This window comes from Nesoenas mayeri (genome assembly GCF_963082525.1).
Source record: "Nesoenas mayeri genome assembly, chromosome: 2".
Classification (NCBI taxonomy): Eukaryota; Metazoa; Chordata; class Aves; order Columbiformes; family Columbidae; genus Nesoenas; species Nesoenas mayeri.
The window spans coordinates 137,932,648-138,213,745 of NC_137543.1; the positions used below are offsets into that span (position 1 = coordinate 137,932,648).

General features: G+C 39.7%; 4 protein-coding genes across 13 annotated transcripts; 2 read left to right on the forward strand and 2 right to left on the reverse strand.

Annotated features, from left to right (window-relative positions):
- Window positions 1–334: 334 nt before the first annotated feature.
- LOC308038333 (serum paraoxonase/arylesterase 2) lies at window positions 335–23,692 on the forward strand. Of its 7 annotated transcripts, none has more exons than XM_080340765.1 (10): window positions 3,152–3,372; window positions 4,564–4,636; window positions 9,334–9,389; window positions 10,896–11,061; window positions 12,161–12,287; window positions 13,084–13,284; window positions 13,946–14,027; window positions 14,539–14,667; window positions 15,592–15,762; window positions 22,798–23,692. In XM_080340765.1, the coding sequence occupies exons 1-9, from the start codon at window positions 3,244–3,246 to the stop codon at window positions 15,748–15,750; spliced, it is 1,122 nt and encodes a 373-aa protein (XP_080196891.1). In that variant the 5' UTR covers window positions 3,152–3,243; the 3' UTR covers window positions 15,751–15,762; window positions 22,798–23,692. The 7 variants fall into 7 exon arrangements, with proteins under 7 accessions (XP_080196896.1, XP_080196891.1, XP_080196895.1 ...); XM_080340769.1 differs by lacking the exon at window positions 22,798–23,692 and adding an exon at window positions 19,434–19,452; XM_080340766.1 differs by lacking the exon at window positions 22,798–23,692 and adding an exon at window positions 16,904–19,420.
- Window positions 23,693–25,932: 2,240 nt separating this feature from the next.
- On the reverse strand, window positions 25,933–161,144 carry PPP1R9A (protein phosphatase 1 regulatory subunit 9A; the record flags this gene model as incomplete). 3 transcript variants are annotated; one of them, XM_080338861.1, is made up of 18 exons in its annotated part: window positions 25,933–26,205; window positions 27,201–27,383; window positions 30,505–30,624; window positions 33,229–33,427; window positions 36,012–36,089; window positions 36,188–36,275; window positions 40,774–41,074; window positions 41,625–41,782; window positions 48,425–48,596; window positions 48,719–48,815; window positions 50,077–50,306; window positions 52,682–52,735; window positions 58,387–58,542; window positions 66,852–66,987; window positions 80,447–80,551; window positions 85,508–85,628; window positions 86,114–86,246; window positions 159,678–161,144. In XM_080338861.1, the coding sequence occupies 18 exons, from the start codon at window positions 161,142–161,144 to the stop codon at window positions 25,993–25,995; spliced, it is 4,011 nt and encodes a 1,336-aa protein (XP_080194987.1). In that variant the 3' UTR covers window positions 25,933–25,992. The 3 variants fall into 3 exon arrangements, with proteins under 3 accessions (XP_080194987.1, XP_080194988.1, XP_080194989.1); XM_080338862.1 differs by lacking the exons at window positions 33,229–33,427; window positions 36,012–36,089; window positions 36,188–36,275; window positions 40,774–41,074 and adding an exon at window positions 28,588–28,611; XM_080338863.1 differs by lacking the exons at window positions 33,229–33,427; window positions 36,012–36,089; window positions 36,188–36,275; window positions 40,774–41,074.
- A 41,120-nt stretch (window positions 161,145–202,264) lies between these two features.
- SGCE (sarcoglycan epsilon) lies at window positions 202,265–233,338 on the forward strand (the record flags this gene model as incomplete). 2 transcript variants are annotated; one of them, XM_080339019.1, is made up of 13 exons in its annotated part: window positions 202,265–202,379; window positions 211,893–211,997; window positions 215,956–216,078; window positions 218,707–218,864; window positions 221,380–221,452; window positions 222,289–222,487; window positions 224,158–224,320; window positions 228,191–228,402; window positions 229,154–229,180; window positions 229,893–230,081; window positions 231,645–231,688; window positions 232,534–232,568; window positions 233,288–233,338. In XM_080339019.1, 13 exons carry the CDS (start codon window positions 202,265–202,267, stop codon window positions 233,336–233,338), a joined length of 1,494 nt encoding a protein of 497 aa, XP_080195145.1. The 2 variants fall into 2 exon arrangements, with proteins under 2 accessions (XP_080195145.1, XP_080195146.1); XM_080339020.1 differs by lacking the exons at window positions 202,265–202,379; window positions 211,893–211,997; window positions 215,956–216,078; window positions 229,154–229,180 and having other exon boundaries at window positions 218,733–218,864.
- A 4,556-nt stretch (window positions 233,339–237,894) lies between these two features.
- Window positions 237,895–270,710, reverse strand: CASD1 (CAS1 domain containing 1). Its single transcript, XM_080340208.1, has 19 exons — window positions 270,563–270,710; window positions 262,380–262,476; window positions 261,573–261,693; window positions 259,987–260,031; window positions 257,763–257,825; window positions 256,399–256,443; window positions 253,442–253,565; window positions 251,475–251,689; window positions 250,054–250,479; window positions 249,546–249,635; window positions 248,841–248,960; window positions 246,409–246,565; window positions 244,746–244,825; window positions 243,842–243,943; window positions 242,474–242,614; window positions 241,113–241,190; window positions 240,052–240,144; window positions 238,282–239,042; window positions 237,895–237,986 (listed from the first exon to the last, which is right to left on the reverse strand). The coding sequence occupies exons 1-18, from the start codon at window positions 270,693–270,695 to the stop codon at window positions 238,776–238,778; spliced, it is 2,397 nt and encodes a 798-aa protein (XP_080196334.1). The 5' UTR covers window positions 270,696–270,710; the 3' UTR covers window positions 237,895–237,986; window positions 238,282–238,775.
- Window positions 270,711–281,098: the final 10,388 nt, after the last annotated feature.

Here is a 281,098-nt window from a genome sequence, read left to right on the forward strand (position 1 = left end):
AGTCTTTGCCTAACACATGTACTTTTATACAACACTTTTTTTTTCCTAAATAACAGAATCTGAAACTTGGTCCACTTGTCTTTCACATGAGTGCAGTAACACTGAGCCCACGGAGTCCACAGAGCAGCTCTGGCTCCTCCTTCTGCCGTTCTCCCCGCTATCCCCGCACCTGCAACTTGTTGGCCGGGCCAGCGGGCCGACAGAGCCGTGTCCGCAGGGAGAGTTAGGCTTTTCCGCCCCCGGTTCGGGCTTGGGGACACAGGGGGTTGTCGCGCTGCGTTCAGCGGTCTGCGCCGGAGGCGGCGCGGAGGGGCGGGGCGGGACGGGACGGCACGGCACGGCACGGCACGGGACGGGACGGGACGGGACGCGGGGAGCAGCGGGGAGCGGCCATGGGGAAGCTGCTGGCAGTGGCTCTCGTCGGGATCGCGGCAGCCTTGGTGGCCGAGCGGCTGCTGGCCTTTCGGTGAGCCGCCCTGCCGCCGCGGGCCGTGCGGCGTCGCCGGGAGTCGCGCAGCGGGAGCGGGGAACGGGGGCGGTTCTCGGGCGCACGGGGCGCGGCGCCGCTGTCCCGAAGGTTAACGGGGTTGCGGGCAGCCGGGGGTACCGGGGACCCCGGGCGGGATGGACTGCGGGGTGTCGGAGCTGCGTGTCCCGTTGCTGGCGGTGCGTGATGGGACTGAGCGGAGCCCGCAGCTGAGGGGTGGCAGCCGGTGCCCGCCGCGGGACCGAGACGGGCAGGGGTGGCGGGTGCACCCCTCCGAGCGTGGGGGCACTTCAGCTCCGCATCTGGGGCGTAACTTTAGCGAATAGATGCCCTTGCACAAACACGGTTGGGGCCAGCAGGTAAAAGTTGATCACCACTGCCATCACTATCATCATGAAGGGAACTGGTTTTCCCCAGAGAAAAGCTGGGCACTGGCTTGCTCAGCTGTGCCCCTTCAGAAGCATTTATGCACTAGAAACGCCCTTTCAGTAAGGGGATGTGAAATCCTGTCTGGCAAGAAGCTGGTGTCAAGGGGGCCAAAGAGAGAGGGTGCCCTGTGTCCGAGGGGCTGGTACCTCTGTTTTTGCACAGAATGCAGCTCACAGGGATATGCCAAAAACACTGTCTTCAGATTTACTTCATTTTCTGTCAATTGGCAAAACAGTAAGTGGAAATTGCGTTGCCAGAAACTTGCATTATTTTCTACCAAAGCTGACCGCTGAATAACAATAGCCCTTGTGTACATGAGGTTTTCTCTGAAGGAGCACAGACTTCTGCGATGGGAAGTTGTGACCTCTCTCTCTAGTAGCTAAAATACCCATCCAAATCATGCTGATGGGCAGTGAGGTGTGAATATGAACACTAGTGTTGCAGCAGTTTCTGACCTGAAAGCTAGTAAACACAAACTGGTTGTTTCCGGCCACAAAAGTGATAGTAAATTACTCTGTTGCAAGGCAGCTACGTCATTATAATTTTGCTCATGTCCACAAGGACTCCAAATGCCTGCCTGACCATAAAGCAACAACATCCATCTAACTGATCTTTGGGTAGGTAGTAACTGTAGCTAATTACAAAAAGAGAGTTATACTCCCTGGACTCAGGTACCTCACATGGATGTGTGTGTATCTTGAATTAAATCCACCACAAGCGCTGGTGATAACTGGGGTGGTTACATGACCCTCCTGCCCTGGAGTTGCACAAGCTGGAGTGGCAGAACCAGAAAATGCTCCCAGGTTTTAGTGGGATGAGCCATTTCAAAGCAGCGTGAAGACCAGGGGACCCTATGAACAAATGAAATATTGGGAATCTGGTAAAGCAGAATCTCCTGATCGAAACAGGATACCCCTGTCTCTGTAGCTCTCTGTGGGTTTTTCCTGTGTGCTGTGTTTTCAGCAAATTGCAGCATAGCAGCGGTCTTAAGACGGTTGCGGAGTTTGGAAACACACATCTTTAGATAACAAAGTACTCTAAAATCATTTAACACAGCCTTGAGAGGAGAAACTGTGGATAGTGTTAACTCTTGCCAGGCCTCTCTGTTATCCATCTCCCCTCCCCAGAAGGCAGGAATCCAGCAAAAACTTTTTGCTTTTCCTTCTGAGTTTGGTATGTTGCATCTAGATAGTCTGACACAAGAATCCATGAAATGCTTAAAAGATAAGGCTTGAAGAATTATTACAAATCTCTTACAAACTTAATTATTCTTAAATGAGGTTTGCTTATGCATCTATCATACTGCTGATAGCTACCAAATGGACTTGAGTAGTGCTTGTGCAGCAGAAAACAGGTGAAGTTTACCAACTGAAATTACACCAATTCCCCTACTGACAATTTAATTTGCTAATTCTTCTCTGAAGAAAGGTCTGAGCTAATTTGTAAAACCTGAATGTGAATTATACTATGCTGTGATATTATTGTTCATATATATATTTATATACACACACACGCACTGTTATAATTTTGTAACACTGTATTAATACAGTGCTCAGCTTGCATAATATGTTCAAAACAACAGTGTGCTTCCAGAAAGATGCTGACGGTTTGAAAATAATTGGGAGGGAATACAAAAATGAGAAGTGGTGTTCAGTCTTGTCAGGACAAAAAAACCAACTAACCAACCAAACAAACAAAAACACAACAAAAAAAACCCTAAAAACCCCAAAACCACCAAACAAATAAAAAAACCCCACAAACAAGCAAAAAACCCCAGCAAACCCAAGACCTGGGACTGGCAAGTCTGGAGAAGAGAAAAACTGAAAGACAGAAATCTGCTGAGGGAAAGGGAATGCCTGTGGTCTGTGTGCCACCAAGCGGGACAGCAGGTGGAGGGCTGAAGCTGGAAAGAACTGGATGGGAGGCGGTGCTGTGCACTGGGGTTCCACCAAGTGAGAAAATTCCTGCTCTTTTTGAAGTTGCATTCCCCACAGTTTGCAGGTCCGCTGTGTTTTCAGTACGGCCAGTTAGTTATCTAGGCCATCTGGCTTAGCAGCTAAGGCTGGCTGAGCTAGATAAACTGACACATTTTGGAAAAGCCTCTGTATACACTGCAGGCTTGTGACCGGTGTTCTTTTAAATTACTCTCATTCCAGCCCATGAAGTGTTTCCCTGGGAATGCTGTCGGGATATCATCAGCCCTCACTGGCTGCTGGCTGAGTTCCTGCTGCGCTTGGGGCACAGGGACGCTTGAGATCTGCCCAGGGAAAGCAGATGCAAATGGGAAAGGGAAAAGCCCTGAGCAGGCAGCAGGGTGAACTTTGGGCATGATCACCCCCATCCAGCCTCGGGGGCTTAGTGGGTTCTGCTGTGCAGGGATGGTGAGGGGCAAGCTGATATCCCTCCTTTGCTGCTTGAGGGCTGGGAGCCGCTGCAGTTTGCTGTCAGGACCTCTGAGATAGGGAAGAGGGCTTGGGAGAGTGTAACTTGGCTCCTTTCCCGTGTCTCATGTTAACAACTTGTGTCAATGATACAGCATCAAAGAAATATAGAATTCAGAATTAAGTGATTAAAAAAACGCAGGACTGACATACCATACAGTGCTCAGCTGTATTGCATATTTATATATAAACTGCTGTTTAGTTTATGCCTGAAACTACAACATAAACATAGCTAGGTTTTGCTATGGGATCTTTGCATTCAGAATTTCCTGTGGTTTGAGGCAGTACAGCCTCAACATGTATGATAGGCATAAAAGCTTTCTTTTTTTTTTTTGGGGGGGGGAAAGATAAAAATAAAAATTAAAAAGAAAGAAATATTCCAGTACACTAGCTTGACATTTTTACATAGAAACACAATGTATTTGCTTACGGCACTGCAGACCACAATGGTCAAACACAGCAGTCTTGGTAGTGAGATGCCTTTCATATAGACTTGCAGACAACTTGAAATGGAGGAGATGGAGAAATGTGCAGGTACCCGTCTGTATCTGCGTGTCCAGTAAGGTGTGAGCCAGAGATTGAGTTTTGTGGGTATCCAGGAATGAAATAAGCACTGCTGAAGGATAATGCTCTGGGTGGGTACCAGGAGAGAAGAGGAAGGGGTGGGGTAATTGCTGAAAATTTTACTTCCAAGTCCTGCCTGTTGTCAGGAAATGGTAGTCCTGTCTTGCAATAATGCGATCGCTGCTTTTGGGTGTGGGGTAAGAAACGAAGACAGTGCAGCCACTGGTGGCCTGGTCACCAAAAATAGCCAGTGGGTTGGGGTAGAAGGTCTCTCTTTCCTCATCTGAAATGCTGGTCCGTTAGGCAGGGTTGCTACTATATTTAGGTGGCTGAAACCTGAAGAAAGTGTGGCTGTGTTATTTTATCATTTGAGCTGTGTGGGTCATGGAAGCTTGTTTCTGAAGCTCATGAATCAAGTCAGGTTCCTGAAGATATTCAGTGTAGGAGAATCACGATATTCTGCAAGCATCACAGTGATTTGGAGCGATTGATGTTGTCAGTTCTGGGTTTTGCTTATTCAGTATTTTACAGCTGATTTGTTGCTTCTTTATGACAGACAATAAAACTAAGATAAAGCTATTCTAGAAATGTTACCTGCTTTAAAACTGGCTGTGTGCTGTTAACCCTGCTCTTTGCTCTTGCAGGAACAAACTCAATGCTTCGCGGGAAATAGCCCCAGTAACCCTCCCGAACTGCCGGCTCATTAAAGGCATCGGTACGTGCTCAAAATAACTGAGTGCATTGCTTTTGTCCAGCCTTATTTTGCAACTGCTTCTTAAAGCCAGCTTCCAAGCCTTATCCTGAAAGCAAAGTGCTAATTTGGCTTTCATTTGTTGGACTTCGAGGTAGGGAGAAACTGCAGAAAGAAAACGATACTGAAAAACTAGCCAGTTTGGTGTAATATTTTTGCCTTTGGTATTTAATGTTTCCGTTCCTTTCCGTGGAAGTGAGTACCTTACAAACACTCCTCTTTTGCTCAGCCACTTAGGAAATCATTTGGCTTTTAGATGAGGGTGTGCTTGGTTCTTCAGGCAGGTGCCCACAGGTGAGCTGGTGACCTCTTGAAGACAGGATATGGTGCCAGGGTGGCGGCTCCGGGAGAAAGCCACCGGCATGGGGTGAAGGAGCGGCTGCTGAACGCCAGCCGGGTTGGCCTGCCTTAGCACCTCATTGAAATGAGGAGATTTTGGAGACGGCTGGTACCGCACCTTGTGAACAGCAGCCAGGAGCTCGGTGTGGTTGCATAATTCAGCTGTGTGGTTTCAAAGAGCAAGGGGTCATATTTGTCATCTTAGTGTGGTTTGCAAGAGGTTAACAGGGCGGCTGGTATGTTGACTTTGTACTTTGGGTCATGTGTTTAACACATGGCAATGTTTTTCTCTCTCTCTTTTTTTTTTTTCTCTCCCTGTAGCTTTAAAATTGATGACTTTTTTTGGTGTCTTTCCCCCAAATTAGAATTTTTAAATTTAATACAGGCTTAGTGACTGGGAGTTTTCTCCTCCTTAGTATTTTTGGCTATGTCTTGAATTCTGTTGACATTTGCCTGGATTTTGCATGTGTGAAAGTCATTGAATGAGCTTTAATAGCCTTGCCGTTGAGCTTGCTGAGTCACTGTGTTGATTTCATAAGTGTTGATTTTTCCTAGTGTCAGGAATCGATCATCTTCCTAAAGTCAAATTACTGCCACGAATGAGCATGTGCACAGTTCCTTTGCCTGAGGTGATGTGCATGAGAAATTGCATTTGAAAAAATGTTCCAGGTCTTTTAGATTGAGCTGAAATTTACTCATATGAGACTCTGAATAATGCTTGCTTGATGGTGATTAATAGAAAAGTCATTTCTGAGTAAGTCTTTTAAGCATATCACTATTGCAATCTTTACAAAGACATTTTGCAGCATAATTACTCTGTTGAGGAAAGAAGGAAAGCTGGAAATTGCAAATACAATTGTGTTTCATTTCCAAACAATAACTCAGTTTCGGTGCCTGACATTTACGTGGAGATTAGGTGAGTTCTGAGAACCTGGCGCTGCTCGGAGGTGGCAGTGGATCCATTTACAGAACTTTGTTTCTTCTTCTTGCTGTGCTCCTGAAACCCAGTCCCTTCACATGGACCCCTGCACCTTGCTTTGCCTTCACTCTGTCATTAGCTGCTCTTTGGAAAAATTAAAATGCCAAAAGTTAATTCAGCAGGTCCAATGTGGCAGAGAGAGAAATAAAAAAGGATTTGTGCAAACTTAAAAGTTTGCATGTTGGTGCAAATGTCTTCCAAAATTCATTCACTATGACTGGAGAGGGCACGGGGGTATGTTACTCAGAGAGATCAATGAGCCCAAATATCTAGATACTGCCTAGGTAGCACTGTTCAGACCAGGGGTTTGCTGTACTCAGATCTGTGAGGTTGCTCTTGTGTGTGACTTTGTGTAAGGATATCTTTCTACATGGACCTCTTGGTCCTCTGAGCCTTTTTCCTTTAAAATGACAGTATAAAGTTGAATAAATAATCTGCCTTTATTTCAGTGTTTAAAACAGTCCTTCTGAACTCTTAAGTGAGTGGGACATAGGTAATGAGCTGGATCAACTCTGAACAAAATAAACTGTCCATTCTGTACATAGAAGAACAGGCATCTGGTACAGTCTGTTGTAATCATGTTAAAAGTAGTGTATCCATAGTAAAGGAAGCAAACGCTGAGTAAGTCGAAAAATTCTCTAGTGGAGCCTTTTCTTTCTGCACAATTTCATCTTTTCTGTGTCTCTCTTTTGTTTTTTTTAAGACTTTGATCTGTTCTGCCTTGGGAATATTGTGCAATGTAAACACAGATGCAAACATTGAACAAATCAATAAAAAAATCACAGCTTGTCCTAAACCCCATTGACAAATACGTAGGAAAGGCTGTATTTGTAGATTAAGCAGTATCTTCTGATTTTTATTAGTGTCTAATCATGTTACTGGTTTATAATAAACTGATCATATATCCTGTACTAGTTCCTAAAGTTCAAGAAGCTACTGTAGAAATTACTAGAAATACTTGCATCTGGGAACAATTAAGGGAGTGTAGGTGAAATAGTCACTTGCTTTTGGACATTAAATCCAGGTGATTTTCTGTTAGATGCACCTGTGGAATACATCATACTAACATAAATAACAAAAACCCCCACATTTCTAGGGTAAGCAGTAATTTTTCTTGGTGTATTTATTTTTTTTTCTTTTAATGCCACGTCTTCAGTTAATGCCATGGACAAGATGGGCTTGGTGATACAATTAACCAACATTATAGTGCAGGTAGCTGGTACCTAATAAATCAGTTCGTACTCTCTCTGAGCAAACTGATCTGGTTGAAGATGCCCCTGCTCATTGCAGGGTAGTTGGACTAGGTGACCTTTAAAGGTCCCTTCCAACCCAAACTGTTCTATGAGTCTATATAGCGCCTGTGACCGCGGCCACAACCTTCCCAAAATGTAGCCTGCAGGAGAGCCCAGGAGCTTGCCCATGTCTGTGTGTCTGTCCCTTCTTTGCTGTCTCCGCTGTGCTGGCTCAGCAGGATTGTGCTGAATCAGCATTTCTCTGCTCTTCTGACAGCGCGCTCTCTCTCCCACACAAACCAGGACCTGACTGAGAAGTAGCCAAAATGTGCTTTTCTGGGCAGTTTCTTCTGAAGTAGTGGGGTGCGAAGCTCTCATTACTCTCCTTCCACCAGAAACTTGTCCTTTTTAATTATCTGCTCCCAATTAGCCTGCTCATCTTTCTGCTTGGCAGCCTCACTAATTCAGTAGCACTAAATTATTCTATCTCTGGTTATTCACTCACCAGCATAGTCTGCCAGTAAAAGCTGTCTGTCCAGCTCAGATCACCATGGTAATAGAGCCTCTCAGCATTTATTAATGTTGTTATTTTTGCAGCAATCCCGGGAAGTGGGGAATCACTGCTAACCCCATCTTATAAATTAACCGAGACTTGGAGAGACCAAGAGCTGAGGCAAAGAAAAGGAGCTTGTTGCTTAAACCAGGGTGTGAGCCAAGGTAGAAAAAAAACCCAACAACAACAACCCAAATTCAGAATTTTAGTTGGAAAATGCATGCTTGTGGTGGAGCAGGGGCTGGCTGAGGCTGAAGAGGAGCTGTCCCTGTCCCTCTGGGAGAAGTTGTGCCACTGCATCTCCCCAGGGCTGAGCTGGGCAGGAACTTGCCTGGATGGGCGAATTTGGGGATCTGGTTCCTCCCCACAAGGGCCGTTCAGTGACCACAAGATGAATTACAGCGTGGCCGAACCAGTGCTGGGTTAAATAGGAGTTACATAAAAGCAAACAACAAACCCAACTAGAATTTGCAGGCACTCCCTCAGGAGGAGATGCTGAGATGCTGGAGATGGTGTGAACCATGTTAAGGTCACGCCGGTGGTGTGTGGCCAGGCAGGAGAGGGTGTGGAAAAATGGGACAAGCTGGGTGAAAAACCTTTGTGTTGGTGGCTCTGTTAAAGAAAACCTGCAGAACAACTTCCTTCTTGAAGCAAATGCTCCCAAGTGGGTTTGCTCCATCATCTATCATCTGGAAAGTGGCTTGTGGGGAATACTGGTTGTGCTGGTGATTGGAAGAGGGAAGGCTTCTTAGGGGCGCGGTGAGAATGCGGGATGGCAAATTTGCTTCAGCATCAGACTAAAAGGTCTATGGAGCTCTTTATCAAAGCCTAGAATTACTGCAATGTTCTTAATAAAGGGCTTTAAAAAGGTTCCTTTCCCCTTCCCCTTCCCCTTTCTCTTCCCCTTCCCCTTCCCTTTTCGCTTCCCTCCTCTTTCTTCCTTTTTCCTTTTCTTTCATGGAAAGGAAAAATAGTACAGGAAATGGCAATATTGGTAATGATTACCTGCAGTTAAGTGTGGTCTAACTATTAAAGCCCTTAGCTGTTAAAGATATAGTAGGTTCTCTGTCACTTGAGAGCTTTAATTAAATATTGGGCAATCCATCTTAGCGAAGCGTCTCAGCTCAACCAGGAGAATTAGTGTGCGCCCTTGCCAGAGCTGCCTTATGCAAGCGTGCAGGCTGAGCGATGGGGTGGGTCTCACCTGAAAAATCTTGTCATCTGCGGTAACTGCTGGTTGCAGAACACTGTTGTCACAAGTGAGAGATTCATCCCGTGCCGCCCTGGGGCACATGGAGCAGGAGGCTGCCCCGCCACTGCAGGGCACCCCTGAGCCCCCAGAAAGAGGTGAACCCCAGTAGCATTTGCTAACCCCATGTGCTGCCGCCCTCTGCTACCGCTGCTAATGCGATGCGAACTTTTCTGCTGAACTTCATAGCTTGTGCAGTCATATCAGAAAGAGGCATTCATGAGACCTGCAATTGTACTAAAAAGGAGGTTTATTCAACGGGAAATATTTAATGTTGTCTGAAGAGGCCTGTTTATCTCTGTCTTGCAGAAGCTGGCTCAGAAGATATCGACATACTTCCCAATGGACTGGCTTTCATCAGCTCTGTAAGTGCTGTACTCCTTCCTATGCAGGCCTTGCTGCTTCCTTATCTACAGAAACCGTAGGTAAAAATTGTGGGATGGGCTCTTTTTTCCTACATAACTGGCTGGCTCCATAGGAACAGCCCAGACTTCTGTCAGCTTAGCCAGAGTTTCCTTCTGCTTGAGCAAGTGCAGTTCTCAACACTGAAGTGATGGTGGTAACTCTGACACATGTTTCCTATTGCACTGACTTGTCTGCCGGTGTAACCTTGAATTTCTTCCATTCTCCTTCCTTGAAATGCTGAAATTTCAAACCCCTCCCTTGTTAAGAAGGTGTGTTAATTCCCTACCTTAAAAAGAAAAAAAAATCAGATGAGGTGTGTTGATTTTGTTGTTCCTGTTGGTTGTTTTTTTTTTAGCCTTTAGGACATAGGTTTTCAAGCTTTTCTTTGCACTCAGGATGGCTAGTGAATACTTTCTAAAACAAAAGCTTATGTTTTCATCTGTGTGCTCCAGGGACACCCAGGGAATGATGACGTTGCAAAAGTCATCCCAGAAATTGTGAGCTGTTGCACTGCTGCTGCTCCCCGTGGCTTGACCCCATTGGATGCATTCTGTGGTGCCGTGCTCCCAGTTTGTCCCCACAGCCTGTCTGTTTGTAGGGTGGTTTGACATATGGGGAGCACCCATCTGGAGGGTGGCTGCAGTGGGTGGCGGGTGGTGCCTTGTACATGGCTGCTTGTGCTCCCTGCAACTGGGTCCCTCTGTGCTGGGACCGGGGCAGAGCTGGTCCCTCTGCCGCCATTGTAGCACAGGGGGCAGAAGCAGAGGGCTTGTGTCAGAAATATTGTGGCCAGCAGGACTGAGGAATGATCGTCCCACCGTACTCGGCACTGGTGAGGTCGCACCTCAAATCCTGTGTTGAGTTTTGGGCTCCTCGCTACAGGAAAGACATGGAGGTGCTGGAGAGAGTTCAGAGAAGGGCAACGAAGCTGGTGATGGGTCTGGAGCACAAGTCTGATGAGGAGTAGCTGAGGGAACTGGGGCTGTTCAGCCTGGAGAAAAGGGAGACCTTATCGCTGTCTACAACTACCTGAAAGGAGGTTGTAGAATGGAAGGTGTTGGTCTTGTCTCCCAAGTAATAAATGATAGGACGAGAGGAAATGACCTCAAGTTGCACCAGGGGAGGTTTAGATTGGATATTAAGAAAACTTTTTTTCCTGGAAAGGGTTGTGAAGCGCTGGAACAGGCTGCCCAGGGAAGCGGTTGAGTCGCCATCCTTGGAGGTGTTTAAAAGATGTGTAGATGAGGTTTTAGGGACATGGTTTAGAGGTGGACCTGACAGTGTTAGGTTAACACTTGGACTCATTGATCTTAAAGGTCTTTTCAAACCAAAATGATTCTGTGATTCTATTCTATGACATCCTGATGTGTGCTTGCAAGCCCAAACAAGGCTCCATGTTTTCAGCCCTGTGATGCTTCCCTTTACCTTTTATTCAGGAATGATTTTCCTATGTTTTGGTTTTACAGGGCTTGAAATATCCAGTATTAAAGAACCCTGAATTGGACAAGCCAGGTGAAATCTTTTTGATGGATTTGAATGAAGACAATCCCAAAGCAGTGGAACTCAGAATCAGCCGAGGGTTCGATCTGGCATCATTTGTCCCTCATGGAATCAGCACCTACATAGACAAAGGTAAAGAGACCTTTAGCCTGAGGTGGTGTCGAATCTCAGCCTAAAGATCAGAAATAGAAACACCTTTGTGGCCTTGCATTCCACCCGCAATAGCCTGAGCTTGCTGGGACAGAAAAAGATGTCTGGGTATTTTATTTTTTTGGGGCTCTTTTCTAAAGGCAGCTGCTAAAGCAAACACCTTTGCACATACTCACAGACTGTCTGAGACAGAAAGGTGTCCTGTGTATTGAAAAGAAAGAAAACATACGAAGAGTGTGAGGAGTTAAAAATCACACAAAGTTTGTTTTACCAGTTTATGTCTGTCTCACCCTGGGGTCAAGGGTTTTCAGGAGATGTGTGTTCCACCAACTAGTAGTGACCAGACACAGACTTTTGTGGCTAAATTATAAATTATCAAAGCTTTGCAAATTACCAAAATCTCCGGTACTCTGTAGCTAAGACATGTTCTCATCTCTAAGACCAACAAAATACTCTTCGTGCTCTCCTTCCTCTCTTTTTCCCTGTCCTTTCACTGGGAGTTTTAGCTGGGTAATTGGAAGTCTGCAAATACTAAGAGAAAGAGAACTATTGGTGCAGCTTGGTCTGCATCCCTGTATAGTCACCCTTTAAGGGAAGCTGTTGGAGGCATTGGTGGTGGCTAATTTAGGGTCTTACCAGAAGGGCTGGGCAGAGGGACTGCAGCCTTATACAGAGTACAGAAGGAGGATACTACTCCAGCTTGGTCAGGGGATGTAGTAAATAAACCAGAGTCTAAACTAGTCACTGCACTGCATCAGACTGCAAAATCCAGTGGCTTGGGCACAGGGATGGAGCCATAATTTCTTTCTTCCTTGGTAGAAATAGCAAAAATGTAGTTTATACAGCAGTTCCCTGTAGAGTGAGCCCAGGAGAAGAGTAGCTGGAGGTCTGGAGCCAGGTGCAGTAGCATCTTGCATTGCTTTGGTACTTGTCCTTTGGCCTCTGAAGAGCCATGAGGGAAGGGCACCAAACCCAACACGTGCTCTGTGCTGGAGGCTGCTCAGAGCTGAGTGCGCTCAACAAACTGTTGCAAAGAACTGGTGAAATTCAGCTGTTTCTGTTTCTTTTTTTTTTATTTTAGATGACACCGTGTACCTCTTTGTTGTGAATCATCCCCATCAGAAGAGTACAGTAGAATTGTTTAAATTTGTAGAAGATGACAATGCTCTAGTACATGTGAAAACCATTCGACATGACCTCCTGACAAGGTATTGGAGCCACATACCACCTTTTCCCAGAAAAACAAGCTACTTTGGTAAAATCTAAAGTAGGATGATTTTGGGTTTAGAGTATTATTAATATATGCTCTTTAACCAGCTTTCCCATTTCTGTTATTGATTACTTCTTATCTGTGTAATCGAACCCTATGTGACTACAATCTCTTCTGTAAATGATACTTTTAATAGATGTATCACTAAATCCATCTTAAGCACTACTGTGGTTGATGCCAGTGAATTAGCTTGGCATCCGTTTCTCCTCTCGTGTAGCCTACTCTCAGGTCATTGCAGATATGAATCTTCAGATATTCTGTTATTCTGAATTCGCTACACTCTAAACATACTTTTAGCTTTTTTATTTTTCCTTTTTCTTTTGCATACAAAATTTTCTTGGTCTATCCTAATGCAAAATGATTGTAAGAGAAACAGAGCATGATAGATAGAGTTGTCACAACTACTACCTGTTCTCTGGTGTCCAGTTGAATGTAATCAAAAGAGAGAAAAATTTCCATGGGCTTGTGGACAGGTAGCCGGATCTCTAGCTGATGCCCTATAGTCCTCTCCAGGTCTCAGCACTACACAGTCCTGGCTCATGTAAAAGAAAATAGAAGTAAAAAGGATCTAAATAGGTTGGTGTTTATCTGAAGTAACATCTGTAGTTGCAGCTCCTTATTATCTGTGGGATGCCCATGTCCTGGCTGGACTCTGGGCAGTCCTACAGTGCTCCTTTGTACCTCTCATTTCATTATTTACTTTTTTTTCTTCCTCTCTTTTTATTTTTTTTTAGTGTGAATGATATAGTAGCTGTGGGACCAGACAGCTTCTATGCTACCAATGACCACTACTTCTCTGACTCTATCTTGATGTTTCTGGAGATACTCTTGGGTTTAACTTGGTCAAATGTTGTTTACTACAGTCCAAAAGAAGTTAAAGAAGTAGCATCTGGGTTTTATTCAGCCAATGGAATTAACATTTCACCTGACAGAAAGTAAGTTTCTCCTTGCCTTTGAGTTTGTTCAATCACCGAAAAGAATCCCGAAATCCTAACTTGTACATGCGGTACTGCTGGGGTCAAGTGTCTAAACCAGGTTGTGTAATACAAGGTGCTACCTGTCCAATGTAAGCAATACAGAGGGTTTGTAGAACACAAGTTGCATGTCTTGGTCTTTAACTAGAGGCAGTGTTTGCTGCTTTGCCTGGTGGTTTATATACAATAAGATCAAAGGTTGTTGCATTTTAACCAGCTGATACAGAAATTTGTGTGTATTGGTTACAAGGATACATGGGACAGAATTTATGCAAGTGGGGAATGCTCTACAGTCTTAAAGTCTATGTGACTGAATTAACCAGTCCTGTGGTGTAGACAGGTCATCTTAAATTTAAAAAAAAAGCATGTTTGCGGATCTCACAATCCAAGGCCTGCTTCAGTGTCGTCATGAAGAACTGGCACAGTGAGAGGCTGCATTAGCGTCTCAGCAGGTTGGCTTCACTCCAGTGCTCTGTGACCTGCTTGCAATCGCTTGCTATCGCTATGTGAGAGCTGTGGGCTGGCATTCCTCGTGGGAAGAGCTGGGCTTGCATGGGAGGAACTGTCTGATTTTGGTGTCTGCTTACTCATACACATTGCTAAGAGGCTCTTTCTTTTGAAGGTACATCTATGTTGCAGATATATTTGATCATAATATCCATGTTATGGAAAAACATGCTAATTGGAGTTTAACGCATGTAAAGGTAAGCTGCTGCTGTTTCATAAAAAAGAGGCATATATGAATTTTGGACAGATTAGTCTCCAGCAACGCTTGAGATTTTGGCCTGATGGTGTGTGAAGTTCTGTTCTGGATGGCTCCTGCTGTGGGTTTGCAGAGGTGCTGTGTGCCCTGTTACAGAGCTCTGGGTCTTCCACTCTCACACCCTTAACCAGTACGGGATGCTGGGCTGTAGAGCCACAGTGGAGTCTGCCCAGTCAGTGGGGCTCAGACCACAAAGCAATGAAGTAACCAACATGAGGCTTGGTGGGACTGAGCCGATGGGGAGGCTCAGCACAGCAGGGAGGCTTATCATGACATGGAGGAGGGGATGAGGCATACTTGGGGGGAAGAAAAGCAGCACTAAGGGAGCAAATAATTTTTAAAAAATCAGTCTAAGTTAGGGACAAGCCTATTGATGATGTTACAGTTAGCTTCCAGGACTTGTAATTGCTTTAACTTCTCTTTTTCTCTTCTTTTTCCTCTGTGATGGATAGACGCTGCAGCTGGACACTATGGTTGACAACTTGTCTATTGACCCTCACACTGGAGACGTCTGGCTAGGATGTCACCCCGATGGGATGAAGCTGCTCTACAACGATCCTGAAAATCCACCTGGCTCTGAGGTGCCTTTTGGGAGATGTCACGGGTCTCTTGGCTATGTCTGTGCAAGAAAGTTGCTCTGTTCACATTGCCCTGGTGTAACTTAACTCTGCATTACATAGAGGAGAGCCTGGCCAGCCTTGGCTCCCAGCTTATAGCTTCTGCTCTCGTATGGAAAGCTGAACACCATTTCCTCACTAACACCTATTCAGATCCTTAGGAGACAACTGAATCATTTCCACCCAGTAGCTCAGACATTCTAGACTCCCCAGGCTGCTTTCTATGCAGCTCTGGCTGCACAATCAGATTTTGATGAACTATGTTAATTACTGAGCCAGCATCTCTGTGCCAAACAAAAAATAATTGAGTGCAAAGCATGACCAGAAATGTTCACACTGGAGTGATTTATCTCTGTAAGTGCGGTTCATCAGTAGGTGACACTGTTATTCTTCTTTCCTTCTGAAATCAATGAGGCACTGGCATCAGCGTGCTGCAGCCGCCAGTGCAGGTGACTGGTTGGTGTCCATTTGATTTCAGCCTTGTCTGCAACTTCCCATAAGGCAAAACTATCATGTGTGATAGCAGTGGGTTTATGATACTGGGCAGTTGTTTAATCTGTCTGGAAAAAAGCATGAAAATAGAAGATATTAAGTAACTTTTAGGCTGGAAAAAACCTGTGCATATGCCTAGTGCTGGGAATGACTGCCTTTTTGCTTACTGGGGTGGAGACTCTATTGTGCAACTACTTAAAAAAAAATAAACAGTCTTCATGGACCATGCTTCGCTGAAGCAGAATTTGTGGTCCTATCACACAAATCACTTGGTTGCAGTTACCAGCAGCTGATCAACCTCATTTGCTTAAATTAACATACTGATTGATGTTCCCTCCACCACGGAGGATTTTCAGCCACGGCTGTTTCAGTAGACGTGTCCCCCTCCTCCGGCAGGTCCTGCGTGTCCAGAACATCCTCTCGGAGGAGCCGGTGGTGACGCGCGTCTATTCCGACGACGGCTCCGTGCTGCAGGGAACCTCGGTGGCATCCGTCTACGAGGGAAAGCTGCTCATCGGCACAGTCTTCCACAGAGCTCTCTACTGTGAGCTATAGCTCGTCTCGGGGGTAAGGGCTGCTGCAATGGAGAGGATTTAATTGCTTGGGAACTCACCTAGTTTCTGCTAGACTTGCTAACAACAAGACTGTTCCAGTAAAGGTTAACTAGAGCCATGGAAATGTATTCTAGCCTTCCTCACCAAATGAGAATTTTATGCAATAGTAGAGGAAATGCAATTGAAGGTGAGAAATTAGTTTCTTTGTGTAATGTGGAGGAGCCCCTGTCAGGAACAAAGGGTAACCTTTAAGTTTAAATTCAGATTACAAATGACTGAACCATCACACATTGAACTATCTGTTGCGACTGGATTTCTGTGTGACATTTGTGGTTTTCCTTGTGTTTTGTTTTGTTTTGTTTTTTCCCCTGAGAATACTGATTTTGTAAATGAGAATTGCTAACTACCTGTGTGGTGTGCTTTATTCTCACCGACCTTTGGGCCTTCCTAGGGACTGTGCTAAGGGTCCTTCTTCCAAACTCTCCTGTTGGCTTTCCCTAGTGCTTCCAAAATAACTGGAAGCAGAATAAATGGATAGTTGAGTCTCATTTCTTCCCTTTTCCCCCTTCAAGCCATTTCCTAATGTTTCTTCAGTTTCATAAATGTCTTAATCATACTAAGAAAAGAGGGAGGGGGGACTCACTTTGAAGTGGTTTCTTAATAAGTCTTGAAAAGGGACTTTAAAAAAGCCTTTTGTTTTTTCCTTAAAGGGTGGGAAACAGCTCCCAAGCACCTTTGGTGAGAAGTTCTTTAGCAGTTACTGTTGTTTGTCACAGCAAAGGGAGCATTTTGGGGTGCTTTGCCACGGTGACTACCTCCAGATGTGGGTCATGTGTGTTCTGTGGTCCAGTCTGTGTGGAGCCGCTTCCCGCTGTGTGTCCGTGCAGCAGGAACCCGTGTCCCTTGACGTTTATCCAGCAGTTACTGATCATGTTGTGCACTGCGAAAAGACCTGTTCAAGTTTCTGTCGATTTATATTTTGAGAGTGGTGGTAGTTAGCAATTGCTGAATAGAGAGTCCTTTGAAGCTGGGAATCAGCTTTGTGCTTTACAACGAGACCTGAGTCTTGCAGAAGCCCCTGTTTGAGCCACCACTTGGTTTCCTGCCTGTGGACTGAGCTCTTCATTCATTAGCAAAGATGTCCTTGCTCGCAGAGCAGCTCCTGCTGGTGGCCTCCATCCCCTCTGCTCATGCAGTAGCGTTGCCTCGCTGCTGTCTTTCCCCACTGCGTGGAGAAGAAGGGGTGGCTGCTCGTGAAGTGTGAGCTCAGGAGGAGAAGGAGCCCGACCCTGGGTGCTAATTGCTGTTCCGGTGTCCCTGCTGCAATGTGTTTCACCTCCTCTAATCTGGTGAGTGTGTGGAAAATTCAGGACTTTGCAAACACAAGCATGCTTCTGCCTACAAGACACAGCAAATAACCTGCTCTGAAGTGACCTGAACACTGAGACAGGAGTCAGAGTATGTGTGAACATTCATCTGTCTTTGGGTTTTGCTGTTCCGGCTAAAGGATGCATTACTGCAGGGTATGGCTTGGGCCAGCAGCCTGAACAGCAAATGCGTGTGCTGACATCTCTTGATTCCTGTGCTGTTCCTTTCTAGCACAAACAAGCCTCATGGCTTTCATCCATTGATACAAAGGTGTTATTGCCACTTTCTGAGGGACAAGGACAGCTCTAACTGGAGCAAGGAGCGGTGCCAGGGCTTGTGGCTGGGGCTGTATTGCAGTGTGGGAGGGACGGTGCCACTGCTTTCTCTGCACAGCTGCAGTCGGCTGTGGGTCTTGCTGCATCTCCTCCAGCCCGGGCCCCTGCACTGCCACTGGCTCACTGGCAGGGACACTGTGGTGTCAGGTACATCCCTGGGCACAAAGAGGTTGTGCGAGGTTTAAGAAATGAGCCTGTGATGTGTTGGCTCAGTCACTGTGCCTTTCCCGACACTGGCAGCATCCCACTGCTGCCATGCCAGACAACTCCATCATCCCTGCAGCAAGAGTGGTTGCTGGTGTTTGTGATGTTCTGTGTACAAGTAGCACATGCTGCGGGGGTCTGGCAATGGCTGGAGGGGGAGACTTTAGGGTTAACCAGGCAGCTGATTGACCTCGCCTCTTGGGCATGGCCCTGCCTTAGCAGGTCTGTGCACAAACCGTGTTCACAGCTCCTCTCCAAAATGCCCACAGTTGATCTGGGGACTTGAGCGCTGCTCAGGGTTTAGTGCCTGCCTATGGAGGCTGTGGTGACAGGGACTTATCCATTCAGATCACAGTTCAAATCTTTTGGTAACCCTGGCGCGCAGACAGCTGAGCTGGCCCTGAACCAGGGCAACTTTCGTCTCATTCCTTTGCTGGACTTGGCTTCAGCATCAGCTGACTGCACCAAGCACTCCAGAATGTAATTTATTGTAACCCAGGTTTGCTGCTCCTTCCTTAGCAGCTTCTCTCCCAGCAGGACATTTTCAACTGGGAAGCAGCGTGCTTTCCTACAGGAACTCGTAATCCATTTTCAGCCTTGAGGAACAGACGACATTCCCAGAGCCCAGGCAGAAAAATACTGCTCTGAAGGAAGTTCTCACAATAAGGAAAGGTTGGGGTATTCATTTGTTCATGATTAGCCATCAATGTCCCGCACTAGAATTTTAAAATAATTATTTAGGCTTGTGCCACTATTTGTTCTCAAGTAAATAAAATACCGCCTTCTAAAGACTTGAGGTTTTGCAACAGTGGTGTTAACACAGCTGAAACACCAGCCAGTCACGCTGCTGGCTCCTGGATTGACTCTGTGGTTGTAGAAGTGTAACAGCTGGGATTCCCTTGGCACTAGTAGAAGTAACTCATCAAAACATTAATTTTGTATTTTCTAGTAGCTTAGAACATCTTCAGATGAGCAAATCTACATATTGTTGGATGTTGTCGAACTTCTATTTTTTTGTTGGTTTTGGTCTTTCAGAAAATAATGTGTTCGCTCATGAATAAGTTTTTTTTCTCTCTTTTTTTAACTGCTCCTATACTGAAGGTTTTCCCAGCACTCTGCCCACAAAGAGAAACACGTGCAACCGACAGGCCTTTTTTTTTCCTAAAGCATTTGAGAGGGGAGAGATCATAGGCAGGATTTAGTATCTGCCCCTACTGGTAATGAAAGTTTGACTTTTAACCAGAGGCAAGGAGGGTTGGAAGCCCACGCCACCCTACCCTAAAGGTGTCCTGCCTCACAGTGCAGGGGTGGCAATTGAAGCTGGGCCACTGTGCATTGAAGTGGTGCTGGACAGGACAGACAGCAGACGCGTTCTGCAGCTAAAGCCATGCTGGAGCAAGGCTTCCACCCCTCGGTACAACGCAGCAGCGGCCTCGGGGGAGAAAGAGCAGTGGAGGAGGATGCACCGCAAGCCCAACCTCCCACCGACAAGGGAACCTGCGGTGGGAATGTCCAGGCTGCCTTCCCAGAGGAGACATCACCCGTCACCGTGTATGAGCTCTGTGGAGCCCGGAGCGGTTCTGGGCACTTGGAAACCAAACGGCAGGGATTTGAGACAATTTGCACAACAGGGATAGATGTATAGATGCCTCCAGGCTTAGGAAGCTGCTGAGCAGACACATTTTACATGTCAGTTGTGGATTTACAGCCTCTTAATATACCCATTTTAATTAATATAATAATTTTATGGACTGAGGATTCTTTTATCTTCTTGCAGGTGGTGGCTATATTAGCGGAAAGTAAGATTTATGATTTCAGCCACTGGGAAACACATACTGGGTTGCACAGATGAAGTGCAGAGTATTTGGCCTAGATTCTGCCAGATGTAAATCCGCTGAAATGACTACACAAATTGGACAGTCTGTGCTGTCTGCTTTTCCCCAATTTAATGCTTTAATAAAATCAAATGAATAAAGACAAATGAAAAGACAGAACTGCTGTACTTTGAATGTATAAAATGCCCATTATAACTAACCTTGAGTGTAAAATGTTTTTATATACCAAACCTAATCAAGGTCTTTTAAAGAGACAAACATTGACCAGCATGAGCAGGAAGGCAGCCTATTTTCACAATAACCTGCAGCAGAAGATGGCACACAACATCTCAACTGCATATCAAGAAAAAAGGCCGTTATCTTTCCTTATTCTTTTTGGGTTTTTTTACTTATTTTTACATAATTACAGATTGTAAATGAGATCCACTCCGAGGCCTGTGAATCATGCCAATTTGGCCAAGAGCTGGGATTAAAGTAATCTTCGGCACTGAGTAGAAGGAAGGAAAGAACAAGCAGGGCAAGGTCCATGTGTCCCCTCCCCCAGTCTGACCCCCGGCGCAACAGCTGTCCAGCTGTGCTCTCCATTTGTTATTTCTTCTGGAATGACCAACAAACGGGCAGGAAAGTGAGGACTCAGTACAAATTCTAATAAAGATTCAGGATTTCTCATTTTATTGCATTCGTTGTCTAACAACAATAATACTCATTGGCAAGAAATTTATTTACACTAACAAATTAACTTTAAACCACAAGGCTTTGTTGTTTGTATTTAAACTGTAAGAAAACCAAAGGGCCACCATGATGTTTTGTTTTGATGTCTCCCAATAAGTAAATATCAACCAAAGTTATTTTGGGGAAAACTCAACCATCTAGAGAAGTTCATATCAACCAAGCACAAGAGAACAAGCTCAGACATGGCACTACTGTGTCTTTCATGCAGATGATCAGACACCAAGATGTACAAACAAAAAGTTTAGGATAACATGCACTTCATATACATTTGACCTCTTTAAAAAAAGAAAAGGAAAAAAACTGAAGCGCAACCACCTCTTCAACCATATAAAAAGAAACAATGTAAGAAGCCAATTTTTACAGTGAGCACAGTGCATCGTAGTTTTTTTAGCTGCCTGGTCCTCTAGCAACGTCTAACACTTGTCAGTGACCAGCGAGTTACCATTGCAATGTGACTGGAAAATACAGAAGTGGTCGTTCAGACAGTAAATGTGGATGGGAAAGTATGGAGGCAGGAGGTTCCCTGTGCACTTCCCAGTTCGAAAGGGCTGGTTACTCCTTATATCTGGTGTCCAGAGATCTCTCTTCTCTTTGGACGCTTCTGCGTTGGAGCCTGAACCCGCGTCCACTGGTGCCGGTGACAAAGCTCCCACTGCAGCCCCACAGGAGGCTCAGGCTGGCGGGCGATGTGGGTTGGACCCGATGCCATGAGCTGCCAGCCCTCCTCGGCTCTGCTCGCTCTGGAAGACGCAAGCTGCCCAACAGCAGAACAGGGTTCACAAACCCCACGGCTTGCTCCTAATGCAGTCCAAACTTCCCAAACAGGCAGCCCCGGGCACTCACACCAAAACTTCCCGTTCTCATTGCTCGCACATCTTTAAAATCATTACTCGATGCCAACGGCAAAAGTACCACAGTCAGCAGTGGTAATTAGTAACAGATTGTTTTATAAAGAGGGATTGGGGGCTCAATGTCATCGCTAAGGTGTCACAGCTTTGAAAAGCCAGGTCTACAGGCGCAAAAAACTCCAGTGAAATACATAGGGGAGGTTAACACAAGGGACTGTGTGATCTGAGGCGAGTGGGTAAGTCACCTCGGATATCACTCACGATCCTGCTCAAAAACCTGCTGCTGAAACCGCTCCAACAGAAATCCAAATTAGGGATAAAAATATAAAAAAGGGTTTCCTTCCTAGAACACTAACAGTCCGATGAATCAATCCTGCCAGCCTCTCACCCCAGAAAAACTGAGGACCGTGTGCAGGACCTGCACAAGACCATTATGTATATGGTTTTAAGAAAACTTCAAAATCTTCTGATCTGCAAAAGGCATAAAACCCCACAAGCAGAGTGAGCAGAGCCCCCAGCACAGCCAGGGGTGACCATGGCGAGACTCAGGGGCAGCACGTTGCTCCCCTGAGCTTGCAGACAGTCCCGGGCCCCTCCGCCGACAACGCAGACCCTGCGCCACAGCCCCAGCTGCTACTCCTGCAGTGTGAATCTGCATGGACGCCCGTGCATGCACACGCACAAACTCATACGTATTTATTTAAAGAGGAATCAAACCACAAACCACTTAAACATTTCTAAAAACACTAATTGATGTCATTATTTTCAATCACTAATTTGACAAAACCAACCTCAAACCATCTCTGCCCATTTTGACTGTTAAAGATTTACAACTTAATTAATTATGTGCACTGTTTCTTCAGTGTTCTGGACCACGACATAGGTTTCCTGAGGTTTTCAAGTGAGGGAGAGTACAGAATGAGGGAGGCGTTATTAAAAGGGTCCAGTCCCTCCATCACTTAGTTTGATGATAATACAGGGGACAAAGTCACACCTAAAAAGAGCGAGATCAGGCTTTGCTTTTGCCTTGACAATATTTTCTCTCTGTAAATACTTGGCTAAGAAACCAACACAGGACTTCGTTTTTGCAAAATTCCTCTGAATTTCTGCACTGAGAAACAGCACAGACTGCGCTGCAGATTCTGTAATGAACTACAGCTGGATCTGTGCAAACCTTTCCTTCTGATTTTCAGTGTTGTGATGGTACCTGGAATGGTACTTCTTGGCCAGACCCAGCTAAATTACGATCTTCTTCCTTCCTACTGTAGAACTGGATTCTAGACAGTTCTAGGCAAGAGTGGAATTTTTTTCTCTGACTTAGAAGTGGAACACAATTAATTTTTAGAAATCGCACAACGTTTTCAACTTCTTACTCATCAGCATGTGAGCCAGGAGGTGAAGGTGGAGCAGCTCAGGAGGACGAGAGGCTTCGATGGAAGCAATGAAGTATAAGGAACCCTGATGCTGAGAGTCAAGCACCTCTGAATGTCGATGAGAGCTGAGGAAGGGCAAGCTTCAGAGGAAAGCTGCTCAGTAATTCCAGTAAAAATTTGATTCTTGTGGTACCCCCACAGCAGACTAAAGTTGTGGCACAACTGATGACTCTGCAAAACAATTTGGACAGAGCAAGGAGTCACCACTCTTCCCACAATCTCAGTATAAACACTACATTTTTTTAGGACTAAAGTGACTTGCAGTGTTGCATCTTTTATTTTCTATTTTTCAGAGCTCCATTTTTTGCTACCTCTCCTTTCTTCATCTTCTCAGAGGCTGGATATATTCACAGCCCAGGAATATCACAGCAATGAGCAGAACTGGTGTTCACAGAACTGGCCTCCCATGATCAGCACTCAGCATTGCTTCAGCTCCACAAATCAACAGGCAAAAGCAGGCAACACATCTGCGGGTGAGCCAAATGAGAAGCCCTTTCCAGTCATTTAGCATGGAATATTTGTTTCTTCTTATTACATAAAACCTCACATTAGTCTGACTTAGCATTGGTTTACGGGAAGTTTAAGTTAAGAATGATGACACATCTTCTATTTCATATATGTCATTACACAAGGGGGAAAAATGCAACATGACTTCCAAGATCCTATGGAACAGTAACAGTTTCCAACTGCACCAGTCTTTACATCTGCTACGCAGTGACATTTCTGCACATCCCCAAAATGGGTTACCATACTTAATAAAAAGGAACCACATAAATCTCTTTTATCACAGAAAACAGCGAAACTCTTGACATTGCTTGGTTTGCTTAGTCTTCATGTGTTGATCAAAATGCATTTTATGTTTAAGTTAGGGGTTTGTTTGTTTGCTTCTTTTGTTTTTCTATTTTTTTTTTTTTTTTTAGTCTAACAAAACAACATTACCACAAAGCAATAAACCCCCCCTGAATACTTAAAGGACTTAAGTTGAATTAGTTGTTCTGCAGAACAGGAATCTGATTAATGAAGAGATTAACTAGGCACTGTTCTAAGCAGCAAGAATGAAAACTCAAGGTATAATGCCAAGCAGTCTGCTCCAGTTTCCGAGAAAACAAAGAACATAGAACAGGGACACCACCTTAGATTACTATATACAACCACTTACACGTGACTACAATGTAAACATAATTTAAACAGAAAATAATCATCAAATGCATTTATCAACATGATATTTAAAGTATTAAATCTCCAGTTTCTTCCAGATAACTTCTCTTACTCAAATATAAATTGATAACCTCCTAAAATAACAGAATGCTAGTTTTATGATGTTGTTAAACATTTTTATAACTTTTCTCCTACAAAGAGTGCAGAAAGATTCACCGCAATGTGGAATTCATGTTAGCAGGTGTATTTTTTGCCAGTGGTCTATCATCTCAAGAAAAATAGCACAAGCCTTTAGAAATACCAGGAGGTATCTTTTACGGCAATTTCATTTTTAGATCTGAATAAAATATACATCAGAATCTTGTAGAAATTGGATTAGGAAGGAAAAATAAAGGTAATGCTAAGCAGATTGATTGTATATTAGTTTGAATGAACTAGGCTCTTCCAGATTGCAGATCATTTTACATGTCAAAACCATTATTAGGATCAAAAGAGAAATGTAACTATAAACATTGCATCCCAACTGCTTCAAATCTGAGCTTCAGAGAACTTTACAGACACAAACCTGAATGCCATAAAGTACAGAGCAGAAGAGAAGCCAAGCCAAACTAAACAACATTTTCCTCAAAAGAATTCAGTATATGCATTTTTTTTTTAGGCTGGCAAATTATTAAGTTCAAGATTCTAACTTTGCATCAACATCTTAAACAATTTATGGGTTGGCATGACCAGATGAAGAGTGCAACTTCCAGGATGCACAAAAGGGGAGTTTCTCAACTCTGAATGCTGCTATGTAGTTAGCTTTGACTATAAAGCAGTAAGTTAATGCCTCCAGCTTCTCACTGTGGATATCTGCCTGTTGTCTGTCCATTCTTTTGAAGAAACACTTAATATTTTAATAGCGCTCTTAGGAGGCAGTAACACTATGCAGTGTATGCGGTATCCTGCTTCTGTCAGAGTCAAAATCACACAGTGGGCTTTGCCGATGGCCTCATACACCAGGAAAACAGAAATCTCTGAAGGATGTAATATGACCACTGCTAAGCCATCAAAACATTCTGCAGCCTATGCCCAAAAATTCCGGTTTTGGTGGGGATATTCTTTAAACACATCAAGCAAAACAGTTAATATACGGCAGCTTTGGATTTAGTAACTGTCACCTCCATGGCAGCACTGATCTTAACAGCAATGTACTGAATTTAATTTTAACCAGAATCCCTCGTCTTCCTCTTCTTAAAGTGCACTTCTGTAAAACCGAAAATCTTCAGCAGACTCCAGTTTCATGAGCATTTCCAACAACAGCTTCATAACAGCACAGCACAAAGCTTATTCTCCCACTGCTTACTGAAGATGTGGTGTTTTTCTTGGGAAAGGAAAAAAAAAACCAAAACACAACAAAACCCAACCCAAACCAACATAAGCCCAGTTTCCTGTTCAAAACACATGAAAAAGAAAGCAGAGTGTGCTATTAAGAAAGTTGCCTACACACTGGGAGCACAATGAAATTTATACAGATCTATATACGCTGTGCTCTAGTAAGAAATTCATCCTTGCTCAGATATCTGAAGGATAAATGTTATCCTCAGATTTCTGTGTAAACCCACATAATCATTTAAGGCGTTGCCTCCTTCCTCAATTAACTAATGTACAGTCAACAGAAAGAGTTTCACCTCCTGTCTTTCAGCCAGGAGGAATATTGACTCTCCTGTCTTTATCTCCAGTGTATAAGAAAAAGTCACTGAACAGTTGTGTTTCCAGAGCAGCGTCACTTCAAGGTACTGACGCCAGATGCAACTTACTCCAGTAGACAGAACTGAGTATCCAAAGACCATAAAGAAGCTGCACTTCCAGTTAGAAAGTTAAGTCAACTCCTATGGGACAGAGCACAAACTCCTTTTACCAAGCTGAAGAAACGTTCACCAACCATTTTGACTGGTCGTCCTGTTCAGAAGGAGGTGAAGCAGTGGACCATGCTCCTCGGCATCATGCTGGTTACTGAAGTGACCAAACACACAGAGCTCAATAGAGAAGAGTAGTTTGGAAGGAAACACCGCCACACAAATATGAAATCTGCCAGCTGTCAACAACAACAAAACAAACCGAGGGGCTGGGGTTGTTTCACATGGCAACAACAACGAACGTGAACTGGATATGCAGGAAAAGAAAACTACACAATATAAATTGCCCCAGTCATTCTATGTATAGCCCCATTTCTCTGTACACACTCTTGTGTAACAAATGCAAGAAAGCTGAAGGGGCACCAGGGTGGACATGAGTTTCTCTTCCCTTGAAGTGCCTCCACTTTACTAACACAGCAGCACTTTTGCTCGTCACTGCTCATGAGTGCCCTCTGTTGCATCTGATGAAGACTTGTCTGTTTTCTTCGATTTCCTCTGCAGTTGCTCTTGTTCCTTCTTCCGAAGTTTTTCCCTTTGCTTTTCCATTTTCTCTTGAGCTTTGCGAGCTTTCTCCAAAGATGCTTTCATTTCCTTTAGCTTTTTTTTAATGATTGCTCTGTCCTGGGAAGATGTCATACCAAGAGCCTGAGGTGGAGGAAACAAAATTAAAAAACAAAAAGAATTTAATATGCTTTAATCTATTACCAAATTTTTCGTACTCTAATAATCATTCTTCGTAGGTAGAAGACTGTCACAATTAAGCAAATCTGAGACAAGCTCAGATATGTTCCTGAAGCTTAAGTAATAATATGTTATACTTCTGCTTTTTATGCTTTCCACTTCCAGAATATTAAAAAAATTAAATCTCATTGCAACCACAGTTTGACTATGTTGATTTCATTGATCAAATGAGTCAAAGAAAAATCAAACTATTTTCCTGAAGTAATCTAAGTCTACATAGAAGACTGCCCAATTCTCACTGCTATGCCTTAGTCAAAAGTTTACTTGCTCGCTTCTAAAACACTCAGGGTTAGTGAAAGATCAGTACAAAAATTGAGAAAGGAAACACCAAACTTTGACTTTCGGATATGCTGAGCCTCCCACAACTCCTTCCTGTAATTATTGTTGACAAAAGTAGGCTCATATTTTTGCTACAAGAAACAATGCATACTTTATACATCAAAACTGTACTTAGTTCTAAGATAATACAGCTGGTAAGCAGCTTATCCCTCCAGTACTCCAGTAAGCCATTTTTCAGTTGCTACTTCTGATGTATTTCTATTTACTATCTCAACTGAATCACCTTTTTGCGAAACAGAGCTGTATGAGAAATACATGCATGCAAATACCAGTTATGCATGCTGCTATATGACTGATGCATACAAAAAATATAGGTATGTTATATACACCCAGAGTTTTCACAAAGCAAATGCCCTCTATTTCTGAAGCTCCTGAATCCAAGTGCATATGGGAATTTCTTAAAGTGTTGCTGTGGCTTTATACTCTGTGTTTATTATTCTAGCCTGTCACCAGTCCACACACAGGGATTCACTGCTTTCTGGCTGAGTTCTTACTTCCTTTCAGATTACCTGAAGTGACAATAAATACTACAGTCAGTCCTGAAGTCGTTAGTCCATTACCTTGAGCTTACTCCCATCCAGCTGAAGGAGATGTTCCCCATTAATGTTTTGGGCACTGAATTCAGAAACGTACTGTTCAAGGTTCAGGCTCATTAACCAGTGGGAAACCTGCTGCACACTCCACTCCTGAACAGCGCGACTCTGACACTGACTGTGCTTGGGAGACTGTCCATCATCGAGGATCTGCGACAAAAACATGCTGCATTATTATTAAAAGAGTACCAAGAACAAGCAACAACATTTTCCTGTACAACCCACCAGCAACCAAGCAGAGGTATCTGTACTATCTTTACACTACAATAATAATTTCACACCACTATATCGCATCTGTACCTAACCAGATATTGAAGAATTGGTATGAGGTAACCAAAAGGTCTTCTACATCTAAACAGAAGAAGAAAAAGGATCTGGCATTCCTTTTAACTCAAACAGGGACTGAAAAGGCCAGGTGGCACAATTCAAAACACGTATGCTCCCATTCCGTCATGAGATTTTTATCCTTTGAATTAGAATGTTTCTAAAGGATGCACTGAATTCTGCATTCCACTTCCCATGCTCATTCACAGATCTTTATGATGTGTTAAAGCTATAAAACAAGAAATTCAGAGGAAAAAAAAACAAACTCAGAAAACCAGTCTGAAGTTCAACGTGATGACACCAAACAGGCAGGGAGACTGATGCTACCTATGGAAGACAATGAGATGACACAGAGGAGCGGTGTGGAACACACAGAGGCCCCACAGCCCTGGCCTTGCTCCCACCACGTTGCGCAGCAGAGGAGGAGGAGGAGGAGAGCACGGACACAGCACCAGGAGGGGTAGGTGGGCTGTCAGCTGCTGGGGCAGCCCTGTGTCCCCACTCTGCCACTCTCCTCCACCCATGGGTACACCCGTGGGGCCTGACACAAAAGCTGCTCTGTCCCAGCCGCGGTCAGCAAAGCAGCTGCTGCAGGCTGCAGCAGCTGTCTGCTGTTAGAGCAGCTTTTACACTGGGTTAGATGATGCTGGGAGCTCTCTCGGCTTCTGGCTGTCCAGTTCTCAGGGAAGGGGAAAAGACGGTTTAAGCACTATCTTTTTCTTCTTCTATCGCCAGCGGGAGCTCCATGCAGCTGATGCTTGGCCTGGTAGATTTACTCTGGCACCGACCTTCCTCTCCCTTCCAGCATATCGCAAAAACTGCCATTTGCTATGGTCTTAAAAACTCTTAGCAGAATGGAGAGGGCAACTGAAGACAAGGTGAGAGGAGCCAGTGACATCTGTGTGTTCTGCTCAAACAAGGGGCTTTGCCACATAACACCGTAAAACAAGAAATGTGAATCTGCAAATGAGACAATATGTTGCCACGTGATGGTCACACAATTCACCACAACAGCACACTAGTATCTCACCTCATCATCAATCATATCCAGGCTCTGAGTGAGGGAGCAACGAAGAAATGGGAAAGAAAAGCATTATAGAAACAAAATACAGAATATGTAACAGCATGTAAAAGTTCAGGCAAGAGCAGCACCAAGATTTGCAAACAGATAGGGCTACTCAAAACCAAAGAGATTTCTTTAAAAAAATTATTTCCAGAAGCAGAGAGGTTATGTTGAAAGCTCAGCACACACATCATTTGGCAGCTAAACCTGAGACTGTGTCAATGAAAAGCCCTTGGAATTCCTGGTCTTGACATCCTAGAACCAGCGGGAACCTTTCTCATGGCTCCTATTGCAAGAGACAAAGCTCCTTAATTAGAGGAGAACAACCTGCAAGAACTGAGTTCCCTCTCCCTTTCATTTTTTAAATCTCCTTCAAATATTCATGTTAGATCTGCTAGAGAAGTCTGAGCCAAGGAGTGCTCACAGCAATAAGCCACAGAAGGCTGAAGGGCAATGCTGGCCTTATCGCCTGCCAGGGTGGCTGTGGAGGCTTCCACCGCAGCTGTTCCTGAACACCGGCCTGATTCAGAGGCTGCAGTTTGGCACACAGCAGAGGAGGGAGAAAACACATTCATTTTTATAGACCTGTTCAGGCTTGATGTTTTTAAAGTGATAAAGTAGAGAGCTGAACAAGCAAAATGAAAGCATTTTCAAGCTTTTAATTGAATACCACTTGGAACAGGGCATTGTAACAATAAAATATACAAGAGGAATGGAACATGGTAAGAGAATGAAATATATTATCAAGAGAGTATTAATACTGAATAAAGTAGAAACTATGGCTTTATTGTTTACAGTAATTCACAGAATACACAGACTCCTGTCTATACTCTCCTATGATTCTTACAATTTTTTGGCCTTTATTACCTTTATTTCTTTAGAGGTGACTAACCTCTAAAGTAAATGGTTGGTTTTGTAGACTTGCATTTTGGCACATGGGGTTGCAGGGAACAGCTCTCATTCCTTAAACCCATGCAAAGCATGCAGGCAACAAACCTAACCATCATTTAAAAAAAGAAGACACAGATACTTCATTTTCCTTCTCTCTAAAAAAGCACTTGTTCAAACCTCACATTAAAAATATGAAGTTCTTACTGAGTGTTTTTAAGAGAACAAAGGCATGGGCTTCCTGAGTCCACAGGACACGCTGTCAGCTACTGTCAAATCATGCAGCTTCATTGACAACTGGGTTATAAAACTAGTATCTTAAGAAAAGTATTGTCAATCTATTATATTTGACTCAATTATGTCACCAATTTACAGGGTTAGGAATGCTTTTCCACATTATCATTGCTCAAAAAATCTCTGGTTTGAAGTAACTGAATTCAAATCCACTATGCGAAGCAAGCATGAAGAGAATGTAGAGTGGATTTAGACATATATATTCTAATCGATATATGTACATTCAGGTACAGTAATACACAATTACGGTGTATACAGTCATTATTATTTTAATGTATCAGGGTAAAAATTAGTCTAGGTGAAGGTGCCTTACATCTCAACTATATTTACCAAACTATACTGTTATCTTTACTATCTCAAAATTGTCTCAATTTGGTCTATTTTAGTGCATGTGTGTGTATATGTATTGGTCCACATGAGCATTATTTAGAATGTAGGAAAAAATGCACTAAAATGTGTGAGGATATAGCATCTCTTAGTAAACCAACTGCATCCTGCTTTCCTATGATAATACCATAAGACCTTTATTTCCAGTAATTATCATACAAACAAGAAAAATTATAATCTAGAAACCAAAATTAATTATCTTCTCCCATGCTACTGCTTAAAAAATACCCTTTTGTTATTTGAGTAATTATCAACCAAATGCTATGGGAGAAAGGAAACAACTATTTCCCACCTTAAACAATTTCATCAGCATACCTCATCTGATGACAGTGCTAAGGAGTGCGAGAAACCTGGGGTTTTAGGTTCTGCTCCTAAACCGCTCAAATCAGCTGAACTTGTGCTGCTGGGACTGAAATCATCGTTGAACGTGAAATTCTGTGGAGAAAAAGATGAGTCAGAATGAACAAACAACCCAATATGTGCATCTAAAAAGGAAATTTGCTTTTTGTCTTTCAGGTTGGCATAGTTCAGGAGTGATTTCGATCGTTTACCAAACCAGTTACAATACACATGAGGAAGTCTAATTTGTAGTATTGTTAAATACTACTGTTAAATACACAGTATTTTTACCATTGTGTACTTCAAGAGACACCTTTGCTGTCCTGATGCCTCAATTAATAACAAAGGGGCCTGAAAACAATCCCTCTTAAGATGCTGGCTCTCATCCTGGAGCTAAATTACTGGTTTTGTGGGTTAATCACTAGCATTTTACTGTCCTCCAAATATTTAGGACAAGCGTAGCACAGGCAGTAGCACAAAGAATAGGACAGAGGATTAATTAGCAGAGAGAAGTGAAAATTGCTATTGAAAGAGCAAGGAGAATATCTTGTGAAGCCATTTTTGAGTCCCAAATAATCTCCTAGAAAAGTGAAAGGATCGTCCCTCTTTGCATATACCTTGAGGAAAAAATTAAGTTGAAAGTAGAAGAGAACTTTGGATATTGAGTGTTATTTACTCAAATAATAACCATAAAACAAACACTGCTTTTTCTTAACAATGCAATGACAGACATCACACCTTGCAGCAAAAAACAGCAAAAGCCTGCACGTATTTTCCAGGTACACAGCAAAATTACTCTCAGAAGAAGATAAAAGTTAACAGGTATTTCACAATAGACTGAGAATCATAAAAAACAAAATGTAAAAAAAATTATGGACACCAAGATATTCCATTTAAACTGAACATATAGTTGATGATAGACACCTCTAATCTCCAATCTAATATCTAAATGAATTAAAACGTACATAAAATTCAATTCACATGGATCCAAGCATCAAAACAAAAAACAACAATAAAAAAGTTATCCTTTTATCCTTCCCCACAAGATATGTGACCTATCTTTCCCAAAAACAAATGTCTTCCAAAAATATCAAGTGTTGGTCCTCTTGGTTTTTCTGGAAATCCAACTAAATACTGTATCATGCTGTGCTTTAAAAACCTGAAGAGCAGTATAGAAACTACTAATTTAAAAGCTTGCAAACTTTGCAGAGAATATAAAAATGGTTTTGTGATCAGTTTTCACACACCTACATTTGGAATTGCTGTTCTGCTTTACCCATCTCTTTATAGAGAAGAAAAAAATCTGAGCAGCTTCCTTAATATGCAAAACTTTAGCCCCCACAGCGTTCTTAGGCCAGGAGTTCAACAGCTCTACCTCCTGTTGTGTGAAGAACATATTTTTCTCTTTTAAGTACTTTCAGTTTTCTTTCACCTCTATTTTGTGCAAGCTTCAGCCTTACAATGAATTTAAGTCTTTAAAATTTAATTTTCTATAAGCCAAACACAAGATAGCCAAGGCCTGCTAGTTAATATGGCAGCAGGACAACCCCTGCTCCACCCCCAAAACCTCAACCTAACACTAATTGTAAGAGGACTTGCTTTTTTCCCCATTAAAAGATTATTTTTCACACAAGGTTTGTTTAAATGGACATATAGGATTCACATGTCTAATCCTCATCTTTCTTTTCAAAAGAAGCCAGGTAACCCATTAGTTTCTCTTTAATCTTCAGAGATTCCACCCGGGGCCTTCTCTACCAGTCTGATTCTCACTGCTCAGCCTGGTGTTGCTCTCCCTGCCAACTAATACAATCATGACTATGACTTGGCATGGCTTGGTGCACAGCAGAAGTCAGGTACCACCAGCTTTTGGCACCAACAGAGTAAGAAACGCCTGTGGAAACTGCTATTATGTACATGCATGTGTTCGGAGAAAACAGAGGAATTAGATTTCTGATTCATACTCCTGTACATAAAGTCGAGAACCGTATCTGTTTCTTTCTACCAGACCAATATAAAACGTAAACTGCTACAAGTGATAAGAAAATACAGGCAAAGAAATATTTTCCAGAAGTGAAAATAAACATGAAAAAGCCAAGTATATTACTATAACTAAGGGTTATTTAAGGAGTTATCATGCTGCAACATTCATGCACACAGAAAGGAATCACACAGATGTATTAAATTGCAATAGTTCATATTTACAGTTCAAGCATCTTCATATATAGAATTAAATCCAACATCCAGCATGCATGACAAACAGATTGCATTACTGCAGGGAAAAAAGGCAAATGACTGACGGGCATACAGCATTTCTTCACTTGCAAACACCTCATTTGACCATAGGCAGGTATTCCCACAATCAGTCCTGAAGAATGCAGAAAATATCTATAATTGAATACAAAAATCTAGCATTTGTTCAGTGGATCCAAATGCTAATTTCCACTGGCACCACTTGCTTTTGTTACGGTACAGCACACCACAGTTAGTTTACTGAATTAATGTACATAAAGACAGAGTAAAAAGGCAGAATCTGGGATGGTACAATGACAGCGATGTTCTGTTTGGATGAGGTTTTGCCGTACAATGAACACCATGCACTGTTTATTGTAGTATTCACATATTGGCCTGTTCTTTTTCCAAAAACATTAAGCCAATTATGCCACTCAACACAGTGGGAATAAGGTAGTTTTTATCTTCTACCTTTGACCCTTTTTTAGCTGGACTTATATTTTCAGAGGAAGGTTCAGTTGAGCTGGTAGGCGATGGCAGGTTGCTGGAAGAATTGGATCCCTTGCCACTCTCTCCATACCATGTGAATGGTACACAGTGTGGGAGAGAGGAGGATCGCTCTGCTAATGACTTAGTGTTTGCTGATTTCTGCAGCATCTCTCTGGTGGTCCTGTTTAAGAGAAAGGAGCAGGACTATGCGTTAGATTATAAAACAAGAGAAAAAAAATGCTACAGAGGCAGTTAATTGTAAAAGGAGTGACATTCCCTGTAACTGTGACTAAAGAACTGAGTGGCATGCAGCCGGTAGGGGCATGCCTGAAATCTCTCTTTCAGCAAAAGAAATAAAAGTGGTTTCTTTTGATTCTTTTTCTGACTCCAGCTCTCTTAAACATACACCCAGTAAATGGAAAACGCTTGTACTCCCACTGTTCAGATGTGAGCCAGCTCCAGTCAAGAAGCCACATGTTGTGTTGGTGCATTTCTGAGCCCAGTGGAACCTCAGCATGAGGAGACGGGTTAGACTCAGCACCAACCCAAGCGGGCTCTGCTTCCTAGAGAAGGTCTGGCTTGGATTTCGAGCCCAGGCAGAATGAACCAGGTGGACCTCTATCCATCTATGGAGATGTGCCTTTGTTACAAAAGCTAACTACTGGTAGAATATTATTATACTGATTTTAGAGATATTAAATATTAAAAATATTACTATAGAAAAATGAAAAAAACCACCTCTGTGATACTACCAACTCCTCTCTTTCTAGTAACAAAGATTGCAGTGGATAATGTGATCAAGGCAAAGGTAACAGTTATGAAACAATTTGCCTAAATTAGCCATTAAATATATCATGTCAACAGTATATTATGTAAATTAAAAGTAACTATGTAAAGTGTCTGCCTCAAAGAACTTATGCATATGTCATAGCCTCATATTATTTATATCAATATATACTGTTTGAGAGCCTTAAACTTCTACTACTCTTAGGAGCCATCAGTAAATTTCATGTATGTAAATCTCCCCTCAACTTCCACCTTCTGGAGAGTTTCTACACCATTATTAACATAATCACTAGAGCTTTGCACACTGTGAAGCCTCTTCTCTGTGTGGATGAAACTGAGGTTGTCAAAGAGCTACGGAAGCAGAAGAATCCTCCCTCAATTTGCCTACATAAAGGCTGATGTATCTGACCCAGTCCTGGTCTCTTCCCTCATCCTCTAATCTTGCTTGAAAGCAGAAAGAAAAAACAAATTATGTTGCCTGATTCACCTAGCTCCAGGTAGAGGAATAGATGCTTCTTGTTTAAATGCAGAATTTTTTAGCAACATTAGTGGTAGTCTTAGGAAAGAATTCAGGATTTTATTTACACATACTGAATGCTACCTTTTGGCAACAGCAAAACAATGCATGCAACATCCGACAGCATGATTAATTCTACATCAATCAGTTGCTGTAACGGATGTAATTGTAATGGGATGATGTCTTTTGATCATCTTCCTTCTTTCAAAGAGCTTATACAGCTTTGGACTGTAGAGAAAACACCCTCACATTTCTTCTGAGGTAACTTCCTCAGAGTTAGTAACAAAAGGAATTGAAAATGGGTGTTCAAAAAGTTGTACCAAAATAATAACATTCCAGTTTACAGAGGCACAGTGAGAATTACAAATGCTTATGAATTGTGACTTTGAAAGCAGTATTAAATTTTGCTTTTATTAACTGTATCCAAACTAAGAAATATTAACAAATAGCTGATTTATGAAGTAGTCTGATAAGCAACTGATCTCTCTACACTGAGACCTGCTTTCTCTAAAGAAGATACCTACGGAATCTCACAAATATCTTTAATATATTACATTGGTATACAGAACATATCGAGTTCTTACAAACAAGTACACATTCATTTCCCTCACCCTGTGGTTATGTGATGTTTAACACCCTGCTGAGGGCGCTAGCTGCCTTATAGCAACACTGAGTTGCAGAGAATTTGCTTTAAGAAATCTCTTCTTGTCACCAAAGAAATCCCGCAGTGATTACTACCAACTCTAAAGCACACTGCAAGCAGATGCACCACTGGAACCAACTGGAACAGGCTTTTCTGACACCAGCATAGAAGTGACAACCGCTGCCTAAGATCACTGAAGATCCTGCCAGATATTTGCAGGATACAAAGGTACAAATGTGTGCAGAGACAGAACATTGCAGTTCAGCACAGCGTGCCTGAGGGAGTAAGTCAAAAGCCTAAGGTTTCTTTTGCTTTTCTGATGCTATGGAGCTACACAATGTTCTTGTCACTGAGGCTCTGCATATTAGAATGTCAGCAAAACTCCACAAATGACTACATACTGGTTTTCCACCACAATGACTTTCTGAGTAGCACTGAAAGTTTGCTTTCTTTATATATTTCTTTTGTTATGTAGGTTTTCTCTTGAATTGTTTTATATGGAAAGAGGTTTTGAGTTGCTATATCCTTTCTAGACTTTGGGAATGTATAAAGTCTGCTTAGCACTCTTGACATTTAACTGAATGCATGTCCTTCACACCTGGAACCAGGTATCACGCCCTTTAGCTGGGATCTTGTCAGATTATACGTTAGTCTTTCATTAGTTAAGAAATCTACGTTTATAAGCTCAGCAGGTTACCTCAAAGCTTAACACTTATGTATATGAAGTGGGATAGTTCATGTTCCCATGGGCTAGGAGGATTAGGTTTTTCCAGTGTTTCTGGCATATAATTTCTTACATCCTCAGTCTTTTACCCATACCTACTGCCACAGGTCACCCTAATTGCTTCTTTCTCTTTCCGCTTCTTGCCCTTGTTTGAACTCCTTCTCAAGGGAGCCCTACAACAATATTAGAAAACATCAGAAAACATCTTTGAAATTTTACTTTCAATCCTTTTAATTAAAAGAATAAGTATGTAAAATAACAAAATGCTTACCCAAGATCTGCAAGTTTTCGCTTTAGTTTTTCTGCATGCCCTATAGTAGGGCTAGTTGTTCTTGCTGCCTGAGCACTTGTGGCACCATCTAGGATACATTTGTACACGGAAGAATGTACATTATTATTTTTAATGGCTACTGATAGCTATTCCACTTTCCATCCATAACAGTTTGTGTATCTTTTCATAATTAGATATGCATACATGTACAAATGTGTGAGTACACAATTAGGTGAATTCTTCTCATTTTTAAGAAGACAGTGTGAAAAGGAATAAAAATAAATGAATATTTTCAGAATTTGAAAATACACATGAAGAAATCTTACTTTAATTGAAGAAAATGAAAAGTTAATTTTGGTTGAGTTTTAATGAATACGTAGTAAGTCAAACAACACAAAAGATTTACAAGTAAACATAAAAGTTAATCAGTTTTTAAACTAAGCTTAAGTTTCCTTTTACGGAACTGGTTAAGTATGTACCCTTTACTTCCAAAACAACTCCTGAGAATCTTTCTTGAACTTTGGAGCCAAGTGCCTCTTTTATGATGGACATGCTGGGTAATAGTTATCTGTTTAGCTTGAACATCTTTGTTAAAATAACCATTTAACCTGAAATCCAACCATTCCAAATTAAAAAAAAAAAAAAAGAAAAAAAAGTTAAAAGTAGCTTAGTTAATAAATTTGCCCTGAGAACTGTACCAATTTTTGATCTGTTCTACAAATACTGTTAAAGCCTAAAGAGGAAACAGCCTGCAGTACCTATAAAGCCAAAACAATGAATCTGAGTCTGCAAAACATCCTGTGAAATCTGTATGTAAGCTAAAAGAAAAAACACAGCAGCTGAAAAATTCAGACACAGTTTCTCTGATTCTTAAAGAATGTTCCCCAAATACTCTAAAGGAAGCAAATGAAGGTCAGTCATTCAAATCACTTGTGGTTTGGTGACTTCTACAATGTGACCTCAGATGTATAGTGACTTCTAACTGAAAACACTGCTGGGTTTGTGGATTTCTCCTACTGTAGTTGACATAAATTAAGCCCTCAGAATTAATAAAAAATACCACAGCACTATCGTAGAACAGTCCACTGTGTATATAGAAGAACTTAATATATTGCTTGTGGATAATATTTGGCCAGATTTTCATTCAAGTAAAAAACTGAATGTGCAAGTGGCTCATAAATCCTGGAAAAGGCAGGAAAATAAGCCTCTTGCAATACTCGCACTCTAAAAGCTGTATTATTTCTTCTAACACATGTCCTTATGTTAAAAAAAAGCATTCAAGAAAAAAAGAAACCTAAAAAGAATAATAGGAAGAATGACCAAAGAAACTGTCCCAAGAAGAACTCCATTGCCCGGGGAGGCCGAGGAGAGCTTCAGGCAACGCACACTTTGCATCACCGCTACACTGCGCATACTCCTCTCCTTTCTCCTCTTACGGTTTCTCTTTCACCTTTAATGTATACTTCCCATTTAACCACTGTCAAATTGCCACTTTCAAGAATAAAAGATCATACTGTTTATTTTCACAGCAGCTATTCACAGGCAATGGGCACTGGAGGGTGGTGGGCCTTTTTGAGAAACTTCTTAATGAAAGTAAATGAATCTGCTTTTGTGGAGGGAAAATAAGAAATGCATTTAGTAGCTGGAGGTTTTGCTATTGTAATAGAAGAAATAACCTGGAGACCTCAGCAGTGACACGTAACAGCCAGCTGGTATTGCAAATTTCTGCTCAGACTCTTAGCGCTGTGCTCCCACTCACATGCAGTTGGACGCAGCCAGAGCCCGCAGAATAATGACAGTTTTCTGGGGAAAGCATTCACGCTGGCTGTGGGACAAGTGGGAGATGGACAGGCTGGGTCCCTAAAACAGCTTCAGTGGTGGAGTAGATTTGACTCAACAGGCACTTGCACACACGCAGGTACGCAGTGCTTGGCCTGTGGCAGTGGCCGCAAACCAGAGTTGCAGGTGCCCTGTGTGGGCAGGAGGGGCACCTTCCCTTAACTCCTTGGAGCTCTTCAGATAGGTTGAGGGAGAGCCAGTTCCTCCGAATAAATCAGACAGAAGCCATTTAATCCATCACTTTCAGCCTCAAGGAGCTGGTGTAAATAACCTATGGCCGATGGATGCAAAAGGGGACTAGACTGAACTTTCTTCCCTAAGGTCACAACATAGGTGCAAACAGACTTACACCAACTTACACTCCTACTGCCTGTAGGTGTCACCCTGGCTGCCCTGTCAAAGGATGCTGTTGCACAAAATAGGCACAACTGGAGAAAATAAATAAATCATACACATACATGAAAAAGCTGTGCTTAAAAGACAAGCAAGCAAAATGCCTCTGGACTTGAACCTCCAGGAGAGGGCCATCAAGATGACCAAAGGGACAGGCTGAGAGGGTTGGGTTTGTTCAGCATGGCGAAGAGAAGGCTCTGGGGAGACTTTATAGCAGCCTTTCAGTACTTAAAAGGGGCTCATAAGAAAGATGGGGACAGACTTTTTAGCAGGGCCTGTTACCAGAGGAAAAGGGGTAATGGTTTTAAACTAGAGGGGGGAAGATCCAGGTTAGACACGAGGACATTTTTTACAGTGAGGTGGTAAAACCCTGGCCCAGGTTGCCCAGAGGGGTGATAGATGCCCCATCCCTGGAGACATTCAAGGCTGGGTTGGATGGGGCTCTGAGCAACCTGATCTAGTTGAAGATGTCCCTGCTCATTGCAGGGGGTTGGACTAGATGACCTTTGAAGGTCCCTTCCAACCCAAACTATTCTATGATTTTTTGATCATTTCACAATAATGAGGAAACAGATCTCATGCCACTTCAGCTCTTCCCACAACACTGCAGGATTTCATGAGAAAGGAAAAAAAGGCAAGTGATTCTGTGAACTTGGTAGTGCTCACTTTTGCTAATCAGAGATTAATCGATGGACACACACATGCCCACAAACGTGTTCTCTTTCCATCTCTAAAAAAATCCTACCTGAACACACAGAGCAAATACAATGGCCCTTCTTATTTTCTGACCTGTGAGAGTTTGACAGCCAAATCAGCAATCAATTGAACTACTATTGCTACAATGCTTGCTGTTAAACAACTGCTCTAGGAGATTACTTTTTTGTAGGGCTTATTAAATGCAAACTTTACATTTGTAACTAAATCGTTCTGGTTTAATTTTCATGTACGCATCAGAATTTGGATATACCCAAAAGCACCAGTTGTTTATTTAACAACCACAATAACAATACTTAGACGGATTATTTTTCAAAGCTAAACTGGGGAGGAAAGAGCAATGCAGGGAGTGGAATGTAATGCCCTGTTCCTTACACTACAAGGCTAGTCTCCACCACAGATATTTTTCGTGCACTGGATGGAAATGCAGGATTTATGACTTCACTGGTAAACCAATCATACATTCAAGCTGAAGTCAGAGTGGAAAGACACATTCTTATGTTCGTACCCTTATTTTTACTTGCCAAACTCAAGCTTTGAATTTAATTTTGATTCATTAACAATTACACAATTAGCAACTATACAATTAGACTAGCAATTTTAAAACCTATGTAAAAATGGTAGCATTTGGTAACCTAGCTTAAGTCCAACAGAACTTCATTAATCTGTCTGTTAAGAATCTGTGTGAAAGCCCTGTATGAAGATTACAAAAAAACAGGTTGTAAATGAATGGCAAGTCTTTTCAGCTATGCAGACAAAAAAAATCCTCAATGATTTTTTTTCAGTTAATTTAAGTAAGCCAAAGTCTGTCAACAACCTATCCAGACCTATTCCTGCAGTCCTCACAAATAATTTTTATCACATATTTTATCTCATGTGACAGAGAATGCAAGATGCATAGCTAAGAATGTGAAAGTTGTGTAAAACGCTAATTTTGACTTCACTAGGCATCTGAACAAAAGGGCTTGGAATTCTGTGCCATGTTATATTGTTAACGCATTGAATAAATTAATATCTGAGAAACACACCTGAGCTAGGTGGGATTACTTCATGTTTTATCCAGTTTACATTTAAAGAATCTGAATTAAATAAACAACGTGGCCAACCCCCTCAACAAATTACTTGATTTTTTTTTCTGTAAATGACGATAACCCAGACATCGACCCTTGTTTAATCTATACCATGCTGCCTCTCAGCAATTAAAAGCTACAATCTGTTATTCTTGCTTTACACGCCTTTCCCCACCCTCCAAAAAAAGCATCTAGCAGTGCCAAAATTACATAATTAAACTAAGTACACTGCGATACGCATGTTTCTAATACGGAAATGTCCTAAGGTCAAATAATTTGGTGTTTTTAAAAATAATAGATAAGAATTTCTTAAAGGCAACTTCCCTCTATCTTTTTTCAGTGAGTTCTAAGACAGAAAAAAACAGGAAGCAGTTGTGATCTCAGTTTCAACTTTGCCATTTTCTTTGCCATCACACAACGTCAACTGTAATTTTTTTACTTCCAGGCAGACAAAGAAGTCATGAGACAACAGCCTTCTCATTGGTAAGGTCCTACTACACAACAGAAGTTTATGAAGTAGATGTAAGTGAACAAAATGATGCATCAATTTATTGTAGAAAATAGCAATACCTTTATCCTGTAAAATATTCCTGCCAGCTGGATGATGCAAAGGAGATGCTTCAGAGCTGTGCCCAGATTTTGAAGGAGAGGAAAGTGGAGTGTCTCCCCGAGCATGTGGGGAAAGGACATCTCCTTTGTGGTGCTGTCCTCCTTCTTGGTTCTCAGTTAGGTTGTCAAGTGAGATTGCTGCACTGCTAGCCACGGGGGAGAGGGAGGAAGCACCAGAATCTGATGCTGGTGAGGATGCTCTCATGCATAAGGGCAGTGGTGATTTTGAAATGTGCATGGGACTACTGTAACTGTTTGACGGCTGTTGGTATAAGAGATTATAAAGCAAGTTATACCATTTAGTAACCAATCAGAGCAAGGTTTACTTTGAACATGCAATTCTTTTATTAATAATTTACCCTTCTATTTGTAAGAAATGCTTTAGCAATTCATACCATTACCTTTTTTGATAGTACACACAGTGTTGTTTATTGGTATTTGCTTTCAGATGGAAGTCAGAATTGGACAAAACAACGAGTACCATATCAATTGTGTTAACAAATTAATAGAGAAGCACACTACTCAAGTTCCTTTCACCTCCTGCATAAATGACTCACTCTGCATTATAAAGCACATAAATCAGAAAGCCCAGGATTCCTGTTAAAAACAAAACAACAATAAAACCAAAAAAACAGGTGTGCTGACTCAAAGGAGACTAGACTCACACATCGCTCAAGGACATTCATAGCATACTGGCCACAGAGGAATAAATACTGCCTGTGCTACAATGAAAGGACAGAGGATGAAACAACTTACAGGGGCAATCTAGCACCCCATGAGAAGCCTGAGAGAGAGGGTAGAGTCCTTCTCACCTTTCGTTCTAGGCTGTCCTCACCATCAGTTGAACTGATGCTATCATACAGCCTTGTTCTAGAAGGTCTCTGCCGCTTGTTCTTCACTGAAAGCTGAGCTCGAGTCTTCAGAGCTTTGGAGTCCAATCTCTCTGTTTCTGGCACTGCTTCATTGAAATCTGTATGGAAACACGATTTTAAACTATTTAACAGAAGAATCTTTCACTCCTTTTTCCTAAGAATAGGACCTGCATTTGCAAGCACATGCACTTTGCATGTTTTACTTGTACCTGTATCTTCAACACTGTCAAAATACATGTGCAAAAATAAACAGTTATTTGCATAAATCATTAACAAGTTTATCTACGCTGATCCAGTAACTGCATAACGATGAATCAACTGCAAATATTTTAAAAAAGTTGTCAAATACAGTTGTACTAGCCCAGAAAGCAGGTCCACTTACACCCCCTCAGAGACTTGCATGTTCCTGGCCTTCACAGAGTTCTTCTCCATCAGGGCATAAAGGAATCCTCACTGCTTTCTGACAGACATTTCCCAGGATCTACATGAATATGCCAATTTAGACCCAGGAGACTAATTAATTTATCCCCAGTCCTGCCCTTTAAAGCCACTTGAGAAGGATGTACTAGACAGTCATTTTTCCCACAGCTGCCCCATTAAGCATTTCCCTTGTAACTGCACCAGTTTTGCAGGCTGCTCATCAAATTACACAAGTATCTCAAGTAACCCTCAGGCTGCTCCATATTTGATCATAACCAGAATGGCTTACAAATGTAAAGAACATGACTTGTTCTCTCCTGTACTGAGCGCCCCTCAAAATTACCTTGTACAATACATACAAAATATCAACAAGCAATGTGTGCAGTCAGTAGCACACAAACAGTGATACAGGTAGTATCCAAATAATCAGATAACCCTTTGTGAGTGAATTGCCTTACAGGCAGCCTTTCACAGGATTATGGAACAAGTGTTAAACTCACTCCTTTGGATCTACAGTGGCACAGGGTGCTTGCTCTGTGACATTATCCCTCTCAGGAGGGGACAGCAGAGAGGAATCCCAGTCCTCCTCTGGATGATGAGGTCATCTGTAATTCAAAGTTATATGTGACAATATGAATTTCTGTTCTCCCAAGTAGCAAGTGATAGGATGAGAGGAAATGGCTCAAGTTGTGCCAGAGGAGGTTTAGCTTGGATATTAGGAAAAATTTCTTCACAGAAAGCATTGTCAAGCATTGGAACAGGCTGCCTGGGAAGTGGTTGAGTCACCATCCCTGGAGGTGTTTAAAAGACATATAGATGAGGTTCTTAGGGACATGGTTTGGTGCTAGAGTGAGGTTATGGTTGGACACAATGATCTTGAGGGTCCCCTCCAAAGAAAATGATTCTACGACTCTATGATTCTATGAATACGATGCCTCAATGGTTTGCCTCAATCCTTCTGCAAGTAAAAGCATCTTTATATTACTACGTGGCAATCTTTTTACTTCCTCCTTTCTGCACAGACAGAACAATTATCTCCCTTTGTAGGTACTTCTCTCTTTTATTCAGAGTTTTTTAAACTCATAAAGCTTACATAAACTTGATAAACCTCACTAAAATATCTCTGTCAGCACCAGCAATCATGGATGGTCCCTCATACAAACAGATATATATGAGCAACCTCACACAAATACAGCCCTGCCTCACACTCGGATCACATCAGAAGACACTCTGCCAATCCCCCTTCCTTAAGCAAGAGTCTGGAAGACACAATCATTTCTGCGATTATCACCATCTACTGTAGTTGTTTTCAGCTTTCCAACAGCAACAAGTTTTGGTAAAATCATTAGAAAAGTAATGTTACAGTTTTGCAGGAAGGACCTGAGAATGCTGAACACAAACTTTCACTGCAACCATCAGTGATGTTGCATAAGTTTAGCATGATAGTAAAAACCCAGAAGGCCCATGAAAGGCATCCTGAATCACAGCTGTTCAAGGCAGGAATGGAAAAGCCATGATTTTGCACAAGGGAAGGGTCTCTGCTGCTTCCTTGTTAATTAGAAAAATAACTATGCTGTGTGAAGCAGGACACGGGCTGTTAGATCTGGCATTATGCTGACCTAACACCTCAAAAACTCACTGAGAGATTTGCAAGAAGATCGCAGTACTTATGCCCCAAAAAACCATCAAAGAATCATCACAACACCTGGGTGAAAGCTTGGGAAATGTACTCTACTCTCCCACTTCTTAACTCTTTACAAAGTTGCTGTACCTTCTGAAAATTTGAGGTTTGTGCAGAAGATGATGTATTCTACCCTATGTACTTTAAAACAACAAAATGAAATAAAAATGAAGATCACAGAGCTGCATTATTTTCATATATCATCAGAAAAGAGATGGGCATTATCACTCTTACACTTACTGTTGTCTTTGTACATACAGCTTTCTCCTGGAAAAATCATGAAAGACTATTTCTTTGGTTTTGAAGGGAAAGCATTTTTAGATCTTCCCTCTTTCATCTACTGCCCCAACACCATTATGTCATATATGAAAACTGGAGAAATATTTCATATAAAAAACAGAACAATGAAACAATTCTACCTGCCTGGGTTCAAAGCTGCCCTGCTCAAGAGTGTCTTGTGAGCAAGGTATACTAAACACTTCATGTATGACTCGCCCCCACAAATAGAGCCAACACAACTTCAGTTCTCTTTGCTATTAATCATCCACTCAAATGAAACCTGAGTATTTCAGCAAATTAAAAATTTCACAAAGCTGCAGGAAGACAAAACACATTTTAAAATGTGGTTTTGCTTTTTACACCAGAAAATAAATAGATTCTTTGGGGTTTCAACTTTTTTTTTTTTCCTAATCCTCATAGGAAATAATTGACGCAGCAGAAACTACCCAATTTCAGTCTGACACTCAAATCTCTTCACCTCTTGGGTCAGTTTTTTGATATTCCACTGAATCAGTGTGTGCACAGAGCGTGCAAGTGCTAACAGAGGGCAATGGAAGAGGCGGAACAAGGCCTCTGGACAAAGGCAGGGGTGGCGTGGAGCCTCTCATTTCAACAGTCATTATCCGTCAGTTGAATTCAAACTGTCTCTCAAAACCAAAGCCACACGTTAAGATAGCATGTCAGTAAATAACTAAAGGGTAACATTCATTCAAACGCATTTTTATTTGTGCAGATCTGTGTTTTCTTAAAGCACTGCAAAGACTTTGAGTACCATGTTTTTGCTTGTATAAGAGTTAAACTCTATACACAGATGACACTACGAAATCATTAGCATTGTATGACCTGTAATTATGCTTCTGCCGTAAGTACTTGATAGGATAACTGAACATTGTCATGATTTGAACTGCCTATATTTATTCTTTCAAGTGCACACACTTCCATACATGGCCTCCTTTCACAGCTCACCCATGAGTTGCCTGAGTGGTCTCTGTCCTGGCCACACATGCTGTCACCCTCAGTCCCCTCGCTCTTCCACGGAGAGCCACCAGCCCTGGCTGTTCCCTGGCACAAACACACACCCCACGGGCTTGTCTGGGAATCTCCCAGCACACTGGGAAGCCTGATAGATCTCTCACATAAAAGTCATAACAGGTTCTATTTTGCTCTCAGAGATTATGTAATTAGACTTTCTTTCAGCAGGTGTTCAACTACTTGACTCCAATGGGCTTCCATATGAATTATTTCAGTATCACTGTGGAGCAGGAAAGAACCGGCCTGTCCTCCCACTGTTCTTCCATTATACAGGCTGATAGATTTCAAAATCTCCTTCTGTGAGCCGGTGCATCCCTGGGTATCCCAAGGCACCCTGACACTACAGCCATCAAAGCAGCTTGAACAGGTGTTGGCACAGAGGTGAGCAAATACTGTCAAAGTCGGCGTCACCGCCGAACTGTTTAGATTTCAAACTACCAGCTCCTTCCAGTGAATAGTTTGATTCTCTATTGGAGACACAGCTCACGACCACTAAACCAGAAAGCTACAGTGTGGTTTATCTGTTTTCCTGGACTCTCTGAATATATAATGTATTTGTAGAAGAAACAAAATCCTCAGGCTTCTTTCTCATATTCCCTGGTAAAGCAAAGGAAGAACTCCGTGGTCCATAATGGTTTTGATTTGTAACTTTTGCTGATGTTCCTGGCAGCCCCTCACACTCAGTGTGAGGTTACGTTGCAGCCTGAGGAGCCACACGGTCTGGTGCGATGCTAAACACGGGCAGAGCACCTGTAGCGGCAGGGACAGGGACAGCTATTCTTGTGTGTAAGCCCCTGCCAAGTCGTATCTATCAGTTCTTCCCAAATCTAGTTCCATGCAAGAATGTAATAAACACCTCAGATCATATTGAAGAAAAAAAAATTCTTAGTATTATCTTAATTAAAATATCTATTTTTACATAACATGATTTTTTGAGGGGTGACAGACCTGCAAACTCAGGAATAAAAATTATGGGATTTGGCTGTGTACATGCAGTCCCACTCCACAAACCTAATGCTGAGGCTTGATGAAGAAACGCTTGTTATATTCGCCAAAAAAAATGCCAGCGAAGAGATTGGAGTGCTTGTGTGAATGTCTCCAAGGCGCTATGCACAACACACTGCACCCGCAGGAACTCTGCTCACCCTCCAAAGACATCACGGACATCCCGCCCACCCTTTATGGCTCCTCTGCAAACACCCACGGGGTGATCAGAAAATACACTCATTATTAGTGATTAGTATTGCTAGACAATGGCAAGTCCTTTTCTTAAAAGGTTTACAAAAGTGTGATATGGAGACAGATGTTCTTTCTCTGCAGAGCAAATATCACCACATCACTGTCTGAGACAGACTTGAGAGACTTTGTTACGGAGTTTACTGGCAAAGGTATATGGAAGTCAAAGAGTGATGCAGCATGTTTAGGGATCTCTCTATTTTAAAAAAGGACTTCTCGTTTTCACTTGTTAAAAACACAAATCCAGCCTGGAATCAAAGGTCTAACTTATGCTGTTTCTGCTTTCAAATAATCACTACTGATTGTCTATTTTTCCTAGCAAATAATTTGTGTTTGTATATAGGTGGTTAAACTTGGCAATTTAAATTCACAGATCGTCTATTCTAGCTCTCAGAAGTACTGAACACTGGTAACATGTCTCCAAGGGAGTGTTTTTGCAATGAAAACCAGCAGCTCTTGGAAAATGCAAATAGATCAATTGAGAAATATCATTTAAAAGTACTGACACAAAGAGTTTTAATGCTTTCCAAAGAATTTTTGAATTTTTAAAAATAATTTTGCAATTTTCTTTTTACATGTAGAAATTCCCGGATTTCAGCTCTTGAGCCCTGAATGTGTACTGACATTGTTACAATAGTAATGTAAACATGATTTCTGTGTGTCAGGTAAAGAAAACATACTTTTCACTCCTGATGCAAACTTCTGAAAGGGTTCCTGTTAACAGCGTTGCTAAGTATTAAATATTTTGTAACACTGAGTATCTATGGCAGAAATACAGATTTCCTTGTCATCCTGAGTGCTGCTGAATGTCAGAGATTTCAGTATAATAAACGCTTGCTAGAAAGAAATAGCTCAGGGAAACCAGTTCCACGAGGTCTGCAGACCGCCCAAATACCATTTCACAAGGACTAACTCTTTCATGCACATACTTAGTTAAAAATGTAATTCATATTGTTTGTTTGTAGAGCAATATTCAGTCTGGGTCCACACATGAAATAACCGCTAAAATATCCATTTTAATAAAACATGTCTGAGATTATTAGAAATACATTTATTTGGTAATGTAATGCATTTTTTTTCATAATATTCATAATAACATTATAGCTTATTTAAAATGAAAACCTATATAGGAACAAAGTCTGGTGCTCCTTTATCAGAATCCCAACATCTCTGACACCTGATTCCACAGATGGTACTAAATACACAGTAAGTATCGCTCCTGCGCCAAGCAATTTTTTTCCAAGGCTGTGGACCTAAAACTGGCTTTAATTCCGCATATACTTCAACAGTGAGGAGCCACCTGCCATTATACAGAACTTTAAGTAAGCTGTGGAAGTTATCTGTGTATTTTCACTGGCACGGCCTGAAAAATGGGAATTATCTTCTCTATGCAAAACAAGTAAAGGTTACAGTCACCCTACTGACAGCACCTATCCAGATCTCAGCATTGCCACAAATCATTATGGCTCTTCAGTAATGCAGAACAAAGTCTTACAAGTCTTATGTTGTAAATCAGGTTGTGCTACAGCTGAATAAGATTTTTAATTGATGTGCCAGCAAAAAATTTGAATTTTTTTTACAAAACGCTCCATCCTGAGAACGGTGAGAGCCACCTACATAGTTCCTTTTGATGTCTGTACCAAGGTGGGATCAGAACATGGAGAAATCCATTCAAAATGTTAATTTAACATTGGTTTTCTCATTCTGGTAACTTTGTTCTTGTTTGATCTTTGGTGGTTAGGTAATCAAGGACAGATTTAGGAACAAAGGAGAAAACACAATTTTCTCCCACTTTATTAACATAACAGAAACATCGAATTAAACCTAAATGTTGATGACATTCCACTGAAAGCTTTATGAAATCAATAATGATACTTATTAGCACTCAGTCACTTTCATTTCTTTCAGAATACACATTGCACAGCTATTCTGGGACTCTATACTGGCATTATTTGGTACAACCCTGATATGGCTGTCATTAGATACTGAATTTTGAAAAAAATAACAACATCCCTGCATTATTGTTTCTTCTAATGATAAACATGCTATTTACATATGTATTAATAGGAGTTACGGTTTGGTTCAAACAAACCTTGACTTAAGCCATCCAGGCAAGACACTTGCTTAGTATCTAGATTTTCCACTGGATCTCCTCTCGAAACTTCTCCAAAAGATGTCTGCCTTTCAAAAATGTTGTTGTTGTTGTTAACCTGGCTCCCATTTTGCTTCATTAGCCTGAAAACTTCTGCTTCCAAGTCTCGTATCTGAAAGAAATACAACACAGTGTCAGACGTAACACACACGCACATCTATAAGATAGGGGTTTTTTCCAGAATATCAGTCAGAATTGTCTCATTCTTCAAATATGAGAGTAATTATCACTCACACGAGCTTGTAACCCTTGAACCTCTGCAAGGTGTGCTTTCTCCAAATCTTCTATTTTCTTTCGTTCAGCTTCCTGGCGTTTGATGAAATCAAGTTCTCTTAGGGGGAAAAAAAAGAAAGGAAAAAGATGTATTTGCTGTCATCAAAGAAATCAGATTCAAACAGAAAATAAAATGTTGTGATTTATCTTAAACTATACAGCAGAAAAATCTGTCCTTAACATATTTTATTACTGATGTAGTAAGAAGTATGAAACCCCAATAAGGACAAAACCCTACACAATTACTTGGTCTAAGTGAATATGTTAAGACATAAAAATGGTAAGAGGAATTTATCTGAAAAAAAAATCTCAGATGTTCTAACTAATAATCAAAACAGTTAAACTATTTTTTTCATAATCTGTATTTACAATGAAAACAATGTTAGCTTATTTTATGCTGTGTTCTGGTGCAGGAAATGGAGCAGCATAAGAACAGAAAGATTATCTAAGCTCATGCTAGCTGTTTTCCCTATTCTTATTTTGCAAATCTAAGACATTTGTGATAGAAAGCACACAAGACACCAGCTAATTCTGGAACAGTCACAAAATTCCAGGATGGCTAATGACAGTTTCACTACCTAAAACCCTTTTTAATGGGACAGGATATTCACTTCTGTACTTCCCAGCTGTCACCTGACATTACTGTGTGTTTTTGAGTTTTCTTCTTTAAATGAATATATTTCAGCAGGAAAAGAAAAAGTTTCTGCAATTAAAAAAAATAATAACAAAATAAAAAGAAATTTGGGGGAATAGAAGCTGTTCTAGAAATGTAAGATGATATTATTGTTGCTAGCCATAAGGGAGAGGGGACCACATGAAACAGAGGGGGCCAGGTAATCATTAGTTAGCTCAACTCAGCTGAAACATTCTTGGCATCTACTAGAAGAAAAACAAAATGTAGAACGTAACAAAACAATTTTCTTTTTGATATCACATTAGTACACAGTAGGAGTGAATCCAGCTGACACAATACCCATACAAATCGCTGCAAATCTTGCTAATCAAATGCTTTACTACGATTACTCTTGGCTGTTTGTAATGACATTGAGTTATCTAGTAATCCTGAAACATTCCAACCTGGAATACTACAGACTAAATCATTATTCAGTTATAGTATGATTCTTCAACAACACTGAACTAATACTTGAATACTACTAACATTTTACCATAATAAAGAGCTCATGTTTTTCATGAAAAAAGTGAAAAACATTGTTTACCTTACAGGTATTAAATAGTGGGTTTCAAATTTCAAAATATATCACCTACATGTTTCCTATCTGGCCACTAATTCATTTGCAGAGCCTGGCGTAACTGCTTACTTTTGCTGAAAATCCTTGATTAATTTCTTTGCCTTGTTATATTTCTTCTCCAGAGCCTGATACTGGCTTTGTGTCTCCTTGAGGTGCTCATTCACCGTGTGACACAGGGTTTGTGCCTCAATCCAATAACCCTCTAATTTCATCATCCTTTCCTTATTCTCCTCAATGTTCTGCTGGAGTTGGGTCTTCTCCAATTCCCACCTCACCTTCTCATTCTCGGCAGCCTGCAGCTGAACAGAAGAGCGGAGATGCAGTCAGGAAAAAGCTGCCAACTGCAGCCTCATCGCGGAGGATTAATTCAGACAACATGACTACTGAAAATCAGGGAATTAATACCTATAACAGTAATATGCTAGCAGTGAAAAGAGCACTCCCAGACAAAGAAAACAGGCTGATACAAACATTATTCCTCCTCATAAAACAAAGTAGAGCCTTTGCTCTGTGTTCCAGTGCAGCCTCTGTGCTTCTCTGGGTTATAATAAACACACTTTAAAAATGTCAATAGCGGAGTATTCAGGCAAACTGCAGAGTTAATCAGTGAGTGCCAGGGATGCATTTTGCCCTATGTGTGTGGCTCAGGTGTTATAAAGCATTCATACACTTTCACAAAATGATGAGATTTCTTATACTGTGAGGAATCTGATTTCCAGGTTCTGTATTGTATTTAAGGACTTTAGAGAACAATAGGAAAAAAACTCAATTGCATCTAATCTATCTGATTTTTCACTCAAATTAGGAATTCCATTGAATTCTCACAATATCTGTCTTCATGTCATAATCTTGCTTAATCTAGAAAGCCAAACAAAAGAGGTTGAAGCACAGTTCAAAATTTAACATTGGGTCATAACCTAGAATATTTTTTCATTTAAGCAAACAGAGAGTTTCACGTCCAATACTGAAACTATGCCAGAACTATTACAAGGACAAAGAGAACCTGTTATACATATATTACTCCTGTTTTCTTTAAATTTGCTTACCGAGTTGTAAGAAGCTAATATGAAAAGGAAAATATGCCCTTGCTGTTGAAGATTTCAGGGGCCAATTCTGCCCAACCCATTAGCACTGCTTAACCCCATGGCCAGTGCAGTTCAACTGTTCGGCACCAGTGAAGTCCAATGACTTTTTCCAAGTGACCCCAAAGAAATCTGAATTTTACTGTTGAGTTTAAAACAATCCTTAGCTGATTTGCTAGTTTTTTATTAATTTGTTTGTGTGTGTGTGCGTTAGGCTTCTCACTTCCCAGCCGAAGCTAGCTGCAGGTTTGAATGTTTGGTGCTGGATAAGGGTAGGGTTGTAGCAACTTGTAGATTTTAGCTCCCAGAATTTATGGAAAACAAAACATGCTTTAACATCCTTGTTCACTTATCCAGACCGTTTAATTTGCTCCAGGTAGTTCTGCTAGCATCAAGGATGATGCACACAAAAAGAAAATAACTTGTTTGCAGTTTTAGTAGTAATATACCTAAACCCGTCACATTTTCTTTGGCCCTATTCAAAACACTAGGTAAAAAAGTCCAGCACAAAAAAGCACATTAACCCTGATCTTGCAAATGGATTTGCCCAGGTGAGTGTTTACACCCACATATCCTTGCCATGAAGTCAGTGGGGCTCAGCAAATCAATCCCAAGGGACTGACCGTGCGGCTCCGATTGCCAGACTGCAACTGGAAAGCAGAGGGAGAAAAGATTCCTCACTTTTTGAACTAAAACAGTACAATACGAATTGTCATTACAGAAAACAGTTGCATTCTGAATTTGGATTTAACAACAATTTATGCAGATTTGATAAACACTATACAAAATACGCAGTGAGTGCAAATGGTTGCTAAAAGGAAATAATATAAAATCTTTTGCTCAAGTACAATTTTCTCTTTCTCTTATTTTTATTTCCTTTATAATGTACTCAAAGAGAAGGACATCATTATGAAACCTAACATTACTCAACAGCTGAATTATCAGTTGCCTGCCCATAAAGGTTATCCTGGTACAAAAAACACAATTTCTTTTTATTGCTGTAGCAATTCAATATAATAACTAGCAACCAATCATGAGACAATGTTTTCTGTTAAACTAGTAAGCTTTTTCCTTTCTAAATATCTTTTAAAGAGAACCGTAACAATATGGAACAGCTCTTTTTCGTCTCTATATAAAAAGTAATTTCTATTACGTACCTTTAAATAATTCAGGGTTTTTTTTCAAATGTCAAAAAAAGGAAACTAGTATAAACAGGATACTTCAACATTACTGGTAAATAAAAACCCTACTAACTTAGACTTGAATATTCAATACAATTTTAAAACCTGAGAAAATGCATTAGAATTGTAAAACTAAAAATTTGCCATTTAGTCACTATGATACTCCTTAAAATGTATATTTAATTGAAGCTACATAAGTTGGCAGTTTCTCTTAATAGCAGCATTTAAGATTTTACTTGAAACTTTGAATAGAAAATATATACCAAGACAAGATTTAGCTGAGCCACTCTGCTTCTTAATCAGCCTTTAATAAGGATGCTGACTTCTCCACCCACATAAAGATACGTCTTCGGATCTGATTTTGCATGAGATTAAAAAAACAGCGTGTATTAACCGTATATTGATTCTTACCTTCGTCTTCAGCTTCTGAATTTCAGCTTCTGTAACTGCATGTTTGATTTGCAACTAAAATTGAAAACATAAAATAAACAAGAAGTCACTGAGAGTACACCAGTATTTTTAAAGCCTGTGCTGCAAGTTGAATACCTTATTACAGAGCAGAAGGCCTTGAAGAGTGCTGCAGTGCAGCAGATTGTAAATTAAAATGTCTAGCTTGCAAAATGACTCAGTCTATGCAACCTAATTAAAGATAGGATGCCGTTTAACCACTCATAATTTCAAATCAGAACATCCAATCTGTTTAGCAAAACCAAATGTCTTATGCTTTAAAAAAAAAAATAAAAAAAAAGATGTTATCCTGCTGGGCTTTGCTCTCCTCTGATGTGAATGTGAAATACGTCCCAGTGCTGTCAGAAAGTCCCACTGCGTTGATTAAAGCAGGCATGTTACAAAAAAAGCAAATACGGAAATAAGTGATTTAACAACTTGAGAAGTCAGGAAAACCTTGAGGGAAGATTCCACATGTTTATTTCATGCAAGAAAAAAGGTAAACTGATGCCATTCTTCTCTACTATTATTCTGCTCAAGCTAGCTAATCTCAACGTGAGAGCAGTTACACAGGGAAACTGCGAAAAACAGGAAATGGCATTCAAGCACACAAAATGATTGCAAGCAGATTAGTAGCCCAGGCAGCGTGCTAAAGGTTGCAGTGACATTACCCAGCACCGTGCACAACCAGTGCAAGGGTTGGTGCTGAGGACCCAGCATCCACCTGCCTATCTTCTGGGAAGATTTCTTTTGGACTAACCTACGCTCTTCTGATCCTGTGGAGTGAATACTCATTAGCTCTTTGAGTGTATTAAGCAATGTCCTGAAACACCTTCAGTTTCAGCCCAAAGGTCTACTGCTCGCAGGCTCCAAGAACACTCTGAAGTGTGAATCGAACGACAGCTTCAACAGCATAACCCTCATCCAAATGGAAATGATCATGCGTGTGCCCCCAACACTGGTCTGCACCCGCATCCCTGCTGCTTTATCATTTAAAGCACACACAACTTCTGACAGGCCTCAAAGCCTTAAATCTAAAGCACTGTTTAATCTGAAACAGTGACTTGTGTGTGTTGGGTTGAGAGCAAGGACATAACCTGAATTACAGCCTGAGTTGGCACTGCAGTGGAAACAAAACCTTAATCCATTATTTATGAATATCAGGAATAGTTACAGAAAAGCATGTTTTACATGAGGGTTATTCTCTTGGAAGACTAACAGAAGGCCTTGGGAATAGTTTATGTCGAGCTAATGGAATATGTGAAGGAGTTGTACTAAACTAGAAATTATAATCTCTGGTGAAGCAATGGCTATGTCTTTGAAGACCAGGCTGTTCGTAAAAAAAAACCCCAAAAAACTATAAATAATTCAAAAGAGAAGCTCTGCTGGAGGAGAGGAGTAGTTTCAAAATAAAAGGAGCTATCACAAAGGTGATTGGTACAAGTATTGAGAAAGGTTGAGATACTTCTGAAATTCCCATTTCATGGGACCACTTGAACACATTTCTTGTAGCAGAGGAAACGCACACTCTCAGGTGCAGTTTGGTTTGCAAATCAGCCTTAACAGATGTAGTAAGTAAATCTAGTCCTTTCTGGTGGAGAATTACTGAATTTAGGTTGGAAGGAGTAAAGGAGACACTGACACAACCAGTTCCACCTGAGGAACTGTTTAGAAAACTTCATTCCACTACTTGTTCCTTGGTCACTGTCTCCAGAGGAGACGTAAAGCACTTCTCATCCTCAGGATCACGTTACTTATGCTCACTTTCTGACTTTGCACTGAGAACTGTCAACAAATCTTCCAGTGCTCAGTGAAAGCAGATGTAGGATCTAATTTCAAATGAAACCAGTCACTGACTGCAACTGCTTGCAGAAACATGTAAAATGTGGGGGCACACCAGGTGCACTCGCAGGTGGAACGGCCATGGGGCCAGAACAAACCTGTCCTGAGCAAGCAGTGACCCACAGATCATACGAGGCTCCTGAGCCGCACGAGAGCAGGGCTACTGCTCCAGGACACAAAGATGCCAGTGCAGCTGGGAACAGGGCACGGAGCTGGGATTAACGGCAAGAAGTGACATGGGGTGCTACTGCACCCAGTAGATCAGGAGGCTGAGTAGGAGATATACCTTTTTGTAATTACATACGGTAAAGGAAACTAAGGAGATACTTTAATAAGTATTTGCAGAGGTCACTTGCAATTTTTGAGCTCACTCAATCCAAACTCTGATCTGCAATTTTCAGGGATGAAGAACTGGTTCTGTGAGTCATGAAAAATCAGAAACCAACCATCTCAAAATGTTATGGAGCTTATTAAGTGCCCAGGCCTTTGCTTAGTTCTGCTATCTCATTGTTTTGGAGTGAGATAAAATCAGGGGAAGGATGGATGAGCTGGAGTTTGCCCTTCGCAGAGTTAATAATGAAATCAAAAGGCCAAGACTCAAAGCCTTAGGCTACCTGCATACAGTCCATTCCCATCTCCTCTAAAAACCCCACAAATCAGTCAGCAGCACTTAAACAGCTTATTATTACATACAAATAAACTCCAAATTGTTGCATAAATGACAATCTGCTCAGGTACAGATGGTTTTAACAGTTATTTTTATACTGTTATTAAGTTAAAGAAAAAAATACCAAGCACCCAGCCAGATCACTGAATCAATACATGGTACAGCAGATCCCACTGAGGCAGAAGAAAGAAGACACCTTCCTGCTGAACAGACAAATGTGTAGCTGGACATCCACTTTTGTCTTTTTTTTTTAATCAGAACTAATTATGCTTGCAGAATAGATGAGAAATACTAACACATTTATGGGTTAGACTGAACAACAGGCAAGGTCAATTGTTTGACAAGCAAATCTGCCCTTCATAGTTAAAAATTTTAAAGTAAATTTTCTAATAGGGGAAGAGAAATAACTTATTCCATATCCTGTATAATGTCAGACAAATTCTTGGCAGATACTATTTTGTATTTTTATGTTTTCTAAGTCAATACAAAACTGTGAAGGCTTCATTTTAACAATGGACATTTTGAATCATTTTTGGCACGTTTCCTTTGCAATGATGTCTTGAAAAGCTGATTAATTTTCTTCATAACTGTAAAACCTTTTTACAGAGAAAATAGCTAAATAGCTTGGATTCATCTAAAACTGCAAAATGTAGGATGGGATGAAAAGCTAGCAAATACCTAGAGTACCATGGGGAAAAAAGTATACAATGGAATCTAATAATCTCCATGAAAATGTCTATATAATCATTATATTTCTTGAATATAATAATAATCCATTTTTCAAAGACTTCATTGAGACGTCAAATGTTAACACCTAATTCTTACATAAGATGTCCCTTATCCCAGTAGATCCTGTCTCTCTTCAATCATCATAGCTAAAATAAAGCTTCTAGCTCTTTCTCTCAAATCAGTTAAGGAAAATCAGTCTCATTTTTCCTGTTTTACAGCCAGGAAGCAAGGCTTGCAGAAGTACAGTGATTCAGCCAGGAATGCCTGTCTCTCTCCTGACTTCCATTCCAAAAGCAAGGCATTTCAAATAAGAGTGATCTGAAAGTATTTGAGCACATTTTTCATTGCAAAGACTGAATTCAACTAATTAGGTCAAACTATTATGCTTAAAGATTATGCCCAACCCACTTGTTTAATACTTTCATTAATCTCTGCAGTAAGAACAAGAAAGAACAGTTATTCTTTAAATACAGTTCCAGAAAACACTGTGTGGGCTTGTGCAGCGTGATCGTGAACAAGTCCTCTAGTGTTGAAAGAATTCAGGGCAAATACCAAGAAAAATACATGTATTCACTCTGTAGCAGCTGACAAAATGCAGCTTCACAATCAGTGAAACAAAAGTGACATGTTCGTAACAGCGGTAACTGTGTGGGTTAGTGAAAAAGAGTCCACTCTTACGCAGGAGCATTTAATTTTCCTTCTCAGGCTCTCATCTACACTTGAACTAGAGGATCCTCAAGTCCTTTAATTTGATCTCTCCTACACCAGTATTTTGAGGCCATTAAACCAAACAGGTCTGCAAATAATAGCTTCAAAGCAGTTTGGACACGCTCAAGTATAGCAAGAGGCCAAGCTGATGGAAATTTTACGCAAGCATATTCTGACGGGCAATTTATTCAGAGCTCAGTGCCTTGCCCATCACTGCAAATGTGCTTTGCACTGGCACCGCTTTGAGAAAGTATCACAACGTGTGATGTAAAGTATTAGAAAATGAAGTAAACTGTTCTGCTACTTTGCCTAAGAGTCTAGAACTTGAAATATGGAAGAAATTATCGTTTAAGTGAACAAAAAAACTTTCAGGAAGCAATAATGAATAACAGTAGGCCTCCAAAGGCTGAAAAGGGCATCAACAGAAAAGGGAAAGATGGGTTGCTCTGACTGATTACTTCCCATACATTACTCTTGCTAGACAGTAATAATAACATATATTTATAAAAAATAAAATATCTGTTTTGATTGAAGAGAAGGGGAGAGGATAGGGGAAAAAGAATCAAAAGGAAGCCTCTCTCTTTTAAAACTCCACTCTGGGCCCAGAAGGACTATGCTGCTCAAATCTCCTATGAGGTTCCGGCTACTTTCACCCCTTCTATCTTCACTACACTTAGAAAGAAAAATGTTCTTTATTGTCACCTCTGTCATCACTGTGGGCTTAGATAAATCCAACTGTTTCATCTCTTTATTTGAATCAGAATTCAGTAAAGGTCAGAAATAAACCACATGAAAAGCACAACCTAAAATACACAACAAATCATAGAATATTTTGGGTTGGAAGGACCTTCAAAGGTCATTTTGTCCAATGCAATCAGCAGGAACATCTTCACCCAGTTCATCTTGCTCAGAGCCCCATCCAGCCTGGCTTTGAATGTCTCCAGGGATGGGACACCCACCACCCTTCTGGGCAACCTGGGCCAGTGTTTCACCACCTCATTGTAAAAAAACCTTTTCCTCATGTCTGGCCTGAATCTTGGGTAAATTAAGTTACCTGAATTCAATGATTGTGAGAAACATCACTAATTCAAGCCTCAGCTAGTAACAGTGGATGCCACACAAACTTTACAACCACAGAGATTTGATAAAACACCAGTTTGAAATGCACTTGCTTCCTCAATATACCATCTTTCTACACACACGGCCAAACCTATGACATTGCTGTATGCTGATGAGTCGCTGTGCAATGGTATAGGAAGAGCTCCACATGTCCATTTTCACAAAATGTAGCATTTGCTGTTCCATTTGCCTGATCACTTTTTATTGCAATCTTACAAATAAAAGGAAAAAAAAAAAAAAGAAAAAAAAAAAGATGAAAAAAAAAAAAGAAACCTGCTAGGAAGAGATGAACTTGCACTTCATCTTCCTCGTCAAAAAATATAAACTAAGTGCTGGGGCCTGGTGACTTCCGTGCTGAAACCATAAATGATACATCACTCTCCATCAATCCAACAGTCACCTGAAAGCTGACATTAAAACAACTCTGAAGACCAATTCCATTTCTTTTAAGCATATCTTTTTGAGTCATTCAACAATACTGAGCATACAAGCAGCTAGAAATCAACTCTAGTATTCAAGAGAAAAATAAGCACTGAACAATGAGAGAACTAGAAATCTAATTCCAGTGACATATTTCAGGAATATTTTCTGATCTACAACTTACCTCTTTGAATTTGTGAGCAAGCTTGCCGGTGTCCACATCACTGGGGGAGAACATGTCATCATTTTCAGGGAGATCAAACACTTCAATAGCCATGTCACCTCCTGGAAGGACAGGTCCCATGTCTTCATCTTCTTCATCTGTAGCATATTCCCCTGTCTTAATTTTACAGCATTTAAGAAAGTCCAGTTATCCTCTTTTTAAGTAGAAACTGTTTGAACAGTAATTAAATTACTGTGCAAATACAGCATACTGCATACAACAAGGGTTATCTTTTTCTTTAACTATAATTCCAGTACTTATGAATTCTACCAGACAAAAATATACAATTCCACCATAGTATTTCAGAACATTAAGAGAGAGGAGAAAACAGTAACCAGGAATTCAGTGCTCAAGAACTTCTGGCTGAATAGTTTAATGGTTTTCATCCTTTTCCAAATGACATCCTCTTTTCCATAGGAAGAGCTCTCCCAATTTATCTCAAACTTAACAAGAAATCTTTTCCAAATAGAAATAAAAGCAGAATAGGACCAACAAGACCTCGATTAGTGTTTTGTAAGCCATCTAGACACAGTAATACTCCTGTGATATTCCATGCTGAATTTGAAAATCTATCGGTTTGTTCTTTATAAACAAATCAGCAATAGAAAAGTCACACCCACACAGAAAGACAACAGCAGGAAAAAGAAACCGAGTGTCAGAGACAAGTTCAGAGACTAAAGTCAGAGTTTACTGAATTTTCACCCTAAGGAGCTGCTTCTAGCTAGTTTTAAACAGAAAATGCAGGTGTTTCTTAGGCTGGTAAACCATGGGATGTTAACAATTTTCTGACGAAACCAGATTTAAAAACACCGCAAGCTACAGACTAAACAAAATAAAACAATGATGTCGAAAAAATAAATCTAGTGATATTAAACGCCAAGTTGCCCTGACAATCTTTTGCACACACGTGCGTGTGTCTCTCCCCGCGCCCGAGGTGGTTGGGCCCCCGCGCTCCAGTGGGGCTCCCACTGGGAGTATATGGCATGTGGATCACTAACAGTGTGCAGGCTGTGCAAATCGCTAAGCAAACGTATAGAGCAAACACTTCCCTCAGGGCCACATCTGGATTTACAAAGCTTGGGACTCAATATATCCATGGAAAAGGAAGGGCAGGGGAAGAGGTGTAGTCCTCCTGAAGTAAATACAGTCACAACACCAAGATTTTGACACAACTATGCAAATTTTTGTTCATGAGCTTTCAGTTACCAAGATGCAGGCACGTAATATTATCAGAAGTATATTCCCACTAGTGCTGGGATTATCTATTAGTGCCATTTTTCGTCAGAAGAACTTTTCAAAACAAGATGTAAGAACTCAGATGTCCGAACAACTTCCTACCTTAATTTAGTTTCCCAGCTGTTGTTTAGGCTTATTTAAATATCTCTCAATTCAAAAGCAGGGCATGGAAGCACGTTAAATCTAAGCGCTCAAGTACATACGGGCAGAAAGGATATATGTATGCATTCAACAACAGGATGATATGCTTGCAATAAAACATCACCATTTCTTGCATAAATAACACACAGTATCATAGAATAAAAGAATGGTTTGGTCTGGAAGGGACCTGCAAAGATCATGAAAAATTACATACTCCTTTTTAAAAACTATTAAAGTTTTAAAAAACAAAGCCAAAACACACAGAAAGCTTAGAATCATTTGGTAAAATCTTCTGATATTAAAAGAACTATCAAAAAGAAGGTAAGTCACCAATGTGCATGACCCATCCATACTTTAAATGCCACTGTTAATGAGAGCAACTCTCTGTCTCTATAAATAGTTACATATTCTCCCATGGAACAGTAACCATGTATTTTACATACTTTATATATATCAAGCCTGAGAATCTCAGTAGTCTTCAACAAAAAAGGTAACAACTGGTGTTGCTTATTTTTCCTTATTTAAAATAAAAGCAAAAATCACACCATCTATCTCACTGGAGTTTTCAAGCATATTAGCATTACAGCTAAACGAAACAACACCTGAAATTAAATTTATCAGTCTGTATGTCTAGATCTCACATGCACACGTGAAATTTTCTGCTACGCTATGCCTGTGGTAACTTCTGGTTTTATTTTATTCCCCACGGCTACATGGAGTCACTATCTAAACAGAAAATTAGGCTGTTAATTGTCCTGGCTTTTTCCAGGAGCATGTAACACCACCTTCACACACCATCAGGGTGGCGAGAAGTGGAACAGCTACCTCCACAATCCCAGCAGGATTTCAGTGAAAGGAATTATTGTGGGGACAAAATACTAACACAGTCCACGTACTGGCAATTTTGCAGTCATTATCCCTGAAAAATCTATAAAAACATAACCATCAGTTCCACATGAAAAAACACATCTTGGCAGGTCCGTCAGCAGTGGGAAGGAAATCTCTGAAGCACGCAAAGAGGAAGCAGAAATTGGATCATTAACTAGCAAACTCATGCATGGTTTATGTAAAAAAATGGATCTGGCTCAGCTACACATGCTTTTTAAATGAATATATTAATTTAGTGCAAATTCTAATTATATTTATCCATTTTAGTATAATAATAAAACAGATGAATTTAGTTAAAACAGGTTTTGCAAAAGACTTAAACTAAAAAGAAGTACTTTACACAGAAAGAAAAACAAGCACATATAAAGGACTATGTTATATTGGGGAAATATTCAAGAGCAGGCACTACTCGAAACACCTCAGGAGCCAGTGTTTGAAGGGGGACATCAGGCAGCTTAAAATGAACACAAAAGATAATCTTGCTTCAAACTGTACATAGCGAGTGTTGATGAGCACAGTCGTTTTTCCATCAATTAATGCAAAAAGTAGTCATCAAAGCAAAGCACAGTAGTTTGTTCGAGTAAACAAGAGAGCAGGATGACACGAACACATTACAGAACACTGAAATAAATGAGACATTTGCTTTCTTCTTCAAAAGAAAGGGATCGAATTTTATAATCACACAAAACTCAAATTACGGGTTGAAAAGAACCAACGTGTACTTTAAGGAAATGTATGTCATAAACTGCACGAAACATACTTTTCCAGGAAAAAAAATAGCTCTGCTGACTTCTGTTTCACATGAAACTACTAGAAGGTTGTTCAGACCCTGCATCAGTAAGATAGAATGGGAAACACAGTGTTTTACAAGCAGCAGCAAGGCACAGACAAGATTTATTTTACTTCAAAGTAACGAAGCCTTGTAAGGTAACAGTTGTTATTGTAGTCGCCTGAGGTTCCTTGCAATACATGTCGTTTTCTTAGCTGACAACGACAATAATATTTTTAAGCTCAACAGTCAGTGAAAACTTACATGCTCTTGAAGGAAAACCTCAGACTCTTCAGTCTGTATTGGTGAGCAAAATTCATCCGTGCAAAAGCCCTATTTCTCATTTCAGTAGCACCTAAAGCTTAACCTTATCCCACTCACAGCTTCTGATATTAGCCATTCCATTTTGCTATATACTATCACCCCTAATAGCATAAAATTATCTTTATAAACATGAACTACATTTTCCCTTTTTAAAAGGGGAAATGCATTACTCACATCATTTAATTGCCCTGTAAATTCTTGAAACAGGCCTAACAGTCCCAAGCAGAAAGAAGGAGCAGCAGCACCAGCCAGGATAAGGCAGACAGACCTCCCCCAAATCACCATAACAAAGGCTGCATCAAGCTAAACCTTTTGTTTGTGCTGAAACTCTCCCACAATCAGGGAACACCATCTGAAGAACTATAAAAATAACTCAAACCCACCTCTTCACTTGAGTTTTTGATGGTTTATACTTAACTCTTTCAAAAGAGCAAAGAAAAATATAATGGTACAGATCAATCACCACTTTTAAAGAAGTGCTTGACATTAATGATATTGGAAAAACCATCTGCTCTGAAAGATCTTGTTTAACAAATGTGTTCTTTGGGCATTAGGCATTCAAGCACATTGCAACATCTTTGTTTTCATATGTGTCAATAATTTCTTCAATGATTTTATGTTGCTTCGCTCTCAAAATACCCTGATAAATGAGAATTAAAAATGAAAAAATCGTCAAATGACTATGAGTGATATTAAAATACATTAAAACATCCCTTGCATTAAACTATTTGTCTGTGGCCACAGAGTGAACAGAATTCTGTAATATGTTATTAATTTCACATCCTGCATTGCCATATGCAGCCTTCAGGGGAACAGGTCATCTGCTTTATGTGACTTTTGCCATTCACTGTAGAACACGAAGAAGATAATACCACGTTCAAATCAAAACTCTAAGAAATGTCAGAATTTGACTAAAATGTGCACAGAACACTATGTTAACACAGGGAAGTCAAAAGGTTTCAGTCGAGGATTCTGATTCAGGTTGTACTTAACACACAAAGTAGAAAATACAAAGACAGTACCCGCTTCAAAGCCGCCTAGTTTGTTTTTTTTTTTCTGACAGAATACAACAAATTCAAAGGATGTGGAGTTTTAGGAAGCTAGATGAACTGACGATGAATAAACTCTGTGGTAGGCTATTGAAAGGCAGCACCTCAAAAAACAGAATCTCCCAGCTTTATTGTAGTTTACACAGGCTTGTGGGGAAATGCCAACACTGCTGCTGTAAGCAGTACTTGAGAAATAACTGATACTACTGGCTCTGCTTATCTCCTGGGACCTTAACAACAAATTGTGAGCTGTTGAGCTGTTGCACATTTATCCTGCTTGTCTTTGCATGGACCCCCTTTTGGGGCATCCCTTTTCTTTTAGTGATCATCAGTTCTGCACACAATTCTTGTGTTTTCACGTGCTGACTTAAACGAAGGAGCATCTGAAAGGATCCTGCAATCCCCTGATGACCTGATATCAGCAGATTATAAAGTGCAGGGATGCAGGGCATTTATATCATAAATGATGTTTCTTTCAGGATTACTTGTACACTTAATGATTTATTTTTTAGAAACACTATATATTAGTGTGAATCTCCCCCAACAAATAACTGTCATGTAACACTCCTGCAAGGCAAAGGAATGAGAAGTTACAGCAGACCAACAAGCATCTCTTTAATTTAGCATCTGACTCAAGTCCAGTGCACACTACTGGGCGGCAGAAGTCAAAATTGTCCCAATAATGCTCCTATTTGAAAGAACTCAGATCCTTCTAAAAGAGCTAGATGCTGCTTGGGCTATGATGAAAACTATCCTAAGTTTCAAACCAGAGGACATCCAGCCAGCTGGCGGCACAAGATAAAACACCAGGACCTGCACATGCCTGGCACACGCTTTCTTCTGGTTTGACCAGCTCTACCAAATGCAGTCATGTGCAATGACTCCAGGACTCACACACAGATCGCTGATTTCCTGCTCCGGAAACCCGATACGTTATTGCTGTCTTTGTGGTAAAGTCTCAGAGGCTCGCAATTTGACAGCCTCAAAGAAGGGCTGAATAAAGATCATTTTCTTGATTATTTATGCAGCATCGTAGCTGTAGTTTGATAGCCCTGAGACTGAACAACTCCTGCCCAACTCTGTGCCACTTCAGCATGAAACTCCTTACACTGGCAACCCAAATACTCCTGAACTTCATGCAGTTAGAATCACTATCACTTTGAGAGAATGGACTCGAAAGGATAGGGGTCTTTGTACATTTGTGGATATTCATTCAGACAGTGTAAATTGAGATAGTCTTGCCCAAAAGATGCCCTATGTACCAGAGCCAAAGAACGCAGGGCTGGTAGTGGTGTCTGGTATATAGCAACATAAGCCCAGACATTTGACCTCCCAGAGCAAGGTGACAGTAAACGGACCAGAAGTGCTTGTGGTGACCAAAAGTGTCTTTGAACTGTCTCCAATGTGCATTAGATCACAGCTTCCATCGTGTCAATTGCCCAGGAATGGTGCAAGTTATGTGAACTTATTGGGACGGCATAATCAGGTGACAAAAAAAAAAATCAGGATTGCTGCAAGTTCCCAATAAAAACTACTTCTGATAAGTTTATTAATTAAGAAAGGGAACATGCCTCATTGCACACTTTAGTAACTATTCCCCTGCCATCTATTCTCAGAACAAGGTGTACCACCCCCCTCCCAAATATATATATAGCATCAAGTAGGAAATGGGTATGATCTTCAATGATCCCAATGTAGATTTTGAGAACTGATGTACTGCATTTGTTCTGATGCCTAATTCCTTCTCTTTTCAAAAGAGATCTTTGATGATACCCAGGGTCTCCTTGGTAGATGTCTTTTCCTTTCTTTTCCTCTCTTGTCCTACTTTTCTCTCATACAGCATAAAAGTCTGCTTTGCATTGCAAACACTAATAGCCAAAAAGCACATGTCATAGTCACAGAAGAGGTCATCATCCTCAGTGTAGTTCTATAAGAAAAGATGCCTCTAATTCTATTAATTACTTGCCCCATCTTATTTTCTCTCTATCATCCAAAGACACTACCAATAGAAAACGCTTTATCCATTCGGTATTTTTTGTGTTAAAAATTTACGCATTGAACAGGGCTAAAGAGTTTGTAACCACTGAACTGCAAGGACAAGAAGATACATCACAAAAAGAATCCGATACCTACTCACCCCTGTCCTCTTTCACTATTGTGTTGAGAAACATCTGCATGGTCATCTGTGATTGAAGTGTTGCTGTCAGCAGCAGCACAGCAACAGTCCTGAGGCACTACTACCAGTATCAGTATTGATCTGTTTGGTTTTAACAGCATTTTCTTTATTGTCAGATCTTGAGTTAAGGCATCTGTGTGGAGTGTGAAGGTAAGCAACACAAACCTCTGAGATTTCTTGCAGGTAAAAGGTGTAATGCATGAATTACTCACACAGGTCTGCCTTCAGCCACACATCCCTCTACTTGTGAGTACACAGTGAGAAGGGTTTGAACATCAGGCACTTACGACACACCTCTCCTTGCCAATATGAGAGCTGTAGGACTATGTTTACCATAAAATGACCTCACAAGTCTTTGCACCCTGGCATCTACAGCATGCTGTGATGAGGTGTGAGAAGTCTCTTGTTCCCAAGGCTAGAAGGAGTTGTCTCTATTCTTATGTTTTTTGAGGAGATGATAGACTACCTTCAAGAAATTACTCAGGCACTTGAATTTTAATTCTAAACTAAACAGAAGACTTGCATGTTTCTATAGGTTGAGGAGAGAACAGAGAGAATATGGAGTTTCTATTCTTCATGGTCTTGCCCAGGCACATATACATATGCATCCTTAATACATACAACTTTTATTTATGTGAGTTAAATATGCACCTACCATAAGATTCATTCTAACACATATTCAAATATTTTTATTTTTATTATCAGTGGAAATTAAAGGGACTGAAAGCATCACTGGGGCTAGAAAGAACTTTTACTTAGTTTCTGGGACACTTCTCATTGTTCTGACCTATTGCTAGTTTTAACAGCGTGTTTCAAACTCCAAGTGTATCCGGATTTTACCTAAGAGTACTTTTTTTCCCTATTTCACTGTTTAGAAGCCTCGTCTCAATGCCTAAAAGAAAACTAAACTGAAATTAATGCATTGCATGAATTCTGTCTCCTCTATTGCCTCCTTCCCCAAATAAAAGAAAAATCCTGGCCTGAGCAAAACCACACTAATAGATGGAATCTGACATTTCAAATACTATTCAAGATTATGTGAAATGAAGACGGTATGCTTGAGCTAAGTGGCTTATTAAAGCAACTGCCTTTTACCTTAGCCCAGCAGCTAATTTTGGGAGTAAGACAGACAGTAGTCTCTGAAAAAGATTTCTTATTAGTCTTTCCAAGCATCTTGATATTCAAGTATATTAGAATTTTAGGAGAACTGGAAGGAATTATGGAAAATATACTCAATGAAGTTGATAGTTTCAAAACCCTTGTATTGGTACATCAGGCACTAATCATGAAGATCAATACAAGCTTCAGATGAGGTAGATTAATTCTCTATCCCATGGAATCTCTGTTCACACAGGAATAATAAGCAGTGTGTGTGGAATAAGGGGTCTTACCTGGAATTTAAAAAAAAATTCTTAATGTTCTCAATTAAGAACATTCTAGGAAAGAAAAAGGTCTAAAACTTCCCCAAACACCCAAAAGTTAGAAGGCAACTTTTACCAGTTTTCCCAAAAAACACAATGTTTCAATGCACAAGGAAACCAACTTTATTCCCTTATTTCAGCCAAAGCATGCACTTTCAGAGGAGGAGCAATGATTCCAGAAGCATCAATGAATTTGATATTTGCTCTTCTGGAACAAAAACATTTTAAATACGTGCTGAAAGGCTTTTCAGTAACTTTGTTCTTCAAATAAGATTCATCATCAAGATCTGTAAAAATCAGCAACAGAAGTAATGGGGAGGGCCAGAAGTTGACCTCTTAGTGACAATTAAAGAGTAGGAATTAGGAACAGGAAACAGAACACTAAAAAACACTGAATAGTGAAACACTAGACAGTCTGTTACCTCATCATCATCTGCATCGTACTGTGCGTAATGTTGCTCCAGCAGCTCTCGCTGGCGTCGTTCTTGTTCTAGGGTTTGGCTGATCAGCTGCGCAACCTCACTCACTTGTCCTGGTTTTTCTCGTCCAATTACAAACCTGTACAAAACATTAATGAAAAAATATTACCTTTATTGGTTTACCAAAGGTCTTGATTTTTAGCTGTGTCTTGTATCAGGGGTGGCCTTCTTCTCCAGAGATACATGGCTGTGATTGTTGTAACGTGTTCTGTGGATGACACTTGCCAGAAGGACACTGTGTGCAAGACCGTGTCAATATTTATGGGGGGGGGGGGGGGGGGGGGAAGTGACCACTAAAGCCTGCATTCCAAATTTCAGCAAAAAAGATTAGCTAAGTTTGAACTTTATGAACACAGATGTAGAGCAGGGCAATTAAAAAAACCACAATAAAATCATCACTTCCATTCTCTAAAGAGCAACACATTTTCTAGAAGCCTACAGAAGACCAGATGCACAATAACAGCACAGACAAACTTCCGGCAGCTCATCGTGGAAGGAACACACGTCAGAGTAACTTCTTTCTCCATCTTGACTTGAAAGATATTTCTGAGCTTTTAAATTTGCCTTCCTCCTGTCTCTAACAGAGAATCTATCCCCACATTTTCAAATCTGACAGACACTATTTTCCTCATTTTAAGCTGCATTTAAATCTTTCTTTTATTTCATGACCTTCTATTGCTAAGGAGAGTTTTTCTCCACTGTCAGCTGCTGCTGAGCTTGGGAAGTACATTTCTTTGGCGTAACGAAAGATATAGGAAGTGCCTCTTTCTTTAGTGAGACTTACAAGACTGCTTCCCAACCTTGCTTTCAGCAACTGAAATTCAGAATTGCCTTGGACTGTCACACTTTTTTCACCATGGTGGCATAACCATAATTAGATATTTTTCTGTCTATAGTATTAATGATAAACACCCATTATATAGTATCAAAACTGTAAACTACTGAACAAAAGCACAATTTAAAGATGTCAAGCTGAAGGAATATTTTCTTAGCAGGCTAGAAAGACAATTAGGTAATTACAGGTGAAAAAAGGTATTATGCAGAGCTGAAAAGCACAATCAGGTGACACTAAGACACTGCATATAGTGAATAATTTGCTTCCACAGCACTTGGCTTAAATGATGAATTTAATTTATTACTGGAATAAGAGGTAGAAATGTGCTTTGTATCCCATATAAGAAAATGATTTTCATTAGTACTGCCTATTAGTGTGAAAGTCATTTGGGATTTGGCCTCCATGTGTAAGCCAACTTCCCAGGAGCGGATGACCCTGAGTCCATTTCCTATGCCAAACGATTTGTCAGAGTCTATGAAGTCAGGCACTAGAGAAAGGAACACAATTTGGAGGTTATTTCAACATCATCAAAATATCTAAGTTAGTGATTACTTCCAAAAGGATATGAAAGGTGAGAATGAGTAACTCCATTTTAAATAATGACACAAGGTGCTCTGAAAATAATTTGCAGGGAAGTGTGTTACTTTAAAAACATTTACAGAAAACACAGCAGAAAACAGAACAAAATCAAGGAAATAACATCAGCATTTTAATCCTGATCAAAACAGATCACAGTCTGGCACTCAAATCCTACAATTACGAAATATTACATCGGTTCTCATTAATGATAAAGACCTTGGGCTGAAAGAAAAAGAACGTTGCTTCATGACCCCTATACTTCATCTGTTCTGTGTACTGACTCATAGTCGGATCCTGTTTCCTCTGACTTTTAATTTTAGAGCCAAGTATTACAAGACTAACCCAGCCATGTTTTCAGTCTCAATGGGGAGGAACAATGAACTTTTGATATTACTACATGAAGTAAAAAAAAAGATACAACCCATATTTGCGACGTATTTGTCTCTTCCACGTAAAAATGAGTTACAGGATAATGTGGAAAATTACCCCACTTCCATTTTAAATAAACAACTTAAGCAACATTATGCACGGGTGCATTTTTTATACACAGCAGAGAGAGCACCACATTTGTAAATACAAGAGGGAGATCACCGAAGTGGTAAATTATGAAATCACACAAAGTGATGCAAATATTGTATTTCCTACTGCCCTCTGCCTGATAATTCACCTCCCTTAGAAACTAAGATACCTGAAACACTTCATACAATCATTTTTGCACACCGAAAACCTAGAACAGGCAATATGTAATAGATCTGAAATCTGATAACTCATGAAAATTTAGGAGCGGTTTTGACACATTAGACTGTAATGCAGCAATATTTTCATACAGATAAGCAAGTTTAGGTAGGAAGTAAAAATGTTAAAGCTTATTAATTGCATTTTTCTTCTCATGCCAAAGCCACTCACAGTTTATGGTGATGTGATTTTCAGGGCTTGAATCATATGTCAAAATGAAGTTTCTCAATGACATCTGAAGCTGTTAGATGATACATGAATAAAAGCCTCAAAGCAATGACAAAGTTTAAAGCAAATGATTTCCAAAATAGAAATACACAAGGAATGTTTTATTCTTCTATAATTTACCGCTTTAAAGTGAGACATTTCCAAAATGTCTGAAAATAATATTTAGAAGCATCCAATCTACAACTTATGTCATTTATAGATACAGAATTGTAAATTTGTAAAAGGGAATGTTGTGTTGCTAACACAGTTTTTATAGTTGAACTAAACTTTTTGCTATGTTACACTCCGTGACCTTAAGGATACCTTGCTACGTATAATTATGTTTAATTTGTAACTAAAATAAGCCATAAATCATAGATATATGACTTAAATAGACATTAATATTTCTCTCTTAGAAAACCATAAAGCAGAAGCAGTTATTAAAATGCTAAGCATGAATTAGATCTTTATGCCTAGTATAGCTTTAAATATAAGAACTATCATCATCTGAAGTGTTTAAATACAAAAAAGAGACATAAGGTTGTGATTCACTGACCAGAAAATTAGTCACTGAACTATAATATGCACACTTCAACAAAGTGGCTAATTATGTATTTCGCGTCACTCTGGCTCACCAAAATTAAGCACATGCATTTCAGACTTGATTAATTAGTCTCAAGGGCCAAAAGTATTATAACAGAGAACTATAAATTCTATCATCAAAAATATACTTAAGAAGCTGGCTATGTTTCTGGATATGCGACAAATGAGGGTTTTAAAGCCTTTAAACTTCATCACGATAATACCCTCTTTAATTATTACAGCCAGCAACTGCAAAATAAAACCCAGCGGATCTGTGAGGCTGTACTACAAGCCATTACTGTACTAAATCTCAGGCCATTTCTCATTATTTCTGATGTTTGCAAAAAAAGAGAGGAGAGAATATCACAGAGAAGCAGGGCATGAACTGACCTTGATATTCAGAGTTACACACAATCGAGCTGAATTACCAGCTGTGAAATATTCTTTTTGGTTGTGGTTAAAATAAACAGGAACAGAGCTAGGAATATCATAAACATTTCACCCTACCTTGTATTTAAGAACATCCAACAAAATACAATATCTGAAGAAACTGAAAATTAAACTACAGCAATGGTAGTTAAGAAAAGTACTCTACTGAAATTGGCAGCAACTCCTACATCTCCTGCGATCCAGTCATGATTTAATGATTTTAAAGTACACCTGATATAGAGCTTTCTGCATATTTCCAGTTTTTATTAAATGAGGGTCTGCAGGCCTGTGCTTCTTGAAATAACAAAAAATAATGTATTGATTTTTTTGCCAACTATGGGAATCAGAAACATTATTATAAGAATTAATTTAATTAAGAAACTTTTCAATTTTGAAAATAACCTTGGTACTAGAAAAATGGGGGAGGGGAGCACCAACTCTGTGAAACAAAACTGAAGTTCTGCAGCATGGATTTTTAGTGCTTTATTCCCTGTGAATGACGTCTCCTAAAAATACTTCAGGCATTAAACACTCAGTTAAAAATAATTTAACATGTATTCTTTCAATTCAACAAAAACCAAGTAAGAATACAGCAGACTCTGTGTTTTTTTGCTGCAACAGGATTCATGTTTTTTTTCTTCCAACCTTTCCTAAACTATAATTTGGTCAATAAAAAATGTACAGTAAAGTTCATTGTATTTGGGGGAGTTTTACAGATGGTTTTAAAAAATGGTTGCCCTCTGAACTTTAAAGCACAAAGCTGCTTCTGCTACCATTTCTCTAATTTATTTCAAGATGTCTTCAATTACCTACTCTGGCTGGTTCCATTAGGATAATAGCCATATAATTAATCCAAAGTGCTAAAAGTGGTGTGAACCCTGTAAGAAGGCAGTTTATTTGGTTACAGCAGTGCAAGCTGGAACTTGTCAGGTTTTCATGAACAAGATCAAGCTCTCTGAAGAGATGGGACCCTCAAATGCAGGGGTCACTGACTGGACATAAGGAATTCACAAGCTACAAGGTTCCGCTGCACTTGCTTGGATAAAGTGAACTGAAACTGAGTTATAAAAACTCTTTGAATCATTGAATAATTCAGGTTGGAAGAGAGCTCTGGTCCGCCCCAACCCTCCTAATTCAAAGCATGACCAAATTTGTCATTGCCTTGATCAGTTTTTCATCTCTCTAAGGATGGGATGGAACCTGTTCGAGTGTATGTTTTTTTGGTGAAAATATCTCATCAGGATCTCATCCCTTGCTGCACCCTTTGTTCACTTCCTCTTATTTTGTCACTATACAGACTACAGAGAATCTGGGTTCACCATTTCTACCTTCTGGAAAGCAGCTGAGACAGCAGGAAAATCCCTGCCATTCCATCCTCCTTTTCTTTGGAGTGAAGAAGTTCTTTCTGCCCATTCCTAGGGTGTTTTTTGCACAGCTGCTCTCCAGCCCACAGTGTTTCACAGGGCTAAGCTGCTCCAGATGCAGGATTTAATTTACCCTTGCTGGACTTTATGAGGTTCCTGCTCCTTCATTTCTCCAGCCTACTGAGGTCCCTCTGAATAGCAGCCTTGCCCATTAGCTCATAAGCTGCTCTGTCCAGTTCAGAATCCTCTGCAAATTTGCTAAGGATGTCTTCTGCCTTATGTCTCTAAGTCCACTTAGCCCTCCCATGCAGCAGAGACTCAGGAAGTGGCTGTCATCATCCCTGGAGTTGTTTAGAAGATGCGTAGATGAGGTTCTTAGGAACATGATCTAGAGGTGGACTTGGCAGTGCCAGGTTAACAGTTGGACTTGATGATCTTAAAGGTCTTTTCCAAACAAAATTATTCTATACTTCTATGTACACAACAATCTTTAAAGCTACTAGCTGTAACCACGAAGAACTGAGGGCGATTAGCAGAAGGACGTAAAAAAGGTTGGCCTGGAGGTTAGTGACGGTAGTGACCCAAAACTAAGGTGAATAAGGGAACAACTCTGCCTGAAGGCTAACACCTAAAGTAACATGAGGAAGTAACTACCATCAGTAGATGAAAGGCACAATCATTGAATGAAGTCAGCCAAGGTCACATAAGAAAAATGTGACGGACCAACCTGTGTATTGTCCAGTGGAGAATGCTGGCTAAGTACAGCCAGCACAGAAGAGCAAACTTTGGGAAGAGTCTGCAAAGACCCTGGAGATAAAGCTGCCAGTAAACCGACCTACTGTGCAGAAGTTTTGCAGCCTCTGTCTTTGTCCTAGACCCACGATGAAGTAAGCTGTGTGCTGTACTTTGAGTTTGACCCCAGACAGCAGTACCCCAACGTAGTAGTGGTTTCAGCCAACACAGGTGTCCCTTTGCCCAGTCAACAGTCAGGATGGGTCCATAGGAACATGACTTCCTTGGTGTGGCCATGGCATGAGCTGTAGGTACAGGTAACAGTAACGTGCCAAGAATGAGGTGTGTGTGTAGTGTGTGCTCTGTTATTTGCTATTGTTGTTGTTGAAGTAGCAGTTTAGAACAGAATAGAAAATAGAATATTAACATTTTTTAACTATTCCTATGAATAGAAGAGGACAGAACAAACCAGAACAAAATAGACTCTTTCTGTTGGAAGGGACCTACAATTATCATCTTGTCCAACTGTCTGACCAAAAGTTAAAGACCATTATGAAGGGCATTGTCCAAATGCTTCTTAAACACTGGAAGACTGAGGGCATTGACCACCTCTCTGGGAAGCCTATTCCTGCGTTTGACCATGCTCTCGGTAAAGAAATGCTTCCTAATGTCCCATGTAAACCCCTCCTAGCGCAGCTTTGAACCGTTGCCACGTGTCCTGTCACTGGATACCAGGAGAAGAGCTCAGCACATCCCTCTCTGATTTTCCTCCTCAGGTTGTGGCAGAGAGCAATGAAGTTGCCCTTCAGCCTCCTTTTCTCCAAGCTAGACAAGCCCAAAGCCCTCAGCTGCTCCTCATAGGACATTCCTTCCAGCCCTTTCACCAGCTTTGTTGCCCTCCTCTGGACACATTCAAGGACCTGAACATCCTTCTTAAATTGTGTGGCCCAGAACTGCACGCAATACTTGAGGTGAGGCTGCCCCAGCACTGAATACAGCTGGATAATCACCTCTTCTGACTGGCTGGTGATGCTGGGTTTGGTGCACCCCAGAATGTGGTTTGCCCCCTTGGCTGCCCTCCACAGCCCCTGATAAACTACACTACTATCAACACTGAATGAATATGGAGTCAGGCAATTACAAGGTCATGTAAAAAAACAACACAGCAATATTAGTGCACTTAGATTAATTATTTCCACAGCAATAAATTCTAGTCCAGGGCCCCACGGACACATTAGCTTCATTCAAGAGTACTTCAAAATTAGCCAAGGGATTCAATGTTTTGGCACCACTCTAGGTTCAGATCCTTACACTGTTCTGCTCTTCTGAGAGCGCAGGTAGAGAATCTCTTCCAGCTAGTCTGAAAGTATCTCAACACAATGTTTGCATAAAAGGTTTTCTTGAATATGTGATTATCATTCAATCAGCATTCGCTATAGCACCACACAATTCTTAGAGGAATGGCCAGGTCAAAGAAACACATTTGTAAGTCTATATTTTAACATATGTGAACGCAAGTGAAACACATACATCAAGTCAGTTCAAAGGGTTCAGGTGCTACCTGGGAATGCTTCTAAAACCTGACCGCATTTTGAGGTGAGATTCGCCTTTCCTCTCCCTCACCCTTGCGGGCATGCAGGAAGGAAATACAGTCACAAGTCAGCTGCTGAGTTCAGACCACATCCCTCATCTGGATGGTTTGGTGATGCAGGTTCTAGGAAAGCTGGACCACACTCATAGCACAGTCCAGGTGTAGTTAAATGCTCCTACAGCAGCATCCCTGTTCCTTGCTGAGTTACCCTGCAGGGGTGAATGGTGGGTATTTCTGCCCAGCTGTCACAATGTTATATCACATTAATCAAGGTGCACCAGAACCAGACAGTAGCTTCTACAGCAAAGTATCTCACACTTTGAAAGAGTAAAGAAATCAGCTAAATAAACATTTGTGTTGATATTTTCGTTGCAGGGGTAGGACCTTATATTTAGATCCAACCAACCTGAGGATTAAGTGATTCAAAACCTGTGAAGTTGTTCCTTGACAGGAACAGAAAACTGACTCCTAGTGAAATTCAGTCCTGCTGAATCTTATTAATTCATGTTGTACTTAATTTTAAAAATAATACTCTAGATATCTAGCAAAATAGTTTAGAATTCAGCCAAAAACTTTTGCATGAAGATTTGTTTATGTATTTTGAACTCAAACATATACTTTTTAGTCCAAATGTGCAAATATTACAAGAAATAACTTACCATAAAATTCAAATTAGGAAGATCTCAGGACACAGGGACTATGTTTATGCCAGCAAGTTAAAACGGTGCCAAGGAATGCTCCCAAGCACTGGTAGTGTATCATCTACACTGCTAAATCACTGAAACAGTCGCTGGAACAGATTGGCCCAAGTTAACTAACATTCTACCAAATAATACTCAGACATGGTCCAGGAGTTAGCTTGGATGTTTCCAACAGACAATTTGGACATGGCCACCCTGCTCTAAAAGGGTAAGAGAGTTTAACAGTGTGAGCAATGTCCATTCTGGTGCCAGCTGGCCTCAGCGCCACAGAACAGTCTGAGGCACAGTTCATCTCCTACAACAGGCACAGCCAAGGAATATAAACCAGCAAAGCACCGATGAACACAGCCTTACCTCACCCGTGCTAAGGGGTCACAGTGTTCGTGAGTAATTTTTCACGTTAAGTTCAGTATGCTGCTCCTGCTAGTCTTACACAATGATTACCAATGCTTGTAGGAGTTCTTTGCAGAGATCAGAAAGAAGGAAACAGCTCATATTATGGAATTTTTAGTATAAACATAATGGAGTATACAGGAGAAAGTCACACTATTTTGGTAGAAAACATCACAAATTAAGGTTCTGCTGGGTGCATGACTCAGGTTTATCAAAGCAGGATATACACATGGCTTCTTAAGCAGCCCTTCATAAAGTTCCAGCTCAGCAATCAGCATCACAGAGCAAAGAACTTTTCTTTCCTCATCTTTTTCTCTCCTTGGCTCAGCACTTGGATTCAAGGAAAGAGAAACAGACAAGAAAAGGAATAACAAAACCGTCACCCCCAGACAGAAATAAGACAATTTAATCCAGCTGTCTGAATCAGGCACAGAGAATGGTATCTTTTGCTTTTGGGTCCTGTCTCATTAGCCAGGATGAGGAAGAAGTAGAAATCTCTCCTGCCTGTTCCACAATGTGGATCTGCAGTATGGAGAAGGCCTGCAAATGTTTAAAGGACATAGCTGTTTCGCAGGGCAAGAGCACCCGTAGGGAAAGTAAGAAAGAGCAGGCGAAAATCTGCCCAGGCCTGTGCACCGCAAGATGAGAAGATGACAATCTAGGGGAAGGAGTCACTAAAATAAAGTGATGCCGTTCACTGTTACTGTGAGCAAACAGCATTCCCGCAGGGCTATACTGCTGCTGGCTTGATCCTGCAGCTGACTTAATCTGTCCTCTACACTGTCTCAGTTCTTCCATAGACATGACTGTAGAAATTACCTTTCCATATGTTGTGACGTTAAACAAAACTAACAGAAAGCACGCAAATACTGTTTTCTGAGACAGTATATTTTTCAGAAAAAAATCAGCTCAGTATGGGGTGAGGAGTTAGCAGGAGAAGGAATAAATGGCATTACTAGTTGGTGTTAATTAAGAAGCGAATATTTTCACTTCTTGCCCTTTAGCTGCTCCTTGTATAAGAGCTATCTAAGAAAAACCATTAAAACTTCATTTTTGTCTGAAAGACTGCATTTGCAGTACATTAGGAGTGAAAGAATTTCAGCTGTGAACTGGGAGTCAGAGTTGGGACAAAATGCTGCTTTGAATTAAAACCATCCAGATAAGAAAAAACACAAAATGTTAATAAATTATTCTTTACTAGAATAGAGAATAGTTAAAAGTGGAAAGCCCCAGGGTTTGATAGCTACCCTGCTATTGCTAGAACCTACTCTTCATGTTCTAGAAGATTAATTAAACATGGCAATATTTGCTAACTAATTATTTAGATTCTTTATTAAGATGGGAAGACTTTGGGGCATTTCAGTAGAATTTCATTAAACAAGAACCCGTAAACTCACTGGTAGCTTAGAATTAATGAAATTGCTTTCAAGGTGCAAATCATGAGAAACAGAACAGGTTTTGCCCAGGTTCTGTGTGGCTCTCTGAAAACCCAAGAACTGACTCAGAAAGCACCATGAGAGCATCTGCTCAGTGCTTAGCAACAGTGTGGAAAGCTGAGAAAATGCTTAGTCATATTCAGAAGACACGATACAGAAGGAAGACATGGAATTTAAAATTTTCTTCCCCAGTAAAGCACTGAATTTGGGTAATTTCCTTAAAAGGACCCTTTCAGAGGAAAACAGTAATGATAAAAGCATAGAAACAGCATATGAAGGACTGGGGTTTTCCTATGACTCTCTCTCATGCAAGACTCTTTCTGCTGATCAATGCAGTAAGTCCTCCCAGGACCATGTTCTCCTTCCCTGGGACCTGCCCTTCCCAGAGCTGCGTGGCCACAAATCTTTGTATCCAGTGAAGCAGAGAAGTGCCATCCCCATTGAAAGCTCATGTATTTGTTCTAGGAGAGACAGAGACCAAGTAAATAGGGGCAAAGGACAAAGTTTTCTCTGTAAAAGAACTAGATTTTCTCTCTTGTGAGTGTGTTCAAGAAAAAATAAAATTCACTGGAGGTGTACCCGTCTCCAAGTGAGCTTTCTCTGGTGACAATGTTAGGGTCCCCCAGCACTGTTTTGTTATGATGAAGAACAAGGAGAAATAATGGGGTCACAGAGGCTCAGCATCACCCAAGCAACTTCTACGAACTTCAGGTCTGCTACTCAGCACCATAGTCCATGAGGAAGACTACAAGCAAAATAACCTAGGAGAAGCTCCATGGCAGGATAGGGCTCTCACTGTCAGCCTGCCTCCTTATCCTGTCTTTAATGATTGTAGGCACCACTCAGAAACTTCAAGTTGACAGATTACATCCTAAACAGGGTCAGAAGAAGCACAGAACAATCAGTGACAATAGTCTGGCACTGCCCTCTGACTGATCCATTAATCTTAGAGCAGGGGCAGCACTCAACGATATTGGAAAACAACACACATTTCAAAGCAAAATCCCTCCTGTATATAATCAAATTCTGAAATCCACTAATATGAGATATTAGTAAACAAAATAGTTAAGCAAAATTATAAAGACAGCTTGGTATTTACATCAATAGAAATTGCATTCATAGTTGTATTTGCCAGATTAAGAGTCACGAGGACACTAATTCTCATCCCTAAAAACAGAAGCTGATTGCCAACTGGGATTATAAAAGAATTCCCTTTCCTTTGTCTCATAAGCTACCAGGGTACATCAGGCGGGTGCTGATTATCTTCCTATAAAACATTATAAGAAAGAATAATTGCATTTATTATCACTGGAGAAGCCAAATTGGTTGGGTCAATGATCTTCCATTATGGTATGACAACTCTTCTGAATAGTCCAATACTTCAAACAATGGATAAAATAACAATGGATGCTTCTACTTGCTCTTTTTTCCCCCCTTCTCACCCTCACCTAGAACAGTTCAAAAGGTAAAACCCATGTCTTAATTCTCACAGATTCTTTACTGTGTCAGCTACAGACAGTCTGGATACATTTTTCTGGCAGAAACATTGCAAAAATCTATTCTAGGTCAATGCCTTCCACTGTCAGGATCACTCAAAAGTGTTCAGAAGGCTCAAAGGAGAAAAATAAATCACAAAGTATTGGTATTATGCAAGGTCCCTGAAGAGGTATTGACTGCATTTATTACAAAGAATGAAGATGGAACTTTAATGTCATTCTGTTCATGAATGGCCTTTCTTTGCAACTGATCTCACACAATAAACCCTGCTACAAAAGCTGGCATGCACTTGGACAAAATGACTGTGCATATATAACGCTGCAGGTTATAAACGTGAAGTAACGCCAGGGAAACACACACAAATCCCTGTGTGTGCAGGACACCAGGCAGGAGAGGGCTTTGTGCATCCCAGCTCTAAGACAGGTGTAAGTAGGAACAAGTATCTGTCAGAAAACAATGTTCTCTCCACAAAAGCAGCTGCAGGCAAGGCCCTTGCGTCATATGGGAAAGGAAAAACAGTCAGCAAGACAAAAATACACCATTTTCTTTCATATTAACATTAATCAGTGTGAGCTCTTGCTTACTTTACACGAAATATTTAAACCTACCGCAAAAATAGGGGGAGTTACACCAAATTCTACTCATTCTCTTCTTCTAATTAGACATATACATTAGCAAGAGGTTGCTAACCACACAGTATGGCACTGTGCATATAGACAATGACACATCTGTTTTATTTAATATTAGTATTATTTCATATCGTAATTCATAATACAATTTATGTTTAAATTTATTTTTAATTTAATATTTTTATGAGGTTCCTTACCTAGTTGTGACACTAATGCACTAGGTCATTTTTCTCATGAAAGCTCAATATCTTAAGATTACTTACAAGGAAAAGTGTAGAAGCTGAAATCTTTCCTTGATAAATGAGACCTGTCAGAAGCCAATGATCCCTGTGCACAGGATACATAAGTACACTTGACAATGTGAGCTCAACAACAATGACGAAATACTTTTTACAGTCCACTATTTTATGACAAAAGGGTCTAGATTGCAACCAGTCTGACTCTAATTTACTTCCCAAGAGAAAACTCTGGGAGCATTCTGTGTGAAAAATCATTTTATGTTTCTTCCTTTCTCCAAACCCATTATTTCTCCATGGAAGCAAGTATTTTATTCTGTAACTTATGCAATAATAATTGCACAAACAAACCGATTATAAATGTGTATAATGCATTTGTTGTATGTGAGTGCTTTCTTTCTTCATTTTTTTTTCTTTAGCTAAAATATGAATCACAAAATACATATACCAAAACACAGGAAGACATTATTCTGTCATAAAGATTTTATGATCAAAGGTCTCAACTCTGCAGAAAACCTAATAAAGTATGTACTCATTTTTATAGTCAACTCAGTAAAAACACCCAGAGCACATCTCAGTCTTTGCAGAAATAACACTGATGTAGCTTAACTTGTGAATGTTACACAAAAATATATTCACCTGTAATTATACTACAATTTCTAATACTTTTTTTTCCTAAATAACCTCTTTCAAGTAAAATGTTCATCAACCTCCCCCAAGATTCTTTGCAGAATCCACATCCCAACATTATTCCTTAATGTCATGTGGAACAGCTATGGAATTACCATGGAAATGTGCATGCCAGCGTATACCACCACTGTCTGAGGGGGAGTGCAGATATTACCACCAGTAGTTTAGTCACAGTTCAAAAGACATCAGCCCCAAACTCGTTAATTACAGAATTCAGCTGTACTCACTAGAGGGGATTTTGAGAGAGAACCAAAGGATGCCTACAGAATGGCTGTTGCTTTGCAATATGTCAAAGATGTTTATGGATTTATTTTGTAGAGCGAAATCTTTGCTGAACTGAACAAGCTACTGAACAGGAAAGCTATGAGACTGCATAGGTTTTTAAATGGCAAACAAGTTCATTTCTAGAGAAATAATGTTCTTATTAATTTACAAACATTTTACAGCCTTGCAACTACATCAGTTTAGACTTTTACTTGCAGCAAGTGTTACATTTTCTAGCCTAGTCATTACTTATGGATTTTTACAGGGATGCAGCACAGGAACTGACAGAAACCCAGAGATGGTGCAGGGAGGTGATCAGTGGCAGCACAGTTTCCAATCTGACCAACACCCATGACCTTCATCATTCCAGGTAACAGAAACAGTCTGAGGTCCATGGAGATCCAGTGCAGCAAAGACTCGTCTTCTATGTGCAATTTCAGCTTCAGTGGTCATTTTTAAAAATCTAAGCCAAAACGCCCATCTGTAACACCACAGCTCATCTGTGTCTTGGGATAAGAGCAGAGAAGACACAGAGGCCAAAAAACTCTGATTCCACTTGCACAAACTGACACTCCTGTGAAAGATGCCAGGTAAGCTCAAGTATTCAATCACAGTTTATTTTCTTGTAAAATACTCACCTGACTTTCCCTTTGGTGTTTCTAAGAACAGTTGCAGCAAAATTTTGTGTAACACCAACCAGACTGATGCCATCAACTTCCACAATTTGGTCATTCACTTGGATCCTTTCAGGGGACAAACACAAATACATAAATAACTCTGTGAATTCTTGGTGAATTTTCAGCAAAACTTAGCATACAGAGATCTTTTTAGTTTGGTTTTAAACAAAAACTTTAAATAAAAACTCAGTCATAAAATGATGGAGATAAATAGGAAAAATGCATCATTCCTTGCATGCAGACATCTCATAAATCCAGCTTCAAAGTTACCATTACAATTAATAGCATCACTCATCCAGTCACTTTCCTTGCATAGACAGCAACACAAACTCTTGAATTTGTCATATGACTTAAATTAAACAAGATACTTGAACAGTTCTTATATCATTCTTTCCTAAGCCAATCCTGAAAAACAGCATAGGACATAGCTCTGGTATTTCATGCTAATGGAAAAAAAATGCAATATTTAACTAAAACAACCTGCTCATCTGTGGAGAAAAGAGCTTGTGTATTAGATTTGTGACCTAGTCTCTTAAAATATTTAATCTAACTTGCTCCAAAAAGATGTATTCCCAGTGTAAGTGTGATCTTGCTGTACACGATAATAAGCCCTTGGACTGTTTTAATGAGGACTCTCTCTGAAACCAAACACCTCCTTACAGTCAATACATTGTTTGAAGGAGGAAAAGTTAGCTGGAATAAAAACCATGCTGCTTTTATCTGAAGCAGGCACTGCTATGAAATCCCTAGAGAAGGAACTGGACTCATCTGGATTACAAATTCTTGGAAGGAGGACTGCTATACTAAAATACCCTCTAGAAATGCATGAACTCCTGTAGTTTCAAAAATTAAAACCAAACCAAAACAAACCACAACATTCAGAACTAGTCAAAGGGAATAATTTTCAAGCACTTAATAGGAATGCTACTGATCCAAACAATACAGTTCACAAAGGAAGAAAGAAACAGCTGCAAAAAAATCCCATTTAAATTATATGAAAATACCTAGATAGAGGTATTTTATATCTTAGGGTATCTTAGTGATAAGACTTCTTTTCAAAGAATAACAGAGGCTTCAAAGGAGGGCTGAAGCATTTTGACTTGGAGTACTAATTTCTTTGTCATGTCTGGGGCAATGCATTGCAATTCTACACGTGTTCAACCTGTACCTTCAGTTCTTTGGACTCCACTGACAAGTTAAAAATACGAGCTTTATTCTTTGGTAGCCTCACACCACAGAATGTCACTGTTTTCTGGGCAGGATCTCCCTCCTGTATATAAGAATGCTTGAAAATACGATCTTTGCAACAGCCTAAAAACTCCTGCCTTGAAAATACTATCAGGTATTTTATTCTCAGAATTTTATTGCAATTTTCACTGAAGCATTTAATAAATGCCCCAACCACATTAATATTTATTGTATGTTGATGCTGGGTTTTGGTTTGATTTGGTTTGGTTTTTGGTTTGGTTTGGTTTGTTGTGGTTGTTTTGGTTCACTTTTGTTTTGGTTTGGTTTGTTTGTTTCTTTTGGTTGGGTTTTTGTTGTTGTTGTTTGCTTTGTTGTTGTTGTGTTTTGGTGGTTTTTTGTTTGTGTTTTTTTCAGTTAGATGGCGACAGGAGTTCAAGAAAAGAAGTTTAAGAAGTTGGGGCTCACTGAGTGGGAAACTGTCACCCTCTTGGCTGAAAGCAAAATGGTGTAAGAAGATCCCTTTTTAATGGCAGTTGAGCTGTAACACTTTACATACTTCACCACGCAGTGGACTAGTAGTGTTCCTACAGATATGTAGTATTTCAGCTGATGGAAAGTCATTTTCAAGAACCGCTGCCTGCAACTTTGTAAGTGTCTCTATCTTGATCAACTGCACTTGTCCTTCAGGCATAGTCTGTTATCTCCTTCTTTCTTGTTTGTACAGCTCCTAAATTCATGTCCATGTATTTTTATGGCCATTGTTCTACAAACCTCCTCTCTTTCTATAAATGCATAAATTTTATTTATACATAAACACATATAGATATCAAACAACATATACTTACATAATCGTTATTCAAATTATATAACCACATGTAGTTAGAAAAGAAGTTTCCTGTCTGTTACTGTGTACATTCTGTAGTGCCCAGACTAAAGTACTCTCACAGTCGTCCTCTCCTGGCCACCTCCCTCTTCCGCGGGCCTCCTCTCTACCCACTCGCACCCCAGCTCTGTACCTGCAGCCCTGACCCCCAGATAAGCCACCCCAGGTACCATCTAGACCAAAATATTCTCACAGCCATGTTTTCCGGGCAGCCTTCTCTTTAGAGCCTCCTCTGTCAGCAGCTCTAGGCTTCTTCTGCCTCTCAAATACAATTTCAAACATGAATTAAAAACTAGGCTCAAGTCGGCAAAGCCCAAATTCAAGAGGTTTAAGTGCTTCTATCATTAATGAAACTGATAATTCTTCTGACAATTTATTTTAATATTTGCCTATGTGAAGCAGCACTTCAATGAAGCAGCAATGAACCAACTAAAGTTGAACAAATTATTTGCAGATATACTGCTCTGTATGATGAACTGAAAAATTTAACCTGTGCTTCAAGTTAAGAACAGTGTAATGTTTCAAAACTGTTGTTCTCAATGTTATTAAAATACTTTAAAATGTGAATGACTCATCACCACAATAATTTGAAAGAAGTAGCTATTAATTAATCCAGAAAAAAAAATATTTTTCTTATTCAGTCTAAAGACTGATTTCATATTTTACACACTATTAATAATCTCTCTTATTACTTATCAACATGTTTGTCTCTGGATTCATCTGGAAGCATCGTCCTTGGTTAAATACTGCCACACACCACCTTTTGATATGACAACTGAACACTACCTGCTTGTTTGCATCAACATGAATCAAGCCAGCGGTGCTCAATCACTCAGAAACTTCTTTGTACAAATTTTGGGTTTCCATGGGAGGCGAGTACTTTGTATCATGATTTGATGGGTTTTTCAAAAAAAGATGGGAGTTATCCTACAGATACTGTAATGTTTTAAATTGTAGTTTCAGAATTGACTGCTTGAAGATTGCTATGCAGTTATTCAGAATATCTGATGCAACTGCTGAAATATAGCTTTATTTTCTGCAATGAGACTTTGTTTTGCTATCAGTGTTAATGATTAACTAGGCTTTTGACAAAGATGAAGTTAACAGGACCCTTTACAGTTGACGCACTTAATTACAGAACTGGCTGCTCCCGACTGAGAGGATTACATATCCCTTTCCCAAGTGAGCGATCGGTCAGGCTCTCAGAAAGAAAATCAGAGGCTATTTCTCAACTGACTGAACATACAGCCAGTTGAAAACCAGCACAAATATTAGAATGGTCAAAGAAAGATATTATTTTTTCTCAGCTGACAAGCTCCTTTCAGCTGCCATCTAGGGAAATGAAATAAGAGACTTGTGATTGTACATTAACTTCCATAGCCCACTCAAACACGTGAATAATGAAACGAACAGAAAATACAGATCATCACAGAGGAGTAGGAAGCACGTCTGTTTTTCGGCCAGGGAATGTCACACACAATGCCAGTCGTGAGCTTAATGTCTTCTGGCTCAGCTGAAGTGTACCATTTAGAAAAACGTTCACTTAAATTTAAAGTAATGGATGAAGTCATGACATCCTGAGGTGTCAGCTTCTTCACTTCCCTTCATAATTTTTAAACCTATGATAAATCAGTATTTGGCCTTCAACCTGCTATCTTATTGCCAAGATCTGCAATAAAGATACCTGCAAGCCCAGTCTGGAGGATGGTATAATTCAGTAGTTTCAGAGAAATGTTACTAAACTTTGCAAGCCCCTGCCATATGGAGCCTTCTGATTTAACCTGTGTGGAGCTTCCACAGCAGAACAACCTTTGCCTGGCTGCAAAGTTATAGGTGTTCATCAATAAGGAACCTGTTCCTGCAATAAGTTTTGCAGAAGACAGTATCATCTTTTGAGAGTTTACTCTTACTCCAATTATCTGTGTTTGTATTTGGTATCATTTATAACTAATATAACAAATCACTAATGGTTAAAAATAGAAGTAGAGAATGCATATAAGTAGATGTAATTGCTAATGTGTCAGATAAGTAATATTTTATTTGCATGCAAATTTACAACATGTATGCATTGGGAAGAAACAACAGACTATATGGGGTGGAAGATGTTTAAGAATACTTTTCATTATTGAATGATTACATAGTAAAGCATTTTTCTAATTTTTTATGAGAAACATTGGGCTGATTGTGGCAGGTATTTGGTAATACGCAGAAAACTCTGCCCCATGTGATAGGAAATACTGTACATTCAAAAGGAATTACTCAACTTACATGTACCAAGTAAACAATTCTAGAAGCAAGCAGGTTTTATATAAGCATCACGTAAGACTACAAACACCAGTTCATTTCTTTAGTGGGCAAGATTTATGGTACAGCTTCATATTCCAATTGATTAAAATACTTTCAGTGCAGTAGGGGTGAAAACTCAATTCTGGAGCAGATGACTACACATAATAAGAAATACAAAGTAACAGCCTGCGTTAGTAAACTTGAAATAAGGTGTATTTAGTAAGAGTTTAAGCATTCAGATACACAAATTATTTTGCTAATCAAATGTTGAGCAGAACTCTTTTTCATAAATATTGTGTGTGTAAAGCTGATTTGAAGCCAAAAGAACACACAGAAACTCAACACCTTTAAAATCTAAACTACCTTCAAAAGTGATACACAACAGAGGATCTCCAGTTTTATTCACACCAAAGCCTCTGGGTTTTCAGGTAGTCACAAACACTCACCTTCGGCGAATCTGTTCTCCTTAAACACCTAAAACTCAGTGCACTAAACTGGTGTCTTCTCATAACTGTATCAAGCAGTTGGACCTTACCAGTGAAGTTTCCAAATTTTAAAGCTTTGAGTTATCATGACATACATTAAGCAAACAACTTTTTCCTATGAAAATCTTAATTCATAGTAACTATTGCTGGGAAAATTTCCAAATGCTGAGTCTAGTTTACCTGCCATCTCTTTCTGCTGCCCCACCTTCTGTTACTGTTTTGACAAATATTCCCAGTTTTTCAAGGCCTGCATCTGCTCCAACTCCCATTCCAATGATGCTTATGCCAAGTCCATCTTCATCTGTGAAGAAGGCAAGTGAAAGCAGAAACTTCTTACATTTGATTTATATAGTTATTTGGTAGATAAACATTTATTATTTTGTTCCTTTTGGTTTTTCATATCAGTAACATTAATATAATTTTGCTTCCTTTTATAAACTTTATTATTCCACCATTTAATTACACACAAAAAATATCACCTTTACCCTTATGAGGAGCTCCGGACAACAATCACAATTTTTACTCTTCTAGTGGAGAATGAAAACATCAGATCAAACACTGTGTAAAATCATGTGTTAATGCAGGGACAGGAAACAATTCCCCTAGGGAAATAAAGAACTGCATGTCTCTGAACTACTTCTTTAATTCCTTATCAAACAATGCTTGAAATCTAAAAAGGCAAGGTGACTACAACAGATTCATGGAAATTCAAGAAAGGCCGTGTAGGTATGTGTGGGCTCATAGATCAGTGTCCCAGGAACTGGAAATGGTACACAGAGTCCATACCTTTTTCTAGTTCAACTGGGAAGAGCTCCAGCTTCTCCACACGCTTCTCGAGTTCATATTCAGCTGATGCAGCCACTGGGTCAACTTCATCATTTCTCCTGTCATAGTCTTCATTGGAATATGTATTGAAAACCTGTGGAAACAGAAAAAAAAATCACTCAGTTACCTACTCCAAAAATACCAACTGCTTTTGTCCTGTGATGTTGCAGAGTATGAAAAGGCTTTTAAAAGTCAAATTTCTCCTGTTCCTTCAAACTTCAGATTTTTAAACTTGTGCTTTTTCATTCCAGTAAAGCACAAGTCTGGTTGCAAAAGTCAATTGAGAATAAATGATTGATTTTTATTGTTTGCGATTATAAATGCAGAAGGTGATCTTGAATGACTAAGTTGGACTGTATATGTCAATATTTAAATTACTTAATTCAACTCATTAAGAATGTACTATTAAAAAAGATTCACGGACAGGAAAAAGCTGATGATCTGCATACAACCTCTGAAATGATGATGATCTGCATACAGATCTCTGAAAAAGCTGATGATCTGCATATAACCTCTGTTTCAGTCTTTTCTCCTAATTAAGTTCCAGTTTGCATCCATCTGACCAATGCTACACCTGAAGATTACTCATGTACATTTATGCTGCCTATGGATACCATTAGAGATTATGCTCTGTATTATGTATTACCTATTAAGGAGAGCAATATACACAGCCATAGGTATTTTTTAAACTAACCAGGTTTACAGGTTTTTTTCTGCTTTAAAGCAGTAATGTAACATTGACTGTATTAACCTGATTATTTTATTTAAGCTACTTTCTATTATGCTTTCAACATGAACATGTCAATCAGAGATTATTCAGACCTTCAGGAACTTTAAACAGTCAGGAAAAACATATTTTCATATTTTAGAGGCCAGCGTAGTTCACTTAACTGTCCACATTTGGCAGTAAGTAAAGAATACACATTATTACTGGTAATAATTTTCTGAACTTCAGTCCCATGCATGTATCATGTTCATTAGTTCACATAGAGCAAAACAACTTCCCATATCCCATCTTTCTCTTTTACAGGGATCTTACAGAGTATACAATCATGTCACCACGTTTTTCTATATCACTGTTTCTCTTACAACATAAACCGCTGCACCACACGATGCAGCTATACATGTGCTCGGATCTCAAGCAGCCCAGCCCGCTCTGTCACAGCTGTGCTTGGAGGCTCCGTCATGACCTGGGCTCATTTCCACCTGCGGTTTCACCTGCCCGAAAAGCTGTTAGTGCAGATCATTTTCTTTTAAATAGTAGTTATATTAAAATTGCAATACAGAAATACTATTCAACACTATTGTAAGTATAGTAACTGTGTAATGGCTACTGCAAAGCTACTTCAAAAACCCTCTCAGCTTTACATAAAGTAGTGGTTGAAACAGAAGAGACATTAGTCACCCTCTGGAAATTTTAACTCCTGTATTTTACATCAACATGAAACACTTAATAAACTGCCTCGTCCAAGAAGACTGAGATTATAAGCATTTTACAAGAATCCACAAACTTATCTCACATTGAATTTTAGTGATACTCATGCAAGAAAGACTGGTTTAACTAAATTGTGTTCCTCAGAAGCCTTCTTAAATATATCCAAAAGCTAAGTAAAGTAAGTCATATAGTAAATGTCCAATGCTGCTGAACATTTTATGCTGCTTTAGTATGTGTAAGATTGGGGAAAAGACACTGACACAGAGATAAGCATAAGGAAATACAACAATTTGCTTGGTCTAAAATAACCTGCAAAATCTATGTGGAAGTTCTGGCCATGCAAGACACTAATGGAGAAACTGTGAAACAGCCAACTCCTTCAAAATGTAAGCTATCACCTTCAACTCCTTCCCTAAGCTTCTGTTTCTAGATGCAATAATTGCATCTGCACTGGATATTTCTTAAATGCCTTAAACTATGTATTAATTTCTGCTCCCACTGTTAACCCCATTGGGTGTTTGAACTCCCAGTTACAATGGAAAACAAAATAGAAGGTACCCTCACCAGCTCAACAGCCTGACACAGGAGCTCTGGAAAGTCTTTTGTTACTCCAAGTCTTTCACAAACCTCTTTGACACAAGATAAAGCCTTCTTCATGTTACCTACCCCTGCCTGCTACTTCTCACAACACTTGAAGACAGGAAGAATCATTAGCATGGTTTTCTACATAGCCATATCAGGCCAGAAAAAACCTGGAGATCTACCAGGCTGTATGTAGTGAAAAAGCAGCGGGTACAGGACAGAAGGCCACCGCATCTATCTTTTGATTGAGATGTACAACTCACAGCAACCATCTAGTCTACCCTGATGCTAGTACAGATCAGCCAGAAGAGCCAGGGGACAGCATGGCAAGGCCCCGCTGTGGGCTGGTGGGGAACCTCCAGCTGCCCTTCTCAGTGGTTTGCTGTCAAAGGCCACTGCACTCACCAAGGGCTCCATATCCAAACCCAATCTCATTCATGCTGACTCCGACCAAAACAAGGATCAATCAGTAAAGCTGGACACAACTAAACCACTACCAAGCTAAGGTATGACCACAGACCTTTATGTCTAAAATGCAGCTGTCATGCAAGCGAGTACAGGTAAAAAGCAACAGCTGTGGGTTTAGCCTGGATTGTCTCATTTATCCACACAACGAGAGACACATGTTTCAATTACAGAACAGAGACGGATGTTCTCAAGGAAAATGGAGATATAGACACTAGCTGTTGAAGGATGGTGAGAGATGCAGATAAACATTGTTTGCTGAAGACAAAGAATAGATGAGGGTAAGGCATAGAGAAAAATCATGTCACAAAATGAGTATATTTATTTCTAAATTCCTTTTCATCTTGTTAACTAGCCCCATTCTTTTCCTTATGTTCAATGACTGGCATTAGTATATTGTGGCAGCAATTTCAGATTTGTTGCAAAGTGACTAGATATGCCCCAGGACAATTTTCTTTCAAAGCATCAAATCATGTATTGAGTTTGTGTTTGGGATGGTCTTTCTTGAGCCAGATTAGACAGAAGAGATGGCTTCTTGGACCTTGCTTGCTGTTTTGGAATATTCAGATCTGCACACAAAAGGGAACTAAAGATACTGTTAGTAGCGAATACATTTATTGTTATGTCTCCAAATACATCAGGCCACTCTTACCTAGTATCTCTCCTAAGCATTCAATCTGAGATTGCAGGATCACTGACAGCATCAGGGTAAAATAGTCTACATTTCCTACCTGGCATTAACTCACTGTCTTTTGTACACTGGTTATATGATCTTGCCCACTGCCTCCAACATGTCTTTTGATTAGGGGAAAAAGGAGGATATTCTTGTATGACATTTACCTCATTTTGCACAATCACATTTAACAGTTGACTGATTCTATTCAATGAATCTCTAGTTGTTAAAATTAAGAAAACAGAATTTGTGCTTGGAAATCTCATTTCTTTGTGAAATAGTCTATCCATCACAGTCACGAACTGCTTGCTCTGTACAGTCATAGAACTGTCACTCAAGACGTTACTTTGCTAAAATTAAAATAAACAGTTATAACTTTTTCCTCGAAGTATGCTTAAATTAAGTAGACATTCTTCACCACGTCTGTTGCTGCTATTTCCTAGAATGTGTGTGGGATTTCAGACTCATGGGAATTCTCTCATCCCCTGTGATTTAGAAGATTTGGTTTTGCTATCACACTGGCCAAGTACCCACTACAATAAAGTCTACTGAGTCATCACTTAAAGAAAGCTCTTTTTCAGGAAAATCCAATACATCATCTTAATCTCTGGTTACACCTCGCCAAGTATTTAAAAAAACAAAACAAAACAAACCAAAAAAACAAAACAAACAAAAAAGTTTCCATGAATTCACCTGTGATGTTTACTAGAATTTACAACAGCACTTTTAATCCAGCAAGAGTGGAAACAAAGAGCAACTAACAGCAGCAACAACCCAACAGACACCAGTGCTTAATGTGCATATCAAACCCAGCAAACCCTGAAGAACAGACGGGCTCACTCCAACACTGTTGTTCACAGAATATACTTGTGTCTTCTCTACAGTGAATGAAAGAGAGCCATCAGTGATTCAACCAGCACCAAAATAATGACAAACTGCATGATCAAATTAGCAGGTATTACTGTCAGGTACCCTGGGTGGCATCCCCAGGGAAATCATACATACACATATATGCATACCTGCTTCACTTTCAGAGGGCAGTGACAGAGCACAATCTAGAAAAGACATGTCACTAACTATAAAAATATATTGCACACTCCAATTCAGAAAAAAAACCCCACATTTTGGTTCTAATACTTCATTTTATGAATAAGACCAGAAAGAAACAGATTAGTCTTGGAAAAAGGAAAAGTTTGAGATATTTTCTCAAAACTCTCAACTATCAAGAATGTTTACAGAATTTTGCTGGCAGTAACCAGTAGGTAGTGCCAACTTTTCTTTTTTATTTAAGCGAGCCAGAAAGGCGATAAACTACGAAGAATCACATGGGCTATCCTTGCCAAGGGTTGGCCATGTTATTTCTGTTGCATTCTATAAATTCTGTAACATTAAAAATGCCTCATCTGTTGTGTTTAAGAAAGTCCCAAACATACCGAGTATATGCTGGGTATGCCTATACTGTCTTTGCAGGCTGTGCTAAGGAACAGGACCTGATCCTGGGTTCAGCTGCTGCTGAATACCTTGCCATCCAAGCTTTGTATTGCTCCAATGACTGGTGGCCACCAAAAAAGAAAGAGCTGAGGAAGAACCGCATCTTGGTGGATGGCATCTTGCTGCAGTAGCTGCCTGACCACACCTTCAAGTTACTGAAGTCTAACACACACATAAATAGTCTCTCATGTGCAGTTCTTTATTATACCAGGTTATTCCATCCCAGGGGCCACAGCCAACATACGACGGTGATCACTGTGCTATATCGATTATGAAAACAGGCTTTCTACCCACTATTGCAATGCTGCCAGAACGCCTGCTCCTCATGCCTCTGTGTAGAAGGCAAAACCAGCACCTAAGATCCAACTCATTCATCTGGGTGAGATGGATCACCTTCATCATCATGGGAGGGCAGAATGGCAAAAAATGGCACCAACAGTTACAGCAAACGTTTGCCAGCAAGTCATGCCTCTAGCACCCACTCTGGGGAGGGGAGTAGGCATCATAGCCATTACCTCACCATAATGATGCCAGGCAAGCCCAATAAACTACTACTTTTCCCCAACATTTTATTATTTCTGAAAATTCAGAGTAAAGGTTTTGTAACCCTTATGTGCTAGAGACCATTTTGAAAATGATGCTAAGTCATGGACTGCTTATTACAACCTCTGCTCCTGACCTCATCACTGCCATTACTATATGTGTTGCTGGTGGCCACCAACAGGCTTTGCTTGACATCACTGATTGATCTTCAGAAGTATTCTCTAGCTGATGCAGATATGTCAATGAGCAGAAGATAGGACCTGCCAGCAAAATAGACTGGTATTGCCTGTATGAACAGTAAACACAGATGAAACCTCTCCTCAAACCTGCACAACAACCACTCTATCTCCACTTTTCCTTTTATCACCATCCTTGGGCAAGAACAACCAAAGACACCTATTAGAGTCATCTTCTGTCCCATTATGGAGAACTGAGAGTTCAGGCATACTTGCAGTCATAAAAAGCAATGCTATTAACCTTGGGATGATCCAAAATCCTCTCCTTTTTTCACAGCTGCCAAGGCAAGATCAAGTTTAGAATTTGGGTTTCCTGGGTCTTGTATAGAGGCATGGTTTCAAAAACAGCAGCCACATAATTTAAATGGACTGAATGTGGCTTCCCAGTGGAACACCTGGTGTTCACTGCTTTGGTACACATGACAAGCTCAATCAGAGTGACAATTGGTATTTCTAGCCTTCTTGTGTGCGATTTTTAAAACCTGAAAAATTTGGAACACCTTTGTTCCACATCTTATTTGCAGACAGCAGCTGAAGCCAAAAGTGTCATCTCTCCGTATATCCTGCTGAGAAGCCCTGAGAATGATCAGGTAGTCTTCTGGCCATACATCACCTCTCTGCAAACATCCAGTGTGGGAAGGTGATTAATTACAGAACTACTTTATAGTTTTATCTTTTCGTAACTGATCTCTAGAGTGTGTTGTGTATTTGCTGGAGGAGAGTCACAGAGGACTCTCTCAGTGGAGGGAACAAAATTTGGCACAGACAGTGTCCGTATTTGGAGAGCATGTACCTTAAAGCACAAGTTCTTATACTTCCTATCTCATTTTCTTCTCCAAGTGAATAAACTTGTTTATCCTGCACTGAAACAGAGGAAACAGAAATGTACAAACACTAAGGGGGACTAATCAACCTGACGCGACGGATTCATCCTTTGACAATCTTAATTATAATTAAGGTTGTAATAACAATTTCCTTTGGCTGCTACTGCTATATATACCCTATTGACCTTGGGAAAGATGAAAACTCAGAGGCTGTCTTTAATGCAGACATGAGTGGAAATCATAAATATTTTGTATCAGATGCATTATTATTAATTACAGTAACAGCTCAAATTTCTGACAAGTTTTGTGATGATTGCTAACAAGAATCCAAATAAGGAGTGATAGTGGCTAAATAAGACATTTGGACATTCAGGAAGACATAGATGCCACCTTCAGTACTTTCTCAATCTAGAAAAGTCTTTAAGTCTAGAATGGCATGTGATAGCATCTCCCTACCCTCTGTGAGGAGGAACAGGGACATTTGCAGGGTAGTTGACAATTTCTTCAGAACAGTTGTACAATAATCCCTTGCTTTGAATATACTAAACTGGACTGATGGGCTTCCTCCACTAAGGATGAAAAACTCTCTTGTGGAGACAGAAGTGAGGAAGAGCCATAAGAGCGCCATAGGAAGAATCAGACATGTTCATGGACATGACAGTGACCTACTGTGTTACACCTCAAGCACAAGCAGTGTGAGGAGCACCCCTGTGCTGCACCCCGCAAGGGCAGGAGGTGGCTCAGCAATGGGGATAAATGGGGATAACTCTAGCTGTGCTCAAGAAGCTAAATGAGAGAAAAAAACACCACCACCAAAAACCAAAGCAAAAACACAGCTTGACCATTCATTATCTTCTGATTGAAAGTCTCTCTATAGCATGGCTTCAAGGAGGAGAGGAAGCTCTGACAACATCTGAAATAGGTGATTTCTTTTTTAAAGAGTCTTTTCTCTGTGATGTGGTTGCTTTTTCACAGCCAAAGGGAGTGAGTCAGTGAGGAGGAGCCACCACAGGCTTCCTCCAGCTTTCCTGGCTTCACACTCTCCTAAAGCCTGAGTGGGCATCAGCTGCCACTAACGCTTCAGCAGGGAAGCACCAAGGAGACAAATCTTCCGAAGATGCGATTGCAGGGGTGAGACACAGACAGGAATTAGACAGATGCAATATTGAAAGAAACTAATCATCTAACACCAAAACCAAGCCTGTGGTTTCCCTCAGAAAGCTCTGTAGGAGAAAGACCTGGCAAAAAGAACTGCACAGCAGGTTTTAGTTTCTGAAATCCTACAAGCATCTAAGCCCTAGATTTCTTCATCCCAGAGTGTCGTCTTCTGACATACAACAGAAAGCCAGGAGCAACTGCTGACATGCACAATCAAACTGTTCAACTTGTTGATACAAATTGGAAAATATTATCTATAGATATTATTAATTTAGGAAACTAGCACAGGCTATCATGTCTTCTGTCTGTTGCAACAGCCATGAAGACAACGTCTAGTAAAAAGCCACAGTGTCACTGTCCTGCAGCAGCACCAACACATCTCAGCATCCATCCAGCTCCATCCACTGCAGCACATCCTGCATCCAGCCTGTTGACAGGGAGAAGCCCCCGACCAATGTGAACCCCAAACCCTGCCACAGTCACACTGCCTGGTGGGACACAGGCATTAAAATGCATGGACTAATCACGGCTTGAGACAGAAGTGTGATTTTCTTCCCAGTATAAGCAGTTAAACAAGCAGACAGACTTCACTTTAAAGCTCATTTCACTGAAATTAGTATCTTAAATTTTATACAGTGCAGTTTTAGGCCCAAACATGGAACTGAAATTGCTTTGGTGGTAGCCATCATCTCCTGGTATCAATGATGAAAGGCCATACCTGCTTACTGTCTTTGACGTCTCCACTGCACTCACTGCTGTTGAAGCAGACGGTCCTAGTGCTTCAGCTCAGGGGGGCTGCAGGGACCCTAAGTAACCTTAAATTCTGTGTAGGTTGGCATAAAAATGTGGCCTTCTTGGTCCCTTAAGTCAAGTGGAAGGCCAAAATTTTCAGATTTTTCTTTTTGTCTGTCATCTCAAATTTTCTGTGTACAAAGACAATTTTTACTATCCCCTTGCTCAGTTTCAGGCGTGACGTCTTTAATACACCTGTCTTCATTAAGTAATTTCCTAGAATCAGTGAAGTTATTTATCCTACCATTAATTATTTATTCAGTTTGTACTTGGTTTACTGCTGATGCACTAGTTTTGTTACAATTTATATTGTTATTTGTCTACATTGCAGAAAAATACAAAGTCACTGTTGCTGGGAATGAGATGTGTGCCCCATGCTAAAAACTTCAGGCTGTTACTCTTAATTAAGACAGGTTAGAGTAATTAGCAAGTAAAAATAAGCCCTGTACTGAAGAGTAAAATAAAAGCTAATACAGATCTGCTCTTACAAAGTAATTTCTAAGAATAAAAAAAAATCCTTACCATTATTTGCCTAATACTGTGTCATTACCAATGAATGTTATAAGACAAAGGAGATTACGATCTCCTGAAAATACTAGGTTTTCATATTAGTGCTGTCTAAAACCTTGCTCCTTGAAGGTAAGTTAAATTTTTACTTAGATAATTAAAGCAGAAGATAAGTAAACATTTTTATAGTAGCAACACTCCTTCAGCTGAAAACATCCTGCATTGTGTGTGCTACTCTAACAAGGATCAATGAGGAGATAAAAGATGCTCTTTTCTTGGAGTGAGTTCTTCTCACTCTTTATGAAGGGACTCTTTCCCTCCTCAAAATATCCGATCTGGAAAAAAAAAAACAATCCAGCAGTTCAAGTCCTACAAAAACCAGGTAAGTTCTGAGAAACTTGGTTTCTGCAGACACCAGCTCTCATTTTGACGCCATCAGTGAGGCAGCAGAGCTGCCGCCTCCTTCATCAGGAGGAACAGATGCCCCTCTGACTTCACCTGTGCTTTTTAATATATTTTTCAAAGCCTCTCCCTCCTTCCTCCACAACAGTGTGTATCGCTGACCCAGTCTAAGGCTACATGACACAGATAACTTCCAGTCATCTGCTAATTACACTCAAAGTCATTGCCACACAATGCTCTTCTTTCAGAGATTTTGGAACATAAGATCTCTGCAAAGCAACAAGTGCTGGGACAATGCTTGAATAAAGCATTTAACAAAACCAAACCACCTGAGAGGCAGCCTGCCCCACTACCAACAGCAGTTCAAAACCAAGGAGAGAGAGAGGGCGTCCTGCAGTTCGAGAACTAGTTACTCCAAGTGCCTTCAGTGACATCGAACTCCTGCTGAAAAGGAATTCCCTGTAGGATGAAACTTCTACTAGAATAAACTTTGCAGTGGCAGAACATGAACTTTCCCATGCTGCAGATATCTCAGGTGGATTTAGGGTCCAAAGCCTGTTGGAAACAAGTGGGACCACAGCCCTGCACCACTGTTTTTTCAGACTTTCTAAGGGGCTTGAGAACAAGATAAGCTCCTTTGAAAACAAATTAATACTGATATACTTAAGAAGCTATACAAATTGTAATACCGGTCTCATTAACACTGAGCACTCTTCATTATACAACTCCTAGTGACCTTGTTCACAATCTCGATCTGGTGTACAGTGAAAAAATGAAAAGTGGAGACTGATCTACATCCCATGGGTGTGAGTCCTTGTAGTCTGGGCTTGCCCTTTGGAGCAGCAATCCTGCTCAGGTGAAACCTCAGGAACATCATGTCATGAGAAACACAAACAGCATGAACCATTTCTCTTTTTTGGACACAGGTAACAAATTATGGCCTCTAGGTTGTTGAGGGCAAATATGTTTCCAAACCAATCCTGGAAAAACGTCAGCTATTTTCCCATGGCAACCCTAAAAACTCAAACAGTCCGCTCATTGGCAAATATCAAATTACTTCAACACAAAAAGTTTAAAAATATTTCTCTGTTCTTTTTTAATAAACTATTTTTTCATGTTTTCAGTGTACAACCCTTTGCAGAGTAGCTGAATATCAGATGTACCTTTTGCTGGAAGGCAATCTAAGTAACTCAACTTGCTTATTCTGAAAGAGTCACCTTGGTCAGACTTGAAGAGATTCATTGGAATCGAAACATGGCTTGCATGGAATTCGCAACTCGCACAGCTATTAGGGTTGCTGTGGCTCAGTTTTGGTTTAATAAGTGAGTAAAACAACAAGGTACACTGAAATCTGAAGCTGACAAAGATATCTGAATTGTCTTATCTGAATACTCCTGGGTTTTTTTGCACATAGTGACTGGCTACAGTTCTGTGAGGTTTTTTTTATTTCCATCCTTCTCATTATGTTTTTTGTCATAACCACTATTACAAATGGAATATTCCAATTTTCTCTCACATTAATGGTACATACTAAATGATTTTCAGTGAATTCTGTTTGACGAGCTTTGCAGACACGGGTCTAAATTTTCTTGGACAGTGGGTTGTTTTTTTAATGCAGCAGTATAATGGGATGAATAAATGACTAGTGAGGTGACTATCCTGAGTCTTATTGATCATATAGGAACCTCAAGGAGATTTTTTAAGTTTGGTGTACTTCACAGGTATGATTCATAGGTAATTAATTCCTTTGCCTTGACCTTGCCTTTTTTTTTTTTAATGCTGGTTTCTATTTCTGGAAGTTACTGACAAAAAATTTACTTTGCAATTGTTTAAATCTTTGACTGTTTATTTTTGGTCAGTAATCCACAATATAGAAACAGAGAATAAAAATAGGAAAAAAAAAACCCTTGTATTTTTTGTGTCAGCAGCTTGACAATTGCAAGGAAAAGAGCCAAGAGACAAGCTCCATTGTATTGCATTCCCGTAAAGCTCATGGTTCCTCAGAAAAACTCTCCTGCCAGACTTCTTTCACAGATCCCGGACAGATCGGAGATCTAGGTACAGCAATTTAACACGTTCCTGACTACAGCAGTGCAGTACCGACCTTTAAACCTGAATGGCTTTGGCTGAATGTAACCGCACTCCTGTTTCAGGGCAAAGTAAAAAGGTTTCCCTGCACCTCGGGAGTGTCTCCATCCAGCAGAACAAGGAGCAGTTGCAACAAGAGCACATCGATAGTCACGCTATACAGAAAAAAAAATGAAAATATCAATAAGAATATTTAAGAAGAAAATTCATTTCCAGTGTGACAGCAGATACATTTTATCACTCTTTTGGCAAGTTCCTCTATTGCCAAGGTAACAAACTAGCATGCTCAAGAACTCACTGTATCTTTGAACACGAAAATAAGTATGCGAATGAGAATGTTTGTAGTGAGCTCAGTTTGACAAATTAATTATAAATAGCAAGTCTGGACCTCTCATGCCTAAACAAGTTTAAACAGACAAGAGAGCACAAAGTTGCAATTTCTGTCCCTAGACTCCTGAATCTGCTGCAGGATTTCTTCCAGAACCTTGAATCGCTGCCAATTTACATCGTAACTGAGAGTGTGATTTTTCTTCTGCTTTCAAGAGTGTGACACATGAGCAAGTCAAGAGTGAATGCTGTTTCTGGTACCAATTAGTACAGGCTGCCATACAGTAGCGATGTCACCATGAATCCACATGGCAGTGTTTCTTCTCCCAGAAATCACACTCTCCCTCAGCCTACACGTCAAGATGGCCAAACACAGAGTAAAAGTGCCACACACATTCTCGGAGGCAAACCTCTGAAATAAAATATTGACTACTCATAATACAGTCTTATTTCTGTTTAAAATAAATCTCAGCAGAGATAAATCGTGTAACCTGCATATTCACTGAAAATGAACCTGCATGACCAAAATTTCATAAGCAATTCCTTTCATCCACTTACAGATGTCACCACCATTAAGAAAATAATTCAAAGGAAAAAAAGGCATAAAAAGTGATCACAGGCATTCATTTAGGATTTAAGAGATTTACTAAATAAATTATACAGATAATTCATCCAACTCTAGTTTTATTGTGTACCTAATACATATTATATAAACTGAACAAAACTAATACAATGTTTTTTATATAGAGATATAAATATGTATACAGAATGTACTATAAATAGTACACATGGCTATATATCCCGTTACTTAAGGCAGAGAAGAGAGCTGAAGTGGAATAAGAGAGTCAGGTGGAAACAGCCTGACTTGGTGTCAAATGTTCTCAACCCTACATCATCAATACAAATCCTATTCTGCTTTTTGAGATGCAAAGTTGCAACTGCCCCAAAGGTTTTTCATGACTCTCTCATAAACCTTGTCTCAGTCCCAGCAGCTACTGCATTTGTTATTAATGGGCAATCTCACTGATACTGCTGCAGACACAGCAAAGACAAGTGAGCCAAGGAGCCGGATCTCCAGTGCCAGAAACCAGCGACTCTCCAGCCTTGCCTCAGACCAAAGCACAACAAGCAAATGCACTTCCACACCAAACCACAGTGGAAGCCTTTCTGAATCTCTAAAGCTATCCCAGCATCACCTTTCACAGTAACTAAGTTCATATAAAAATCTTAAATGAAGAAATGCTTGCATTTTTTTTTTTAATGACAAATACTACTTAATGAATTCTTTAACTGAGATTGGATAACTGAACAGAGTCCCATGGCCTAAGATGACCGTGGGAAATTCTGTTATATTCTATTACGAAAAACTCAGAGATGTGTTGAACTCTTCCTCAGTAGAGTGCCAGCCCACACATTATTCATTACTTAAGGACACGGCTTATGAGTTGAAGCATAGCTTAAGTATGACACTAGATATTAGACAGCCCTTCAACCGGCCTTCTGTACAGGGTGAACATAATCCCCCAGTTTAAGGTGGCACATGTTACAGAGGGTATTTATTTAGTTTCAAATACAAGCAAGTATTTTCCTACATCGACTAAAATGCTTGTGATTCTAAAGAATCTAAAGCCTTTGGTAGCCTATTGCTATATTCACATTAATATCACCATGTAGTGACACAAAAAAGACCAATTAATGGGGTGTTGCATTAATTTGGTAGGAGTGTTGCACCCGTTCGCACCAAAACCCAGCCGTTCAGCCTGTTAATGCCATTGCTTGTATACAAAAATGGACAGGCAGAGGCTAAGAGGATTAAGGGAAAAGCTTCTGTAGTATAGCAAAAGGTTTGCTGTATTTTGTAAACATCTTTCAAACGCAAAGTGCAATGCAGCATTCTCAGTGCCAGATCACTACTCAGTTACTTCATGTTGTAGACTTACCAATCCCTTAATTGCACCTGCAGGCAGAATTCATTTTGGCTGACTGCATTTTTTCTAATGATAGCTTCACATTTGCACTGTTTAGCACAATGAACTGCATCCTAGTAAGATGTAAAACTGCCTAGGGTAAGCAAAAGAATGTTTATCCATTAAGCATTCATATCAACTGTATTACATTGCAGTTAATCACACCAATGCTTCAAAAATCAGACAGTCTGTATTTCCAGAGGAATTTAGTCCCCCTAATGCCTCCTAATATGGTACACGGGATACCAGAGACTCTCACATTAGCAAAGAATAGGAGTTCATTCCCTGGTCTGACTGCGTAACTGGTTCAAATGCACCATCTCTAAGTGCAATTTAAAATGCGGTATTAATGGAGCAAGAAACAGAAGGTTACAAATGTGTGCACACAGTATATCCGAACAAATAGACAAAGAGAAAGAAGGATCATGAGGATAAGCTGGTATTAATGAATAATGCTAGCTTGGGATGAGACTACAGCAATAATACCACAAAGTGGGGATTCAAGATAAACACATTTAAAGTGACTCAATTCAATGCTATTTTGGGACATTTTTCAACTTCGATGTTTGCTATGACATTAGCACAAAGTCTGATATTACTCCCTTGAAGTCAATAGCAAATTGACTTCATCAACACCAAGAGGAAGAGGTGGGTGTCTATATTATGATTGTTTTTCACTCTATCCCTCGAATTACGGAAAAACTAAATGAGTATAGAAGCTGAGTTTTGCTTGCATTAAGTATTTACACAGTTCTACTCTTCGTGCCCAAATTTACTGCATAAATTAAAATTTTATTGATGTTCCCTACATACCAGTCTGTGATGGATTTGAAATTCTCGAGAACCAAACACAAAGTGTAGCACCCAGTGCCATCCACCCTCAGAAGGCGTCTGTGGAGCTCCATGCAGCCCAGGCTGTGGGCACCCCAGCTTTTGGTACAAGCCCCCCATTCTTCCACCAGGTTTCCTGTGCCTGTGGCGGGTGTGCCAAAGACACTGAGGTAAGACCCAGTGACACTGCTTCCAGGGCTGCTATCGCTGTGCCTCGGAAAAGCAAAGCAGGAGACCTTTGTTGGCCCCATCAATACCATCTCCTATGCTGAAGACTGAACATGAACCTTCTCCACTGATACCTGCAGAGTCCTGACTCCTGTCAAGCTCCTGTCATTCAGCATGCAGGAATACAACTTAGGGAAGCTATAGGAGTCAAATAAATGAAGAGTGGGGATGATATATTCTTTTTGCTCTCTCTCTCTTCTAGAAGAAAATAGTTGCAGCTTGGCTACTGTGGGAAAGTAGAAGGACGCATTTCTGCATTTTGGAGTTTTTTCGAGTTTTGAGGTTTTTTATTCCTCAAGAATTTTGGTGTAATTTTTTCCCCACAGGAACATCTTGCTTTACTGTTCTGTGATTTCCCGAGCATTCCCCTGTGCAAGTCCCTAACAGTCCCAGCATGCATGGCTACATTTGGGCTAAGCAGCAAGTGGGGCACCATGCCTGTCCATGTCCATTACTGGATATGAAGACTGACACAGGGTTACCTGTGAGCCCACTGCTGTCCCAGCCACACGCCAGTCGCAGAGGTGGCCATGGAATCAGACAGATGGCCAACAAACTCCTGGACCTTCACAACTGACTTGAGTCCTCTGAGTTTTCTCTCCTACAGATGCAACTTCTTGATCTGCTTCAGACAGAAATAGCTGAGGCTCAAGACACATTCTGCTTTTGTGAGGGAAATTAAAATATGAAGCTCAGCTTTCTGTCCTGGTTTGCCCAAGCAGAGGAGGAGAAAGCACCATTTACCATGTGCAGAGATGGAAGATTGTAAAAGCTACAGAAGAACCTCTCTGTATGTTGTGTCAACATAGTGGACAGAGGGGCATCTCTAGGAACATTGCTCAGTTATCCACCCGCTGAAGTGTGTGGCACACAGCTGGTACCACTGTCACTCACAGTAACTGTGTTCTGGCTACAAACAGCTGCACGTTTCTCTTAAAACAGACACCATTCAGAGTAAGCTGGACATACTCCAGATAACAAATTAAAATTGATATAATCTGTGTATGACAGAGTATCAACCCAATACAGTAAGCCCTTCACTAATCTTAGCATTATTTTAACAGTTATCCCCGTCTAATATAATGAAGAAAGAGAACATACCCAAATATCCTCTAAAAACTGCTGACAAATATTTTTAAGTCAGCTAGTTTTCATTGTCTAAAGAAATCAGTAAGGCTGTGACTCTTGCCTAAACTTGGTGCAGTGAATGAACAACCAGAGGAAGACAGCAAACTGATATTACAAAGCTTTGCTAGAATATATTTACACATATAACCTCAGCTATTTTCAAGAAACTCTAAGTAAAAAAAAAAAAACAAAAAAACAACCAAAAAAGAAGTACACATCCAATTTTTTCAGAAGCACATCTTCTAAAATACTGGTTTATAGTTACGGTTTCAACAATACCCATCAATGCTGAAAGGCTTCTTCCCTTGGCCATTACTATTATTCCTAATCAACCCTCCATAGAACAAACATAAGGAAAGACAGAAAACAATTCAAAGCAATCCTTACAGGTCCTTCTTTAGTATTACTAACAAAAGTTATCACTAGCTCAGGAAAACCACAAGTGATGTTAACATTCACTGGGAAACTGCATGACAGGCAATTGGTACAAAACATACGTAACTCCTGACTGCTTTTTATCCCTAAAAAAACAATAGCGAATAAAACCACTGTCTTGGATGAGGGAATTAGATACAGGTAGTGTGGGAAAATAAATATGTGGCTGGACATCAAAACAGTCAAGCTAGTAAAACTTTAATCCTGAAAACTTTAGTTTTAACCTTACTGTTATTGATTAAACACTCTGGAGATTCTAAAAAAAAAAAGCTCAATAAAAACACCTTTCACTAACAAATAAAATATTTGGAATATTTGGAATTTGGAAAATAGCACAAAATTACAATTTGAAGAAGCCTACTAGTAAATTGAATAACCACAAACGCAGTTCTGTCTATAAGTCAGCTCAAGTTTTAGCTTTCAATTCCTCGTAGCCAAGCGAGAATAAGCCGCAGTGCTTACAAGGATGCTATAAACCACTTTAGTCTTGAAGGGAAGAAATATTCTTTCAGATTATTCACGAGTAAAACGAATGAAACTGCATGCCAGAAGGTAAAAATGTATCCAAACATATTTATTTCTCAAGACCAACAGGATTAGCCAGATCCACAGCAGCTGCATGAATGCAATCTTGCTGCCTGAACAATGGAGTAAACAGGTGGGCAGAAGAGCCCATACTGGCCATGTAGGTCCCCTCTTGGATCTAGACCAAATAATGTACTGTTTTGACAGGTTTCCATACATATAAAACAGATTCCCTCCACTTTTTCAAAGAAAAAGGAAAATCTCAGCTCTTCAGAATTCAAAAATCTCCGGAAGCATGAGCACCCCCCTTGCAAAATGCACAGAGTTACCACAAAAAAGGAGAGCAGTGCACAAAATACTGGAGGAGAAAAAGGGTTTCAAAGTGCAACTGCAACTCTGGACCGTGTAGGGCATTTATCATTTTACTTAACTTTTCAAATGACATTTTAACCCAAATGCGTAAATTGTTTTGGTACCACACAGAACATCAACAGTAGGTGGTTGTCACAGAAAAAAATGCAGAGAACTGGTAATTTTACAGCAACAGCTAACTAAAAACTGTCCCACAGTACTTCGAACTAAAAGCAACTTTAATATATCATGCATGTTTTTGCCTATTTATCCTGAAAGGTATGAGACACTGCTTCAACTCAAGTGTTAAAAATTATTTTATCTGATCAGGCAGGCCTCATAAAAGCTGTATTAAAGTAATCTTACTTTACCTACCTTCGGGTTAAAAGCCTGTTTGTCTTGCCAAAAGGGCAACTGTCATAATCTTCCTTAAATTCAAGCTTTCAAATGGTGAATATACACTGCCCTCCATGCCCTAAGCTGAATTTTATTTCTGATAGATGTCATAATGTACCTCAATAAAGAAGGCACAATAAAAATACAAGCTGTAATTGTTATGTCTTTATGTTATGACTTTTAGCTTACAAGAAACAGATTTATGGAAAAGCCATCATGTCTCTGTTTAGCAAAGAACTTGTATTTTATTAACCCAGCAGACTTTTCTGAGCTTTGTTCCAGCATAGGTGCTTGAAAACCAGATGCACAAAATGGGTTCCGCCACGTGTACACAAAACGCATTTTAGATACAAGAGTTATTCTTCATGCTCAAGCTTTTTCTTTGTTCTACCAAAAGTTAATTGTCTTATGGCTTGCATTGATTTCTGCCAAAACACATCAGGATAAAAATCCTTCCACTGAGTAGTAAGAACAGTTTAAAGGCTGTCGCTTTGCCTTTCAAAAAATGCTGGATTAACTAGGGACTTACGTAGGGAACCAGATATTAGTCAGCAAGAGACTACTGCTACATGATAATCACCTAAATGAAAATCCCTCTATGTGCAATGCAAGATAATTGAATCCAGGTCAACCCTCCCCCATGGAAGCCACTACAAACTGCTGTTCTTCTACTACCCTAAGAGATTGCCACTGCCAGCGACAACAAATAAATCCTCTGTCTACCATCTCCATGGCATGTCATTAATGACTACAATCCTTAATGCAGGCTGCCAAACACACCACCTGTAACTGAGCGATGGAAATCTCATACCTCCTCCGTGGCTCAAGCCCCTCATGAGGTTCATTAAACCTTGATGGTCCCATAATATAAACCCAAGAGCTCACAGCTAGTAACAAAACCAATGAGGTGAGTGTAATGCACCCAGGACAGTCACTGGATATGGTCCCGAAGTGCTAGAAACAATGTGTAAGACTGGAAAAGCTCTTCTCAAATTATGACTATGAAAAAACCCTGTATGTTACTAGGTAATAAAAGCAAGCAATAATGTTATAGTAAACTGTTCTCTTCACTACTTTCTAGTCTATTACTAATAACAAGGTAAAATAAAATACACAACAAGTTACGGTGAAAGAGATAGAAGTCTCAAATCTGGCAGTTTGCAGGTACTGATTAATAAAGTAAGAGAAACACCGGCATTCGCCATCAACGCAGTCCCATTTGTCTGTCTTCCATAAGGTCTTAAATTACATTTATTAAAAAAAAAAAAAAAAAAAAAAGAGGAAAATCTAATCTTCTCCAGAGCAAAATGTTTTCTTGCAATGGTCCCCTAATGCTGAAAACCCTATAGTATGACTTAGCATTTTTAACATTTTTATTTTTTTTTTACTGCAGTTTGTGTATTCAGGTTGCACAAGGTATACCAGCAGTTCAGTGACGTGCTTTTGTGAAATGCTCAGTAAGCCATGCAAACTCTCTGACCACACCACAAATTCCAGTGAGGAGAGATCCAAACAAGCCCCTGGGTTAGCAGCTAACAGCAAGGCTGAAGCAGACAGTTAGTACAGGGTACACCTTGCTTGAGTGCTCAGTACCAGAGGAAAGTGAAGATCGCAGCTGCAGAAGTCAGCTTTGGCCAGAGGGGATGTAGCAGCTCAGTTTGCTGCATGAAGTTACAATCCAAAAGCCAAAATCACAGCTTCAAAAGAAGAACCACGGTGAGGTTTTTTTTGGTGACATGTAGAAGTACTTCCAAGAGAAATGAAATAGGAGAAAAGTAGTATGTAAGTCTAGCTAACTTAAGTCTGGCAGATGGGAGCTTTGAGTATTACCTAGGAGCAAAATGACTGAAAGATACAGAAATGTCTTGATACAAAGCTGCAAATTTATCAACCATATTTTATATTCTACGTCAAAATCGTATAGCTCAAGTAAAAGTAAGTAGTTTTAGAAAAGTAACATGTAAGTATTATTTCCAAAATAAGCATTTTATTCACTATATTCTCCACTACTTAAAATCCACTCAAGGTGCCACATGCTACCTCACCCATGAAAAGGTATTCAGTGGTCACAGAAGGTGCAAGGAGCAGCCCTGGTTTAACCAAGGCACAGCACAGGTGCACACAAAGCCCAAGGACACTCTTCTGCTCGCCCAGAGACCCACCGCCCCCTTGCAGAGGGGAAGGCCTGGCAGGCTGCGGGCAGGAGGAGGAAAGCAAATATGCCCCTGGAAGTTCCCCTGGCTGCTGGCTGCTCCCATATCGCACCCGCAGGCAGGGGACGAGCCCTTGGTGCCCGCCACAGACGGACTGGGATGGGATGAACACTTCACCCCCCAAACGTTCGGTAAACAAAATCAAATTTTTGCTTCTGGGCAACATTTAACAGCAGGCAAACAAATCCATTATATTTATTCAAATAAGAGTCAAAAGGTCACCACTATTATCCAAGCAGCTCTGTCAACCTGAAATATTATCACATTTTACAATTGTCAAAGTTTTTTACATTGTGAAACAAAAGTATTTCAAAGAGCAACGTTTGGCATGTAGTGCAATACAAGTTATCCATCACACTTACCATATCTGAAACAATTGTTTTTGTGCTTAGAACAGGTGAGTGCATGAGACTACCTGGAGAGCTAATCTCCAAAGCCAGGCAGATATAAGGGTTCATCCTAATTAAACATCATTTTGGCTGCGTGACACATGAAGAATAGTTTCAGTGCTACAACAGCTGCACATTATATCCTAATCGCATGCGTCTGTAGTGAAATGATCAGCATAAATTTCTAACAAAATTTACATATATTTGTTTATCTTCCTACACGAGGAAAGAAATGCAGATGAAATATTTATCATGTCACTTCTGGTCCTCTCTCTCAAACTGAACAGGTCAGAAGTTTACTGTATTTCGTGTTCATATCATGGATGAGATCAGAACTGATTTCTTTTTTATTCTCTAGAAGAGGCAAATGAAGCCGACTTAAAATATTTTTGCAGCTATCCTCCAACAGCTGATACATAAGTAAACCTGTCCAATAACATGCCAGGAGAACAGAATTCCAAAAGAAGCATTTATAATTGTCCAAATATCAATTATATATAATAATCATTCTACATTAATACATTGTTTCCTTTAGGCATCCATTTAAAAGACCTTATTAAAAAGATTTGTTTTCCCAAAACACAATTTCTTCTCTAAATGAAGACAGCACTTTCTACATTGAAAAAGCAATTCTCTCTCTCATGAGACATTCAGGAATTCATTAAAACGTCTGTATTGTCTCCTCATTACATAAATATCTTCAAAATATTTAAAAAAACCCAGCAAATTCACCATGTAATATCACACTTTTTCTTCTAATGGCTGAGTATCAGCTGTTGCTGTCCAAGGGGAGGAAACAGTTTCTGGCCTAAGAGCAATGCTGCCTGGCGGCCCAGGCCAGACAGACCTTCTCGCAGCATCATCCAGGCATGTGTACTTAACAGGCCAACAGGATGGTTTGGTAGCTAAGTAAGGCTACTTAATTCTGCTAAAAACTGACTGTTGTGGGTAGACAGCTCACTTTGTTTCATTTGTTTTTAAGAACCAATAAGTGACACAGCTGCTATCCTACCTGTCAGCGTGCGGTCTCTGGCTAACCGAGCTCAGTCCTACCGCTGAGGCTCAGCCTTTCCTCCTCCCAGCCCTGCGGCGAGGCAATGGATGTGGAACCTAACCCTGCCACTACACTGTAGATGCTGTTTTGTATCAGCTGTTAATGCCAAATCTGTTTCCCTTTTGAAGCGAAGGATGCCATCATCCCTCAAGGAACGCAATGGGCTCAATAACCCCCACGCTGCACAGAAAGTTAACCAGGCAGGCAGGCTGGTAGACATGCAGACCAAGAAAACTCTGTTTTTCTCTGTCCTACCTGCTTGCTAGTTCTACTGTGAATTTAAATGAAAGCAAATGATACATGATGGTGAACTGTCCTAAGACAGAAAAATATACCAGTATTCCTAAGAACATGGCTTTTTAAAGCCTATGATGTGACTACTGATCAAACACAGTCTAGAAAAAAAAGGAATTACATCTTTGATTCTGTAAAACAGGCGCATCTTTAGCATTTTAAACATCAGTGTTTTAAAAGACTCCTTTCTTCTGACAAACAAATTATTTTCAGAAAAAAAGAAAAAACATTATCTCAAATCTGAGATATCAATGGCTTGGCAATCTCCTTTGCCCTGCAAGTTCATGACTGTAAGTAATAAAATAGGTAAAACGATATCAGAAAGCCTTAGAAAGAATGTAATATAGTCGGTATATACACATACAAGAATATATTCAATGTAAGTTCATCTCTGATAAAAGTGCCAGATACCCCTGCTACAGAAGTTTTGGTGTGAGCTATGACTGTCTAAAAAGTTCCCTCAGCAGAAAGACAACTGAAGAAAAACAAGCTGTAGAGAAAAGAGATCTTGGAAGCCACCAAGGCACAGTGAGATACTTGACGATACTCATCTACTATGTCCTGGAGTAAACGGAACTACTGCTTAACCTATATACAAACACACACACAAATCACCTAATACCCCATTTTGGTCTACAGGCCCTCCTGAAGATAAAAAAGATTGTGTAACTGAACACTTCTTCAACCATTTCTCCAAATCTCTCTACAGAAATGCAGACAGCCTGAAAATGCAAGGTGTAGGTGAGGCGTACGGAAAGGAGACACCATGAGAAGTACAAGGCAAAAGAATTACTTTGCAGAAACAGCCAAAATCCAAATTTAAATTAAAAGCAAATAGCCAGTGGTGCATATTTACGTCAAAAAATCTGTAGGTATCTGAAATTAATATAGTTCTGCTGAGAGAAAGCTGATGAACTGGCAGTTATCAAAGAGCTCCAGGCCTTGCTGAAAGGAGGCCAGAGTGACCTCCAGAGGGTCCATCAGAGCCTGGCCCCATATAGAGAGGGTCAAGCACAGGTTAGTAGAAATGGATGAAACAGAAATCTCCATTTTTTGCCATTTTGCTGCTTCTCAATTCATTTTGCTTACCACGCAAAAAGAATAAAAAACATGAGACTTTTCATTAGTCAACCTAGACAGGTGCTGTAAGGAAACAAAACGAATGGAGAAGAAAAAACAGACCAGGGAGATGTGATACTACCAAGCAACTGTTTTAAAAAAATCCTGTTCAGCCCATACAGATTTTCCACCAGGGCAATTGCAGGCCCACTGCTTCTTTGTACATATAAAATTTAAATGGGCATCAGGTATTTGACTGAATATTGCTGAATCACTGCTATTAACAGCCCCTGGGGCTCTCAATAACTGAGTAAAACACAGAAACTAGTCCCGATATAGCAATGAAAGTGTAAGGAGAGATCCAGTCTATCACTTTTTTCCCCATCCAAACTACTCTGTTATCACTGCACTAATGCAAGTGCACTGAAACCAGCTCAGTGCCCTGAAAACCCGTTAACATCCCAGCAAATGTCAAAGCACTGAGAGGTGCTTTCCAAACAAGTCATAGAGACATCTCTCCAGTGCTTTTCAATACAATCACTATCAGGCCAGTATCCAGAGGCTGACAATGCCTACTATCCCAGCATCAAAAATTGCTCCTACTCAGGGGTCACAGGTATTCACTGAATTGGAAAATTCTGAGACTCTTCCAAAGGTTCATCACCTGCTAAGACATCAACACTACCCCAAAGGTTCCCAGATAAGGCACAGCTGTACCTCTTTTTAGGGAATGTCTCTCCTGAAGTATAATCAGGCTTGGCTGGCTCATGGACCTCCCAGTTGCTAATATATGAAATGCAAAGGAAAGGTAATAGGCAACTGGTGCTCAGGGAAAGCAAGAGTGTTGATCTACAAACAGAAATGGTACAAAGATCTTGACAAATTCCCTTCTGCTCTGCCTTGCTACCTGACCCAAACGCAAAGGGACCATGACAAAAAACACACCCCAGAAACTACCAGTGATTTCTAATCCAGAATTATTTTCTATATTTTTAACACACAGAGCAATTAAACAATGCTATGCCAGTTTTCATTCTCTTTGTCAACAAACAAGGGGGGAAAAGCTTCTCTTTTGTAAAGAACCAAGTGATTTCCTCATCTAGAATCTGACACAAGAACATTTCCTTGTCTTTTCTATTTTTCTTTTTTTCCACTCTTCTATCTCAAACATTTAAGAAGAAAAAGTTAATCTTCATTTTATGCCATTTAGAACAGATGCTATTTCTGTTCTTCAGTTATCCAGATAACATCTTAATTAAATATCTGCATACAGCACCCTGAGAACTGGATTTATATTTTAATTACATATTCCTCTACTTTTTTATTTTGCTTTTACTTACTCTGGCCTGTGGGAACATTGCACATGGCTGTAAAATACCTGCATGTCTAAATTCTGTAATGCAGACTTCTGAAACCAACCAAACAATGAATTAAATACAAACAGTACTGATTCTCAAAAACAATGAAATGTAAATCTGTTCTATAAGATAATAATTTGTCACCATGCTTGTATATTTTATATATATTATATATGTACTTATGTATTACAGGTGAAATACAACTTCTCAACTATTTAAACAATAGTACTCTCAAATCATAAGAAAAAACTGGTTCCCAAATGTTGCTTGTACAGCAAAAGCTGAAATGCTGACCAGCAAACAGCCCTCATATTCTGAGCCCCGCACTCCCACTCCTTACTCAAGAACTTTTAGAGAACACGCAAAAATCTAGTGGGTGAGGCAATCCTTTCATTAAAAAGCATCATGTATGCGCACAGCAAACTGGACAAACATTATTCCAAATATATTTCCAGTATCATACTATTCAATTTTCTCTCTACTAACTTTCAAGGAAAACAGTTTTTCAAGACATAATTACACATTTATCCATTATAGAAAAATAACTTGAACAGTTCCTGTTACAGCTAGAAGATTCGTTCAGCCTTCGCGTGGGAAAACAATTTGGAGCTCTAGTATCCATCCCTCAACATGCTTCTCTAGGGTCAAATATCAGATAATCTTCCCCAAACACATTTTTATTGAAGAGGGCTGCAGGATTAAGTTGAAGTTGCACTATCTGTATCCTTTTCTAAGGCATCACACGTTAGCTAATCCCATTCTTTCCTAATGCACTGATTGATTTATTTGTTGTATTAAAAATGCCAGATCACCTTTACTCACCAGGGAGGATCCTGTGGTAAACTGCGCAACTCTTTCAGAGCATTGACCAATTTTTGACTGTCGTTTTATGTCTAGCAGCTAGCTCTCTTACATTATAATCCACGAGGTAGCATATTTATTAAGTGGAAGAAGGAAAAGTGACATTCCACATGTTAAATTTAAAAAATAACCTTTCCTCCCAACAAATGAAGCTTTGCAATAAAATGCATACTGAACCTATGTAAATATAATACAGGTTTATTGTATTACTCTCTAGAATAGTTCAATATTTCATATGTATGTTTATTTTTTGCACTTTGATTTACATTTCATACATCTATGTATAATGTATAAACATTTAAAATTTTAATATTGACATTTACTATTATTATATTAGATGTTTATTAATAAATATTTAAATATGTCATATATAAAACATAACAGTTACAAAGTGAAGGAAAATTTGGATAAAACACTAATAAATCCGTAATGCATCTAAAATACAAGATGCTATATTTCTCCTCAGTGGATTTTCTGGGTTGTTGTTTGTTTTGGTTTTTAACTTAGAAAGTGATCATTTGCAGTTTCCCAGAACACCCATAGAGATTCCAAAACGGAAAAGAATGATCCTGCGAGCCAGCACGGTGCACTCCCAGCAGGTCGGAGGCCGACAGCCCGGCTGAAAAGACCAGGTCTGGTGTCACCAGAGCACATCACTCCTACGCCTGGGATTACGTCTGCAGCAGGTGATGGCTCAGAGCAGGCGAGGCCGGACCTTGCCACTGCCTTCAGCTGCTTTACGGGAGGGATTAACGAGGGATCACAGCTCTCAAGGGAAAGGACGAGAGGCCACAGACAGAGGCCTACACACGGAAAATTTTCGACAGAAGGGAAGATTTCTCCCTGTGAGGATGGTCAAACACAGGAATAGGCTGTCCAGAACGACTGCGGAGTCTCCTTGGCGATGGGGAGATGTAAAACTGGAATGAGCAACCTGGTCTGGCTCCACCTGCTCCAAGGTGGGGGCTGGATGGAGGATGTCCTCATGTCCCTTTTAAGCTCAGCTGCTCTGCGATAGTATTCTGTGCTTCTGTGCATGGGCACAGGATAATTCTGTATCAACACATCAGGTAACCAGCATTTAGCCGCATACTGCTGGTCAAGATTGAGATAAATACCCAAATAAGAACTTTAAAACCTTTTTCTGAAGTGCTTCCTAAGAGTACAGTGCCACATTTTGCAATTTTTCATGACTCTTGTAACACCTCTCCACAGCGCCATCCATACAACTTGGTTCCTGCTTCTGGAACCCGGCTGACCAAGTTGGATGCAGAGCTCGATCCTCTGCCCTGCGTCCTCAAAACACATGGGCGTTTTGGCCCCTGCTCTGCAATGGTGGTTCCTCACAAAGTTGTTTATTTTCAATCCCCTAACGCTGGCCTTCTCTGTTACAGATGTGCTACCAAGCAGACAGATTTTGATATACAACTACCCTAATTGTGAGGGGAAACATGCAACCAGCCTGTAAATATCATACGGGTGAGATACTAGAGAGATAATTTTGTACCTTTGACACTGGAAGTCCTTTTATAAGTAGAAAGTTTAAGTGTTTGTGGAAGTGTAAAGAAGGGGAAAGTGGTATTCTCTACATACTACAGCATAATTCTCCCTGGCAATTTCTCCTGAAAGTGTATGTTGCTACTACTTCTCATTTAAGACACTTCGTAGTTGTTGATGTATTTTTTCTTCCCATTGCCATGCACCAACTATTATGCATAGTTCTCGCATTGTATTCAATGATAAAGAGAATGTCCTAAAGCCACTAAAACTGCACACCTATCAACAACATTCAGTTCTGTGATGAGTGTCAGATTTTCCTGTTCAACTCACATTTTTTCCACCTGTAAGCTCTCTCAGACAATCCTTTATTGTGATACTGTTTTTAATGTAATATAATGATGGATTGCTAATCACAGAAATGCTATACCTGACCTGTTTTTAAATAGCATTCTGTAAAACACAAGTAGTTCCCTAAACACAAGAGTCAAGCACAACACCTCAACATCATGCATCAGGAAACCTGAACTCTGTCTCAGAAAAGATTTTTTGATTTATTTCATAAACATCTGAAGCCTGTATAAAAATTCAGCTCCCCACCTCTACATTCAAGGTGACAGAAATAGGACTACTGATAAAAAGACCATCATCCATGAATTTTGCTTTTGTACTTGTCTTTGTGCTGGAAATTCTATTTAAGAAAGCAGTATTTGGACTACATTTTTAATTTTTAATAAATATAGCTAGAATGAAAATAAACTGATTTTTTAAAAATCACAATGAAAAAGGTGGGAGAAGAAGTTTGCATTTAAAAATATACATTAGGGCTTCATGCAAAGAATATTCAACATTACAGACAGCATATTGTCCAAATCAGAAGACTGACTAGATTAGCACTAAAAACATTTGTATTTGTATCCTGTAGGGTATTGTGGTCTCATGAGACACATAATAAACAGAAGTCTATTTTTAGTGCAAAGTGAACCCTACGTGTTCAGTGAAAGGCTATGACATATCAGGAAAGGCTTAACCTAGTCTCTCCCCACCTGTTGAGTACCTAAGTGGCTTAGCAACTTAGCCTGCCCACAAGCGCAGTATTAAATATCGTCTCTGTATGTTGTTCTCACTGCACTTCCCTATACACAGGAATCTAAAGATTGCTAATGATCTGTAATCCAGCTAGAAACAGGAAGAAGTGGATAATCTCTTTGGGAGGCACTCTCCTAAACATTAACAGATGACTAGATTGCAAAAATATTAAGATCGAAAGCTCCATGACAGTAAGTGACTGAAGGTATTGTCTGCTTTGCCTTCCTTTCTTAAACATAGGGCAATGTTACACAGTTCATAATTAATTAGCACTATTTCTTCATGACAATTTCAAGTGAGTTATCCAAGCTATAGTTCAAGTTTTGCCAACAAATGGAAAGAAGGAGTTTCTCACATTTGTTCTTGCTCTTTATATACAGAGAGGGCAAAAGATGAGAATTCAGGACACTGTTATTCCTAATTACCCAGTGCAGGTATTCCCTCACTCCTCTCTTCCCCCTGGCCGTTTGGAAGAGCAGGGACGTGTGAGGTTGTGGGTCATGGCAGTATTCTTTCTTACCCTTCTGCAGTCTCCTAACCTGCATTTGACATTACCACTGCTCACAGAAACACCCTGACTTTTCAAATGTCACCACAGCTGGCTATTACCATCCCAGCTTGACGTCAGAGTCACTGGGGGTCAAGTGTTCCACATAAAATTTTAAGCTGTTCCTAAAAGCATTCATTTGGCATCATCATTAATGCACTTTTTCCAAGAAGCATAGAGGAAAAACATGAACTTAAATCTGTTTCACTGGTTTATTCAGAAAATGGTTCAGAAGCAATGCCAAATGTTAGCAATACCCTACCCAGACTGAGTAAGATATTTACAGGTAATAGTGGGATAAACAGTGAGGGAAGTAGAAAGGAAAGTGAAAACTATAAAATAAAACTTGGACATTGAATCAAGTAACAGAATAAAACACTGTACAATATTTTTTAAATAAATTGAGAATAATTTCTTTAATCCTGTATTGGTAAAGATTGTCCTTGAAAGATACATCATCTTACAGACAGACATTTTGCTTAAAACATCTAGAAAAGAGCAAAGGCAACCTTTCCAAACTTTCCAACATTTGCATATATTTCAGCATGAAAAGTCCTTTGCACTGCGCACACTGGTTAAGTGCTCGCACACGTTCCTCTTGGCACAGCCCTCTGCTCCCAGCATTATCACCGCATTTTCACCTGCTACTTCTTGGAGCAAAACCTCCCCTTGTGCAGAAGTGAATCCTCTCAAGACACATGGGGAGAGCACAAAGTATTAGGCTTTTAAAACCACCAGGTCCTCACACTGCATCTGTCAATTCTCCCATTTACCATGTTCCTAGTTATTTTTGTCAAGCTATAAAAAGTACCTATTTCAAATAACTTCTTGTGAAAAGAAGGAGCAAGTCAAAGCTTATTGTCTACCTAAAGTTAATTTCAGAAGAATAAACCAAACTCTTTTTCATTTTGGAAAGAAGCATCTATGCAGATACTAAGCCACATAAATATCCTAGATTACAGTTAATTACAGCTGCTACGCTAGAACTTGTGACCACCCGTTCCAGACGCATCGCTAAACCAGAGTGCAGTGGAAGTCCACAGGCTGTAATTAAGATTCTGATCCATTACTGGAAGTTTAATATTTTATTCAAAATTCTATATCCTTGTGATGGTATTCTCTTTTTGTCAAAGTAATAACAGAAAACAGAAGGAGATCTGCAACCCCACAGTGAACCTCGGCAATAGTCCTCACAGTGATGAGTACCCAAGCAGTTCGAACGCCAACTACACAGTCACTTCTGAAGAACCACCAGGACATCCTGCCTTTTAACAAAAGGGTCTTGAAAGCAGTAAGCCCGACTACCTCTGGTTTTAAAAACTCCTGCCTACTCTAAAATCTGGAGGTATTCATGTGTGCTTGACTCGCGTTTAGCATGGGTTTGCTGTTTAAACCAACACTGAAGTTGCAGCCAGCATGCCCGGTGCTGTGTTCCTACACCATCAGCAGCTCAAGGCAAGGCTGGGAGACACAAGGCACAGAGGAAAAGGCATTTGTAATGTCCCTTTCCTGTCTAAACACTGCTGGGAAAGGATATAGACACACTGTGACGGGACAAAGGATCTTTGGGTAAAGAACAGCATCAGTTCATTTTTACTTCATGGGTTGATATATGAACTCCCCTTCCTTAAGACAACTCTCTAAAAGCTTTCTTGGTATCCTTCTCTATCCATACCCCTTTCTGAGCTAGACGCATGGTGCCCATTCCCCTTTCCTGACCCCTCACCTCTCCAAAATCACTGCAAACATAGGCTGGTGACCTGAGATACCACTGTCGACTGCCACAGTTTACTAGAGTTGGTACTCACAAAAGAGCTGAAATTTCATCCTGTGTCTACATTACTATCTAACTAACCCTAGCAATTTAACGGTATGGATGACTGCATGACAGTGCTGGAAGGTATATGCCAGCCCTGCTCAGTTTCACAGTGTAGATACAGATTTGCAGAGAAATGTTCCTACAGACATCAAATAGGCTACGGTCATTTCAAGGAAACAAAGAGATACCACAACTCTACTTAAGACTCACTCTAATAAAAAGGGACAGGTCAGACAAAAAGTCAAATCAAATACAATTAACTTTCATAAAAGCTAGCACTGTAAGATAAAACAAGAGTTGAACATATGCAGAAGGAAGAGGTGCCATAAAACCTAACCTTGAACAGAATATTACCAATAAACTAAAGCCGACTTCCAGTACATTATTATATGCTTCAGTGTCTCTGAAGGCCTTTTCACCGTTTACAATAGCCTACTGTAATTGTCACATGGTAATCAGATCTGTTGAGTATGCAGGAACTTGCTCCATTTCAAAATGTTATGGTGCTTACAAAGGATTTTATTCATTAGACGGATTAATAGCTGTTCTTTGAACTCCCTCTCCTTCACACAAGTCTGTGCTGAGTGCCAGTCCAGTGCTGCATGGAGGACAGTGGAGAAGGGCTTCAGAAACCAAAAGCAAGCTTACGTGAAAACTATTACTGGGAATCGTAACCGAAAATAAATTATTGAGCAAACATGAACCCCTTAATTATTAACATGGACAAACCATAAAAATGAATTCCCATTAATAAAACAAGAGGACTCTGATGATGATCTTTCTCCCTCTCTATTTCTCCCACTTCAGAATCAGATCACTCTGTTTTTCAAGTCTACATTCAGCAAACAACTTGGGTACTACAAGAAAAATATCACAAAAATCTCTGTCACAGACAACTATGTAAATATCTTATTGTGTTACACGAATATAACCTAAGCACAGGTAATCTGCAAGCAAGCAAGCAAGGGCACGCTTATACTGTGTTGATACATATTCATCATGTTGCTTTTCAGAAAGGGTTGTTCGTGTAGGTTCCTTGTACAAATGTGAGATAGTTACTGTTAAAAATAACACAGAAATGCTTTGTTGTTTTTATGTTTTATGTTTATAAACATTTTACTTGCAAAACTTCTTAAATGACATTTTATAATCACATTTGAAACGTACTGGAGGAAGCAAATATAAGAAGCTTTCATTTATTTAAATATATAATTTTACATACACTCTTAGGTTCATATTTTTATGAAAATGAGCCTTAAATAGAATTTAGAGGCTGTAGATAACCATCCCTCATTGCAAGCAGACTGAAGTGCCTGCAGTCTTTGAGATTTGAATTGTTATATATGTATATTTAAATTATTCAAGAAAATGACACTATTTCGAATTTCCTTAATGTCCTTAGGATGTTAAATTCATTTGTTCTAAAATCAAGCCCAAATAAATGATCACTATTATTAGAACAAGTTTCAGAAATGTCATCGTAAGGCAGTATTTTTCCAGGGATGCTCTAACACTTGAAAATGGTAGCTCACTGCAGGATTAATTTTATTTTTTTTCCCCTTCCTGTATCTGTAGTATCGTTAGTCTGATTTTGCTTCAAGAAATAACACCTAGAGAAGCCTGGGACTCTTGTTTTAAATGAAACAGTACAGTTTCCAATCTTGAAAGACCAAGAGGTGACAGCACAAAAAAAAAAATCATTATTGTAAACTGGTGGCTTCCAATTTAAAGGAATGCCATCTTGGAACACCATCTGGGGTCTTACTCAATTAATCTTTCCTATAGTTCCCATTAAAGACAACGAAACAGATAGCATGAACATCAGCCTGGCAGAACATCCCTGACTGACATCAGCACAACCACGCTAAAGACTTGGCTCAATACTTACAGCAGGAGCTACCATCTAAATGATGAATTCATCTACAATGAATACAGTCATAATTAAGTACGGGCAGAAGTAAAACATCTAGCTGATTTGCAACTGAACCACAGATGACAAAATAAAAGCAGCTATCGCAGTGCCAACAAATATGTAAATGAACGTGAAAGCAAAACTGCAAGCCTAATGTTGTAAAACTCAGAGATTTGTACTTCTTCATCATTTCTGTGATAATCTTGCTAGACCCGTTTACGTAGTTTGTGCCACAACAAGAAAAAAGTAGTTGCTAATTGCAAGAAAAAATTAAAAAAAATAAAAATAAAATAAAAATCCGTATGGACTTCTAAGATGTTTTGTCCAAATGCACGGATCCCTCCTGGCAGAGCCAAAGGAGAGCAGCCTGAGGTGCTGCACTGTGGTGCCAGGCTGACCACAAGCTCTTCTGTGATGGTTTGAACATCTGGAACGCACAGAAGAGGCCTCATGGTCTCATTTCCTCTTCTCAAGGGACAATAGCCAGCTCTGCACATAAGAATTAACACTCAAAGTCCGGAAGTAAACAGCAGTCAAGGTATTTTAAACGGATACATCACATCACAATCAAATCCAAAACAATAGCCAGTTACAACTTCCAGAATAATTACAGCAATGAGTAACAAAAATAAGGGCATTGCTTTTACTTTATACAACACGTACATAAAATGACAGCAAAACTTTACTGAAAATTTCCCAGACGCGGTACCGGTCCTTTCACATAGGAGGAATCCTGTCCTTACAAACTGCTGAGGGGGCACAGTGCCCACACTCCAGGGCATGGAAGCAGAAGGGCTGCCGGCCACAGGAGGCAGAAAAACTCCTTATGAAAAAGAATTTGGGAAGACCGAGACAGCCAAAACACCTGTAAAGTACATTTTCTCCTCCAATATGAATTCATTCCAGTTTCTGTTCCAAGTCAGCAGGAGACCTCCCAGTAAACGGAAAGGTTGCTTATTTTCTGCTTTTTGTTTTCAATTTGCTTAGTCTAAATTAGATCCTGATTTTAGAATGTTATTTAGCCCTTTAGCATGGAGAAGTAAAAGAAGTCTATAGATTCCTCTTCAAATCTAGTAACAGATATTTCATCTCAAAGATGTGATGAAAGACAGTTTCTGTTTAAAAAAAAAATATACAGTTAAAAGGAACCATCTCTCATGTATTGAACCACTAAACCTTGCGAACACTAACTGCGCTTCATTGAGAGTTTCACATAGTATCACAACAACAAAAACTGGTATCCAGCAAACTAGGAATAACAACACGGTCTGGGAGATCCTGCCAGTCTCTCACTACAGTGTAAGAACGACCACATTTACACCAAATGACAACCATTTGCCCAAAGAACCATGTTGCCCAGACAGGCGGTAGATGCCCCATCCCTAGAAACATTCAAGGCCGGGCTGGACAGGGCTCTGAGCAACCCAATCTGGTTGAAGATGTCCCTGCTCATTGCAGGGGGCTGGACTGGATGACCTTTGCAGGTCCCTTCCAACCCAAACTATTCTATGATTCTATGAATTTCAGTGAGACAACTGCAGTTTTCCCATTGTTTTGCTTTATCCTCCTTCCTCTCTTCACCTCTTTCTCACAGTCTACTTTTTCACTGCCTTTTCTCTTTTAATGCTTTCCTCCACCCCAAAGCAACAAACCAAACACAGTCTTCTAGCAAACTTCCAGCAGTGACATTTGGTGCACTGGCAGATGACCAGGGAGAGCGTCTCCTCCACAGGGATGCTGGCAGGGAACATGCCTGGCTGCTGCGCTGGGGATGGACCCAGGCTACCGTTCCTGACCAGACTCACCCATACTCCAGTGAGCAGCAACTGGTTTAAAATGAAATGTCTCCATAAACATGTTGCTCAGTCTTAGCAGCAGCAACAAAGCATAAGGTTGAAAGAAAAAGATTTTGCACTTCTCTGTCTTATCAAAAGCCCATATCAAGGTGGTAACCCTGACCGCCCTGTGCACTCCAGCAAGCCAATGATACTTGCATGAAGCGCTTTCAACAATCAGTGACATCTTAACTCGGGAAGTGGGCTATTTTTGTTCCATCAAAGTTGCTTTACTGGCTCTAATCTTCCATCAGCAGCTCAGTATCTCAGCAGGGTGCTCCAGCTAATCAAAGTCTGATGACCCTCATCAATATAATAAACCTCAAGTAGCTGACAAATGCCCTAGCTCTAGTTTCCTCTGTCTACCCTTCTTCCAAAATCTTTGCTGTTTAAAGCCAGCATAGTCACACAGCAAACATCCCACTAACCAGGCTGACAGACATACTAAAACGTCTAGAAACAGCCTCCGCTTGTAAGTAAGACTGTAAGTGCTGCAGAACTGCTGAAGGGTCAGCTGGCTGAGGCTACACACCCCACATTTTCTTTCCTTCTATTGTCAGGCGTTACAAAAATCATAAAAACAGAAATACATGTCAGAAGGATAAGGGATGTAACTGGTCTTTTAAGGTAGATAAAAAAAGAACAAGGAAGTATAACACACAACAGAAGGAAGTAAAGCAGCAAATACACCTCAAAATCTGTAACAATGAACTATACTAGTATTTAAGCAGATGACAAGACAACCAACCCATCAAGTGTAAACTTAGATGCAGAAAGTGAAAGACTGAGCTATTGTTGCCAAAACAAAATATGCCACTAAACCTTTGGCAGGAAGGCAAATGGAATCTATAAACAGGAGTAATTATACTAACAAGCAATGTACACACTTTAAATAATGAATAAAGACAAGTAATAATTAATTCTTTGTGACAGCTGTCAGTAGATTATAGCAATCACATTAGCACTGTAGATACTCGGAAGCAAAACTACAAAAACAGTCACCAAAATGGCCTTTATTTTTCAAATGTTTTAATTAACATACCAGTTTTGAGTGCTGTTTAAGTCCATTCCTAAATTAATTACAATTCTGAGCTGTTTGTACTTCAGTACAGGCAAATCTCCTGCCTCTCATTATGTCAAGGAAATAACAACGGCACACTTGAAAGCTAATTTGGAAAATCAATTTCCAGTATAAAATAGACTTAGCCATTTTGGGGAGTTTACTTCCCATACAATGTACTTTCAAGATCTTACATATCTGGCTTCAGCTATGCACACGAGCTCTGTATCTTCCCAAGCAGAGAAGGTTCTTTTTTCCTAATTTGAAAAGATTAAATTAATTTCACACACATTTGATTATTCTTCCTTAACACACACATGAAAGGAATGTGCCATGACCTCTGCTGCTGTTCTCGAAAGGCATTTTGTACAAACTAATTACCATACAATACATTGAAACTTCATGTTCTGAAATGTAAGCGTCTTACTGATTAGTCAAATTTCATTGCAAAAGCAACTGGGAAAACTTATTGTGACAATTTACTAATGGTAATCATATCTATAGCAAAAAGATATTATTTTCTTATGCTTCCTGTACATCTTGTATTTGGCTTCTGCTCTGATGTCTGTGAAAAGCGGGAATTTTTGCAGAAAAGCAAAACCGAACAGAACTCTCCATATAGAGAATAGAACAGAGACATATAGAACATATAGACATATATAGACATATAGAACAGAGACACTCAACTTTCCTCTTTCCTAATAGTTCTATAAATCCATAGGTCTCATGGAAGGGCTATAAAGAATATCGTTACAGACACATCCATCTTCTGAGGCAGAAGGAGTTAGAAGGAAATTCTACACAGGACTTATCTTAACATCTTCAGTTATATTAACATCTCTTCTGCCTTTTGGGGACTTAACACAAAAAATGTAAAGCTGCAGAAGTATTCTATTAGGATCTACAGAAAGAAATCCACAGAAATGTCTTGAGGGAATAAATTCTAGCACAGCTTTCAAAATTGCTGCTTTAGTCTCACAGAAACAAGCTTGAAGTTTGTTAGCTTTGCTTTTAACTCAGGATATTTTTCTTCATTTCTGCACTATTTTGATTTTTTTTTTTCTTTCCTGTCTCCTTGTGCTTTAAATAGCATTTGGTGGCCTGGAAAGATACCGAGTCAGATTTCCTGAAAAGGACTGTGATTTTAGTATCGGCAGCATCTGATCCTGTGTGTTTCCGGCAGATAGAGCAGAAACACCACCTGATTTCTGCAGTTGTGCTCTAGATGTTAAGACCCATCCAAAAGCCTGTGAGAGCAGGAATTTGCTTCTTTGTGCCAGGTAAACTGATCTCTAAGTGTGTGTGATAATTAACTCCTTTATTTTTTTGTGGCTATTTTTTATCCAGATCAGTGGGGTGGCTCGGATCTGTGCTGGCAGGTAAGGGCATACAGCTGCAGCCCAGCAAAAGTGGACTGAAATGATGGCCAGAGTGGAAGGAGAGGATGGAGCTCCTTCTTAGCACACCAGCTGCACAGCGTCTGCAAGAGCAACCCCAGCAGTGCCTCCAGAGCTCTGGGCTCCCACTGGGAAGACCTATCTCCATTAAAAGAATTGCTATTTCTGGAATACTTACTGAAGTCTTACACAACACTCTCTCAGTTGCATTATCTGCTTCAGAGACTGCAGTGGTGTGGGCTACAGTACGCTTGGAGAACTAGAGAAAATGCTTTTTATAGCACAGACTGAACCTTAGAGGCTATGCTGTGGCAGGGACTACATTCACTAGTCACCACAGTGCCTGATTTCTAAAAAATAATGACCATGACAATGTGGAGACGATGATGGATTTATACAAACCATTGTGTAAACAGGATTTAGAGGAACAATTCTAAATTGACTTATGTGACTTCATACAATCAACACCATCCAAAATTTAAATAAAGACAAAATATCGCAGCATGAGCAAAATTAGAGTCCACACACGGGTTACCTCCCTCATCTTTAGTCAAAATATCAATCCCTTTGGAAGGTATCAAGTTCTTTGGCTATTTAACCATGATGTTTAAAAACAACAGAGTATTCAACTCTGCTGGTCTTTCAAAAATCTGAATTGTGAACTACTGTTACAACTGGCTATTTTTGACAGTTAGAATTGTACTTAAGATTGCTGAGATATTTCTGAATGTTAGTGTGTTGGGACTCCAGAAAGAGACCCTCATGAAAACTGCTTTGCTTCTACCACTGTCGTCCCTCATGTGCTTCCATTTGTATCACTTGTGCCATCCTGCACCAGTCATCCTTACTGAAGTCGCTGTGCCTCTTCTGTTTCGCCTTCCATTTTCCTGTTCTCCTTATATGACATTACAAAGGAAGAGAGATCATTCCACATAATTTCAGGTTAGGAAACTAGCTTTCCTATTTAAACAATAGCTGTAGCATCTGCACCCCACAGCAGAGAAGAGAAAGCTCAGGAGGAGCAGCAATGGAAACCCACGCCCCAGAGGCGGCTATGACGCAGCCCCGGCCCGGCTGGGAGATGAACCTGCTTTCTGACACCTAAAGGCAGGCGGGCAACCTCCCACACTTGCAGCCTACTCTTAGAGCACTATTTAAATCTTCTTGAGCAAATAAAACCTAAAAAGGGAAATACCATCAAAGCATAAATTTTATTAACTACCATATAACTCTTCAAATGAAAGACTTCGCAGACTCACCACCATTTCCACTGCCCCAAAGTGGAGGCTGACTGAACAGGAGCTTTCCTTACAGTATGAGAATTGTATCTGACATTGTATACAGCACTAAGCCGGCTTTCCACCAGGTACACGGAACTTGAAAATCAGCTTGATGCAGCAGCAAGGGAGAGTTATGGGACTAACAGGGGGAAAGCAGCCCTGGGGCCGCAGGAAGCCATACTGCAGGCTGAGATGCAACCAAGATGAGGGATTTCTAGGTAGACACAGACACTGCATGTTAAATATACTCCTATTCCACAGGTCAAGAGGGGGAAATCCAACTATTCAGTCAATAATTCAAGGCAGGATAAAGCATACGTCATTGCTTACAATCACAGCTAAAGAAAGCAGAAATATGCTTTCTTTAGAAGCAGACTGAAAGGCACAGATGCAAAATGTGAGTCTGAGGAAACCATTCTTCTTTTTGTTCAAAAAACACAAAGTTCTGATCAACACAGATGCTCCATCGAGACTTGCTGGTCTGTATGATAAAGTGATCCATCAGATTTTATTCAGAACAAGTTAAAAGGCTGCTTCAAAGTCTTAATTATAAAACAATCGCAAGAAAGAACAGTTCATATTCAACTAAGTCCATAAGAGCCACTGAGACTCTTTCAAATCACTGTCAAAGGACACTGGAAGAGTTCACCTGGACTCTTGGACCACTAATTTAAAGATAATTACACCTTCCCATTTTTTTCCCTTTCAAAACATGCTGAACAAGCACCAGAGTATCTCACACTTTGACCTTACAGTAGATTTTTTGTAGTGTGGCACCTGCTCCAAAGATTTAGTTGAAATCTTAAGAAATACATTACATAATTTTTAGTTAAAAATAATTTTCAACTGTTCATTTGTAACAGGTCTGGACTGAAATCCATTTAATGTCTGACTCTACCGAGTTTCAGCCAGACCTTCATAGATTTCCTCATCTCAGCAGCTTTTTTAAGATTCCTGGAACTCCTAACTTGATGAACCAATTTCTGCTGGTTTTCTACCCTGACATACTGTATTAAAAACTGCAGCCTGAAGCAAGTTGTCACAGCTGAATTAATACCTCCTGGACAGAGCTTAAAATGGAAAAATCTGACATGAACTACAGCATAAATATCAAAGTTAAGTTCTAACAACACCTGAGCCTTTCAGCAAGGTTTTTGCTCACATGAGTGGTTTGACCGTATTCACAATGCCCAGCGCTGCTGACCACTAACATCATCATTTCTCTTACCATGAGTAATGTGCTCCTGATATTTTTAAGGCAAATTTGCTTGGAATTAAAAATAAGGGAGAAAAATCACATTGTTTCGTACAGCTACTTTTTTTTACATTGACAACCAAAGACAAGTTTTTGCAATGCAGAACACAAGATTTACACTTCGAAATACAAGTATCTTAAATAAAAATGCAGAATATTTTCCTCCATATGATCAGCTTTTCTCCTGCACTAAACAATATGAAAATTAATAGAAACAGAAGGAAAAGGAACATCCTTCTCTTTCCACCCTCCTCCAAAAAAACTGATAACAAAATTATCTTGTGGTAAATATAATTATTTCTGTGGGGTATACAAGACACATTAATTTAAGCAAGACCACATTATTTAAATAGTAGTAGCTTTTGAGTTTGCCTAAAGACATTCTCTCTATGCACTCTCATGCAAAGTCATTAAGGACAGAATGGTCAGGAGCTTTTTATATGGTATTCATCATGGTTGAATACCATAAACAGCAGTAAATATTCAGGCTTGAGCTCAATGCATAAGCTGTATATATTTCTCTAATACCAGACATATTTGCCCAAAGGATGCCATCACAACTTGTTCTCTTATTTAAATTTCACCTAATGTTTCAATAAATTTATGTATACACACTTTTCTACACTGCCTTCCATGTAGTTATGTATAATATACAATACTGTGTGTACGTAAGCCTCTGCATACTTCCTACACTTAATTTCTCAGTGCAACTCTTCATGTTCCACTTAAGGTCTTTCACCATTAAAGAGTAAAAGTACTGTCTCATGCAAAATTCTTTCAAATGGCCTCAAAGCGTTATTTAGCTTTTTTTTTTTTCCCTAAACACATACTAATTATTTATTGCAATTTACTATTTTCCAAAGTCCCTGCAAGTTCTCGTGCAACAAACTCCTCTTACTTCTCTTTTCAAGACTGCATTATTACTTTCCTTTGATACTCATTTCTCTAATACGGGGTCTTTGTGTTCATTTCTCCATCTTCACATCAGATATATCAGAGAACAGAAAAATATCTGAAGTCTTCTCACAAAGATTATTTCATATTCCACTTCACCACCTGAAGGCAGCCTCCCAGGTCCCTGGACGATGGTGTCACAGCTGTAGGCTGTGGCCAACTCAGCATCACTGGCCGGGCTGGCCGGGGGCTGCTCATCAGCCCTTGGCACACCCAGGGGTGCTGGGGGGGTCCAACGCCACCTCTGAACAGGGAACATCTCCCTAAAGGTCTTTGCCAGTGAAAGGTTTAGAACAGCACCACACAGTTTTCAACAGGGTATGTGGATAAACAGGTACCATGTTAGTCCTTACTTGGAAAAATGTCAGTGGAGGAGTTTCTTCTGCTTCCCGCTGTGCCATTCACAGCATTTAAAGAATTCTTCCTTTTAAAACAATTAAGATATCAAGATCAAGATAATTGTACATCATTACAGTGTCTACCAGAAGCTATTAAAAACTTGTCAAATAGCAAAAGCCAGGGAAATACATGTGATTCATATCAAGAGTCACCCCAGTATTCTAAAATAGGCTGGGTATACTTCTAAAGAAATTTAAAAGTTCTGAATTTTTCCTTCTTTTCATGTACATTTTGAAAAACTCGTCCAAAATTTTCTCACAGAAAAGAGCAGAAGATGTCAAACTTTCATTTTGTAAGAGCAACTTCGGACATAAACAGGTGACCAGACCTATTTTTACTTATTCAATTATTGGGAGAACAAATATTCTGAAAGAAAAGGACTTGTTTCCCAAATGGTTAAAGAACACGGCAGTCCGTATTTAATTTATCTGAATTATCACTTACAAAACCAGCTGCAAAACCTTAAAAATGATGAACAGCTGCACTCTTTGAGAGTCGTATTACATCCTACACAGCAGTTGTCTTTTTTTCATCTCCTGAAAGCCATGGTGACACCAAACTAGCCAAAATTTTCTGGTCATTGTTTGCAAATGTCTTTCCAAGGAAGTTCTCTCTTGGAGGCCTGCTTGCTTTAACACCTCTAGGAGACAGTAGAGCAAGTGCAAGTAGCTTGTCTACCATCATTTCTGGCAAATGACGGCTGCTCAGTTAACAACAAGGGCTGTCACCAACCCATTTTAAAAACTGTACTGTGTCTCAAGTCTAGGGGTGCTCAAGATAGAAAACACAGCCTTGCAGCTCTTGCGTGCAACTTTTATCAGGATTCGGGTAACAAAGCAGTCCCATATAAATCAAAGAACTGAAAAAGCTGTTAGGCATATGTGGCAGTTCAAATATGAAGGAAAAGGCATTCAGTCCTCTAAGATGATATTTAAAAAAAACATTCCAAGGATTTAGTAAGATGTCCAGAAAGAACAAAATACCCTAAATAAAACAGAAGCTTTACTGTCAAATAAACTCATTCTATTAAAATGGCTATGAATTGCAAAAAACTACAGAATCATAGAACACCAGGTTGGAAGGGACATCAAGCACTATCTCGTACAACCTTTCTTGGCAAAAGCACAGTGTAAACAAGATGGCCCAGTACCTTGTCCAGCTGAATCTTAGAAGTGTCAAGTGTTGAAGAATCCACCACTTCCCTGGAGAATGATTATTCCAATGGCTGATTGTTCTCATAATGAAAAACTTCCCTCTTATATCCACCTGGAAGCTCCCCAGGAGTAATTTGCACCCATTGCCTCTCATCTTCTACATGTGATTCCTTGTAAAAAGGGAGTCTCGCTCGTCCTGTAGCCACCCTCTAAATATTGGAACATGGTGATGACATCTCCCTTGAGCCTTCTTTTCTCAAGGCTGGACAATCCCAGTTCTCTCAGCCTTTCCTCATAAACCTGAGACATCCAAACAGCTATGTTAACAGAAGTCTTAACAAAACATTTTAAATTAAGCTCTCAAGACAAACTCAAGAATACCGTAAAAATTTACTTCTATTCTGCTCTTTCTGGCAGTGTCTGGGAGTAGAACTCATGCAGCTTGAGCACTGGCAGCAGTGGAAGATGCACCTACTTTCTACCAACATAAACCCGTGGTATCTGTCCTGCAACTTGAAAAAAATTGCTGCTGTCACTACAGCATCTCACATGGTATATGACAGATATTAAATAATAATTATAGGCACACACAACCCGAGGCTGTATAGTTGCTTCTTACAGCATTTCCTCTAGCAAGACTTGAACTAAACTCCATTTTTTTATAGCAAACATGACTTTAACCAACTTCTGCTTCTTTTCACCCTTGAGATGAGGCTGAAATGGGAGCAAACTGTAGTTATACACTCCACTCTTCAAAGTCTCTGTAGCAGACCAGTTGTTTTGAATTCCTTGAAACAACCAAACCATGATGTACCATTTTAAAGCCATTATTTTATTTATGTATACTCTTAATTCAAGAATTATCTTGTATGGAGACAGCTTGAGAGAATGATATACAGTACCATTAAGCTAAGTCTATAGAAGCATACAGGTTCAGTAACCATCATCATTGACTCCTCATCTATAATACCAAATAAAATGTTTATAAAAGCCACAGTAAATGGATTTATCTTGCACAAGCTTAAGGGTATCCACATCTCCCTGTCAAGACAACAGTCAGTCTGAAGTTTAATACAACTATGCTTTTGACATATACAATAAAGAACAGAGAATCTGAGCTAAAACACGTGCAAAACCAAACTAAAACCAGCTGAATATTCCAAAACAAAAAATCTTAATAAGGCACTTTCTAAATACCATTTGTTTAGAAAGAAACTCCCTCAAAATTCTGTTCTGTTTTGGGACCTTACATTTAAATACACATGGATTTTTCTAAACTGTATTCATCTCCTTTGTTTTAGGTTTTTAAAATAACTTCAGCACTGCAGTCATTACATTTAAGGGAGGGGAGTGAAAACACTTTCCTTTGTGCCAGTGGTATTATGCCAATTTTGTACTGCTGTATATTGCATATTTCAGATCCCATTTATTACCAGTGGTCATTTTCTCTATGTAGATCAGAAAGGCTTTTACTTCCATTCTGCTTTGTCTTATAAGTTTGATACCTACTGCTTTGTACTGAAAAATACATCCGCATAGTACATTCTGTTTTATATGAGTTTGTAAATATTCAAGACATAACTGCATGAATAAGAGATTACTAACATTTTTCCTTTTATAAAAGCCTAATACTGAAACTGTATTCCCCTCTGCCATTTGAGACTTTATATTCAGTGAATTCCTGCTTTCCTAAATTACATTTTCTCATGATACAAGTACATAACTTCACTGTGTAGGCTGCAAATCTGGTGGGAAAAAAAACATTTTTTAGAAATGTCGAGTACTATCCGATTATCATTTTGTGGCAAGTTTTCCGCCTACATTAAAACCCACAGATAGTAAAAGTCAAAAGGAGCTGTGTTACACACCAGCTTGGCTCCGGAGGGAATGTAATTACTGCTTTTGTACTGAATTTAGTGGTTTTTTTTCAACCACTTTACATTCCCAAAACTGCATCCGGAAACAACTGTATGCGAAAATATTTGTGCTATATTAAAATAGATGTTTCACAGCAGCCATGTTTTGAATTTTCCCAGTCACTCTGGATTCTGAATATTCCCAACTGTTCTACAAATGTAATACTATTTTTGGTTGAAGATTAGTGCTTAAAGATAACTAAAGAATGCCTTTTTTTTTTTTTTTACACCAAATACCGCAGGTCCCTGAAATAAAATGTACGTGTTTCAAAACGCAAAATTCATGCACATTAGTTCAAAGCATGCATGAACTTGCCCCTCAGGACTTTATTTTTAGGGGATCTGGGCTAAACCACCTCTGTGAGATCAACCTTCAGGGCAGATTCTTGCTTTGACTTCTATTATACAATGTGTTCTCCTGCAAGTAATAGCAGTTTTTTCTTCAAGGCAATTATACATGTTTTAAAAAGAAACCCTTATGTAAGCCTTTCACAACTGAGGAAAGAGTAATTAACTTGCATAATTGTTAGTTGTGACCTGTAGTTTCAGCAATGCAGCTCAGCAGGCCTTTCAGATGGTCAAACACAGGTTGTTAAATAGTGTTTACCAGAAAAGGATGCAACCATGGAGTTTCACCCTCCTTTTTATGCGTACACATCCCCGTCACTGCAGTAAACAGAAGGCAAATGTAAGCAGAGACGACCTTCAAGAACAGATCTCAGATATCAATTTTATTTCCATAAATTTTATTCCTGCCCTCCAGACAGAATGTTTCTTCATGGTATTATGGTTGGCTGAGCAGAGCAGGAGGAAACACGAATTAAAAATCCCATTACAGTGGCACATGTATAGCTCCATATAACTAATGAGATACAGGAATTTCCATAAGATGTATGGCTAAAAAGCATCAGGGGAGGTTACAAATGCGAGTTCAAAGGTATACATTAATCCTAGAAATAGAAAATTTGAATGTAAATAACTGAAACTTGAAGGAAGACTGATAAAAAGAATATACACTTGAAATGTTTTGGCAAAAATTCTTGTCCCATTATTTCAAAATTGACAGATGTTTAGCACTTCAGGTTACGACTCAGAAATGCTCTGAGGGAAAACCAGCAGTGACACTGTACTAGATGTATGACCTCCCCTCCACTGCACCTCCAAGCAGGAAGGAAGGCTGGTAGGTTGGACTGACTGCCTTGGCATCAACCTGATCCCTAAACTCACATTCTACATTCAGTATTCTCCTTTTGTTCCTTCCCTTTCCAGCGCTTAAAATTTGTGTTCTTTCAAATGACATCTAAACGTATTATTTAAGTACCAAAGCAAAAGTATGTGCAGACATATGCTCTCACTCGGTAGCTCTTCTGTACAATTAATTATTGAAAATGTAGTAAGTAAAAGCAGAACAACCTGGACATTACTACCTGCCTTCCTCAGAGAAAGGTGCAGCCCCATCTCCATTAGTGAAACTCTCCTTTTGATAACTAAGCAACTACTTTAAAAGATCATTTCATGATCCACAGCAACACCAGCCAGGATTTTAAAGCAGTGCCATTCCTTTGTGCGTTACCATATTGCAATGTTCAATGAACACTGCTTTGCATTGACAGAATCCATCTGCCCAAGAAGTTCATGCCTGTAATTGCTCTAGTGCACAGCTACCTGGTCCAAGCAGTCCTAATACACACAGGGCCTCAGACTGGCACAATTCGCCAAGAAATCCAGGGCTGCCCTGAACTTCAACCTCTGCCACCACTACACATCACCTTATTGAAATATGGGATCTTAAACAGAGGTTCTTTACGCTCATATCTGCTGCACACAAGACCAATGTTAAAACCCCTCGGAGCTGAATCCATCGACAGAGCCACAGAGCACTGTGAGGGCACACGGTCACCATGGGGGACATCGAAGCAAAGAGCCATGGCCCTTGGTGCTGGCCGTGGGCTTTCATCTTCCCCCCATCCTTCACATCCCCCTTGGTGAATCTGTGTCCGGAACACACCCGCATCCCAACCCCAATTCTCTCAGTGAAGCTGATTCAGAATCAAACTAAAACAGAGAAAATTAATGCAGAAAAAAACCAAAACCAAAAACAACAAACCAAACCCACACTTCAAATATAGGGCTGTATTTTCAAAAGCAGTCTGCCATTTTTGGAGCAACAGCTTTTAAGTCCTCCGCTTGAGACATCTTGAGTGCTATTTCCATGAAAGCTGAACATTCCCAGCTCCCATGGAAATCAGCAAGTGAGGTGGGCGCTCAGTATCTCAGCAAGCCATGGCAGTGCTTTTGCAAAGGAAAAATGTTAAAACTGAACCACTTACAAATTAGGAGGCACTACCCAATTTTAGAAACCATGTAAAAAATATAAGGTCTTGGAACTGGAAAAAAAAAAAAAAAAATCAAAAGAAAATGTAGGGAAAAAGGCAGCATTTGGAGATGCATTTAATTCCTGCATCCCCAGACTCTTGATTTTTCATAGCCCTGGGGATGTGCCAGCATGTTGAAAAGATGAAAGATAACATTCTTCCAAAGGGGTCACACATACAACATGCTACTAACCGTCAACAAAATAATAATTACGATGGCTTCATGTTTATTTGAGAATATTTTCTGTTAACAAAGCTCCTTAAAAGACTGTTAGATGTTTTGTTCTGGTGACATTTCTACACTGAGTGCAATTTATACTCTACAAAAGGTCTATTTCAACACACCAAAAGACTCCACTAGAACTGGGTATTTAGGTCATTTATATTACTGCAGTGAAGCATCAGTTATTTCGTCTGATACTCCTAGCCGTTTTGTAATTTGCCAAGAGTAATGTTTTCTGTCAGTAAACTCTGGCAAGTCAATAAATGCAGGCTTGATTTGACTCGAACTGGCATCAAGGTTAGAAACGGAGAGGGCAAATGCGAATCTTCATTGTAAAAGTAAATGCCCCATTTTGTGGATGGTTAGCTGTGATTTCTGCTCCTTCTCCTCATCACGCTTCCAGGAGCGTCTCTTAACAGATGTAAGGAAAGAAACATGTACAGAAGTTTGTACTTGTCGATGAAAATATCTATTTATGAATGCTACAGAGTGAATTATAAAGCAACATAAGCTGAATATGCTGGACAGCTAGTAAAGGGTTTAAAGGAACAGGAGTGACCATCACGGCAAACTCTGAATACAAGCAGAAAAGCAACAAACGCTTGGTTTACAGGCAGAGATCATAAACCAGAACTGCTTCTACTTGCCCCTTTCTCCCAGAGGGGCAGTTTGGTCCCTGTAAGCTCCTGGGTACCCTGGGTCTTCCCCAGTTCTGCCCACTGCAACTATTGGACAGTTGCTTAAAACCTGCTAATGATATTCTTCCTAAGTATACAAAATAATAAAATAAAAACCTCTAATTGCCACTTCCAGCAGACCTGGGGAAAAAAAAGGATGAAGAGATCACTGATGGCATGCTCTTCATGCTGATTTCAAGACAAGCAGAATTCAGTCACTGCTGGATGGACTAGGAATAATTAATTGTTCTTTACCCCCATGGTGTGAGCTCTTAGAGGTACAAGTTCTGGGAAGGAGGTGAGGGCTCCAACATTCAGTATCTTTTCCAATTTTTACGCAACAATAGCAAATAAAAACAAACCCAGACGTTCGCAAATCTAAACCGCTAGTTGTCGTCAATATGTAGGTAGAACTATAATATTTATTCTAAAATCTAGTGAATTGTGTATTGTGTAATTTAAGCATCAGCAACTACATTTACCTCTGTCTGCTTTTTTGGGGTACAACGTAATGTGCCAACCCACAAACTGTATGCACGTAGGACACAAGTCCAGCACAACAAAAGAAACATAACAGAAGTAACAGCATACATGTACCTAACTGTAACAGCTGGCCAACAAAGTCTTCGTTTTCACTACCCTCTGGACTTGATGGTGTGTAGATGGCTGCTATTTTTCTTTTTCTTCTTGTTTCTTCTTTCAGTATCAAAAGAATGACATCACCACAATTCGCCTCTATTTTCTGTCGCTCTCAGCTACCGATCAGACCAATCTATACTGGCATTTCAGCTAGCCAAATTACTCTAAAGCCCTTTCATTAATGGACAACTAAGCAACAATTTCTCTCAGGTAGTAGTACCTCCTGTCACTTCCCAAGAACTGAGAGAGGAAAACAATGATACAGCCTAAACTATAACAGCACTGACAGTAGCACAGTAATACCCTTAATAGTCTTCAAACTGCTTTCTTTTAAACAAGACAAACAAAAGAAATCCATTTGCTTAGACCTTTCATGAACTGCACATTTTGAAACTTCAAGTCAAAATAAGGGGCACAGATGCCATGATCAAAGAGTAGCTGCTTGCTTAATCCATCAAGCAAGAGATCTAAACAAAAGCTTAAATAAGCAAAATGACAAGAACTCAAATGATGAAGATACAATTTTCATTCACTGAAAAGGAGAGTGTGCCATTCAAATAACTGCAGAGGGGTAAAATAATACACAGACATTGCAATGTTTATGAATTCCCAGCTTCAAAATATTTAACTGACAAAGCCATTAGAATCTACTATATAGCAAATCTATTGTCTTCTCGGTGATTTGAGCTACTTTCACTTCATTGCTGCTACAGACAGAAACTGTCAGATTGTTTGGGTTATGGAACTGGGAGAGAGTGTAATTTTTTTTTTATTAAATGGCTTGTGCCTCTAATTAGTTATTTAATATAACCAATGATGCATGCAGCCAAGTGGAACAGGTCTTATTACTAAATTTAATGAGACAATTTGTTAGGAAAAGTTACTGCGAAATGCCTAAATGAAGAATAAACTAAAATTACAGTGTGAGAAACCCAGGTTATGTTCAGCTCAGACATACAGTATTAACCAGATGAACTGAGGACTCTCCCCAGGCTAGAACCTGAATTCAGGAGCTGGGTACATTGCTAAAGCCTATTTTTGTCCTCAGAGACTGAAAAAAAATACTTGTAGCAATGAAAGTTCACATTTGAATTGCTGCAACTACAGTTATATCAGCAAGAACGTGATGCACTCAATTTACAGAGCAGGGTCATTTCTGCCAGCTCTGTTGATCCTTTTATGTTGTCAGTGCAATGTAAAGTACCTGCCAAAATAAAGAAAGAATCCAACTCAAAATATAGTTTCAAAACCTCTTGAATCTTATGAAACTGGCACTAGAACAGGAAAGAAATCTACATGGTGGAAGACACAAGTCTCTTTATCCATAGGCATGATGAAAACAGAAGAGCAGGACTCATGAAGATTATTTGAGTAAGACCTCCTTAAATTAAAAGGCATTGGAGTCACTGAACACTGATACACGACATGTAGATGTATGCTGCATGGTCAGAGTTTGAGAAATTATATTCAAAACTACAGGCAAGAATGCACCACCGAGAAGTTCTCCCAAAACAGATCCATCTAAGTTTGTGCCAGATATTTTGTCTTCCCCGTGTCTACACTAACATAACACTAGCGCTTTTTTTGGTTACATCTTCTCAAATGCTGTTTCTAAATTCTAGAATGTACATCTTACTACCTGTTCAACTACTTTGGTATTTTACTGAAATAAAAACAGTGAATGGTTCCAATTACCCCGAAGTTGAAGTAGTGCAGAAATACACTATTAAATACTATATGCAATAATCCCACTTTTGTCATTGCTCTCATGAGTAACTGTCATTTAGAAAAGTCCAGCAGAACATTACTTCCATTTCCTTGTGCATATTTGAGATAATTGAGATTGTCATATACTAAAAAAATATTTTTCATACAAGAACTAAGGAATGTAATATGTAGAGTCCAAGAATAAGAAAAGATAAATACTCTTTTCAGCACAACTGTGACCTAAGACCCAAAACCCAAGGCTTAGTCATTAATGATATAATTTGAAAAAACCCATGTTAATTTTCAGTTCTTAGATATCCAGATATTGAAACTACTAACTCTGGAGAGAGGTGTTTCTACAATCCACAATTTTTTTTCAGTTACAAATGCTATTAAAAACAGAGCCCTAGTGCATCTGAAGTTCAGCTTACAGAATAGTTTAAACTGTCAAGTAATGGCAGAGTCTATCTTAGGTGACCCACCACATTGCAGTTCAGTTCTTATTTTTTAATATTTTAATAGCTAAAGCCAACTTCATAGTCATTGTAGAGAAGAAACAGGTTCATTTGTAAAGTAATCAATCTGTTTCAGACATTTCCCTTAGGATGATGTTAATTACACTCACTACACTGACTAGATTGCCATTAACCATAAACTTTAAGATGACTACCCCACATCAGCTTTTACTGCTTTTCTACAATGTCTGTTCTTGGTGCAGTAATACTCAGATAGACTGTTTAACAGTCTGGCAGGTTATGTCTGTATTTCAATCCAGAATACAAAACTAGGTGGCTTAGAACCTCTTCAATCAAAAATGGCAGTATTACATCTGGATGAACTTCAGGTATGCTTTACTCACCTCTGCCCATAAATGTGTGAAAACTCTGAAATATCAATGAAGAAGAAAAACTTCCTTCTTTATTAATAAGGTTTATTTTTCTCGTTATTCAGGCTTGTCTGTGACCTAGAGGGACTGTGAATCAGCTGTTCATGATTGCAAGCTGGCTCACAATGTATTTGCCTAGAAATGTATATGGGGAAGAATGCAGCAGAAGGCGGCAAGGTGCCCAGCTGTCCACTGAGGTATTTAGCCATGTACTTGGAGGCAGCATCCACTGGTGCAATCACATCAGAAATCTCTTGTTCCAGATTTCTCAGTTCAATTTAATTAACTCCTCTGACAGAACACAGGATAGCTTTACTGTAGTTTTTTTGTAGAGAATGCGTTTCGCTATGCAAACAGAACTATACTTGATATCAGTGGCATTTTACAGCTGCCAAGTTTGCCAGTTCCAACACGTTAGAAAAATCCATAGCTCTTGTGTGATAAACCTGCCAAAATGAAGTGGAAATGCAGGCTTCTGCAAGTATTCATTTCTTCTGTCACTGGCTTGATCCGCCACATAGAAGCTCATCTAGCACATCGTAACATGAAGAGAAACCAGGAGGTCCCTTCTGATTCTCAGATAAAATCCTGCTCCTGTGGGGTACTTTGTAATCCCTTTCATGAATTTACTGAATTTCAACTTAATACTGTTTCCATGTCTTCTACCCCATTATGAAGACCCAATGCACAGTGGTCTGGTATTAGAAACTATTCTCTACTTTCCATCCTAAATTGACTCATGGCTCTCTTAGATCCCATTATTGTTAGCTGTGCCCACCCGTTCATTCCGGTGCGAAGTCAAGTTTCTCAAATGCAAGACATCTGAACTGTAAACACCATCACTCAGGATATGCTTTCCCAGCTCTTCACTACCAGTACTTGAAATACCTCACTGTATCTCTCTAAATACACACTTGCTTTGTATATGGCTACATAGCTCAATAGACTAATTGTACTAATCCTATGATCAACAGCGAATCCAGGTTTTTCCTCTTTTCTCCCGCATTTCCAGGAGGTGTCAGTTATAAACCCAGAAGTGCAGGAGTTCATTGCTCTTCTGACTGACTGTAATCTCATGGCTGTGACACCAGTCTTCAAGGTAAACTGGTTCTTTTTCTATATTGTTTACACCTCCAAATTTTATACAATGAACCATCTCCACAGTTGTGAAAACATTCTTAAACTCTTGAGAATGCTTATTCAGTAATTTGTCAGTAGCCTGACTGCTCAGCTTTCAACCTACACACTGATGTGACCTCTTTGCCCAATTTGCTACCTAACTTACAATTCTACTGCACTGGCAGGAAAAACAAACAAACAAACAAACAAACAAACAAAAAAACAACAAAAAACCACCAGTGTTATCTACTTAGACTGAAGTTAAGCAATGCTCCAAAAAAGTTTCACAGATTTCACAGAATGGTTGAGGCTGGAAGGTCGTCTGGTCCAACCCCTCTGCTTAAGCAGGGCCACCTAGAGGCAGTCACCCAGGACCACGTCCAGACAGCTTTTGAACACCTCTGAGGACAGAGACTTCACAGCCTCTCTGGGCAACCTGTAGCAGAGCTCAGTTACCCTCACAGTAAAGCACCCTTTACTTTTTTACACAGACAAATGGCACATCACAGGCTCATGTTCAACTTGGTGTCCTCTGGGACCCCCAGGTCTTCTTCTGCAAAGCTGTTTTCTAGCCAGGCAGCCCCCAGCATATACTGCTTCCAGGTGCAGGACTTTGCAGTTCTCCTTGCTGAGTTTCATGAGGTTCCTGTTCACTGATTTCTCCTGTCGAGGTCTTTCTGGATGGCAGCACAACCCTCTGGCATATCAGTCTCTCGTCCCAGATTTGTGTCACCAGCGAATGTGCTGAGGGTGCACTCTGCCCCATCACCCAGATCAATTAATGAAGATGTCAAACAGAACTGGGCTCAGCAGGAGTTCATCGCTAGTTACCAACCTCCAGTTGCACTTTGTGCCTCTGTGCCCAGCCACTCCACTAGTGCTCAGCCCACCTCACTGTCTGCTCATCCCACCCACACATTATCAGTTTCTGTGTGAAGATGTTATGGGAGACAGTGTGGAAAGGCTTAATGAAATCAAGATAGACAAGATACACTGCTGTCCCCTCATCCATTATATCAGGCCACTCATTTCATCAAAAGTGGTATCAGGTTGCTCAAGTATGACTTTTCCTTGGTGCATCTATACTAACTGGTCCTGATGGCTTTTTATTTATTTTAAATGCTTTTAAAACATTGGAAAATAACACATGTATAATCATGACTTTAGCAGATAAAAATTAATGTAGTTAAATTTGCTCTAGTGTAATTTGCTCCACCCCAGAGTCTGTCATTTCAGTCTACAGCATGTCTTCTGATTTCAGGCATCCTGGTTTTTTGTTTTTGTTTTTTTTTTTTTACCCAAGTAACAATGAAGTACAAGTCAAGCAATTCACACACTTAAATAGTGACAGAAGGAACTCACCACAAGAGATTCTATACACACTTTCCATCAGCATCTTAATTTCTCATGAGATTTTCTGTGAACTCTCAAATTCTCTTAAATCCTATCCCCAAACCTTTGGTCTCCAATTATTAGAATCTTAGCGGGTAGCCATAAGTAGACTAATCAAACAAGAAAAACTGCATTTCTTTCCAGCTGAGTATATAAATCCTGCTCTCTAATGTTTTTCCTCCCAATTAAGCAGTTTGTAAACTTGAGAAAGCTTTTGGGAAAACAAAAACCTATTAAAAATTCTAGAAACTCTTTGACTCTATGTAAAATTTCAGGATGAAATTTTGTTACCTGAATTCTGGAATAAACACATCTAAAAATATATCAAAGCCCTGATTACCCTCAGGAAATGCTTCAGTGACCTGAATGTGTCAAAAAGAGGGAGAAGCAGCTGACCATAGTGAAAAAACATGAATGAGAAAACAGTAGATCAGCTATTTATTGTACCACTGCAAATAAAATATTTTTTACCACAATTCAGCATATGCTTAAAATTGATGAATTACCTTTAAAGAATCATTTATGTCACACAACGTAGGATTTTGCTATACAAACTGTCAGAAAGCATCATCTCAAATACACTGGAAGACAAAAGCATAGATGGTTCTGCTTAGAAAGCCTGACATCACAATGAAGTCTGGTGAGAGAGCGAGCTTTCTCTTATCAGTTGTTTAATTTGTCAGGAAAGGTCCCCAGAAATAATAGACAAATCAGTTTCCATTGAAAATAAAATATTACTCTGATTTTCAGAATAACATTATTCAACTTCCATGTTGCAGATAAGACCTGGAACAATAGTTTAATAAATCTTGATCTCATTAGAATAAACTACCAGAAGATAATGAGAAAAATCAGTGTTTCTATGTGATGCCTCCAAAACTGGATGCAACTTTGAGTGCCCATCTGTTATGTAAGTTAAAAAATGAAATTGTAATAGCGTGGAGATTAACACAAGACCAGCAAGTACACAGTGAAAACTAAATGAAAAGCTAAAGGGGGGAAAAAAAAAAAAAGTAGTACATTTTTGTTCCTTTTTTTCCCCCTATCTCATTAAAGAAAATAAAAGTACTATTTTCAGGATAGTCCATCCCAAGAAAACCGGGACTGATGTGGATAGCAAAGAAAAGGCACAGGCAGTGCTCCTCAGCAGAGCCGGGCAGGAGCAAACTCCTCCTTGCAACCCTGTGCAGCAGCCGTGCCACAGCTGTACAAGGAGATAATGCTGAACTACCATTATACAGCTAAATTCTGCTGCTGCACTGATTCAACAGCTGTATAATGTAGCCTCAGCCATTAGTAAACAGCTTTGTGCTTCTCCATTTTTTAATTTTTATTTGCAAGCGGTTGCTCATAAGACATATTTACATGTTTTAAAAAATATACAATAAGATTAATCCTCTTTGCTGTCTTTTCAAAGGCTAAAATAAAAAAACAAGCAGAACATTTTACTGGAACCTAAAAATAGCCCTCTGAAATTCTGATACTTCTGGAACAAAGAGATTAACATTCTTCAATTAAGACAGGAGAAAGCATTCTTCAAATTGATTCACAGGGAGTACATATTATTTAATCAGTTCAGAGATTAGATGTGTGGGTAAACTGGTTTCCAAGGTAACCGGACTAACCATGGGGAAGTCATCAGGGTGATAAGTAACTCAAAAAATTTAGAAGGTACCATGTGGAAACAGAAGCAAAGTTGCTGAACTGTAGCTATTTAGATAAGCCTAAGACTTATTTTACACAAAGTAAAATGGGATTATTTAGAACAGTGTTTCTAATGTTTAAACTGAGAGGTCATGAGCTGTACCCGAAAACCTGATGTGGGGCCAGAGGAGACGGTACTTCCCACTGAACACCACACGCACGAGCACATCAAGCCCTTTGGTGATCACACAACCCAAACTGCTGTCCAGGTTGCTGCTGCGTTGCTGTCGGGTACAGTGCAGCAGGGACACGGACCCTGGCAAACACTAGGAAACCTGGAAAGTGTTTAGAAAAACGCAGATGGCTGAATTACGAATTTTAAGGCCTTTACGGGTCCCCAGTTAAGTCCCGCCACAAACATCGCTGAAAATACATGAGCTCAACACCACCGAATTTCTGAAGTCTGATAAGGGGTTCTTTTTCAGGTTCTAGGGTTTTAGGCAATGCCATTCCTAGAAATACAGTTAAATAACAATGCAGTAAAATATTTTTCTTATTTAACAGTTTAATTCATATGTGTGGACTTAAGTATCACTAAATACAGAACTTGACAGTTGCAATTTTTTATTTGGATGCCATATTTCAGCAAATGTTTAAATTGACGGTGCAAACTAGAAAGCGCGAGTGTTTCAGCCACAGAGCATCATTTGAAGCAAAATCAAACATAACAGAGAAACAAAAATAGCTAGCTTTAGATAGAGCCTTCTAGGTGCTGTTCGCTTTTTCCTCTTGCACAATTTCCACGACATATATCAATTTGTGGTATCAATCCACACTGCAACTTGATTCAAGGCAAAATATGAGCCATATACATTTGCAGACAAGTTTTTTACCTGAAGGCACACATACACACACAAGCATTCTGAAGAAAACAAAAATATTTTGTATGCAGAACAGGAAAGTTCCTCCCAGTCTGCTGCCACCAGCAGCACAAGGAGGAGAGAACCATTTTCTTCTGCAGAGGTGGAAGAGGGGCTTTCTGGAAAATGTGGTGAGCTGCTGCCAACATCTGCCGTTTCCCAGATGGGGCAGAAACTCTGACATGCAGCCAGGGCCCAAGGCCACAACACGTGAGGATCAAAGTCTGTCTTTGTGTCAGATCCTAAATCGGGTAGTTAATTTTATTTATTTTAAATAAATCACCATGGCATATTATATGCCATGGATTCACTTTTGTTACCTTATACTGTGGGAAACTATGCTAATTTTCTTTTTCAGTGCTCCAAATAGCTTTCAAAAGGACCTGGGAAAGAAAAGACCAGCTCATAATATCTGAAATACTTCTCAGAGCTCAATCCTGTAAGCTGCTTCTCAACTAGAAACACCATCATGTACTGCAGACATTCAGGGGGCTTCTGTAAGAGTATAAACTGAAATAGCTTTGCACAGCTTTGCACTCAGTGCAAATAGTCCTAAATCACATCAAATTCTCATATGCTGTTACATGCTCCTTGCATACTAATTTCTTAATTTGCAGTACCGGAAATAAGTTTGATAAAGCAGCAAGATAACCCCACATAATGGCAAAAATATCTTGCGCAGATTCAAACACAAAATCCTCCACATTATATGATGACTCTGAAAACTACTTAAAGAACACAATAAAGAATACATTTTCTTAAGATGTCTACAGAGAGACAAAAAAAAAAACCACCACCAAAATCGCAACTCTTAATTTGGCTAAGGAGAATTCATTGTGGTGGGTAGAGGCGATAATTTGCATCTCACTAACAGCAGGATTCTACTGTCCTTCTATGTCTGCCCACAATTTAACAAAACCAAAACAAAAAATAAATCAAAGTCTGTGGAGCACGGTAGCACTAAATATTTCCAAGGTCTTACCATCCCGTAAGCTACGTAAAAGACTGGAAGTCCCAAAAGCTTCTCAATGGGACAGAATAATTTTTTAGTTTAACCTCTCTGCATCGAGCTTCCCAGCACCTTCAGTCTTAGGTTAGCACAGGAAGAGTCACTGTATGTCCTGTGTAAACATGCTTTAAACCACAACAGGAAAAAGAGAAAATAAAAAAAGTGGTCACCATCTCTAAAAGACATAAACCAACATAGAGCTGCCTCTACCAAATGACAAAGATGTCATCCCCTCCAACTGCAAGAGAAAAGTCTCCAGTTCTTCAAATGTTGCATTCTGAAAAAAGCTAACCAGAAGTCTGCACCTGCGTCCTCTGGTATATGGGGAACACGCATTTATTTAGCTGCACATAAGATCCTAGACACTCAATTCAATCACGAAAGGAATTTTGTCTTCAAACTGGAAGCTTTCTAAACTACATTCTTGAATTACCATAAATAAAATCCTGTGAAAGCATCAAATATAAGTTCACAGTCTCTTGCTGTAAGGAATATATAATTATTAGCAAATTCTATAACCATCCATCAGCAGTTAATGTTTGGTCAGGCAGGCTCAGTAAGGAGAATTTGCTTGGCTTACTTTATGCAACACATAAAATAAGACAAAGTATACAACTACATTGAAAAGTAAATTATCTTTTATTGAAGACCAAACAGCTACAACTAGACTGCTTTTGGTATCAACTCATCTTGTTTAATTTTAATTCATGTACACCTAATTTATGCTGCTGCCTGCAGCAATATATACACGTACTCCCCACGACAGTCTCCCCACTCTTAAATCTCTTTTGTTTCCTGAATACAGCTTGATACCATTACACAAAGGACAGGAGTACAGAATCTGGGAAATGCAATTTGTTTCCAACTTCTATTGGCCAAGCATGTAATTATATCCATGACAGACAATATTTTCAAAAAAGTATCAAGTCACATGGGACTGCTGCAGGGAAAAAAAAAAATCAGCCCTGTGATGAACACACTAGGAACTCAAAGCGCAGGCTCACGCTGCTTTCTTTTACTTCTTCAATATTAATTTCAGTTTCAGTTCTGCTGAAGATATCATTGACAACAGACCCGCTCTCATCAGTCAGAGTTACATGTGAGGTACAACTCTGTCCACACATTATCACCTTTCTTCGATTTCTGAACCCTGGTTTCACGGTTAGTAAAGAGCTATGACAATGCAGGAGGTGTGCTTTGTTGATGTTGAAGACCACACAGAAGTTCTCTCAAAACAAAATGGTGAAGGACAGAGCAGTAGTGCAGGCAGGAGACAAGTGCTCCAACACAAGTAGCTGCAGCTCCTGGCTCTTTCCCCAGAGCTGAGGGAAGCTGGGTCTCTTTAGTTTGGAGGAGACTGAGGGTTGACCTTATTAATGTTTACAAATATATAAAGGGTGAGTGTCACAAGGATGGAGCCAGGCTCTTCTCGGTGACAACCAATGATAGGACAAGGGGTGATGGGTTCAAACTGGAATACAAGAGGTTCCATTTAAATATGAGAAGAAACTTCTTCTCAGTGAGGGTATCAGAACACTGGAACAAGCTGCCCAGGGGGGTTGTGGAGTCTCCTTCTCTGGATACATTTAAAACCTGCCTGGACACGTTCCTGTGTAACCTCATCTAGGTGCTTCTGCTCCAGCAGGGCGGACTGGACTGGATGATCTTTCAAGGTCCCTTCCAATCCCTAACATTCTGTGATTCTGTGATCTCACCTCAACCTCATTTATCTGTAGGTCAGTGAGCATACATGGTAAATGGCAATTAATATTCTCCATCTGAATTGGAATACTATTAAATCGATTAATCAGTATCATAAGATTCCCCAAAAGCAGTTATCTAAATTTTACAATTTTTATTTTCCATTAAAATTTGAAGGTCTCGGTTCTACTCCTCTCTCTCCCACTAATCCCAGTTGCATAACTGAGCATTATTTCGCTGTCCTCTATTTCTCTCCCTACTATGTTATCTGTTGAGCTTATTTATATTCATTATGCAAAAAGACATTCTAGCCACAAAATGAATACCTCGATAAGGCCCCAACCATGTATCAAAACCATGAAAGCTTCAAGACATGAATAAGAAAACTTATCCTGGTTATCCCAGTTTGAAAATTATTCTAGCTTCTTTATTCATTGATGCTTTATTTATCTATTTTCCCTCTTGGGATTATGTTTCACATTGAAACTGCTTTAGAATAGTGAAGTTAAACATTGGTCTTTGTCATCTCCCAGCCACCACTTGCAAATAGCATAATGGGAGAGACAACATAGAAAAAGGCCAGGTTTCAACAGATATTGCAACTGAAGAATAAAGGATGGAAAAGCATCCAAGAGAGGTTCTAGTTTGAGAAACAAATACTATTTATTATAATCAACAGGGGACTACAATCCAGTAAAATATTTATGGTCTTATCTGTTGGTCAAAGGAAAACACCACATTCATGTACTGACTAAATTAAAAATCTGGAGTTGAGCACTTAAACCCCCTCAAAATCTGAAGGGAAATTAAGCTGAGTTAGGGGTGGTGCTCCACAAAGTCAGCACAAACATTGACTGAGGTCCTGCCTAGAGTCAGGAATCGATTTATTGAGTACTGCAGTCTCTCTGACTACTTATTCTTCCAGCTTACAGCCCTAGTAAGAGCTGCAAACAGATGCCTACCTTTACGCAAGGCTCAAAGCCTATACCTGCCTCCTGAAGGCAGGCGACTGTTGCATTTAATCAAAAAAAACAGGAAGATCTAACTCTCTTCAGGAAAGCCTGTCTAGGAGAGGAAAAGATGATAGTGGTACACTTCATATCAAAGACTAAGAGGTTATAACACTCATCTACTATGTGGAAGTTAAAATTCAATCCCCTTTAAGTCAAAGAATCTCTTTTGAAATCTACTAGCTCCTTGTGTATTTCATTTTAATGAGACTTTCAGCACATCTCAGATGCCAAAGCTGCCATTGGGGCCAAAGCAGAACATGCTAAATTTTAAGCTACAGAATCATCCTCGCCATTGTGTTCTTTCCTGTGCCAGGACCTGCAAAGTCTTCCTGTACAGATGGTTCTTTCAGTCCCACACTCAACAGAAAGCGTGGAAGAACATACAACGTAACCTACTCCATAATGTTTAGTTAGACATGCTCCTAGAAAATGATGGAGGGAGGTCTGAGTCCCCTTCCTCAGCACATGTTCCAAAGATGGTCAATCTTTCTCCAAGCTCTTTTATTACCTGTTTTTTTATAAATTTTTATTGCAGATTCACAGCACATCTGAAAAAGCTGCCAGCCTTAATGATATAATCTACATGTACTCCAAGATCAGCAAGTAAGAAACCCCATTAAGTGGTAGCAAAGGTTTCCTGAATATCTCTTTGATCAGTTAGAGTTGTGATGTGATCATACAAAGGAGACGCACTGACTAGTAATGAAACTCAAGAACTGCTTTCAGCTGAAGGCACTATGCTTTCTTTGATGCTGATGTCATTTGTTACAAACTGTCACCCAAAAATGCAGCTTTTTTTTTTTTACTTATACATCAAAAGCATTGAAAGTTAGGAACTTTAAGTCATTTTGTTTTCTTATCAAAGTAGCTTTGCATTTCTTTGAACACTACCAGATATTGAAACTGTTTCCAGAAAAGCATCAGTTCATGGTTTCATTAGAAATCTACCTGATGTAGACATCTTCTGAGGCAATTCTTATAACTGGATGAAGGGACCATCCCACGAGTACTTAGTTAAATTATCACAGAATAACAGAATGTCCTGAGTTGGAAGGGACCCACAAGGATCATCGAGTCCAACTCCTGCCCCTGCATAGGACAACCCCACAGTTCACACCATGTGTCTGAGGGTGTTGTCCAGTCTCTTCTTGAATGCTGCCAGGCTTGGGGCCGTGACACCTCCCTGGGGAGCCTGTTCCAGTGCTCCACCACCCTCTGGATGAAGAACCTTTTCCTAATGTTCAACCTAAACCTCCCCTGGCACATCTTCCTGACATTCCCTCGGGTTCTGTCATTGGTCACTAATGAGAAGAGTTTGGCACCTGCTCCTCCCCCTCCCCTTGTAAGGAAGCTGTAGCCACCATGAGGTGTCCCCTCAGTCTCTTCTTCTCCAGGCTAAACAAACCAAGTGACTTTAGCTGCTCCTCATACAGCTTCCTCTCCAAATCCTTCACCAACTTCATAGCCCTCTTCTGGACACTCGAATAGCTTAATATCTTTTTTATGCTGTAGTGCCCAGAACTGCACACAGTGCTCCAGGTGAGGCTGCACCAGTGCAGAGACAGCAGACTACATGTTCAGCACACTGACATAGGCTCCCTGCAGAACGGAGTGCAATTCCCAGGGACAACTGGTTTGGGAAAAGAGTCATAGCAAAAAGCAAAGGCCAGTAGTCTCCACAATTCTCAGATTTTGTTTTTCCATCACAGTTTTCTATAGCTTCCTTTTTTTGGTTCACTTTCTTATAGGTGATCATTTCTTGAACCTTTCTCCTAGAGCAGACTGTAGACAATGCTACACATTTTTCCTTAACCATGATGTGAAATTAAGAGGTGTCTTTGTAGTACAGATCAGCGCATCAATACAGTGAGACTGTAAAACAGGAAAATACTGCTAAGTCACTGAAGTGGTTCTGCAGATACGTCTACATTAAACTTCAACAGTGCTATAACACCACCACAAAACAAACAAACAAGTAAACAAACCCAACAACAGTTTAACACTCCCCACTCCACGCCACTGATGTTGTTATGATCTTTGCTAAAAATACCCTACAACCTCATTGCTAGGCTTGCCATTAGCATAAATGGCAAGCACACTACCAATTCATGCAGAGGTTCCTCCTCAGCTTTTAATAGTCATAATTATGTTTCCATCTTTAAGAATAACTCCCTTAAGTCATCCCAGTTCAGCAAGCATTTTAACATTAAGTGCCACCTTATCATGCTGTATTACACCACTCTCCAGTTTTGTATGTTCCAAACTTTCCCATTCACATTTGCTTCTTTTGAGTTTATTTGCTGCTACACCCTGGTGCTGCCTGTCAGCTTTGCAGTTCTCCTGCTGCTCACTCAGCTCCACACTGCCAAATGCAGCGTAAGAGCAGAAAAATCAGTATCTGTGCAGTTCTTCAGGTCATTGCCATCATCATGTCTGCCCAGCTGCCCTGCTATCAGTGCATGTTGATACCTTATTTTCTGTTCCCTACATGCTAACTAAATGGTGCAGAAGACAACATGTGACTCAGGGGGGTTATAATGAGGATTTCCAGCACTGTCGTCTGCCAGTGTCATACAGTATGGTTTGCATAGTTTATATAGCACAGTATAGTTCATGTCACCATGTTTGACACCCCATCATGTGCCATCAGGAATTCTTGCATGCAAGCTCAGTTAACTGAATCAGAGTTAGCGGGGTAACTCCTGGAAATGTGCTATCAGCACTACTAACCTAATTTACTGATCAAGTTCAGAACGGTAGCATGACAAAGCGCTGCACACTGTCAGGAAATCCCCAAAATATCTTATTTCTGATGGTAACACTGATATCTGCACCAAACACACAGGCATCAGCAGAAGCAGTTGATTCAAAGTAAGATATTTTATATTTCATTTATTCTACAATTGCATTTTTTTCACTTTAGGAACTGAAATCTGAGATCTGAAAGGGGGATGAGGGACAGTCCTCCTTTACTTCTACTGCTGGTGTTTTTTCAGATAGTGAGACAAAAGATAAAATTTTGACCTTCATTTTCAGAATAATGCAATCCAAGCCAGTCATCAAAAGACAACTATTATTCAGCAAGTCACCAAGTGATGTTGTATCTTGGAATTCCATTGCTAATAAAAGACAAAGAATTCAATCTAGTATTTCATTATTATAGTACCACTCTTGTCTAAAAGAGAACAAAAAATACCTTATACCAGAAAGAAGGCATACTATGCTTACCCTCAACAGACATTTTTGCACCCTATTGGTCGGTTTACCTTGCACTGCAAAAATTCTTGCAGCTAAAGCAAGCCCCACACCCTTGGGAGCATTGTGTTTATCATAATAATAAATTACAGAGTTTTTAATACAAAGATTTCTCTTTCAAAGTCTCTTGATGAATTAGCACTACAATATTTTATTACTCAAGCATCTGCATACACAAATAAGTGTGTTCTTTTCATTCCTACTTTTCTAGGTGTACGAGTGTATCTTCTAAAAAGAAGTGGCAGCGGTCTGCCTATAAGTTGGCCAGGTGAAACAGATACTCCATGCATCACGGCCCAGAGAAGACACTTCCCCTCCTCTCAGGTGTCAGCCACAGTTTTAAGGAAAACTGTGATGGAACATATGGCACATCTAGATTTTGTCTCACACAATAAAGAAGCAAGCTAACAAAAGCAAAGAGTGAGATCAGATAAATCTGTGGAGAGAATAAGAATAACAAAAGAATGAGCAGCATTTATAGAGCCTCTGTGGATATGAAGCTATACATTTCACATGTTATTTACTTATTACAAATAATAAAACACAACAAACAAAATCCACAGACAATGCTGTGACAAAATAAACTCAGTGGAAAAAAAGCACCACAGTAAATTCTTCAGTCTTTCAAGTGATAAATATGTTCTGCATAAAACAATTACAAAAATTCATAAGTTGACAATTTAAAAAGCAGCTTTTTTTTCTCTCCTGTTTTTTAATATAATGCAAAATGTCAAGCAGAGAGTCCTAGAAAACAAAAGTAAGGATAAAACCAGAAATTATGTCCTAGGCCATCAACAAAACCAACTGCAGTCTGGGAAGAGTCCAGAATCAATACAGCGGATAAAAAGAAGAGAAGACAACCGGAAACTACATTTAATTAAAAAAAAAAAAGAGTCAGACTACAATACTCAGATAACATCGCGAAGTCAATGGAGGCAAAGTGGTGAAGAAAGGGTTCAATTGCATGTTTCAGATAACACCACACTGCGGGACTACTGATGCAGTGGTAAGCGTTTAGCTCTTTAAAAAGGCCACAAACCTGCCCTATGGCTTCTCTGAGTGCAGCACTACCATGTATCAGGCACCTCGGCCTAGGAGAGCTGAGGCCAGGCCAGCCAGGGCAGGGTGCTGAGGAGGCTCCAGCTCAGCCCGTGCTCCCAGCCCATTCCCTGGGGTAAAGGGAAACCCCTCTGCTCCACCACCACCCCACCTCCCCCCTAAGCTCCACAGTTCTCATCACAGTGCTGCTGGAAGCTAAATCCAGCTTTCTCAAGCTCAGAAATGTGCAGCTCTTAATGGCACGGATTAACTACAGGGGTTCTCCAGGGCTTAGAGACACAAGTGACCCTCTGGACTAGAAAAATAAAATAAATAACATAAATCATATATAAGCACAAGAGATTTGCTTTAGCAGATCCACTTTTAAGCCAAAGGAGTGAAGAACAATTTACTGTATACTACTCACTATCTTTCAGTTTCAATGCCTTTATTCAAAGTGCTACCCAAAAAAAAAAAAATCCCACTAATCTCTCACGTTTTATAAATCACTGTTGGTCATCTTCAGCCATACACATCAGCTTCTCCGCTGGGAGATCCTGTGCTTTATAAAATCAGCAAAGTGCCTCTCTTCATCATTATCAGAAGGATTTCATAGATAAACAAAACAATGTGAGCAGCTCAGTACATTTGAGAAGTGAGTAGTTTCGAGACTACACCAAAGGTGCATTGCACAGTGTGGAATTATTTACCAGTTTGACCAGAACTTCGGAGTATTCGGCCTCAACCAAGCTCTCAGCTGACGTTCCTGTTCCAAGCAGTGCTCACCCAGCTGCAGGACAGCAAAAGCCATACAGACTTGGGCTATGCTGCATGCAAAATGCCAGTGGGCTTTGCCTCTGCTGCAAATGAACTCTACCCCTCAACAGTTTTATTTTTGTACTGCTGGTTTTAATTTCTCCATTTATTCATAAATATTTAACTAATAATATCTGTTTAAACATTTCCCAATTTTTTTTTTTTCATTCTTAAATGTTACTTATAAAGTTAGATCAACCTGCTCATGCTATAATACAACAAAACTTGGCCAAAACAACTCTTAAAATCTTTTCTTAGATAGCTGTTTTGATTGACAGTGGTAGGTCATTAACAGGGAACATCAAATGGCTATTATCAATCCTTAAACTAAACTATCTGTAATTACAGGTATAAATTCAAGTGTATTTTTGAGCTCTTGTTAAAATATTCACGTCTATTCAAAAAATGTTAACTATTATAATTTAGAGCTGCTGCACCACCTTTGGATTTGTGAAACCACATACTCTCATAATTTTGAGAAAGAATATGAGAGGTCACTTAGTGTATCTTACAAATAGTAAAACTAAAGGAATTCATCTTGGATGCAATTTAGCAGCTTCCTTTGCCAAAATTCACTATCCAGATAATAACTTTTTCTGATTTAAATAAAACTATGGAAACAGAGGATTGTTGAGGATGGAAGGGACCTGTGAAGGTCCAATCTGGTCCAACACCCCTGCTCAAGCAGGGTTGTTACTCCCCAGATGCAGGACTTTGCACTTCTCCCTGTTGAGCTTCATGAGGTTTCTGTCTGCCCACACTTCTCTGTTCAGCCAGTTTTCAATCCACACCACTGTCTGCTCATCCACCCTCTCTGTGAGGATGTTATGTCAGAAGCCTCACCAACGTGCATGTAGACAAGATCCATTGCTCTCCTCCCATCTATCAAGCCAGTCATTTCACTGAAGGTTGGTCTAGCATAACTTCCATTTTTAATGGTCAAGACTTACTAGTAATTACTGTATCATGCACTTGTACTCAACCACAGTAAGTCTTAGCAGTTCATTTGGATCAACAGCTATTAGAGTTGGAAACTGCTTTATATGCCATACAGAGAAAAGGGGAGGGGAAAAAAAACAAAACAAAACAAACCCACCACAAACAACAACACACCTGTTATGGTATTTCCATCTCCCCATCTTAAATATCAACATGAAAGAAACGCACAAAACATTAAGGTGGCAGTTTTTAGCCAACCTACCAGATTAATAAATGGGAGATAAAACTGAGTAACTACTTCAGAGAAAAGGGCTGAGCAAAGAGGAATTAAGAGTTACATGGTCTGGTAGTCTCCTCCAAACACCATACTGAAACATTCTCATTTGCATTAGAGCACTCTGCCACACTTCTAAATCACCAGCTTTTTCAAGATTGCTCTAAAACTCTAGATTCACGAGTTCTCTCTGATTTTCCCTTGTGAAAAAATATGATATTAAAATATTCTTGAGTATTCTGTTTAAGCAGTCCATGCACAATAAAATCTAATGAACAATAACCCAAGGTGACATTAGTGAACAGGTATTTTTGGGCTTCTAACAAGGCAGAGCTAACAGGTAAATATTTAAATATGTCAGAATCTACATATCTACAGAGTCTAAATGTGTCAGTATAAAAATATGTTAGAGTCCATCTTGAAGATGTCTGAAAGCTTATAAAGATGTAAAGATGATTACAAGCTAGATAAAACCTTGGGATTTTTTTTTTATCATAAAGACCATGATCTAGATAACTTAGACAGTTTAGTAGCATGACTTCTACTATACACATCATTTGTTTAAAAGCAATAAGCTATAGAGGTTTTTAAATTCGAAATACAGGTATTTTATCAAATAAAAGGCCCTAGATCTACATGCAGAATAGTCTGAATATTAAAAGATATCCTTTCAATGTGAACCAGCATCTTATGCCCTTGAGATTACGCACTGAATACTAATGCAGATGGAAAGCGCAGAGAAGAACATAAAAAGTTACAGATGTGCACAGACTAAGAAGTGCAGCTCTATGTGTAATAACTCAAGGCAAACAGGTCTCAGAGATAAATTCTGTATTCATACCTTCCACTGACGTTATCATATGGAAATATCTGAGGGATCTGACAGGTCTCTTGAATCAACTCTAGTGAATAAAATTAGCTTCTGCTCTCACTAGAATACTTTCTATTTAAACAAGGACACCACAGAATAATAGCTATCACTTTGTACCAATTAATTACAGGAATGTCAGCTACTTTTTTAAAATAGCTTATTTGTGGCCTGCAAGTTCAACAGTGCTGAAAGAAATTCCAACCTTTAACAGAATTAATAGACACTGTTAGATAATACAGCAGACTATTGGGAACATAGGCAAAGAGTACCTGCTCTTACAATTCTTTAATCTTAGCTGGAAAATGCCCAACTCCACCGTAAAAGTGGAATGCTTCCCCTTAGCCTTCAGATGCTTTTTCTTTATGAATATAGCACAGATGCAATTATGCTCTTTTTCAGGCTTTGTCATCCCTCACTAAGCAAGACAAATTTCTTAAGCCCCCTGTTCTCTGACAGAATTAACCAAGAAAGGCATAGATAAAAGCAGCAAGTTGCTGCAGCTCTTCCTGCAAATTCACTCGCCTTCAGCAGAATCCACCAGACGCTTTCCAGATGAAGCTTCCTTAGCGAGTTATAACATTCACAATTCCCTACCGCTACCAAAACATTTTGCCTCATGTATCTAAAATGCCATTTTCCCTCCTCACAGCTGCATGGCACTGCGGGTTACTGCTGCCATTCTGCGTGAGCAACTCACAGAGTGGCTTTCTCCTTCACTCTCATCCCCTACCAACAAGTCACTAGTTCACTGTGAAATTTCTTAGCTCATAAATCCATCCCCACTACTCAAGCCTTCCTAGTCGCCCGTATTTTACAGTAATCCTATGCAATGATAAGGCTTCCCCACTTTCCGTCAAAACCAAGTGTAATTAGCAAACTCCAGCTTTCTGATGCAGTACTGAAATTTTTAACAAGGTCTTCTATCTTACCAAAGGCAGACACTAATTTAGCCTGACATATGCTACCTCTCATAAGTCCATTTACATGTATTCCACTCTTCCATTTGCCTCCCTGCCTTTGATTCTTTTTAAAATGTTTTTCTATTGCCTTGCTATAGGGAAAAAAAAAAAAATATAAAAATCAAGCTGCCAGAACCACCTCTTCTCTGTTTTCTGAAAAACAGCTACTGCATTTGTTCTTCTGCAGTTAATACCATCTCTATTTTGATAGTGTTCTGTTTGTTTTGAAATAATTGCTACAAACACTTCTAAATATAGCTTATTTCAACCAGCCCCTTACAAACCTAAGCACTAGGAACTTCTAGGTTTCCTCTTCATTTCACTACAAGAATTTCCAGTGTAAGCATTTCCACCTGTATACATTTATTTCACTCCTAATCACAATTCCACGTTCAACATGACCAACTGCACCAAAAATGAAGGCAAAATATTAATATAAACTGGGGATGATAGCTCTGACCGTAACCTCATGCTCACTGTGTAACACAGCTTCCTTTCTTCTTTCATTTTTAGGGATTATACAGCTTTTTACTACTTTGATTATTTTCCTTTACAAGGTCAAACTAAGCTTGACTTCTGGCAACATCTTATTCACACTTAAGACTTCTGAACTCTACAACAGTCTTCATTTTTTTGAACAACCACTTTTGCCACTCCTTGCAAGTTCTTGGCAAGCTTCTGATATTCTCTTTGAGTGGCTTTTCTTCCAATTAGGTCTGCAATTATTCTGCTCATGTATTCTGCTTTTTCTTGGGAGGCAAATCCTACACACTTTTTCTAATTCTGAATCAAAGAGATTCCAAGACCCCATCATTAGCTCCCTTAGCTCTTCGGTTCAATTAATTTCAAACCATTTCCTTACAGTTTCTCAGCCTCCATTTTTGAAATTCAAAATCTCTAAGTGGAAACCCCTTTCAATCTAAACCATATAAACCTCTGATGCCAATTACTCAATCCAAACTCAGTTTCTACAAATGGCTCTTCTAGAATGTCCTCAATGCTTATAAAACCCAGTTTAAAGCAACATTATTTATTTTTAGTTCAACAACTCCGTGTGAACATTGCGTCCAGGAATAACTGGTCCCTAGAATTAGTAGTCACATTATGACCTATACAATAGTTAAAGTCTCCACAGCAGACTGTGGCAGGCAAATAACTTTATTCCATCTACTGCACACCAATAACTCCATGTATACTTAATACAAGAAAACTCTTTTGCATCTAAAATTATTGTGTGTGAAAGACTCATCCAGTGAAAGTATACAATTCCAATATAATAATATACTTCATGTAGGAGGTAGATGACCATGTTGAACACACTGATCTTTTAATAATCAAAATAGCAACTTGTGCTGGAATGCTTTATCCCTTCACTATTGTTCTTTATGTGAAAGCATCCAGTCTTTGAATCTTTAATACTTACTTCTTGTTCCTTTCACTGACAAACATATTTAAAACATTCTGCCTTTCACAGCAAGATCTTCCTTAACAAATGTAACTGAAATAAAATACCAGGTCCCAAAAACACTCTATATATCCTGCCACCAGAACAAAGAAGCTGGTTCTACATTACTTAAAAAAAAGTAAAAAAAAAAAAAAAAATCAAAGCTAGCATCACAATCCTTGCAGTACAATACATTTTATTACTGCTTAAGTCTGTAGAATTTCCCATACTTCACAATACCTGAAAAAAGTATAAGGTCATTTTATGTAGCAGAATACACACATTTCCAGCTACCCAAGCAATAGCTCAGCATGTCAAACTACTTCACAAGTAGAGATTAATGGAATTAATTACCAACATGCTGCCCATTTTACAGAATTCAAGTACACCATAAAAGTTCAGTGGTTTATTCAACACTACAGGAGACGGAGCCTAAGCCTATTTAATACCTAGTTTCATGCTTTAGTCAAAACTACCATCCACTCCTAATGCTGTAAACAAAGCATGGACACAGGAGCTAGAGAACCAAATTTAAGGAAAGGAAAACATACTTTCAGCGACTTCAGAAGGAAGCTACACATCCTTCATAATCTGTAAGGTGTCTTAATTAACTCATTCAAAAGTGGATGAATTTATCAGATTCTATAATCATTTTAAATCCAATATAGCCTCAAGATCTTTCTGCAAGTCCTGCCTTTCATGTCTGCCTTCAACAAGTGTCCTAACACCCTCTTGGACTGCTTTATTTATAGACTCATATGCTCACTGAAGGTGGAAGAGAGATCTGGAGGTCATCTAAATCCAACTCTGTATTCACCTAAGTAAAACACTAATAGAAGCGGTGGCAAGTCTGAAGCCAGGGACTGTACAGTACTTGTGGATGGGCAACCTTCACTTATGACTTCTTTGATCCAAAATAGCTCATCAACATTTTAACAATAACAGGTAAATAGCATACTAAACATCGAATCAGGCAAAGACATACTTTCTCTTTCAACACTACAATTTGACAATGTTTCCGGCATGCTTTATTTTGATGCTTACTGGAAAAAGAACTGTAATATTTTAGAGAACAAAAACTTCCAAAGTAATTACAGTGTCAGATTGTTTCCGATTCTTTCTTTGTCACTACTTACATTCCTGAACACATTTTAGTGAGAGAAACAAGGAATAACTTAAAAGAAAGACTTGCTCCTTGAACTTATTTTGATAAGAAAAATCACCATACAGCTCATACAAAATTTCAAAACAACTGTTAAATACAAATATTTACATTTACACTAAACTACAGTCACAGCATTTCTTGTAAAAACCTCTTCAAAGGCTCACTTTAAAAAGAGAGAGACAGAAGCACATATTCTGATTCTTAAAGACCATTTGAACAAAACATGATCTAGAAAACTGATTGTAAGGTATGAGATTCAGTCAAGCTGCACGACAAAAGAGAGGAATAACATGAGGCCTGGGCACTAGTGACCATAATCGCTTTGTATGAAATTAGCTGAAGCACGGAAGAGCCATTTAACTATATGCTTTCCATTCCTGTTACCCTCTCTCTCACCCACCCCAAAACTCAGAGGCCTGCAGAGAGCTTCCTTCACTACCACTGCACCCTAAGGAAGCTTTATGGAACCCTGAAAACAGCAGCAGCAGCTTGGCCCAAAACCCCTCACTACACAAGTTACCTGCTGTCTGCCATACGGTCTGACCACACACCACCCAACCTCTCCAACCCCTTGGCCAGGTAGGGCCAGGCCAGTGGAGGAGAAGGTTGCAAAAGGAGGCTCAGCAGGAGACACCAATTGCTGCTAACAGTTCTAAAGTGTACCTGGTGCCAGAAATAGGGCACTAACTGAAGATGCAGCCATCAGTTATTGAGATCCTAGACATTCTGGACTTGGAGGGAAGAGGTAAATGTTACTCTTCCATCCTAATTCTATCCAGGAGAGAGGAAGCATGGCTCAAAAAGAATTATGATTTGGACAATCAATACATTCCAGTCACTAGACTGTGGAAAGCCATGAGCTAACGAATTTTGCAGTACTGGCAAACCTCGTCCAGTTATCCCACAATGTTCGGGAAGCAGCATAACCCATAACCCAGGAAACTCTGTGAAACTCAATCAAAGGCCTATAAATCGCAGAGTTCCTAGTTTTTTGTATAGAGAAGTATCCCTGGCAAAACAGGGGTATTTTTTATCTCATCACACTTAGCTTAAATTATTCACCTCTTACACTTGCCTTGAAGAGTTTCAGTTCTATCCCTGAGAAGAAACACAATATCTCAACACAAGAACAGGACAATGCTGGTGATGGCCTCTGTATTGCTAGATAAAACACTGATATCAACTGCTATATCAATGTGCACATACCTTGTTTAGCAACATACACACTCATGTCTGCTCCCACTACCAGCACCAACTTTTGGGCCCTTTGAAGTTATTTTTTATAAAGCTGCCTGAAGCTCCCACAGACACACACAACTGCTCCTGTCACTGATGCCACACTCCAAATACCTAAAAGCTCTCCAAGCCTGCAATGGCCCCTGGGCAGCCACCTGCATCCAAGGGACTAATTTCCAAGAGAGACAAGATCAGCAAACATATCCCATAATCCTAGAGCAGAGTAAATGGTCCACGAAGCATGGGATCAGTGATAGCGAAATTACAGTCTCCAACAGGGTGGAATTTCCTGTATGCATGGACTTGAGTCTTTCTCTTTACAGCGAGTTTCTCAATAACAGGATCTTCTTCCTGCTTGGGAGATGTGCAGAATTCAATTTTTATCAGTTTGATGAATAAGATTTTATTTTTTCATCCTTCCGCCTTCATTACTTCTCATATTCTAAAGCATTTCTCCTAAAGAGAAACAAAGGATTCCCCTTTGTGGTAATTGAATCTCTTTGCTCAGTCTCAGCACTCTTCTCATTTACTTCTTACAAGTCCACCTGAAAAACCTCTTGGAAAAAACAGTTCAAAGATGTTTATCTAAACCTGTTGAGACCTTCAAATAAGAACTGTATGGTAATAAGTACCCACTCATTTCACAGGTTACACATTCACATGCCGGTTTTGCTAATGATTTCAGAGCTCACCTGTAGGAGGAGAGTGGAGGTATGATGCTGTGAAATCAGCAGTAAACATCTTGAGGTTGGGGTGGACTTTTAACACCACTATCTAGCAGAGTAATTAAGTACAAATTGCTTCATTTTAATAAAGATAAATCAGTGTCCAACAGTTCAGAAGATACTCCTACATTGCTTTGTATTTTCCTCTCTCGGTTACATGCATGAGATGACATTCAGAAAAGTATCAATGAAACCAGTTATGGCCACTAACACAAAAAATTGGCTAGAAAAGAAAAAATCTTAAATTGTTGCTGTCTAGTCAGCTAGCAAGCATCATCCCCACATCCCAGACAGAGATGGGGTAAATTCACACGCCAGCACTGTGCAAGGGGACAGAACGCAAGTCCCCCTTGCCCTCCGGACGGCTCGCTGGTACCAGAAACCGCTTGGCAAAGCCAGTTAACACCCCCCGGCAGCATGCCCGATTGGCAGCGCTGTGAGAGGCAGGAGCCCAGAGACTCAACAGCCCCGGGGCACCCAGCAGGGGAATCTCCAGCTGCCGTCCCGGGCCTCTGCCTGTGGTGGCATGGCTGGACAGTGACCTGACACTGTGAGCAGCGACCTGATGCTGTGGGCAGCCCTGCCTGGCAGCTTACACTGCTTGACCCTGCTGAGGGAATCACAGGGCACTGTGGCAAGAAGACAGGAAGGCCCGAGAAGCAGCTTTTAATTTTCCACAAGTTCTGCTGCACTTCTTCCTCCTAGAGCAAGCCTTCCACATGGTCTCACTTCTGTTTCCCCGCATGACTAACAGATTGCATGCGCTGGAGGCACCCAAGACAAAAAGCAGGGGATCTCCCAAGCCTCCCAGTCCCTCCTACACTGTTCCCTCTCAAAGCAGCTTTTATTCTGTTTTCTTCCTATCTACAATAAAGATGCTAAAATAATTAAACTAACAATTCTTTTGCTTTGGATAAGCTTGTTAAGAGAGCTTTATGCTTAAAACCATGACAAATGTACTCTTTTATTTTTTTTACATAAATGACTTTTAGAGCATTTTCCTGATGGACTGCCATTATTACTTGATAACATGTAATCTGAGAAGAACATAGCATGAAAAACTTGAGAAGAAAAGAAAAATTTTATAGCTAAATAACTGAAAGAATACTCTTACAGCACTTGGCATGACAGCATGATTCAGACGGACAACAGCAATATGCTGAAGTAAGGATGCCACTGTTAGCTCTTCCAAAACAGAAACAGCAGAAAAATCCAACTGTCTTAAGAATAAAACCAGGAGTCACTCTCTGGATTCTGATCTGTTGGAACCATAATAAATATGATAAAACAAACCTCTGCATGTAATTGGTAGAGCTTTCAGAAGGGAGAACACCATCTTGTCTGTTAGTATAGCCTGAGGGGGAAGGCGGTGGGGGGAACAACCTCCATAATCCTTTGTAATAAAAGTTTTCTCTACTTCATCTCCAAAAAAAATTAAAGAAAAATAGCTAGACTAATTTCGGGAACAATCTAGAGGGAGCACAAGTAGTGTTAGAATTTTTGGTCCACGACGCAAGCCTGAATAAAGTACTAACAAAACAAAACCAAAAAATCCATTATCTTGGCTTGGAATAACTTGATTCAGTGTAAAAATAATGGTCTTTTTAAAGTACAAAGAACACAAAGGCATCTTCCTCCCTCTACCCCCCAGCAAACAGATGTGAAAACCTGGTTGCTTCACGCAGATGAAAATTTCGGAATACAAATATACATCTTACCCTGACTTAAACCACAGGTGGTGTAGATGCAGCTTTTGTAAACTGCATTACTTCAAGTTTGATAGCGTTGATTCAGTAATTTTCATTGGTAAACTCACACAACAAAAATATAGTCAATTACAATTACATATCTTTAATTTGAAAATGTTTAGACTTCAGGTAGTCCATGGTATACGGCTGTTCCAAGAGCCATTTCTGGAAAAACAACTATGTTTTTGAATTGCCCATTTGGGACCATTTGCACTAAAAACAAGTTGGAAGTAAAATACTTTTATACTTAACCCCGAAACTCAGCAGTGAAAAGCTGGTAAAACAAACCATGACTAGTTATTCCTTCCTGAACCGAAAGTACTTAAAACAACATTCTTAACCGTAACTTCAAGGTACTTAGAGCAAAAAAGCTCTGCAAGAACCCCACCCTTCATTAGGTATTTCAATCAACTGACTTCTACAGCACTGAGATATACATATACATATACTAATGTTTTAAAGTTTTTAAAAAGTGATGATGCTACTAGAAAAAAATTATACTAATTCAGATGCAGAACATTAACAGCCCTCTACTAGTGAGACGGAATCACATTCTATTTCATGACACGGTGTTTAAATACAGGGACCCAAAAGAATATCTGATGAGAGCAGAAGAAAGCCGCCATTCAATCTAAAGAAACTGTGATTTCAAATGAAAAAACAAACAAACAAACAAGCAAGCAGCATGAAAGCCACCAACTACCCACTTCTACATTTCTCTATGTGATTACAGGTCAAGTCAAAATGTGCATGTTAAAATTCCCAGACTTCACAAACCCAGCTGTCATTCTCAATTTCTGCTGGCTTACTCAGTCATCAAGTAGTCTTGGAAATGACACAAGCTCATCAGAGCTCAGCTTCCTTACTTCATTTAAGATCATGCTCACTGTCTGACTGTAATAACGCATATTGAAATATCCTCTGCAATCTTTTCAGAGCCAAGGTCAGCTGTCAAAATCTACTTCAAATACAGTTGCATTTGGAAACAAACCAAACTGCAGAAAAATAACGTAGGAAACTTTACCTTAATTGGCGCACGGCTAAACTGTATTTTTCTGTTGGCTGGGATTTCATCTTCATCTGGCAATCCATTGATTTCAGAATATTCCATATCAGGTTCATAACAGTTATTTTCATCACTGTCATCCTGATCATCCTGTTCTGTACCTGTCTCTCCCCAGTCAGAATTATATCTCGATCGTACCCGATACACATTGTAGTCAGAGTGCATGTACACGTGGGAACTCTGAAAATTATTCACATCTTCATGCACTTCTTTTTCACTTGCCTCATCATAATGGGCCTCGGTAGCATCTGAAACAGTATCTGTGGCAAAATCAACACCTGAAGCTACATTTCTTGGTAATTCTGCAGCTTCAGGTCTATCAAAGATACCCTCTGCGTGTTCTGACCGTTCCTTTTGTTGCAACGAAAATTCTGTGTCTGTTTTTGACTTACTCCTAGCGCAGCTGTCCACAGATCTTTCGCTGTCAAGCACATTGACCAAATCCTGTTGACTCGCTGCAGAGTTCTCAACAGAATCAGCACTTGCCTCTGTACTCTTCTTTATTTCTTCGGTTGTTTTTGAACACGCCAAAGTGCCCGTGGACATCTTCTGTCTCGGCGTTGAAGGTGTGCTGTTCTGCTGAGAGTTCTCAACAGACATCACGCCCGTACCCTGTTTGGCTGGGGGAGACCACGTGCTGGCATCTTTCAAGGGACTGAAACCCTCAAGGTTTGCAACCGGGGAGGCGATATTTGTCACAGCAGATGTGAGGTTTAGTGGATAGTGGCCAGTTACAGAATACTCTTCATTGTTTTCTGATTTTTCTACGACGATAACGTTGTGTGAGTCAGTGTTTTCAAAAACTGCACTGAGCTGACTCACAGTCGGAGAGACGGTCTCTGTCCTTGGGCTAAGACTGTCCAGCGAATCAGTGCTGCCTCTGTGAGACTTAGAGCTGCACCACTCATCTGGAAGCTCATTGGAAATGACTTTCTCTTTCTTTGGGGAATAGCGATTGGAACGTCCCATTTCATGAGCATTTCGCTCAAACATCTTCCGAGTTTCAGTAAACTTGGAATAGGAAGGGCCATCATGGATAGTATCAAATCTACTAATCCTTTCTGAGACAGATGATTCCAATTTTACAATTGAACCATCTGCTTTTTCTACAAATTCTTTGGGCCTAATTCGTCTTTGAGGTGATGGAGGGCCACCCTTCCCCCTGGTTTTAGGGGTAACTCCAGCATTTTCAGTGGGCTCCATGCCCATCTGCATAAACAAGTTCTTAATTCTATTGACATTTGAGCCATATTTCCTTCCCCTGCTCTGCGAGGCCTCTCCTTCCTCTTTCGTTTTTTGGTCCCCATCTGATTTCGGTTTGTCAAAGGTGCTTTTCAGTGCCTGGAACTCAGTCCTGTAAGCATTTCTGTGAGGAGAGGCACTTCGGAGGGTTGATCTTTCTCCTGAAGACTCTGTTTTCATCATGTTTACTCCAGGAGTGCAAAAACAGCTTACATAGTTTCTGCAGTACCACTCTCAGTCTCAGTCTGTCACAGCTGAGATTCTGCTTAAGGAGTGTTTTTCTCAGGGGGCACTGCCCTTTGGCAGGGCCATACTCAAAAGAAGATCTGGAGACAAATATCCAAACACATGCAGTCAATTCTGACCAAGCAGCACAACCAAGGACTCTCAAGAACAATGGATAATTTAACCTGCAACACAAAGGAGGGTTTTCTGAATCATGTCAGGTACCTGTACTTTAAACCTAAGCCATAATTTCCATTCAAAGTGCTTACCATAAATAGAGAAAAAAACAAAACAAAAGACAACAAAAACTAACAGCACACAGACACAGGAAAGCTTGTAATTACAAACTTTCAGATTGATTGCTGCATAGTTTGCAATCTATAATATCATTCCATAGTGAAAAAACGGATTATTGCATCTTGTCATTCACAAAGTATTGTATCATGCCACAAACATGCATGCAAAGAAAAGGCAATGTGACAAGAAAAATAACACTACTTTGTGTTATTGAACTTTTCTAAAAACTATAGTAAAAAAATAATCCCCAATTCAAACCTCTAAGTAACTTACATATAACTGTAAAATAATTCATGCAAACATGATGGCTCTACTTCCCTAAGGCATTGCAAGAAAACCATTGCTCTCTCAAAGGAACATAATGGTAGAAATACCATCAAACATAATACACTTAGGCAAATTAAACAGCAGCTCGAGGGAATAGGAAAAAAACTGCACCCAAAGTTAACATCCTCAGTTGACACAGTAAAGAAAGTGAAATTCAGTTAGAGAAAGTTGCCCCCTGTCACGGGCAGTGGTTTTAGCACCTGGAGGTGCCTGAGAAGGAGCTGCAGGAAGGGAGCCAGGGTCTGGATCCGCGCCCACCGCCCGGCCCGAGGGGCTCGCAGGGGCCAAGATGCCGGAGCTCCCCTACCCTGGCGGCCGCCCCCGACCCCCGCATACCCGGGAAGGGCAGCACACGGCTCACCGAGAGCCAAACCCCGCTCCCTTTCCGTCCATTCCTCCTCCCCAGCCCTCACTCCGCGAGCCCGCGCCGCCGCCGCTCCCGCCGTGACGGGGCCGCCTCATTTCGGGCGCTGCAACACGCCGTGGTGCTCGCACGGCACAGGGAACCCCGCCGCCGCGGCGGGAGAGGCGCTCCCGGCCCGCCGCCCCTGCCCGATCGCCACGGGAGATAGAAAAGGCCACACGGCAGCGGCTCCCGGCGCGATCCGCCGCTCCTGCAGAAGGCAATAAACTTAACCCGAGAGGACAGCGCCGGAGTCCCCGCGGCGGCTCCTCCTCGGGCGGCCGCGCCGTGGGGGCAGGCGGGCGGGAGGCGCGGGACGCCGGGCAGCAGCACCTTGCGGCGGGGCAGAGCCCGGGCAGCCACCCCCGCGCGGCCGGGCCCCGCGGAACAAAAGCCCGCTGTCAGCGCGGCTCCCCCGCGGAGCCCGGCGCCTCTCCCGCCGAGCGCGCACGCCGCCTTACCTAGCCGAGAGCAGCGGCGGGCTCCCCCAGCCTCCCGCCTCAGCGCTGCCCCCGCTCCTCCTCCGGCCCGCGGTGGCCCGGCGCCTCTGTGGAGAACGGCCGTTGCCGCCGCCCGCCTGACAGGAGGCAGCAACCGCCGCCGCGCCTCAACGCCATTGCAGGCAGCGGCGGCAGCAGCGGCAGCGGCGGCTGGGGCACCGACACGGCTCCGCGCGCACACCCGCGGCGGCAGCGCGGGGGAGGAGAGCCGCCGCGCCCCGCCGCAGCCGCGCTCCCGCCCGCCGCCCGCCCCTCCGCCGCGGCGCGGCCGCCGCGCCCCTGCCGCGGGACGCGCCCCGAGCCGCCGCCGCCGCCCGCCGGGGGGCCGCCCGCCGCCGCCGCCGCCGGGTGACAGGTGCCTCACCTCCTCAGCGAGCCGCAGTGGTTCGCTCCGGCGGGGGGGCGGGGAAGGCGGCGAGCCGCGCTCCCGCTGCAGTCCGGCCCCGGGCGGTTACCGCCGAGCGGTGGGGGCCGGGCTCGGCCGCGGCCACGCCGCCTCCGCGCCGGGGCGGTGAGCTCGACCGCGCCGCTCCGCCGCGGTGCCAGCGCCGAGCCCCGCTGGCTCCCCTCGTCCCCTTCCTCCGCCCGGGAGCGCTGGGTTCCAGTCCGACCGCCGAGGACCGCGCCGGTTCGGCACCCGCCCGCTCCTGAGGAGGGCAGCGTGCCCGCCTCCGCCGGAGAGGGGCAGCGTCCCGGTCCCGGTACGGCCGGCGGCCCGCGGCGGGGAAACCCGCGGGGCGCGCGTAGCACCGGCCGCGCTGAGAACTCGCTCCAGAGCAAGACCCGGCGTATTCCCTCCCTCGCTATGGAGCCATTGAACCCAGCCTACACGAAAGAGTAACACGCCGGTAACAAACCCAGGCAAACCGCTGAACAACTGCGAACATGACTTGTTCCGGCACTTGCTGACAGGGACAGAGGATGACAGCAAATTGCCCTCCAAGTACAACCACAACCAGTGTGCTTTTATTGTTTGTTACCTGGGCGGCTTCGCCACAAAAATGTTTTGTTTTTATGCAGTGAATAACAAAAGTTAATTGCGGAGCATGAAACCTCTAGGTAATTTGTAAAATTGGCAATCCAAGAAGGTAATGACTGTTAATCACATAGCAACTCCTCAGCAAAGTTCATTAAACTAATTGCATAAATGGCCTGGGGATGTACGTTGCAAATTCTGAAAACTATTACACATCCAGAAGCAAGACAGGAGTGACTGAAAATGAAGACATTAGGTATATAGGTTCACAAACTTAATTCATTAGTTTTAATGAAACTGAAGCATGGGTACTATACACTATTCTAACTGTTCACAGATGTCAGTCTCTAGTTAATCTAATTTGCACCAAGGGTAAGCAGCTCAAAATGATTGCCTCTATATAGGTTAAATACTCAGCACATTAATATTGACAGGCAAACAACAAACCTTGTGAAACAGATTGAAAAAGAGCATTTTGATAAATACATACACAAGGTGTGTAATAGAATTGAGGACGTTGGTGCATGGCACAGCATCTCTCAGGCCTGCGGTGCCGGAGGAGGGAGGCACAGGAGGAGGTCAGGGGGATTCCGGGTGCTCTGTGGCATGGCTATTCTGGAGGACAACAGCACAACAAGCAAGAGGAGGAGATAAGGTGAGGTACATAATGAGTGAGGATATAGAGCAGCTACAGAAAACTCACCTTCCGAGACTGTTTCACAAAGCAGAAGAATGAAGGAACAACTCTTTCCCCTTGTGCTGGTTTTGGCTGGGATAGAGTTAATTTTCTTCATGGTAGCTCATATGGGGCTATGTTTGGGATTTGTGCTGAAAGGAGTGTTGATAAGATAACACAGGGATGTTTTAGTTACTGCTGAGCAGTCCTTGCACAGTATCAAGGCCTTTTTTGCTTCTCACCCCACCAGTGAGGAAGCTGGAGATGCACAAGAAGCTGGGAGGGGACACAGCTGGGACAGCTGACCCAGGCTGACCAAAGGGATATTCCATACCATATGATGTCATGCTCAGCATATAAAGCTGAGGGAAGAAGAATGAAGGGGGGATGTCTGAAATGATAGTGTTTGGCTTTCCAAGTAACCATTGCACATGCTGGAGCCCTGCTGTCCTGGGGATGGCTGAACACTCTCTTGCCTATGGGACGGAGTTAATCAATTCCTTGTTTTACTTCACTTTGGTGTGCAGCTTCTTATTTACTTACTAAACTGTCTTTGTCTCCACTCATGAGCTTTCTCACTTTTACCCTTCTGATTCTTTCCCCCATCCCACTGGAGGGAGTGAATGAGCGGCTGCATGGGGCTGAGTTTCCAGCTGGGGTTAAACCACAGCACACAGCTGCTTGCAGTGAGGAGTCCTACAGGTGAGAACTTGCACAAGGACTAAAAATATTGCAGCTAACCAGGACATTCCCTACTAAATTCTAAACATCAGCTAACATACCAGATCCGAGGCTCAGTCTCTGACAGCGCCAGACGATTTTGTAGACGTGAAGCTGTAAGAACACTTAAGAGGGCTGCTTGAGTTTTGAAGTTAAAATACATTAACAGAACTTCAAGTGTCATTGAAGAACAATAGAGCCATAAAGCAGTAATTTAAACATTTTATTTCCTTTGTGAATTTAGGCTAAGCACGCAGAGTGGTTGAAGAGCTTAGCATGTGCCAGTTATGTATCTGGAAATGTTGTATAATTCACTTACACAAGTGAAAAAAGGGGCACAAGCAAATATTAAACAATCTATGAAACTATTTAAACCATTTTAAAGACACTAATTCATAACTAATTATGTAAAGATACTTAGGAGAGTATCCACTACCATATCTACATAACCAGAGCTATAAATATTATTAAATACCTTTTCTAACAGATGTTTTGCAAACAAAATGGCCACTTCTGACCCATAATATATATTTTAAACGATGTACCCAAGAAAACATTTTTATTATTTCATGGCAGAATAGCACAAACTATCTCTATATTATACTTTAGTAGAAAATAAGGAAATTAGATGACTCACTGATGCTGATAGAACCACACAAGAAACCTCATAATATGTTACATTTATGTTCTCCCTAAATGTATTGTAAATAGACACTATAGACGTTCAAGCAGACAATACCCAGCTTTGACACAGAATCTAATGCAAAATTATTTGAAGTAATTTCATGTTCCTTCGATGCCACCTCAGGATCAGAATGGCCAAGAGTTGTAGAAACTACTGGCAATTTTGGTTGATCAATCAGAAACAGTTTGGACCTTATGTAGGGGTTCAGCGTTTGTCATTGACATCTAAGATATTCAAACTTACTAATCACTTCCAAAAATTTTCAGTAAACATCCTTATTTCCACAGTGCCTATGTTAAAGAATATTGTCATAGTCTCTGGGATAATAAACTGTATTTTGTTTTCATTGGTATGTCACTTTACAAAACAGACTTTTCATATATGAGTATGGCTATGCAACTAACTATAAAAATCAGAATTTTGTGTCCTTTTACATTTTCAGTATTTCTGTGACAATCCATTTGACTAGAAGGTATTTTTAGGCTCTACTAAAGCATGATTGACATTTCTGTTAATTCCTGAGCAACATTAAAATGCTGCACAGCATACTTTAGGGAAGATAAGAGACCAAGGAACTCCTTATTATGTTAGTATAAATTCAGAGTAACTTCACTGAAGGTACAGAATAACTCTGCATCCCAACCAATGGGAATTTAAAATCTGTTCAGTTTAATATTTACATATGATAAAGTATAACTGCCATTTTACTTGCACCAGAGTAGCAACTCCATTCAAATTATTCTGAATTTGCACAAACGACAGGGAGACCCAAGTTGTTTAACCTGACAGCATCACTTTAAATTATGCTCAGTATCTTTTAAAACCAGTCCTCTAACACTGAAAATAATTGATTTTCTGTTTATTCTAGGTGTGTGAATTATATTTACTTACAAGCATGACTTTTTGGATGTCACTGATGGGTTGTTTTGAGTCACTTCTGTGCTTCTAAGACCCTCAGGTTTTGAAATAGCAATTTATTTGCGCCACAGAGCAGCAGCGGCAGATTTCCACATGGCTCAGGCAAAAGACGAAAGTTCATTCCATCATCTGTCTCCTGTCCATGTTTTTTTAAGTCTTGCAAGATAATATCTGTAGGTACACGTACAAATGGAAACTATTTTACCTATTCTGATTTTTGGCTAAGAAAGCCTCTATCTGCTATCCTGCCAAACCACTGGCGAGGAGGAGGTTTTTCTTCCTTACTCATATCACAGCTTAAACAGAATTGAATTCTAATTTTTAACACTCAGACATGAATTCCTAATACATCATCCAGTCTAAAGTAAAAGATCTTGTCTGAACAAGATACATGCATTTTGGCAGATAAGGAATGTTCAAGTTAGGGTTCTCCTGTACCAGAGTAGTGGAAGACTAAAATAAATGGCAAACAACAGTAATAATGAGTTTATAACCTTTAGTTTCAAACATTAACAATCTCTGATTGCAGTAAGTATAATTCTTTTACATAGGAAGCCATTATTTGTGAAAAATGTGAGCTCATTAATATCACTCATTTGGCAACTGCAGAAGATTGTGCTGTTTTTACACAGAACATGTCAAATGACTTGAAAGCGCAAGAATAGCATGAAAAAAAAAAAAAGAACTTTGTCCTGAAAGAGCTGAAGAAGATCTCTGCTAATGATAACAAAATTGCACATTCTAGCAGTTTATCAGAAAGGCAAATATTAGCATTATGAAGGCCTAAACTCAGACTAGTAATAGCCTTTTCTCAGTTACAGTGAGGAGACTGTCACATCCATTCTTAAACAATCTGCTTTTAAATTATTCAAGAAATGCACAGTTATGTCTCAAATAAAATGGGATTTTCAAAAGGGAAAGATATGGATTATACACTGCATACAAGTATTTACATTGAAGTAGTGGTTTTGCCTATATTAAAAGCTAGAAATCTTAAGAATGCTCAAAAGTGTTATATTTCACACATCTTTCTCTCATGGGCCCTCAATACTGAGCTCTGAATTTATAGCACAATAGGGACAGCTATTAGTTACCAGCTTAGCTAGAATGATGCCAGCCAGTTGCAGAAAATATACGATCTCATGGGAAACGAAAAGACTAAAGGTACAGTCTTTTAGGAATTCACTAAGAATCAAACCCTGGAAAAACTCTTATTTCATGTTACATTGTTCAGGTGGGGAAATTATTAGGACACATTCTAGAAAAAAGGTGAGTTGACAAAATGAGTAAGATACTCCAAAGTGAATGGTACCTGTCACATACCTTAATTGATCAGATAAGTATCATATGTCGATGGAAGAGAAAACTCTCAAACATCAGCAAGAAAGATTCAGACTTGGAAATGTTACTATTTCAGCTATTCCAACCCCAAAAAGCTGAATTTTGCACCTGACATATTCTTTGTTAACAATGTAAATATGGAAGTTATGCTTTTCATAGATGTCACAATCTAAAGCAGAAATAAGATATAATTGTGAGCCTCATAATAATTTCATAATTCATATTATTTCTTAATAGAAAAGCTTTCTTATTATAACAAAATTCATTTACTATTGAAAATCTTTTTTTTCCTTAACAGTCAGAATCCAGAATACAGAAAAGAATGAGGTTCACCAGTCTGTGCAAAAGCATTATCTCAGAGTATTTCTTGTGCAGTAAATATCTATTATTATTCTTAAAGAACACTTATTTAGCAAGAGGAAAACTTGGAGAAGAGAGAGAAGTATACTTGATGCTCAGAGCTGACAAGTGTCCTTGATACTGTCAGTATATAACACCCAAGCAAATCTGGTTACTGAGTTCAGTAATCATTACCTTGCCAAACCAGGTGACATTTTGTGCTGTGGAAAAGTCAGCAAGTTCAGCATTCACCTTTTCCAACTGACTAATTCAGTGGCACTTTGGAGCCTATATTCCCATTCTGGAAAGAGCAACAGGTGACTTCTCAGAGAGAGAAACAGAGGCTAGACTTCACAAAATAGAGCACAGTTCTGCTGTCTTGTTGTGTGCAATCTATGGGCAAGTGGGAAAAATATCTGTCTGGATTGCTCCACCCAGAAGCTGATGCATATGCCTCTATTTGAGCTCACATCATAGTAGCCTGTGTCCCAAACCCTCCTGGTAATACAAGTGTGGGCTTGTTATAGGTGCATTAGTGGAATTTCTTTCTCCTTTTTCCTTAAAAAAAAATAATAATCTAGTAATTAGAATAAATACAAATGAGAAAACAGCTTTTTAGCTCAAAACAGCAATCTGTCACTTATAGAATGCAGAGCCAAGTGTAGTTTCCCATACCTTGGTTGCCTGCTGCGTACTTTGATTACATTTCCTTCTCCCTTACAGGTACTGCCTTCCTAATACATACTCAATGGAAATTCGCTCTTAAAGCTAGATTTAGTAGTCAGTTTAATTTAGTGCATAAAAGCATTGAATACTTAATTACTGTGTTTTATATGGCATCAGATAATGAATGTAGGCCAGCTAAAAATATTCAGTTATTTTGGAAAAGCTGTGCTCTTTGCCAAAGCGTAGAAACAGTATCACTGTGCTACAGTCACTGTAGGAATACAGGTTACCAGGTAAATGTGTCTATAAATATAAATAAGAGTTCTGTGCTACCAATAAAGCACCTGTGTAAAGAGAAAAAGAAATCAAGAAGAGTGACCACTTCATCACACCATTAAAAAGAAAAATGAGAACACTGCTGTCATGTTGAAACACAAAACATAAGAATTAATCAAAGTCCACAAATTTACAATGACTTCTTTAAGAAAGGGAAGAAAAACTCACATTAATCAGTATGGAATTATAGAGGAATAGGGTTACATCAATATTTGCATAAACCAGAACAAGTAATTGCATAAGGCAGAAGAGAAAAGCTTTTGAAGGACCAAGGACATTGCCTAAGAAAAAATACCCAGGAATAGCTGCTGTGGGGTAGCCAGCTTTGCACAAGCAAAACCATCAAGCCACCAAGAAAACAGAGAAAAGGAAGAACACAACTCTAAAAGCTGAACAACGGGTCTAATATTAAACTTTCGGGCTTGTAACGTTTAAAAAAAATAGGAAATCCGACCGCGAAGGTGAGTGAGGAGCCGCTCCCCAGCGCCCCCTATTGGGTGGCAGGGGCAATGCCTCACGCGTGGTACACACGTTTCGATGCTTTTCTGAGAAACAATTCAGAACGGAAAAAAATTCTGAGTTTCTTTATTGCTCTGAAGGGTTGTGTTCCATTAGCTCTGCCAGTACAAATGGAAAGGTGTGTCGCTGGACAAGGGGAACCTCTTCACGTTTCACTGTTCAATCACTGACAAAATCCAAAAGGGAGACCAACGACAAAAGGACTTCTCCTCTTCAATAAAAATTCAGGTGACATGCTGAGTAGGTGCAAGCAGGAAGGAACACAAGATAGCTGGAAAATGCCATTATTTGGAAGCTCCATTTCCTGTCCTTCAAGAACAGGGTTGCATTCTGCAAAGCTGCGTTAGTTACGATTACTCTGCTGCAGTACATATTTCTGGTAATAACGAAGTAGATGCGCGCTCTCTCAGAAGGGAATTGACCCATCTCTAGAAGAATATTGAGAAGCTCTAACCTGTATCAGCAAGTGTTGGAATAGGCCTTCACAATGGATTAGGCAGTGGATCCTTGGCTCTCCAGGAGGAGAAGTTTCTGTCTAAGCCAGAGGCAAACAGGGCTCTTGCTACCAAGGAAAGTTATATTTACGCACAAAACACCCATCTGTTTTCATTACACAAGTTATGCCTGATCTAGTAATTTGTAACTTTACTGTGAAATGATAAAGACACTGAAGAGCTCCAGGACGTATCTGATGAATGGCTCTCAGGCCTGAGAGGGCCATTGATTATTCAAGTGCCCTCTGTTATGGGTGACCATTTTCATTCATTCAGGCAGAGAGTCATGCACACGTTAGCACAATAATAGATCACTTAGTAAATAAGCTGATGGTAGGGCTTGGACCAAAATATTTGTACCTGGTAATGTCTTGGGCAGCAAAAGCAGCTACTGCAAGCACGCTGCCTAATACCTTGATAGAAGCAAACATACCAAAATCAAGAGTCTACAAGAAGTAAAAGGGAGAGGATACAGAATCAAGAAGAAATAGGATGCAGAATTTCAACTGTTTTACCAAGGTCTTTGCATAAATTGGACAATTAAAGTAAGATTCTTTATAACAAGGTCATATAAGTATTTTTTCCTCTGTATTGTGGTGGTATTGGTATATGTAATGCACCTTTTACAAATGACCAGTCTCTCTTCCAAGCACTATCTTGTCATCTAAGGAAAATGTCTGTAAAGAAGGGGGAAGAGAGAGCTGGACCAAAAGGTGAAGGAAGGAAAGTGAGATTACAGGGGACTAAGCTAAGTTAGACCTACTACCCAGCAGTCTGCATTAGTTTCATGTTCTGCCACGTGAAAGAGAAAACAGTGTTTGGGAATAAATGGTGATGAGTTGGAGGCAGAAGGGAAATACAGACGGGTACGAAACTGCCAACAACCTTTCAGATCTGAGAAGAGGGAACTTGTAAGAGGTGCATGAGGAGCAAAAGAACTTGACCCATTTTATTTATCTTTTTTGGATGTAGTAGAGTTTTCAGATAGGGAATGAAATGACTGAAACACAAGAAGATAAGGCAGTGCATGTGTCCATGCATCTATACAGGCAGCTTCAAGAGTCCCACCAATGACTTGACTACAATGACAAAAACCAGACTAGCAAGCAATGGCACATAAACAATACAATATTGGAATGCATCATGAACTAGCTAGTAAATGTCTTGATACTATGTAGATTCCAATAAAAAGAAAGAATAAAGTTGCATATATTTATATCTCTACAGAAGCTTTGTCTAGAACATGAATATTCTCTCCAGCATCTCACTTTCCTATCAGGCATGAAATCACCAGCTCCAGTTGGGGCAGGTTGTATAGTAGCGACATCATCTAATCAGTCCCCAAAAGTCCCAGCTGTAAGTCAACAGTTTTGCTTTGTATGTCAGGAACTCCAGCTTGCCCATAATTGGAACAGGGAAAGAAGTTTTTAAAAAGAAAAAGGAAGGAAGTGGCTCAGGCAGAGCAATGAAGGAACAATTAGCTTGCATGGCACTTCTCCTCTCAGATTGCACAGAGGACTAAAGGCAAAACCCCACAAACAGGCAATTGACTAGGGTAGGAGAGGGGAAGGAGAAAAGAGCATTTTCCTAGTCTCTTGTATTTGAGAGCCTACTCAATCAGCTTCACACAACTGCTCTACAAGAGCATATACAGGCAGCGAAGAGACTAATCTCATCAGCTGAAGAAATTATCATGTTATTTCACTGCAAGGAAAAAAAGTAAATGGATATTTAATATAGTATGAGGTAGTAGTAACTCATGTTGCTACTACTAGTAATGCACAGTGCCATTCAGAGAAGGAAAAAGAACGCAGTGCACCAAGTCTTCAGAAACAGCTGAGAGAGTGGGAGTTTAGATCAAACCTAAATTCACCAGCACTACAGTTCGCCCATGCATGGTGTTCTAAGCAGTTTGTAAGTGCTTTGGAGGGGCCATCTAAAGCTATACATAGATGCATGCCTGCAAACGGGTACCACATTACTATTTTACTATCTTTGTGAAAAATAAGAGAATGCTCGGCATAAGTTTAACTACGATCATTTTTCACTTCCCACAACTGCAAAACTGCCAAGTCCCTGCCAGATGCCTGAATAAGATTTGTGGATTGCTGGAGGGAGTCTGCACCTAGTAAGGGAGTTTGAGATTTCACTTCTTCTGGTTTTCATTGCTCTCCCTCCTCCCTGGGCAGCAGATGGTGGCATTATCCTGGATGGATTATTTGTTAACAAGGATCTTCTCACGACTTCTCAATATAAAAACCATCTAAGCATCAGAAGAGAGGGCACACCAGGTTGGCCGGGTGCATGAACTGCTTTAAGTTTAAAAGGACAACTGAGACAACTTAACAGAAAAATATCATGGAAAAAAATCTTTTCCATTGCAAAGAGAAAACATGGAATCAAATTTTGCTGTCTTAACTATTGTAAATGTACATTGTACTGAGGCACCAAATTCTGTTTTTTATCAGGATAAAGACTATAAAGTCATAAAATTATTCTACAGCTTCCTTGATTTCATTATATTTCAAAATTATGGGAACTTCAGTAACATTGCGGACAGGTAAACAAAATGGGGAATGTCTTTCTGACTGTATTGAACCATCCCAATCACTAGAAAAGGAAATGTCTGTAAACGTCCCAAACTGCAGGGAGCACTGGATTGTTTGAATGTTAAGTTTAGAACTCTCAGCCTACACAGTAAAGGCAGAAATGTGGACAATAAATGAATAAGGCTAAACTACTTATTTTTAGGCAGGCTTTCTGATTGCTGCCCAGAACATTTCCTATTGCACTTAAATGCCTGAAACCCTTATTAATTTTCTTCTAAATAGATTTTCTGAAGCTTTCATTAGTAGCTGCCATAATAGCAAACTCACTAAATAGCCAGCAGACCTATCTGTTGGTGACAGAAAAAACAATGGGAAAGAATATTGAAAGTAGAGGGGGGAAAGCAGAACAAGGAGGAGATATTTTAGGGAAATACATGTGTATATATTACCACTTGAACACTTAGTTTAATAAGTAAAACTTGCTGAGTAAAACTTGTGTTCAGTAGTAGTACAAAAAGGTACATTAGGCATTGTTCAAAGGACACTGTGCATCTCATGTTACCATGAAGCAAAAAGAGAAAAAAAACATTATGATCAAAAGTCAAGCTGGACAAATCTCTTTAGGATCCCACTCCTCCACCTCCTCCCCTTAATTTCTATGGGTCTTTTCATATTGATATATTTTGGAAAAAATGCTTAGTCTGAGCATAGACAAGCTTTTACTGTTTTTCTACAACATATATACATGGCACTTATCCTCTCTGCACTCATAGTCTACATTCTGGCAACCAATCCTAGCAGGAAGTTCAGTGGTTCAGAATCTCAAAATTGAGGCATTTGGTTTTTTTCTGCCTACTTTCTCTAAAGCCTTCACTCTATCAAAGCATCTTATTGCAAGGATTCCTTATTGCAAGGAACGACTTGTGCTACGTTGCACTTTGAGAAGAATTAACCTTCTGCCCATCTCCATTCTTTCACCTTTCCCCTCAAACTGTCTTGGTAGATGTAACCATTTGATTCAGCACTGAATGGCAAACACTGACCATATAGCCTTGTTTAACTTTTTGTCTTTTCCGTTTCACTTGTAGTGAGCTTTAAAAGTATAAGCTTGAAATCAAATTTCCAACCCTCTGAAATTAATACCATTACTGAGATACACACTATTTCTCAGATTAAAACTACCTGTAATACTTTGTATCACAGAATATATGATTACCTGGGATTTTGATCAAGCCTTCTGTTTCAGTGATAGGTCAATAACAAGGTCCTCATGGATGCAAAAGAAAATTAAGAACTTCTTGCTGAAGAAATGAGGAAGTTCGCTGGGAGATAACTCAGTAGGAATATGATCCTCAGGCCACTGAGGTGGGGAAGTTCAAGAAATATTTTGTAGGAATGAGTCATGGATTCTTCACGAACTGATTCATCTGTAACACAAAAAGTTTTAAAGACGACACATCTTCATGGAAGGCTCAATAGTGGAGAAGAAAAATAGAGGCTCCAAAGGAGAACTAGATTTCTTAAATTAGTGTGCTAATCTTGGGCATGATTCAGAGAATGTTCAACCTTTTGCCTTCTGAGAACAGACCATAGCTTATCACAAAACAGAAACTGTTTTTAAAGTAAGAATAATTGTTGCAGACTACACTGCCTTAAAATATTCTAAAAGGAGAGATTCATGTTAATTAGAAAACTGTTCCTGTCTCACGCACTGCTGCCTGTTCTGTGTTGCTTTTGGTGAAGGGAATTGACTTTGCATTTATTTATTTATTTTATATACCTTTTTATTTCAAAGTTCTGCAAAATTAAATGTATGAAGTAACAAGGTGATGGAAGCTATTTTCAAAAAAAAAAAAAAAAAGCAGAAGTCTTGAACATTGGACTATGCCATAATTACAGAGATGGTGCTAATTTTTATGTGCTTATTTCTTCATTTAACCAAGCCTGCACAAACAAATGCAGTGAAGTAAACACCGGAATCCCAAGTGAAGTTTTAAGCATTTGCAAACTTACTGAATGGAAAATAATATAGACCAAAATCAGGAGTTCTGCAGAGGGCTGCACCGATGTAGATAGCTATGGTATAGTAGCAAAAAACCTCCACCAAAATAACCAACCCAACCAACCAACCAAACCCAACCCAAACCAAACCAAACAAAAAACCTAAATCAAACAAACAAAAAACCAAACCCAAAAAACATAGCCTTCTTCACAGTAAGTAGGTGTAGGAATTCTCTTTTTTTTCCTTGCTACTTCTTAGTTGAGCCAATCACAGCTCATAGTAAACCCACAGGGGAAAGCTAACTACTAAACACCTCCCATGGCATAATCTTATCCGGCTGCACACACAGTGGTCTTGCTCTACATGGTTACAGAGTGGAGAATAGCACGAGAAAAGCTTCCGCACCTCCCACATTGGGATGCCCTGTTTATACAGAGAAAACAAGCAGGAGGTCATCTCCCTGCCCCTTGACCACAGAGCCCATGGCTTTGCTTGCCTGTACAAGGGGGAGCAGATCTCCCAGTATTGTTCTCTTCTCTTTACCCATGCACACAGACAAGGGTTAAGTACATAGGGCCACAGAGGGAAAAGCAGACAAGGAGGGGACGGGAGCAGAGCATTTTCTCCTGGAGAATTTGGTTTGAAAGGTCAAGCAGGCCTGACACATAGTGGTACAAATCTTCCAAAACACAGTCATGGATTCACTCAGTCTTCCTAGAGCTCGTGTCTGGTGTGGGAGTGCTTGTGGGAACATTTTGCCCCTTGAAAAGAGCACAGTATAAATCCCTGGCAGGCTGCTGCATAAGTCACAGCCATGTTACCAAGGACAAAAATGTAACCCCACTTATTTGACTAGATCCTCTTTTAGCCGAAGTCAGCGTTGCTTGAGTCACTCTGCAACAGCTTAACTAGCACATCACAAGGGCATCTGCTGGGTTCCTGTGAGCTGAACTCCTCTGCTATAAAAATTGAACAGAAAACAGCCTTTCATTTCAGTGAATCAGGAACAGATCAGTCCTGGAGAAGGTTATGCTTCCAACATAACAACTCACAGTTGTTTCTTAGGTGCTGCTTTTACTTGGTCCTGAAGAAATTCCTTGTCAGTTGCTCTAAGATCTTCTAGTCTAGCAGTCCTTTATTTCCTTTAAAAAAATACTTCAGTAAGTTTAACCAAGAAGTGGTGTGGTAAAGAGAGGACTGGATATTTTTTTCGGATATAAACAGTATGATACTTATATAGTAAAAATAATCCTGATATATGTCATACACATTGTATGATAATATATACCTAAGATACTACAAAGGAATGTAACAGTTCAAGCAGTAGCTGGAATAATGATAGATGGGTTGTAATTCTTGAGCTGCTTCCTACCATTGTAAAAGTTGAAGTCAAAATATTTCAACACTGTGTCTACTCTTTTCCCCTCTTACTTAACCTTACTTGCTTACACTTTTAAGTTTGCATTTCATGGATCTAACAACTTCCAGAAATAGAGACTCCTTGTGTGAAGGACTACTTAGTGGTTATTAAGTTACTTCTTGCCAAATTTTCAAATAGTCACCTCAAAGGTTTCTGCAAGGTAAAATATATTTGGCATATATACTTGGAAGAGACAACATAAACCATCCATTGCACCCATTAAATAAACAATTAAAATATTATTGGTTTACAGAAAACTACATGAAGAAGTATGCAAGACTTTGCTGGCAGGCCTGGCTGGCTGGGTCATTAAAATAATTCTACTTTTTTGCTTCTGTCCTTCACTGGGAATCTTTATTTTAATGTAAAATGACTGCTGTTATTCTTGCAGATGAGAACTCAGCCCAGAATATGGATGTTAGACACGAATGTCACAGTAACAAGCTTCTTTTAGATGACTCTTGCAACATTCTGTACAGTCCCTTTTCTAACCTAGCTTACATTTTAAAAGCTCCTTCAAGCTTTTCAGCTCATAATGATGTTCAAATAGTAAAACACGGTAAAACAAATATGACTGACAATCAAGCATGATATCAGGGAATAAGCACACAATAAACAGGTTTTTTTATGACTCAAAATTTGTTGATGCTTATTATTTCTTCAAAGACTCTTAGATCGTAGTTCACCTACGGGGAAAACATTCCTTCCTTGGATGGGTAAGAAACAAAAGTGTATCTGATAGTTTTGTCTTCCACTGGGATAGTATACTTTACAAAAGAGTGAATTTTCTATTAGTATTGTTCTACCAAGATTTTCAGCAATAAAAAGAGCTGTATTGTTACCTCTGACTTGTACTGTATCAAAATAAGATGAATTCCAGCAGTGGCCATGCAGGGCTGCACATTCAGCAGGGAGGTCTACACAAGTCCTTCTCTAACCTAGTAGGAATACAGGCTCTCCTTGGTCGGAAAAGACACCTGCTGCTTCAGTGAAAGCTTTCCTAAAGCACCTACATTTTTATCATAAACAGTGGGAATTAAGGGTCCAACATAAAGAAGACCACAGCATATAACCGTAGCTACTACAAAAAGTCACTCTAAATCTCAGCTGTTATTTCAGACCAATTTAGTTAGCAGCACACTAATCTGCACAAAACATTTATTTCACTGAGCGTGACAGTGACATTAAAAAAAAAAAAAAAGAGTGTCTCATGCAGGTCTGTAGATTGGTCTAATTAAAATAAATTAACCAACTTAAAGTTTGATTTTAAGTACAATTTTCTCATGAAGACAAGCCCACTTTCTTGGAGCGTTGCCCATATTCATCACACTTGGACATTTTGTTCAGAGCAGACATAACATTTTTGATAATATACAGTACGCGGGATAAAGCCGCAGCAGTTTGTCATGGGTGGGCTGATCCTCGCCCACTTGAGTTAGACAGGTTTTGGAGGACTTGTGAGAACAGCAGAGAGCTTCTCTCGTGATTAATAAGCATGCAGCATTGTTTGATCTCCCAGGAAACGATGCTGTTTGATTTGGGCACGCTGTGATGAAACGGCAGTTGTATCAGCCCTGTCCTTTGTTCCACTGTCTCCCATCAGATGTTTAGGAACCACCACCATTTCTCCTGTTCTTATATGATTATCATTACATTTTCTCTCACTGCACCACCCAGACCTTCAAGATAAGCAGCAGCCCTGATGCCTTTTTCTCTGAAAGAATAAGTGCTTGAGATTTATGATTCATCAGTAGTAACAGTCTTCAGTTTATCCTCTAACAGTTTTCTTGCCTATTTTCTTTGGTCAGCAATTAGGGATCTGGCTCAGAGAACAGCAGGGAAAATGGTGTTAAGCAGCCTACCAATATTAGCATTTGGTGGCTTGTTATACTCCACATCTACCATGAGCCTGCTTTTCAGACTGTGGGAAAGAGAAGGAGCAGCCTCTTTTCTGGTATAACTTCAGGTAGGTCAGCTGGTCACAAGAATGAAGAATTTTTGTGATGTTCTTCACTCCTGAAAGTCGGGGCAGGCCTACTGTATAGAGAGAGTGGCAAATGTAAGAACTGGGTAAACGCTTGTCTCAGTCAGGCAGTTAGAAGTTAATAAACCCTTCCAGGCATGAAAAACATGGAACTACTCTTCACCTTTGAACACCAGACCTGTATAGGGCAGTCATTTACCAGGATGATGTTTTATAACACACAGAAGGAAATGTGGTATTAGAATTCAGGAACAAAATGAGCACTACTTGACCTGTTTGAACTGCACACCTCTTGCTTGCAGCGTCTCTGCACACGGCAAAGAGTGCCCAAATAAAGTGACCCAAAGACAGAGCGTAAGGGTTTGCCAAACCTACCATATTCCCTAGCTGTGCTTCATCTGCTACTCCATCCTCCTCCTGTATTAGGGTTTCTTTGATATTGTCAGTAATAGAACTGGGTTTTCATCTCATGAGCCCATCAAAATACTTACTTAATGCAGAAGAATCCTTCTTACATTTTTTTTTTTTAATGCAAGCATCTCATTTATTTTAGTTTCAGCTATAAGCTAAGAAAAAATATTTTAAAATTTGAGTCCTCATTTTTAAGTACAGCAATTGCCTTCAGTGTTTATAAGATACTAATTACTGGTAAGAGACAGAAATGGGATTTCTTAATTTAATCACTGGATTAGATCATTAATCACATCTATGTTTGATATATTATACAATGCAGAAATAACAATAGCTGTTCTCCCTCAGGATCTATTATTTCAACTAATTGAAAAAAAAGTTTTTCTGAAGACTGTAATGATGCTCTATGTATGCACTTTTCTTTTTTCTTTCTTCATGTTTGTGAAATATAAATCAAAATAATCACACAAAGGTGTATATTAAATACTTAAGCTCAAAACCACCGGAAAATCAGATTATGGTAAAGAATATAAGAATGAGTTTAAGAGAAAACATATTTTTTTTAAATCATACCTTACCATTTACCCTCCTGTAATTCAAGTTTGAATTGTAATACATTAAAACGACAAGGCATAGGTCAAATTTAAGTTTCTGTAAGGAAGACATTTCTGATCTTTTCTGTGCATCATCATTTACAGAGAACTGGAACTTTGCTGCAAGATTCGTGGAACCTGCTTTCTTCTGCTTTTGGAGGTCATCTTTCATAACAGATATAATAGATTTTAAAAGGGCAGATATTTCTCTATCCTTTCCGTATATTTTCTCTGCAAGAGTGAAACATGGTGTTCTTATCTCTTCTCAGTATTTCAGGAAAATAATCGCAACGACTGTGACAACCAAATAACGGCCATCTTAGCCAAGCATCTCATTGGACTTCTGTGAGACTTTATTTACACAGAATGTCTGCTCCCTCCTACAGTATCACAATAAACAACCCTCATTGTAGCTAATAGTCATGGTAAGATGCACTCAGCACTGTGCAAAAACCAGTGTCAGTGCAATTCTGGAGACAAGTCCACGCTAGTACCTGGAACGCTGAACCCAGGACGGTTTTGCGCAGGATCATTCAGTAGGCTCTAAAATGTTGCACACAGGTAACCAGCTCACCTCCTCATGACCACTGCTCCCTCACCATCTTCCCTGGACTGTGAGTGTTTGGATTGAATAGAGTTTTCCATTCTGTCATTCAGGAAATCTAAAGGCACGGGAGAAGATAGTGGTTTTTCCATTTAATACAGCTAGCATGAACCCTACAGGTACACAAAGCAGATTTGGCCTCCTTCCAGGTGTCTTTTCTCTCCTTCAAAACATAATAAGCTTTAGTACCTTCCATTAAACATTGGAGAAGTAAATCTTTGCCCACTGGTAAAAAGCAAGATTATTATTTGACTGCTTCAAGACTCATCAGTTCTCATTCTCTGGTTCCCATGGAAACCATCCCCAGTGAAGTTTGAGAGGGGCTATGTGCGCAGCAGAAATGCTGATAATAATGCAGAGAGTTAACTTTCTGCAGGGGAAAATCTCAAGTCATTTTCAAATTTTGCCCAGGCGTTGGATGGCAAATCATCTGCTAGTTTATTTTTTGCCTGAGATTTTTAGGGAAATAAAAAAAGGATACTGGGATAAGGAAGCCTGTTTTCTCTGAACAGAGACCTACGTAATCAGCGTAAAATTAAAAGTAAACTATTAGGCTGAAAATAATCCAGTATTAGACAATGTTTTCTCAGAGATTTTGTACCTCATTTTATGGATAAAAATCTGTCAGCGGAGGTACATTTACAATCTCCCTTGAAACACTGAGACTGTTTCACTGAACCTGTAATGTAAATTAATTTGATGGAGCAAGAAGTAATACATTACAGTTGGAACTGGCCCAGCATCCTCAGCAGAAAAATACAAAGGTAAAGGGATACAGCAAAATATGAGAGGAAAATATGTGTTCACCTAAATACAAAATTTTGTTAAATGTATGAGTGCTCTATTAAATTCTAACCCTGATGAATGAAAAGCAGTAGGTTCAATAATGACAGTACTTCATAAAAAATCCTATGCTTAAAATTACATCTAATTATCTTCTGTAGAAAGAAGTTACACAGATTTAAAACAAGCTGGATGATTGAAAGAAGTGGTTATAATGATGAGGCATGATAATCAGGTAAAGTATTACAGAAACTATGATTAGTAACTATTTTATATCTTTTTTTTTTTTTTTACAGCTTTGGAAATGGAATTGGCAAAGAGACAGGAAAAGGAGCAAAGGCACTGACATGGGGCCCTACTCAGTTAAGGCTACATTCAAGAGAGAACTTAAACACCTACATAATTGTATAGCAATTCCAAACCCATCGATCAGGGAGCTGCCGGTGCCTACTCCAAGGAGCACCTCCCAGTTAAACTTGCAAGTTTTCTAAAACTTCTGTTTCTGTGGAAGCAGAAAATGAAGCATCTTGGCAGCTGTGTCACTTGCCTATTCTCACTGAAGACCTAAAAAACCCAGGTTTCACTCTGCCCCAGGAGGAGCCCAGTACCTGCATTCAGAACATCCCCAGCCTATAGCAGGAGCCCAGAGTACTTCAGAAAATGAAGAGATGAACATTTTCTTTTAAAACACAGCCAGAGAGGAAAAAAATGTTGCAAGTGTTCTTTTCCACACAGTATCCTGCTGCTTAGAGCATTCACTGGAAAAAAACAGGAGACACCTGGGTTAAAGGTCTCTTCAGCAAGAGGAGGTTCCTCTCCTGCCTCTGAAATGTGCTCAAATACCAGGCTGGAACGTACACTGAGCAGTGGGAGGGGAGCAGAAGACATGAAGGAGAGTGTTTACCCCTGAGTAGTTAGGGCTCTCACCTGAACGACAGAAATAGATATCACATCCCTTGGACTAGTTTTGGAATTGCATTTAAAATGCACAAACAAGTCTGGAAGCTGGGAGTGGACTCCAAAAGTTACCCTTCCCTGTTGGGAGAGCCAGGCCAGGGGTCATTCTCCTCCCTCCTCCAGGGCTCCCCCATTCCTCCCAGCCCACTCTCATCACACAGCTCTGGCAGCACTTCCCTCCCCAGCCCCTGCCCCGGACAGCCCTCTCTGTTGGATGCTCCCCCAGGACCTGGGAGACGCAACTTCAACATGCCCAAGTGAGCAGCAAGCCCTCGTATATTTACCAGGTTAATGCTTAAACTACTGATTCACCTATAAGAGGCACAAGGAAAAGGGAAACCACCACAGGTTTGGTGAGGTTTTTGTGTTTGTTGTTGTTTTGTTTTAAATAAAAGACATAGAAGGATAAAAGCATAGACCAGAGCTCAGAGAACAAGCCTGGCATGCACTGGCAGGAGAGGCGAAGTGCCAAGGGAAAGCGGTGCCCATCGCCCACAGAAAGCTGAATGCCAAAGCTGCGGGAGGAGGCAGGATTTCAGAGACATCCCTGTTCTTGTTAACTGGCTCAGAGCGGATTCCTGCTGGGAACGCCGACTCTTTCAGATCACACTTCCCCATATGCAACATCCACCACCTCAACTGTTTAACAGAGGTAATTAGGGTGCCAAACACCTGAAAGTTATGCACAGGAGCTTATTTTCCATTTCTTCTATTTCACGTAGCCTTCAGCCTCTACGGACCACAGTTTTCCGTTTGTTAAAAGCAAATAAGCTTTCTATTCCACAGGGGTGGCAAGGATGAATGTACTGAACATTGAGATGCTCAGATGCTACAGTAATGAGGGGCGTAGCACAGGATAAACCTCACAGAGATAAGATCCTTGTCTGAAACCTTAACTATGCAGGCAACAAACCAAACTGAGAAGAGTAATATGAAGCGACACCAAATGATTAGAATATTGAATTGGTTAAAAGAGACTGACCAACCAACATTGTGGGGGGAGAATCCCCTACAAGCTACACTAAAATCACAGGATTTCTGCACAAAAGCAAAAAACAGCAAAGCCACCCTCAAAATTCTCTTCCAGTCCTGCTGTCTCCTTGAAGGAAAGACAGTAACAGCCTATCCCAGTACTTACCCCTCCAAAGTGGTGCAGCACAAGTAAGGAAAGGTAAATAATAAGGAACTGGCACAACCAAAATGAGATATAATTTTTAATCCCTGGTTTGGGGAGGGAAAGAGGCAGAGGAACAATTGCAAAAATGAAAAGCTTTGGCATAAAACAGAGTAGGGCTCAGACTTGGACCCTCCTGGTAGGGCTGCCTGGAGAAAGACATTTCTGCTTCATGGAAGCTGAGATTTCAAAATCTGGATTTAAGTCAAACCAAGATGAAATTTTATAAGCTAACAGTTTCCAAACATGAATTTTGGAAAATAAGCAAGATGCTTGATTTTCCTTCAAGCAATGATCCTGTAATACAAAAGCAGCATTTGTTAAAAAAACACAGAATTTAGACTTTGGCATTAGAAATTTCTATTTTTGTCAATGCAACTTTAGTCAAATCCTTATCATGTCTCAAGAGAAAAAGTGCATCTACTCAGAGTTATACAGGGTTTCAAAGTGGTAGTGATTGCCATTTAAAGGATGCCGATACAGACAAGACTAGTGGACTGTCTGTATAAAGCTTTACTAATTGAGTAAGACAAGAGCAAATATACTACAGTTCATAAAATTAAATAGTTCCTTTCTCATGCTTCTGCTGAATCGTCTCTTCTTTATCACTGTGCCACAGGAGCACCATTTCAGCACAGACTGATAGCAGAGCCTCGCTCCTATAGATAACAGCAGTCACAGACTGAAACCCAGAGACAGTAGATCTAAGGTTTCCCCCTCTTCCTTCAGGCACAGAAATACATTTGGGAAGTTGCCCATTTTTTAACCGAGTCACATAAATTCTGTTTTATATGTAGAAAAACATGGAAAATGGGATAGATGGATAAAAATAAGCTCAGTCTGGGAAAACTCAGAATTTTCTAACATTCGCCACTCTCTTTAGAGCTGCAGAGCTGTTCAGCAGAGGCCCCACTTTGGAAGCCTAAGGTTGCCATCTTTTGGAATTGCATGTGAAGTGTGGAGCTCCTACACAATGCCATTTCATGAGGTCAGGAAACAGCAGTAGCTTAGTGAAAGAAATTTTGGATCAGACAAATCGCATGTATTACTGAAAAGTCTTTACCTCCAAGTGTTTTAATCAGTAGTAGCATCTGACTTCAGAAGAAATTTACATGCTTTTCTTGTCATCAGTATTTACATCACCTAAGTAAGTTCTACACTGGTTCTACAGGTCCCATCTCCCTCCTGGTATGGGGTTCCTGCTACCACCTTTACTCCCTCCCATGCATGTCCCACCCCACACACCAGCCTCCCCTAATCATGCAACTTGCATTGCTCTCACAGAAGGTGCCATCTTCACTCTCTGTCATCCAGCATGCAGCAGATGGGACAACAGACAGCCTGTTTTCCTCTCCTGGTCAAGATGCCCCCTTTCCAGCTCTGGATCCACAAACTATAAGCAGATTAACTAAACTGTTTTCCAGAATCATGAAATTCAGTTCTGCTCCTCAAGTTCAACAAAGTAGTTCCTGAGCCTAATGAAATTTTCCTTTGAAGATGCTACACAAAAGCCATATGCACCAGCCTAGTGATGGAAAATAATATCTGTATAAAGCCACTTTCTTACTAACACCTCATGGTGGGTACACCTGGTACAGCTGGTGACTGAGAAAATTGGATTAAGAATGACTTGGGGACAATACCATCCCAAGTTCACTATGTTCATGCTTCAATTCAGTTCTCTGGCTTCTGTGAGGCCAAACTTTGTATCATGTTGGCAAAGACAGTCAACATCCTTCTGGACTGTATTAAGATCGCTGCCAGCAGGTCAAAAGCGGTGAACCTTCCCCTCTGCTCAACAGTGGTGAGACACATCTGGAGTCCTGAGTCAAGTTCGGGGCTCCCTAGTGCAAGATTAACATGGGCAAACTGGAGCAATTCCAATGAAGGGCCATAAAGTTGATTTAGGGATGGGAGCATCTGTCACATGAGAAGACGCTGGGAGAGCTGGGGCTGTTCGGCCTGCAGAAGAGAAAGCTCAGGGAGAACTTGTCAGTGTGTATAAACATTGGATGGGAGGGTGTAAAGAAGATGGAACCAAGTTCTTTTCAGTGGTGCACAGTAACAGGATAAAAAGCAATGGGCACAAATTGAAATACAAGAAATTCCACTTAAATGTAAGAGAACACTTTTTATGAGGGTGGTCAAACACTGGAACATGCTGGCCACAGAGGCTGAAGTGTCCATCGTTTCAGACACTTGGAGCAGAACTGGACCTAGCCTAATACCCTGCTCTGGATGATCCCACTCTAAACCAGAGTCTAAACTTCCAATCAGTTTAGAGTGGCCACATACTTGCTTTCCAAACATATGTCTCCATGCCTCTTTCCCTCAGAGGCACTCCTCTGAAACATCCTCGAAGTTACAATCCTATCTAACCTTCACTTCACTCTGTAAAGCTCTTTTGCTATGATTATTGGGTTGTTTATGTGTTGTAGCTACCACTGACCCAGGTGCTGTCATTGTTCTTTTTAATCCTTCTGTGTTTCTGCATTCTTCTGTCATCTTGTTTTATACACCTAAGGAGTAAACTCTTGGAGTAAGGATTGGCTTTTTGTTTTGTGATTATACAGCCTCAAGCACCTTATGCATACCTAGAATTCCTAGAGACTATGGTAAATGCAAACAGTAGTAAAACAGATCTGTTGATGTACCTTTAAGAAAGTACATTATCTATCACTTTTATTTTTAGATACTTGTTCAAGAAGGTTTTCATCGTGGAAGACATTCATTTCACTTAAGTTTAGTCATTTAACTGCCAGAGACCTCATGGAAAGACAGATAAGCATCATCAGCCAGGCATTCATCTCACTTATCTCAAGAAACCTATCTCAGCCTGGTATCATCTGCCTCTCTCTCCATTTATTAGAAAAGGAGCATAGAGACATAAAATTTAGCCAGCTGAGATTATGCGAAAAGATAATCTTTTGACTAGACATGCGCCTACATATTCATCAGTAAGCATCTAACTTTGAACATTTTTAGTATGATGGCCGGGATAAAATCCCATCTTTTATTTTTACCCAGAGAATGGCAGAGAGAAAGATAAGATTTCTTATAACACATCATTCATGTAATTTAGTCACAAGATTATGCTTTACTACTTGCAGTGTGTCTTCACAGAAGCTGAGAGATTCCAGTGTGCATCTACTTCTTGTTGTGCACTGACCCAGCTTTTTGAGAAAACAATCATTTTTCTCATCACAGACTGCAAAGCTGCTGTGAAACACAAAAACCCACTCAACTGAGCTGTTCGAGTTTCAGTTAAACATGCTTAAGATCTGACTTAGGCATTCCCAAAAGATACTTAAATGCTTATTAACTTAAGACAACATTGGAGTGGCACAAATAACTTAAAATTCTGTTGAGGACTCTGAAAGTACTGCTAGATTTCTGGTAATTAGGTGCTCCTGTGAATGGCATTCAGTATCCTGACATTTATGTTTGGGGGAGAAAATGGCTTGTTAGAAGTAATAATGGATGACTGATGTAATATAGAAAATATTCAATTCCAACAGTCTGTTATTAATGATTTATACAGCTGTGCAATTAATATTCTGCCTTTTCAATATAACTTAAGTTACACAACAACAGTGAGAAAAATGAGTTTTTTACCTAACAAGCTGACCAAGGCTGTGCAGTGTCCTACACAATTTGCAGCTAATATTGAGTTAAAGAGATTGAGAGAGAGCACTTGTTGTTTCTTTGTTGTGAAATTCAGTCATGCAGAGAGAGAACAAGTGTTTACTATTCTTCAGAAAAAAGAAGCGTCTGTGATGATTGCCAAGAAGGACTTACTTGCTCACTTAATGATGTGCAAAATCTTGGTCAAAGGCGGGGAATATTTTAAGTTTCATTTGAATTTCAGTAGAAACAGTGCAAAAACGCCTTTGTGGATATATAGCAGTCACCTCCAGGACTACTCAAAGGAGACAAAATTCATTTTAGAGCTTGCTAGGTTTTGTAAGTTTCTAATAATATAACTACAACATTGACAAAGATTAGACCTCTTCATTATTTTTCGAACGGGTGGAGGAGGGGAAAGGGAGCAGGCAGGATTAAGGTTCAGTTTCAGCACCTTTAACTCCTATCTAAGCATGATTTTACTCGCTAACCAGTCTTTGTGATCATAACATTAAAGTATTTACAAAAGAATATAATTCCTCATAAATAAATGCAGAGTGAAAAAAAAAACAACAGAGGCTTTCAAATATAAATATCAATTCAATATTTAGTGGCATCTTAAAAACCAAGGACAACTTTGCTGGCAGCACACTGCTCAAGATGATCTTAAAGAATCTCATTCTGGAATATAATTTAAGTTCCTATTCTTGATATGAGCTTGTACAGCCTAAGCTTTGCTGAAGTTTCAAGACAGAGTTCAAGTTACAGATGCTAAAAAAAGAGGTGGTGATACAAAGTCTTTCATCTCTGGCAAAAATACCAAATATTCTCATGAACAATGGCTGCTTTGAAGTAGGCAGTTGAAGTTAAACCGAACACACCTTCCCTGGCTTTGTTTCTTTAGTAATTATAGAAATCCGTGGATCAGTGAGATCTTTTAGAGAGAGAATCTACTGCTTTCTGTGAATCTTCCCATCCCAATATTTAAAGCTTTAAGACAAAGCTCAGCCATACTGTGGCAGTCACACTACCGACACTTGAAGTGAGGTGTTACTATTACTGAATAGTAATTTGATGATGTGAGCTCTTACTGCAAGCTAGGGCCTGGCTTGTCACACTTATGCAAATCTGCCATACTTTTTGCTTGCACAAAAGCTCTGTGCTTGACATATACAAGCCAAATATCTTGTTACATGATCATTAAAGGTTCTTTGTACCTAGGTCCAAAATGTAAACAAGACAGAAAGCCACAGAAATGCCAACAAAGAGACATAATTTGCTATGTCACATCTACTTAAATATCAGGATCTTCAGTCTGGTAATTCCAATGGGAATATTCTGCTCTGTTCAACTGTCCTTACCACCTGACTATGTATATAATCTCACAGCAGTTGTCCCCATTCAAAAGCACTTTTCTGTGCTTTTACAGCTCCAACATCCCCCTGTTTGTCAGAACAACACATCTATCATTTTGTAGTTATTTTTTCCTCCAACCACTCTGAGTATTTTGCCAAGTAGCTTTACAAGATGTCCTTGAAAAATAAGCAAGTCTTTTCTCTTACTCCCTGTGGTTGAAACCTTTGACTGAGCTCAGATCATCTTTCTTCTGAAATTCTTAAGCTACTGCTACCTCCTCTGTTGCTTTTCCTAATTCCTACTTGGTACTCCCACAGTGGCTACAAACCCTTTCCACAAAAGAACTCCTTATCATAAATCACCTCACTAGTTTCCTCCATCCTAGCAACCAAATATTTCCAGTTTTGCTAATCTTATTCTTTCTCCTATTTCCAATTTTTCTTTCAATCATATATTCAATTGTATTGGCACTTCTGGCATTGGTAATGCAAAGTCAGCTCCTACCCCCTGCAGCAAACTTCCACTGTTTCCTTCCCAAAACCCATCACTGCCATATCTACAATTATGCTGCATATAACCTTCTAGGAATATTGTTTTTCCCAAAAAAAAGTTGGTTTTGAGTATTCCTGAACCAAACAACGAGAACTCCTGCACACAGCTCTCTACACAGTCTGTGTGACAGGCTCACATTAGAACTTCACAGTGAATTAAATACTGTAATTTCTAGCTTAATGCAGCTGATGTGCTACATAAAGGTCCTCCTACACAGCAAGCTCTCTCATGCAGAGATTTTGTATTTGTTCTGACACTGTGCTGAGAACATATATGTCTTTAGTTCTGATAATATAGGACATTTATTCCTTGTAAAAGCAAAATAAATCCCTGCCTTGCCCTTCCTTCCGAAAATACAAGCTATCCTCCCCCCTCCCCCCCACCCCATGCTAATCAACAAACATCTAATATAAAGGACTTGAATCATTAGCTTGCCTGGTGGCAATAATTTTACAACTCAGGATGGTGCATGCTTAAAATAGAAGGTTACTTTTAGAGGGAAAACACTCATATTTGTTCTTCAGATAGAAAAGGTGAAATGGTCTAGCCTTTGTAAAATCATGTGTTCAGAAAAAAAATAATCTTCTTGTATTCTAACTAAGCTTGTAGTTTCAAATTAAGCTCTTGAGCCTTACCAAAAAAAACCTCACCAAAAATCTTCTGTATATGACACTGCCCAAAAACCATGATGACTGGGAAGGCCGGCATGGATCCAACAGCTTTAAAGACCAAGGAGGGAAGGAGTGTTCCCCTGGATTATGGCAAAAAGAAAATGCTTAGCGTACAAAGTCACTTCTTTATAACTGGATTAGAGTTTAAAATACTTCAGTTCTACTCTCTGTCTGGACCCTTACAAGGCTGTGCAACTTTATACAAGTCACATCATTTAATACCTCTCTGCTCTACCTTCATATACTGTGTGTGGAATCTTCTCTATAGTTTTTAATATACATGGTTACTGCAACAATAGGTAGCAAAATCCTGGGTTGCAAAAATGACTATCTACTTCAGTATCTTTTTCAGAGTATCTACTCTACAGTTATTTTTAGGATTCTGTTTACTAACTTGTAAAACACAACTGAAAGAAACATTTTTCCAATCACTGCTTTGAGTTCCAGAGTATTCCACGCATCATGTACTGCTCATTATTTTACTGGCAAAGGTATTGTCTGTCTACTGGTTAAAACTTTTTAACCTAAAGATAAACAGAACTGTTACTTTTAGTACTGTAAACAAACTCCCTTGTCTTAGCATATACAAGGTGCCCGAGACTTTTCTTCAGTTAGTTCGCACCTTTAGGTCTGATTAACCAGAGTGACAGTGTGTATTCACAAGAATATACAGAAAGGGAGTGTATCACAGAAAGGATGAAAAATACAAGTGAGTCAGGCTAACCCTCAAAACTTGGGTACTAACCCCTTCCAACATCAATATGGGTGTACAAATCCCTCTTCCCAGCAGCCAGCATACCTAATCTTAAAAGGAGTGCCCCTATCCAAAAAAGGTTGCCCTGTGCATAGTTACAAGGCAACTATTTTTTGTGGAAATGCTCTTCTTGCACAGAAGTTTAAAAGCTGAATTTTGTAACATGGTCAGTTTTCCTCACCCATTTTTTATCTTCTCCCCTCTATGCATTCCCACCTGCCGTCTCCCACCCAGCACATACTGTTTCCAGCTGGGATTCTCACACCTGTAATCTCTGCTCACCTTCTAGATAGTCAGAACTTTTCTCGCCTCAGGAGTCTTCCCCTTTTGTCTATGCAATATTAAAGGGTACAATCTAACCTGAAAAAGAGATACATGCAATATTCAGTTCCCTCTGCAATCGTATATCACTTCTGAGAAAAAAATATAAAGCTTTTCTTGATTTCAGGAAATAAACAGCTCAGGGTTGTTCCTGCCACGCAGCAGAGGCTGGCAGATGCAACCATTTGATATATATCCATAATCATTGATGAAACATAGAAGATGTTATCTAATTTTTGGTGATGAAATGTCAGGTAGGACATTTTCAGTAAACCAGAGTAAATTCCTACTATGACTAGACAGACTCCTGTAAGGTAGAGAAAAGCTGTTCACAGTGAGCCAATGCCCTTTAAATACAAATGCTAAGTGCCCCTTGAGAGCTCACATTGCAGATCTGGACTTGCTTCATGCATCACGTCGCAGGGATGGCGACTGGTAACATCCCTGACATAGCTCTTCTGGTCTGAACAGAATCCCATTTCTCTGCAACACACACCCAGCAAAGAACCATGGAGGGCCAGCCTGTTGTATTGCTTGCTCAAATCTTTTAGCAATTGCCTGTTTGCTACAGGCATTCATTAAAAGGTCAGAGCTAGCAGAGAACTGACAAAACCTCTCCCTCCTTCTCAAGATGACAGCACAATGACAAGCCCAAGAAACTCCAGTCTTGCTGTGAAATCTTGATGTGGCAAGATGTTTTGGTTACTCCTAAGAGTAGGAGGAATGAAGAGGGGGGCCAAGAACAAGGGTAAAAAAACCCAAGCTTTGAAAAGCAGCCTGGAGAGAACGGTCATTCACAGATAGGAAAGGCAGGCTGGGCTGTCAGACTGTGCTCAGGGAAACATTTAATAAAGGAATAACAGTAGATCCTGCTTCTCTCCTCTGCCTTTGGATTTCTGCAAACCAGAGGCAGGTATGCTATCGCCAGTTCAGAAGTTATCTGAGCTGGCCTCTGAAGCATGCGTGGTGAGAGAGGGACAACCCAAATCATGTCCTGACCATGACCAAATAACTGTGAAGGCTCAAACGCTACCAGATATGTGTGTGTCTGTAACACTGACCTGTACGGCACGTTGAAGATGGTCAGCATGGTCCAGCCCAGACTCCACGCTGAGGTGCTTATTGTGCAAACTTGGGTTGCATTGTCTGCCCTAGGCTGGGTACTCAGCCAGTAACACAGAAGGAAGACTTAAACTCAGAAACACTGTAAGAATTCATCACATGGTGGAAGGTAGCTAGAATGCATTAAGTTTTATAGCACTGTGTTTATTTCTCTACCGTGGACAGCATTGCCATACCACAAACCAGGGAAACACACAGACAAAAGCAAAGACATTCCTTTAAAATGAAAGCAGAGCAGTGGCAAAAAAGAACATGAGGCTGCACACAGACAGGCAGAGAGGTCTAAATATTGTTCAGCAGTTTCTGCAAATCTGTAGACAAAAGAGCAAAACCATTCCTGCAGGAACATGATGAAGAGAGCAGGATACATTCAATACATTTAAGGAAATACAGTACATACACTATCTTGCAGAGGTAAAGAAGGAAGAGATCGACAAGCAACCCCTAATTAAAAACTGGAATATTATTTTGAACATTCCTATGCATAAATTAAGGTTGAGTTTTAAATATTTGAAGAGAAGAAACTGAGAGATGTAAAGGTAAAAGTTCTAATCAGATGGAAGAGGATTGTGCTAAACAAAGATTTAAAACAAACCTTCAAAATAATTCACAGTTGCTGTGGGAAATGGAGGTCTTACTCTAAAGCTAAAATGTGAAAAACCTTCTGCATGTCAACTGAAACAATCTATAATATTAAATCAAGAAGCTTTATATCTTTGGTCTGTGTTTGGCATAGAATTTATTTTGCAGTAGAAACTGGCACAGATCAAGATTTTCACTGCGCAGAACACTTCAGAACAATGAAATTCAACCTCATTTAAAATCCAGATTTGCCAACAATGCAAAAACTATCGAAATGAGAGATCACACCACAATTTGACTTAAAAATCTGTAATAATGCTGCATGTAAGTTCAATCTCTTGCAAATTACTTCAAATCAAAAGACAGCTAGAGTCTATTGGAAAATAACATGAAAATGCTTAAAAAATTCTTACAAAAACCTGAGGAATCCATTATAGAACTTGTTTGGAACCACTACATGACAACAGTTGTGAAACCAGGACCATCACATACTAATGATGCTCAGTGGTCAGATTTTATTAACCTGATGTTGTAAGAATTTACAATACTCATATTTTTGCATTAAAAAATCCTGAAATATTATGTAGAATAAAATGGGTTCGCATAATCCAAAATCACTGCATGTGTATGAAGGCAAAACCAGTGGGCTGCCAGGCATCTGCAGCTTATTTCCATGTGACGGTTAGAGGAGCAGGTCTAGAAGAATCAGAAAAGGCCTTCCTTCTCCTATTGCAGAGGCTGAAAATATGAATTTTGAGTCCTACAGATCCGAAGCAGAACACGCCAGCAGCAAGGTCTAGATCCGGAAATCTGGCTATTAAGAAAAGCTTTGCCAAATTTTCAGTCCTGCACAAAATCCTTCTAAATGTGAGAATCACAGGACTTCTGACTTCCATGTCACCCCTTCCTTCTCCTCCTCCCTATCACTATAGGCCTAGATTTGACAGTATTGCCAGTTTAGAGTGGTCATGCACACCTTCATTCACTAGATAAAAGCACTACTTGCAGTCCACTTCATCTAACTTGGATGCTTTAGCATTCACATGATGTACTACCATCAGATATGGAAAACGTACCCAGAGAAAGCAAACAACCTTGCCAAGATTTGGTAAGTGAAAATCATTAAACATAAATGCCCAGAAAAAGACTAATCCATTAACTTTTTGGGCTGCCAAATCTGAAATGATCTAATTTTGTTTTGTTCCTGCTCCGGCAAGAGGATTGGACTGGATGATCTTTCGAGGTCCCTTCCAATCCCTAACATTCTGTAATTCTGTAATCTTCCAGGATGCTAAATTCTCAGTTCCTACTAAAGTCAATAAGAGTAGTAAAGGACAAGACCCTGTGTAGGCCATTCCTTCCCGGATTCATTTAATCTGATCACTTGCCTTTAGCTGGCTGGTCCTCCACCTCTCCAGATTAAATCCTGCATTTCAACAACTCTTCAACTCTGGTTGAAGCAGTAAAGGATGAGGGCTGTCTTGGTTGCAGTGACCATGAAATGGTGAAGTTCAGGATCTTGTGTGGCAGGAACAGAATAGCAGGCAGAATTGCAACCCTGGACTTCAACAGGGCAAACTTTGGCCTTTTCAAACAATTGCTAGGGGAAATCCCATGGGAAAGGCTGCTTGAAGGTAAAGAGGCCCAAGAGAGTTGGTTAGTGTTCAGGAACTGCTTCTACCAGGCACAAGATCAGAGCATCCCGACACACAGAAGTCAAGGAAGGGAGCCAGGAGACCTGTGTGGTTAAACAGGGAACTGCTGGGTAAGCTCAAGTGGAAGAGGAGAGTTTACAGATCATGGAAGGAGGGGCTGGCCACTTGGGGAGAATATAAGGCTGTTGTCAGAGGGTGTAGGGAGGCAACTAGGGAAGCTAAGGCCTCCTTAGAATTAAACCTGGCAAGAGGGGTCAAGGACAACAGAAAGAGCTTTTTCAAATACATGGCAGATAAAACTAACACCAGAGGCAGTGTAGGCCCACTGAAGAATGTGGTGGGTGCCCTGGTGACAGAAGATACAGAGAAGGCAGAGTTACTGAACACCTTCTTTGTCTCTGTCTACTCTACCGGAGGCTGTCCTGAGGAGCCCTGTATCCCTGAGGCCACAGAGGAAGTCAGGACAATGGAGGAGTCTGCCTTAGTTGATGAGGACTGGGTTAGGGAGCAATTAGGCAATCTGGACATCCATAAATCCATGGGTCCGGATGCGATGCACCCATGGGTGCTGAGGGAGCTGGCTGAGGTCACTGCTGGACCACTCTCCATCATCTTTGCCAAGTCTTGGGGAATGGGAGAGGTGCCTGAGGACGGGAGGAAAGCAAATGTCACTCCAGCCTTCAAAAAGGGCAAGAAGGAGGACCCGGGTGACTATAGACTGGTCAGCCTCACCTCCATCCCTGGGAAGGTGATGGAACAACTCTTCGTGCCATCTCAAGGCATATCAAGGATAAGAGGGTCATTAGGGGCAGTCAACATGGCTTCACCAAGGGGAATTGTGCTTGACCAACCTCATAGCCTTTTATGAGAACATAATGAGGTGCATAGATGATGGTAGAGCGGTAGATATGGTCTACCTTGACATCAGTAAAGCCTTTGACACAGTCTCCCACAGCATCCTCACAGCTAAACTGAGGGAGTGTCTTCTGGACGATCAGGTAGTGAGATGGACTGCAAACTGTCTGAAGGAAAGAAGCCAGAGAGTCATGGTCAATCGGGCAAAGTCTAGTTGGAGGCCTGTATCTAGTGCAGTGCCTCAGAGGTCAGTACTGGGGCTGGTATTATTCAATATATTCATCAGTGACTTGGATGAGGGAATAGTGTACTATCAGCAAGTTTGCTGATGACACCAAGCTGGGAGGAGTGGCTGACACGCCAGAAGGCTGTGCTGCCATCCAGCGAGACCTGGACAGGCTGGAGAGTTGGGCGGGGAAAAAATTAATTAAATACAACAAGGGAAAGTGTAGAGTATTGTATCTGGGTAGGAACAATCCCAGGTTCCAGTATAAGTTGGGGAATGACCTATTAGAGAGCGGCATAGGGGAAATCGACCTAGAGGTCCTGGTGGACAGCAGGATGACCATGAGCCAGCACTGTGACCCTGTGGCCAAGAAGGCCAATGACATCCTGGGGTGTATTAGAAGGGGGGTGGTTAGTAGGTCAAGAGAGGTTCTCCTTCCCCTCTACTCTGCCCTGGTTAGACCACATCTGGAATATTGTGTCCAGTTCTGGGCCCCTCAGTTCAAGAAGGACCGAGAACTGCTGGAGAGAGCCCAGCGCAGGGCAACAAAGATGATCAAGGAAGTGGAACATCTCCCTTATGAGGAAAGGCTGAGGGAGCTGGGGCTCTTTAGCTTGGAGGAGACTGAGGGGTGACCTTATTAATGTTTACAAATATATAAAGGGTGAGTGTCACGAGGATGGAGCCAGGCTCTTCTTGGTGACAACCAGTGGCAGGACAAGGGTTAATGGGTATAAACTGGAACACAGGAGGTTCCATTTAAATTTGAGAAGAAACTTCTTCTCAGTGAGGGTGACAGACACTGGAACAGGCTGCCCAGGGAGGTTGTGGATTCTCCTTCTCTGAAGACATTCAAACCCGCCTGGACACATTCCTGTGTAACCTCATCTAGGTGTTCCTGCTCCAGCGGGGGGATTGGACTAGATGATCTTTTGAGGTCCCTTCCAATCTCTAACATTCTATGATTCTGTGATTTTGTGATTCTGTCATATGCTACATGTTTCCTCCCATGATCTGTGATATTTCATAAGCTGAGAGGTTTGGAAACCTCTAGTTATTTACTTTGCCAGCCAGACAACACCACAACACATTGATGCAGGATTATCTTCTCCTAAACAAAATATGGTTTACTTACCAAAAGACATAAACATTCCACGTGGGAAGACATGGCAGTTAAACAACAGAGTCACCTGAGCACAATCGTGTCTATATGCAGTGTTTCTTCTCAAAACTAAACACAATTGGCTCCCTTGGGACTTATTCGCGGGGGAAAAAATTTTAATGTTTGCTGCTTTCAGTCAATATACATCTCACAAAGACACATCTGTACAAAACTAGCCTAAGATCCTGGATATAAACTCTACACTACTCAAAACTAGTTCAGATATGTTTAGGTAAGGCACGCCTTTGGCTCTCAGTTGAGACAGAACCACATTCAACAATCCTGCAAGTACAGCTGCATTCCACCCTTCCAGCCTCCGTGTTCTTGCTGCAAACCTGAATATTGTATTTTGTGGCATGCTCTTAATTTTTTTAGCCTTTCTTAACTGCTAGCCTTAAACAGCCACTTTCAACCCGACTCTCTCCTCGTAAGGTAATACCTCACACAAATACACTGGAGAGCATGTGATACTTATTTAAAAGAAAATAAACAAGTATTTCGCTGTTCCTCCAAGCAAAGCTTGCTCTGGAACAGAAAGAAAACTTGTTATTTGTTCCGTGAAAACCTTGGCCCTTCTTCCTATCACCACTGTCAAATTTCATGCCTTCAGGCTGAAAACATTCCATTTTTCATCAAACCATTTTCATAAACCTGCACGTAACACTCACATCTGTCACAAACTTTTGCTCTGCACCTTTGAGATATTCCTGCAACTCCCACACTTTTGGCAAGAACAGACTCCAGGTACGAATCAAACACCCTCCTTTATTCATCATTTAGGATGTACAGTTAAATTGCTTTTTTCAAACTTGTTGCCTTAAGCGCTGGGTGTTGACTATCCCCACACGAGGAACTACACCTTGTTCAGTGCTGGCCCACGTTTCCGCTTCTCTTGGCTGAGAATTCATAATGAAGCTGGATCTGTGTGTTGCATAACCTGGCCAACACGATACTGACATCCAAGGTTTGGCACTCGCAAGAGTTCCTGCTGGGTGTGTTTCATCCCCACGTTTAGTCATAGACTCCATCTTGACATGGAAAATACTTCTCCAAAGCATCACTGATGTATTGCATCAAACATAATAAAGGACTTCAGTTCATAGACATGTATGTATGACAATGTGTGTGAAACCCCTAAACAGAATGTGCACCATTCAGTCTAGATCACATTTCACAGGTGCTAAATTACATTTGTTACCAATCCTAGTTCTAGGATAATGTCAGCCCTTTCCAGTAAATTTTGTAGCAAATTATTTGATCAAAGCAGAAGAGATGGACATTAATGCAAAGGAAAAAAAAAATCGGATCTTATTGCCAGAAATTAGGATTTACTCAGTTTGCATTTGCCAATGTTTTCTCTAGTAATTCCTTTTGAGCTACTTCTGTGCATCCAGGGAGTGCATCACCATAAAGCTGCACTGCAAGGCCTATGCTCTGATAAAAGGAAAAAAATAAATAATTCCAAGTATAAATATTCTCTTGTTTCCAGAGCAGGACCTCTGAAGTACAGAGGACATTCCTTACTGACATTATCCACAAAAGGTACATAGCTTTAGGCAGCCACACATTAGGAGAATTTAAAAGTTCTCGTTTTTCAGCCATTAACTCTGATAATTTTATTTCACATATGCTTCTGAACAGACACCTACTCTTATCTTCACAGGTGGGGGTGGTTTGCCTTGATGTGGATTACAAAAAAAAGGGTGAAACAAGGAATTTAGGTAGATAACTCAAGAACTGATAAACAATGAAGACACAAGAATTAGTACAGAATTTTTAACTAATTTAGTGATTAGACCAAATTTTCTAGGCAGAATTTACAAGAAATTAAGCCAAATTAAAACCTAGAGATTTAGGAATGGAAGAGCTCAAAGATGAGGAAAATGTCAATTTAGAGATACTTACACTGAACTAAGTAGTCTACTAATCTGTGTATTACAGACTGATATTTTTAAAAATTCAGATAATGGTTCTGGTACTGTTTTTTCCCCCATGAAAAATCAGTATAGGTACAGTATTTATTCTCTGTGGCATTCTACAAGATGCAGCTTTTTCCAGTACTGACCAAGGAGAGAAAAATCAAACTCACCATTGCCTAGCTATTTTTTTATTTCTAGAATAGCAGTTAGAAACACAGATAGAAATACTAATTCTTTGAAGCAACATGCTCCCTAAAAGCTCGACCACCAGAAAAATTGTGTGACAGAAATCAGAGTCAATACTTTTTTATTTTAAACTAAGGTAGCAGCTATCAGTGAACACCCATCTGCAAGCATGTTTGAAATGGAATTCTGATAAAAGGAAAGCACACCTCAATATTGTTTCACTCACTGCTGCCTGACAGTACCCTAAAAAAGGAGAGAGGAGTAAACATGGGCTGTTTGTACATATAAAGAGAGTGAAAGCTCTCCTATAATGTTGACAAGAACCAATATTTCAGGTGCAGTGGAGCGTGTCTGAATAGCCAGAGTCACCTCTCAGATGCGTGAAGCCATCACCTCTAGAGTAAAGCCAAAGTCACTGACACACACGGCTACTGGCTATACAAGCACTGGTTCAGCAACTGAAGTTGCCCGAGGGGTGTTTTAACTTACAGTGCACTTCTTATTTCTTCCAAGTTCTATTTCTTATTTGCTCTTGTTTGTCACTTCCATATTTGGACATATATAGCCTTCTTTTTCTGAACGCATGGTATTTTCCAAAATATGTGCCAAATTCTAGAGAAAACTACTACATCGCATAATTCAATCTTTTGAGCTCGTCTTCACCATTTAATATTCCGGGAAAAGATAAAATACATGGGCTAAATCAGCCAAAACCACAGCTCATAAAAATCTATTTCTGTCCAACTCTGGAAGTTAATTTTTTAATGAAGTGCTTTGTTTCAATAACCATCTGTTGGGTGCATATCACATAAAATTAAAATTCTTTAAACTTAATTCTTGAAGAATTTTTTGTTATACAGTGTCCTGTAGCACTACTGCATATGAAAAATGTACTTAAACACTGCCTAAAAACTACTAGTATGCAGCAGTCACAAATCACCACATTAATAAGCCAGAAGTATTCCAGTAAACACTAGAGAGACAGAAGTACAAAAGAATAAGAATCCTTGGAGTGCAATGAAAGGCGGTGTTATAAACTCCTCAGGACTTGCAAACCAGAACACAAATTGTAGTAGTTCTTTTTATGTCTTACATAATAACTTGGCATAATAGTTGCTAACCTTACTAAAGGTATAGAGAGATACAAATATTTTTCCTCCAAGAGTGCCTTGGGGGGGAAAAAAAAAAGACTATGTTTCCTTCTTTTTTTCAGGTAGGCTGATCTTCAGAAGCACTGAACACTTCCAAGTGTTCGGTATCTATAAAGATCAAGCTGGAAGCACCTGTGGTCTAAAAGACAAAGAGGCAAATGGATGAGGTGGTTTCTTTCTTAATGAAGTCAACAGCCAAATGTGTCTAAAGAACAAAATAAACCTTTAAACCTGCAGAATGCATGGGGAAAGAGTAATTTTCACTATTGCATCTCTAAAAAGTGAGGGGTTTATACTCTGGAACTAAAAGGTTTTAGCTAAAGCTTGTAGTAAGTGTTATCCAGCTTTCTACTTGCCAAAGCAAATGCACTATATGTGGAACACAGAGCAATTTCTATAAAAATGTCTCATCACTGCATCCCTTTCCACTAATTTCCATTACAGTCTGTTAAATTACAGTACATGGAGAAAGAAGTATTTACAGATGAAGTATTTCTAAACAATACCAAGTCATTGGTGGCTGATATGAACAAGTTGTTTCCTCCATTTCACTTCATTTTGTAAATACAAGCATGAATTTCTTACAAAGTGCACAGACACAGAACCGTTTCCTCCCAGGCAGCGTATCTCATCAACACGTTTCAGATACACGGAGCCTTCTTTCTGTGCAGAGCTGGCAGAGCACTCAGCACTACTACACTGCTGCTACTACACTAAAAAACTTGCTGTTGACAGCTTTACAGTGTCTATAGAAAGATCTCAAGATGATAATACTTGGAAAGAAAATAGTAATTAATAAGCTAATGACAGTACAGATGTTTATGAAAATCAGACACTCCACTAGCATAAAAATTATTGTTGGAAGGTTACCAGTATCCTCACTCATTACTCTTAAACATCACCATCACAGGATGAACTGGCTATTCGAGATCATTACGGTACAGCTGCACCTGCATGGCTTTGTACGCTTCCACAAGAGAATGAATTAAAAAATCACATATATTAAGAGTGGAAGGAGGCCTACTCAAAATTGTAAAGTGCCATGGAACAGAAGAGTACTTTCAGACAGAGGTAAATGAAGGACATTTATTTCTGCTCTTAAGTATCTATGTAGTCAAATAAAAAATGTGAATATATTCTGAAAGAAGGTCTTCGTGGAAAGAGAATAAAAAAATCTTGTATCTGGGATAATGAACTGGCTGACTAAAACACTGGAGTGTTTTGCACCTTAATGTCAGGCAGAACTTCTATACTGAAGAGCCTCTAACTATGTAAAGTTCCCCTTCATGAGATGGTTTAATGGAAATTTAGAGCTGAAACAAGACTAAAGCCAGATAGGGTAAAGTCTTCTACAGTTGTATTTTTTCCCCTGCTTATAAAGAGTTCAATAAGGTCAATACAATTTGAGTAAGCCAGATTATGTTTCTTCCTTCCAAACCCCAAACACATACAATTATTCTTAGTTTTCACAAATGCATTTGGCTCGTGAGAGTGGAAATGTGTATGAAATTTTATGAGAAATCAAAATTCTGTATGCAGAACAAAGGAAAGAAGGTCATTTGCACAGATAATGAAAGACTTACTGCAATTCGCAAATATCAAACATGACAATACACCAGAAGGAGAAAAATCGAAAACAGATTTATTGAGCTGGGGCTTTAGTTGTGGAATGTAAAAAAACCACCCAAATTTCAACTGCATTCCATGCAATTCCAAGCAAATATTTCACAGAAACTCCCCATCCAAGTCTTGTCCCTATTCAAATGTACTTTTTTGCTAGCCTATACAGCAAAACATTTATAAAGTATTTGTCAAAAAAACCTACCCACACATGGATAACTGCCCTAAGATACTGCAACTATAAATAATGAGTTTTTCAAACCTATTAAATAATACATGTAAGCAGGCATGGCTCTAGATGAGGTTCTATAGGTAGTTCAAGTACAGGGACTACTCTTACATATACCATATACAAAGCTGAGACAGTGCAGCTCCCTAAAAGAAAATGCTGTACTTACATAGTGCTGTGTCTTAAGTGGTTACATATGACATACACATACACCTACCCACAAAATACATCGCTACCGCCAAGTGTATTTGACAATATTCTTCCGTCCTACAGAGGGGGATTTGCTTCCACAGCAGAGCAAATACTGTCACGGCTTTTGGGCTACGCCGCAGACATTAAATGGCAGTCAAAATCAGTAATTAGTCCAGAAAGCATAATGCAGCTGCTGTGAAGTGAGACAGCATGGAATGGTCAGACCTGGCTTAGGAAATCGGGGCTGCAGAGCCGCAGGACGGCAGTGCCAGAGGAGCGCCAGGTCCCCATGTGCACAGGAGCCCGGAGCTCAGACCCCGACCATTCCCTCCTGCCACCCCACTCACAACTCTGCTATCCGGTTTCCCCGAAAATAATACAGGGTCTTATACAATTTTTGCTCCAGAAGTTGCTCACTTTTTTACATGTGTAGCTGCCCGGACACTATTTAAATTGACTTGTTTAATGAACTGTAACTAGGAAATATTTTTGGAGTAGGGTTTATATTTGGAGCATCCTTAAACATCCTGAAAAATCACGCTAGGGCTTATTTTCGGGGTAGGTCTTATTTTCTGGAAACAGGGTAGGTGCAGGTGCAATAGCAGAATGTTTGGGAAACAAACAACTTTGGCTGTACAGGTACAATAGGGATACAGACTTAAACCAGGGTAAGATGTTCAAAAAACTGATGCTGCAAGGACTGCAGCCGTGACGTCCTCCAAGAGCACAGGACACCCGTGTGCACCAGACAAGCTGTGAGGTGTCGTGTCCTGCTGCTGGTGTCCTGGTTTCGGGGCAGGAGCGGGGCAGCGGGAGGCAGGCAGCGGGGGCACAGCCGTGTCCCCCTTCCCCACCTGGCGCAGCACCAGCGCCTCCTGCACGGCCGCTTCGTTCCCGCCGCGTCGGCACCGCGGAAAACGCCGAGCCCCGGCAGGTCAGCAGGAGGTGCCGCCTCACCCCGGCAAGTCAGCCACCCGACCCTTCCTTCAGGGGAAACGGCTCCCGCAGCCTCCGCTCCCCAGAACCCCTCACCCGGTGGCACCCGGACCGTTCCCCGCTCGCCCTCCAACATGGCGGCCGCTGTGGTGCGGCGGGCGGCTCCTCCCGGCATGCCCCGCGGGGCAGCGCTCTGCCAGGAGCCCGGCGGGGCGGGGCGGGGCGGGGAGGATGCTGCGGCCGCCGCGGGGCGAGGCGGCACCGGCGGCCCCGCACGGCGCGGCGCGGAGGATGCGGCGGCGGTGGCGGCAGCAGCAGCAGGCGGAGGAGCGGGGAGCGATGCGGTGCTACGCGGCGGGGCCCTGGCCGCACAGCGGGGGTGCCCTCACCACCCTCCTGCTGACAGGTCGGTCACGGCGGCGTCTCACCGCGGCAAGGGGGTACGGGCCTCGCCGGTAGCCGCCGGCCTGCGCCGCGGTGCCCCCTCTCCTGTGGGCTTCGTGTCGCCCCCACCCCGCCTTGCCCTGAGGCTGCGGTTCGCTGTGCCCCTCTCCCCGCTCCGTACCCCCCTTGGTGCGGGGTCCGAGCTGCCCCGCATCCACCCCCGAGGCGGCTCCAGCGGCTTCCCGGCGCGGCGGAGGCACCCCAAGGCGGCGCAGGGATGGGGGCCCGCCCGCCCCTCGCCTCTCCCCCTGCGGAGGGCACGGCTGCAGCCCGCCCCTCCCAGCGCGGCGGGGAGCGCCCCGAGCCCGGCGGCGCCCGAGCTGAGGGAGCCCGGCTGCGGCGGGGGCGGCCGGGCTGTGGAGCGGGTTTGCGGGCAGGGCGCGGGAGCCAGGCCCGGCCGAGGGCCGCCGGGAGCTGGGGGCGGCTGTTCTCCCGCGGATGGGGCCGGGCCGGGCGGCTGGGCCCGCTGCTCTCATCCCCTCGGTGGACCTGACAGGGCTGATGCCTGTCCCGAGGGCTGGGCTATTTTGAGTACAGAGGTATCTTTCGTACCCCCCCTCCCCCCGAAATTTATTTTCTAGCTTGACCACTTAATCAAACTATATGGTAATTAAGTCTGAAGAAAAAGTCTTAATTCGGCTCTCTAATGCATGTAAATAATAGCTGTCATGCAGCAAGCGGGTTTCACACCCATGAGGCTCTTCAGAGTGAAATACTTTAAATGGGTAACAGCAGCAGCCCAGACACGAATGCCTTTGTGAGACTATTCCTCCTTAAGAGCAAGTTAAGAGCAATAAATCTGTTTCTTTAGGTTATTTTGTGACATGAGATGTCAGTGATATGTCATTCAAAAGCTAACAATTTGCTCAGTATCTTCTTGAGTAACATCTAGATACACTTCTTTAAAGGATACTGACAATAGAAGTGACGTGAAGTGTTGGAAATATTAGAGATGCAAATAGCACCTAAACATTAAGCTGTTCAATAGAGGATAAAACTCGGCATTTGTTAGATGCAAGATACTGCTTTCTCCTGATGTGGAAATTCTTCTGGCTTCTTCTATCTCCTTTTCTCAAGACCGGTTGTGGGATGGCAACCAAGAAAGAGCGAGGACAGTCTGAGGATAAGCTTTTGGTATGAACTATGATATTATGTTTAGAAAAGTTCAACTGAAATGAGCTTCTAGAAGCTGAGTTGTGGGCTACATGCTAAAGGAAGTGATCTTAAGGTTTTTTTAGTGTTAACTTTTCCAGATTAAAATCATACTTTTAAAAGCTTGGTTTAGTTGGAGTTCATTAGTTAAAACAGCAGAATACATGGCTTGAGAGTGGTGTAAAAAAGGAAGCATGAATGAAGTTCAGTTAAGGTCTCTTACATGATATCTATGTAACATCTGGGGGACATTGAAGGGGAAGATGCTTATGTCCTGTCTGGTGACCAGCAATAGGGTATGAGGAAATGGTATGGTGACTGAACCGCTTCCCTGGGCAGCCTGTTCCAATGCCTGACAACCCTTTCTGTGAAGAAATTTTTCCTAATATCCGATCTGGACCTTGCCTGGTGAAACTTGAGGCCATTTCCTCTTGTCCTATCACTTGCTACTTGGGAGAAGAGACCAACAATGCTACAACTTTCTTTCAGGTAGTTGTAGACAGCAATAAGGTCTCCCCTCAGCCTCCTTTTCTCCAGGATAAACTGCCCCAGTTCCCTCAGCCGCTTCTCATCAGACTTGTTCTCCAGACCCTTCCTTGCCCTTCTCTGCACTCTCTCCAGCACCTCAATGTCTTTCTTGTAATGAGGGGCCCAAAACTGAACATAATATTCAAGGTGTGGCTTCACCAGTGCTGAGTACAGGGAGATGATCCCTTCCCTAGTCCTGCTGGCCACACTATTCTTGATGCACACCAGAATGCTGTTGGCCTTTTTGGCCCCCTGGGCACACTGCTGGCTCATGTTCAGCCAGTTGTCAATCAACACCCCCAGATCCCTCTCTGCCAGGCAGCTTCCCAGCCACTCTTCCCCAAGCCTATAGTGCTGCCTGGGGTTGTTGTTAACCAAGTGCAGGACCTGGCACTTGCCCTTGTTAAACCTCACACAACTGGCCTCAGCCCAACGATCCAACCGATCCAAATCCCTCTGTATGGCCTTCCTACCCTCCAGCAGGTCAGCACTCCCACCCAACTTGATGTTGTCTGCAAGCTTACTGAGGGTGCACTCAATCCCCTTGTCCAGATCATTCATAAAGAGATTAAACAGAACTGGCCCAAATACTGAGCCCTGGGGAGCCCCACTTGTGACCGGCTGCCAGCTGGATTTGACTCCATGACCATGTGAAAGAACTTCCAAACTGGACTGCAGGCTCTGAGACGAGCCACAACCTTGCATAAGTGTCCCTTCTTTTGAATCTTGTTCTTAAGTAGCCTCTATGGTATTGAAGCATTACTTAGCCAGGCAAAAGGCATCTTACAGACAAAACGGAACATGAGAAGTAGCACAAGATCTGTGAATAGTTTTGAGTTCTCTTTCACTAGTAGACATGAGGTTTTCTCCTTTCTGTTTTAGCACTGGATCTACAGAAGAAACTTGATTTGTGTTTTTTGCAATTCTTAAAGATGTATGAAACATACACTTAAAGGCTTTTTAGAGGAGGCTGCTTACTGTCAGAATTCCAGGTTGTTGTGACTCTCACACCCCACGCCTCCATGGCAAAACAATAATTCAAAATCCAGGGATTTCAAGAGACTTAAGAATTTAAAGGGTATAAGAGTGATATCAGAAGTCCAACATTTGCTCCTAGATGGCCAATGTAGTACTCAAATGGAAGGCATTGACTCAAACACTAGCCGATAATAATTTTCTCCAGTGCCAGAAAAAATGTGAATTGACATTATTGTGAGGTTTTAAGGTTAAGCTTTTCTGAGACAAACTAGGTAGTTTTCTTTGACTTCAGCTTCACAGTAATAGACACAGTAGAAGTTTACTAGATTAAACTAATAGAGAAGTTTGCCATAGAATTTGACAGAGCAATGAGCTGCCACCATATTCTGCTTCTGCAGAGAAAGTGGTCATTAAAGAGTTGCTTGAATGATTGTGGCCATTTTGTGGTTATTGCCAGGTATTTCTGCACTTAAAAGAATGAGTTGTCAGTGCCCATATTTTCCCTGGAACGCTTGTTTGCCTGTGAATAGGAAATCATAGAGCAACTGAGTCATATTCTCCCTTCCCTATAAAGAGGTCAAAATGAAGAAGAAGCTCACTAGTTCTCATTTCAGAAGATGTGATTATGTGGTCACATTAGTTTGTCATAAAGCAGTGTTGCTGCCAGAAGACATTCTTCTGCCCTTCCACAGCTAGGCATTTTTCACCACCTCCCTTGTGGGGGCTGAAATAACTCGTACAGTGATACTGTGAATTGGGTCATCTGGCTGAAAACTGCCCACAAACGAAATTGTTCACTGAAATCAGTTTACTGACTAGGACTAGCACAGGATGATTTACACTGGTGTGCTAGTTGGCCAAGAATGTGCTGAGAATCCCCCCCTTTCATCAGGGCTGCAAACATAGGCTAGTATGAAACAACTGTGAAATTGCGGACTAGGACGGATATTCAGGAGACAGAACTAAATACCTGCACTTTTCCTGCTCTTCATAGCAGAAGTGCTATTGGCAATAATCTGCTTCTCAGCTGCACCAAACAGAGGGAGAGAGAATGTTTCACAGATGATCTGCTCTTTCAGTGTTTCCAAACTAATATTGTAGCCTACTTGCCCTGTTTTCTTTTGTGGGTGCAACCATTAGGGCAAAGAAGCAGTTTTTCTTCGCACAGGGCTCTGAATCTCTGCCTCTGAAGATGGCACCTGTCAAGTCTTTGTACTAATCTGACCCAGATCAATAAATAAAATCTATTGCCACTAAGTACTTGCGTGAATAAGTAATTCTTGGAATGAAAAGCTAGCCATTCCATTAGTATGCTTTTCATTATAAAAAACATGTTATTTATAGGTAGTATAGTTTACATGGAGACAGCTTAGAGATTCTAAAGCCAGATAATAAGAAGTTAGCTTTATAGCATTAATTCATTTTCTGTATGTAACTTTTAGTATGTAAAGACAAACTAATTTTTGGTCTTTCATATTTGGTTTGTTTTTTGTTTTTTGGTTTTTTTTGGGTTTGGTTAGAAGTTCATTAGATTACTTGTCATGGTTTAACCCCAGGCAGCAACTAAGCCCCACGCAGCCACTCAGCCACTGTGCCCCAGTGGGATGGGGGAGAGAATCGGAAGGTTAAAAGTGAGAAAACTCATGGGTGGAGATAAAGACAGTTTAACAGGTAAAACAAAAGCTGCACACCAAAGCAAAACAAGGAGTTGATTCACTCCTTTCCATTGGCAGGCAGGTGTTCAACCAGGCTCTATCATGTGTTATGGTTACTCGGGAAGCCAAACACCATCTCTACAACAGTCTCTCCTTGCTTTTTCTACTTGCAGTTTTATATGCTGAGCATGACATCCTATGATAGGGAATATCCTTTTGGCCAATCTGGGTCAGCTGTCCCAGCTGTGTCCCCTCCCAGCTTCTTGTGCATCTCCAGCCTCCTCCCTGGAAAGTTCTTGACTTGGTATAAACATTGCTTGGCAACAACCAAAACATCAGTGTATTACCAACATTCTTCTCATACCAAATCCAGAACACAGCACTATACCAGCTGTTAGGAAGACAATTAACTCTGTCCCAGCCAAAACCAGGATAGTATTTAAGGAATTACTGTCACCAAATTAGAACTCTTTAGATGAAAGATTGTTGCAATCAAACTAAAGAGAATAAATTTCAAACCTAGACAAGAATATATGTTTTCATATAGCTTTTGGGCTCTTCTTGAATAGATGTTGATAACTTTAGAGCAGACGCTGTCAGTGTAGAGTGCCTTCTTTTGGCAGAGCTCTAGAGGAAAGGAGAGAGGTGGTAGTTTTGATTACTTCCACAGGAATTTTAAAGAAACAGAGGAGCCAAGAAAACAGTGAACATATTAGTTTCCCTCCTAATTATTCAAACTGCTTTTCTTGCTACTTGCTTAGTAGTAGCAAGAAGTGGTAGAACCACTAAGTGCTCTAACCCAAGAAAAGTTTTTACATTACTGTCTTGCTGAAGTGTTTTCAGATTGAGAGCTGAAGGTACACATAAGTACTGATAAGTATTGCTGTGTTGGAATTAGCAGAAACTTGTTATGCTCATGGAAAGTATACATTCTTTTGTTAACAGCATAGTTATGGGGCTCATTATGTAATACTAAAAAAAAAAAGTTTACCTAGACCGTGTCTAAATGTTGTTACAATTGCAACACTAACCACCAAAAATTCCTGTAGTCTTTTAAATCAATTGCCACCTCAGAAATTTGGAATATAATTGCAGGGACACTCTGACAATTAATATTAAGAGCTGATAGGAGTATAGAGGGCACCTTGGAACAGTTGGCTTACAGAGTGACCTGGCCATACCTTGTGGTTACACTGTGGGTTTGGGGCTGGACCACAGGAACTAGAAGTTTTTCTCCTTGCCTTCGTGGAAAAGCTGATCTAATTAAGTTCTCTGGTCAGGTCTGCAGTAGGAGGGAGAATGGTGGTGGGTAACTGTTACTATTAATAAAGCATAAGGTTTTTGTTCACCCAGTGAGACTAAAAAAATGCCTTATTCAGTTACTTTTCTCAGATGATCTTTGAGAAATATTCAGGTGTTACGGTAGTCAATGGATGGCACAGAAACAGGTAGAAAACCATTATCTACTGAACGAAGTTGAGTGAGTATAGAGCTTAGAAACGTTTCTGTGTTTGATTTGAACTTTCACATAGTTATAATAAATGGAGTGTGGAGTGACCTGAGCAATCCACAATGGTCATCTAGCACAAATTAATTCTTGTTTCTTATGTAGCAGCCGTGGTTGAAGAGGATCTTAGCTGTTAGAAAATACTCTATCTCAATGTGAATTTCTACTGAGAGAATCATGTTTAGTCCATAATGAATTTCTACAGTGATGATTGCTTATACTGCTCATTAGCTAAGAACAAGGGGTGGGGAGGTTGGGAGAGGAGGGAGAGTAGGTGCAGGTGCAGCTCCTGCCTCCAGTAGTGGGCAATGTGACCCGGAGGGCAGATGTCTCAGTGCAGGTATCCGTGGATCCTCAGGAACTGCCAGGGTACAAGCTCTGACTTGAACTGTGGGCTGAGCACCTCGATACAGATGGTTGCTTGACGAATGGTTTGTTGTAACTCAGTTTCTGGTTGTTCTGTATAAAAATAATATAAATATAGTTTATATTTATAAAATAGCACAAATATAATTAAAGAAAAATGAAAAATATTAGTTTAAGGGAAATAAAAAAAAGGACTAATTGAAGAAAATAAAAAAGAAGACACTGTATTTGTATTTCACCTGGGCACGTGTAAGTCTCAGGCAGGGAACTGTGAGCGGCTCCTGCTGTTACAAGCACTGGTGGGTGCTCCAGCAGCTGTGGCAACATATAGAACAAACTGAGGACCCTGACACTGTTAACATTTTTTTCAGTGAGAGTTACAAGGCTTATTAAATTAATTCTAAATTGTCTCTTTGATAAAATGCGTAGTTTGAATCTCTGCATTCTGTATTATAAGGCCTCTTTTGTCATCCTTTAATCGTATTCACAGATCTTCCCTGAGCCTTCTTCATGTTGTCACTATGCTACTTGAAGGCTCCGTGTAAGTACTAGACACAGCATTTGAACAGTGATCATATATGTGTCAAGGACAAAAATAAAATCTCCCTACTTTTCTTTGATGTTGCTATTTACATATCAGCTGTTCTAGCCAGTCTTCTGCTGAAAGCTTCTGTTCAACCAGTTATTACCTGACATATCTCCCTGTTTTTTTGTCAAATTTCAGCATCCCTGAAGTGCGTGCTCTTTGTAATATGCATATGGCATGCTGCCTTTGTTCCTGGGTATGCACTTACATTTTATTCTATTGACGTGCCCATCACTGGATCACCTTTTTACCAAACAACGTAGACTGTTCTGTGCTAGTGGCTTGTCATCTCCATTATTTATCAATCTCCCTGCCTTTGTTATTGCCTTCAAATTTTATCAGTGTATGTTGTACATCCAAGTCATTTTATATATATATTATATATGTATATATGAAGTCAAATTGTGTAAGGCCAGTGCCAGAACCTTGTGACGCCCACTAGGAATCGAAAAAATTAACTATCCAGTAGCTCTATTCTCTTGCTTGAGACTGCCGTTCCTGTGGTGAAAGCTGTTGAATGGGCAGTGTGCTCCTGAATTGTTTCATTGCACACCTGTCATATGAAATGAAATAGATGGTGATAAATATTTATTTATATTAAAACGCCACAGTGTAAACTCTAGGATCTAGAATCAGGCACACTGGTGGCTTTTCCATTTCCCCTGTGGAATGCAGTGTAGGGTGAAGAGGTGGGCACATAACCTCTTTAATCCCCACCCCTAAACCTAGCACAACTTGTGAACCTAAATCAAAGATGTTTACTGATTGTTTATATTTAAAAATACATCTTGGAACCTGTTTTTTTAGGTTTTTTTTTTTGTTTTTTCCTTTTATTCCATTTAAATATGCTATGATGATTTTGTATCGAGTTTCTCAAAGTGAAGTGCTACATGATATGCTGCCTATCTAAGGGTAACACATCATTATTGCTGTTTTTATAAGAAAAAAAACTTGTGGGCTCATCAAAAGTGTCAGAAAAGATGCATTAAATGCTTGTTGACTGTGATAATACTCTTATCCATTTAATAATTCAGTCATCAAATCTTGTATTAATTATTTTCCTTGGTGCTGGTTTGTAGCTGACAAACCTTTGATTGCCCAGCTCATCCTGTTGAAATATTGAAACAACTTTATTTTACCTTTCTGCATTCTCTTGAGTGTTCCAAGAATTACAAAAAATTTATACTAAAGGTCGTATGCAGTGCTGATTTGGATAATCCCTAGGAAGGTATTATGTTAAGACTTGCAATGTGTGCAGATCAATTCAGCAGAGAGAAAGTTGTCCATCTTGCAAGACAGATGTAGAACAGTGGATGCAAATAATACATTTTTTTTTCAATCAGATCCTTTGAGTATATTGAAAATCTAAAGAAACTTAACAGAAATTCATAATTTAGAAATGTTATTTTGTTGGTATGATAATGTGAACATGTAATTTTTTTGTTACATTTCATCCTCAATTCAGTTTTAGGTGTTTTGAGTAAATTATCGTTAATAAATGCCTCACATGCATGGATTATTTGTGTATTGTGACTACTGCTTAAACCAGATCTGTTTGGCCTCCTAAATTGTGTTTGGAGAATGCGATATCAGTAATGCAATAGCTGACCAGTGTAACTATGTCAGCAGAAGTTTCCACAGATGTTTAAGCTTCTAGTGTAAATGATACTTGTATACTTGGAGTGTTTGCCAATAAGTGTTGGTTTCTTCCTGCAGACTGATGTATCTGAATGCAAGTACTGCTACTTGTTTGATATCGTGCTTTTTACAAGGAAGTTAAGATGCTGATAACATCTTTTAACTGGGGTCTGACACGAGTTCTTGCTCTCAAACTATTTCAAAGGAAAGACTGTTTATTACAGCCACTTTCCCCTTCCTAGCATCTGACTGCAGTTCCTTCCCTCTACACTTTCAGTTGACACGTAGCTATACAAACAGCTGATATATCTATTATTCACCACAGATGAAAGGGAACAAAAGAACAAAAAGTGGGAGGTGAGGAGCGGGCTTTCTTGGCAGTTCTGCTACTGGTGAAATGGAGTTTTTCTGTCGGCTCCACAGCTGCTGTCTGTCTCCTATAATCATTTGCTCCTCACCACATTTAAACCTTCTTGCACCTTCAGCTGCACCGATCCAGCTGTTTCCAAGCTGTGTTCTGGCTGTGTGGGATGAACACAACTGGTTCTTTTTTCAGAACTGATTATTGGTTATGCCTGCAAGGCAAAGTGGCCAGCCCCATGTGTCTTTATATAAGCAAAGCATCTTTGTATAAGCAAAGCTGTTCTCTTGATTATATTGCTTTCCTTACTTTGGCCAAAATATACTATGCCAATGAAAGTAACTTTAGATATGTCTTTACCTGTGTATGTGGTTTTGCAGGTGAAAATATATTTATCACAGAATGCTCTTCATCATCTTTATTATGAGTATAATTATGTCAGCAGTAGTGTCTGCAGAGGTTTAAGCATTTATTGTAAACTTAGTCTATTTGGAAAAATGAGTGTCAGAAAGGTGACTCTCGGAAAGATTATTATGTGTTTATACTTTCAAATCAAATGCCACCTTTTTTTTTTAACCTGAGGCTCCTAAACTTTGAATAAAACCAAAACCTGGTTTAGAAGGCATCTGATCCCATCTGATACTTGTTTTTTGGAAGTCTGTTGACCTGACTAATTTTTTTTGCATTTGTTTTGTTCTGAAAAGCTTTTTTGTTAAGCTCTGCTGATGGCAATAATGGAACAGTTAACTGGAAGACTAAGCAAGCCCACAGTTATATTATCAGCAGAAAAAAGGCTGTTGAGAAGAATGGTGAGTTTAGGTTGTAAATTTACATCCCATGTTGGTTCAGTCAAATCTGCTTTTAATATTACTCTTGCTTTTTCAGTCATGTCCTTGTTTTAGGAATAAGGTGCTATTTCAAGGTAAGTAATTTGGAAAATTTTACGTCTCTTCAGTCAGTTTAAAAACATTCACAGGGCTGCGTCTTTTTGTGAGTCTTCCCCAACTTTTCCTGTTCCTGCAGCTTTGCTTGAAATAATGGCTGTGTGTATACCTAATATTGCACATTTTCTTATCACAGCTGATTGCTTGGAAATACCTCTGCAGTTTGCTTAATACAATAACTTGTCTGTAACAATTTAAAATATCTTTTCATATACTGATGTAAAAAGACTATTTTACTGTCATTTATGCAAGTACACACAGAATATTGTAGCTAGTGTACACTAGCTGAGAAGAGACTTTGCACTGATTACCCATCCAGGCAGGCAACCTGGATTGGACCTCAAATCAAGTTATTTTTGGGATTGCGCTTCATCTGCTAAAAATCAACGAAGAGACAACCCATTGAAAATCAGGGACAAAATTTCCGGGTGTATTTTTTTTCTGAAGGTCATGAACATACAGGCTTCAACCAACATAGTACATCATCTGAAATTTCTGGAAACAGGGGTCATCTGCTCCAGGCTGGAGGTTGATACAGTCCCAGCTGTACCAATGTTCAAGAGTTACAAGAAGAATGAGTGGGACAGTTTCTTGACATGTTTAGAAAAGAATAATGCATGTTTTCCAACCTTCACTTCCCAGTTAATCTACTTCTTTCTCAGTCTCCAGAACTTCTAAACTTTCTGCACAGATATATCTTGGGATCTACAGAAAGTCCTCCAGGAGATCTGGAAACAAGAAGGAAGAAAACGGTGGTGTCGAGGTAGCTGATACTATCTTCTTTTTTTTCGGTAGGGATCTGTTATGACCCTATGTAGTGAAGATTTTTAATTTCCCACGGTTAGTTTTACAAAAGCCTTTAACAGTCCCTGAGATTTTATTTGCCAGAGGGAATTTGCCCAAGCAATTCACACCTGGCAGTCTGCTATATCAGATTAGCATCTAGAAGTTGGTAAGTATATTCGGTTTCGTCCCTAGATCACCTAAGATGATAACACATTCATCTCCAGTCTCAGGCAGTCTTATGAAAAAATTGTGGGTTTTAAAAGCTTCTGAGGAAAACAGTATTTCACTGATTTCATTATTGAAAAGCAGTGGTTGCTGTAGTGGGCTGAAGACTCATCATTTTTCTTCAGATTTTGAAGGAGCTTCATGGGAAAAAAAGAAGGAGGCTTCTCTGACAAGGGGGGGTGAGAAGTTTTGAATTCTAAATCTCCATACTTGTGTCATTACAATGGTTCTGTCATAATAGGATAAAACTGGTTTGGTTTTTGTTTTTTTTTTTTTTTTTCCTTCTGAAAGGCATTTTTAGACTTCCATCAAGATCACTGGTTATATCTGCATGAAATCCTTATTGGCATGCTTGCTTCAACAACAGAGAACATCCCATTACTAGGCATGGGCAGGTGTTCAGTGGTGGCTATAGATTTCCTCTAACAGACAAAAGCAATAGGTTATATGTTTGTGGTTTGGTTTGGTTTTCAGTAACTGCTGATCCTGTTATCGTTCCTTTCTAAAACTATTGCTTATGGAGAAAATATACATTACCTTTCCACTGTATTTCCTGTTTGGAATGGATTCGTATTGTATAGTCAAAGCATCAAAAATGAAAAAATGGATTTTTCTAGATATTTGACACATTTTCAGCCAGCCACTGTATATTTTTCAGCTTTTCTGCTTATGTTATAAATTTCTTCTTTTGAATTTTCTTGAAAATATGTTAAAGGAAATTAATTAGTTTCCTTGCTCTATTTACAGTTCATTCATAGAAGTGTGTGCAAAATTTTTTGGGTCATCAACTTACTAATTTTAATTATACAAATCAGATAGCTATGTTACAGTACTTAAATCAAGTCTACATAATTAAAATTACAGTAACTGGTTTATTAACCACACAAAATTGTAATAAACTATTTAAACTTCAGGATTAGTTTTAATTTTATCTTTATGGTAAAATTATTAGAAAGATATTCTGTTCACTACTATGTTAAAAAAGGTTTCCAAAAGTGGTGAAAAGCAGCTGCTGTAGAATTTGATCAGTAGTATGTCCAGGGCTTGAGACTATTAATTCTGCAACATCAGGCTTGAAGATTGGGAAATGTATAACTAAATGTAGGGTCTGCATTACAGATGTCTGCACCTCCTCTCGGCTGCCTCTGCAGTCACTGCGGATCTGGTTTGTGCAGTCAGGAATCTGGGACATGATTCATCTCGTTTTACAGGAGAAATCAAATTAATCAACCCAGAGAAGTGTCTGTTTCTTCTCCACTGACTATAAAAGGAGCCTGACTAGCTCAGTGGTGGATGTTGTTTCTGTAGGCATCTAAAATTAGGTGAGATAGATTCCACATGGAGTACGTGGTGCAAGGAACAGAATGTCTGTGATTAATGCCTAATTAGCGGTGGCTGTTTAAGCACATCTCGAGTAAGAAGGTTGGTATAGTGATAAGGGTGGAGGAATTACACTAGGATGAGAAAATTACGTGAAGTTGATCCGCATTTCAAATGTATCTTGCTTACATCTTTCAAATGTATCTTGATCCAAGTGTTGAAATGAGCCCTTTTATCTTCTACAAATTTGTTCCCAAGAGTTTGTTACAATACAGACTCTGAAATCTCTTTCCGAGTCGCTCTTCCCAATGAGAGTTTCCCCCATGCTGTATGGCCTATAACCTTTCTTTGGAGATAGGACTTCTCGTAGGTTCTTTCACTTTAGCAAGCAAGGCAGTTAGCTGTGTGTCTCTGTATCTGTGACTTATCGTCTGTATGTACCACTTGTGTAATCCTCATCTCATTGACAAAATTTACCAGCAATGATTGATTCTTTCAATAGTAATATGGAATAGCAAAATGACTTATGACCAGTCTGTTAAGACATAATGAGAAACGGTATTCTCCATTTATACTTAAATTTTGAAACTTGTTGATAAAGTGGTTTCGTATCCATTTAATTTATAGTAAAGATTTTTTTATTCTTCTAATTCATGTGTTATACCTAAATAAGATTTGCCTTTATCAGCTAAATTTGTAACTCCATAAAAATAGCATATTGCTTTGACATATGCTGGTGATTCTGAATTGTTTCCTTTAGGTTTTTAATTCTGAGTCCTGTAAAATATGGCTTCATTTTTTGTTTTTGGAATCAGCGATACCTGACTGGCCTATAATTACTCATGTCCTTCTGTTTTATCCTTCAATACAAGCACATCTTCAGTAATGAGCTCTCTAACCAAATTTTTAGATATACGTTATCTGAACGTGCTGGTCTAAGAAAGTCGAGCTTTAAGAACTTGTAGAAATCCTCAGCTGAAGTGAATCACTTTGTCCTTTTCTGCACAAGAGCTGAAAAATCTGCCAATTCCATTCAGTGAGGAATCAGTACCACCAATTGGTAAGATTCCTCCGTATTTCTCATGTTCCTTATTTATATGTAAAATATCAAGAAAATATGATTGTATCATGAATGTGTTTTTTTTTTTTATGTGATATTACAAATAAACCAACTATAAAATTCAATAGCCTTCCTTGTTTGTATTTTTTTTAAATTGCAAAAAAAAAATGAAGAGCTTGTACAACTTCTGCAATCCTAACCCATTTTGTTTAGTACAATGTTGAAGGGACCCTGTTGGGCAAAGCGAGGGTTTGCTCTGCCTTCTGTTCTTATATCTATGCAACCTTTTAAAAAACTTATTAACAGTTATCTAATATTTGTTGCTTTCCTTTTCCCAGATGCCCACATTGCCATTGAAATGCATGCTGTATTATCTAGAGCATGTCTCACTTTTGCTTTTTTCTGTCTCTTATCTTTCCTTCTGCATTTCAGTGTACACGATTCTGTCTAAGGTGCACTCTGATCGGAATGTATACCCTTCTGCTGGAGTTCTTTTTGTTCATGTTTTGGAGAGAGAATACTTTAAGGGGGAATTTCCTCCTTACCCGAAGCCTGGTATGGGATGCTACCCACATTTGCTTTAAACACGAAATTGTGAAAGTTTAATAATTGTTAAAAATGCCATTTATGTGATCACTGCTTCAGACATAGTATGTATATGAAAGAGCACTTTGAAAGCACATAATAAGCTTCAGACAAAATAGAAGATTAAATCAAATATGAGACTACATAATGATGTTTTCTTTAGTTTTAAACAAATATTCATTTGGATTCAGCTGCCTTCTTATATTTAGGAACAGTTTAATGTTAGTAAGCCGTTTGTTTTTAGAGAAAGAGCTGTGATTTCCTAAGGTTAAAGCTAAAGGATTGATCATTGACAGATTAGAATATGTATAAGCAACCTGGGAGTTGGAAGAGAGAGTATTCTGCCCCACATGCTTATCAACAATGAAAGGGAATATATATGTATATACAGGCAAGAAAAGGAATAAATATATAAACGTATCCTATTCATCTAAGCATAACTATGCTATTTTCCTATGAAAATGGGAAAAACCTATAATACGTATACAGATAATCAAAACCTGTTTAATTAATAAGCTTTTGAATTTATTTGAGAGTACTATTTTCAGAGCTCACATTAAAGAAAAAAGTAAGCTTCTGTTAGCATTGGTTAAATTTTGTCATGAATAAACCCAAATGTTTTAAAAATTTCCTCTCCCTGAAAAACTGATGTTTTTCCTGACGTGTAAACCTGAGTCTTCATTCATGTAACAGTGACTGGCAGAGTGAAGTTTGTCTCAGTCCCCAGTTTTCTCCTGGTTTTGCCACACAGATGGAAGGAACCTGGAAATTTGACTAATGATGGATTGTCTTTCAAGTCCTTACAACCCCATCCTGTGTTGACAATCACGTGATTCAAAGGCAGTATGAATTTGGTCTCACGTCCTGCTGAAATTTCTGTACCCATAGACGATTGCGATCATAGAAATTCACTGAAGGCGAGATGTTACCATGGTCCTTTTATTTTTGTCTGCTGTGCTGGATCATTAGCATGGCCTACCTTGATGAAGGGCAAACCAGAATGTGCCACAGGTGGCTTTCACAGTTTCCCCCAGAATAGTTTGTGATGCTGGGAATTTTTTTCAGAATGCAATAGGTTATATTACTGGGACGTCCCTAGGGAATCACAGAATGTTAGGGATTGCAAGGGACCTCGAAAGATCATCTAGTCCAATCCCCCTGCCGGAGCCGGAAAACCTAGATGAGGTTACACAGGAATGTCTCCAGGCGGGTTTTGAATGTCTCCAGAGTAGGAGACTCCAAAACCCCCCTGGGCAGCCTGTTCCAGTGTTCCATCACCCTCACTGAGAAGTTTCTTCTCATATTTAAGTGGAACCTCCTCTGTTCCACTTTGTATCCTTTGCCACTTGTCCTACCATTGGTTGTCACCAGGAAGAGCCTGGCTCCATCCTCCTGATGCTCATCCTTTACATATTTATGAGCATTAATGAGGTCACCCCTCAGTCTCCTCTTCTCCAAGCTAAAGAGCCCCAGCTCCCTCAGCCTTTTCTCGTAAGGGAGATGCTCCACTCCCTTAATCATCTTCGTGGCTCTTTGTGGAAGTTGTGTTACACCCTGGTGCTGGTTTGGGGTGGTTCTGATCCCTCTTACCCCCAGCCAGATGTGTAAGTGTGGACCTGAAAACTAGTTAGCCCTTGGCCACAGGTCTCTGGAGGAGATGTCAGCCCTTCTTTATTTGCTGGGCTCAGTTTCTGCCTTCTGTGCCAGCCTGCCTGTCATCTTCTCTTGTCACCTGTCCTACGATGGCTGCTATTGCCATTTTAGAGACCAGCTGGAGGAGTGCAGTGCAGCGGTGCCTGCGCAGGCTCAGAGGGATTTGCCCAAGTTCTGTGCCTCACCTGCAAGGTACTTATGCCTCACGGGTGAGTATCTGATAGTGTTGAGGCACACCTGAATTCACTTAGAAAAGCTAAAATAAACTGAAGTAAAATCCAGACATTTGTAAGAGTAGTGGTAAGAACCACGAGAACTGTTGTACTGGTTTGACTTGAAAGACTTCTAGAGATTGCATCTGGACCATTGCGTTTAGTAACTATCAGTGGACCAGGAATGTCTGGTCCTTTTTTGAATTAATTTGTTTCCTAAAGAAAAAACTACTGCCAGCTGTTGGTGCTGAAGACCTGTATGTCTGTCCTGATGCTAACAGAAGCTTTCAGGTATTGATGGTTACACTGCCACTGTACCCTCCCAGGTACATTTGGTCTCTGGAGCCATTATCAAAAACATGAATAAAATAAAGGTTTTGGGGAATTACAGGACTGAAACCTTTGTGCTTTTGTCAGTGAGGAGGTTAGATGCTTCAATTCGAGGTGGAATTAAGCTCTGAAAATCAGACCTACTGGTTAAGGAGCATGAACTGTACCAGTACATTCATCTCTGCAATTGGTTTACACTTTTCAGATATTAATTTCTTAATACTTACAAGTTCTAAGTAAGAGTTCACATATATCTGATATGGTAAAGGTTAGCAATTTTTGTTTTTGGAAAGGTTTTGCAAACATAACTGGAAGTCAGAACAAGACTTTCTAGTGGAAACATCAAAATCAAAGCATATAAATGTTTTCTTCTAACTATTCTAATACAGTGTTTCTTATTTAGGTGAAATAAGTAATGATCCTATAACATTTAATACCAATTTAATGGGTTACCCTGACAGACCGGGATGGCTACGCTATATACAAAGGACACCTTACAGTGATGGAGTGCTGTATGGCTCACCAACTGTAGAAAATGTGGGCAAACCAACCATCATTGAGGTATTTTCTTTCAAAAGTTCAAAAATATGTGTTTTGTTTTAGAGTATAAGATTCAGTATTGTCAACAAGTATTGCCTCTTATTTTTGAAAAGTTAATTACAATAATAATAAAAGTCTTATAAGACGGGAACTTGTGACATTAACATTTAGTCTTAGGTACCATTATATCCTCTTTTGAAAGAAAGCCAAGTTGTGTGACATTTTGTGTTTTAAGGTATAAGTAGTAAAAAGGAATAACCACTTAATATTCCTAGTTGCAATACCTTTTGATTCTTGCCCTTCATCTTTCTAAAAGGCATTTCATTTCAGTAAATCATGAATATATTAAAGTTTTATTCAAAATGCAGGGCAAAAAACCCTTTGTAAACTACTGTACTTGAAGAACAGATTAATTCTGAACTTTGTAATATTCAACGCTAAATATGCGTCAGACTTTTACCCACTGGAAAATATAGTGTTCAGTCAATAAACATGTTTTGGTTTTATTTTTTAATTTAAAGTGCCTTTTATCAAATGTTCACTGGTTCATTATTCATGTTTAGTGATAGACTTTAATTAACCCTTGCATTTATTTAATTCTGTTCTTGTAAGTTTAACAATGACAAACCCCACTACTTAATTTTGACAATTAGCTATGCAAATGTTTAGAAGCACAAGTTATTCATTGAGCAGTGATTGAGAGGTAAAAAGGACTGTGTATTCTGCCGTGTATGTCACAGACCGCAAACTGAATCGGACACCGTGTGCTCGTTTACAGTGTTAAGGAGAAATCTGCTCATTAGCTTGCTCCAGCCATTTTGCTGCTTCAGCAGCACATTTGTCTTAAATTCTTGATGAGTTTGTTGGTTTTTTTTTTCCTAAATTGCATTTGATATAATTTTTCTGCCTCAAGGATGACATCTCTAAATGTTAAGTTATACCATAGACAGTTTCTCCCATGCTTAGTTTTATATACATGATTCAGTTTTGATTTCAGCAGGACTCATCACATCTGTAAAATTAATCATGTGCAGAAGTATTTGCAGACTCTGCTTAGCTTTCTGTAGAGGAAACCATTATTTAAAATTGCCCTTTTTTAAATGGCACATGCTTTTAGATACTAGGATCTATATCAAGACTTCCATTCTAAGCATGACCCCAAGCCTGTATTAAACTAAATCTTGCCTAGCATACCATTTAATTCCTTGCAGTCCAACTCTCAGATGTGGCTTTTGAATTAATTCTATAGTATGTGAGGAGGTCAGATTGCATTTGATCCACTTCTCAGTGCCATCTGAGAGGAGCGGCTGCATATTCTATTAATTTTATAGTGGAATTATTACATTACGTAAGATGAAATTGTGTCAGGTAAGCTTTTCCCTCTACACTTAAACAAACCTGCAGAAGATATTCCATGGCAATTTTCCTTTGCATTTAAAGTCCTTAAAAGAAAATGCAACATCTGTTTCTTTTGTTTATTTAATAATTAACGTCACAATGCTTTGTAGCTGGTTGCTGAGAAGCAATGTATTTGTCACTATTGCCATTCTTCTGCCTCTCCTTCACCCCTGAAATGAATGAAATAAGTTTAAAATTACAAAGAAAGTTTATATTTTTCAGTTTGTTTCCTGAAATATTCTCAGCTTTCAAGAGGGAAAAAAAAAAAGTAGTGAAATTAATACATAATTATGCTGATATCCAGCTTCATTCTGTATTTCCTATGAATGAGCACTTACTTGTAGTACAACCTACTAGATTACAGTCACCTCTGAGGAGCAGCCATTGGTGAGCATTTCAGGCATCCTATACATTTAAACTACAAGATTGGTATCCTTAGGTAATTTGATTACGAAGGCATAAGTTTCCAAAAATAAGTCATCTTATTGTATCTGCCTACGAGTTTGCAGTTCCCCTACAGTTACAGATTCCAGTGGGGTTTTTTTTTCAGGTTACATGTGTTGGAGCAATGCTTGTGAATCTGTTCATGGAGTGTGACTTCAATGGGGCTACCGCTAAAACTAAACCCCAGCCCCAAAGATTAGAATTGCTGGTATCCCTACACTCCTTTAAATATCTCTGTCTTGGTTCGTTCCCTCGGAGTGATCAAGGAATGCAGATCTTCCAGTATTGATGGAGGGTGGTTTGAGTGGGCAGGGAAATGGAGAAGCTGGTGTTCGTGTGTGGTGGTTCCTAACTCAAAGACAGCAGAAAACAATATACATGTATGGCAGAACACTTTTATCTGGACCAAAATATATTATTTTCACACGTATCCCTTGGATAATTGTATTTGGCTATCGACTGGTCGAGAAAATTCTGGTATCCTGACCTGAAGGCAGTACTGCATCAAATAAATCGACCTTACCTTTCAAACTTTATATTAATGAATGAATGTTCATACTTTTCAAAATAAAGAGGCAAGACATTTAAAAGGTGAGAAGTATTTCTAAACTATCAGTTTCATTTTTTTTGATGTTTTATTTGCCTGATTTTCATATTTGCATTGTTGGTTTGCTATCATGTCTTTTCACTCCAGATCACTGCATACAACAGGCGTACCTTTGAGACAGCAAGGCATAATTTGATCATTAATATAATGTCAGCAGAAGGTATGTACAGAAAAGAGCTTCTTGTGTTTTTAACTGAATAAGCAAAATCATCTTATGGGCTCCTGTTCTTTTAAAATTAAAAAAAATATAGTAAAATAGTTGTCTGGTGTTCAAGCCAAATGTAGGGGCACAAAGAGGAGGCAAGAGAATTTTCCCTCGTTTGATTCAATTTGTTGTTTTTATCCAGATTGTTTGTATCAGGCAGGACTGTTGTTCCTCATTTGCAAAAAAAGTTCTGTTTCCCTTTTAGAAAAAATTAATTTGAATTTTTTCCTGTCTTTTCAAATGGACCTTAGGTGAAGGATTTTACTCTGTTTCTGCATGTTGTTCATTTTTCTTAGTTCTGCGTGTTCTTTATGCAGGGGACAATTGTATAGGTGGATTCCGAAAACAACAGATTATGGCATATACGGATGTTTGAGTCCTTAAAATTAGTTATTTTCATTATATTTATTTATGTATTTACAATCTGGAGTATGGCAGGTTGGAATCCATTGTCACTGCAGATCAGTTTTGACCCCCAAATTAGCATGAATTTAATTTTATCTGTTTAATGAAGATTTATCAGCTGAGACTCTTTTACTCTAGTCTGCTCCTTCATCTCCCAGTTGTTTTATAAATAGCCAGTGGTTTTCAGCTGAAGTATTAATAACAGCTAATGGTACTAACTATTTAATTAAACATAATCACATTAGGTTCAAAATTACCTAGTTCAAAGACAAGATTTTTGGAAAGGTGTATCAATCTTGAAGGGGTATTACGTTAACCATTACTTCAAATTCTTCATTATAGAGCCTTTATTTAAGGCAAAACTCTCCCTTTTTCATCACAAATAGATTTTCCTTTACCGTACCAAGCGGAGTTCTTCATAAGGAATATGAACGTAGAAGAAATGTTGGCCAGTGAAGTTCTTGGCGACTTTCTGGGAGCAGTGAAGAATGTGTGGCAGCCAGAACGCTTGAACGCTATCAACATTACTTCAGCCCTCGACCGGGGAGGGAGGGTTCCGCTTCCCATTAATGACATGAAGGAGGGGTAAGCACGTGTGTCACTCGGATGTTTTTGCTTTACTCGTTTCGTTACTGAAAAACTCAATATTTTTTCATGTTTTCTAGAAATTTGCAATTATTCTTTTATATATTGGAATTAGGTATGAAAAGTTTACTGATGTTCCAAGCCCCCGTTATACCATGGGTTTATTGTGCTAGATGCCATCTCAATGGGCAACAGTTTCTATATATTGATTTTAAAATCCAAGCAATACTAATAAACTCCATTAAATATAAAACAGTTGGTAGTAAATACGCTGATTTTGTAATTCCAGTCTTACTTCTGACTAGTCATTTAGCATGATTTTCAAGTACTTAATACTTCCCAATTCCAAAAACTCAAAATTTTGAAACAAGGTGTGATAGATCATAGGTTACAAAGACACTTGGATTTCCAAGAGTGTTTTGCATATAATGGTGTCATTTGTAGCTGTAATCTCATTTAGTGAAATTTAGTTAAGTGCTTCAGAAGCACTGTGGACTTTCATGTGAAAGTGATTGATAAGCTGAAGTATCTGGGGAATTTAGGTTATTGAGTGTAAACTGCACTCTTTCTTTCCATTTGTGATTCATAACCATAAATTCTGCTCTGAAATATGATACTTCACTTAGAAACTAATAAGGACTTAGTTTTTTCAAAATACCATTGTGGTAGTGCTTTTCCCTGACAACAATGAAGATGCCTAGTTATTTTTAGATATTTATTTTAGTGTTAAATAATATTGAAGAAAGGGCCGAGGGTTCAAAATCTGTGATGTGTGTATAAAATATTGCTGTTTCAGAGCCCTTTTGCGCATCTGGAGTTTCTGAGCACATCTAAAGAATGAAAGCGACTTCTATACTAATAGGAGTAATAGCAGAGCCACTTAATACAAGTGGCTACATATGTGGCCACATTTGAAACATTTATTTAGGTAGTACCTAATATACCAAATATAAACCAGGACCTAATTTCTGTTTCATGATCTATTGGTACATTATTACTTGTTGCAGCTGACTGTATTTTCCAGCAGCATTCTACATATTTAAATATGAAAATGAATAATGTGTTTAGCTCAGTTGCTCTTGTTTTATGTATTGTAATACTAAATGAAGTATCAAGTTTACATTCAGCTTTCAGTATTCTACAAATGTCGTTGGCAGTACACAGCTACAGTATGGAATCTTTTAGGAGAAGCTGGAGGCTTGGGCAGGTTCATATTAGTATTAGGTTTAGAAATAACTAGGCCTCATGAATTTCATTTGAAAACATGGGAGGAAACTCTTTAAAAATAATCTAGAAGAGTGACGTTTTACTTAAGATAAAATCATGCTATTTCAATGCGATTTTCAACAGTAGTACTGATTTACTTACATGAGGAACCTACTCTTGGAGCTCTTTGACTTCATAGACATTGACAGCTAATGGTAAGCAAACATTGACGTTATGCAGCAAACCAGAATACGTTATAATAAGTAGCTAGAAAAATAATTTGATTTCAGTCTGTTATTCCTATGCTTAGATAAAGCATACTGTCAAGAAAAATAATTGAAAAAAGTCTTTAAAGCACAGCTGAATGCTACCACGAACAATAATAATGTTTGGAGAGTACGTCACTGTCCCCTAGGGGTTTGTGAGAGGTTTCCTGACAGTCTGTCACCGGTCTCTTTCTGCAGTGTCTATGTTATGGTTGGAGCAGATGTTCCATTCTCTTCATGCTTACGAGAAGTGGAAAACCCACAAAATCAGCTGAGATGCAGTCAAGAAATGGAGCCTGTTATAACCTGTGATAAAAAATTTCGAACTCAATTCCATATTGACTGGTGTAAAATCTCTTTGGTAAGTTATTTTATTATTGCGTAAAAATGATGTTTGTAGGAGTACAATATTTTAGCGAGGCATGATTGAGGGAAGAGTTTTGCCAGCCTGGCCAGGGAGCTCTGCCAGACTCCACTTTGTCATGATGGATTGACATTGTTTTCTATCTAGAAGACACTCTTAAAATTGTTAAAGAATTTAGCTATGTAGAATAAACTCTAGTAAATGTGAGCACCAGTGAAACCACCATATTTGTTTTTACTTGCGATGATTTATATAAATGGCCAGAGAACTGTAGGATTTACAGAACTAAAAGTAATGAGAGAATTATTTAAGTAGGTGTAGTTCATTAATTCAGTGCGCTAATACTGCTAGTTACACTTGCTTTTTTAAAAAGTGTGTGTCTATATATATATATGTTTTCTCAAATATTGAATCTACAGCACTGACCAGTTAAATAGTATTTCTATTCTGTTAAAAACTTCTTTCTGAAAATTATCTAAAACACATTTCCTGTTAAAAATGAAAAATAAAAGAAAATAGTTTTCAGTAATGAAACAAAAATAAATTAGAACATTCTTCTCAGTCAAATACACGAAAAATTATAACTGAATGCTGGACTATTTACCATGGAAGGAGTATAATTCCCAAAGAGGCTTTTAAAGGTTATTTTTGTTCAGTTCTGGTAAGGAAAAACTAGAAATGATACAGTATTGGAAGAGAATGTTGCAGATAAATTTGAACAAAGATGGTGGAGGTACATAAAATAAACTTAGGTGGTTGTTGAGTGGCTTCAGAAATTACCCAAGAGGAAGCAGAAAAGGGAGATATGAAAAGCTTTGGTACAAGGTAAAAAATGTATTGAATATGAGAAAAGGTATTAATAGACAAAATAGATTAGATAACTTTCAACCCTTTCTTTCTATACACTATAAACTAGGAAATCTGTTAGAAAGCTGGAAAAAGAATTTTGAGAGTGTTTATTCTTTATTGGCTTTCTGTTGACAAATGGCAAAAGGTACATGTGTACACAGCAATACTTATCAGCACCTGAAAAACAGCAGAAGTCAGCCTTTGTCAAGAGCAAACTGTTTCAAGCCTTTGATTTCCTTCTGCAAGAAAGAAGTAAAACAGGTGCTGCAGCAGATGTCATTTATTCTTGATAAGGTTTTTTGATACTTTCTCATAGGCAAGCTCAGGAACATGGCCTAGGGGAAGCTAGGGCCTAGTGGAGAGCTGGTTGGATAGCAATAATCATAGCAGAATTATTAATAATTCCTTGCCATTCTTCATTAATAAGCTAGGTGATGGAATGTGCTTATTAAATTAAATTTGCAGTGCCCATGAAACTGTAAGTGTCTGCAGGCGCATTGAAGGTCAGGATACAATTCAGAGAGGTCTTGAGAAATTGGAGGGATGGCCTTAGAAAACAGGGTGAATTTCAAAGGGAGCAGCAGAGGAGCAGTGAACTAATGTGAGAATAATTAACAGTACCTGTGCTGAATGAAGAGCAGCTGGTGAGGAGCATTTCTCCAGACAAAAAAAACCAAACACCTGATAGCGGTTCATCACCTACTGGTGAAGCAGCATCGTGCTGTTCTGAGAAAAGCAGAGACCACCCTGGGATGTGTAACAGGAACGGGCTCTCAGAGAAGTGTTAATTTTCTGCAGCAGCCTAAGAGGCAACCTTCACAGCACTTGTTTGGGCAGCACACCACGATAACCGAACTTAAACAGTCTTAGGGGTGTTTGCTGTTGCCAGCAGTGTTGCTGCTGTGTGCTGTAGCCTGATGCATCGAAGGGAAAAGGGAGCACAGCTCCCCCCATTTAATCACAGAATGTTAGGGATTGGAAGGGACCTCAAAAGATCATCTAGTCCAATCCCCCCGCTGGAGCAGGAACACCCAGATGAGGTTACACAAGAATGTGTCCAGGCAGGTTTTGAATGTCTCCAGGGAAGGAGACTCCACAACCCCCCTGGGCAGCCTGTTCCAGTGTCTGTCACCCTCACTGAGAAGAAGTTTCTTCTCAAATTTAAATGGAGCCTCCTGTGTTCCGGTTTGTACCCATTGCCCCTTGTCCTATCACTAGTTGTCACCGAGAAGAGCCTGGCTCCATCCTCAAGACACTCACCCTTTATATATTTATAAACATTAATGAGGTTACCCCTCAGTCTCCTCTTCCCCAAGCTAAAGAGACCCAGCTCCCTCAGCCTTTCCTCATAAGGGAGATGCTCCACTCCCCTAATCATCTTTGTTGCTCTGCGCTGGGCCCTCTCCAGCAGTTCCCTGTGCTTCTGGAACTGAGGGGCCCAGAACTGGACACAATATTCCAGGTGTGGTCTCACCAGGGCACTCACAGTCTGTCCTTTACCGGGCAAGCGAGGGGCAGGAGCCCCCAAATCCAGGGGCTGGGAGGGAGCTGAGCTCCATTTCTCTAACCACAGCATAGACCAGGGAGTGGAAATAAAACCATCAACTCCTCTCCCTCCCACGTTTTATGAGGTGACGATGGTTGTTAGCACATGAATGAAAGTGACAATTTAAGTTTGTGTGTCCCAAGTTCTGAAAAGGGGGGCAACATAATACATACTTCCCGTTAACGCTGCTGATAGCTTGTGCATGGGCTTCTGCCAGTCACATCAATAAGTGCATAAGGATTTTTCGTGCTTTGCTTAGGGTTGTAGAGTCACCTAAGCAGCCACGTGCAGCTTGGTGTACCTGACATAAAAAAAGATACTGTGGAATTAATGAGTGGAGAATGCATAAATTGATTTTTATCAAACTATCTTGCACTTACATTTGATGCTCAACAAAACATTATTTCTAGCATGCCATGAAAACCTGTTGATCCATTGCGTAAGTTTTAATACACCATTTTATGACTTAAAATATAAATTATAAAGAAATGACCGTCAGTTGCAAGGTTTCTCAAGGAACAGTGTCAGGCAAGAGGTCAAGAATGTAGGCAAATATAATTTATTTTCATTAATGATCTGGAGAGGGTTTTTAAACTAACACTGATAAAATTTAAAAGTGCTAACTGGAGGTAACAGGAAAATGAAGGCAGAAAATTGAAAAGTCATGTGGGAAAGGCAGTCAGCTCAATGCAATATGAAAGTCAGTAGCAAAAAAAAGAGTTGAATTTGTGGTAACATTAGGTACGGACATTTAAAAACGATTCCTTGTAACCAGGAATGCAGCCTTGTGAGGGTTAGTTGCATTGGGAGGTAGAAGAAGCCTTGGAAGTCCGTCTCTGATCACCTAAACGCACATCTCGTGTCCAGGGCTTCCCGCATGGGGCCGGGGGAGGCACGAGAGCTCCGTCCCCAGCAGCTCCCTTCACGTCTCCTGCTGCTTCCAGCGCTGGGTGCAAAGCTCAATAGGGAGAAGGAGAAAGGAAATCCATAGGTACACCACTCTTCCTCTCTACCACCTCTGTACAAGAGAGGGCAGTATTGTTATTTAGGAAGACTAGTAAGAAATGGATTAATTAATCAAAAAGAAATCAGTGTCAAATAATTAGTTTGCAATAAAAGTGTTTACTGAATTTTTTGCTCACATACTATCTGTGTGAGATATCCCTAAAATTAATCTGTAAAAAACATAATATCTCTGGTAGGCACAAAATAAAGTAATAAAGCGGTAATGTGACAAAGTTATAAAGTCATAATATGTATCACATTGATCAGAAGCTTTCAACGAAATGTAAGGTTTTGTGAGTTAAAAAAAGGTATTGGATGCAATTGTGTAGAATTTGTCAAACGTGTAATAGGCATTCTTTTATATGTTGTGGCTGGTTAAATACTGCCTGGTTTTTACACACTGGTACTTTGTGATATAATTGTCTTTTTTTCTTTTCTTTTCTTTTTTTTTTTTTCCTGGGTATCAGGTTGACAATACAAAACAAGTTTCCACCTTTCAGGAAGTGATTCGTGGAGAGGGGATATTACCTGACGGTGGAGAATACAAGCCACCTTCTGATACACTGAAAAGCAGAGACTATTACTCGGATTTTCTAATTACACTGGCAGTGCCCTCGGCAATAGCACTGGTGCTTTTTCTAATACTTGCCTACATCATGTGCTGCCGACGGGAAGGAGTGTGAGTACTTCAACACACTAACAAGTAACTGTAGGTTTTGCTAAGGTTATAATGCATAGAAGACTGTTTGTTAGAATTCCATTCAGTTCATTAAAAAACATTTAAAACAGGCCAAAAGATAATCTGCTTGAAGTATTGAGCTATTTCTCATCTAAGCACATACAGTAATTTCCAAGAGAATGGATATAGGGCCTTTAATTGTTCTAGCTGAAAGGGTTAAAAATCTCAACGTATGCACAAAACTCCACAAAATCTTCACATACGCACAGCTCGACAAAATGCCCCAAACAAATAAAATGCTAATAAAGGATCATTGATCAGGAAAATATTAAGTAATTTCTAAAATGCTAACTTTTATAAAATAAATCTGGTTGAGGATATGAACTGAATTTATACATGTGATAAAAGAAAAATACATAAAAGGAAAGCAGCAATTAACGTAATTTCTGCCATTTCTTACACAAACTACAGTTTCATTTTGTCACAGAATTTATTTTAGCCAGAAGCTTGTTCTTTAACTTGCATTTTCATTTCTCTGTGTGTGTCTGTGTGTGTCTGTCATCAGTATCACGTCTCTATACGTGCGTTCATCGAGGCCTCGTCATAAACCCAGTTGCAAATGCTGCCAAGTTGCGTTTAGCATTAACCTTATCAGCATTTCAACATCATGTACTATTTTCATCATCAGATAGATTTAATGTTCCAACTATCAATGCTATTATTTAATTCATAAATTTTGTTTTGTTTTTAGGGAAAAGAGAAACATGCAAACACCAGAGTAAGTGTCTTCTTTCCTGTTATTTTTCTTTTACCATTTAACTTTCATTCTCAGTAGCTTGTCACGCTTCATACATGTGTGTCATAATCTTCCTTCATTCTCTCTATAATCCATAGTGTAATTCATAAATATGAAAGCTGCTTTTAAATCAGATTCTTGGCAGGGATAGAAGACTAGAATAAAAAGGGTTTGAAATTAACAGCTGTCAATTGAAAATAAAATAGTGCTGTTAGAATAAATATGTTAACATGTAATTTATACTCCTGGTTATTGGACTTCCCAGCCTCTGTCTTAAGGGCAGTGGACAGGAGAACAAATATCCTGGAAGGTATCCAGTGCCTGTACTATGGAGCGTTTTACAGTTAATCTACGAGGGTTTTTTTAATCTAACACAAGAATCAGGAGTTAATAAAAACTTTTAACTGCAGCAAATAAGTGGAAAATTAGACATAAATTGCACAGTCTTTGATCCTATGAAAAATACTTATGTAGACAGCAAAATCTAATGGAATAATTACTGCTTTAAAAATTAAATAAATGTAATTTTTATTAAATTAACTATGTAAAGTTTTACTGTAATTGCTGCACTACAGAGTCTGTAGCATGCATCAAAGTCCTTGCATTTTTAAGGAAAATAATAACTGTAAAAGTCTATCCATTTTGATAGAGCACTTAAAGCCTGTATTTACTGTTTTATTTCCTTTTGACGCAGCATCCAGCTGGTCCACCACAGCGCGATCCAGAAATCCACCAAAGAGCTTCGTGACATGTCTAAAAACAGAGAGATCGCGTGGCCCCTTTCAACGCTTCCCGTGTTTCACCCGGTGACTGGGGAGATCGTGCCGCCCCTTCACGCCGACAGCTACGATAACACCAGCATGCCGCTCATGCAGACCCAGCAGTACGTATTTACGGTTTATTTTCTTTTTTAATACTCACTACGTTGCACGATGCTTGTCATCTGAAATGTGTTTATTATGGAGGTGTCGGTAATGACTATAGTTCAGGATTGCTCTGACGTTCGCATTTCAAGCAGAAAGAAAGGCCTTTGTTACAAAATGAAGTGGCTGGGTTTCAGTCAGCACGCTTGGCAAGAAGCTTTGCATGGAGCAGCTACATTTCTGCATATTTTGGAGAAAAACTGCTTTTGACAGAGGAATCAATTAAAACTGTTCTATTTTAGACACCCTACATCTTAACTCATGGTATAAAGCTACCACCGGGCCGGTGGTGGTTTGATACTGGAAAACCCAGGCTTAGTAAGTAGTTAGTCATGTTCTGTCACATGTGGTTTATGTTTGAAATGGTAACGTTGAACAGAAGAGCATATTCCATTTCAGAGATAACAAATACAGACTTGCCAGTGAAAACGCTCAGAGCTCTCAGCTGTTTGCATTGTTGCCAGCCTCTCTCCAAGAGAGACATCAGAAAAATACTCATTTGTGTTTCTTGAAGTTCATTTACCAGTAACTTAATGAAACTATCGAGACAGACCCATCTAGTGCTTTGCACGTGTTCTCATTCAGGCAAGTCAGTGGTGCTGTAGGGAAATGACATTCCTGGGAAGGTTCGGCTGAGGAGCCCGTGGTTTTGCGATGCTCACAGAAGCGCCTGCTGGTGTTTTGTTGTTTCCCAGTGCCATGCGGTGACACTGGATCCAGTCGGGAGCTCAGCTGGCAGGTCCCCCTGGCCCCACTGATACCCACGCAGTGCCAGCACTAACCTGGCCCTAATTTACACATGCTTGCCCCGAATTCCCTTCATAATGTAGATATGGTAGAAGAGTGTTTTCTTCTCCCTGTCCCAAAGCTAAATTCTATATAAAGTAGAGCTGCGTAAATTAATCCTTGTACAACTGCTGTGAAGTGCTCTACCCTCTCTTTTATAGTTCCTTCTCTGTTTGGGATAGCATTTATTTATGACTGGGGTGCCAAAACCTGTACCAAAGGCTTTCTTGAGTTGTACATAGAGTGTTTATCTGCTCCACTTGTGTTCCAATCCCTAATTCCTTTCTCTAAAAACAACCTGATTATCTGGTAGCTGTAAAAGAGACACTTAAGCAGGACACATAAATGTAACTTTGCCTTGATAAGTCAACTGGTCCAATATGTAAAAACTAGCTGACCAGTCAATAATTAAGTTGCCAATACTGTCACCTTTTCTGTATTCATCACTTATGGAAACCAAACACCAGAAACCTGCGGTGACTTTTGTTATCTCTGGTGTTTCGCCAAGTCTGAGCCTTTGAACCTAGTTGACAAGTGAAATAATAGTAACTACCCTGTGACACTGATTTGCTTTATTTCATTGACTTGGCTGACCTTTTGACAATTGTATTTGCATAGTGAAAATGGATTATTGCCTCATAAGCAAAAAAAGAAGTTTAAATACGGAACTTTCATGAATAATGTACTTCAGACTTCATATGGAAGCATTAAATATATTAATTTTTTTTTTTTTGTAGGAACCTGCCACATCAGACTCAGATTCCGCAGCAGCAGAGTGCAGGTCAGTAGTGAGAAAATATTGCAACTATTAAGTGACCAGTGCAGAGGAATCACTAGTCAAAACACACACTGTCTATGGACAGTGGAAACCATTTTCAAATCTAGTGAAGTATTACAGCATTGTAATTCCAGATTTTTTTTTGATACATCAGTTGAAATTTTGGGATGGGATTGATGGAACAAGTAGGAGAAATGCTACATTAGGACTCAGCGTGAGACACTGGAATCTGGTACAGCTAAGTTAGAAACCTCCTTATAGAAATCATTTTCTATTACAACATGAAGCTACAGCCAGATTCCCACATGTGGTTACACTGTTCAGATTCTTTAGAACTTGATAGGAAATCAAAATTTCTAGTTCCTACCAATACTAGTTCAGCTCTGAAGAAGGAGCTGCTTATTGCTGTTACTAAACATGAGGAGTCGATATGGGGGAATGTGTGGTGAGGCGCACATCCGTGCTGCGGGTTTGCCGTGTCTTAGGCATCACTTTTACATCATTTTCAAAAATCCTAATGTAGTGACTGAGGTGGTGAATGATCCCATCAGAGTATTGACTGAGGCTGATTGTTCTCTTTAGTTAGTGTATCAGGTCTGAGAAAAAGCTACAGCCATAGCCATATGAGAGGGGAAAAGGATCATACAAGGAAAATGTAGAGGTCAAAGTGTACTTTTTGAATTTTCACAGAAGTGTTTAGGCAAAACTCTAGAGACAGATATGTATTGAACATAATACGGGAACTACAGCTCCAAGAGGAAGACTTGTTTTAACTTAGGAGTTACATAAGCCACTCTTTCTTTTCATTCAAAATCCTTCTTCTTCATTACTGCTTTCGGGGATTAAAGGAGAATTTCGTATGACAACATTTCAAAGATTTGAGGCAAGTATATAATAGATGCTTCTGCCCATGTGGGGTTTTTTTGTTATCTGGAAATTAAAACCATGTTTATAAAAAGGAACCTGACTGCAGTTCTGCTAGCTTTGCTGTTTGTGTGCTTGATTATACATACAGTGGAAACGGCAGATGACTCTGGCAGGCAAAGCCTCAACCCAAGGCCTCCAGCACTGGTTTGGGTTGACATCTAACATAGCTCTTCACACTCACTACTCTGGGCGTTTAGAAGGTACAATAAAAATCTCACACACTTCAGCTCTTCTGTTACCACTGTTCTGTTACAAGAATTCCTGACAGTCTGTCTTGCAGGAAAAAAGTTGCAAAATCCCCTGGTAGCACTGTAACTTGACAGCATGAGGAATTCTTAGAGAGGTGTGAAATCCAAACAAGCATGGGCTTGTCCCTCACAAGTTGCACTGAACTACTGCCGTAAAAATAGATCTTAAAGATCCTCCTGTGTCTCTGTTTTCTGTTGTACGTTATTTTTGTAGAATACACCCGTTCTTTCAGAGTCATTGCAGATGCTGCCTGTGACAAGCTCTCAGAAATCGGGGGGCAAATAAAATGTATTTGGGATAGACGATGTTTCCTCCTCTTTTAGTATACACTGGCGCCTTCCTTCCTTTGTAACTCAGATGTGCACTGCAAGCACTTCCATGACATGATGACACTGATGGATTATAAAAATTCTCGTCTATTTGCAGGTAAATGGTATTCCTGAGGAAAGAAAACTAACAGAAGCAATGAATTTGTAATCAGAGAAGGCAGCAAATTGTCTTATTTCCTTATTTGTTCTGACTGATGCATGAGCTTTTCTGGTGTATATTGTGTATGCCCACAGTATTAAGATGATTTCAGTGCCAGAGCGTACAATCACTTCCATATAACTAATGTACTGTATCCTTTTGTACTTTGGACATTTTTGACAATTTGTAAACACTGATATCTTTTTATATTTGTTACATTCAGAAAATAATCTTTCAAATATATGTATTAATAAATATCAAACTTTATTCTGTCTTGTGATCTCTCCTGAAAGTTTCAGCAGGGAAATTAAAACTTCAAAATAAACAGCAGGTTCAAAGGATTTTAGACTCTCTTCCCTGGGAGGGTATAATTGCCTGACATTGGCACACGAGAAGCAGTACAAGCATGAACACTTGTGCATTGGATGAGGCTCAGAAATAGTACTCTAGATTTATTAAGCATTAATTTTGTAGAGAACATAAAAATATCATGAGGAAAGTTATTTTTGGAACAAAACAAAACAAAAAACCAACAAAACCCTAAGATGACTCCTGTTGAAAATTGGCTTTCTCTTCCTTTACCAGATATTTTTTCCTGTATTTGACAACTTGCAAGCAATAAACCATTTAAAATCTGTCCATTCATTAATCTGGTTCTGTTAGAAGAAGCTGTTACAAACTACTGTAGGCAGAAATGAATATCTGCAAAGAAGGGTAAATTTTGTTACGGTATCCATATGGTATCTTTTTTTTTTTTGGTGATATTCCTGATGTCCCAAGGCGTGGTGCTGTGTTTGGGTTTTGGGTTGTTTTTTTGTTGGTTTTGGAGCAAAAAGAGTTGTGGGAGAGCGAGCTGTCCAATAAACCAAGGGTTATTTTGTTAGAGTCTTAAAAAGGAGCTGATTAAATACATATTGTTTTGGGAGGTGGTTACTTTGAGAGGCATTTGTCTGTGCAGCTTAAAGCTTAATAACATGAACTTTGTTAAAAGGATCTGAACTGAGGTTTCCTTGTTTCAATAGGTAGTGATAAATTATCTTCCAACACCTTTGTGTGTATTTCAAATGAATTTTTCTGATACTTATTTAAATCCTCCAATAGCAGCACAACACAGGGCTTCAGGGTCTCCAGCTCTTAACAGCTCCCACCAACAGTTCTTTGGGTTTTACCTCAAAGCATCGTGCTGTTCTAAGCTGACACTTATGTTTTGCCTTTTTTCTGTAATATTTTCTCTTTCAGAAGCTGTATGTTGATCAGGACATTGCACTGTAAACAGAAAGCTGCGTCTGCTTTGAAATTACTAAATGCCGGCTCCATTTCCTTAGCTGAGGTTTCTGAGGTCTCTGCTAAGAGAAGTTCTGAGTAATTTAGAAATTTAAGACTGAGGCTAAAAAGAAACTTTAAAATAAATAAGGTTTTTAGTGTTTGTGAGAAGACCCAAATAGTCACTGGCTTTTTTTTCCTCCCTTATTACAATTCTGACAATTTTCCTTCAAAACAAACTTGTTTTTATATTTATTTTTAAGCAAACAATGATGTGTTTAGAGGCTTGGATCTGAATGCAACACCTCAGCAGATGATAGTTAAAAGAAGTCCTGAGCTGCTTTTTAGATGCATTTTGTGCAACAATATGGCAAGTATTGCAGCAAAGTATATAATCAGTGCTCAGTACATTGTACTTGTATATTGCTGAGCCTTAAACGTCAGAGTTTGCAAGGCTGCCCCGAGTGCTGAGCACAGCCCGGATTATGTTACCAAATGCATCCAGCCATAGCAGCAGTGCCAGTGGTTGTGGTACTGCCAGAGCAGCTCAGGCTCCAGTCGTGGAAGTTGAAAAACTAAGTTTCTGAAAGAGTTGGAATAAAGAGCCATCCCTACTCACTACCCACCTCATCCAGAGGTACCAGGAAAGGGGTTTCTTCAGCCACGCAGCCCTCAGAGAGCCCTCCTTTCTCCCAGCAGCTTGGGTAGTTACCGGTGAAAAGTGAATTAGGAAACTGCACACTGAGATTTATAGTAAAGAAAAGATTCACATCTTTTATCCAAGCAGTGAAAAATTTAAGTACAATCAGCATTTGGTTTCTACTGGTTTGTTAGTTTCTACTACTGACTTCAAATGCATGAGCTGTCAGTGCTTTGAAACAGAAATGAATGGAATGGATTTTAAATGATGATACTTAATGCAACCTTAAGACTAAGCATTGTAAATAGTATTGGATTTGGCTCATAACAATTTCTGATAACTTGAGTATGATGTGACAATCAATTAACTACCAGTTGATTTGTATTAATTTATAACAGTGACAATATATTTAAGGAAATTTCTTAAACTGGTGTGTATATGCATAAAGAATCAGTTTGCACCTACTCCGAAAAGAACCTAATAATGTAGGTCACTTGGGTATTAAGCACACCTGAATTACTTTATGATTGAAAGCTTCATTTATTTGAGGTAAATTTAATAACAAATTATTTATTTTTACTTATTAAAACAATTACTACAGAAGCATAGATTTCTAAAGGTGGCTGAAGACACTTAATGGCTAAAGAATTAGTTAAAAGTGCTGATGGTTAAAACAGCAAATTTACAGCCTCTTTTAATGTATGATGACAGTATGAACTGAGATTGTATTGATTGACAATTGCAACCAAATTAAATAGAAAGCACTACAGATCTCTTTGTAAATATATGAAATGTAAAAATCTAATAAATAGGAAAACATTAAGTAGTGATGTTGCCTGGTTATTTTACATACTGATGCCTGGACAACTTTGCGTTACAGCTGTAAACACCATGGATGGTGATACTGGATGGCAAGTGCCTAAGGATGGAAGTGGCCCCAATCAAACAGGGTTTAACTGGGCCAGCTGCTGTAACTGGAAAGGATGGAGAGTATTTGGAGGTGCCCACGTTAGATGTTATCTCCCCAGTTATACCAGGAGCTTTGGGGATACCAACTACCTCTCTAAATCATTTACTGAAATAGTCCTTTCTTCTTAAGCAGCTAATTAAAAGTTAAATTCCAGAAACCAAACGAATCTTACGGATGGGTTTCTCCACGTTGCCAGGCTGAAGAAAAGCCAAGTCAGTTCCTCTGCTGTGGTCGAGCCCCCCGCTGTGCTGTTCTGCTGAAGGCCCCTGCACCCCAGGGGCGGTTTTGGCTGCAACGTCAGACGCGGGACAGCACGATTTACTGCAGAAGAATCGTGCTCCCTGCATTGCATCTGAAATAATTTGTGATACGAGTGAATATCTGCCCTCCATCTGAAGTAATAGTATCCAGACTATCACTTTGGAGAAACTGCAATACTAATCTGTAGTTTAAGGTGGGTATAATAGTGAACTGTAGTCCAGCTAGAGTCAAGTAATAAAAAGTTTTTACTTAATTGATGCTGCTCCCATTACAAAAATAAGCATCCACAGCACATTTATTTAATATTTAAATTACATCATATTTTTACATAACCTGAAAAGAAAATATATTTATCCCACATACAGTAATAGTAAACAAGTGCATTATTTCAAACATTAAAAATAAATCTTTTAATCAAGTCTGTACAACAGATAAATAAAATTATATCTACAATACTTACGTTGTGAAGAACAAAACAAGAATTATCCCTCAAACCCACAGTTCCCCATTGCTCCTAATACTGGCATAGATGAAGGTTACGTGTCCCATCCCACCTCAGTGTTCACCTACACCGTGTCTTTCAGCCATTCCAAGGTGCTGATCAAGGAGCTTCACTTCCCAAACACCGGAAATAATGCGCACAAAGAACAAGTAGCTGAGTGTCTTTCCAATAGCTTCAAAAGAGCTGGCGGGCTTAGTAAAACTGCTGAATTTGGGGGAAATGAATGATTTATATTTTTATGATGAACGCCTAGTCATTCTTTAAAATAAACTGTTCTACACAAAAAAAGAAAAGAAAAATTGAAGCCATTCTTTTCACATTTTTTCCTTCCACTCATTGATGGCTGCAGGATTGAATTCAATTTTTTAACTGGGATAAGATCAAACACACGTACCTGACAGTACATATGGTACAAATTAGAAATCATATTGTTTCTAATCACACATAATTGCACATATGCTCAGAAAACAATACTGTGCTTGTGCTAACAATCAGTAGAAGGATAAAGGTCAAACTATCACTTGAACCAAAACCACAAACTACAAAGAAATGACTGTAACTTCACTGCCACACAAAAGGGCTATTTCTTTCAGTTTTATGTTTTTACGCTAAAGGGAAGAGTTACTAAGCAAGATGGGTGCTGCCAAAAAGGATGGGGAAAAAGGTTCCTTCAAACAGCTCCAACCTCCTTTCACTTGTAATTCGGGGACTCAACCATCTGCACGCAACAAGGCGACTACTCAATCCCTCCTCCTCATTACACCAATGGATTGACTCTCATCCTTTTAAACAATATTATTACAAAATAGAATATGGCACCAGTTCCCTAATGAGACACAGTTCAAGGTCACCTACAAGCTCCGAGACAGGTTCAAAGATCACCGTTCTCCTGTTCACCCATTTCCAGAAGATCCGATGGAGCAGATGTGGTGGGATTTCATCTGACTGGAAAAGGCTGGAGGTCTTCCAAAGATTCTCTATCTTGAACTGCGTCTCTGAAATGTATTCATCTGTTTGTTCACTGGGATTGTACAGAGAACTGCACACAGTTACATGAATTAATGGAAAAATTATGAAAAAGCAAACAATTTTAGGGTAAAAAAAATCAAGTTTTCTGTATAAAAAAATTCTACCTCAGAATTTGCTGAAAACATATTAAATTTCTAAAAGAAGCCCATAAAATATTATGTAAACTTGTATATAATCTTAAATCACTGAATTGGTGATGACTGTTTAGTTCCATATATAAAGGGTTTCATATAACATATACTATCTCCACCCAAAATACTCAATTTCTAAACAGAAAAAAAAATTACCATTTTGTTCAGAAAAATGCCCTGGTTTACCAGTAACTTCATGTTTCACATCAGCTAAAGGTGACCGTTAACGAAGGATCACAAGTTTGCTGTTTTGTTCCTTGATGAGAAAGATGACGGCACGTGTTCCGCGCAGGTGGTGCTCTCGTAACATCCACTCTTCATTCGGCTGACCCAAAGTAAAGTTAATTCCGTGATATGCACATGATATTGCTAAACCGTTGAACTTCACTTCTTCATGTCATGTTTAAACAGATATGTAAACAGGAACATATATCCAGTAGAAAAGACTCGTTTTCACATGCAATGCTGTACAGTGCATTCTTGTTTCTCAGATTCTTTGAGAAGGTGATTTCCACACAAAATATGTACATTCGCACTATATACATTTTCCACACGCTTCATTTAAGTGTCTTCTTGTACCTCCAGTTCAGAATATTTGTTCAGGCAGACACAAAGTAAACCTGAAGAAAGTTTCCAAGAATCTTCTCAAATTAATGCCTTGACTGATCTTGCATTGCTGAGAAGAAAAGTAGTCCAGATAAAAATCCAGCTATGCATAGCAACCTTTTCAGCAGAGTCGAGTTATCTTTAGGAACCACAATCTGTGCCAGATCATTAGTGATCTGAGAAATTTCATGTGCCACACACACAAATATAAAAGTGCTGACAAGAACATTAAACATTGGATATCCAGGAACGAGCACCAAGATCCCTTTTGTGTCTGCTGCCAGCCAGATGTGGTATTGGCAAATGAAAAGCTGAAAGAAAAAAAAAAAAAGAGTGTTTTTAATAATACTTATATAAAAACATATAATTATTACTATTGCATCAACTGACGCACTGTACTTCTGCCTAAGTCAGACATGCATGATTCAATAACATACTTTGAGAAGCTGTTTTCCACATGTCTTTGCTATAAGACAAAACTATTAGTCTTTGCAGTGCACAGTAAAATGGGTTTACTTAGTCCTTAACCAAACGTGGTGTCGGGGCACATAATTCACATTAGGTCAGAACAGAGGAGGAATACACCTCCGCTCAGTTACTCAGCCTCTGGTGAGGGACTGAACTAATGTGCCTGCAAATACAGAAAAATGCTTCGACTGCCATTGAATACAAAGGTCCCTGGAGGTGATCAGCACCTTACAGTTCACCAGGAATCAGGACAATGAAAACGTGATCGTTTATGAAAAATTCAAAATCACGTACTACATATACATTATATTACAATGAGTTTCTCCTCTAAGTTCCTTTCCCTTTAAATAACATATTCTAGTAGTACAATAAATTAAACAGCAAATAAAATGGAAAGATAACTCCTACTGTTTCGAAACATACACTCAGTGGAACAACATAACATTTGCACTAAGAAGGGTTTTGTTTGTCAAGTTACATTTTCTGTTAATGCAGGAAAGCTTTCTAGGGCAAACACGTAAGTGTAATACTTGCCAGTATAATTCATGCTGATTCTTCCACTGCTTTAAATTTTTATCTTCCAACTGCATACACACCCCATCTTACTCCAGCATTCAATCCCCACTCTCCCAACCCAAAACTCTCCCCCAAAACCAGCATAAGAAATGAGTTTGCTACTGTGAGACTGCTATCTCAGCTATGATATTTAATTGTAGATGGAAGCTACAGTGCTAAAAGAAGTCAATATGGCAACTTTTTTTCACTATTCATGTGTTATACTACAATTTAGACGAGAAAGCCACGTTAAATTTTTAAGTTTCAATTCACTGTACTTCTGATCATCCTACTTACCTCTAAAGAAATTTTGCCAAACCAGGCAAAGAAGGAGCTATACACAGATCGGACATATCCGGGAATGTTCCTGATGAGGATGAAAGCTAAAATCTTTAAAAAAAAAATTAAAAAAAGGGTGGCTGTGGATGACAAGCCGATTACACACACACAGAAAAGGTTTCTTCATTTTCACATCTAAATCAAAGTGCATTCTGCATTCAGTTTTCTTTAAAATTTAATAAATATGAAAACCAAACAAAAATCCACACAAGTAGGTCTTGAATTTGCAAATCTCTTACACAACATTCTTATAGCATAGCAAGTCACATTTAAATCTTCAGTACAATCACAGCCTTGATGTTGATAGATATTCCTATACAGTTACTAGGCATGGTCACAAAACATGTTATACCATGCTGGCCTAAGATGAAAGTGGCCACAAATCTGAGTCAACCCTCATTTTTTAAAGAGAAGGTGTCAAGATGGACAAATCATATTGAAAACGTTACACATGCTGCCCTCAGGAGAGTAGGACAAACTATTAAAAACAAAACAAATCAAAACACAAAACAAAACAAGAGAGGGAACAGAATCAAACATCTGGGGTATAGAGGGGCACGGGACACAGTAAGAGGAAAATCTACATTTTAGAAAACCAGATGCATGCCCCTGTGGCCCACCTCTTTTCTGCATAAAAGTGACTACGGGGTCCCATAGGTTGCTTCCTACGTTAATACCTCCCAAACATGCACATTTCTCTACAGCTTTCTTCTTTTCCACTGCTATGCAATTAGTTAAAAGTTGGGTTTGGACTTAAAATGGTGCATAAGAAACCTACACTAAGGACAACGAGATTAATCAAAAGCAGAATTGCAGTATATGATTTCAGTGCTTAAAGGCAATGAAAAATGAGCAATGTAGTTAAATCCTTTTCCACTTTCAGACATGAGAATGAAGCTCAATAGCTGACATTCCATGCTAAAGCAAAAATACATTTTAAAGCAATTTTTTAAAAAGCCCAAACAAGAACAGACTAGAGATTCTGTGACTGTAAGGAAAAGGACTAAAATTATAATTACCTGCACCACAGAAACAGAAGGATGTAGTTCATTGCACTCTGTCTTGTTTTTACAGCTACTAGCCCAAATAGAGTAGGTCTAAAAGATAAAAAAGAACAGTCTGTGTAGCAGTTATATGTAACATTTAAAAATGAAACAAGAGGTAACCTATTTTGAAATGCTTCAGCACTAGTTGGTTCACTAAGATGTGGGACAGTAATAGAAAAAACTCCATGTGTTTAGTTTTCTCTTTCCCTCAAACTCTTCTCTGCAACTGATGAATACCACACTTGTTAATAATCTAGGATACAGCTATACTGTTGTCCTGGTTTTGACAAAAACAAGACTGGTTCTCTTTTAGTGATTTTTCTTTCAGCTAAGTTCTTGTAGGTGGCTGTACTTTTCTGAGTTTTAGCCTGCATATTTTTCCTAGGATGCTGTACTCTGTGCTGATAAGAGACCAATGGAATGCTGAAGAAACTCGTGTTTAGATTTATTACTATGGTAGCTAAGAAAGACTGATAAGTTTTCCCACGTTCTGTTGTGAGAGGGGCGTGTTTGAGGAGGGGTGGATGGAACAGGTGACTAGAGCTGACCAACGGAAGTATTCCATCCCATAACCCTCATACCCCCTATATAGGAGGGTGATCACGAGGGTCACTCTCTCCGACCATGGCCGGCATCTGGAGATGACCCTGTCTGTCTGCCTGTGACCTACAGGCCCCAGGCCCTGCATCCTGCAACCAGGTTCAGGTTTGCTGTGCAGTCCCGCCCGTGACTTCCGCCAGCTCTGCACACTCAGCTCTGCTGCTGAGTGACGCCAACTCCACATCCAGCATTCCAGATCGGTTTTGTATATTTTGTATACATATTGTCTATTTATTAGTAGCATTAGTAAAACCCTTTAAAACTCTCCAACTTGAAGTCTAAGTCTCTCCTCCTTTCCCCTTATCTTTCTTATCTTTCCAATCTAAAGGAAAGGGGTGGCGGGAAGTGAGGGGATAACAGGGAGCGTCTGCCACGGTTTATTGCCGCCTTGCCTTAAACCTTGACAACTGTTGACATTTTCTTCATCACAAACAGAAAAGCAATCAAGAGTGGAGATAAGAGCTGCATTATCTACCATATTATTTTCATGTTCCAATTTTCCGGTAACGTTTGAACAATGAACTGAAACAGTGATCATGTTTTCATCTACAGTTGACTGAAAGGAAAAATATTTATTTAGTAGATAGGTAGGGCTGTGCACAAAAGCACACCTCAAGTATCTCCAGATCAAGATCTGATTTTTTAAATCAATGTATTTTCTAAACAAGAACTTCAGAAAACTTGTTCTTTAGAGATCTACAAACCTGATTGTACTGGTTATACTAGGTACGTACCGAAAAGGATACAACTGAAATAAATAATAAAACATTTGAAACTCTGTTGGAGAAAAGAGGATCTCCCTTTCCTTCTGATATCATCTGCCGTTTCTGCAATGCCAGATAAATAAAAGCAAACAGCATCCCGTGAAAAACCACCTGTAAAAGACAAACAACACATTGAATATTTCATGGCTTTACAAGTACTTCAGGTACAAACTCTTAACAGAAATGCTACAGGATAAACTATTTCTAATACTGAAGCTTAGGTGTCAAAAGGCCCTTTCCCAGAAGCAAACAAAAATAGGCTTTCTGCCCTAGGTTGTCATAAGCTGCATTTTTAACTCAACTAAGAAACTAGAAATAAAATACTCCTATTAATGCTTCACAGAGCATTAGAGACAAGACAAATTTCAGGAAGCTTTCAAGTACCTACTATCCCCTCTGCAACCCAAGCCAGCACTGAAAAGGCCTTTCTCTGGGGAAAAAACATGAATCTCTGGCCTTCTCCCAAGCTGGCAAGTGAAAACATTCAAGAAGCACCAGGAGCGCTTCCCTCTCTCACAGACACAGCTCCTCAACACTCTGTTTTATGACCTTATGCCAAGTTCTCACTAGCTACCAACACGATGCTGCCTCAGGCCCATGCGGTGCTCGTCTCCTCTGTTTATTTTGGGATTTCCTCTCCAGCAGCACCACAGAACACACGCTGTTCACCAGCAACACAGCTCCAAGTTGGGAATGTCCCGGTGCATGGGATCCCGTTCAGGATAAGCTTAGCAGATAAATGCTCCCATCTCAGCAACTCACCTTACCAAGAAGGCAAAACTAAAAAAAAAAAAGACCAATGTTCTATTCCCCCACATCATAGGGTCAGTAACTGGAAAGAAAGCGCTTTCCCACTGGAAAACCACTTAAAAATATGTGAAAAAATAAGTCTGATTTGGGCACCAAGACACTGATTTTAAAAGCGTTTTAAAGGTAAACCTAAAAAAAAAAATAACCTTAATTGATACAACTGTCAAAAAATATTATTAAGAAAGCCATCACAGCAATCTGCCCTGTATTTCAACAGCATGAAGTGCCATAATTGTTAAGCTTTCACAGCAAAATTTTTGAGAAAAGATAAATCTAGGTCACTTTATGACTTTATTTTTTAAAAGCAAACTAAGCAGGATCCAGCAGCAAATAAATCAACATCCATCTTTTAAGCAAGGCTTTGACAGACATTTGCAGAAGTAAGTTGAGTGCAGCTTAGTGTTATATTAAACAATCCACAGGGACAAACTCCTGCTTCTTCTGAAGGAAAGGAAAACAACCTTCCCTTCCCCCAAATTAAAAAACACACTTGAAAGACTAGTATAAATTCATGCAAATGTTACATACATAGCGATCCAGTTTCCACCTAAACCACCACTCATAGACATTCCCATTCAGTTCAAAACACTTGGACAGTGGCCAAAAAGAAAATATCTTCTCAAATGCACCCTGTAAAAAATAATCATGGCAAAAGTGTTAACACTGATGTCAACCATATTCACTACATTTAAATTAATATGCTGTCTTTTAATTTTATCACATCCCTGTTTCACTAGCTACACAGCATTACTAAAATAACAGGCTGCCCTGAAGGCACTCCACTCGACAAAAGAAAACAAACAAACACCATGACGAAAAATACTTCTTCAAATGAGAAAGGGTTTCAGCTTTGCTTCCCATGAAGGTATTGGAATACCTTCCATTTTGTACCGGAGGCTTAAAGGGAGAGATACACTGATACGTTGGGATAACAAATGTACACTCTACGGAAGACTCAACAGGTGTAAAAATCCCAGAGTGCCCAACCCTGCCCTTGCTTCTGCCAGCTATACTGACAGCAGGCAGTGAGTGGCTAATTTAGCATGAGAACCAGGCTTTTGATACGGTATCAAAGCCAACTCCAGGACTAAGACACACAGATCTTCGTATCACCATACATATCAGCATATGCTCACAAAAAAACCAGTAACCTTAAGCACATAAAAGAAAACCTCACTCCAAAACCAAAGCACAGACCTTTGTATTTATTACACTTGTATTAGTATACTGAAACCATAAGTAAGATACAGAATTGTGGTTTTTCCCAGCATCCACACCAATTCAAATATGAAAAGAAACTGAAAGGTTCCATTTTTCTTCTTCTGTATTTATGATGCAGGAGCAAATACAGAAGTTATGCACACATTAATAAGTAGAGAAAGGTAATACACTCTTAGGTCATTAAGCACAAAAATAGTGAAAATTTACAAACCTGAGAATATGACAGAAAATATATACATGTCAGTAAGCAAATCAGTTTCAGCAGTAAACCAAAGTGCCATAAGCAGTTGCCTGAGGAAGAAAGAAATTAATCAGTATACAGTCATCAATTTTTCAAAAGCAAAACACCCAGGACACATTAAATAATAATTGCCAATTATTTAGTGTAGCTATGCTTAGTAATAGATACATTAATAAATAACTGTTCAAATATTGCCAGCAATATTTTATCACTATGTACATTTACCTAGTACACTTGACTTTAAGCAATTAAAATAAATAATCACAGCAATTAACAACTTATTAATTCTAAATCAAGTTTCATGTCTAAAACAGGAGCAACATACATACAGAAAGAAGATAATTTAGATGTTCTAACAGAAACATGATTTTAAAGTCTCTGCTTTCCAAAGCACTCTGCACAGACAGTCCTTATTCTAGTTGAATGTCAATGAATAAATAAAACAAAATGCCCAACAGTTTTGCTATGTGAAATAAGCAGACCATGCGTTATTAAACTTTGAGGTACCAGTTGTGCTCCAAAGCTCAACTGAGGTGATGAAGGACAAGTATCTTATTAAGATAAGCCTGAAAATCTGCTCCTCAAAGCTGTCAACTGATACTAAGCTCTACTCAAGCCTCACCATTGCAGCAGAGATCATCTCCCTCTCTCACCACATAAATTGGTGGCTGTAAACAGGGACTTAAAGAGATGGAAGATGTCACTGAAAGATTTTCTAGTTTCATAGTACACTATTACCCTGACACGCAACAGTAATTTCTCTCTATCTGGAGCAGAACTGCCTTTGTAGAAAAAAAAAAAAAAAAAAAAGGAATATTGGAGCTATTTGCCTTCAAGATATCTTGTAAAACTACTCACTAGTTATATTTTTGCAGCATCTATTCCTAGGACGCATTTGGTATATTTCATGGTCATATCTGCAGACTATACAATTTAGATATTACTCCATCAATAGGGAAGGAGGATATAAGACTTTTAAGGTTTTAGTTCTAATTTAGGTGAATTAAATAATAGGCATTTACCACATGATGACAGCTCTTCAATGAACTGCAACACATAAAATAAACTGGGATTTCACTTCAGCTTTTATTTAACATATCCATCTCACAAGACATATTTCTGATAATTCACTTAATCTGAGATACTAAGATAACAAAGCCCAAGTTCTCATTTGGCAGGATACAGCAGAATTTGTGCTCAGGATGGATGAGACACGTTGACAAGGAAGAACAGGGAAGTCTGAGTGCTCACTGTTCATGCTGCCCCCAGTAGTACAACACAGCAACAACCTCAAGTAGCATCAATAGCGTGGCCTATATTTCTAGTTTGCATCCAGTAAAATTACAGCTCTTGATAAAACACATTTCTGATGGGCAAAACCTATTAAAAAGTATTGTACTATGACTGCAATCTGAGATAGACTTTAGTCATCAGCTCTTACATTTTTCAACTGACATATGACAATCGTCTATGACAAACCAGAAGTATGTGACCAGCTGTTTAACATATTTTGACTATGTTACAAAGAGACTGAGGTGTACTAACTATACCATTCTCTGTATGGTTATCATTTGTATTAACATGTAAATGTTTTACAGCAGAAGGGTGGGGGGTAGGGCAGGAAAAATCTTACCATTTGCTTTTTTCTGGACTATCTGAGGCCATATAGCTAAGGTGGCATAAATGATCATAAACCAGACAGTGACTAGTGGCACAAAATAGTAGAACTGGTAAGGTCGGTCCATCACTACACACAGTACCACGACCAAGAAATTGAGACGAAATAAAACCTGGAAAGAGTCAGAGAAGACAGAGTATATATCAACTTGTAGGCAAAACTAAGAAAGACAGGGAACATGTTTCTTTAGCACTGTATGAAAATATCAATGTATTTCACATAGAATCGTAGAACCATTTCAGTTGGAAGAGACACTCAGGATTATCGAGTCTAACCATTAACCCAACTCTGGCATTAAACCACGGCCCTAAGAACCCCCATCTACATGTCTTTTAAACACTCGCATCTCACATGCTGATAGTATTTCAGGTGAAACATGGGTTAAATATCTCAGAGAACATCAATAATGCACTATCAGACTGCAGGCTGATGATGTAGTACTGGACCTGTCCTATGCTGGCCTACTTGGGTGGAGACAGCAAGAAAAGAGTGTAAAACAGAACTGACTCTGGGCTGGGATGGTGTATTCCAGCTGCTGGATGCTGACAATACCTCTCTGCTTTCAGTCCCCCAGTGCCTGGGCCATCACCAGTGCTGTCATCATTCACTTAACAAGCATGATGAGCTGAGTTATATGACAATGTAACACTTAATAGCAATTAGAGATTCATTTTAGTTTTATTTTTTTAAGCTGGTACAGCACGCACTGCAAAACTTGGGAGGGGAACCACAAAAATAGGTACGTTCTCCAGTGTTGTTAATTTTCTTTATTAACAAATGTAGGCTTCAATGCACTGTCTTTGGAAAAGAAAACAACCTATAGAATCAATAAAGCTGACTGGAAAGTATTTGTTTCCTCCCTATTTGCATTTTGATCTGAAAACTCAAACCCATAACTGCTTGGCTTTTGGGCCAAGCAAAACACCAATTTTTAAATTAAAAAAACAAAACCAAAACCAAAACAACAATAAACCTGCATATTTGTTTTTCAAAGGAAGCAGATACATCTGATACATTTGTGAAATTTTCATCTGTTTCTAAAGAAAAAACAGCAGAGGGGGTGTGGTATTTCTGACCATATTCTATGCATCAAACAGTTAAACATACTGTTGCACAGAGCTAACTGTTCCAATCAAAAATACAACCCAACAAATTCTCAGTTGAGAACAGAAGAAAAAGCAACGTACAATATTTGGCAATACTTTGCTATGTCTCGAAAGAGGTATCAATTACTACAGTGATGCCTCTTGCTCATGTATTATTAATCTACTTCAGTGCAAAACAGTTGGATACTTAATAAAGTAGCAATGTGAAGAGTTTCTTTAACAGATCAGAAAGATCACTATCTGAAGGAAAGAGAGGTACCACAAATGCTTTGGGACACTGTCAATTTCCCCAACTAACCAACCAAAAAGCTTTTCTTTTCAGCAACAAGTGAGGAAAAAATCCAAAATGCACACTAAAATCAAAAGCTTTCACAATTTAAGCAAGTGGAAATGACTTAAATTTTAATCAGAGACAAGAAAAAATTTGTTCCCTCTATGTAGAGACTTGTTATGCTGGGAGAAAGCAAACCAATGTGCTTAATGACTTGCTGAATAAATACCTTTATTCACAGAAGAGGACAAAAAAAGGAAATTCTGTACACAACTGACTATGATTTGCCAAACATTTATCTACTTGTATAAAGAAAACTCTAAGAGAAACATACTAATAATTAAAAAAAGGCAAACACACAGGGGAAAATGTGAACATGGAGCAGACTCATGTTTTAAGAACAAGGTAAGAGAAACAAAATGAAGTATTTCCAGTGGCTGATTTGAGAAAACCACCATGTTTTGGTGTTGTTTTTTAGGTTTTCTTTCTCCCCCCAACAGAGGCGAGCAGATGAGAACCTTCACGTCATCTATTTATTCTCAATAGTAACTGCAACAAGGCTGTTCCAGAGGGCCATTCAGACCATCACAGGTATCCACAAAAACCTCTTACTCATCAGTGACTACTGAAAAAAATCTAGGAAGATTTAGCAAATAAATTTATCACCAATGATATCGCTCTTTACTGCCAGCCAGCGTGTCATCATTGCTCATATACTACTATTTATTGTAAATTGCTACCACAATGAAAACTCCATTGTTATATATTGAAAATTATTTGTCTTGATACTTTAAGGGCTGCATACTTGCATTTTTTACATTGCAAGTATAATTTATATGCTATATGTTTGTATTAGATAAAGGCTACCATTTAAACAGATCAGATTACATGGCAACAACAGCCATTTTTAATGTGCAGACCCTGGTTAAGTAATCACATTATTTAGGGAGTATGGATGTGGTGTTATCTGAACACATTTCTTTATAAAAACAGTAAGTAGATAGTCTTACCTGACACACTCTGTATACACCAAAGTCCCCTTTTACCCAAAAATATGAGAAGTGTCCATAACCTGTTTGGAACAGATATGCAGCCACCAGGACTCGAATGTGCATATACACAGGCAAAAACTGTCGAGAAAAATAAAGTACCTTTTATAAACGGCCATGTAAATGCTCTTGATGTTCCTTTCTTCCCCTCATTTTATGCTGTTTCTGCATTGCAGTAAAACAGCTCTAAAAGACGAAACATTATGCTGAATTTCCCTGTTTCTTACTAAGCTCTTTTGTTGCCCTAAGCTCTCTGATGTTAAAATGAGTTGCTGCTATTTATTGCTCTACACTTTCCATATTCTGTAACCAGTTAAGAGAGAGTTAAGAAAGGATCTTTGAAAGCTTGCCTTCAGGAGTTTCAAGTTCTGAATATAAAAATGAAGCGTTGTTAGCAATTACAAATAAAGTAACATAATATTCTACATGGAGGAAACAAATACATTTTTTCATCGGCCAAGTGACATATAAAATGCTCTTACCAGTGAAATCTACACCTAAATAGAGAGAAAAGCTAATCTTGCTAATACAATTTTTAAAACTACAGGAACAATAGCATGAGTTATTAACTCTACTCAACTCTAAATATGCATTCACACTTTCTTTTGCAGTAACATGCCCAAATGGCATTCCCACTTAAAAAGAAATGAAATTCAAATCACTTACAGTGCTTGCTCCAGAGATATGATAAATCAAAATAACAAGTTGCATCCAGCCCTTCCATTCATCAGTCTGTTCTCTATTTAACACTTTAGTCTAGTGCAAAACAAAACAAGAGTGTTGCTATTCCAAAAAGTACAACGAACATCTACAAAATGAGGAGAAAAAGTTCAAAACAATAAACCACTTTATGGGTAAATAGGTCTCAATTTTAAAAGACTACTGCTTAGTGGACACAGGTCTACCAGATTTTAAAGTGCTCTACACGCTCTTGTATCTGAGCTGTGCTCACTCCAAATTTCACTGAATGATAAAGGCTAAAAGCACTTATACTCATATGCTTTCAAAACGCTTCTGCATCTAATTCCATGTAATCATTCAATTGCTCGTGAATGCATTTTTTGCAGGTGAGTCATACTGACTTTGAAAATTTGACTTTCAATATTTAGCAATTACTTATTTACACTCAAATGGGGAAACAATGTTATAAGTGGGATGTCAACATGATCATTACCTCTTTGGTATTTTCGGTATAAAATACTCCCAAAACCAAGATATAGACGATTGGTATGAAGAAAGATGAATGTGTATAAAATTTATTTTCCTTCATGAAAAGATTTGCTCTGTCACATAGATAAAAATAGGTCATGATTAGACCAAGTTTGCAGAAGGAGTGTAAGAGCATCTCTAACGTAGAAACATTAGGAGTGCTGATGGCAGGTTTCTTCTCCTCTCCACTTTCCAAATCAGCGCATGATTTGTTCTTTCGAAAATTATTCCGATGAATTAAACTGATAATTAAATATCCAATAATGGACAAAGTAAAGAAACAGAAAGCTAACTTCTGTATCAGAGTGAGAGGAGGCTGAGGTTGGCAGCAGGAGCCATCAATCGGCTTCATTATCTTATTGCAGTAGACATTCATAAGAATCATTGCATTCTGTCAAAGAAATAGGCAGGTTTGTCAATTAATCTCTAATAAAAATGTTAACATTTTAATCGTAAGAAATTTTCTTCTAGAGCATGCATTGACATAAAACATACGCAATTCTCCCTTATCATTACACAGATTAAATTTCCCAGTACACCCATACACTTTGTTGCATTCAACAGTACAGACAAAACCATCTTTTCCAAACAGGAAACCCTTGAGCTTCTTGAGGTAAGCAAAAGGCAAAAAGAATTAATCCGAATCCTTACAACAGCAGGGTTCTCTCTACCGGCTGTAAAAGGAGCTATAAAGAGCTAAACAGACTATAAACAAAAACCAGCTCACAAACTTGGGTCCTAAAGCGGCACAGTAAGGAAAGTCTCTAAAATACAACAATGAGACTGAAACCTGTGTTAAGATGATATTTAGTTCATCTGGTACTTGAAAGCAATTGAAATCTGCAAAGGAGTGGAACTAGAGGTGACAGAGTGGGAGAGCTCCATCACAAGAAAGGCAGACTGACAAAATTCAGAGGGGCTCAGTGCACGCATCAATATAAAATAAGAAATAAAGGCAGCAGTGCTCCATATACCCAGGAAGGTGTGTATTGTGTGTTTTCTTATCCTTTTCATACTCCTTCCTAAACAAAATTATATGGGCACATATGGGAAAATTTAAGACATTTCTTAGCACTGCCTTACAGATCATTATCACTCGAACTCATTCCCACACATGAAGGCACCAAGTTTGCACTCAGGATGTAAAGGATCTAGCAGGTTAAGAGCTATTTTAAAATAGCTCCGAACTACTTTGTTTGCTATTGTTTTTCAAACATCCTATATAACTGACTGCCCTCCAACCTACTGAGATCTTCTGAACAAAATTTCCTGAAGAATGTGCAGACGCTCATTACATTCATATTATCTGCCATTTCAGAACATTGACTTAAAATCTTGTTTTACTGTTATTACTTTTTAATGCTGACCAGTGATAAAAACACTTACTGTATCTCTACTTGATTCAGGGAGATGCAGGCCATCTGCGGACTTCATGATAGTTTCTTGTGCTATCAATTTTGATACGCTGAACACTTTAACTTTAGCTTTGGAATTTCGGGAGCTGCTGTTCAGAATACGAATGGCTGCTTCATTATAAGCATCTATTTTCTCATTAGTGATCATTTTCCGACTTTCACTCAGCATATCTTCACAAACAGGGTCTGAATTTGAAAGGACAGAGAATAGGCACATTAATCTTCTACTTAACAAATACTTAGCTCAAATTGTACAGGCTACTTTCATTTAGGTAGCCACACTTGTTTAATGGTACAGAAAAAATGTACAATGAGGAATGAGTGACTGTTACAGTAACTAGTGTAGTATGGAGAGTTGTTTATGAGGAAATGTTCTTAATGCCATTCCCCTAGTCATGCATAAGTGCTTATAGATTAGAAAGCTTTAGCCAGACACGAACGCCTGTTTGATTTCCCCAAGCCCATGAAGAGTGTATAATGATGGAGTGCAGAGCTGTTTATGCCTTCTCTCAGCAATGGAATCCCCCAAGGAAAGACTCCAAAGCCAAGAGGACCCAAGACAGGCAGCAGAATAGACACACGAAAAAACACACAAACAGAACACAACAGCAAAAGACTCTCAAACCCTCTAACTAGAACCCTCTAAACTCTAACCCTCTAATTAGCTGCAGAAGAAACCAGTTTCTCATTTCTCTAAGTCATAGTGTAGGCATACTCCACTTGCTCCTGCTGATTCCAGTTTAACTGATGGCAGAATTTCAGTCTTTCAGAAGAATGGAACATGACTTAATTGCCTGCAGGCTTTAGAAATTATGTAGAGCTTAACACAGGGTTCTAGATCAAAAGGTCTGCTAGAGATCAACAAGTTGCTATGAAAAGCTACTGATGTTTCTAAGTCCTGTGAAACACCCTCTACAGACTTTAACTTGATTTGCTGCCTTAATGCCTACTTTTGGACAATTAATATCTAGAAAACTCTGTTCATACAGACTGCTTTTCCTCTTATTTGTTCCATTAAAGAGCTCAGAAGAGACTTAAATTGACTGGATCTTTATCAACAGAACACTGAGAAATGTCTGACAGCTAACTGCTTCTGTTATTGATAAACATGGTTTTGAAAGGAATGCAAGATTAACCTCTTGATTCAGGTTAACCTCTGAACTCATCTTTGACAGGAACTTAGATGTGACAGTACAGCTGGATATAATCCCATCACGGCTCAAAATCTGCTGTTGTTTCTAAACTCAGGTGATGATCACCTAAAATGCTGTATCCCACAGCAGATAAACCAGGAGCACATTCTGCCTCTGAGCTCACTGTTCAGAATCAGAAACATACCTTAGTTTTAGTGAAGAAAGGCAAAAGAATGTGAAGCTTGGTGACACAGTAAAAATAACACAGACTTATTTTGAACCATGATTTCCGGCTCCTAATCTTAGTGTATCAGTGCTCAGTGTACGGAAGCAAGTTTCATCCTAGAGACTTAAATTCTCTATAGCACGTAATTTCATTCCAGGCACACACAGAGGATGCACTTGTTGAACCTTTTTCTATTACTCATGTAATCTGAAAATTTAATTAAACAAAAACACAGGAATACAGCTGGTTTATGCACTTGTGATCTTGACTCCTAGGAGGCACATACAGAACACAGCACAAGGAGAACGGACCTAGCATACTGTCTCTGACAGTATGCTAATACATAATTAAGAGTTCAGAAGGCAAAAGACTTTCCTGAGAAAGCTCTAAAATTTCCATCATTAGTAACAGCTAGTTAGATACCAGCTAGTTAAGGCTGCAGAATGCCAGACTGGAATTCAATCAACACCCTTTCTACTCTGCAAGTAAGCACTATGGACAAAATTTTCCGTATCCCACAAGATAATGATTCAACAGACAGTAACAGTACAAATTGTTACCTGATGCTCATTACTTTACCTTGTAAGACCCAGTAAACATCACTACTTCTTGCTAATTTTTCCAAAAGAGGAGCAATTGAAGTGATATTGATTTTATATTGCGTGAGGGCTTCATTGCTGCCATTGTGAATCTTGATAGACCACTGGAGAAATAAAGAAAGAAATTCAGAACCTGTATGTCTGAGGATACTTAATTGATTCCATTGCTCCATTAGTAGGTATTTTCCATTATTTCTATAAACTAGATTACTTCTTCGGTCTTCACCTTTAAAGTGCTAAAAAATTCTCTGGACCAAGCAGCCATCTAGACAGATAAACAGTCTGTTGGAATGTAATTATATTCAACCTAATGTATATTTGATTTTTCATAAATTGATACAAGGTGTTTTAAGTAAAATCCCCTTGACTTCAAACAATGATGAAGTAGCACAGCCAGAGACATCATATAAAAACTGTAGCAAATTGGGTCAATTTTAGTCTAGGAACACTGACCACAGCAAGAGATGTGTGCAAGCAAAACTCGATGGTAGTATCAAGTGCCATGATTTCCATCTGTTTCGCAGATATCCACAAAGAAAAAAAAAACCAAACCTAAGAATAAAAGATCCATTTTCATTTCTGATTTTATCTTCTATATGAAATGATTGGAAGAAGGCTACAGCCACCCAAGAATTTCTCTTAACTTCTGAAAAGAATCTCCCATATTGTAGGAAAAATAGATTTGGCATTTTTTTAAAGTATTACTGTATCTATAGTAATTTAGTCAAAATCTGTAACAAAAAAAAAAAAAATTGGCCTGAATGTAGAGAACTCTCTAGTCATTTTCATATATCTACATAAAAATTTTGATGTAACCCAATTACACTGATTAATCTACTTCTTGAGAATATTACTGAATAAAAACTAATACTTTATGAAAACAAATAACATGCAGCTGCTCCAAGAACTCACACTCTGGAAAAAAAAGCAGTTTCTCCCAGAAGCTAAATCTTTACTTATGAAATCCCTGCAGTATTTAAACAGACAATTTAAGAAGCATATTCTATTCAGCAGGAAACTAAGAAGCAGAGCACTCCAGTGACATTCTGAGACCATCTTCTTTTCCCAGAATAAGCAAGCAACTGAGTTTTGTACTAGCTGGAGGTTCTCCAGCTTATAAGACTTCTATTTATAAACTGCTACACAGTTGACTTCTTAAGACAGACACGTCCAGACCAAAGTCGCATGATCAAACTGGAACATGACTTAATTGCCTGCAGGCTTCAGAAATTACGTAGAGCTTAACACAGGGTTCTAGATCAAAAGGCCAGCTAGAGATCAACAAGCTGCTCTGAAAAGCTACTGATGTTCCTAACTCCTGTGAAACACCCTTTACAGGCTTTAACTTGATTTGCTGCCTTAATGCCTACTTTTGGACAATCAATATCTAGAAAACTCTGTTCGTACAGACTGTAAATTAAAGATACAGGTAAGTTTCAAAATGCTGCCAAGACCAAGGACACACACCAGTTTAATCTATAAGAGCAGCAGGTTACCTCACTAGTGCCAGCAGTAGTAATGTTGTTGATGTGTCAGATTTTTGAAGCACTTTATTTTTCTGCAAGTCCCTTAAAATAGGGGATATTTATCTTTGGCCAACTCTAGATACCACTATTAATGTTTTGTGTGAATATGTCAGTGTTACAAAGAGCTGAGCATCACATACATATTGTTGGTTCATATCTCCTCCTACTGTAGATATATGAGTAAAAGGAATTACTCAGCTAAGAATCCCAGAGTTTTGCAACTTGACCTTCTGCATGTCAGAACACTATCTATATATAATGGCATTTTCTGTGTGAGAGACAAAGACTTGTGCTAGTAAGACATGCTAGATTCTCAGACTACACAGAGATATTCTAGGCTTACTGAGATTCCTAAAACTCAAATATTTATGGGATCCTACAGAGATTTTGGGGGTTTCACCTGTAAGGAAACAGAGAATTTCTGATCCCTCAGGAAATGTGTAGGGGGTCTGCATACATATATGGACCTTCCCCTAAAACTGGGGGAATTCACCCTAGACTGGCATGCCCAGTAGCTTCCAGATTGGTAGAATGCCCAAACTGTCATTGGACCAAACTGCTTTCAAATAATTTTGGTTGAAATGGAACACATTCTTCCCCCTCTACATTTGACCTGGTATGGATTTACAACAGCTAATTCCTTTCAAATTCCATTTCCAAAATATCCAGAAGTAAGGGACATTAAATGTGGAATCAATGTTGACTTGTTGACTCCCAGTACCAGCCAACTACTGGAACAGACTACTTAGGGGGGGCTGTTGAATCCTGTCCCTGGAAGTTTTAAAGAACTGGTTCACTCCTGCCAAGCACAACACAGGTGTGACTGATCCTGCCTTGTGGCAAACTGAAGGGTTAGGAGACCTTTTCAGGTCCTTTTCAACCCTGTTTTCCGTGATGCTGCAGCTCATAGCAGTGGTGGAACAAGATTCTGGAAGTGCAATCTCTTTGGTTGTTGAATTACTGTTGTAAAATTGAGGGGTTTTCCCCCCTATAAGTATAAAATAAATATGGGTGCTCAAAAAGAGCATTCCAAATTGGACCGTGCTCAAAAGCAGTACTTTGAGACTGAAAAGAGTTCATTAAAAATACATCTCAGTTACTATGCAAGTACTTTTATTTAACTTTTTAAATTAATAATCTGCTTTTAACAAATAAACTACTTTATTAGCTAGGTTCAAGCTAATCAATGCTTATCAACCAGTACTGCTGCCAAAAAGCAAGTACTGTACACCACACAGCTACAATAAAATACATCTGATATTTTAGAACTACTTGTGGTAACGGAAAATTCACTGAGAGTATATTTTTACTATAAATTTGGCTTAATAACTTCATCGTGTAACCAACTTGAGAGCATAAAAATTATCCTACTAGAACTTCCTTCTTTACTAAAATACACCATATAACTTACCGTGGCAGCTCCTACTACAATTATATGAGGTTTTGCCACAGAACCCTAAGACAGAAAGTAAAAAGCAATTAGTTTTAAAATATTCACAAATTTTACTTATTGTTATATTGAGCAAGGTAATTAGGACTTATATCTCAATTAACTGTGACTCAACTTGTCCATCAGTTAGTGGTTACAAAAGAAAAGAGTCTGAATATGTTACATAGAACATTAATTTGTGATACACCAGAATTTGCAAAAGATTCAATAAGCACTTACAATCATTATCAAATTAGCAGCATAAGTTCTCTTTAAAAGCTATTTAAACATCTCCTCGTAAGGTCAATTAAACTGTAGATCCTATTATTGAAGTACTTTTTCTCTCAGCATCTCTCATCATTCTCAAACATTTGTTTGAGCTGTTCTACTGACTGAAGTGACCACAAACCCATTGCAAAAACAGAACAAGGACAAGGGGCAGTTCTTGCCCTTGTTTGAAAGTTACGCCTAGGACAAGGAACAGAACATGTGCTTAAACAGAATAATACAAGGAAACAAACAGTGCTGATCAGCTCAGTGTGAGTTTTGCCTTGGTACATCAAGGGCTGAGCAGCTCTCAATTTTTGGTAGTAATAACAGAAAAAGAAATATGAATTATAACTTCAGCTATCTTAATGGAAGGTGTTGTGCATGAATGACAAATAGGGTAGCAAAAGGATCACTGGGGGCCATTGCTAAATAACCCCAGGCTTTTTAAAAGACAACAAAGAAAGAAGTTTAGTTGCCAATCTGTAAATATACTACTCTTTATCAGAATTACATACGCAATCTTATGCTGAATAACCCGACTGAAACATAAAATAATTAGTATGTAATTTGAGGGAAATATTGGGAAAAAAATCAAGGCATTCTTGACTTTCCACATTGCCTTTGTCCTTCAGGTTGGAAGACTCAAATGGACATAAATACAAAATCACAGAATCACCTAATATCTCAAGTTGGAAAGGATGCGTAGTATACAAAAATATTTGTTCACAGAAAAGTGGAGTCATTGCAGACACAGAGGAAAAGTTAAATCAGAGTAAAATCCTTTCAGCTCCTCGGAAGTAGGGCTCTCCTGGTTTGGTTTGAGTTTTCTTTTTACCCAAGTGAAGCCAACCTTGTGAGACCAGGAGATGCCCAGAAGCATACACATCAGTAAACATCCCACTTTCACTATTTTGATATCAAATTTCAGATCTATGGTACATAACTGACTGAATATATGTGATATGTTGCAGTCTGGATGACTAGAAATTATAGTTGTGTCTATGAAAAAAAAGAAAGCCAGTACTCCTCAGTCAGTTGCTATATTTTCCTAAAATAAACAGTTTTTAAAGACAAACCTCAGTCCAAGATTTGATACGTTGCCTCATAGAACCATTAACTTCAGGATACCATAGGAAATCCTGTAAAATAAATCCAGATGTACTCTGTAAGCTTAAAGACAAGCAGCAGATTAATAACAAAAGATTTAAAAAACCCCACTAATTGCCATCAATTCAACTGTGCAGGAATAACACTTGGCCCAACAAAAACACACCACCAATAAAACCTCCACCCAACCAAACAAAAAAACCCTTTGCCCCCATGAAAAAGGGGGAAATTTTCATTTGTAGTTCAGAAATTGGGATTTCACCAAGAAGGTAACTGTTTAGCTTCTGCCAAAGGGGATGTCTTTGAGCCTTCAATGCAATCAGGGCTAAAACCAAGCTGACATCCATAACTTATTTATTACAGCTTGCTTTTTGCTCAATTTCCCAAAGTTTTTACAAACAGTTTTTTGTGGGTTTGTTTGTTTTTTTCTTCTTCCAGGACTTTCCATAATGCGATTGACAGCTTGAAATAACAATTTTCAAACAGAAATAAATCCTAACATTTTACATGACCACTTTATAAATTATTAGCTGTTTAAATCTAATAGTACTATGGACATTAAATGTATCATCTATTGACCTTTTTTTAGATGTTAGAAGTAGTGTCCAACCTTCATCTAGAAGGACAGTCTAATGTAATTTATTTATACAGTCCTAAAATTACATTCAGCCTTTTGAAGGCAACCATGAAGCTGATGTGGCCCCCCAGTGAAAATGAGTTTGACACCCCTGGTCGATACCTTGGCTAGTGCTATTATGTCTCCCAGATAAAGCTGGGATCATCCAGCATCTAGTTACTCCTCAAGTGCGGAACTACTGAAAGGCTAAAAGTACAGGAGAGTGCAATGGTAGGGACTACATATGCAGAAATTATTGTGAGGAAACTTTATAATGTAGAATGCAGAAACACTACCAGCAGAGAAAAAAAATCTCTACCTTCCACCTGGCACATACCTAAAGATTTTGGTAGTTCACTTGTACTGTCAACTCAGTCTTTGGCAGGAATCTGTGAGCAACCAAGCAGCCACCCTACAGTGGCTGAAGGATGGAAGGATCAATATGATGACTAGAAAGGGCAAAATTAAACTCTCCACTTGTTCCCAGTGATCTCTTTTGCTGGTCAAGTATTTTCCACATTTAGATTATTGGGGTTACTGCCACTCTGAAAGTGAAAATTCAGCTACCATGCCAGTAATGTCAATAGCAAAGCAAGGAAGCAGCAGACTATTTTCTGAACTACTCAGACATCTCCTAAAAGCCCAAACCTGCCATCTCAAATCTTGGTGGTTAGACATCTACCAAAGCTTAAGGAGTTTTGAAGATGTAGTTCTGTCTCAGGCTACACCAATACAAATCACATTGCTTTGTCTCCTCTGTCCTGCCTTGCGTTCTGCCCTCTCTCTTCCATCATTCACATATCTATATGACAAGCCACATCAGACTTGACCAAAAACCCTATGAGGTAAGATTTTGGCTGAATTGACTCCTAAACGAGCCCACCCCACAGTTGTACCAGCACTAGTTACAGCAGAAACACAGTGTGGAGAGCAAGAGAGTGGCAGAGCATGGGCTTAAACTGCCACGGGCTCATACCTTAAAATGTGATTCTGTGCCCCAAATCTTAACCATGTACAAAAAACAAGTACTGAAAACTCACTTGCAGACAACTCAGCAAGTACACTACTGCTTTGGTTTTCATGAACAGAGAATGAGTTGTCTACAGGGAATAAACAAATACATGACTAGCAGAACCCCAGTGCTGCTGACAGCTGTCATGGGAAGCATCGAAAGCTACTGAGGACACCATTGTCATTGCCAGGGCAGAGGAGAACTGAGTCCTTCATAAAACCTACCCTCAAGTACTTTGTTTGTTTTCTTTTTTACAATATACACATTATAATCAACATTGTGGTTATTTCTCCATGCAAAAACGGTGGAACAAACACTTGCTGGGATAGCATAGAGCACTTGACGGCAATTATGACAATTACCACTCTGTGTAAGTTAGCCCCAGATACACTTTCTTACAGCAGTGGAAGACTAAACTTCCCGGCAAAAACAATTTTTGGGAAGGCCACATTATAAGATCTGACAAAAAGAAAAAATCCAGCTCTTGCTGCAATTTGAATTACATTGTATGAAATAATAATATGCATTACCGTGGCTCACAGTTCAACGCTAGATAAAAACTTACCACTTTAATTGAAGAAGATTTATCTTCAAAAGGGATATTTCCGTGCTGTCAAAAAACCCAAAACAACAAAATCAAAGTAAGACAAATTTTCAGAAGGAAAAAAAAAAAAAGCATTCATATGTTAATTTGCTCTCACCCAAAGGTTTATCTTCAGTAGAAAGGATTTTTCTTGTATAAACTTGTCAGTATACTCATGCAAAATGTTTATGTTACTTGCTTGCTAAAACAAATTACTTGCATAAAGGGTTATCTTTCCTGGAAGAAATCTATCCAAGGAAGCCTGAAAAGCTCACTCTCTAACAAAAGTATAATTTTTTTACCTAAAATTAGCCTCCCCAAATGAGAAAAACTTAGACTTTTTTTGTTTTTCTTTTCTCATACTTCCTTTCCTCTACCGTTCCTTTTCACTTGTCCATCTTCTTTGCACAAAACACCTGAACAGTTTTAATTAAAGCATAAAAGAAAATAATGTCAGGTAGAAATAAATTCTGGAATATATTATGATGTTTGCTAAGTGAGACTGAAAGAAATCAGAGAGGAAGAAGTCAGATACGGCATACACAATCTTCCTTTAAAATATTACTAAATTCAATATTAGTTTCAATCCTGGTCAAAAAAAACCAAGTGTATTTCTCTTCCACAAAGTGAGACCTTGGTTTCATAAATACCTGACAAAAGATACCTCTTGATACAAACATCAATGATAGCACTCTGTCACCTCACCATCACTTTTGGCCAACAACTGTGACACAACCAAAACACTAAGAAAACCAGAGTTATTCGATCAATCAAATATCTTGTTTTGACAAGTGAAAGTGAGTGCATGCTGCCTGCTGAAAAAACTGCTAGCCTGCACTTCTAAACAACACAAGTACTAACTAATTGACAAATCTGATCTACAGTTGAAAGTAAAATATCTTTGCCCTCACTAATGTACACATATCCATAAAGGGATATGCCTAAGAAGCATGATATAGCAAAAGAAACTAATATTCTGTTCAACAAATGACACAGCTAAATCCTTTCTTACTGCTTCCACCCAGCAAGCTGCAGCTTACATTCTTCACCTTATAAAATTCAAACAGCTCTTCAGCAAGAATCAAAAGGAAGGTAAGACCAGAAGCTATTTTTAGTTTCAGGCTTAAGATAGACCTGGAAATCTGTCATTGCCCCAAGGATTTTTATGAACAGATTAGATCAGCAATTTAACTGACATTTAAAACGACAAATTATAAGTCATGAATTACTACTATTTAAAAACACACAAAGGAGCAATCATTTTCTCATCGAGAAGCCAAATATGAAGCATAAATTGCTATGGGACAAGTGAGCTTCATTAATTTACTCCCAGACTGCCGCAAGCTTTCTCTCAGGCTTCCTAGTTCACTTCTCAGGTTCCCAATAATCTCATTAGCACCCAGAAAACTATCTTGGTCTAATCTTGTTCTTCGCATTTCTGTGGTTCTTCTTCCCAATGGCTATGTCAGCAAACGGTGTAACTTCTTGCTTTTTTGGAGTCCACATAAGAGTTATGAGGTAAATGAGGAACAAAGAAACAAAAACATCACCAAAATAAACTATCTCACCTTATTTCCTTCTTCTTTGACTTGAGGATTTATGAGTTTTATAAATGAATAGAACAGCTGTCGAATTCTAGAATCTCCTATAAACACGACATGTTTGTCTACGAGGCAATTTTTTGCTTCACTGTAAGACAAAACAGCAACATTGATGTTACAGGCCATTTGTATTTTAGGAAAAAGTCTTTACAAAATCTATGGAGCAACATAATTCTAAGCATTACATCTAACTCTAAGGAATGGTAAATCTTTTTAAATCACGCTGAACTAATAAAAAGTTTAGTGCAATTTGCATAAAAATGAAAATGAACACTCCTGCTAATGTGATTATGAAAACAACTAAGTAGGCTTTCCTATTCCATGGTGCTACAAACACAGTGGTAATATACAGTATAATGCTAAAAAATAAAGTTCTCTTACTAGTAGGTGAAAAAAAGTGATTGGTAATTTTTATTTATTTATGTTTTTACTTGCTGTTCTACACATAAGGTCAGCATTTTCCCTTTCAGCAATCTGAGAGTGCCATATGGAGCTATGCAGTGTTTTGCATTGTCTTGTGGCTCTCCATAATACGTATCAGTACTACTACCACCACCACTTGTATTTTCATATATAAATGCAACTATGGCAAACACTGTTGACACACATATAATATACAAGGAAAAGTTTTCCTTCTGATAGATGTTGATCATTTTTGAAACCCTAGAGGATCAGCTAAAAACTGAAAAACAGATGACATGGCAATTACTACAGCTGCAGTCAAACAATTCTTCTTCTTTCTGGCAGATGAACAGAAGACATGAGTTTCCTTACCTATTTTTATACTTATGCATCATACAACTGTGGGGCTGCCATACTTTTTCTCCAAGAAATCTTCCACTGGACAGAAGATACTCACATGTGTCACCACCTTTAAAATGTTATATTAAGATTAGAATTCAGACACACAGAATTTAAAACATAGCCCCACACCCATTAAAAAAGAAAAAAAAAAACAAACAATATTTGAAACACAGGAATTGATGCAATCAACTGCAGTAAACAAATTTATTGTAAAAACATCTTGCTCAAGTTTCTGCAAATTGCCTTCTGGCTTCTTACATCATACTTGTGTGTAAATCGCTCTTCTATGCACAAAATGTTTGTGACCCCATTTCTGCTGTCAGAAAGACATTGTGACATAGAATGGCATTTCCATCAATAGATGCCAATCCACTGTGCTATCTACTATCCAGAATACACTAATACTGAATTAAATTATTACACAACAGTTCGACACAATAATTTTCTACACAGAATCACCATACACAACATCTTGTATAGAACATGAATCTCAACAGGAGATTTGCTACAAAGTCTGTTACATCTCTTTGCTTAAGACATAGCAGGCACCTTAGAGAAGGTGAAATGATGTGCTGGGTTAATATGCAAAAAAAACCCCAAACAAACCACACAAACAAACAAACAAAACCAACCAATATTTACATGGGAATTTGCTGATCATTCTGAACTGCAGCTACCTTATTCCAGCCAAGAAGTTGCACACTAATTAAGAGTATTCACTTTACAGGTTAAGTTCATATAAATAAAATACCTCAGTTGTGAAATCAGTGAGGTTTATCTTCCAGCAAACTCCATGTCAGATACTGCTGCCTTACAACTGAACACAGCTGAACACCGTTCACTGCAAGAAGAGTTGCCCTCCAACATTTTTGTCATACTTGGCATTTCAGAGCACGGACAAACAGCAAAATGGCGTGAACGAAATGGCAAGTACTTGTACTAGCTTGTGCAGAAACAATGTACCACAGCCCATACTTAACAGCTCCTGTGAAACCTACGCCTTGTTAAACTCAATGAGAACTGCTCTTCTATTCCACCCGTCCTTGCACTAATCCTAAAGAACAGGGCGTCTCCCATCTACTACTTATTTTCACGGCTGCTGGAAGCCACACATTAAATCAAACAGACTTTCTGCTTCAATTATTACAAGAGAATCTGAAGCTTTATCGAGAACTGGAAATCAGACGAGGTAAACGGAAAGAGATGCAAGTAGTATGAGGTTTGATGTCAGTGAGAATGGGAATTATAAGGCACCACTGACATCTATGAAGATCCGGCCTCATAGCCCTCCAACATGAGCACTATAGTAAAGCTCTTAAAAAAAACAGAGCCATGGTATCACTTCCCTTGTGCTTAAGCAAAGGCTTCCACATGACCACAGTCTAATCACAAAAAAAAATTTGAAGTATAGCTGACACCCAAAACTCCAGCTCTCTCCTAATTAGGATACATGAAGAATACCTCAGATACATAAGCACAGACAGTACATCTCAGGTATGCTGCTTCTTGAAGACTATAAAATTAGCTTGGAGGAAAGAAGTGGCAGCTGAAGACACCTTTTACCTTTACCTTCCTTCCTGTAACTTCTCCTACTTGTTTTTGTGAAAATCAGAAAAAGAAAATGTACAACTGACCGTATTCCAACTGTTACTCCTTGGCTCATTTGTCTAGCCAAACCCAGCAGTGGTAACACAATCAAGTAGTGTTATTTACCATGATATAAGGCTCCTCAATCCCTCATTTCAAAACACAACTCTAACAGTCAGACTTATTTTCTCTCCTGGAACTTCAACTGCTATTGCATCATGACTCCTAAAAAAGCTGGAGTAACATGAAGAATTATAACAGTCTTGAAAAAGATCTGGATAAATATCTCAGATTCATGGTTCTGGGTTTGGTTTGGTTCTCTGTGAGAAACCCACACATGACATACTTCTAACACACATGATAAACTGGCTTTACTGTAACTGTTATTCTTTACTCTCTATCTCTCAGTTTGGGAGCTCTTGGTCAGGCAGAGTTCAACGTACAGAAGAAAAATGTGTTTAAAATTTGAATAAAAGTTATACATATGATGTTAAACTCCTATTTTTATCATCAATAAGAGTCTATTAATCACCCCAGGATAGTTCTCAAAGTGACAAGTAACCTCTTGAGCAAATCCTTGAGATACCACAAATCAAACCAACATTTCCTTCCTAATTGCAAAACACATGCACTATCTATGTCAAACTGATTAATTACTGCACAGCAGCAATGAGACGTGGCAAGTGGCCAGATGCAGAGGGCCACAGGCTTCCGAACATTTAAAGGAGCTCTCATGAAAGTATGCTGAAACCACAGATGAAGGCTGAACACAACAGGTTTCCAGAAAGGTTCTCTCTGTAACTCTCCTATTTTTCAACCGGTACAGGTCACTCCAGGTCAGTAATACTATATCTTTTTACAGTCAGTGCCTGTTTCATTATTCAGTACACTGCCATTTCTGAACAGATTAAAGAAGCAGTTTATTGATGCCCTTCCTCTCCTCTTCCAACTGCTGCTACTTATAGGATAGCTGCAGATCCTGCTGCCAAATCTTTGGCAAAAGTAGCTTAGAAAAGCTGAATCTTTACCTGTTTTTTAAATATGTTGGCACAGTTCAAATTTGCTGGACTGACATCTTTCCGGTAAAAATCATAAATTCAAAATGAACATAGTTTCAGTTTTTCTTAACGGCTTCAAATATAATCCTTTTTCTACCTCTGGCTTTCAAGCAACATAATTTCCTTCATTCTCAAACATGTACACTTACGTAAACTATCATTTCTAGTAAGTTGCATAAAAACAAAACTGTCAGAAATAATGATTAAAAAAATCAAACTCATGTTGCTTGTGATTGGATTATGAGAATAGCTGACTTACAATTATTACACCTACTGCTACAACATCCTCCACTTTGGAGACAATAAAAATTAGATATATCAGAGCAACGTAAGATTAAACTGTGCAAAAGAAAGTCCACTACTAATTACATTGCCTATGAAATCCACTAACTTGCTGAGGAAGATGCATAAGAAAACAAGGACAGTTATTAACGGTCAGACCAATGGTCAGTCTAGCCTGGTATTCTGCCTCCACCAGGGGCCATAAGCCAATGCCCAGGGATGAATAAAGAAGAGGGCAAGTAAACATCATGTTCTTGTCTAATATTCTTCCAACTCTGTTCAGTCCAGTGACTCCCTGAGCTGGACATGCTTTTTATATATTTTGTAGAACCTTCAACAGATTTTTTCCAACAAATGCATGCATTCTTCTCTCAATTTTTTAGCATCCACATCATCTGTCCACAAGAGCTTTCCATATGCACAGCTGCTGGCTTAAGAATCACCTGTCTTTATTTTAAATATGGTTTCTACTAGATCTACTTGGCATGCCCTAGTTCTTGCATAAAAAGAGACAGTTCATGCTCATGTCTATCATGATTTGTAGACCCCTATCACTTCTTCCTCAATAAAGTTTTCAAGACTGAAAAATCTCGGTTTACTAAGTCTTCACAGGAGAGCAAGTTCCGTATCTTGAGTTCATGACCCAAGCTTGGTAGCTCTGCATTCCATGGCACCTTCATCATAATTACCCACAAATAAAACAATCCTCCATCCTACAGTACATTTACTGAAATAATATTCCAAACATCACACCCTGTATACATTTGAAACATAGAAAGAATATTTTAGGTCAGGAAGTTACACCTTCTTTCCCAACTCCCAATACCGAATATCTCCCTATTTCCCTGGGCAATATTAGAAAGACCGAAACAGCAGCCAAGAGAGTAAACTGGAGGTTACAGACAAGACAGCACCTCCAGAAACGCTCACGTCTGACTTAGGAGTTGAAATACACAACAGTCAAATAAACGCTCTCATTTTAATATACCACATCGTCGTCTTAGCCAACAATGAGATATTAAAAGATAAAAACAGAAAAAAAGAAACCCTCAAACCTGAGAAAAAGAAATTTGTCATTCTATACATAAAACACATACACCATTCTTTTTGAGCTCTTCCTTTGTGCTTTGCTTAAATTTTCTTTCCAACATATTACCTTTTATTTTCATCAAATGTTGCACTTAGATATACTACGGTATAGTTATACAAAGAGTATAATTTATCTGAATTTTATTATGCTCATTATTCTAATTTACCATTACTCAAAATCATGCTTTTCACCATTGAAATTGTGAAATCTCAAAGTCTCTGTTCAGTGCCAGAACAGATCATGTTTCACGATCCTTTCTCTAAAAGGCATACTCTCTATTTCAGAGAAATCGAAAATCAATTGTTCTCTATTATTCAAAATAAAAATATAGCTTTAAGCAGTATCTATTAGTGCTGATTTTAAGAATGCAAAATTTTAAATTAAAACTTATTTCCAACAAGTTTTAGGACTGTACCTTTGAAATATAATAATAACTAAAAAATACACAGCACTAACTTCACAGAATAGTATATAAACATTTAGTCCAATTAACTCTTCACAGAAGCTGTAGGCAAGTTAAAGACAGTCCTTAGTTTCTCTTAATCCACCTCAAGCTTCGTAAAAAAATACAGTTGACCCCTAAATATGACAGTCTCCCTGAACATGAATTTGACCTCCACAACCCCAGACCAGCAATTTTTCATACACATAACCTTTATACGGGCAAGTTTTACTGGGAAGTGCAGTGGGTTGCTCCTATTTATAATACACATTTGCATGGCTGAGGCCAAAATTAGCTGAAACCTTTACGTGTAAAGATAATCATACAAAACAAACGGAGTTCTAACAAAAGTCTCAGTCACCCAAAAACTCCCAGAGGAAGCCAAGACAAAAACAACCTTTTTGTAAAACATATGCATATTCTTAATTGATGCCTTGTCAACATTTCAATATTGCAACAGGAGAAGAAAATTAGATGGCAATTTGCACAAGATGGGTTTCTAAACTGAGCAACATAACCTATGCTAACTACCAAAAATTTAAAGCATCCAATTGTCCCTCACTTTAAATTTTACAAGTACAGATACACTGCAAACACAGAATACCTACTTATTAATACTTTCACTCCTACCTAGGGATAGTAAGAAAAAGGAAAAGGTATGAAAGAAGCAGCCTTTATCATTTTTAGAATGTCTTTGTCCCACAGAAAGAAGGATTCACTGACAAACCTTCTTCACATGTAGCATTCTCTGACTGGTTATATACATAATCCGTGGCTTTTTCCTTCTGGATGAATTGTCCAATGCAAAAAACTGCAGGATAACAGACTAGAAGTCTCAACACTGTCAATGTGTTTCTGTGGTAGAAGGTTGATTTTGTAAATAATAGAGGACATAAAATAACAAAGTATTTTAACATAACACGGAATTTTTCTTCAAAGCCAACTATTGTCTTTGTCAGCCTTTAAACACCCTACAGGACATCTATACACCACGATCTTGTTTGTATCATCATCATTGTAGAATGGAGGAAATTAGATTGCAATTAGGCATGTCATTCATAGATTTAGACATGCCTAATTGCAATCTAATTTCCTCCACTATTCAGGCAGTTGCTCTTTCAAATAATGGAAACTTATCAGTTTCTTCAGATATCAAATATCCAAGGTGGGGCAGAGGGAGGAAATGCAGAGGAAAAAAAAAACAAACCACACCTCCCACAAAACATATTTAACTAGTTTTTGTTCATATGCAGCTCTCTCTTATTTCCTCCATATTCCTAGAGATCTAAGATGGACAGACACATGGGTGGTTAGTCCACTGTCAGATTTCTTTGCCCCACTGTGGCAGAAGGTATGTTCATATGAAAGAGCTGGTCTTGCTCACTCTCCTCTTCCTGACAGCAGCTAATGACAGATGGTCAAAGTATAAAAGCTCAAGAAACACAGAGCAAACCCTTCCCTGGCAAGGCCCAGCTTTCATAGCCTGGCAACTTTGAGCTGAAGGGTATAAGGAGTTCAGCATGTTTGCAGCCCCAGCTCACCCACCCTCTGCGAATCAGGATGACCCTTTTCAGGGTATTTTTGGTATAAAAACTTGGCAACATATTTCAAAATGCCCTATGTGGAAAAAAACTTGATTCATTCTGATCATTTTAAAAGTACTGTCTGCTAATTTCATTTTTCAGTTGATAGTTTTTGTGTTATGATACAATCACAATTAATTTACCATCCCAAATAATTCATAATACTTGAGACCATTACCAGGTTACTAATTTTCTGTCCAGGCTGCAGAATTTTAATCTATTTCATTACTTCTTGCACAGAAGCTGTTTCATTTTCATCTGCCATTTGTGTTGCTCTTTTGTACATGTTTTCCAAGCTCTATTTTACCATTACTAGGAGAGGATGACCAGCACCACTGACAATAAGGAAGGTGCTGGTTAATTTTCATTATGCAATATCACAGAGAAATCTGCTGTTTTGTTTTTCATTAATTGCCAAAAATATCCTACCATTTACTGAATTTCAAATGATTGAGATCACTGAAGGGCTGCAGACTGATCTGTCAAGCAACTCTTTTATCTATCCTGAAAACTTTTGTATTGCTATAAGCGCTCCACCCTCCTTTCCTAAGCTATTTGTGTCTTTTAATGTTGTTTGTTCAAAGGAGCCCAAGCTTGTAACTTTGTACTCACTCTCACTTTATGCCCTGCCTTTTAATCAGTTATTGAAAAGCCTCTCTCTTACCTGTAATAGATAAAAGAAATCAAAAGCCTTAGGCAAAGGAACTTGTTCAAAGCTTGGTGAAAATCCATACAGTCGATATCAACTTACATAAAGGCCTGCAAATTCTCTACCGCTTTGCAATTCATGACTCAACCCCCTCATTAATTTTCCCATCATATACTGGTTTTATGCACAGTCCAGTTTCCTTGTAATCTGCTTGATATGTCAGTCTCAAAATCCCTCTTCAAAAAAACATCACATTTGTCACCCTCCATCCATCTATAATAGTTCTGCGACTGATTTGGGCCTTAAGGAACATAGCTGAATGGGAAAGTTCAATTACTTCATGCCTGAGCACCTCTAGAATTCAGTTAATGCTTCTGTGTCTTCCAACTTACTGCTATTCAGTTTATCAGACTTACTGGCATGGCAGACAGAGGGTGAATGTAGGGAAGGCTCCCTATCTCCTTTCCCATTTCTACAATAAACAGCCTCAAGCCTTGTCTTCTGCGGACACTAGCAGCAAGTATTAGAATACAACACCAGTTATCCTACAATGAACAGAGCTGCAGTGATCTCTCTTTGGATCAACTTTTTGATTTAACCACAAAAACATACTACATTTTTTAGCATTCATCAGAAACAAGAAAATATTTCCTTTAGCAGTTCTGTTAGTATCTACGGATCATGCCAAAATTCACAACTCTGGGGTCCAAACAACCCAAAAGAAGAGGCATCAGCAGAGGTCCCAGCACACCCGTACCTGCCGCGCAGCCCTGTGCACCGCGGTCACGGTCACCAGCAGCAGCTTCCAGGCCTTGGCTACTGGCCTGTCCTCAAACCACTAAAAACATGTGAAACCAAACTCTTTATCTTGCTTCATCCACCAAGGAGGCTGGATTTTGTTGTGTTGAAGGCAATGGTTCAAACAGTAAAATAACAGATACCGAATCTTACGCCAATTAAGCTATTAATCACTAATTGTCAGGTAAAAGTCGTTTAATCACGCTGTAGGGGAACAAGTGACAAGGAAGTCACCCTCCACCCCTGCAACTTCACCTGCAGCCGCACAGCTGCTCCACACGCCGCGGGCAAGGCCCCGAGAGCGGGGCTGTGCTCACGGCAAGAACACCGCGGCGCCACACACCCCGACCCCGCACGCCCGACCCTGGAGCCCAGCCCGGCCGCCGGGCGGTCTGCGGCGACCCCGGGCCCGGGTCCCGCCGCCGCTGTCCCAGGCTCGCCTTTCGCAGCAGCCGGGAACCTGCCACACCGCGGGGCCCTCTCCGCCCCAGTCCGCCGGGGCAGGGGTACGCGTGTCGGCCCTCTCGTCCCCGCCACGGCTGCTCCGGGCAGGGGCACCGCCGCCCCCCCTGCCCGGCCGCGGTCCCCGGGCTCCGCCGGGGCTCCGCCTCCCGCTGCCCGCCAGCCGCGGCCCCCCGCGGAGCGCCCGCGGCCGCCCCCTCACCTCGGTAGCGGCGGGAGGCGGCGTGGCAGGCGGTGAGGACCAGGACGGCGCCCAGCGCCAGCGCCTTGGCGCTCCTCACGCTGAAGTAGTAGTTGATCTCCCGCTTGCCCAGGGTGTAGGCCAGGGCCGCCATCTTGGCTCCTCCATGACAACAGCGTGCGATGGAGCGGGCGGGCGCAGCGGGGCAGCACTGGGTCCCCGCTGGCGGCGAACGCAGACCCCGCCGCTGGCGGCTGTCACCGTCCCCACTGCCGCGGCGGAGCGAAGCCCGACACCCCGCCGCCGGGGCGGAGCCGCCGCCCTCCTCCCAGCGCCGCCGCTTCCCCTCGGCCGCCAGCGGGCGGCCCCAGCGCTCGCCTCCCCGCCCCGCGGCGGACGGCTCGGCGCGGCACAGCGGGGCCCTGCGGAGGGCGGGGGAGTCGGTGGATCCCCCGGGCTTGGTCCGAGGCCCGCGGCTGAGGGGGCGGCGGCTTGGCGGGGACCGTGCTGGGCCTCGGTGTGTTGCACCGCGCCGGGGGGTCGTTGTGACTGAGATCCGTGGAGGAGCACCTGGGCGAGGGCTGTACCTGAGCCGGGACGTGACAGCTGGCACCGGGCAGCACTGGCTTTTCTCCAAGTACTGCGATTTTTAGACATTTGTCACTCCCCAAGTGACATGGAGGTAGCCAGCCCGGGCTGGGAGACTTCACGCCCTGTGAACGCGGATAGCACTGTGCGAGCTGAACCACGTTCACAAATTCACCTGGGTTTACAGAAGAAAAAAATAAAAGAAGTAAAAATAAGGTGCATGTTGCAATTGAAATGCTGAAATGTTACAAAACGGAAATGCACAGGCAGTTACGTAAATCCCACCCGGGGAAAGGCTCCGGGCAGCGCTCCTGCCCCCGGGCGCCGGCGCCAGCAGAGCGGGGGACACGCTGCCCCGCTGCCCGGCGCGGGCGGTCGCCGGCAGCATCGAGCGAGCACCAAAAACCATATGGAAACATAAAACTTGGGAAAAGTGTTCGGTGTGCATTCGCATAAATATGGGAAATGAACAGCGAGCAGTTGTCAGCCCTCGGGTTCGTGATGAAGTACTAAGCTTGACAGATGTTGAAATACTCTCCCTCAGATCCTGTAGGACTCTTCATTAGGATTGGCCAAAGAAACATGAATGGAAAAAGGTTTTTCTAACCGAGCGGGTCAACAATAAAAATGAATCATCTGGATTTTTGAACAGAAAAGTGTGGTTTTCATTTCACCATCCTTCCATTTCCCTGCCATCCAAACAACACTGTTCTGGAAGTTCTGCAAATCCTTGAATTTGATTATTCATTTAAACATGTGAAAAAAACACAATTGGGGGGAAAAAAAATAAGTGAAATATTTTAAACTAAACTGGAAATTCTACACACTGCAAGCAATGTTTTATTTTCAAATATTGTCTGAAAAAAAGCAGAAGAATTTGAAGTATTATGCCCATGTAATGTACATACAAATTTTGAGTTCTAAGTGTTTCTCCGATGTGAACTGTTACTATATAATCAATGTATATCCCATTTCCACCCAATCAATATGTTTACTATCTGCCAACATATAATCTATATTCTTTTATATTCAGTTCAGTCTGTTAGTTCATTCAGTTTAACAGCAATGTTTTTAAATACTAAAACCACTATTTTAAAGTGCTCAGGTTTATTCTCTCAGGAAGGGAGGGGAAAAAGGTACCAGGTAAGCTCTCAAATATACGGATTTATAGTTACAGCGTTATTTTTCCTAAAAGATTCCCTCCCACCCACCTCCAAACAAGCAAACAAACAAACAAAAACAAACAAAACCCCCCAAACCTGGTCATAGCACGAATGCTTTTACTCCATAAATGAAAAGTTCCCATTCATGTACTGGTTTTGGTCATACATCACTCAAAAAGCAAACTTTACTATTTGTTAAAATATTCCTGTTAGCGCTTAGCTTTCTTTGTCCTTGTTTCACATATGTTCAAGTGACAGCTGCAAGCATTTTACACTTTAAGAAGCAACTTTTAAACGTCTTTTAAACAGCTCATCTAACTGAAAGTATTCGCTGGAATATTTTTGTAGCTTTCCGCACTATTGCCCGTTAATGATTCTTAACAGTCTTATGAAATGTGTCTTTCCTGCAGTCATTGAGGACCACGGATACTCTTCTTCATTTGCTTTTGCAACATTTATTCATGAAAAAGTAAGGCTTTTCATCCAGCCACAACATATTTACTTCATCCTGCCTCATTCTGTGGTATAACCGTGTTTTTAGTAAGTTTGCTGGCTCGCTTGCAAGTCTGCAAGTTGCATTTATGACAGTGACTGTAGTTCCTCAAAACTTGCCCTAATGAACGCTGTGACTATAAGCAGAGCAGATGCAGAAAGCATGGAGTTGAACTGGAGCTCCCAGAGTGCTGACTCAGCTTCTCAGGATGGCTGCAATGCTTGAGCAAAGATATTTACATTTTTCTCTCATAATTAAAAAAATAATTCAGCTCTCTCCTGTGAGATAGTATCTCTGGAGAATTTAACTGATCCTCATTGAAATCAGCTGCTTCCTATGAAGGAACGGCAGAAATTAAAAAGTTATCAAAACAACCGTCGTTTTGTTTATAGATACCTCAGAAAATCACAACATTCAGAAGCAGCAACTGTGTCCCACAGCCTGGGGAGGGCTGCTGCAGGTCTGCCTCTTGCTGCTGGAAGACCCTGGGCAGTCCTTCTTTGCCCTGAAGTGCTAACACTGGCCTTCAGCAATGCCAGAAAACTCCATGTGTGGATTACATCTCTGTTATTTCAGGACCGCACAAATGCATACTGATACTGGTGCAGGATGAATACCTTAATTAAGACAACCTGCCTGTGTATATTAAATATATATGTGGATGTGAGCAAGACATCTACTTTTACTTGGTTGCTCCTTTGGAGACATTGCTGAGGTGTCTGACAGAGAGATCTCCTTCATGTCAGTCAGAAGCTTTTGGCTGAAGTGCCATGAGCTGGGAGGTGGTTTGCACACGTGCAGTCTGGCTTCTTAAAGGTTTTTCACAAGCTATTTGAATTTGGCATCATTACCTATACCTAAGTAGTTCACACCTAAACCACTATATATATATAAAAAAACCACTGATATAAAAGGGTAATTAAGGATTGCTATATACCTGATGAAACTGACTCCAGGTGTGAACTATTATTAGCTAGAAGCAGCTTTGTAAATTGTATACCTACTTTATTTTCCTATCTGCTGATAAGCTTAGTGTGCTGGAGGCAAACCAGTCTGCTAGCTTTTCTGATCAGTCAAACCTCAACTTTTGGTTTGCAAATGCTTAAAGCTTCACATTGGCTTTCTGCTTGCTGTGCTGGAAGCACCAAAGGCCATCAGTGGGAGGGGAACACCTGGAACAACCACAGAGAAAAGACCCAGCGAACAGGAGTTTCTTTGAGAGGTGGAGATTTCACACTGCTGCATGCATGAGATAATGGCTGTGAATATTGAGAGTGAAAAGCCATAGAAGGGTTTTCACATTTCTATTTTCTACAGATATATCTTTGGCTTAACTGAATTCATTATTTTCGTAAGAGACTGCAGTGTTTTGTATGGTGATTAATGATAGAAGCTAAAAGTAGTACTGTGGTTTTTGGTTGTGCTTTTCCCCTGTGTGTCAGTATAACAAAGCAATCAGGAAAGATGAGGTTCATCTTGCCTAACTCCACCCACTTATAGTGAACACATCTATTTTAAAATAATCACCTACCTCCATCTGTAGAAGTGGTGGAAGTAAGGCACTAACAATGTACTCATAAGTGAGAATAAGGTGGATGACTTACTGCTGGGAATGGTGACTCTCTGCTGAATTTAGATAAGTTAGATAGATGTCACTTGCACAGGTATAATTTAGGTGAGATAATTCTTCCTTTACTGCTTCCTGACTTAGCTTGACAAGCTCAGTGTGAATGGAAGAACTTGTGCCATGGGTCACACCTGGTAGGTACATACAAGTTTGCTGATAAGCTGAGTTCCCAGTAGATCTCTTTCTCTTGATTTTCCTATTTTCAGCATTACAGCCACACGTGGCTTCTGAAGTTCGATCTGGTGTCCTCAATCGAAGGTTCAAGGCAAGCCCAAGGACTGTAAGAGTGTAAAAATGGATGAAGTGACTATATATTACAGAGAGCTGATGCTTGAACACTGTCAGAAGAATACTAGGGCATTCCCATGTGATACTTTCCCTTTAGAGTTTTTATATGCTTATAGGTGTGGAATTAATTTTGCACAGTGTATGTAGCAAGAAATGTAGGCACCAGAGCTGGAAAAAAAATTATGATTTACCTCTAATCTGTAAGTTTCATGTATCATCCAAGGAACATACTGGTTGTTATATACTAACTAGAAGATGGCCTACATTATCTTACAGGTTAAATGTTGAATAATTAATTGATAGGATTTGTCATATCCAAAACCATATTGCATCTTAATTTCTGCAACACTGTCAGATTACTCTGCTCATGTTGTAATTCCAGAAATAAAGCTGTATCTCCAACAGATTCCTGGGGAGAGTAGTATTTTCAGTACCACATCTTTTGCTTCAGCACCTTTTATGTACTTCCAAATCATGACATTGAACATTTTAGTTGCTGAGTTTTCAGCCTCATCTTTCTGTAAGCATCAGGTTTCTGTGTGGTGTATGCAGGTATGGTAGCCATCTATTGCAAATATTTGATTATGTTAATGAAGAGGGAGTACAGAGAGTAAAAGGTTTATTTCTCAGTGGACTTGATCAATCAAACAGTGCGCCCTGAATAGTGTCCCAGTCAAATACTGAAGCTGATATGCCACCAGACCTGTAATATCTTGGAAATGCTATCACAGATTACTGCTTTTACAGATTTATGATTTTATAGCAGTTATAAAAATGGTTCCTCAATACTCCGCACTAAAATCAAGCTGATATTACATGAAGCAGTTTCGAAATCACATGTACAAAAGCTATATTTAGCTTTATCACGAAGAGATAAATACATCCATGGTACTATAGCATGAGACTTAATTGTGTTTTCAGTTCAGATTTCTGTGGACCTAACATAGAGGTGGATTGGAGGGATGGGGACAGGGAAGGGAAATAGGCAGATTGCAAATGTTTGCCATCCATTCTCTTCCATTAAGGACAGTCAAGGGGCTGCACTTTTCTGCATCGTGAGGTGTGGTCACCACTGCAGCCTCGCGTTGGGACTGGGACTCTGCATGGCTCATTAATGCAAAGCTATTTTTCTTTCGGCCATGTAGATTCTTATCCTCAAAGGTTTGTATTCATCAATGTAATGGGTTCAGAATTTTCAATTTAGATCAGTTTCTTGGTATGCAGGTACTATCTTTTTTTTCCTGTTTTCGCCTTCTGTTTTCTTGACTCCTTCTTGAAAGAAAGTGCTGGTCACTGTTAGTTCCTTGTCAAATTGAATTATTCTTTTTTCATCAACACCTTCTTTTCTCATTGTTTCTCTTCCTGGTTCCCCCTTATCCTCCTAGATGTGTCTCTTTAAAATTCAGAATTCTTTACGGGGCAGCCTTTGGAAGCCTATATAGCCACTGTCCGAGCCTTGTCACGTTTTTGGAGCATTAGGAGCCTTCTCTTCTGACTGCCAGCAAGACAGATGCCACCCTGTAAATACCATGTTATTTTTAAAACAGAGAAAGGGAGAACATAATTTCCGCTTCCATCAGTGCAATCTCTAGTAAAAATCATTAACACTAATCATCATTAATGTTCTCTGCAGTACATTAGTAGTCTGCCTGATACTGTTCCATTAAAAAGTGCTGAACCTTGAGTTCAGAAAGTCCTGCATCAAAGTCTAAGGCAGCTTGTGCTTAGTGTGCAACATACCCTGCCTCAATGGTCACCTTTGTCACAGATGTTAGGTAGGTGTCCTCTGATAAAAAGACCAGATACCTGTGTGAGTGAGAGCTGATTTTCATTTATTGATTACACTGACATGAAGCTGAAAGGCAAGGAAGTTCTGGGAAGAACTTTACAGAAGATACTTTTTAGGAAATATAGCAAATGAACTAAAACAGTGTAATAAAAAATTGCATGATAGAAAGGCAGAATAGCAGAATAGTTTTTATAAATTTAATGGAGGGGAAAACATCTTTGTACTTATTGTTTCTACATTTTAAAATGTTAAGGAACATTGACTAAAGAAACATTAAAAAATACTAGTAGGTGGTCCAACTGTTAAGGACAAGTCTTGCCCAAGATTCAAATAATGAGCTGTAGAAGATTAAAAATTCAGTGCATCCTGAAGTGCAAACATCTGAATGAGCATGGGATTCATCCCAGAGGAGCGATCCCTGAGGGTACATCCCTCTTAGAGATTAATATCTAATAGCTAACATAAAGCTGCATTACTACAAATCTAACAGGAAAATAAAACTAACTTTTCATCCTGTCTCTAGGCCAATGGGATACAGACTTTAGCCTAATTTTTATAGTTTCTGCAGACTAGACCAATCTGGTCTTGTTTTGTGCTTCAATTCCTGCATCTTTTTTTCTCTTTCCCATGATATCACCTTGAAATACTTTAGGCCTAAAGATGTAGTTTCTTTAATGTAATTTATAAGGTCTTAGAAGTGTTACTAAAGCTCTTTAGGTGTCTGTCAACATGGCTTCTTGTCCTCTAGCACTTCCTGGACAGGCTTCATTCTTTCTGCTCTAGGAGGAATCTTTTTGCTCTGTGCTTGCACAGCACCTACTCTTACAGCTTTGTTCGTGGCTTGTGCCTGTTGATACTGCTAAAAAGGTTTGCATGTTACAGGACCCTGCACTTGATATGAAAACTGGTTGAAGGTAAAGCATCTCTCTAAAGCAGTTCTCTTTATTCCCTTTATTCTTTAAGAATCAGTTCATTTTTCAAAGCCTGAAATCTGTAATGGGGTCAGCAATCAATATAGGGCAAAATACATCAAGTAAACCAGTCAAAAACCTAGAAAATGATCAAAAGAACATCATGAAGAGGCAAGCTGAATTTCCTGACAAAACAATGTTCACAAGAATAAAAGCAGTATAAGGAAGGAGTGACATTTTGAGAGTTGAAGGTAGGTGAAGAGCTGGAACAAGAAGGTGAAGCTTTTCTGTTAGAAGAGAAAGTGAGAAGTGAAGTTGCTGTTATTGCCTACAATAATGCTGGAATATGGGGATAGGAAAATATCTCAGTGGGTAAGAAAATACTGGGATGGGAAATGAATCCTTTGATCCTTGAGCCTGGATAGAGGACAAACTTCAATGTCACAAAGGACATTTGGCTAAAGAAAAATTAAGGTCAATGTAAGTATTAATGATGAATGAAGTGGCATCTCCTGATTATGAGAAGCTGGAAGAATGTTCCACTGGGCTTCAGACCCCAAATGTAACTGACCTGTTTTCACTCATGTATGATTGCCACTATTTTTTGGCAATTCAGTGTTTCATAACCTATCCAAAATAGAAAGTGAAATATTAAATGTATCTGTGCTGATGGGCAAATTCTTGACTAGGTTGTTTAATGCTGCTGGAGGCTGCACAGTGTCTTTTGGCTGGGCACTGAGACCAGCTCAGCTCCTCAGAGTGGCTTTTAAGCTGTCCCCATTCAGCCGCCTTCCCTTCATGTCCTCACCTGACACTGCTTATCCTACAATGTTTCAGGCAGTGAAACTGAGTGGTTATAAAAGTTACACGTATTTCACTGTGGAACCAGCTATGAATGAGCTATGGAATTTTTAATTTAAAAGCAAATAAAAAATGGAAGGGTCTGACTAGTTTATGGGACAAAAGCTAAAATGGAAAAGTCGAAGTGTGAGAAGGTTTATTTGTGAATGAAAAATTATAATTGACTATTATGGACACCAGTGCAAAAATACAATATTTTGGAATAACTAAATGAATTGTCAGCTCTGATTTTTCCAAGCAACTTATATTTATACACTTGATTCTGTAATATTCTTTCAGGAGTGAAAACCAAGCTACATTAGAAATAGAAGAAGTCAGTTTTTATAAAGATATTTATCTCTATAAGGTCATTTCTTGCTGAACTTAACCTAACTCTGAATCTTTAGAGTTATGCTGTTTTCCCAAGTTTTTTTAAATGAGTTTGAAATTTGGTGGAACTGAGTATACTCGACTGATGTCAGGGAGGAGAATATCCCTGTCTGTTGATTTTGATTTTGAGATCAAGCCTTTGGAGGGCTCTTTTTTCTCTAGGGAGAACCCGCCGGCCAATGTAGTTTCTCCAATAAGAATAATCTTACTTATCTTCCATTGTAATTTCTCACTGGAATTTGCATGGTGCTCTTGAGTAGTTTTTGCATTTAAAAACTGAATTAGTTAGGTCCTCTATGAAATAATCTACTACAATGAAATACTGTATTGTAATTTTTTTTTTACATCTTGAAAGCATGTAAGATTTAGTAGAATTTAATGCAGAGTATCTCTGCTACTTGGAATCAGTGTTCTTAGGAAAGTAATTTTATTTTAGGAAGGGTAATTATTTTTTTATTACAGAGACTTTTTGCAAGGCAGTCTCTGTGGCGCAATCGGTTAGCGCGTTCGGCTGTTAACCGAAAGGTTGGTGGTTCGAGCCCACCCAGGGACGGCTTCTCCCCTTTCCACTGCCCATGGCATGGGCTTTGGAACTATGTGGCCTTAAAGGTCCCTTCCAAACCATTCTATGAAACAAACTCTCTGTTAGCCTCAGGCTTCTAAAACATTCAACAGACTAAAATGTTTCCATGGATCATTATTTAAAGATGAAATTACATGGAAGTAGTTTAAGTTAAGGAGAATATTACAGAGTGTTCGGTCATATCTGTTTGTGTATATAGGTTGTTGGGCTGCTGTGAGCTCTAATGGGTTTATGTAATTTTATGATGTTGAAATATAAACATATACACACAAAATATCAACATGGGCTACTATGCACCTCAGGTTTCATGACAATTTGCCATTTCAGAACTAGTAGAAAGCTGAGAAGTTGTGCCATTTCCAGAAATTTTGTGTAAAAGCCTGGTGAGCTGGAATCTGCAGGACAGCTATTATTGTTTGCTTCTAGCTTTGAATCTCCTGTGCATGGTACACTGTAATAATTGCTCTAATGACAGGCATATGGATCTATGTCTTTGATGTGATGTTTTTGCACGTGCTTTAAAAACACTTGTACTGGGAGGCTTATCTAACAATATGACATTTTTTTAAAGCCTAAAACCAGGACAAATCCATATGCAGTGGCTACTGCATAAGCCTATGTCCTTCAGCAGCTCTCTTGTTATGATTTCATGCATCAGGGAAAAGTGACGGGGCTCTCTCTCTACTGTCCATCCGCCTGTTTTCATGGAATATGCAATAATTTAATCTCTTTGAGATGTCTTCCTTTCTGTAGTGCTGGAGCATAAGAATCTAAATATTAGGAAAGAGGAAATCAAAATGCTGTTTTCAAAACTGAAGGCAAAAACTCTAATACACTATCGACTTGGGAGCAGGAAGCAGACAAGTAGCTGGTAAAGAGGTGATACAATAGCCAAGAAAAAATACTGGCCTTGATCTAGATGTGAAAGAGCAGCTAATAAAACCAGAAGAAATCTTTGGCCTTGTCTGTTGGCTTTGACAGGCTGTTTCCACTGTACAAGTAAGGCACCAGTCTTCAAAACACCTCCTGGTTTTCAGAGCATGGGTCTATGCCCTCAAGGTGGCAGAAGAGTGCAAAGCAATTTGGAAATGGAAAAGAGATCACAGTTGTTTCTCAACATACCAGATCCAGATTGTATCAGATAACCAGCTTAAAACTGTTATTTTTTAGAAGATCATGCACCCATAAATTCCTGAGATTAAGATAGTGAGAGGCTATGAGTTTAACTGAAATATCTATTAAAATTTGTAACCATGTTATGAAACAGATGAAGGGGTCAATAGAAATCAATGCAATTATTCTTCATGTTATGTTGCCTTCCTCCATCAGTGATGAGAGGGCAACCAAACCCATTCTCATCTCAAACTGGTCTGCTAGATTTTTCCCCATTATGAACATGTTAACCCTGTATATATATCTGTGTAAAGCATAATTGCTGATGTCCAAGTCTCACTGTGAAGTCTGGAGGATAATTTAGTGGGTCATGAATAGTTTACCCAAGTGCGGGTGCAGTTATTAATGGCTTCCACTTATGCCTCAGGACAAGGCTGTCTTTGCCTTGCAAAAAATAACTTTTAACCTTTCCAGAAATGCAGGCAGACAATAGGAGGAAAACAATGAAACCTCACACTGGGTTAAGATAAAATTAAATAGTCTAGGGTGAGTCTAGTGTAAATGGATTGCTTTTGTCTGAAACACACAGTACGCTCAAAGGCTGAGGCCCTGACTCTGGAAGCTGAGTAAGCATCTATCAGTTTGTCAGGAATCATAGAACAGCTTGGGTTGGAAGGGACCTTCAAAGGTCATCTAGTCCAACCCCCCTGCAATGAGCAGGGACATCTTCAACTAGATGAGCTTGCTCAGAGCCCTGTCCAGCCTGGCCTTG

Bases quoted from the DNA above. Each gene is read 5' to 3' on its own strand.
- LOC308038333 (XM_080340765.1), top strand. From the start codon at position 3,244: ATGATCACCCCCATCCAGCCTCGGGGGCTTAGTGGGTTCTGCTGTGCA. The intron at 12,288-13,083 runs GTATTGGAGCCA...ATTTTTTTTTAG, and splicing joins CGACATGACCTCCTGACAAG to TGTGAATGATATAGTAGCTG. The intron at 13,285-13,945 runs GTAAGTTTCTCC...TTTCTTTTGAAG, and splicing joins AACATTTCACCTGACAGAAA to GTACATCTATGTTGCAGATA.
- CASD1 (XM_080340208.1), bottom strand. From the start codon at position 270,695: ATGGCGGCCCTGGCCTACACCCTGGGCAAGCGGGAGATCAACTACTAC. The intron at 261,694-262,379 runs GTAAGGAAACTC...TTTGTCTTACAG, and splicing joins ATGCATAAGTATAAAAATAG to TGAAGCAAAAAATTGCCTCG. The intron at 240,145-241,112 runs GTAATTATAATT...TTTTTTTTAAAG, and splicing joins CTTCTGTTTCTGTGGTGCAG to ATTTTAGCTTTCATCCTCAT.